The sequence below is a fragment of the Pteropus medius genome, unplaced genomic scaffold (assembly GCF_902729225.1).
Source record: "Pteropus medius unplaced genomic scaffold, Ma_sr-lr_union100, whole genome shotgun sequence".
Lineage (NCBI taxonomy): Eukaryota > Metazoa > Chordata > Mammalia > Chiroptera > Pteropodidae > Pteropus > Pteropus medius.
The window spans coordinates 8,218,011-8,506,368 of NW_024344378.1; the positions used below are offsets into that span (position 1 = coordinate 8,218,011).

The following is a 288,358-nucleotide window of genomic DNA, read 5'->3' on the forward strand; positions in this document are numbered from 1 at the left end:
AAACTTGGCTCCTTCTCCAGCCTGTTCAATCACCCCCTCAGTCAGGAACGTTCTGGAAAGCCACTTCCTCAATATAAACACCTTGGTCGGCAAATGATATTTGGTCAACAAACCCCTTCAAAGGGTGTCATTTGGGCCTGTAAAATACTCATTATTTGGGACCTCGCTAATTCAATATTTGTGATCTTTTCGAGAGGCTGTGCCGGGCTAGAGAGTATGATTCGGTTTAGCAAACTTTTCTTCGCTATGAATTACAAATTCATAGTGTAAACAGAGTTGTAGAAGGCATGTTTAAACAAAGTGTTTCCAAGCCTTCTCGAAAACTGCAGAAACACCCAGGAGCAACCCAATAGCTGAGATGCAAGTTACACCCAACTCTTATCAATTCTTCAGGCGGGTCCACCAAAGACCTGACAGGCGGCCTTGCTCAATGGGATGGTGACGAGACTCTCAGGGCTCACTGGGCCATGACAGCCTCCTTTCAAAATATGTGATATTTCAGACTCACTCTCTGATTCTCCGAACTAGCCCTGGTCCTCAATGTCATTTCTTCCGAGGAAAAGTTTGTTTCTACCAATCAGACAAATTCCACTGACTGGATGGTGAACCTGAAAGACATTTAAGATCGGATCCTAAGAAGGACCAGCAGAAAAGGGGCTCTGGAGGGGGCTTCTGAACTTGGAGACCCCTCCCTCCTTCCCCCAAACCCTATTATCCTCCCACAGAGAAATTCGCCTAGCTGAAAAGTCTGAGGACAGGGTGACAGCCTGCAGCCACTCTAGACCAGCACTCGGTATCTTCAGCCTGTTGAATCCTGGTTGCCTTTGATCTAGTCATTTCCTGTGGTCCAGCAAGTGAGACAGAGGACAGAGAAGGGAGACTCTGGAGTGGAGAGCGTCTGCTGATCCCACTGTTTCCAAAGTGAAACCTTCCACTTCTTTCTAGAATCTTAGGCCCTGGGTTGTCAAATGTCATGGGTTCGTTCTGCCCCACTCTGTCCCAGTTTAGGAGTTAATTATTTTAAAGTAACAAAGAGATTTCAATCTTCTGCCGCTCTTTAGGGGATGCCTTTTATCCTGTCCACAGAGCAGCTCCGGTGGCATTCTGTGGGAGTGGGGGGTGGGGTGAGAGCGGAGACCCAGCAAAAGGCAGAGGTTTATGGCCCACTGAACCTTGACCTCTACCAGCCCCCCTGGTGTGGATACAAAGGGTACCAGAGAGGGAAGCCAGAGGACCGCTCTCAGAACTGGCTTCCTAACTGGCTTTGCAGCTGACTTCTTCTCTCTGGGCTTGTTTCTCCTGCTTCAAAGCGGAACATTCAGCCGGAAGGATCTGCAAACAGCTTTCGACTCATGCCCTAATTCCAATCCCTTGGTAGAGGCTGCCTGGAGGGAGGTGTTGAGAAGGATCTTGAGGGTTAGCAGGATCGAGCAAACTGGGACCAGTTGGTAATGTCTGCTACGAGCCCAGGAAGCAGAGCGGTGGCACATTTCCTTGACACTGTTTGCCACTCCCGACATTGGATATCCACAGTCCTCTTGGGTTCATCAGATCTTGTGTGGTTTTATGATTCCCCTTGACCGCTGTTTTCTTTGCGTTCCCAAGGATCTATTTCAAGGGCTGTTCCCACCCACCAGGAATTGACAGTGGTCTATGGGCCATTGCTTATAGGATTGAGCCATGCAACTTAGAAACAGCCAAGGCCAGAGGAGGCCAGCTCTCCCTGAGACTAGAAATAAGCCCCAACAGAGAGTCTTTCTCCGTCAACACTGAACCGAAACCCACAGGGCACGAAGCACAGCCAATGTGGATGACCCCTTCCAAGATTACCCACTACGAGACAAATGCAAGATGTGGCCTCTGTCCACTCGATTTACGCAGGGACGACTGAGAAAGCCAAATACCGTCTGAAAAAAAGTGAGAAGAATTTCGAGCAGAGGCCGGAGCTGGGAATGGGGTGGTCTCCCTGTCTGGAAAGCAGAGATGGTAATTGTGCCTCCTCAGGGAGGGGTCACTGTGACAGTGTAGTGAGCTAATGCATGCAAAGTAGAGCCTGGCACCAGCACTCAATGCCTATAAAAGCAAGCCAGTGTCCACGGCATTCTTCTCTAGGATCGCTCTTCGGTGACATTGGGCCTGCGGATATTAACATCTATTCTGAAACCAGTCCTCACATCAGCAGGGCGGGAGCCAGCTGTCTCACCACCGGGGCCCTGCATCGGCCAGTTCCCATAACATGATGAGTCGTTTTTTCATTCCTGAGATGTCTACCCATGGGTGGGTGCGTGTGTGCATGAGCGAGTGCGTATGTGCCTTTCAGAGCAGAGGAAAATCCATATTCTCTCTCTTCTGACCGAATTAATCAAATAAATCTTCTGTAAGGAGCTGCTAAATGAATCACAGATGTCTCTGCCCTTTTACAGGTTGCAGAAAGCACCCGTTACAGTTCTTTTAATTTATCAGAGGAAAAAAGATGCCCTCGTGTGCCCCTTCCCGCTTGCAATAATAATCAGAACCAGTCTATTTTCCAAGGGTCCGAGACTCATTTTCAAAAAATGTGTATCAATAGATGTAACAGCGGGAAGATTATTTTGCCAAGTTCCAGCCTCCAGCACAGCAAAGGTGCCCTGGCTGGGGAGAGCGTTTATAAAACCACATTTAATAAAAGAGTGTTATATTAAGTATGTTTGTGAGTGTATTTAAGCATATGGTTTCCATATCAGGCGTAAAGATGGCAAACACATGGTTTACCTTCTTTCTAACCTTTCCTGGAGACGTTCTTTCTAGGGGGTGGCGGGATGGGAGGATTTGGGGGTGGATGCGGGTGAGTGTGCGTTGTTTTGTTTTGCTTTTGAAAATCCTGGCTCCCATGGAAAAGCACTGAGGAAGGTTCAGAAAACATGTGAAGGCCCTCTGCCTTCTCTATTTCTGTCATGCGCCCAAGAAACTTGCTTTGCTGGCTTTCTTCAACTGGCCCGACATTCTCCCAGCTCATCGATGCCTCCTCCAAGGAAGGCGCTGGGCGCTGGCCGACTTTAAAGTGTGAATCAGTTTCAGCTGCAAAGAACTCGAGCTCCTGGATTTTAAACGTGAACTCTTTGGTGAAGCAAGAGCTAGCTCCAAGAGAGGCTGTCCGACTTGGTGTCCAAGAGGCCCTGTTTACCAGCAAGCCATCCAGCTCTGGGATTCGTCTGCCCAGAGACCTGCCTTTGGGTACGTGGACTGAGAACTGAGGATTTAGCTTTGGCCTTTAGGTCGGAGGCAGTGGGCTGTGGCTCTGTAGGCCTGAGGTCCCCGGAAATGCAGCAAGGAAAGGCCTTCACCGCCCACCACTGTAAGACAACCTACTCGATCCCTTGATTCTGAGACAATTCCGGAAACCAAAATGCCAAAGTAGGAAGGGGATTGAGTCGGGGCATCTGCAGTGAGGCCGCCCTGCCCACCCCCACCAGCCCAAACAGATTTGCCTGAGCGAGTTATAAATCTACTGGTACCATTTCTTTTTCGTCACTTGCCTAATCCTGTGCCCTTCGTTTCATGTGCTGTAATTATTAACATCTGCTTTCCGAGCCCGGACTGCGTGGAGTTTGCAAAGGCAGTTTGCAGTCCAGAACAATGGTGACAGCTGTTTCATTTAGCCTAGGGCCAGTACTTCCTGTTCAGTCTACATCTGCCCTCCTGTGTCCAATTTCTGTTTCGGGGTTTTGTGTTTTGTTTTCTGTTGTTTTTTTTCTTCTTCCCTTCATCTGACCTTACTATATGTTTAAGAAGAATTTCTAACCTCGCACTCCTGCTAGTGTTTCTAGCACATATGCTTATTAGATTGGCGACAGCCAGAGATAGGAGAAAGCCAGGATTGTCTCCAGCAGCTAACACGGTGGAGGGCAGAGGCAGAAAGGAGGGCTGACCAGGGACCTGGGGGCCTGGGCTCCAAGGAAATTCCTGGGCCGTGAGGTTGGGAAATGGGCTGATCCCCCTGGAACGCAGACACAGGGAAACTGGGCTTAGCTCATCTGTCCCTGGCCGGTGTCATCTCCAGGGCTTATTTGGTAAAGGGTTACCCAAACATCCCACCGAGGGGACCATGTTTCTGGGTGGCCCCTGACATGAAGGGACCAAGCAGGCTTGTCAGGTGGGACAAGATTCCGAGGCCCCATATTCACTTTGTCCCACTGACTCTCCAGCAGGGCAATAAAAATCCTTTCCAATGTGCACGGGGAGGTTCCACGGGTAGAGAAAGGAGGTGCTGTGGATAAGAGAATAAATAAAAAGGAAATAAAGCTTCGGATGATCTACCTGGACCCCTTGAGCATATGCGGCTGCGTGTGACTAAAGAGAACGGAGAATATACCCTACCTGTGCCCCTCCATCCGCCCCACCTTTTCCAATTCCATCTGATCCAAGCCCGGGGTCCCCAGCTCGCCTGGCATGCAGATGTCAAGTGATTATCTGAGACCCCACCGCAAGCCCAGGGTTAGAAGCCTCCAGATTTGTGAAGGTCGCCCTCAGGCGTTGCTGGATGTTTATTGCCAAATAGGATAAAAACTACTCTGGATAAGAACTTGCAGAGGTGTGTAAGTGTGCTGTGGGTGTGCTGTGAGTCAGGGGATGAGGTGTCATCACTCCAGTAGGGACATCTGGCATCTGTGTCTGTGCATTTCACCAGATCTCAGGGCATCAGGTTTGGCAGACACCCTGGAGATCCAATGCTTACTGCTCCTTTATTTGTCTTCACAGATGAAGAAATTGAGCACCAGAGAGGAAGTGCCTATTCTACAGCTGTAGCTTGGTCAAACTTGACTCTATCGATAGAGAAGCAAATGAAAGTAAATCTGTGTCACTTCTAGGAACTTGGGGCATTTTAATCATCTCAGGGTGAATCCTCTTTTTCAATCCCAGACCCGCTCCACCCTTCTAAGTGGCTCACATGAAAATATGTCAGGACACTCGCAGACGGGGACAGGGAGGTGAGTTAGGGAGACTCTAGCTGCGGCTGTTAGGGGGACTCTAGCTGCGGCTGTCAGTGCCTCAGGCCTACCCCAGGACCATGTCTTCTGGGCGCCAGTGGAGACCTGCCCCCAGCAGTCTCGAGAAAGGAGTGAGTGCTGACTGGACACCTGGGGCTCATGGAGGTTCCTGGCAGGTGGTCAAGAGCCCCCAAATCTCCGCAGGAGGAAGAGCCAGCAGAAGGAAGAGCTCTGGTGTGAAAGAGAGGCAGCTGAGAGGGTCCCCCTCCCCTACCACCCCCACCAGGTGTCAGGTGTGCAGAGCCAGGAAGGCCCCAGATGCAGGGAGACCCAGCACTTCCAACCCTTCACCTGAGCCTGCAGTGCTGAAGGCCCGACCCAGGCAGGCAGGAGTCCCTAGGGACTTTTCCTAAACTCTGGAATCCCAGGAGCAGCGACCTTTGCCGGAGGGTCCCGCGTCCCTTTTCCCTGCAGGAGAGCCTGTGTGCAGGCGCCCAGCCCTCAGCTGCTGCCCGTCTCCCTGCCCCCCGCCCGCCCCCCCGCCACTTCCCTTCTCTTTCTCACTCCTTTTCTTCTTAAAGTTAATTGCAACTTTTTTCTCAGCTCTCTGATCTGGATAAGCCACATCTCATTAGAAAAAGATTTAGCCGGAGCCAAAGCAGGCCGGAGAAGGAATCCCTAATCAACAGAGAAAAGATTTGGGTGTAATTGCGCTCTGCCGCCATTATCGGCCCTCGCCCCCTCCAACCTTTCTCTGCTCATTAATCTGAAAAGAAAGTCGCAATCCAACATCTTAGCGTTCAAGTTTCTGCTGCTGTGGCAAACAAACCAAAGTGCTTCAGGTTTTCTTTTGTGGGACCAGTGTCCGTATGGAGGGCTTTGGTCTTTGGGTTCTGTGGGGATGTGTAGGAAGCACTTAGGTTGGGGGACTAAAACTCTTTGGGGTGTGTGTGTGTGTGTGTGTGTGTGAAAGTGCTTTTTGTTCAGGGAATGATAGAGTGGATGTGTGACTCTGGCTACAGTGTGTTTATGAAGTGCTTTGAATTTGTTGAGGGGGGGTGTGTGTGCGTGCATGTGTGTAAGTACGTAGTCATTGTGGTGGTATACAAGCACTGTGAAGTTGATGGGGGAGAAAAAACTTGCTCATGTGTGTGTGTGTGTGCGTGGGAAAGCACATCGGTTGTCGGGATACATGTGCTTGTGGGTGTGAAGTGCTTTGGGGCTTGGGATGTGGTTTGGAGATGCTGAGTGGGAACCGTTCAGTTGCTGTGTGGGTGTGAAGTGGTTTCGTTGTTGAGGGGTACATGCATAGCCCTTCGTTTGCGTATGTGTGTGTGTGCACATGTGTATAGTGCTTTGTTTACTGGGTGCATGTGTGTTCACATGTATTAGTAACTCGTTTGGTCTTTCCCTCTCACCCAATTAAATCCCAACAGATGCTTAAATGGTGATAGATGGAAAATTAATTTAAGAGCAAACCATCTCCCCAGGTAGGGATCCTGGGTCCTCAAAAATCCAGCAATGAAATGACACAGCATTTTCATGCTCTTCCTTCGATGACCATTCATTCCTTTGTAACTGGTGGAGGCCAGGGGAAGGATATTTTAGTTTATTTTTTAATTGAAAAGGTACTGCATGCTCCAAAAAAGAAGAAAAGCAGTAATACGCACCCCTGGCACAATCTAAATATTAAAAGGGCTAGATCATGAAAAGTCAACCTCTCTTGTACCCTTGTCCCCTCCCAGATCATCCCTGCCAGTAATTTTTGTACCATTCCAAATATAGGCCATGCGTATAGGTCCACAATAGCTCAAGGTATCCTGCAACTTTGCTGCTTTCGCTCAACAAAATATCACAGAGTTTGCTCTCTAGCAGCATAGATTTACTTTGGAATCTATAAATTAGTTCACTGCAAAGCAGGGACAGCATCCAGGTGCCACAGTGACCAGAGCCCTGAGCCCCAGAATCCCACAGAGCAGGCCGGACCCAGTTCCGCTAGCTCCCCTGCCATCTCACCTTCCTAAATGGATCTCAGTCTGTCGTGCAGTTGTCGTAAACACTCCCACTGCACCAAAGAAGACATGTTTGCAGAGGATGCAAAAGTCCTGCTTGTGATGCTGGAGGAAGTAGATCTGAGTGGGGAAGATTTTCAGAGGCACCCAGTGACCTGCTCAGAGCAGGAGGGGACAGGGATTTATCACCTCCCTCTGCTGAGCCCAAACGCACACCCTCCAGACCGGTCAGGTCCCAGTGGGTTATCTGCAGGCTACAGTAAAGACGGCCTCCCCCAGACAAGGTGTAAATACACAGACTCTTAAACCACAGAGCCATATGCTCAGAATGTTGATCAAGGCCTAGGACGTGCTGTCCAATTGAGCATTCGAAACGCGGCTGGTCCAAACTGAGATGTGCTGTGAGCACGACATACACACCGGATGTGAAGACTTGGTGTGCAAATCGAACATGAAGATCAAAAATGAATCTCATGAACAACTGTATACTAATTAGGTATTAAAATGGCAGTATTTTGAATATATTGGCTCACCTGTTTCCTTTATCCTGTTTTTGTGTGACCGCTAGAAAATTTAAACTTATACACGTGGCTTGCGTTTGTGGCTCCTACCGGATTTGTGTTGGACGGCGTGGGCCTGGGATACAGTATGCCCTTTCGTGAATATTGTTATTCCCATTTCGCCGATGAACAAACCAACTCAGAGGTTGAGTGACCTGGCCAAGGACATTAGCTAATGAGCTGCAGAAGCCCGAATTCGCATCCTGAGAGACCAGTGATCCTGGCCGGACAGTCTCCTCTTTGATGAAACTCCTAAAACAAGAGACGTAGTGTTGTTACGACAAGACCTTCTGCAGAAGCGTTTAGTGCCAGCCAAGACTGAAGCAAAAATGGAATCTGGGAAGGCAAAAGAAAAGCCTGTGACTCGAGGATTAAGGTGACCTCCCAAGACTTGCTGGACATGTTAAGAGAGGATAATTCTTAGTGCGTACTGGTTGGGAAGACTTTTCTTCGGCTCTCTGCATGAACTTGGGCTGGTCTCTTCCAGTCTGGGCCTCAGCTTTTCCATCCGTGACTAGAAGAGGATAGATAAGTATTCTCTGAGATCCATCAGGATCTGAGGTGCATCTCAGCAGATTCCTTTCTCCCAGTAGTTGAAAGGGACCTTGAAAACAACCTGCTGGGTCCTTGGGCAAGTGACACCTCCCATGTCATCTGGGAGATGGAGACAAAAACAGTGTGGAATTCGCAGAGTGGCTCTGAGGATTAATGAGATAATACTCAGCACATGCCTGGCACAGGAAATGCTCAATATATGACAGCTCTTGTCACAAACAATATCTGGGTCGACCAGCTGGCTTGGATAGTTCTGGGTCAGTAGACTCAGATTCACAAGCAGAATCCGCTTAGAACCTCCCCTGAACCTGACACACTCAGGCCACACACATAGGCCATGCAAATTCGCTGAATTTGATCTAAGGCAGGTTCCCTTGGACTTGGCCTTGGAGGGTTTATTACAGCAGCAACTTAATACCTGATTGCATGGGTAACAGAAGCACCTGGGAAGAAAGAGGGTGGCTGGTGGGGGCCCAGAGGATGGCATTGCTGCGGTGGGTGGGGGGCGGGGTGTGGCTCGACGTTCTTGTAATAAAGCATCTTCTGGTGAGTTTGGAGGAAGACAGGAAATGTCCATCCATCAGGTATTGTGTTAATCCTTAGTGTTACGTCTTTGGTGACGGTGGTCAAATGTCACCTTTTCCATCCTTTGCAGGAGTGAAGCAGATCCACAGGCCTCCTTACTCCCTTTTTCCCACAGTGGGAAGACTCTGACCTCGGTTCTTCTCGACAGCTGTTTTCATTTTCTTACCCCTGAATTATGGGTAAACAGCCTCCCGTATTAGATAAAGGCTTTATCAGCACAGCAGCTCACCTCCTACATGCAACCTCTTTCTCACGAATACAAGTCTGCATTGAGAGTAAGTTGAACTTGATTTTGTCCCCTGGGTTATCTTAGACTTAATTGGGAGGAACCTTGAGTTCAGAGTGTGTGCTCCCAGCTGTTTCTGGCGTTCATTGGCTGCCATCTGCTGGGTAATGCTGGTATGGCATGATCTTCTTTGCCGGCAGGCAATTTCACCGAGGGTGAAGAGGTTCATTCCTTCAATCAAAAAATACTTATTGAAAAGGAACCGTGTGCCAGGCGTAGTTCTAGGCACTTGGGATTAATCAGTGAACAAAGCAGAAAAACATCTCTGTTCTTCTGGAGCTTACATTCTTTCAGGGAGTAACAGGCAATAGACAATAAACCTAATAAATACAGAATACCATATGCTAGAAAGTGATAAGTGCATGGAAAATTTTTAAAAATAGAACATGGAAGGGGAATGGAAAGTGCTGGGTGGAGAGAAGTGGGTTGCAAATTTAAACAGTTTTCAAGGCCAGGCTATGGAGAAGGGGACTTTTGAATAAAGGCTGGAAGGAAATAAAGGACTTCCCCGTGGAAGAAGAAGAGTATACTTGGCAGAATGATGGGGGTGCAAAGGCCCTGGGGTAGGAATGTGTTCTGTGCATTCAGGAAATACCAAGGTGGCCGGGGTGGCTGAAGAGAGTGAGCCGGGGAAGAGGAGCCAGAGGGGTGATCAGAAATAGGGAGAGAGGCCGGACAGTGCAGGGTCTTGTGGGCCATTTTTAAAGGACCTTCACTGTCTTGATTGGCTTGGGCTGCCATAACAACATACCATAAACCATGTGGCTCACACTATGGACATTTATTTCTCACAGTTCTGGAGGGTGGGAAGTCCAAGGTCAAGGTAGCAGCTGATCCAGTTTCCGGTGAGGGCACACTTTCCGCCTTGCGAAGGGCTGACTTCCTTCTGTGCTCACATGGCCTTTCCTCAGTTCCTCTCTGTCCTTTTCTTATAAGGCCACTGATTTCATCACAGAGTCCTATCTCCATGACCTAATTTAACCCAGTTACCTCCCAAAGGCTCCATCTCCAAGTGTCATCACAGTGGGGATGAGGGGTTCAGCATACACATTTTTTTGAGGGGGACACAAACGTACAGTCGATGATATTGGCTTTTAGTTCAGAGATGCTATTCTGGGGGTGATGCCAAGACATCTGGAAAATGCTCTCAAAAATACAAGCCACTCTGGTAATTCTCTCCATTCATTCAGTGAGTACATACATAAAATGGGGATAAAAGAAGTCAAACCATGTGTATCGAAGGTGACGAGAGAGAGAGAAGCCCGTGAGTGTGTGCCTGGAAGTGCGAATGTGAAAGTGTGTTTGTTGTGTGTGTGGATGTGCGTATGTGTGAGGTACTGAGCAAACACCCACTAAATAATTGAACACTTCATTTGTTAATGCTGGTGCCCCCTCCAAACAAACAACTTGCACCACAAGCCTGCTTTCTAAGTGTCTGTTTGCTGAGACAAGTGAATCTTCTGCCAGAGCCCCTCACCTTTCCCTCTCTAACCACCTCTGCCCCAGCCCCTGTGACTGGGAAGGCTCAAGTCCTCTTGGCACATTTACGTGCAGTAGGCTGTACATGCTCTTTCCCCCAGTCCTGCAGCTCCACCTGGATGTCTTTCCTCCTGCAACTTCTGCTGCATACTCTCCTTCTTGGGAGTGGAGCTGGTCTTTCACCTAGCCTCCTACAGAGCGGAATTGGATAAGACCTGTCACAGACCTGCCTGAAGGAGATGACCATCTCCTGGAACCCCAAAGTCATGAGTAGACTCACTTGCCCAGTGTAGAGAAGTAAGAGGCTCTTGAGCTTTGGAGGTTGCTCATGTGGCTTTAAATCCTATAATTGCCACTTCCCACCTTGGAGATTGGAGGTGAGTTATTTACCATCTCTTAGCTTCTGCTCCAACAGGAAGGTCAACTACTCTATGAGAGTAGTTTAGAGGACTAAAGGGATCTGTTACTCATGTCCCTGATATTTACTGAGCATTTACTATGTGCCAGGTGCTGGTCTAGGTGCTGGGGGGCATGATAATGAACTTGCATGGAGTGTATATTCTAGTAGGAAGTGATGTTCACTAGTATAAGAGGTCTCACTTTCCAGAACAGGTGCTCGAGTTTTCAAAAGCACATGTTCCCTGTGCTCCCCATTGTTAAAATTGTGTGTATATGTCTGTGTGTGTAATACGTATATATACATATATATGCATATGTTCAAAGGATGGAGGGTACCAACAGATAGATACTGAAAATACCATATGTATCATTTATGTTTATTATGTATCTGAATAATAATACTATTAGAACAATTACCAGAGATATATATACTAAGAATTTCAGGATAATGTTCCCTGGAGGGGGGCAGGAGAGAAAGAGAGGAGAGAGAGAGGGAGGGGGAGAGAGAGGCAAGGGGAGGGTGGGGAGAGAAGAAAATGGGTTGTAGAACTAGATATTTAGCTACATCTATAACATTTTATTTATAAGAAAAATCCTGAGCAAATGTGGCAAGATAATAACTTCCAAAGAATATTTCTAGATATATTATTTCATTTACTAAATATTAATCCTAAATTATGTGGATTATTTCTGTATTACAGATCAGTAATCTGAGGCTCAGTGAGTTATTACACCAAACAGGAAGCTGATGAATGAAAAGAAGTACTTGTATATCTAAATTTGAAGTCTTGGCTCATTTCATTAACTCGCCCAACCTCCTAAATGTATGTTAACACACAACTGGATTCTATTTGCTAATATTTTGTTGAGGATTTATGCATCTAAGTTCATAAAAGACATTGACCTGTTGTTTTATATTTTTATTGTTAAACTTTATTTTTTTGGAGCAGTTTTGGGTTCACAGCAAAATTGAGTGCAAAGTACAGAGAGTTCCCATATACCTCTTGCCCCCATGCCCACCCCCATTGTCAACATCCCCCACCAGAGAGGAACATTTGTTACAATCAATGAAGCTATATTGACACATCACAGTCCCTACTGTACACTAGGGTTCACTCTTGGTGTCGTACATTCTATGGATTGGGACAAATGTATAATGACACGTGTGCACCATTATAGTATCATATAGAGTGGTTTCACTATCCTAAAAATCCACTGTGCTCCACCTATTCATCCCTCCCCACCCCAACCCCTGGCAACTCTGATCTTTTTACTGTCCCCATAGTTTTGCCTTTTCCAGAATGTCATATAGTTGGAATCATACAGTATGTAGACTTTTCAGATTGGCTTTTTTCACTTAGTAATATCCATTTAAGTTTCCTCCATGTCTTTTCATGGCTTGGTAGCTCATTTCTTTTTAGCGCTGAATAATATTCCATTGTCTGGATGAACCACATTTTGTTTTATTCACCTACTGAAGGACATCTTGGTTGCTTCCAAGTTTTGGCAGTTATGAATAAATCTGTTATAAACATCTGTGTGTAAGTTTTTGGGTGGACATAAGTTTTCAGTTCATTCGAGTTAATATCAAGGAATGCAGTTGCTGGATCATAGGGTAAGAGTATGTTTAGTTTTGTAAGAAACTGCCAAACTGTCTTCCAAAGTGGCTGCACCATTTTGCATATGAATCAGAGTTTCTGTTGTACATCTACCCCAGCATTTGGTGTTTTCAGTGTTCTGGATTTTGGTCATTCCAATAGGTTCGTGGTGGTATCTCACTGTTGTTTTAATTTGTATTTCTGTGATGACATATGATGTGAGGCATGGTTTAATAAGCATTTTTTGTTCTACCTGTGCATCTTCTTTGGTGAAGTCTATTTAGATCTTTTGCCAATTTTTTAATCAAGTTGTCGGGTTTTTTTTATTGTTGAGTGTTAAGAGTTCTTTGCATATTTTGGACAACTGTCCTTTATCAAGTGTGTCTTTTGTAAATATTTTCTCCCATTCTGTAGCTTGTGTTCTTATTCTCTTGACACTGTTTTTCACAGAGCAGAAGATTTAAATTGTAATTCAGTCCAGCTTATCAATTACTTTTTTCATGGATGGTGCCTTTGACCATGTAAAAGTCATTGCCATACCCAAGATCCTCTGGGTTTTCTTCTATGTTAATTTGCTCTGACTTTTCTAGTTTCCTGCTGTGGAAGTTTACATTATTGACTTTAGTCATTTCTTCTTTTCTGATATATGCATTGGATGTTATAAATTTCCCTGTAAGTACTGATTTCACGGTATCCCACAAATTTTGATAAATTACATTTTTGCTTTCATTTAGTTCAATATATATATATATATTTTTATTTCACTTGAGATTTATTACTTGACCCATGTGTTATTTACAAGTGTGTTGTTTAATCTCTCAGTGGATTTTCCAGCTATCTGTTATTGATTTCTAGTTTAATTCCACTATGGTGTGAAAACAGACACTCTATGATTTCTATTTTTTTAAAAATTTGTTAAAGTGTGTTTTATGGCCCAGAAGATGATCTATCTTGGCGAATGTGAGCTTGAGAAGAATGTGTATTTCATGGTCATTGGATGAACTAGTCTATAAATGTCAATTAGATCCAGTTGATTGATGGCGCTATTGTGTTCAACTATGTCCTTACTGATATTCTGCCTGCTGGACCTGTCCATTTCTGATAGAGGGGTGTTGAAGTCTCCAGCTATAATACTGGATTCTTCTATTTCTCCTCACAGTTCTATTCATTTTGGCCTCACGTATATTGATGCTCTATTGTACACAAGCACACATTAAAGACTGTTATGTCTTCATGGGGTACTGATCCCTTTATCATTATGTAATGCCCCTCTTTATCCTTAATGATTTTCCTTGTTCTAAAGTCTGCTCTGTCTGAAATTAGTATAGCTACTCCAGCTTTCTTTGGATTAACATTAGCATGCTATATCCTTCTCCATCCCTTCACTTTTAATCTATATGTGTCTTTATAGTTAAATTTTTTTTATAGACAGCATATAGCCGGGTCTTGTTTTATGAACCATTCTGATGATCTCTGTCTTTTAATTGGGGTATTTAGACCATTGTTGTTTAAAGAGATTATTGATATAATTGGATTAATATCTACCATATATGTCATATATATACCATATATGTTTGTTTTCTATTTTTTGTCTTTGTTCTTTGTTCCTACTTTTGTCTTCCACAATTTTTCTGCCTTTCGTGTTTTTTGTTTTTTTTTTTTTTATTAGGAAAGTTGTTTTAATCGTGAGTAAGCTGTATATCTGTCCACAAGTTGGGTAGAATAGAGAATCTTATATCTGGTTTGTGTGTGTGTGTGTGTGTGTGAAGAGTGTAATTATTTATAGGACTGATTGCCTTTTATGGTTCTAAAGGAGCATTTTGTATGATTCCATTTTTCTCTTTTGTTAGCATATCAATTATATGTCTTTTAAAAACTCTTTTTAAGTGGTTGCCCTAGACTTTGCAATATACATTTACAACTACTCTAAGTCTTTCACTTTCAAATTATACTATACCACTTCAGAGGTAGAGCAGGCACCGCATAATAACAAAAAAATCCCAATTCCTTTCTCCCATTCCTAATATAATTGCTGTCATTCATTTCATTTCTGTTATACATAAGCGTATATATGTACACACACACACAGAAGCAAACATAACACAAACATACTTGTTGTGATTTGGAAAAAAAAAACTGTATCTGTTAGATCAATTAAGAATAAAAAAATAATTTTTTTTTTTTTAATCTTCACTTATTCCTGCTCCAATGCTCTTCCTTTCTTTATGTGGATTTGAGTTTCTGACATCATTTTCCTGCTCTCTAAATAACCTCTTTTAACATATCTTGCAAGGTACATATGCTGGTAACAAATTTCCTCAATTTCTGTTTGTCTGAGAAGTTTTATTTCACCTTCAGTTTCGAAGGGTAATTTGCAGAGTACAAAATTTTAGATTGTAGGGGGGACTCCTCTCGACACTTTAAAACATTTTACTCCATTCTCTTTTTGCTTGTATGGTTTCTAAGGAAAAGTTACATATAATTCTTATCTTTGTTTCTCTATAGGTAAGGTGTTTTTTCCTCTCTGGCCTCTTTCGAGATTTTTTTCTTTGTCTTTGACTTTCTGGACTTTAAATATGTTACAGATGTAGCCCGGTTGTAGTGTTTTCTGTTGTTTGTTTGTTTGTTTGTTCTGGCATTTGCCCTGCTTGGTATTTTCTGAGCTTCTTGGATCTGTGGTTTGGTGTCTGACATTAATTTGGAGAAATTCCTAGTCATTATCACTTTATTTATTGTTTCTGTTTCTTTCTTTCTGGTATTCCCATTACATATAAGTTACATCTTTTCTAATTGTTCCACAGTTTTTAGATACTCTGTTGCATTCCCCTCACCCCAGTCTTTTCTCTTTGCTTTTCAATTTTAGAAGTTTCAGTTGAGATATTCTTGAGTTCACAATTTTTTTCCTCAGCTTTGCCAAGTCTACCAATGAACCCATCAAAACATTCTTCATTTCAGTTGCAGTGGTTTTGATCTCCAGCATTTTTAAAAAATTCTTTCTCAGAATTACCATCTTTCTGCTTATATGGATCATCTGTTTTTGCATGCTGTCTATTTTTTCTATTAAATTCCTTAGCATATTAATGATAGGTTTTGAAAATTCCTAGTCTGATAATTCAAATATTCCTACCATATCTGTCTCTGGTTCTGTTGCTCTTCAGTCTCTTCAAACTGTTTTTTGCCTCTCAATATGCCTTGTAATTTTTTGGTGAAAGCCAGACATGATAAACTGGGTAGGCCTTTAAGAATATAGTGGCAAGGTGTGATGGAGAGGGGAAGCATTCTATAGTCCTATGAATAGGCCTCAGTCTTCCGGTGAGTCCATGGCCCTGGACCTTGAACTTCACCAGTACAACTGTTTTCTCACAACTTAGGTGGGACAGGCTGGCTAGAGGGGCCTGGAGTTATTCACCTTCCTTCACAAGGAAGGCTAAAGCAGGCCGAAGGTGAGTATTTCTCTTCACCCAGATTGATTAGGCCCTGAAAAAAACCCAATAGATTAGCCTCTAATAAATAGTCTCTCTTGAGGCCAGGCCTTGTTAAGAACTCCCTTGTTAAGAATTCTCTTCAAAATGGTTCCTTTTTCCAAAAGCATAAGGGGATTTTTCCCTGATATTCACGTGAGAACTTGGTAGATCTCTTGGAAATAAAACTCACAAAAATGGGGGGCGGGGGGATGGTGCGGGCCCTGATGACTAGGCTTCCTGGAGTTTTTAATTCATAGACTTGTCCACGCTGAGCCTCCAGCTATTGGTCAATTACAGTTCAGGTTTTCCTACCTGCTCCTCACCCAGCACTGATTTCTGCAGAGAATTCTGTACAGCACGTTTCAGCTCTGGTAAGTAGTGATTCTCTGCATCTTCCTGTTTCTCCCATTTTTGGAGCAGCAGTTTGCCCTGTGACTGTACTTCTCTGGTGGATCTAAGAAGAGTTGTTGATTTTTCAGTTTGTTGAGCTTTTTAATCGTTAGAATGGAGTAGTGATAACTAATCTCCTTACATGCTTAGACTGGAAACTGAAAGTCTCCTTTTCTTCACGCGTACTGTCTTTGTCTGTTTGGGATTATCACGGTAACATTTGCTTCATAAGATGAGTTGGTAAATGTTTCCTCCTCTTCTACTTTATGGAAAAGATGATGTAAAATGTATGTTAACTCTTTAATGTTCAAAAGAATTCTCCAGTGAAATCATCTGGGACTGAAGATTTCTTTTTTTCAGGAGCTTTTTAGGTTACAAAGTCAATTTTGTTGGTGGTTATAGAGTTATTCTGATTGTCTATTTCATCTTGGTTGAGTTTTGGTAGTTTGTGGTGTTTGAGAAATTGGTCCATTTCTTTTAGTTGTCAAATGTATAAAGATAAAGTTGTTCAATGTATCTGCTTAATCCTTTTAAATGGCTACAGTGTCTGTAGTGATAGCCCCTGTCTCATTTTTTATATTGATAATCTATGTATTCTTTTTACTTTTGTCAGTCTTGCTAAAAATTTATCAATTTTATTGATATTTTAAAGAATCAACTTTTGGTTCATTGCTTTTTCTCTATGGCTTTCCTATTTTCAATTTCAATAATTTCGGCTCCTACCTTTATTATTCCTTCTTTCTGCTTACTTCAGATTTAATTTTGTCCTTCTAGTGTTTCAAAGAGAGAAATTACATTATTGATTTGAGACATTTCTTCTTTTCTAATGTAAGCCTTTAATGTTATAAATTTCTCTCTTAGTTCTGCCTTGGCTGCAGTCTCACATATTTTTATATATTATATTTTAACTTTCACTTAGGTTCTATGTATCTTTAAATTTTCTTTGAGATTTCCTCTTGGACTTACGAATTATTTAGAAGTACGCTGCTTAATTCTTAAGTGTTTGGGAATTTTTCTGTTGTCTTTCTACTCACTGAGTTTTCATAGCTCTCTCTGATAGTATTTGAAAATACTACCCATTTGTCCATTTATTCTACAGCTATATCACTAACGCTGAGACTAGGACACCAGCGTGTGTTTAAAATATAAGGATACATCAATGATCGAGATGTTTAACTTAAATCAAAGAGAAAACGGACGGTTAAAAGCGGGGAGGGAGGCATCAGAACATCGATGGAGACCATCGCTGGGCGGGGAGATACAGTCGGCTTTGTTTTCTTCTCTCATCTTTTCCAAATTCTCTGCATGATCGTGTACTACTTTATAATCAAGTAAAGGAACTAAAAAAATGGGAGCTACTGTTACTGATCATTTGTACTTCCTCTCTGGCAGGTCATATCAGGATTTGAACTGCTGAAAATGCTGAGGATAAGAGGTAGGGACAGAAAAAGGCCCTCAGGAAGGTCCCAGAGCTGAGCTGATCCAGATGCCCTCCGGGAGACAGGTAAGGACTCTGCTAGACATCCACTTCTGTCAGCTTCTGAGATTGCTGCTACAATAACTTTATCAGCTCGACCGCGTGCATTTTGAATTACAAGGGTCAAGTTTATCCTTTTCTTCTCATGGCTCAGAGGCCCCTAGCGATCTTGTGAAGGAATGTTCATACCAGGAGATTTGGTTTGCCGTTGGAAATGAAACATTCATCTGCCTAAGTCCAGCCGTCAAAATTCCTTTGACAATATGCTTTGAGGAAGCAGTATCAGTGTTTGCTTTCAGGGTTCATGGCATGCAAAAGAGTACAAAAAAAATGAGGCAACAGAGAAGAGATACTATAGGGTTTTTTCGTTTATTTGTTGTTAATACAACCGTCTTTGACACTTTTAGTCACATTCTCTTCATGTTTTTTTAAAGCAGTTTATTTGGGAAGCTGAGTAACCTAGACTATTTGATGGTAAATTAGCTGGCTGGGGTCACCGCCCAAATAGTTCTTAGGTGTGGACAATTTCTGAAGAAGAGCGAATATGCCTTTCTACTTTTGCAAGTAATGCTGAGAACTTGGTTTAAATTTTTATAATATATTCATTGAACAAAGAGATTTTCTAGATCTGGATTTTTTTTTCAATTTTTCTATTTTTGAGGTGAAATGACTTGCCGTAAGGTCCAGCGATCTTAGGATTAGGCAAGTATGTAATCCAATGCCTGGGAAAGGCACAGGGTACTATTCCAATGGGATGTCCCACAAACAGTGGGATGGGAGTGTGGCAGGAGCTACATTCTCCTTGAAACTGAGCCAAAGAAGGCATCAAGATCAGCAAGCACAGCCGTATCGATTTGCTGGAGTCTTAAAGAATAGCCAAGGACATGAAAATCTGAAAAATAATGACATTAACTGATGGAGTAGGGGGAACAAGAATCTATATCCCAGGAACTATTCATATCAAACAAAACAGACCACACGAAAACCAGTCAGAAAGAATGTTATCATAAAAACCAGTCTGTCCTTTTAAAACATCATTTGATTTCTATAATTATTGGGCATCTGATTTACTGACTTTTCACTGCTGTTGCTGACTTGACTAATTTGAACTGAATACGTCAAAAGGCATAGCTTCATTTACTCTTAATTTTTATTGACACCTACTGTTCAATTCAATTAAAAAACATCCATCGTTCCTCCAGAACTCCCTGGTAGAGACCACCTTTGTCCATGGTGAGGACTGTTCACAGAACAGTTCTGGCTCTCTGCTTTCTGAGCACGTGTGCATTCTCTGTCCCCCAGCTGGTAAAAGTTGGGAGTAGCCATGAGTCTCTCTTTGGCCAATGAAATGTGTGCAGAGGTGACACTTTGAGTGGAAACTTCTACCAGTGTGTAATTCATTCCATTTTCTTCCCTGTTCTGTTGTGATTGTGGGTGTGTGTATTGAGACAAAGCCCTCTTGGGTCCCAAAGTAACTGTGACATGCAGAGCACCCCTTGCTGACCTGCAATGGACAGTTGTGTGAACAAGAGAAAGCATTTATTGTGTAAAGCCACTAAGATCTGGTGGTTGCTACTACAGCATAACCTGGCCTGTCCTCATTGATGTGGGCGTGCACACATGCACATGCACACACACACACACTACCTGTGTGTGTAACAGAGGGCCCCAGGGCCAAGGAGTTAATGCAAGGTAAGATGCAGTCTCCTCTTCCCTGAGGAGCTGACAAGGTGATTTGGCAGATAAGATATCTAGACAGTGTATAATGATAAAGACACAAGAGTGGATAATTCGAGAACAAAATGACAAGACGTTTGTGTAGCTGTAGACTTGAGAAGGAATTAATCAGGTAATCAGGTGAGGTCCCTAATGAATGTAAGAAAGGCTCATGTGCTAGGTATCTCCTCCTGGCCCTTCCAGATTCACTCTTCAGCCTTCACCACCCTGCCATCTGCCTCACGAGGCTGACCTACCTGGCTCCTTTCCTTCTGGCTCCTGACCGGGTTGGGTAATGGTAGTGGGTAGACGGGGAGGGCTTGGCAGGAGATTGGAGAGAAGGAGGAGCATGAAGCTGGCATGTTCATCCTCTGGTTTCTGTGTCCCTCAGGCTGGCTGCAGCCCTCAGCCGAAGGCCCCAGCTCCTCTCAAAATGACTCTCTCCACTGACTGTCGCCCTCCAGATTCCCATGACGCTCTTTTGCCGAGCCCCACAGTCAGTTAGTAGCCCCAGTGTCCTGAACTACTCCTTTTGGTTTCCCTACCCCCTGCCCACATCTTTTTAAAAAGATTCCTTAAATTATTCTATTTTGAGTGTTTCCTGATAGACTCTAATCATCTGTTTCCTGATAGACTCTAATAGGTTTTGCCTTGGAGCGCCAGCAGCGAGAAAAAAAATGATCCTGCTTTGTCTAATTTTAGGGTCAGCTGGTAAAAGACGCAGGAGGCTTTAAAATATGATTAATTCTTCATGAAGAAATGAATTATTAAGTGGCTTCGCTTCTCCCACCCAAACTTCTGCTCTAAAATAGAAAATGGTTGGAAGCAAAGCATTGCCTCCTTGCATCTATGATGAGAGGCATTGTCTCACAAAGCCCTTTGCAAATATTGGGGCCACAGGAGCCAACCAGGATGTCATGTCACCTCCAAGGAGCTTTCCTAACCCCCTTTCTCTGGCAAAGTTGATACCAGAATTCTAACCACTGTTTTCAACCTGAACCTTAGGGCAGAAGCCTAATTTCTAGGTGCTCAAGGAAAATTCTAGACTTTTGAGTTCCCGTGTAGAGCAGAGAACTGCTTGGGAAAGAGAAACCATCTCCTTACCACAACCCTAGCAACTGGGGTTCTTTGTCCTAACTTGGGATTGCTGTTGCAAAGTCACTGGATTGGTTGGTTGGTTAGTTGGTTTTTCATGTGGAAAGCTAAGGGAGCCTTTGAAAGAATTGGATTTGGGAGAGTTCTGCTCTCTGTTCTCTATTCTTCTCCCCCAGGGGTCCCTGCTCCTTAGCCGCATCTCAGTCTGGGAAGAGGCTGGTACTTCCCAAAGCAGCTAGAATAAGCAGACACTTGACTGCATCTGCTGGGGCTGGATCCGGGATCCGGGAGGCAGGTCTGCTCAGGCAAGCCACGGTATAAAGTTAGAGGAAGTACAGGTAGCAGTTTGGAAGATTTAGGAGTTCATGGGCTGTCATTGGATTTTACTGTGTTGTCATTGACATATGTTTGTATTCTCTCCAGAGCAGGTAAGAGATGGAGAGAATGATGGGAGGGCGTTCCCTAGTGCCAGGTCTGCACAGCGGGGCAGATGAGGAAAGACCTAAAGGAGGGGGCCAGGCTTGTCTGGAAGTCTAAGGATCTTATTTGCTCTTTGAGTGCCAGAGGGTATATGCCGGGGCCTGGGGCGGTGCCCACCAGGAAGCAACCGATAAAACTCCCAGCAGTATAGATTCATTAACAAGTCCCTTGAATTAAAACCACACTTTTCAAGGAAACAAATACTGATTCAATCAGCAAACAGCAGAGGTCTCATTATAATGGTGAAGAAAGGCAGGGTTGCAGAACAGTATAAGACTTTCAGAAAAAGAGAGGGGAGGAGAGGCAGGAAGGGGCGGGAGCAGAGTGTACACCCTGGGCAGCATCATCCTTTTGGTCAGATGCTGGGCTGCACATCCTGGAGTGGGGAGAAGTAACGACTCGTCAATGCTAGATTTTCTTCCCGAGATGACCAGGCTATAGGTCCTCTGTGGAAGTTGCCCCAGAGCGGCACTCCCATACTCTGCTGGGCGCATGACCCTAGGGTCCTGCTGAAATGCAGGTTCTGACTCCATAGGTTGGACCAGACATTGCTAACAAGCTCCAAGCTGAGGTTGATTTTGCTGGCCCATGGGATGCTCAGAATACATAACAAGGCGTGGGAGGATGCTGCCTTGGCTCAGGGACATTTCTGCTTCCCTCCAAACTACTATCAAGCAGCAGCAGGTGTAAATGACTCAGTTTGGCAGCCTGGGAAGTTTGGTGAAATGATTCAAGTCTTGGCCTAGTGACCAAGTGGCTGTACCAGGAGCTCCTTGCCCCACCTCCCCCGCGAGCTCCCCCAAGAGTGAGTAATGAGCCAGGGTTGGTTGGGGTCAGCGGTTCCCAGAGGAAGACAGCTGGTCACCAGTTGTAAGTGTACAGGGTGGGTCACCTTTGCAGATTTATCACAGTCCTGGACCTGTGGGCCCAGAACTTGACTCGCCACTCACTATCTCAGTCACTCATTCATTTCTTCAACAAATAGTGAGCGTCTACTACACCAGACACTGTGCTCAGACGTGAAGATGCAGAGATGAAGAAGCAGATTGTGACCCACGAAGTCCACTGCACAGTCAGCCCCCTGAAAATAGATCCATTTCTCAAGGGCATGTGTCTGATGTATAAAAAATAATACTGATGTGTTTTTTCTAGTGTTTATAATTATCGTTACAGCCTACGCTTTTTGAAGGCCTGCTATATACTAGCCATTATGCTAAGCATTTTACATGGATCATCTCATTAATCCTCACAACAGTCTTTGTGGCAGGTACTATTATCAAATCCACTTTAAGATGAGGAAACAGAAACTCAGAGAGGGTTGGTCGTTCTCCAAAGAACACCGCCTGGTAAGAGGAGCTAGGATTCGTGCCTGGGCAGCCCGATTCCAGTTCAGGCTCTGAGCCTCTACCCCTCGGGCTGGGTATCTGTTTCTGCTCTTGAGCACATTCCCATCCTACAAGGAGAGCTCCTGGGAAGCCAAGTGACAGTGGCTGAGTGAGTTCGGAATCTGATGGTGGAGGGAGGGGCAATGGATGACATGGTGATGTATCCCACCATTAAAACTCGATGCACCTATCATGTACCCATGTCCCTTAAATAGACAGACCCCACGGCACAGGCCAGGCACTAGAGTTCCTAGCCCAGTGTTCCCCTCTTTCCCTTGGGAAGAGCCAAGGACATACCGACTGCCTTTGCTAAGTCTCTCTAAACAAAGGTAATATCCTCTCCCTCCCCTGGGCCTCTCTGGTTGTGCATGTACACATAGTCACACCCACTCACACCCGCACATGATCATGCACAATCATACAAGCTCACATTCCCACAAACATGCTCACATTCACACACACATACATACACACCTAACCAGGCACAATGGCACACACACATTCTCACACACACGCTTCTGATGACCACATTCTTTTTTGGATATGTTAATACTGTGAATCAGGTGAGACAAAGTCTTTGCTGGTCTGCTCTGACCTATTATGTTTGTTTTATAGTTTAACTCTCAGAAGGCCACCTTATTTCTCTGAATCCAAATTCTGTAGGGACCCCCGTGGCCCAGACTTCCTTTCCACTTCTAAAGCCCCTAATGGTTCTATATGGCCACTTTTCTTGACATCCAAAGCAGATAGGAGTCTTAAATGAGCGGGAGTGTTGAATAACTTTGTACCCAGTCTTCATTCATCTTGTAGTTTAGGGGCTGCTGTTCGGTTTTGTGCAAGAGAACCTCTCCTAGCCAACTTCTGTTTAACCAAAGCAGTGGTTAACTTTCGCTCTCTATTCCTGCGTGAGTCTGCTGCCCACTGCACGCTGGGCCTGTGTTGTTAGCAAGCCTTCCGCTGGCATTCCTTTTGGAGTTCCAATTTACCACCTCCCTTGGCATTTTACTAGTCCTAATAACATCAGCCAAGAGGGTTTTTACTGTGCCATGCTTGTTTACAAAAATCGCAAATGCTATCGACCTGGAATTAAGTCCAGCCTTAGAGAGACAGGATATCAACACCCAAGGAGGCCAGGCATACACAGGGCCACCGAGCTCCTCGGACACTCTGTGCTGTAGAAATTCCAGAGAGGGGAGATTCCATGAGGTCGCGTGGGTGTAGAAGGCTCCCTGGAGGAGGTGAGATGTCTGATGGGCCTTTGTGATGGACTGAACGCTGTTCCAAACTTCATCTGTTGAAGTCCTAACCCCCGGTTCCTTAGAATGCGACCTTATTTAGAAATAGGGTTATTAAAGATATAATTAGTTAAGATGAGGTCATACTGGGGTAGGGTGGGCCCTTAATCAATGACTGATGTCCTTATACAGAGGGGAGATTTAAAGGCAGATGCATGCAGGACGGTGCCGTGTGAAAGCGAAGGCAGAGGTCAGGGCGATGCGTCGACAAGCCAGGGTCAGCGAAGATGGCCAATGAGCCCGGTGGAGGCGAGAAGAGAGGCCTGGAACACATTCTGCCTCGTGGGAGGAGGAGAGAAGGAAGGAGCCTCGGAGGGAACAGCCCTGCTGACACCTCGAGTTTGGACTTCTCGCTTCCAGAACAGTGAGACAATACGTTTCCATCGTTTAAGCCACCTAGTTCGTGGTGCTTTGTTACAGCGGCCTGGAAAATTAATACAGCCTTGAAGGACAGGTAGGACTTGGTGATGCACAGAGAAAGTTCCCCGGCCACAGTTGCCAAAAACAATAAATCCGAGCGCTCCCCACCGGTACTGTCTCTCTCACTTACAGAGCTACTGAAAATGATGCAGCTGGAGAAAAGAACCTCCGCGCTTGAGGACATGTCAACAGAAACCTCTAAAACTGAAAAGCAAAGAAAACAAAGAAAAAAAAATAAAACCAGAAGAGGACATCCAAGGACTATGGGACAGCTACAAAATGTGTGACACATGGGTGATGGGAACACCGGAAGAAGAGAGAGAGTCTCTGGGCCTCAGATGCTCCCTCCACAGTGAGGGGAATCGGTCTTGAAATGAGCCCTGGGCTTCCAGCCCTAACAAAGACCTTTCCAGCTAATCCTTGCTACTCTCCAGGGGGCCGAGGAGTCTGAGGGCCACAGGTCTGCCCGGACTTCCTGCCTGGACAGTTTTCAGACCACGTACCCATCACTGCGAGTCCAGGGGCGGCACCCTGCTAGCCTGGAGTGGCCGATCGGCTCTGTGCTCTTCTATACACTTCGAATTTGCAAAGATTCTCGGGGGCCTCTCTTGGCATTTTATAACAATCTGGCCTTTTATATTATTTTATTATTATTTTTTTCAACCCCACGACCCCTACCCCTGTCTCACCCAAACAGACATATTTTTATATTTTTCGACAAAAGTAAACTTGGCCTGTTCCCCAAACCTCTGAGTACAGGCTGCAGATAAATCTCCCACCCAGCCACCAACACCCAAGGGGAGTCCCCCTGCCACCCCATGGTAAGGACATATCTGGGGGCAACCACTCTGATGACAGTGTTTGGGGGCCAAATGGAAGTGCTCGCTCAGCCAGGGCTCAGCCTGGTCACCACCACTGGGTAGGGCTCCCCCGGGCCGGGGGGACTCCAGGATCCAGGCACTATGACCCCTGGGAAGAATCAGCTCAGGACGAAAGCCCTGTGCAGGGAGCCGAGCCTTTGTACCTATGAAGATGGAGATGCCTAGAGTCGGGTCGCCGAGGTCCCCACGAAGGGGGAGCCCCTGCTTGGGAGGCTGCTGCCCTGCTGCTCGGCCAGACCCCAGGGTTCCTAGCTCTCTGCCTGCATGGGAGGCTCGGTTCTTTGGGCTCAGCCTGGAGAGGTAGGAGCAGACGAGCACTCTCCGGGGATAACTGGGACTCTGGTGGGAACCAGATTCCTAAAGACAAGCTTACCAGAGGCTGGGAGGGCATACCCGGCTAGCAAGGGAAGACACTGCAGTTGGACGCAGCTGGATGCAGCAGGTCGAACTCATGCAAACCTCCCTTTCTTCATCTGTAAACTGAGGAGAACCTTCCAGGAGGGGCTACCAGGCGGGAGAATGGGCTAACTCAGGAGAGAGACACACACGCTTGGTATAGCAGTGTCTTCCTTGTACTCTGTACCTGTCGTCTGTGTGCCCAAGGTCTGGATTCAGGCAGGCCTCTGTTCAACTCCCGGCCCCTCTAGTCGCAAGCTGTTTGGCCTCAGGAAAGCCTCTAACTCTTTGAACCCATTTCCTCACCCGTAAAATGGGCATGAAAACAGCGCCCCCCCCCCACAGGACTCAGGGGCGCTAACAAGAGGATGCATACCGTTTGCTAGCTCGTCGGGTAGGCAGAAGGCCCTTGTAGGGATGTGACACACTGTTGCTGCCACCATTTCCGCCCCTTTCTCAGGGACACCAGGGATTCTGTCGGGCCCTCTCATTCCCCTGCAGAACCAGCTGCAGCCCCTGTTAGGAGGGCCAGTCAGTGTCCCCAGCCTTAGTCCCTGGAGAGAGGAAACCATTCCACCCCAGGTGTCTGAGGAGGACAACCAAAGCCTTCCATGGCAACTCTAGAACGCTTGACCCTTTCTCCTTCTTTCTGCCTTGATTTGTTGGGCTGATGCTTATTGAGGGCTCTGGTCAGCCATGCGCTATGGGGGGATGAAGACTAGTATCCTCAGGAATGCTTCAATCCCAGCTGGGGACATGCACACACACAGAGGGACAAATAACATCCACAGGGCAGCCACCCCTCTCCTCAGCAAACGAACACAGCTAAACTCCCCAACTAGTCTGTCCGAGGAGCCCAGGATACAAGTAAGTGAGATACAGTCCTTGTCTTCAAAATGGCCACTGACTAATAATATAATCCCAGCCAGCAAAGACCAAGTGCTTCCAGGGGCCGTGCAGGCTTTGCTTCGTTTGTAATCCTCACCTCCCCACCCAGGCAGGAGGTCCTTCCCAATTTTACAGACGGGGAATCTGAGGCTCTGTAAGATGAACGCGGCCAAGGTCTGAATAACGCCGCTGGGGGCCCAGAGTGTTCTCACTAACGCCCGCACACGCGGACTTGGGAACTTCCGACTGACTCTTCGGAGCAGTGCAGGTTGTGCTGAGCGACAGTGTCTGAGCTGCTTCAGGAAGGACTCAGAAAACCCCCGACAGGCAAAGCAGAAGGGAAAGGAGTTCCCGAAGCAGGAGCAGCATGTGCGAAAGCACCGGGGTATGAGAGAGCTCAGTGCGGGCGCATGTGTCATTGGTTCGATTCTGGAATCTAAGTGGCTTTCTGGTGGTGGCCGATGCATCTGTCAGGGGAGGCAGGGGAGGGATTGTGAAGAGCTTGAAATGGCAACCTAAAAAGAGGAACTTCTGGAAGCAATAATGAGCCATTGAAGGTTGTTAAGTAGCGGGAAGAGCATCTAAAGGCTCAGAGGCTGGAATAAAAGGGCCATGTTGTCACGCCCTGAGTGATGGGGCGGAGAGAGTCTGGGTGGGGTGACCTGAGAAGGTTCCTAGAAGTGGGGCTTTCTGTCGGAAAGGAGGGTGCAGCTAGACCCTGCACCCCACAGGAGGCAGCACGTCGAAAGGGAAAAGCAATTGTCAAATTAAGCCATGAGCAGAGAACATGAAACCCGGAACAATTTAGACTCGTCCCAGATTCTCCCTGCACCCACCTCAGCATGGGGAACTAGGAAGGAAACAGCGAGGGAAGCGTCAGATTTATTGAGCTGAGTTCCTGTCTCTCGTGGGCTCTCTAGACTCTGATGTTCCTGCTATATTTGGATGCTCCAGAATTCAGCTCTGCTTAGGCATTCCCCACACCCCCCTTCCTCAGCCATTGATGCACCCACTCAGCTTCCTGTCTGATCCCAAGGCCCAGTTTCCGAGGGACTCCAAGTGTCACAGCCTCCTCTTCTCCCTGGGTCTAGATTTCACAAAGAACCACCAAGAACCTGGTGTTATTCTCCTAGTGAAGAAGAGGAAGGCTAAATTCTTTCTTTGGCTGGATTTTTCACCATGACTGGTTTTCATCAGCTTTTCAAGTGGAAAATAAATTCTGCCCAGTGGAAAGTTGCCACTTATGTGCAGAGAGTCATTGTTCGTTTAATATTTTTCATGCAGACTGACCCAAGCCCCAGTCTGCTGGAGTCCTCGCCAGGGCCCCCAGGGAGTGTGGTTTAGAAACCTTTCTGACAGGCGCCATCCGAGGAGCCCTGTGGCCGGTTGCCTCTCGTCAAACCTCAGGGTCATGGAAGCCCGCGAAGCACGAGCAATTCTGCTGTCCACCGCCCAGCCCAGTCTGCAGAGCCCGGTCCCCCTTCTCAGGCTCTGCCTTCCAGTCCAAGTCCTGTTCACCTGGTGGAGAAGCTTCTTAAAGCCTCCTCTGGCTCCTCGCCTCACCTCACTCTGGAGCTAAAGGGGCGGGAAAGAGAAAACTAAACCAGGAAAGGAATCCAGCTAATAAAATTCCAAGCCATGCTGCTTTGTGGAGTCAGAGGGGTCCCTTCTGGGCACAAATCTCTATATTAGGGGCCAAGTCTGAGGGGGCTGAGACCAAGAGGGGTCTGGGCTCCTAAGCCAGGCCCAGGGCATTGAGTGGCAGGTTAAGATACAGGTAAGAAGAGGAGAAACAGGCAAAAAGTAGAGACAGGAAGTGGAAGCTGAGAAAGGAAGTGGAGAGACAGGAAATGAGAAAGAGGGCACATAGAGACAGGAAGTAAAGGGATAGGAAGTGGAGACAGGTCTTGGCCAGCGGCAGTGGAAATGGTCCGCAGGAACAAAAGTTATGCAATATTCTTGTGCCAGCTGGACTCTCCATGCAAAGGGATGAGGAGAATTTAAGTTTCTACTAGGAAAATTCAAGCCTGGAGATAATTTAAGCTTTCCTGGGACTCTGCCAGCCATCTCCAGGGTGTTGTCAAATTTTCCACCTATCCCTTCTGCAAGTGGAAACTCAGCCTCCATCGTAGAAACCCCATCCTCAACACTGACTGTTCTCGACATTTTTGGTTATTCACCAGAGTCTGCATGAAGATGTGTGAGATGAAGGATTTATAGAGACAGCTTGGGGCTATGCCCTTCCTCACTCCCATCCCCACTCACCTATCCACATAAACACTTTTGTGCAGAAGGTACTCCTTAGGGTGGGGGCAAATAATTGGGTATTGGGATGTCTGGCTCCGACCCCCCAGAATGATACCAGGTGTCTAGAGAGCCCCAGGACACATTCCCCACAGCGTTGAATGACAGCTCCTCCTCGGAGTAAGTTGGGATTTTTTTCCCTACTTTATGGTGTAAATGTAGAATCACACAATATATAAAGCGTTATACAGGTGTATCTATATTTTTAAGGCTTTGGCCTTCCCCTCTCTCTTTCTAATCTCACCCTTCTAAGGATTAGTATTTCGATGTGTGTCATTGATTTTCTTTAATGCTTATAAAAACACATTGACCTACTGGCTTTTTTTTTTTCTTTCCACAGACAAAACTAGGGCACATATTATTTCTAAACTTGCTTTTTAAAAAAGTTTAGCAATATCTTCTGGGTATTGCTCCGGCTTGTGAGATAAGGATTGGACTTGTTCTTTTTTTAATAGCTGTGTTGCTTTCCATCGTGTGCATACACCATCGTCTCAGTCTGTTTGGGCTGCTACGACAGAAATATCAGCCTGGGTGGCATAGAAACAGCAGGAATTTATTTCTCACAGCTCTAGAGGCTGGGAAGTCCAAGATCAAGGAGCTTGGCAGTTTCCGTGTCTGGCGAGGACCCACTCACTCCCCGCTTCATAGATGGCTGACTTCTCTGTGTCCTCACATTAGGTAGAAGAGGCAAGAGAGTTCTCTTTTATAAGGGGGTATCTTTTATAAAGATGGTCATCCTATTCATGAGGGCCCCACCGGAAGGCCCCAAAGGTCGCCTCCCAAAGACCCCACCTCCTAATCCCATCACACTTGGGGGTAGAATTTCGACCCATGAATTTTGGGGATACAACCAGTCAGTCTATAGGAACCATGATTTTATTAGCCAGCCTCCTACTGATAAACATTCAGGTTGTTTCCAGGTTGGGCCGCTGTTGTTTTGGTTTGCTTTGATTTTGTTTTGCTATTATTATAAACAACCCTGTAACAATTACTGTGCATCTCTCCCGGGGTTTCGATGCTGTAGGGCAGAGTTCTGAAGGGGGATTGCTGAGTCAGGTGGAATGAGTGTTTAAATCGCAGCAGGCACTGCCAGACAGCTGCTCAAGAAGATCTGACGATCCACACTCCTTTAGGAATAGTCTTCAGCTCCAGAACCAGAGGCTGATAATTTCTCAGAGAAAGCCATTTTTCAATTTCACTTCACTTTTAGGTAAAACACATGAAATTACTTTGTAAATTTAAAGCATTTACAGCTCAGATACCAGGTGGTAATGACTTACTCCTTAAATTCTAAGTAATGGTGCTTTGTATGTGCAAGGAAGGGAAATTTCGAGAAAAGAACAAAGATGTTTCGGGATTTCTCTGGCATCTTGCTGTCATGACACCCTTCCATCTTTCCTGGCTACGGACAGTGTCCTCACTGGTCTCCCACTGTGCCCCCCGACCAAGGCATCCCCACACACTGCCAGTGACCCTTCCAAAATGCAAATCCAATTTCTGCTTTCTGCCTAAAACCTTCTGTGGCTCCCCACTGCCCTCAGAATAAAGTTCACATTTTCCAAGTAGCCATCAGGCGCTTCATGAGGTAGCTACTCAGGCAGCCTCTTTCCTCTCTGCTTCTCACCTTCCACTCTTCACTTAGCAAGTTAAACCGCAGCCCTTCCTTCGCCTCCACAGACCATATTCTCCCTCCCTGCTGGGCTTCTGCCCAGACATAGACCTCCCACCGAACTCCCTGCCTGTTCCTCCATAAGCTTTGAAAATGCTCACAGTCTACAGCCATGCCACCCTGAACAAGCCGGATCCCTTCTGATCTCGGAAGCTAAGCAGGGTCAGGCCTGGTTAGTACTTGGATGGGAGACCACCTAGGAAGACCAGGTGCTATATATGTAAAAAATAATAATAATAATAGTAATAATAATAATAATAATAAAAAAAGAGATCGTAAGCTGACAAGGTCCTTGCAATCTGTGAAGTCAACTAAGGGTTGCGTTGCCTAAAAAAATAATAATAAAATAAAATATTCACAACCGTCCAGAGATGAGGGATTTTTTACCCTAGTTTTAGCGAAGAGGACACTAAGGCGTAGAGAGCTTTTAAATCCAATGTCGAGGCCACGTAGCTTTAAAAGCAGAGAAGAAGGTTTTAAAACCAAGCCTGTCTACCGTCTTTGCCTTTTCCAACATACCTCTGCCACCAGGGCTGACAGTTTGAGCCCAAACAATGTGTAGGAGAAACACCATGACACACTTTTACAGGGTAAGAACATCTTAACTCCAGTTGTCATGTCACTTTACAGGACCCTGAGGCCAGGTAGTTTTGCTGATGGGAAGGAATCATAAAGGCTCTAGAGAGACAAACACCTTATGATTCTACTTATGTGAGGTCCCTAGAGGAACTGAATTCATAGAGATGGAAATAAGAATGGATGTTGCCAGGGGTTGGGAGTGGGGGGAATGGAGAGTTAGTGTTTAATAGGTAGAGGGCTTCAGTTTTGCAAGATGAAAAGCGTTCTGGAGATGGATGGTGGCGATGGCTGCACAACAATGCGAATGTTCTTAATGCCACCGAACTGTACACTCAAAATGGTTAAGATGTTAAATTTTGTGTTGTGTGTATTCTGCCACAATTTTAGAAATTTTAAGTCACCTGATAAAAATTACAGAATTCATGGGAAAAATTGAGTTGGGGCATAACACTCAAAAACTTGGTCAATCACACATTTTTTAAAAAGAGATAGAAACCTAATAAAATGGTAGCAAAGTTTTACACATATTAAACGATTAAAAAAATACACAACACTACAATAAATAAGGTAGCTCACTTTGAAGACAGATCCAGAACAAAGATTCTAAAACTTTGGGATCTCAAGACCCCTTTACACTCTTAAAGCATTAAGAACCCCAAAGAACTTATATTTATATGGTTTATAGCTATCGATATTTTCCATATTCAAAATTAAAACCCAGACATTTACCAAACGGAAACACACAAGCACACATTATATCAGCACACATTATATAAAGCTGTCAGAGTGATGAAACATCATGTGTCATATAACCTCTGGAAAATTCCACCACACACCGGTGAGAAAATGAAAGGGGAAAAGGCAAATAACGTCATACTATTCTATTATGAAAATAGTTTTGACCTTGCAAATCTCCTGAAAGCATCCAGGGAACAGCCAAACATTCCCAGAATGCACTTTGAGAACAGCTGATCTATTCTAGAGCTAAGGCAGGGTCTGTTCGGGGCCAGTGGAGAAGATGGGAAAGGGGAGGTGAGGTTACCCAGAACGGAGTCACGTACAGCAGGGAAAGATCTCTGCTATGAGGAGCGACAGAAAGGCCCATGGATGCAGAGAGAATGATGCTGAGACTCAGCCACTCCCATTGGACCTGTGCAGTGTCCCCTGCAACTTAGTCGTTAGGCTCAAGGCCGCCCACACTCAGTTGCTCCCTGGCAGGACACCTTCTGGACCTTCCCCGGAGAGCAGTGAGGCTCTGCAGGTTATTTCCATGTTTAAAGCAGGAAGTTCTTTGAAAGCCTTCTAAAGCCTTGCCCTGCCATGCTCCCACGGATCCAGCACCAGCGGCAGCCAGTTTTAATAAGGCTTATTTAAAAACAAAAACAAATCAGCTTATTCTCGGTGTGAAATGAGTTGTGTTTGGCCTTAATCCCCTGTGGTCAGTCAGCACTCAGCAGTTATGCCAGCTGTCCCCATTCCCGCAGACCGCCTTGGTGAAGGTTATGTCCCCTCTCTAATGACGAGAAGCAGAAATCCAGTAATGCATTCAGTGCAGTGAAAACTTAATCCCAAATATCATTTTTACTCATATGAGGAAAGTTAACCCGCTGAAGATTCAATTTGACAAACACTGTCTTCGAATTGAGGTCATCCATTAGCTTAATTGTAACATTGCTGCTTCTCACAGCAGTTTCTGACCAATACTCAGGTCAAGGCCCTCTGACGGGTTTTATTCATCGTATTTTCTGGTTCCCTCCTGGTAAGTGAAGCCAGGACGAAGTGGGGATTGGCAGTGACCAGCAAGCAGAGCTCCCTGACGCCCGGGCATTTATGGGTCAGGAGGGGTCGCAGGCACAGGGGCGTCAAATGACATGCCCCTTTGGTAGTGCTGGGATATTGGAGGGGCCTCTTATACAGATGGCTCCTGGGCCACGTAGGGGAAATGGCAGAAGGTCTGTGCAGCATGAAAGAAGGGACTCTGGACTGCCAGAGTAAGGCATTGTATTACTCGGGGTTCCCCAGAAACAGAACCAATAGGAAGTACAGAGAGAGAGATGGTTATAAGGAGCTGGCTCACATGATTACGGAGGCTGACAAGTTCCAAGATCTGCAGGGCAAGTGGGCAAGCTGGAGCCTGAGGGGAGATGGTGGAGCTCCAGCCTGAGAGCCAGGGCTTCGATTCCAGCCTGAAGGCAAGAAAACCTGACTTCCATTTGAAGGCGGCCGGGAAGGAGGCATAATCTCTTACTCAGAGGAGGGTCGACCCTTTTCTTTTATTCAGGCCTTCAGCTGATGGGATGAGGCCCACCCACATTCAAGAGGGCAATTTTCACTTTGGTTTACTTATGCCACCAATTTAAATATGTTATTCTCACCCCAAAACACTCTCACCGAAGCACCCAAAATGACATTCAACCAAATATCCAGGCACCCCGTGGCCCAGTCAAGTTGCACATAAAATTAACCATCATGGGCACGCAAAGAAAAAGGGAGACAAAGATTATTTCTGAATCAGGAGGGAAAAGGTGGTGCTCACTCCGAAGCAAGGGAGAGCTGAAAACTGGGTGTCCCACCTCAAGTGGCTGGTGGCGGCCCGGGGCCGGGAGCTTTCCTCCGTGAGCTCTTCCTGAGTCCTGCCCGAGGGGACCATGACATGCAGATAGGCTAACTGGGTAAAGCCTACAGGGCCTGGGCCATTAGAAAGCAGACCTATGGGCAACAATCACCACTCCCAGCCCTGAGACCAAGCAGGACCTGCCCCCAGCAGCCGGGCCTTTCAAACAAGGTGACGTTTTAGACCGAGGTGTCTCCACACCTGATTACATTTCTTTGACATTATTGATTAATGTGGAGTCTCTAAACAACCAAAAATGAGAGTAAAGGACATTCATCAAGGAGAAAAGGAAGAAATGAGAACTCAGGGAATCTGCTCAGAACCCTACGCCAGGCAACACCTTGCAGGTACCGTCTCATTTAATAGGTAAGGAAAGGTCACAGTGGCCCTCCTGCGATTAATCATATAGTTAATTGTGATATAATGAACATAACTGGGTTCTTGCAATAAGCCTGACCCTGTGCTTTATGGTCTTAACTCATTTAATCCATTAATGACATTAACTGGAATAACCTTAGAAGATCGGAACCATTATTCTTTCTATTTTATAGATGAAGAAAACGAGGCACATGGGTGTGAACTGCCACAGGGTCATACAGCTCCTGAGGGGTAGGACTAAGATTGGAATTCAAATAGTCCTTCCGGAATTAACCACTCCACTATGCCACCTCCTCTCGTGAATGGGGTCACCACGTGGGACCCCTGGGTTTGAGCTAAATGCTGGTCACCCAGGGAATTGAGCCTGAAGGCACAGCTGAGTGGAGTGAAGCGCAGGCCTGCCTTCCACAGGGATCCCTCTGGCTCCTGCCTACCCCTGCCATGGCCACAGGCAGCCTCTGGAAGAAGACGACCAGAAAATTAGGGGCCGATGAAACAGCCAATTAATGCAAGGCTGAGGGGGAGGTGGCAGGTCTGAGGACAGTAGTATAGGTGCCCCAGGCTACCGGGAGAGAGACAGGAACAGGTTGGACAGGAGGTTATTTCCTGTCTGGGGGTCCTTTAGCTTCTCATGTCCCCTTCCACGCTTCCCTATTACACGGTGACAGGGACTCTGTCTTCTCTCAACACAGAACACAAAGTCCATCAACCCAGCGGCCACTCTGCTCCAAACTGCCCAGCCACGCTTCCCAAGACAGCTTCGGGCTTCTCGTTATCCCCAAGGAAACAGCAAAATCTGCCCTTCAAGTCCAGAACAAGTGCTGAATTTTAATTCTGGATTTAATTCCACGTGGGCTGAGCCAGGAGCCATTCAGAGGATTAGCAGCCCTGACATTCAGCCTCTAGTCTTTGGGGAAAGTGACATAAATCAGCACCCACTAAGCCTGGCCCCTGTGGAAGTCCCCCTGTGACTCAGGTAGTGCTTTCGGGGACTGACCCCTCTGTGCCAATTCACCATCTTTTGGGGAACACTCTGCTTAATGAAGCTCAGCAACATGATGGGGAGGCAGCCAGAGAGTAAGGACATAGCTGACATAAGAGGTGTGATACCAATAGCCCTGGATACCTGGTGGGAGGTTCCCCCCACATGGCCCTTACTGGGCACTGGCACACACCAAAGCTAGGAGAACGAAAGGGGAACTGAGGGGTTGGGGCTCATGTTAGGGCTCCCTAGAAAAACAGAACCAGCAGGAGCTATGTGTGCACAGTGGAAGTGAGGACCAGGAGGCCTAAAGGTATAAGTTCCAGTCCAAAAGCCAGCAGGCTTAAGACCCAAGGAAAGACAATGTTTCAGTTTGAGTCCAAAGGCAAGAAAAGATTGATGTCCCATCTCGACAGTCAGGCAGGAGGAATTCTCTCTTGCTAGTTAGTGGAAGGGTCAAACTTTTTGTTCTATTCAGGCCTTCAACTGATTAAGTGAGGCTCACCCATATTAGGGAAGGCGATCCCCTCTACTCAGTCTACCAATTCAGATGTTAATTTTATCTAAAATCACCCTCATGGATGCACCCAAAATAACGTTGGACCAAATATCTAGACATCCTGTGGCCCAGTCAAGTTGACACCTAAAATTAACCACCACAGAGCTCAAGGTAGAAAAAGAGAGGATACTTAGCATAAAACAAATAAGCACTCTGCAAAGTCACCTTTGACCCAGGCGAGGGCCTGAGTGCCTTGCAGGTGCCCCAGTCTGAGGGCAGAGCAGGTGCAAACCCAGGTGGTGCTGAGTGACTGCAGAAGTGAAGAGGGACCTGGGGGGCGGGGGGTGGGGAGCTTCTGGGAGGAGCCCAAGGTCAGGGAATGTGCAAAATATGTACAACCTGGCTTGTAATCAATTAATTAATATGTAAACCCAAAGTTTAAAGACTATTACCTTATATTCTCTAATGAAACAACACTATTTATGCCGAAATTTCTTTTTAGAGATAATGAACATAGCACAAATCATTTATCCAGTCCTACTAATTACCAACCCGTTTGTGGGGCGATTTCTTTCTTTGTTTTGGCTGTCGCTCGCTTCCCCCAGGGAGGGAAGGACAGTGACTGGGGTGGCTAGGAGGTCCCTGTCTGAACCATGCTGACAATAGAGACTGCCTCAAACTCCTGCAGGGACATTCCCGTTACAGTGATGGTCACTAGGTCCCTGGCACCTGGTGTTCTATTGCAGCATCCTGCCCACATATCATGGCTGGGAACACACGCACCTGGATGCAGAGAGCCTCGGCCATGGTGGCCGCCTGCCCTGCCACCTGCTCTGTAGCACCCACCAATGCTGGCTGCTCTGGAGCTGTGGGCAAGCACAGCCCTCACCCTCACTGCCCCCATCCACTTCGTGCCACCAAGAGCTGCCAGCATCTTCTTCTCCAGCATCACTCAGCCTTGGTACTTTCCTCTGGGCTGCTGGAGCCAATATCATTAGGTGATTTGTAGTGTCATGAACTCAAACTTTTTACCATCTGGTATGAGAAGATTTCAATATTTTAATCACATGAGGCCTTACCTACATATCCTCACCAAGTAACAACCCTGGGTCTGAAGGCCCTAGTGGGCGTGAGGAAGGGCATGCAGTCAGAGGGGTTAGTCAGGAGCAGCTGAGCGGGGCAGCCCAGGAATCTAGAACGAAGGGCCTAATACCCCTTTAGGCTCTGCTCTCAAGGTCTGGGGACAGGGCATCTGACACCCATAGCACTTGTCAGGCTGTCTCTGGTGGCAGTAGGCATCTGCTTCCTACACCCTAAAAACTCACTAGTGAAGCTTTGGGGAAAATAAGGTAAAGCCGTGTGGGTCACCGAAATACACCACGACCACAGCCATGATGCTTCCTATGTTCCCAGACCTGGCTCCAGAGACCAGTTATGCCAAGGGCAGGGTGTGCCTTCCCCTGCTTAAGCATCTAGGTCATGGCTTTGCTAAGTGTTTGTTTCTTAGCACGCTGATTTAAGCAGTGACTAAGCTTGGAAGTCATAAAACCTGGTAATAAACCTGTCAGTGAGGCTGTCAGCCTGGCCAGGATGCAGGCCCAGGGTGTCTTTTACAGCAGGGTAAGGCCTCTTGTCTCCAGCTCCTCTGACTGCCCCAAGCAGTCCCTGCCTGAAATCCACATGGCTCCCAAGGTCCTTTCTGATGGGCCAGGAGCATCCAGCTGGGATCCACCTCAGATGGCAGAGCAGGGCTGAGCCTGGGTAAGAAGAGGGTCCCAAGATCAGTGTGACCAGATGAACTAGGCTTGGTCATTTTCTGAAGCCCTTTCTGAATCTATGGGCAAAAAAACCCTGGGATTTTATGAAAGACCTGTCTCCCTGGGGGATTTCTAGTACGGCCCATTGCAACACCTTCTGCTTCCTGTGGATGGTTTCCACACAGTGGCCATAAAACCCTCAGTCTGAAGAACCTGACCTCAGCTCAGCCATGTGACTTGGGCAGGAAGCCTCATCTCTCTAAGCCTCAATTTTTTTTAGCTATAACATGGGAATGATAGTATCATTTGCTCTGTCTGCCCCATAGGCATTTGGCAAGACCCAAATGAAATAATATATTCAGAGGATTTGAAAAAAGGCAAAGTGCCACATGACAATGAAGAATAACAAGTCTTGAGTTCAACCCAACAGACATTTACCAAGTGCCAGCTTCAAGCAAGGCAATATCTGGGCACCAGAGATGCAGAGATGAGGGAGAGAGATACAGTTGCTGCCTCCTTGGACCCAGCACTCTGCTGGATGCTTGGAGGAGACAAATGTATACGAATAGTAGCAGGAGCACTGTTAATGATAATAGCCCATTCCTTGAACGCTTGCTGTGGCCCAGGCTTGAGCTAAATACTTTCCATGTTGAATCCTTAAGCAACTATGAAAGGCAGGCATTGTTATTTACACTTTGCAGGTGAGGAGACTGAAGCTCAGTGGGGTGAAGTCATTTGCCAAGGTCATTCAGCTAAGAGGTAGCAGGGCACCCCCTCTCCTTCCTCTCTTCCCCCTTTTCCTTCTCTTCCTCCTCCCTCTTATCTTTCTGAACTCCTAGATCCAAGGATGGCCTGATAACCCAACCAAAAAGCCTGCCTCCATGGTGTCAGACCAGCTGCCCTGCCCCAGGGAGGGAAGGACAGTGACTGGGGAGGCTGTCGGTGAGGGAGGGATGAGACCCAGCTGCTGATGTAAACACAGAACCTCTATGGGGGAAGAGGCCTCCATCTGCGTGGTTCTGCTCATGCGAACTCTCCTCTCTGAGACCATGGCTGCTGTAGGCTCCATCACTCAAAATCCTCTGTGAGTCTGTCAGAGCACAGATTGCTCTGGTGGGGAAAAGGGGAGTCTCTGAAGAAAACCCCCAAACCAAGAGGGAGCACGGGAGATGGAAGCGGCATCTTGTCCTCAGGCAGTAGGAGCTGGGCTTCTTCCAGTGGAGTGTCCAGCCCCAGCTCCACATGGCAACATCTGAGGGGCTTGTTACAAACCACACCCCAGCAGTGCTCAGGTGCTGGGTCAGAGCATCTGAGGTTGGGCCTGGAAACAGGTATCCAACATGATCTCCAGGTTGGTCCTGTCTGCTACTAGCCAGGTGGCTCCAAGCAGGAAGCTGGGTGCAAACACAGGGCTATTGAAACACACAAATCCTAGACTTTGAATATTGATGGCGTTTTGTGCTTTTTCATCCTTAATTACTTCGGTCTCCTTCTGCTCAAGAGAGCTGAAATAATAACAGTCACAATGAGGGAACTGGAGATGACATTGTGGCACCTCCCTCACCTAGAGCTGCTGCTGGCAAGACTCAGGATCAAGGGGCAGGCCTGTGGCTCCTTCCAGCTCATCTACATACAATGAGCCCATGAGTCAGTCAGGACTCATCCTCTTTCTGCCCTCTGCACCCGGGTGACTGTCTCCGGGCCCCCAGGCTGGCCTGAGCTCACCTGGCAAGCTTGGGATGAGGACTTTGGAGATGTGGCCTGTCTTGCCAGGAAATGACCAGGGTTCTAGAAGCATCTCACCTGTCCTTCTGCTCAGGCCGGACCTGTCTCCCAGAGGTGAGCAGCCTCCCTGACCAGTTGGCTCCCACAAGCGGAGGTCACGGTGTGCCCTGGCCCAACCTTCCACTTATTTTAAAAACAAATGGACTGGCCCAAGTCAGGCCTCCTTTTCCTGTTGTAGAATCTTGGGCAAATCCTCCCACTGAGCTAGTGTTCTTTGAAACGGCGAGACTGTGACACCACTCTGAGGTACTTTCACGGGGACGAAAGAGAAGGCACTGCTACAAAGCAGGCGGCTCCTAGAAAGCCTTCACCGCCTGCCCTTTCCTCTTCTGCCCTCTTTCCTGCCTTTCCTCCATGTTGGTTCCTGGGCCCTCAAGAAAGAGGCTGCTTTCAGCCTTTCCAGCAGCTAAGTTCCTGCTCTAGAATCTTCTCCAGCTTCTTAGTGGGCTGGCCCAGCAGAAATTGGCTTTTTAATTTGCTAGGGTTAGAGGATTGTGGTGACCGGGGGAAGCCCCTCTTCCCCCGGCTTTGGTCCCCAGGAAGGTAGAGAGACTCTCTCACAACCCAAGATGTCTTAGATGCGGCTCTCAGCAGATGTCTGGGCCAAACGCTGCTCATTCCATCAACCAGCACTTGATGGGCCACTGCTGCTCTGAAGGCTCAGGGAACATAGAGAGAAACCCTTCCCCATGGGGCTCTCCGGGCCAGAGGAGGCATGTCCTCATATCCTCATAATAAAGAGCTGCAAGGACTTCCATGGGATCTTCATGGGGTGCTGTTGGGGCCCCAAGGGGAGAGTGGGAATCTCCACATGGGGAGAAGGGATCCAGACTGGCTTCCTGGGTGGGGCACTCATCATAAGAACTAAAGAATGAGTTTGGAGTTGGCCAGGCAGCGGGGGACCCCAGGTGTGCAGTGAGGTGAGGCAGGGGAGCAGGCAGAGGGGCACCAGCTAGACAGATCCACAGGGGCAGATGTTGGAGAACCTGTGGCTGCTCTGGGCCATGGGGAGTCCAGGACTCAGCAACAAGGTGTGATCAGATTCACCCCGGGCGCAGCACAGACGGGAGGGAAGGCTGGAGACCTTGAGCCTGAGGGCCACAGCTGCGACAGGCCTGACCTGGATGGTCACTGTGTTGAGCTGCCTGCTTCCACTTCACTTGTTTCAGAATAAAAATCTGATTATCAAGGAGTAGAGTTCGATTAATATTGTTTCCAGTACTTCATGAGGACCTTCAAGGATCACCCTGCTCACACACACACCTATTTGCACGCGCATATACACATGCATGGGCAGAGCCAGTACAAGTGTGCCAAAAGTAACACCAGAATCCAGCCCGTACCCTCCAGGGGTTGGGTATTCTGTGCTGTCTCCCTTCTTGGCACACCATGACTTCCCCAGCTGGAGAATCCGGTGTGATGCTGGGGACCCCTCCAGGCAACTCAACAGTCATCATCACATTCATTTTCAGAGCTGATTCTTTTGGCCTCATGAGCCAACTTTAAGGCAAGTATTTTCCACTTTCCCAAATCACTAGGACCCAAAAGGAAATAAGAAAGCTAATATCCAAGCTTCTTTCTTCTGAATTGAAAACTCTGACCACTTTTTCTTTGTTCCTGCTGCGTCTAATCCAGTTGTCCTTAAGCTTGAGAATGTTTAGGAAAACACTTGTGGTGTCTGTTAAAATGCCAATCCCCAGGTTCCACCTTCGGCTATTCCAGTTCCACATGTCTGGAGAGGAGCCCAGGAGTCTGCCTGTCACGTTGCCCTGGTGGTCAGAGACTACACCTCGAGGAAACTGAAATTTGGCATTGCCATGATTCACAGACGTATTGAACCATGAGGGCCTTTCCCCATCCTCCCTCATTTTCTCCTTTCCCTCTGTGACCTCAGCCAGCGATTGCATCACTGATGAGGCAGAAAAGAAGAAATTTTCCTAACTGTGCTGTAACTGTGCCAGAATCCTGGCCCCGAAGTGTAGAAAGATGTGAAGAGTGTGGCAAATGTCATTGGCTACCTATCGAACAGCCATCCGCCTCCCTGGTCCACCCTTCCATGTTCTTTCTCGCTAGATAGAACCTCAGTTCTGTTCAGGAATCAGGTAACATATGTTTCACAGCAGGCTGGGCCATAAAATTTAGTTTTCCAGGGAGGAATCTTGATTAGTTTAAATGAGGGATTTTTCAACCCTGGCTGCACGTTAGAGTGTCTGGGGAGAATTTAAAAATATCCATGAATGGATCCTATCTCAGATAAGTTAAAGCAGAGTCTCGAGAGTTGGGATCTTTGCATAGTTATATATTTTTTAAACTCTCCAAGTGATTCTAATGTGCAGCCGTGGTTAATAACTAAACAATCATAGTGATAATGTTATTCTCCTTGTTAGCGATTGATTTAAGAATAGATACATGGCATGGTTATGGTACAAAAGAAACATAAAAGGAAATCTGCTCCATATTCTTCAAAAGGAACATAGGAAAAGATATCTCTTCTTCTGACTTCTGGACTTTGGACAGTGCTGTGTGAGGTTGATGGCAGCCATCTTGTGACCGTAAAGAACGAGCTTGGAAAGGTCAATATGCTGATAACGGCTGAGCAAAAACATGGCAAGAACCTGGATCTTGCAATTGCCATTGAAGCCTTGCATTTGACCCTAAACTGCTAAGTTAACCAACCCTGGAGCAGCCTCATCTCTGAACTTCTGTTTATGTGAGATAGTAAATGTTCCTTATTGGTTAAATCACTGGTTAAGTCTTTTTGTTGGTGGTTTTTTGTTGTTGTTTGGTTGGTTGGTTGGTTTTTTTGTTTGTTTGTTTGTTTGTTTGTTGGGTTGGTTGGTTTTGTTTTATTGTTGTTTCACCAAGAAAAAAAGCATCTTAGGTTACACAAAAAAAGAAATTCTATGAGGCTGCCCTTGGTTCCAGTTGCCCTTATAATGATGTCCTTCTGCTCGTTCTGTAACGAAAGCCCACACCTCCCTTCCACGTACCTAAACCAGAGGGTCCATACTGATTAAGCCCATGGGCTCTGGCACTGAGGTCAACTTGCCTGAGTTCAGCTATGCCCTCCACCATTAACTAGCTGTGTGGCTTATGGTAGTAATCCAAGTCTTCTAACCCTCAGTTTGCTCGTCTGTAATTTGGGAATAATTTTACCTATTTCCTATTACCTATTTACCAAATTTTTGGATTTAATATGTGGACTTAATAAAATAATCCACGTAAGAATCCATTTAACGACACTCTTAGTGCCTATAAATATTGCTACTCAGTATTGAGCTAGACACAGGGAGTCTGAATTTACTAGAACATTCTCAACTTTTCAGAAAAGGCAATTGAGTAGTAAAACTAAATGCCTTTAAATGTTTATAATTGCGAAAGTCAAGAAAAAGGCTTTGCTGGGCTCTATCCTTAATTCCTATTTCAAGCAACATGCTCTCCATGGCTCTTCCAAGGAGTGGAGTGGACGTAGGTTTGTGTACTGTCTAACTAAACAGAGATGAGGTGAGGTATCCCATGGTACAGCTACCCAGGCACAGCATGGACGTACGTGTCACCACAAGATCTTGCTGCTGCAAACTTGAGTGCTCAGAGGTATGAGATGCCAGTTCCTCCCATATGATTCATCAGACTTGAGACATCCCACAAAGATGCCCGTCTGTTCATATGTTTCTGTGATGTCTATCACCATAGTATTCAGAAATGCTTGGAGCGGCTGCCATGTTTTGAAAGAGAATCACGATGTTGGGAGAAAGCAGCCCCCTGGGCTCCAAGGCCTCTCCTGGTGAGGTGTGGCCAATAGGCTGAAGATAAGACAAGGCAAGAAGTTGGTTTGCCTCTTCTGGAACATCCTGATCTCAGGAGTTCACCAGACTCAGAAGTTCAAGGAGTTCCTAGGCCTACCTGCTCCACAGCAGAAGCCCTTTCTCCAGCCACTGAAGCCTACATTCTCTGTGCGTAGTACTCAGGCAGAGGACACCAGTGGCTGAAGACTTCTGCCTGGTCTCCCTGGGACCAGGCTTTAATTTGGCTTTGCCAGCAGCCCTGTGCTCACTACACTGGCTGGCTCTGAGGGCTAGGATTATATCTGGGTATATTCATGCCTTACTTTAATTGCAGCCAATCAATTTTGTTGCAATGAAAATGTGTTCTTGGAAATATTTTTTTCCCTTAAAATTAAGGTAGGGATTGCTGAACAGAGAGATGGGGTGGGCAGGTGGGGTCAAGAGGCCCTTCATGACTTGTCTACAGTGAGAGTCTCCTGTTGACCTAACTAAGACAGGGGTCTCGGCAGCGTGGGGTGGGGAGCGGCGCCCAGCCCTTGTGTTCTTCCTTCCATTCTTGCTTCTAAACATTGGGTTTGGTGCCCACAGGCTGAACCCGCCCATGCCCTTTCAAGCCATATTTATTCTGTCTGTGAGGCTTATTCAGAGGCTATGCTCAGGCCCTAACACCAAAGCTAATCTGGACAGAGAGCCTGGGTGAAGTCAAAAGTTGCCGCCATTTGATTCTCTTTTTGTGTCTCATGGTTTTGCTTTGACACTTTTTCCACCAGTGCATTTAAAAAAAATTAATTTGTCATTTGCTTAAGTGAGATAAAAGTTTATTGACCTTAGCGAAAAGGAATCTGGAGGAAAAGATTTCAGAGCTGCCGTGGGAGCTACATGATTGATACTGAAGGACCCGCTGTCCCATGTGCCACTCTGTGCAGTGTGTTTTCCACCTCCTGGACTAAGATAGCTGCCAAGCTCCAGCCATTTTATTTACTTTCAACGCAGCAAGAAAGAGAAGAAAAAGAAAGAAGGGCATGTCACTTGCTTTAAGTGACTTCTTGAAAGTTGCACACTACAGTTCCCCTATATCCAATGGCCAGAGCTTCATCACAAGACCACACCCAGTTTCAGGAGAAAGTGAAAGATGTCGTTTTCATTCTAACCGGCCCTGTGCCCAGTTAAAATTCAGGAGTCACCTTCTAAAGAGGAAAGGGATAGTGAAATCAGAATTTGAGAGACACCAAGTGGTCTCTGCCACATCACAGTCTTGACCAGAATGCCAATTTAAGACCTTGTTGAAATGCCACTTTTTAAAAAAAAAAAAAAAACCTTTCTATGTATTTAGTATACGTCAATAAAAAACACACAAATAAAAAAGCTCAAAGAATTTTCGCAAAAGGATCAAGATGTAGAATGTTACTAACACCCCTGAAATCTCCCCTTAGAACAAAAATGAATTCAATTATAAAGTAAAATCCCCGGTGAGCAGCTGTCTCGTTCCGTGCTGGCGCATGAGAATTTAGTTTGCAGGACTCCTGAGTCTTAGAGGGGTACGTTCCCATTTTCTCCTTGATTAAGTATTCCTCATAATGAATGAACTGAAACTGCAGTTGACTTTTCCTTAAGAGGAATCCTGACCGAGAAGAGGATATGTCCATCGGTTACAAGCTAAGTTAGATTCAGAGAGGAGAGGTGGCATGTATTGTGCACCTATTCTGTGCCAGCAGCTGCACCGAGTTGCCCCTGCTCATGCCATCCCCATTCTTGGATCTGCCACCGACCGGGGCTGTGGGATATCACCTGAGCCTGAAGTCACTCGAGCCAGCTTTGCCTTCGATTTCTCATCTGCAAAATGGGGATAACATGGTGGTGAAGCTTAAAAGAGGAAAATGTTGCCAACGTGTCTGTAAATACAAAGCTTGACTTTAAAACATCGCCCCGGTCCCCTTGGGAGACCAAATTTGTGACTGACTTCGACCTACACAGTTAGTTAGCACTAGCAAGTGGCTCTATTTCTGATCCTGCCTCTTCGCTCCTGAAGACAGGAGCCGCCCTCACCTCCCATCACGGAGCCGACGGCAGAGGCAGCGCTGTAGAAACGGCTGGTTGATAGAGCCAAGGGCTTGTTAGTTTCCCTTTTCAACTGATCTGAGTCTTGACCCCCTCGTCTCGTGTTGCTGCAGCACCGCCAAGTTCCCCCCGCCCCAAATTTCTGGAACACTCGGGGCTGTCTACGTGTCTTGCTTTTCCTCCGTCTTCTTCCCTCCCCTTCTCACTTTTCATGCTATGCCAGCCCACGTATATTCAGTTCTTTTAATCTTGTTTCATAAATCATTTCTGCAAGTCAAGTCTCTGAAAAGGTTTCCCTGAACTCCCTCCAAAGCGTATCTAAAATACTTACCTTCTGGTGAATGCGTCATCGCCAATTCAGTCTGTCACCGCTGCCTTCGTTACTGGGAGAAAGAAACTGCAGAGGAGCAGAAAAGGCAGGCTCTAGTGCCCTGTGTAGTGCGCATTGCATCCCTCTTTTTAAAAGATGCCGAAACGGCATTGAAAGGCCCCGGATGTAATTTATGCTCTTCATCGTAGAGGGATGATCTGGTGGCTCAGGGTGTGACTCCACCATCTGAGTGCGAGGGTTATTATCCTGGCTTCATCACTTACTGGCTGTGGGATCTTGGCCAAGTTGCTTAACTTCTCTGAGCCTCAACATCCTCAGCTATAAAATGGTAGTGGTGACTGTTTACCTCACGAAGCAGTAATGAGAATTAAATGAGATAATGCATGTAAAATTCTCAGCATAGTGCCTGGTGCTTGCTAAGTGCTCAGTAGATGTTAGCTGTTATGCTGGTTTTTTTCCTGTGGACTGCCCAGTATCCATTCTCTTCATTGTCATTATTAGCAGAACTCTGGTTTTATGCTCAGTGCCAATACACCTCGGTTTAAAAAATAATGATGATAACATTATCTGGCTTCCCTTGCAGCCAAAAGTAGTCCTATGACACAGTTCTTGCCAAGGAGACTTCAGCTGGAATCCCCGGAAATGCAACCAGGAAAGCTTTTTAAGGGAGCAGACTGAATCCGCACACGCCTGTCTGTCCTTCTCCCCTTCTTCCTTTTTCTCGTTTAGAATATGAATGTGATGTCTGGAGCTTCAGCAGCCTTATTTTGACCACAAGCCCAACTTGAGGATGGCAGCTGTGTGCTCAAAACGATAGAACAGAAAGATAAAAGGGGTCTGGGCCTCTTCTCCCAGATGACGCTCTGGAGCTGTCATTCTAGCTCCAGAGTTCCTGCCTTCAGACTTCTTGTTATCAAGTAAATGAATAAGTAATCTCTTAATCTGCTTAGCTCTTATTTGTCAAGTTCCCATTACTAGCTGCTACAAGCATTAGGCTCCTTCTGATGAGGCGTAATTCCAATTAGAGCTGGACAGGAGCCAGAAGTGGTTTTCAAACTGTGTACTGCAGAAGCTGGGGGTGTTCCATGGACACCCCTCTTAGACTGGAGATCAGGGGTGAGGGAACATGGGACCATGCTGCCTCTCCCTTCCCCATCTTTTTTTTCATCTTTGTTTTCACGTATTGTAGGGGGAGAAGTGGCCCAGTTAGCTTTTGTTTAAAGAACAGATTCCAGGGCAAAAAAAACAAAAGGTTTGGAAACCACTGTGCTTGTCCAACCCCCTTATTTTACAGATGAGTGATCTGAGGCTGAAAAAGCGAGGTCAGTTGCACGGTCGAGCTCAACCAGGCAGAGCCAAGAGGAGAAACCAAGTTTTGGGCTCTTTCCGGGGTCCCTGCCAAGTGCTGGAACTGCCACACACAAAAAAAGCAAATTCAAAGAGTTTACAATCACTGACAAAGCCCCAACCCACGGAGCCCTGATCAGCTGCCCGCTCTCAGGGGAATGGACAGACACTCCAGTTAAAACTAAGGAGGACAGAGAATGCCCTTTCAGGCCCGTGGGCAGCTAATCTGCCCTCCAGCTGAGAGACAGTTGGACCTGGTTCCTCTTCCCTCTCTACAGTAATTCATTAATTGTTTGTTTATTTTTTAAAAAAGCACACACGCACTCAATGTGTGGAGCAAGGGGGCGAATGGATGGTGTGGAGTCCTCAATACATGGGGTTCTTTGTCCCTGTTCTTGTACTTCTCCTTTTCAAGCGCTGGCTTAATCAATTCAAGATCAATGGCTGCTAAGTTGCAGCTGTAAACACCACCTCATTCAAGGTCGATTAGAGCAGCCCAGGGTTCTATCGTTGACTGTGGGAGGGGCAGCAGGGAGAGCATTTATCATGGTGGCTTCAAAAACTGTTTAGAGGCCCTGTCCTTGCTGATTTGCTCTGTTTAGGCACGCTTGGTCTATATAGTAGAAAATAAATTGCCATGTGAGTGGAATAACCAGATGTAATAACAATTCAAAATATCTCTTCTAGGTATTTCACTAGAAACTCTTTCCTCCATCCATCCATCCATCCATCCATTCAAGAAATATTTATTGAGCACCTACTCATGTGTCTAGCACTGCTCCAGAAGAAGACAGGCAAGGTCCTCACTTGGGGCTTATTTTGGGGGAGTGAGGAGAGACTGAAAACAAGCCTGTAAACAAGTAGACAAACAACGTAGACCATGGAAGCAGCCCAGAGGAGGCGACTCCCCACCACGGGCGGCCAGGACTTGTAGCGCCTGCCTGCCCCCGCCCATCCCAACCCCCTGGGCTCTGATTTAGAATTATGAGTAACTATCATATAATTATCATATATAACTATCTGATAAGTAACCTTATCAGACGTTTACTCATCATTAAGTGCCCTGTATTGAGTGCTTAACGCGTCTGCTTCACTCTTTTTGGAGCCAGGCTTTCTCACCTCCCTCCACCCCCATGGCACCCAGTAGGAGGGAGGAGGCCACAGCTCTCAGAGCAGCCCAGACACCAGGGTTGCTCAGCAGCCCTCCCCTTTGTGAGTGATGGGCAAGGCCCAAGGCTGCTTAAGGACTCTTATTGGTAAACCACAAAGCTTTCAGGCCAGCTCTGTGAGCCAAAAGAAAGATTACGCATACTGCAACCTTTCATAAATTCTTCAGCAACTATTTGAAAAGGCAGAGGAGGGGAACCAGAACAGACACGAGGAATGGAGATCCAAGTTCAAATCCTCCTTCCACCACCACCCCTGCCTCATTTGGCAAACCCTGAATTTACCGAGACTCACTTTCCTGACTTGTAAAATGGTGATAACATTTGTAGGAGACATCTGCCATTTTTCACTGTCCAGCACACACAGGCACATGCACGCGCTCACACACACACACACACACACCTTCAAAGAACTGCTCCTCCTCTGCTCCCATCGTGGGCATGTGACAGGGCTGCACTCTGTCCTACAAAGTACAAGGATAAACAACAGGCCTGGGGCCACTTGATCCCAGCACACAACTCCCCTGGCCTTGTGGTTACACCAATGGTTAGCGTAGGACCCAACACAGGGCACTCAAAATCCTTCCTCAGGACATTTAATATAGATTTGGAGGAGAAAGGCTTACGCTTTGAATCCCAGAGTGGGAAGGAATTGAGGGCTGCCAGGTGCCATCTTCTGTGGTACGTGAAGAAAGTTAATTTGCTGAAGAGACTGAGCCAAGCAGAATTGAGAAATAGAGAGTGAAACCTGACAACAATGTGTTCCTGAATCCAGCCCCCCAAACCCCCAAAGCTGCTGTGCTTCCTTCCGGCCTCTGAGCTGCTCTAGGCATGTAAGTCATTAAATTCCCTTTCTGTCCAACTAGGCTTAATTTGGGTTTCTGTCACTTGCAACCCGAAGAGTCTTGGCTAGCTCGAGCTCTCAAAGGCAGAAAGATTAGCTGTGACTTTTAACACGTTATTATTCATAGACCCATTTGAGAAGCTGATGAAAGTTATGGATCAGTGTTGGGTTGCTCACAAAATTGAACAAAAAGTAGAGAAAAAAGCCAGTACTATGGAAGTTAACAGAGCACAGTCATGTTTATACCACAGGAAAAACTTGATTGAGACATCACTGTTGGCACCACTGTACTCTCCCCACCATAGCCACTGTATTGGCAACTCAGCTGCTGCCGCCTTGAATAACCTTTACCTGAGCCCACCTCCTTGGATGGCTCTCCAGATTCCAGGTCCCAGGAGAGAAAGCCGATTGCCTGAGCATAAGTTAGGTGCTGCCCCCTGGTGGCCAAGAACAATAAGAAGGCCTCGGCCCCACTCCATCTGCAAGGAACTTGGGGCCTTGCCTCCCACCTTAACTTAATCCACACTATGGGAGAATGCCCCCTATGCTAGATCCCCTTACACCTTTTTAAGGCACTAAGTCGAGCAGGAATGTGCCTGCTAGAAGTCTTTTGAGATCTGTAGTTTCATACTCTAGTTTCTGAAGCTGTCAGCATCAGTTTCAGAAGCTGGTGAGCATCGGAGTTGGGACCAGACCACAGGCCTTCCAGCTCCCCTCCAGTGGTCTTTCTGCCCTACTGCACTGTCTTCCAGCCTGCAACTGGCCAGGTCCAGTGTAGGACCAGCATAGAGAGGAGGTGGGTGGGCATTGCCATGGCAACTGAAAGTCACGGCTTTATCAAGACCGGATGAGTTTCTTAAGCTTTTGTACTTTTCTAAGGAGAAATGAGTAGCAGCTCTGTGTGATTTAATCTTTATACCTTTGTAAACATAACTTTCAGGTAAATACATTTCCAACTCAGCGAAGCAACTGGGTTCTGTGTGTTCTGAGGTTACGACTGCCCAAGCACAGGCCTGTGGTCTATCCTTGTCTCTGGACAGGAGGCAGTAGGCGCCCACAGTGCCTGGGGCGTGAGAAGGAAAAGGAAGCAGAAGGGAACGTGGGCAGACAGGGGCAGAGGGGGAACTTCCGGTGACTTCATTACTTTTCATCAGGCAGCACTGCATCTTGGCTGGACAGGGCAATTAACAGCTCCCCAAGCTCCTAATGATTCCTTTTCTTAAGGGTTAAGCTGCTCGCAAGTTTCCCAAGGGAATTTATTCCTGGGAGATAACAGTCTCAAAAGTGGCCTCCTCTGGGTGTACTTGGTCTAGAGCTACTGGATTTGGCCAATTGGTTGGAGACCAGGAATTCTGGATCTAGAGCCACAACCTGTAACTTGTGAGGGAAGATCAGTGGCACAGCTCAGCCCTGACCCCAGCACTCATAATTGTGATTGTCAAGGACGTGTCTCTTTCTGGGGCAGCTTAGGGGTCCTGCTTCCTCACAAGCCTCTTCTGAGACCCTCTTTCCACGAAGGATCTGCTGTATTTTGTACCTAGTTCACCTGGGGATGGACACAACTCCCAAAGGCTGTGGTTTATAGTTAGCCAGGAGCCAAAGCTCTGTCCTAGAGCAGAGCCTAAACCGAACAGACTCTCTCTTGGGAACTTGAACTTGAGACTTGAAGAAAATACGTTACTGCGTAGTAGCTACAGTATTTAACCTGAAGCTGTCAGCATCAGAGCTGAGTCTCCGAGGGAAGGAACAAGGCTCCTGTGGCATGGCTGCTTGAAAGGAAATGGAGAACCTCGCAATGTCCCCTGTGACTTGAAACAATATAAGTTTGTCTCTGATCTCTATAACCCAAAAGGTCCTCCTTCATGCCTAAATACATACACATATAGCCAAGTGAACAAGGGGATACTTTTGTCTCACACTGAGATGACGTGTGGGATCCAGCAAAACTCCAAGACTGTCCTCAGTGCCTCATTTTAGTTGTGAAACATGGTCAGGATTCACATGTAGGAGCAATTGTTTCTTCACCAAGGAGAAATAGCCACAGTGGAATATAATCCTCTAAATCCCCAAACTCTAACTTTTTATAGCTTATCCTTCCATCCTGACACAAGGGAAGATGGAGGGAGGTCTTTGGTTCAGTGGAAAGCACTGATCTTAGGAAAGTTGTGGAGGTTCCTAGAGCCACAGTCACCTGGTCTGCAAACTTGAGCGTGGCCTGCAAAGCATGCGCTGGCCCTTGTTCCTCTCCAGCCCACCACCTATTTTGTATAAGCAGCTCTATCTCTAGTCAATGCTTCTGTAGTGCTGTTTCATGCCTGTGTACGAACAGTTCCTCCACCCAAATGCCCTTGCAAGTCCTGTGTAACAAACTCCATTCCAACCTTCAAAACCATAGAAACAAGGATGCTTCAGGTTGCAAGGTAGAGAAACTGACCCTGAATTATTAGAAGGCTCCAGGATGCCTTGTACATTCAGAAGAAGAGTTTAAACTACCGTGTCTCAGTAAGGACAGGCCTAGGGACACCTCACAAATTCAGGGGCTGTCCCTCTAGACAAGTAGTTCTCAACTAGAGGTGACTTTGCCCCCCAGGGGACATTTCACAATGTCCGGAGACATTTTTGACTGTCATGACTAGAGGTGAGGTGCTAGGGGCATCTCCTAGGTAGAGGCCAGGAACGCTGCTAAACACCCTGTGATGCACAAGACAGCCCCCTGACCCCAGCAAAGAATTAACCAGCTCCAAATGTCCATAGTGCCATTGGCTATTTCTCACACAGTTGAGAAACCCTGCTCTAGCGGGCTGCTATTACCATGATTTGGTTCCGAAGACAGCCAGCCTCTGAGATTCTCCATTCTAAATTTCAATTTACTGGAAAAGAGAACTTGACAGCCCTACCTCGAGTGTTTGTGCATCCCTGGGTCTATTAGCTGTGGGCAGGGAAACGGAATTATCTAATAGAGACTAGACCATTGGAGACCCTCTTCTCTGTATTGGGGGTGTTTCCAGAAAAAAAAAAGGCTTCTTGTAGGGCATGCATCCTAAGAGCAATGGGACCAGGACCGATAGATATGCCACTTCGAGAAGCCTTCCTGGTTCCTTTAAGACTGAGCTATCCCCCTGTCCTCTGGGCTTTCACTCTCTCTTGAGCATGTTTGGTTTCACTGAATTATGATTTGCTTGTTCATGTGTCCATCTCTCCCAAGAGACCTGGAGCTTTCGACTGACTGAAACTAGGTCTTATTCATCTCTTATTCAGCTCTGTATCATTCCTCTAGTTACCTATTGCTGTATAATGAACTACCCCTCAAAACGTGCACTTAAAATAACCGTTTCACCTCATGATTTTGTGAGTCAGGAATTTAGGCAGGACTCAGCTTGGCGATTCCTCTGTCGCACACAGCCTCAAGGTGGGGTGACTCAGCGGTATTTAGTTGGCAATTGGGCTGGACTAGAGGGTCCAAAATGGCTTCGTACATATCCGGTGTCTTAGTGGGACAGCTGAAAGGCCCACGTCAGTTGGTCCTCTCTCCAGTCTCAGAGACTCTCCATATGATCTTCCCAGAAGTGTAAACACGTTTCTTATGTCGTGGATTAGGGCTCCAAAGGCAGGTGTTTCAGGAAGACATAGGCCGACACTGAAAGGTGTCTTAAGACCTATCATTAGACATCCCAGAACACCATGCAGCTGCACCCTGTGAGTCAGGCAACTCGCTAAGAACCACCTGGAGCCAAGGGCACAGGATTCCGCTTTCTGGTGAGGGGCAGCATGCATGCACAGGAAGGGCATGATGGATAAATTAATCAATGTGAAGACAGATTAGTCCTACTGAGTTCACGCAGTTGATAGAATGGTTAAATAAAGGCAAAGCACATGAAAAGTGCTTTCGAAACTCTCAAATGCTACAAAGAGGTAAGGGGTTTCTGTGAGAAAATGTACAAGCTTACTCTAGTTTATAAATGAATGTTTGCAGGGTTCTCTCCAGGCCCTTCCTTCCCACACACAGATTTGTGACAGACATCACCGTTCAATCACGAGACCGAGTCTCAGCACCCTTCTCAACACGACATTCCAGTCACCCATTACTAATTGATCAAAGTTGACATAGGAATTGAAACCTATTGGATATCTTTGTTCCTGCCTAAGTTCCTATTGCTAAATCATCCCCCCAAAGCCCAGACCCTTCCTTTTTTTAAAACGTACATACAAACTGCTTCCTTTTTTAAAAAGGAGAAAAATATAAAGTTTAAGCGCTGAGGAAGATAAAATGACAGACACCATCATCCTCCAAAATTGGATTTATAATGGAAACAGAAGCTGATGAGGGCAGTGAGCTCTTTACGAATTATTTTAAAAGAATAAGTGTATGTAAGAACAGTCATATGACATCTCATAAAAGAGAGAATCTGTCAACCTTGACATATTCCCCTCTGTGAAAACTCCATTTCAAGGTGAGGCAAGCCAAAATTTGTATATCCGGATGCATGTGAGCTGTGCTGGCTGGCCACCATCTGCCCCCAGGCTCATCGCCCACCCACAGATTCCCCTAATACTTTCCTGGCTGGCTATTCGGCATTTTAGGGAATTTACAAAATACATGTTGACTGCTCATCTAAAGTTCTCAAGGAAAGACAGAGAAAAAACATGAATCAACCTCTAGTTCCAAAATGGCTTTCTGCCATCTGATTGTTGAGGATATAAGGCCAACAGCAGGTCATGCCTTTGACAGTGTGAGTGGCCCAGAAAACTATTTCTCTTCCTTTTTCAGCCTCCAGGGTCCTATCATTGTCCTCAAGCAAGAAAACAACAGGCTGAAAATGACTGATAGAAGCTGGAGGGGTATGGTGGAGAGGGGGCGGGGGGAGTGGGCAACTTTGTAGCTAAAGGCCACAGGATTTGGAATGAAGAGACAGTTCAAGTCTCAGGGATGTCACTTCCTATTAGCAGATCATCTCACATCTTTGAGCCCATTATTGGCTCTCAGCTGAGTTCATCTTCAGGAATTGCCCTTGGCTAAAGAGAGACAGTCACCCATGACTTTTGAATATAAAGGCCCAGCCCTCACCCAACTCTGAGGGCCCTCCCAGCTCCAGAGTGCCCCCAGGTTGGCTGAGACCTTGTTTGTGACTGCATTGCAGCTCACCTTCTCCCTGTCTATTCCTGCAGCTGTCACTCCCCCACGAGGTCAGCCCTCCCTATAAACTACTTGAACGCAAACCTCTATCTCAGAGCCTGCTTCCCAAGGAACTAGCCTGTGACACTTTCTAATGGGTATAAAAGGCTCTCACACAGGGCACAAGAGTGATCCCATGATCCGTTATAAATACCCCAGGGAGAGGTCAGGAGGGTCCAGGGAGTTGCAGAGGCTTCCTGGAGGAGGTCAAGATTAAGCTGAAATTAAGTTGAGCCTTGAGAGATAGGGAGAATTACATTATTTGGCCATAAAAAAAAAAAATGAAGTACTGACACATGCTACCATATGGGTAAACTTTGGAAATATTATGCTAAGTGAAAGAAACCAGTCACAAAAGACCACATATATGATTCCATTCATATGAAATGTCCAGAGCGGGGACATCTATAGAGAAAGAAAGTAGATGACTGGTTGCCTAGGTCTGATAGTGAGGGGGCTGGAGGATTGGGAGGTGATAGCTAAAAGTTACAGAGTTTCTTTCGAGGTGATGAAAGTGTTAGAAAATTAACCATGAAAGCTTGCACATGTCTGTGAATATACTAAAAACCGTTGAACTTTCCACTTTAAGTAGATGAATTGCGTGGCGTGTGAATTATATCCTGATAAAGCTGTTTTTTAAAAAAGAGAAGAATGTGGGTAGGCTGACGGGAGAGTGAGAGAATTACAGATGAGCAAACACACAGGCAAAAATGTGCGTGTGCGTGTGGGTGTGTGTCGGTGTAACAGGAAGCAGAAAACAACACAGGCGGCTGGGAAGCTATGGTCATATAAGGAAAGCTTGACGTCCAAGCAGGGAGGAAGTTTGTCCTGGAAGATTTAGGAGTCATGAGACGAAAATAGGGCTTTAGGTTGACAAATCTGTGCAGAAAGGATGGTGGCCGCAGAAACCGGACTGTATAACTGTGTAGTCACTTGCACACTTGGCTTTAGATCTGTGTGCCTCTCCTGTTCCGCTGTAAATCTTCGTGCTGATGACTCTGCCCGGTTGGGGAAGAGGTTCAATTATCAGGCATAGATCAGTACTGACATCCAGTGGTCGCAGAGAATTAACTGCCTGAACCCTCCATCTCTCTCTTCCCAGAATCCAGTGGGTGTTCGCCCTGAGAAAGGAGGAGAGATGGAGGGTGGCAGCCACCCCTTGGGTTCTGTTAACTTGACAACTGCGTGACCTGCAGCCAGAGGCCAAGTAACCCAGGCCAAGGCCTTGCCAGTTTGCAAGATACCCATCGGTGATTTTAAGGCTGACCCCAGAGTCAGTGGGAGAAAGGGGGCCATCACCGGCCATGCGGTAAGACCATGAAGAATAAAACACAGTTGCCACATGGCTTTCTAGAAAAGACACTGGACTTTAGAAACTTTAACTCGAGACCTGCTGCTTGTGTCACCTGGAGCAAGTCCCTTATACTCTCTGGGCTTCAGCTATCTCATCTTTGAAGTGAGGCTGAACCAGCCTCGCCAAGGTTGTGGCCAATGTCGAATGAGGCTGTATGCAAAGTGTTTTGTAAACTACAAAGCTCTGTACAGCTGGGGCTGCTAGGACAAAAATAGTGATGAACAGGGCAGGGCACTTCGGAGCTGGTGGGGAGGTACTAGGAAGTACTGTGATTCTGGGGTCTTGGCCAGATGACAAATAACTCTGCCAGTTTCCAATTTCACTCCATCTTTGGAGACTCAGCCTTGGACTGCCAGGGTGACCTCATCAGGAAAGGGCATTCTGCATTTTCCTCTGGACTCAAGTCTCTGAGATAAACATTGTTGAGTAACTTCAAGGGCCATTAACTTTAAAAATTATATTTCGAATGGATTTTTAAAATAGAAACATAACTCAAAGGAAAAAGATGAGGCACCCATTCATTCTTACGTCAAAGGGAGCTTTCGTTAATATCAGTTGGAGCAGCAGACTATACCGTTGTTTATTTCCTTACAATTTTTTTCTTGTGTTTCCATTTGCATCTGGCCTGGGGTTTTGCCTAGGAAGACTAGACTTGTGAAATGGCCATAAATGAAATTATGAGATTGACCAGGGACAGTGAAACGGTGTGTACCTAGGAGAGAAAATGTAGAGAGACTCAAAGACCACATTCCTGACCCTTTCAGTTTGTGCCATCAGATTTCATAAACTACTGGAATGGAATTTTAAGAAGTTTAGTCTAATCTCCCTAGCTGAGCTTAATTTAAAAGAAACAACTAATTCTCTCATGCTTCCTAAAGGTATCAGAGGGTTTTGAACCCAAAGAAATATTACACTGCTTTTTCCAGATTTCCATATAAGTGTAACTGTCCAAAAAAAAAAACCAAAAACAATCCACTCTATGTAGTTTAAAGAAAAAGGGGCTTGTTACAGTTTAGAGAATGACCAGAAGGGCTGAAAAAAAAAGTATCATGTTTAGTCACACAGCAGAATCGGGCCACGAGGGGGCAGCTGACTCTTCTCCAGGAAGCTACCTGTGGAACTGAAAAGCTCCCATCCCACCCAGCAAGGTGACTGATTGGACATTGAGACTTCTGCTGACAGCGCCCCAACGGGTCCGAAGCACTCCTCAGCTGTGCTTCTCAGCACGAGCAGCAGAGCAACCTCTACTTCATACTCCGCTTCCAAATCTCACCTAAGGGTAGCTGTCTGACTGGCTAAACCTAAATGACACTGAGAATCCCAGCTACAGGTCTGGGAAAGGTAAGGTTTTATTTATTTATTTTCAGTGTTTGGCTTCTGCCATACGAAGGGACACCAGAAAGAGAACAATGAATGGTCAGCACCAATCCACCATGCCCATCACGATGGATTGTTTTCATTTTATGTTAGAGTTATTTTAATTTTTCGTTTTAGTCTTTTTTTTTTTTAATTACAAAAGTAACACATGCTTGCTGTCAAAGATAACAAATAATATGGAAATGCAGTAAAAAATGAAAGTGCCCTGCCCCGATCCCATGCTCCGAAGGAAAGCACTGTTCATAGCTTGGAGTGTAGCCTGTCAGTGGTTTTAGTGCATTTTAGGGTGGAGGGGTTTGTACTATGCTGTTATGTAATTTGTTTTGTCACTTGCACATATATCTTGGACATCTTTCCATAAGAAGACATGTGACTCTAATTCATGTTTTTAAAAGAGCTGCCAAGGTTGTCATCAGAGAGGTACCCTACTGATGGACGTTGAGGTGGCCTCTAATTATTCCTTGTTATTCATAATGCAAAAGGAACAGCTGGTGAGGCATTTTGAAAGGTCAGGTTTCCATAAGTAAAAAACCGGTACCATATCTTGAGGCCATATCTTCCTAATCACCACACAGTCAGGGGACTCAGTTTAGCTAGTTGAAATTTAAAACTCAAAAATATTAGCCTAAGCTCTAAAGATTTTGATTCAGCAGACATTGTTGGAGCCTAAGTTGTCAGCATGAGGGGTTTATAACCATGGCCCTCCATTTCTGTTTCCAAGGGGCCTGCCCCCTGCTAAGGACAGACAGGCTTGTGTAGAGCTAGTTAAGGCCAGCCCAGGGAAGTGGAGCACGGAGGGTTAGGAGGGCAGGGGAGAGGATGTAGCTTTGACACTAATGAGCGGTAGAGTCGGGAGTGTCGAGAAGCTAAGGTTAAGAACCCTACTCTACCACATCGGGATGTGGGGTCAAGAAGAAGGCTGGGTCACACATCGTCTGCTAGGTCCTCAGATGGCCACCTGGGACATGGGACATCCTTGGCAATGTGGGCACCAGCTGCTGCAGATCACCCCAAAGTGCAGTTGTTTTTAAAACCTTCACTTTAGCTTGGCTTTACATAAGCTGGGTTGCGCCCAGCATCTCAGCCAATCTCAGATGAAGCTTATATATACAATGGCCTCAGCAATAAGGGTGGCAGTGGACATGGGCTGCTATGTCCATCACACTCTGCTTGTTCCCCCAACAGTATTCAATTTTTCTTTAGAGAATTCTGCCTTCTCCATTTTCTGCCATGGAATCCTTGCAACATATCCCCTTGCCCAGACCAGTGACTCATTCAAGGATGGGATTCTGATGCAGCCTGAGCCACTAAGGAAGAGCAAATCCCAGCACTTGTGCAAAATCTATAGGAAAAAAAAATCCTCTATTTCTCTGAAGGTCTGAAATCGAGGCATGCTGCTACTGTAAATGGAAGGCTGAAGTCTAAAAGTTCTGGGGTCATTCTGTGAACCATGAGGAAGGCAGATTAGAGAGGCTGAAAAAAATAATTCAGAGACATCATTAGAGCCTGGATCAAGCATCCCTAAGGGCAAACTTTTCTCTAGACTTCCAAATGACATTAGCTATTAAATCTGTTTTTATTATCTAAACTAGTTTAAGTTGAGTTTTCTGTCATTTGCATCATATAGAGATGGACACTTTTTGTATATCGTCTATGGGGCATTTCCTTATATAGCCTCTAAAAACGGCCTCTGCAACTGCCACTACTGTGCCAGTCGCTGAAGGTCTGAAATCGAGGTCTGAATTCTGCCTTCTCCATTTTCTGCCATGGAATCCTTGCAACATATCCCCTTGCCCAGACCAGTGACTGATTCAAGGATGAGATTCTGATGCAGCCTGAGCCACTAAGGAAGAGTAAATTCCAGCACTTGTGCAAAATCTATAGGAAAAAAAATATCCTCTATTTCTCCAGAGATTGGTCCTGCCGGCCTCTCGCTGAGAGCTCTGTGCTCTAGAAAGTTAACTCAAAGTGGCTTAGATGAACAGACTCATATTGTCAGAAAAGGCAAGAGGAATCAAAATAAGGGTTCTTCATCCCAGAATTCTCCCTCCTTGGCCTCTGGCTTCATTTCCCAAATGTACTTTTTCCAGGAGGTCGGAGCATGACTTGCCTTGGCTCCGGGCTCACACACAGTTACTGCCCCCCAGGAAAAGGGTCCGTCCTCCAGCTCAAAGTGAAAAATCCCCGAAGTCCACTCAGATTAGCCCAGCTGAAGTCACGTGCACATCACTGAGCCAATCACTGCAGCCAGAGAAGTGAGGTACCACAACTGGCCCTGTTTGTTTGTTTAATTTGTTTTTTTTTTTTTTTGGCAGGTGCAAGATCTATTGCTATGGCCCTAGACACAATATGTTGGAATAAAGAAGGTGTGGTTTCTTGAAAAAGGGGAGCAAAGCTGAGAAAGAGAATCAAGGATGCTGACAAATCATAAAAATGTCCACGACACCTCACGGAGCCATTGTGCAGATCTTGATAATGGGTGCAAACCAGCGCTCATAAAATAGCTTGTTACACAATGCTTGCTGTCATTTGTGGACAGAGAGTCGCTGGTAAAGCTAAGACGCCAAGTGCTGGGGCGACCGACCGACCCAGGACTTAAAGGCAGGCGTGATTGCTTTGTAACAAATGTCTGACCTAGGGTGAGTCACATAACCTCTCCACACTCAGTCCTATTAGGAATAAGGTATAATGAGCCTACCATGATGCCTAAGGCTTTAGGACCGTCCTCCCTTCATTTAAACTCATTACAACAGAAGAATTTAAAAGCCTCGTGGTGAAAGTCTTTTCTAAAGGCGTCAGCAGCTGCAAACTCCAAAATGTGGGGCCTTGGACTAAGTGGGGCCCAAATGTTCAAGGGAAACACTGAGGCCAAAGCAGCTTTGACCTGGAAAAGTTTCAAGATGTTATCCACAGCAAAGAAATGCCAGAGGAAGGAAATGAAGAAACGCGAGCCTCTTTCTCTACTTAAGCCATTGTTCAGAGGATGTACCCGATTCGTATCTACTACACTTTGGTGCCTGATGATTTTGATTTTCATGTTGCCTCTTCAATTACTTTCATGGTGCTAAGAGGATTATCCTCTTCAAAAATTAACACCAAACTAAACCTTCCCAGCTTTAGCATTATTAAGGGGGGGTAAGTCAGAACTGAGCTGATTGACCTCTCAAGTCCCTGCCAACTTCCTATCCATCTGTGGTTTCAGAATGGCAATTTTGCTACACTCAAACTTTCCCCCCCAACCCGAGCATCCCTTTGCTCTCTCCTCAAACAACCAGAAAATCAGGGACCCAGAGAGCCTAATGGAGTTGGAGAATAAACTTGGCTGGAGAGGATGAGACTGCTGCATTGTGACCCACAGGAGGAGGTGACTGGCCTAGGGATGCAGCTTTGGGCGGAGGCTGGGCTGTGCTTCTCAGCCATCCCCAGCAGACTCCAGCCGCTCACTCACCAGCTCCCTTATGCTGTCAGCTGCCTGGCAGAGGAGAGAGATTAGAAGACTGGGGAAGGACAATTTGCAAAAGATCCACACGACATCAGCCCAAACCAGCCCAACCCGGAAGATGGCAGACAGCAGTTCAGAGGCTCGCGGTGACCCCTCGGCCCCAAGTTAGAGCTGCTGGTGCCAGGTCAAGATTAGAAGAAGAGTGGGAGGCACTTTTTTAGCCCAGGAGGCCCTGTGCCTTCCCAGCGAGGCATGGTGGGCACAGCTCAGGACCACTGGAAGGTCGATCACACCTGGACCAGCAGGCAGTGGGCTCCCCACAGGGCAGGAGGGGCTGGTGTGGTCAGAGCAACAAGTACTCAGGCTGCCTAGAGAACCAAGTGACTGCTTCCTGTGCTCCTGGGAGCCATGGGGCCCCAAGAAAAACAGGCACAAAATCAACAAGAGTCGGTAGTAATGGCTGCATGCTCACGCTTGCTCCCTCTTCCCACCCCCTCCCTTTAGTAAAAGTCAACTCTCCTGATTAATTTCTGGTTGCTTGTCATCGTTCCTGACTTGTCATCAATCTCACGGTGTGCCAGGATGCTCTATAGTTACTTGGAATTGCTTGCTGAGGCCTGCTGAGTTGGCGATCCTATTAGCACGACTCTTTTTTCATTGTGTTTGTGAAATGAAATAAAATAAAAAAGGCCCTGTCTCTAGAGAGTTCTTTCCTGCCCCCTTTCCCTTAACACCGTCAGGTTCTGAGGAGACCAGAAGGTCTTTTTTGGGCGGGGAGGAGCATGGGGGCTTCTCTGCCCTTGGTGCTGAGAAGGCCTACAAGAGGCATTGCTGGCTCCTCCAGAATAGCAGGCCTCCCTGCCTCTAATGAAGGCAGAATCGTGGTGAGGGAGGAAGAAACCCCTTATCAGCCAAAGCAAAGTGGTCATGCAGCTGAAATCATGGCCAGGAGGCTGGACCACAGGGCAGGAGGTTAAAGGCAGGAAGATGGGTTCTAGCCCAGTTCTGCCCTTCCTACCTGGTGGCCAGGTAACTGAGCAAGTAATTCAAGCTCTCTCTGAGTCTCACTTTCTTCATTCACAAGGTGGGGAAAACAATTCCTGTGTCATAAGGTGACCGTGAAGATTAAGTGAAATCTCATACCTATAATTCCTTGGCACCGTGCCCAGTGCAGAGACAGCATCCAACAACTATTTCGGTCATTCCTTGTGAGCATTACATCCTATAGTGCTGTATGTTAAACTGTGGCTTTTGATGGTTCAGAGAGATGAGGGAACCTTTTTCCAGGTCCTTTGGAGGGAATAATAAAGGTTTGGGAAAGGCTTCAAGAACCTAATGAGATGAGAGGGCAGTAAGCTTTCTTGAAGCTGCTCCAAGAAAGCGATTTATTGCCGAGAAGCAGGAGCAAAGAGGTGCTCCAGCTCCACTGACTAGGGAGGCTCGAAAGCATTCTTCTGGGGAACAGACCTCAGCCTCGCACTCACTGTAGTCCACGTAAATAGTCTTTGTGTTAGAATTTATAAGGAGTTCGTTTTTCGCTGGCCTTGGTGGCTGACTCCTCCATCATCTTGAGCACAGGCTGTGTGCGAAATGACGCACTCCTTGATTCATGCCATAGAGAGAGAGAAGAGTGAGTTCCCCAGTCAAAGGTTAGGAAAATTTTTAAGCAATTTTCATAGAAAAGAAACTCCTCCTGCAAACCCCCACTTGTATGTAAATCTTCATACATCCCAGCAATGGAATATTATACAGTCAGTAAAAATGCTTGCATTGAAAAAGGTCTGTGAAAAAAATGGGAACAAAATTGTGAGACTGTATAATCTAAGCTATGTTAGAATGCATTTAAAATTTTTAAGACGGGGAAGCTAAGCAGGATCGGGCCTGGTTAGTACTTGGATGGGAGACTACCTAGGAAGACCAGGTGTTGTAGGTGTAAAAAATAAAAAATAAGGGATTGTAAGCTGACAAATTCCTTGCAATCTGTGAGGTCAACCAAGGGTTGCCTCGCCTAAAAAAAAAAAATTAAAAAAATTTTTAAGACAGAAATACACCTTATCCCTAGGCAGTGGATGATAAAGGCCTTTTTGTCTTCCTATTCTTCTGTGTTTTACTAATTTTTCAGTGAATGTCTTTGTAACAATAAAGATAAGAAGAAGGAGGAATAGGCTGCGATAAAGAATTTTTAAAGGCCTCTCAAGCCTCCACCTATTGCTGGTTCCCATTTAAAATCACACCTTCCCTCTCGGGATATCAGGAAATCATTGGGGGTTGGGGAGGAGAGAAGACCACACCGCACCGTGGTGACAAGCCCGTGTGCATCAGACCAGAATCCACAATGGCGAGATCCAAAACTACCTCCCAGGCTTGCAGGGTGCTGACGGGCTAGGGAACTTCACACCCTCATGTAGACTTTCTTAGCATCTCACATGCTAGAAAAAGAAAAGATCAGTGAGGCCAGTGTTTTTCCGAGGCCATCTTACACAGAAGTTTAGTGCATAAAGCAGGTTACGAAGGAGCCAGGCAGCTTATTAGGAGGGAGGGAAGAAGGTGGGAGGGAGGCTGGAGCCTCCACCCTCCTCCGCAATCCAATCAACCTCACCCGGTCCATGAGGCTCTTCTTTTGATCTCTCTGCCTAAAAAGGAAACACAGCTTGAAACTCTTGTAATATTCAACTGACCCACCATGTGGAGAACAGCAATGATGACGGCAGGGAAGTGGGGAGGATTCTATTTCTAAGTGATTAGGAAATATATTTTTGCTGAAAATCCATTTCTATTTAAATAGCTCCACCCACCTCTGTTTTAGAAACTAGCAATAAGGATGTTTATACAAAACAAATATGTCCTCTGGGAAGGGTATAAGGTTTGATTTGTGAATACATTTAAGTCTTTGACTTATCTAGTTGCTATGTAGACCTTACAATTTATGAGACTGAATACGAAATCATGACTTCTAGCAGTTGCTTCAGGCTTACAATAAGCTATTCTGTGTTCATCTTCCAGTGGGAAGAAATACTTTTTTTGGATTTGTTTCTACCTAATTGTCTCCTAGAAGAACAGATTGCTAAGAGTTTAGTTTTACTGTTTGTGTGTGTGTGTGTGTCTGTTTTTAAATAAATACAAGTAGTGTAGCTTTAGAGTTTGTTTGCAAATATGATCTAAAATATTAAAGGCATGTGTCTTTTCTGCATTTTGATTATTTAACTTGTCTCAGCACCTTTCTTTCTAAGGTCTCGATCCTGGAGAATGAGATGTTCTCGGCAGCCTTCAGACACATCTGCCATCTCGTCCGTCCAGCCGCTGGGGGCTGGGTGTTGCCTTTCTTCTCTCTTTAAAGAGAGGCGGCCAGAGTCTGCAGGCAGCATTCGTAAAATATGCTGGTGTGAGTGAGGGTGTATGTGGGCAGGGGTGCTCAAAGGGTCACTGTGAGTGCATTTGGGGACTTTCATGTGCCGTGGGGTCCTAGCTAAGATGAATGGCAAGAAAAGGTCTGTAGAGCTTCTAGCCTTTTCTGTTCCCCACAGGCAGCAAATAGCTTCGCTGGGACTCTGCACTAGAGCCAAGAGCAGAGACGAAAAGCACAGGTACAGGTGAAGAATGATGACCTTCTGCACCAGCTACTTGCTGGGTGACCTTGGACAAGTTTTTGTGCCTCCTTGAGGCTGTGTGCTCACCTGCAAAACAGAGATGAGCACATCATAGCAGCTTGTTAGGAACACATTTTACATAATCCCATTGGCATTATGATTCTATAAGAAAATGCCCATAACTTTTAGAGGTGCTTACAAAGTATGTAAAGATAAAGTAACCTAAGATCTGGGGTTTGCTTTAAAAATAATTAAGAAGAAATAAAGTGGGGATGATTTTATTTACATCAAGTTCATGAACAGGCAAAAAACTAATCTATGGTGATAGAAACGAGAGTGAAAACTGAAATAAAAATGGAATGAAATGACTGAAAAATAAAAAAATTAGAAGTGGAAAAGAACAGCAAGAAACCTTCTAGAGTATTGAAAATATTCTCTAACTCGATTTGAATGATGATTACATGGGCATAAATATCTGGCAAAATTCATCAGCCTGCAATGGTTCAGAAAAAATAATAATGTGTACGTATGTGTGTAATGTATGGTAAAGCAAATGTAATTTTTTAATATTTGGGGAATCTCACTGAAGTGTGTATGGGTATTTTTTGTATGATTTTTGCAACTTCTGTAAGTCTGAAATGATTTCAAAACAATAAAAGTTTAAAAACTCATCAAACTCTACACTTAAGATCAATGCATTTTACTGTATATAAATTATAGGCCAAAGTAAAAGTTAAAAGGTGGGGTTAGGAAGCATATATAGCAAAATATTGATAAGCCTTGAATCTGAGTGATAGATGTATAGAGATTGATATACTATTCTTTCTATTTTTGTGTATGTTTGACTAATTTTATAATACAAAAACAATTTTAAAAAGTTTTAAACAACCAAAATGTCTGTCAAACTCTTGGCCCTATGCCTGGCACAGGGTGTTCCCTCCTCTGAGAATGTCCCCATCAGGGCCACCCTGCACCTTCTCTCCTGGGTGATCAGGGAATGACACATACATCGGCCTGCTGATGCCAGCATTGCTTGTGACCGTGTTGACAAAAAAATGTATGTCCAGCTGGTTTTCTCTGTCTTTCAACTACAGTGGGATGAAACAAATAGCTAGACAACTCTGGGAATACATGTCCTTTACAAATGCCCACTCAGGTGAATCCCTTTGCCCAGGTGTCTTCAGTGGGCAGAAGTGGCCCCTCAAAGCAGCTGCAGCCACAGCAAAGCCACAGGGAAAAGTGATGGAGGGCAGAGACGGAGACATGTAAATACGCTGGAAGACAAGCAGGAACTACTCTGGATCTCATTTCACTTCAGCGAGGTAAACATTTGCCTTGGCAGAGATGGAAGAAAAAAATGAGAGCTGATGGATGACCTTTGAGGTGAATCAAACACATCTCTTAAGAAAGTCTCAATTCTTATGAGGATGACAGACTCTTGTTCCCAAGGGCCGAACACTATCACTGAGCCTGAAGGATAGAGACCTAGGTGCTTTTCCTATCTGTATCATTAATGGTCCCTGTGCCCTCAGTGAGTCACCATCTCCTCCCTGGGCCTCTATCCTCCCCCACAAATGAGGGTTTAGACCAAAGGAACCCTCTAGATTAGTGATTCCTTAAAACATTGAGACTTAGGCAGGCAGGACTCCAGGTCAAGGAGCAGTCTTTCATGCTTCCGGAGCCCAAGTAGGAGACGAATGAGGATGCGGGTGGGACAGAGACCGCAGGAAAGATGCCTGGGATGGCCAAATCTTCCAGATTTCCAGGAGACTGAAAATCTAAATTTTTAAGTGTATCTCTTGATTTTCAAATTACAGTAATTACTTCAAATTTTAAAAATAAATGCTATGTGAGCCTATCAAAAATATTCGTGAACAGATTTAAGTCCTTGGGCTGCCAGAATGTCCCTTTTGTGGGATGTCATAGCCTCCTGGCTGGAGTCTAGTCCATGGTCTCTGATCTTTCAACATTAGGGTTTTGTGTTTCACTACGTCCCAGAGATCACCTTCTCAAGGCTGAAGGTGAATTTAATAACAAATACTTCAAATATTTTTTACAATAACCTGCAGTAAAAAAAAAAAATTCATTTTACATCTACCAGTGGTGCATGTACATATATAAAACTAAAAGAAAAGATTCACAGAATAAAACTACTTCAAGCGATGCCCTCTGATGTTTTCTAGTCTATTTTATTCTACTTAATTTTTTAAAATATTGATGACAACCCATTAAACCTATTTCATAGGTCATGTTGGAGACACATCGTTTCAGAGTTTATGTTTCCTTAATTCTCATTTACTTCTCCTTCTCCCCTTACGAGGTAGGAATCATTATCATTTCCATTTTACAGACCAGAAAAATGAAGATCAAGCTTCACACACTAGATCTTATTTTCTTTCTTTTATTTATTTATTTTTTAATCAAGAAAGGCAAGAAGGAGAGGAATTAGAAGACTCGAAAGGGAAAAGAAGTAAAGTCCTAGAGGCAAAGTGATCAAGGAAGACCTTGGAGAGAATAGAAAAACGAAGCAGAAGGATTAAGGCTGTATGCTCTGGGGCATGCAAGTAGTCTCCCCTTTGCCTCTACTGTGAGATCTGCGGTAAAATCCACGTGGCTCCTTGAGCCATGGATCTGTGCCAGCTTTGTCATCCAGGTGGCCCCACTGACACAAAGGAATGATGAGGTTGCTAATGCCTAGCTCACATTCATGAACTTGAAATTCCAACTCCAGACTGGTAGGGGTAGGTGATTAGCAGTCACAGGGGGAGCGAGAATGGGCAGGATTCAAAGCCAGATCCGTTTGACCATCAAGGCTGGCCTGGGAAACCTCATCACTCAATTCTACCACCTCCCAGTTCATTTTAATGAACTGAAAAAAGTTCCATGTCTTCTCCATAGGCAATGATCAGAGAAGACAAGGGACAGAAGCCTAGCCTAGGGATGTCAGTGGGGAAGATTAGTTTCTTAAGACTAATGAACTTTGCTCCTAATTAAACCTGTCAGCTAAGCCTAGTGGTACCATTTCTAATTAAGTTTTGCAGTCCTCTGGGCTGGAATAGGGAGCCTGGTAACACCCTACAGAGCCCAGCAAGGCCCAGCACTTTTAGTACCTCTGGGCTGTATCCTAGGATGGTTAAGTCTGTGCCCATCTCTTTGTCTCTTTCCGCAGCCTTCCACTCCCACCCCCACTGTGTCTTCTGCCTCTAGATTCCCAAAGAGAACCAGTGGAGGTGAGAGTCTGTTTACAAAGCCCAGAGGCAACGATTTCAAGCATTTGCGTTTGGATGGCTTTCTGCTTTCTCCAAAGGGTGTGCAGTACAAGCACAGTTGTTGCTGGGTAATGTTTAAAGCCAATGAGTCTTAGATTAGCATCGCAAAAGTCAATTAACAAGGCAATTTCTTCCCTTGGTTTGTATTTGTATATTATTAATGAATTATGAGGCCTCCTAGTGAGGTAAATTAGCCTAGGTAACTGGGGAGCAGAGTATAAACATTTTTTTTCTCCTTAATGACCCTAAACGTTTATCTCATACAGAGAAAACTATATACAGGCAGGAGGAGGGCTCCCCGTTCCAGCAGCCAAGGAGGCACACCGGAGCAGCTCTGATAAATATTGATGTTTGTTTATCCAAATGCCACAGACCACGCTGGCAAGCTGCCACCCCCGCCCACCCTGGTGCAGTCTAACTGGCAGCACTCATTATGCGAGGAGGAGATACAGGAACCTCAAATGCCTTTGCTGAATCACTTTCGGCTTTTGTTTTCTGAACACACACACATACACACACAAGGGGAACCAGTTGTCCTCATCTACAAGAGTCAGGGATGGGACAGAAAAGTCTATGTCCTATCTTTAACGGAAGGGCAAAAGGTTATACTCTCATATACAAGGAGAATGGTAATTGGAAGATCTCTGCCTCATTGGAATAACTACTTTAGGGATGTGTGAATACTGCCCCAAAGTGCTGCTTTGTTACAAAATCGATGCCATTGAGAAATAAATTGTGCTACATACAAATACTGGAGCATCAACATGGAAATATTTAGAAGCATCCCTAAGTCACGACTGAGTAGCTACTACTGTCCAAGGCCATGTGAACGATACCCTTCACTTAATCTCATTTGTCTACTTCTAAGCAACATGATTCAGCCTCAAAATGTTTGGGACTAAAGCAGAGTTTAAATTAATAAGGTTCATGGATTCATTTCTTTAAAAAATCTGTATCGAATGCTTATCATGTGAATACCAGGTGTGAGGCACAGAACAAAAACAAAAAAAGATACAGTTCCTTCAGTAGCCCAATGACCAGTGTGGGAGACAGACGGGTAAACAAAGCTTTATAAAGCAGGCCATGAGCAATGGGTGCACCCGAGTTCCTGGGACACACAGGGAGAAAAGGGCCATCAGGAACGGCCAAGCAAGTGTCCTGGGGAGAAGCCAGCTGCCCCCTGCTCAGGGCCTCTAGTTTTCCCCATGTTGATTCCTTCTCCTGGGGTGGTAAACTTACTCCTTCAGGTGGCCTTATCAGGAAGACTGGCAAAAGTCAGGTGGACAAACTTCACACGGGCACACCTCAGGCAGGAAAATCTCAAGGGAATAGCTCACTGTGCCCCAAGAATCCCATCTTCTCCCATTAGAAACTAGAGAAAGGAAAATCAAATAGCTCCCCTTTTCAGAATTAATTTTCTTTCTGACAAAATCTAGCATTTTCTGTTTGCCTTGGCTCCTTTAGACGGAGAGCTCCTTGATGTGCTCGAGATGACAGTGACGCGGAGCCCTGAGGGCACTCGACAAGGCCAGGGATTCCCAGAGCCTCTTACAAGGACATTTACATGGGGTCAGAGACCCGGTGGAAAACCTCATGCAGCCTCTGGTATCTACAGGTGGCTAAAAAGCAAAGCATAACTGCCTGACATCTCATCCTTTTTCTAGTCTGTGGGTCTACATATGCATATGTCTCTAATTTCCATTTTATGAGTTTCTATGTGGATGGCATAATGAGTATCTGTATGCAGTATTCCCTTTGCCTCTCACCCCCATCAGCTTCATCTAGTTAAACACCTACTCATCCTTCAGATCTCAGGGAAATCTGCCTACCCAGAGAAGCCTTCCCTGACCCGCTAGGCTAATTGTTGAGTTATTGACTCACTGTGCCGGGCACCCCTCCTCCAAGACCTTTGTTATAGCTTGCAATGATGCATTCATTTGCATTGTTTTCTTGTATTTCAGCCTGCCTCTCACATGGCCGTACACTCCACGTCCAGTGAGGATGTAGAATGTCCAGTTTATTCCCCTCTGTAATCCTAGCTCTAGCCCAGTGCCTAGCACTTAGTATGCACTCAACAAATCCTCCTTGATTACTGAATGAAGTCCAAGGAATGGGACTCTTCCCAGAACCAGTTTCTCTGGTTCTGCCACAGCCCTGCCTGGCTTAGATTTCTGTTTGCTTCGAGGCTTTGCTTTGCTGATCAAAGACATTACAGCCAAAGGCAAAGTCCTTCAACCTCCCGATATCTCCTGTGCCACTTGGCCTAAAGGAGCCCTTCAAAGGCAGCATAAAAAAAAAAAGTAAATAATTGGGTATTTTAAAAAATTAAGATCTAAGTCCAAAACGAGCCAACTGCTTTCCCAATAGTAGCACAAATTTGTTGTTTCAGAAGACTATAATAGAGAAAAATCAATCATGTTTTTGTTCCAGTAGATTAACTTCATGTTTAGAACAGGAAAAGAATCTAATGGACAGCTTTTCATCTGCTTTTCTCCCTCAGGAATATCATGCAGTTAGGCCAGAGAGAAGTTTTGGGAGACAAAGGATAGAGGGCTAAAGACATTGTCTAACACTGGAAGGCAGATTTGGAAAGAAGGTCAAGTTCTCCCTGACCTGTCGAGTTGGTGGACAGATGGACATTGTCTGCCCTTTGAACTATCTTAGACATTCAAGTAGAAACCTTCAAGGCTATCTGCCTGCGGCCTCCTTACCTCCGAACGAAGCCCCCCAACACAAGGTCTCACCCTGGCCAAGGGTTGATTTGAGCAAGAGTAAGAGGTTCTCTGTCCCTAGAATTTGGAATCAGGCCCCAGAGCCATTTGATGGTCTGTGGGCCACATGCATAAAGAACCACAGAGAGCCAGGCTATAGATACACAGACAAGAATGACAAGAGGGGAGAGATCAAGTGTAGGAATAGGAGAGCCATCCCATTGCCAACTTTCTTGGTCCTGGTCCTGTCCCTTCTGAGGCCAGCCTGAACTCTCTGTCCTCGGAAGCCATGATATTCCCTGTGTCCTCCTTGGAAATGCCCTTTCCACCTCTCTCATTGCCAAAGTTAGTTTGGGTACATTTATTCTCCTTACATATTAGTTTTCTCTGGCTGCCGTAACAAATTACCACGAACTGGATGGCTTAGAACAACAGAATTTTCTTCTCTCACAGTTCTGGAAACCAGAGGTCTGAAATCAAGGTGTCAGCAGAGCCCTGCTCCTGCCAGGCCTCTAGGGGAGAATCTTTGCTTCCTCCAGCTTCTGGTGGCTGCTGGCAGTCCTTGGCTTGTGGCTGCATCACTCCAATCTCTGCTTCCGTCTTCACACGGCCTTCTCTTCTCCCTGTGTCTTCTCCTCTTCTGTCTCTTCTGAGGACATTCGTCATTGGATTTAGGACCCACCTGTTAATCCAGGATAATCTCATCTCAATATACTTAATTATATCTGCAAACACCCTTTTTCGAAACAAGGTCATATTTATGGATACTAGGGGTTAAGAGTTGGACATGTCTTTTGGGGGCCACCATTCGACTCACTATGCCCTGTGGTACACTGAGCTCTAAGACAAGTTTACCAAATATTTTTGATTAGCCTTATAAAGTGTGAGCGAACAGCTGATGCGTCGCCCACAACACAAACTATTTATAGAATCTAAAGGTTGGATAAATGAAGACAGCAATTTGCATTATTTATGAGAAAAGTGTTTCATGGCATTTTGTTTTTGAATATTCTGGAATGACGTCAAGCCTGGTCTGTCACATCTGAAGTCACTGTCTTCTCTAGTCTCTCTTGAATTTGTATTAATGATAATAGAGTTAGATGGTTATTACGGTGTATTGAGCACTTGCTAGGTACCAGGAACTGTACTGGGCTCTTTATGAGGCTTATCGTATTGAATCTTCACAACAACCGTTTGAGGGCAGAATTATTATCCCCAAGAGTCACACTCAGCTGGTCTGGTACCAGGTCGGTGCTTTTCACCACAAGGATAACCTTTCCGATGATCTGACACATTTGAGGGCTGTGGATGTCAGAAGCAAGAGGAGGACCTGATGTGAGCGGCATCTACTACATACCAAGCACTGCGTGTGCTGCTTCACATTCGTTCTCACCTTATCTATGAGAAAGATGGTGCAGAACTTAGTGAGAAGTTGATCACACCATCCAGGGCTTCCCATGGATGTAACCTGCTAAAGGCAGGCTATAGATACAGAGACATTCTTGTCTCTGTATCAGGGCCAAGGGGGGTCAGCCCCTACAGATCTACTCATAGTAACTTAAGGGAACATGACACAGAGAGACAACAGAATGGCGATCGTAAACTGAAAGTGAGAAAGTACTTCCTGAATTAGGATACCTTTCTTGCTTGAGAAGCTGCTAATGTCACCTCCCAAGCTGTTGGCCCGGATGGGAAGTAAAGTGAGGCAACCTCCAAGGGTAAGCTCCAAAGCAAAGGTTTCTCTTGGCATGTATTCATTCTGGGCATCATTTTCCACCCCAAACCTAGGAAAGGATTTCTTTTCAAAAGCCTCACACTAGTCTCATAATTTCCCTTTTTCTTTTGATACCAGTAGTATCTTTCCCCTCCTCTACGCTTGAGCGTCGAGGACGTGCAGCTCAGATAGAGATCACAACTGACCTTCTCCCTTTAGTCTTCTTCATGTAGCTCCATTCACATGGTTGTCCAAGTCAGCTGTCAGGACACCATTCAGCTCCCCTCTGCCTCAGAGCCGTCAGTCATCAAGTCCTGCCCACCAATCTGCCTCCTCCCTGGCTTCCTCTCTCCCCTAACCATCAGTGCCCTGAATCAGGTTTTCAGCATCTCTGTCCTGAACTCAATCAGGTCTCCTGCCTCCGTCACCTCCTGATTTGATCTTGTTCTTTTGCTTTCAATGTTGTGATGCACTCCCCCCACCCCCACATTAACTTACAGCAGTGATTTTTAAAATGTGTCTGGAGAAAACCTAGCTTAATGGGTCTTGTAGGGGTCTTAATGGGCTCAGCAAAGAAAAAAAAAAAGAAAGAAAAAAAAATCTGCCTGAGTTTTGAACAAATTAAGAGACATAGGATTCTGATAGACAGAAATGAAAATATCATCTTTATTGCTGATAAGCTATGTTGGAGGACATGGCTTAGATCTGGCCAAATAGCATGGCAACATTTCTTTGAATTAAACCACAGATGCCTGAACATACCTCCTCTTTGGGGAAGATTGTTATTTGAGAGGAGGGTTTTCAGGTATGGATAAAGGAATGTAAATTAATGTACAAACCCAAGGGTTAGACTTTTTAAAAATTAATATGACTGACATGAATGGAGTAGAAAAATGCGATGGTAGCCATCAGTCATCAAGTCCTGCCCACCAATCTGCCCTTGGTCAAAGATAATTTGACTCCTCTTCTTTAAGAAAGGGATCCAGCCTCGATCCTACCCCCTACAGACCTTTGAGGTAACTGTAGAACATGGAAGAAGAAAGGTCTGCCCAGTTAAGAATTTTGTGGAAAGAACTGTACACTCGTCAGTCTAAAGTCTTAATTACTCTCACTCCGATGGGAATGACTATAAAAGGGCATGTAGTCTAAATTGGGCAGGATCGATGTTCTTAGCCAGCTTTTGAATTCTGTTCAGTCCAAAGATATTCTGGTCTGTGCCAGGAAGTGAGACAGAGAGTAAAAACATCTGAAACATATGAGCATCCTCCACCTATTGATCTAAAGGTATCAGAGGATGTAATGACCCCAAGTGTGGTTTGAGGAAAGTAGCTTTAGTGCAAATGAGTACAGAATTTCCTGGGGATTGGACAAGCATCTAGTTCAATTTCTATAGAGTTCCAGGAAAATAGAAGTTTCGACAGCCATTGGCTTATTTCATCAATGCATTCGGGTCCTCAAATGGATTTCTTTTAAATATGTTTGTATAAAGAGGGACAAGGCTCTTAATAAACCGATACCTTTCAATGAATCCAGTAACTGTCAAAGCTCCTCTTCAGTTTGTATAAGAAAAATGTGCCCACGGAAGTGCTTTCTAGGGTTAATGGTTGTAAAATTTCAGTTGCTTTTCTACCCAGAGGAGTTTATACATACCAAACATATCCAGATCATTCATTCAACACATTTTGAATTCCTGGGCTTGGAGTTATAAAGACAGATAAGAAGTGCAGTCCAGTTGGAGTGAATAGGCATATTAGCAAATTTGACTACTGTGTCTTGACAGAGTCAAGGATAGATGTATGTACTGAGAACATTGAGGTCCAAAGGAAGGGGCATTAGAATGTCTGGGGTGAAGATAGAGTCTTTAAGAATAAAGGAGCAGTCTGGCAGGAAGGCAAGGGCACTCCAGTATAAAAGAACTGCCTGTGCAAAGGCCCTGAAGTCTTTTTTGAGAGTCCAGAAGTATTTGAGAGTCTAGAAATAAACTCTCACATTTATGGTCAATTGATTTTTGCAAAGGGTCTGGGACAATACAATGAGGGAAAGAACAGTCTTTACAACAAATAGTCTGGGACAACTGGATATCTACATGAAAAAGAATGAAGTTGGACCCCAACTTTGCATCATACACAAAAATCAGTTCAAGATGGATTATAAGCCTAAATGTAAGAACTAAAACTATAAAGTTCCTGGAAGAAAAGATAGGAGTAAATCTTCATGACCTTGGATTAGGCAACGATATCTTAAGTATGACACCAAAAGCAAAAGCAAACAGAAAAAAAAAGATAAATTTGACTTCATCAAAATCTAAAAACTTTGTGCTTCAAAGGACACCATCAAGAAAGTAAAAAGATAATTCATGGAATAGGAAAAAATATTTGCAAATCAAATATATGAGAAGTGACTTGTATTTGGAAATATAAAGAAATCTTTCAACTTAACAAAAGACAAATAACTCAATTTAAAAATAGGCAAAGGATTTGATTAGTCATCTCTCCAAAGAAGACCAACATTAGCCACTCAGGAAATGCACATCAAAATCACAGTGAGATGCTACTACCATGCATCCTTTGGGATGACTAAAATCAAGACAAATGTATGATGACCAAATGGAGAAATTTGAACCCTCATACACTGCTGTTAAGAATGTAAAATGGTGCAACTGCTTTGGAAAACAGCCTAGCAGTTCCTCCAAAGGTTAAACATAGAGCTACCACATGACCTAGAAATTGTACTCATAGGTGTATATCCAAGAGAAATGAAAATATGACTACACAAAAACTTGTACACAAATGTTTACAGCAGCATTTATTCATCATAGCCAAAAAGTAGAAAAACCTAAATGTTTAACAACTGATGAAAGCATTAACATTGTATGTGTATGCATACAATGGAATATTATTTGGCCATAAAGAAGAATGTAATATTGATACAAGCTATATAACATGCATAAATTTTGAAAGCATTGCTAAGTGCAAGTAACCAGTAACAAAAAAATCACATATTATATGATTCCTTTTATATGAAATATCTAGATTAAGCAAATACATAGAGACAGAAAGTGATTAGTGGTTGCAGAGGGCTGAGTGGGAGGAAGTGGGTGAGTGACTGCTAATGGGTGTGGGGTTTCTTTTTAGGGTATTGAAAATATTCCAAAATTAGATTTTGGTGATGGTGACAGAACTCTGAATATATTAAAATCTAATCGACCCGCTTTAAATAGGTGAGTTGTATGGTATGTGAAAAGTATTTCAATAAAGCTGTTAAAAATCTCATTAATCATAGATATTGACGAAACATAAAAACGCTGTCAATGTATTTATAGCACTCCGACATGTTTCCCCATCTTACTACAGTAAACTTGAACAAAGAGGGGGTTAGGGGCGCCAAAATCTCCCTGTCCTCGTGTAGTCAAAAATCCATCTATAACTTTCAGCACCCCCAAAACTTAACTACTAATAGCCTACTGTTAACTGGAAGTCTTACTGATGATGTAAACAGTCAATTAATACATATTTTGTATGTTATATATATCATATACTGTATTCTTACAATGAAGTAAGCTAGAGCAAAGAAAATATTAAGAAAATCATAAGAGAAAATGCATTTACAGAACTGTACATATTTATTGAAAGAAAATCTGCTCAGGTGGACCCCTGTAGTTCACATCCATGCTCTTCGAGGGTCAACTGTACTCAAGGCCCTATTGGCACTTTTTCAACTTACAGTAACCTTATACTTTGTTGGTCTTTGAAAGTCAGATGAAGCAAGTCAACATTTTGTAATAAGAGGGAAGAGGTACTTCAAAGTTCAGTGGTCAGATTTACACCCACTAGGAAAGGCCTGGTCAGTAAGTATCACCTTACAATATCTTATAACGTAACACCTTAACCCAGGCTTATTAACAGTTTGCACGGTGTTAATTAGGCTTAATTGTCTTTGGGGGGAAACTGAAGAGTAAGCAGAAGAAAGATGCTCAGCCAGCGTACTTCTGAATTTTTCTTGGCTAATGTTGATTATTTAGTTTCTCTGGCTGTAGGGTCAAAGGAGCAAAGAACTGGCGTATCATGGTAGTCACCGGGTCAGAATTTGGGCACAGATAAACCTGGTTTGGAATATTGTCCCCACCCCCTTGTGCAAGCTGCGTCTCCTCTCCATGCCTATATTTCCTCCCTGTAAAATGGGAATTCCTTACTTCCTTCATTTTTACTTGAGGGCTTATCCCATAATAGGGTGCCCATTTACAGTATCTTTATTTTCAAAAGGCTTTTAGTAGACACTTATTAGCAATATAGCTTGATGATTTTTTCCTGACTTAAAAAAAATAGCGTTGGCATTTTCTGCAGATTAGTATCTTATCCTCCTTTCATTAATTGTTTTATTTTGATGTGTTTATTATTAAGTTACTTGTCAAAGTGCTTTCCATGAAACTATGCTATCAATCGAGAAGTAATTAAAACATCTGCTTGCTATGCATTTTGTTAGTTAATTGTGTCTCGACTGCTGCTTAGCGAAAGCGTGTAGAGTGCAGTCAGAACGAGGATGCCCAGCTGAAGAACTCCATTCTCCTGACAGGTGGTGGGCAGTAGGGTACAATGAAGGCAAGAGGCATTGTACATCTCCTCCGCTCCAAATTGCCTTCTAAGGCCCCGTTCATTCCACGAATTCTTTAGGGGTTAAGCAGACCTCTTTGTTACATTGCAAATACCCCAAATGATCCATCAGTTGACCGTGCAGGCAATTCCTTTCCATACTGTTCTTAGACCTGGGCAAGATAAGAAAGGTCCTTGCCGTAGAGGATACCATATTATCTCTCTTTTACACACACACACACACACACACACACACGCTTGTGCACGCCATCACACACACATACATTAAAAAACATGTGTATGCCTCTGTCACTTGGGCCCTGGTGCTGAGCACTGGCATGTTAATACTCCAACCTAAACATCCACTCTTGGGACTAGCATAATCACAAAAGAAGTGCACATTGGCAGCTGAGAAACAGACTATAATAGTGAACAATTCACACTTACCTGGTAGAGGAGATACCGTGATTATGAAGGTGATTTTTCCAAGGCAAGGTCACCCATCAACCCCAGTGGTTTCCCCAAATGTGGGAAACTCGACTGCATAATTTGTGGTTGTGGGGGACTGAATTTGTGCTTTTGCCTAAAAAAAGTTTGTATTACTTGTAAATATATATGTAAACCTAGGCATAATGGGTGAAATGTGCTGATTATTTATATTGGTAACTAAATTAAGAAAATAAATGCTAGATTTGTGAATAGTCTTATTTTTGTAAAAATATTTATTAAGAGTTAATTCCATTTTTGAAATGTCAAATAAAAACTATAGCTTTATTTAAACACTTTTTAAATAACTTTTTATTCATTATTACGATATCTACTTTGCCTTTTAATGTTAAGATTTTTCATGCTTTAATAAATAAATTTTCACACAATGCAATATATATATATATGTGCCTTACTGCTAAATTGCACACCTGAAACTTACTGGATTTTGTTAATCAATGTCACCATAATAAATAAATAAATAAATAAATAAATAAATAAATAAATAAATAAATTTTCTTCTAAGATATTTCATTCTTATTTTTCATATTTACTTTCATTTACATTTTTATGAAATATATTCAAATTTGATAATCTTTGATTATAATTAAACATTAATTTTAATCCTTTAGATACTTATTGTCAATGGTATGTAAATTTTGATTATAATTACATAACTAGTGATTTTTTTTCTGGCATAAAAACGAATTATTCATACAGAATATATGATGATTCATAAAATATGCCTTTATTTTATCACTCCTCCAAATATTTCTGGGCTGTCGATAGCACATGCACAATAATAATTAAATTCAGTTGCCTTTGATATTTTTCCAACCTTCGGTCATATAAAAACTATAGTTTTACATTTTAAAATAATTTTGCCATTATGAAGCCATATTTATCAATGCAGAGGGAGAAGACAAATTCAATTTAACAGCTTGATTTGTAACTTTTAAACATTTAGAACTTTTGTACTCTAGGCCTGACCCCACATATTTTAAAGATGGGCCTGATTGCTTCAATTAAATAATTAGATTGTTCTTTTCCTAAAATTAATAGTTAACTTATTGACACTAAGTATGTCAGACTTTATATTAAGTAATTTCTACATAATATCTCATTAAATCCTTTCAATAATCCTGCATCATAGATAATTTTATTGTCCTTACATTACACATAGGAAACTGAGGCTTGGCAAGTTTAAATGCTCATATAACCATTAAGTCCTGGAGCTGAAATCTGACCCCAGGAGGTCTGAGCGACTTTGGGAAAAGGCACTTTGGTAGAGCTGACCTTGACTGGCATCTCTTAAGAAGAACTTGGACACAGGGAAGACAGTGCAGGAGGGTCAGGATATTGAGAGAAAGGGCTGCAAGAAAAAAGTCCCCACCAGCATCACTGTCAAGCCAGAGATCAGATGTCGCCTCCAGGGAACATCCGCAAGCCCCCAAAACTACCAAATATCTGAATGGACAAAAAGAAATGCCAGTATCACTGAGCCTTCATGTTCTACTGATTTCGGCAATGAGCAGATGAGAAAAATATCCATTCATTTTCGTTGCTCTTGAATGTTCAGTCATTTAACAGGAAAATTCAGAGGATTGTTTCCTTCTTCCTTTCTTTCCTCCCTCTATCTTTCTTTCTCCTCCTCTCCCTCCCTCCTTCCTTCCCTCCCATGCTCCCTCTCTTCTCCCTCACCCCGTTTCTTCTAGCAAGTACATATTACGGTACTACAATGCACTAAGCTCTATGCTAGGTACTGAACAAAACAGACAGGGCCTTGTCTTTATGGAAATTAGCATCCAGTGGGGAGACAGCAAATGAACATGAAATACTGAAAAGTACAACTACAGCACAAATGCCATGAAGGAGGGCTAGGGTGCCCTAGGAAAGCATGTACTGGGGAATCTGGCCCAGTCTCTGCGTATCAGTGAAGACTTCCCAGAGGAAGCAACACCTGAGCAGTAATCTGGGTAGTAGTAGGGGTTAACCAAACAAAGGTTCAGGAGAACATTCTAGGCTGAGAGCCTTGAGAGGGGAGGGAGCCTGTGGGTTGAAGCCTGAAGATTCTGACTGGAGGCCAGTGAGGCTATCTATATATATACATATCAAAGTTCCAGACCTTCCAGACCAGGAAGTGGACAAATTGTGGCCCACCACCTAGTTTTGTAAAGAAAGTTTTATTGGCGCACAGCCACTCTCATTTGATTACTTATTGCCCATGGCTGCTTTCAGCTACAATGGTAGAGTTGAATAGTTATGGTAGATACCTTATGGCCCCCAAGACCTAAAATATTTACTCACTGCCCTTTACAGAAAACGGTTGCAGACCCCTGATCCAGACCATGGAGGTCAGGCCTCGTAAGCCTCTTGAGGATTGTGCCCTGTATCCTCACAGCCGTGGGAAGCCATCAAAATGTTTTAAGAGGGAAGGGGATAGGGAATAATAGGATCTGATTTTCATAAGGAACATTCAGGGGCCAAATACATACTTACATTTCTGGATGTCCCGGGCCAGGCCTTCCGAAGACCCTGGCATTAACCTCCACAGGAATAGATTCTAAGTCCCCACTTGGCTGTGGCAGGGGGCCCCATTATTTTCCTCCTACTTGTATTAGCCAGACTTCTTTGGGAGCCAGTGACAGAAACACAATATAAGACTTCTATACAGCAGGAAGGGAAAGTATTGGTTCACCTAGCCAGGAAGGGCAGTGGGGAGGCTCAGAGAATGCAAGAAAGAGCAACGGAAAACAGAGCCTACATCACTTGAACCAGGGACTCCCCATCTCAAGAACCTCCATTCACTTCTTATCTTAGCTTAACTCTGCTTAGCTTCCTGCACAAACAAGCTTTCTCCATGGGGCCACTCCAGATTCGTGTTCTCCCAAGGTTGGCCACCCCAGAAGAAGAAGAGAGTCTACTTCCTAAGGTCTGTATGTTAGTCTCAGAATTGGATTCTAATGAGCCCTGCTTGAGTCCTATGTCCACTCTCTCTAGAACAATCTTTGTCGAAGGGTTTAGGTACCATAAATTGGCCAAACGTGGATCACATGCCTATCCTTGAGGCCAGGGGGATGGGGCCTGGAAATGAGAACCCAGAGAGCACAAGCTAGAAGGCAGAGTTCACAAAAGAGAGGAACGCTAGCAGACAAAAAAAAAAAAAAAAATCCAAATAACAGAATAGGCCTGCTATATGTGCCAGGCTGGTACCCACAAGCTTTGAAGGGAAAGCCACCTCTGCTCTCATGACCAGAGCTGACTGAACCAGAAATCAGTCCCAGAACGACCTCCAACACATATCAGTTGGACACAGTGGGGGCTGATCAGAGTAACCCTGAAGTGACTCTGCGTAAATGTCCGGTAGAAGCCCCCTGCTGAGTGGCTGCAAGCTCACGAATCAAACTTTCTCATTTGGAAACAAAAAAAAAAGAGGGCTGTTTGCACTCAGATTGATATAGCCAACAACACTTAGAAATGTGTCCAGGTTTCCATGCAGCTCACTCTACATCCCAGGGTATAAATAGAAATGCAGTTAACCTCCAGTCTGAAGAAAAGCCAGGCCTGTCTTTTCTTCTAAGGAATTTGCCTGTCTTGATCAGTACAATCTGATGCTCTGGAAATTTCTTCCTCTGCCTTTTAAAGAACTGTTTCTGTCATTGAATTTCACACATCTAGCAAACCACTCTTATAGTCAACATAAAATAAAGATTCTCTCATTGAAAGGGAATTTAAACACTTTGTTAGGTGGCCAGGGGACATTTAATCTCAAGACTTTCTGTAGAGGAAGCTGAAGTGAAAGCTAAGTGTCACAGAAATAATAACCTACTGGTAGTGGAGAAAGAGTCCCAGGTTCAAATCCTTGTTGGGGATCATGGGCTAGTCACCTCTCCTCTCTTCTGGGAAACCAAATTTCAAAAACATGCATTCATTCTACAAAGCTGTATGGCCGGAACAGGAGGGCAGTGTGACTGAAGAGTGAATGAGGTGGAAAGTGGCAGGTGAGGCCCCAGAGGCAACACGGGCCAGATCATTTGGCTTTTACCTGGCTTGAGAGTGGGAACTGTATTTATTTCTTGTGGCTGCTATAACAAATCACCACAAACTTAGTGGCTTAAAATAACACAGATTTAATTATCTTACATTCCTGGAGGTCAAATGCCCAACCTCCAGCAGATCTCACTGGACTGAAAGCAAGGGGTTGGCAGAGCTGAGTTCTCTTCTGCATGCTCCAGGGAAGAATCCGTGTTTTCGCCTTCTCCAGCTTCTTAGAGGTTGCCCGCATTTCTCACATAATGTAGTGAAATCTGCAGGTTATTTATCCGCATCGTGTCCGTTTCCCCATCCATAAAATGGAGATAGTAATACCTACCCCAAAGGGCAATTGAGAGAATGTAGATGCTTCTAAAGTGCTTAGCACAATGCTTCCCATTTATTATGCTCTTGATGTATGATAGCCATTATTATTAATATGGCTGTGGGGAGCCATTGAAGAATTTTTAGCAACCAAGTGACAAGATCAGATTTGTACTGGAGTAAGATCACTCTAGCAACAGTGTGACTTGGACGGTGGAAGGAAAAGGATTAAAATCATGCTATTCCTTTGGTGACTTCACAAAGACTGCAAAATAGAAGCCAAACTTGCCCTGATACTCCAGCCCTACATAATTTGGCTCAATCCTACGTTACGGTCTTACCTCTATCTCTTCCTCTCTGCACTGACCTTATTTATACCACTCTCCAGCCATCCTGGGCTCGGTTTCCCTAAACTCTATTGGATTTCCAACTTCTGAACTTTGGCCACCTGATTAGAATGCCCTTCTAATTATCAAAGACCAATGTAAATTTCATTTGCCCCAAGAAGCTGCCCACCTTCCCCAGCCTTCGTCCTCCATTTAAGCTAGAATTGCCCATCTATGCTAATTCTCGATCCTCTCTCCGTCCTTGGCAGCCCAGAATAGGCAAACTTGGACGTAGATAATAAGATTAGTAGAGCTTATCTGGAGTTTCTCTCCCAGCACCCGAAATTGAAATAGCAAGTCACAATAGGCACCAGAAACATAAGACCCTCTAGATTTGAGTACAGAGCTGGTACCTTCCAAAGCTGCCTGCACGCTGAGGCTATGGGGAAGTAGGAACCAAGAGCCTTATGGAGGAAAATGGCACAGACTTGCAGAGAGATGTAGAGACAAGTTAATGGATGGGGACGGGGCCAGAAGGAATGAGAGAGAGAAACAGCTCTCTCACTCCTAGGTTTCTGAGAGATCACCAGCTGAACATCTTGCAGCTGAGTTCCCAGAGATTCCCCAGTCTCCTTAACATAAATACAATTTCAGTTAACTTAGCTTGAAGCAGTTTCTATTCCTTGCAATCGACTGTCCCTGTCCCTGGACCAGAAGGCTGTGGGCCCACAATACACTGAATACTGTCTCTTCCCATCAGTTACGTAGGTGTCTGTCTGCTTCCACCTGGACCTGGCTCCCCCAGTGGCAGGGACTCGGCCCTATTCATTCAGTATTCGCAGAACTCATGCTGGATGCTCAAAAATAGTTGTTGAATTTGAATTCTGACAGTTCACAAAACAGTTTAATGTATTATTTTTAGGCAATCATTCTAAACTTCTCTATGCCTTCCCCATATTTTGCTATATTTGCATTATTTTATATTACTATATTATTTTTATCAAGGTGTCGCACTACTTATAAACTCTCCTTATGCATATGCTTTGGCTTTCTCATCCTCTTTGGTGGTGACCAGAAAGGATTGGGAGTTTAGCAGCAGAAGTGATCCATGCCTCTATCTAGTTGGTGAGAATGCTTGTCTTGCATCTTCCTGTATTCAACAGCCTTTACCCTTGAAATAGATACTTCTCATGAAGGCTGTTGGGGCAGCTTAATTTCAATGATGTCATTTAAAACTCATTAAAAGGTCAGCAGGCAGGCTAAGTACCTTCTTCCTTCAAATACCTACTTAGATTTTCAAGCTGGGGCCAAAAGTTCTCAGACTCTTGAATTTCTATGAACCAGCATTAATATTAAAGGGGGAAAAAAAGGTTGCTGAATTTACATTCTCCTAGGGAATGTTATTAAAAATAATAAGCTTCTGTTAATACAGCATCGCCTCCTGCAATGCACAGGCATCTTCCGGCTCCAAATGGCAATAGTGCTGAGGGAAAGAAACCCTGGGTTAGCTGAATGACCTAGTGAAATTTAAAAGCAGCAAAGCTCTTAAGCTGGCAGACAATGGCTACCCCAGGCCTGAGAGGAGGGACAGGGTCAACACTCCCTGACATTTGGATTTTTAAAGAGATGAGGCACACAAAATGCTTAATACTGTGCCTAGCACATAGTTAATTCTCTATAAATATTACTACTATTATTGTAAATGGTCAATTAATTTGGTATTATTTGTTTCTATATTCCGATTGCAAGGAATAGAAACTGCTTCAAGCTAAGTTAACTGAAATTGTATTTATGTTAAGGAGACTGGGGAATCTCTGGGAACTCAGCTGCAAGATGTTCAGCTGGTGATCTCTCAGAAACCTAGGAGTGAGAGAGCTGTTTCTCTCTCTCATTCCTTCTGGCCCCGTCCCCATCCATTAACTTGTCTCTACATCTCTCTGCAAGTCTGTGCCATTTTCCTCCATACCAAAAAATAATACCAAATAATTACCAAATATTTGGTACCATACCAATAAATAATACCAAAAAAATGGTATTACCATTTTTAATACAAGAAAAACATTTTATCTTCCCCAAAGCTGTGCTGAGCTCCTCCATGGATTCGGAGTGCACCCCTCGGGAGACAAGTTTTACTGTGGAATCAAATGGATTTCAAAGATTAGAGGTTCCCAGAGGTCATCTGAGGAATAAGAAAGAGGCGGGAGGTGGAGAGGAGGAGGAGGACCCTGTGAGATGGCGTGTGACACCAAGGACTCTCTCTCAGGAAAACCACCTACTTACCCTGTAGGTGAGGAGGTGGTTTCGGAATATTTTAAGATGCGGGAGGGCTTAGCATACAGTTTGAGGATTTCGTATCTCAGTAATATGAGGAACGATTTTTTTGCTCCGCACCTTCTCTAGCTTCATTGACATTTTCTACAATGGTGCATAAGTGCTATAAACAAGGCTTTTGGTGGAAATCAAGGAAGGGTCTACATTTTTCATCTGGGTTGAAACAGTGTAGAACTGAGGCAGCATCCCAGAAGCAGAGGCCAGGAGCCAGAGATAACTGCAAAACAAGTTGCCTGGAGCTCCCAGAAACCCCAGCAGGGCCTTAGACTTCGTTCGGATGTGGAATGTAGGGTTTGAGCCTCGTTCCTCAGCAGGCACCTGTCTCACATCTTCGGAGTAAACAAGCCATCTGGTCTTATACCTGGGCCTGAGTGCGATGAGATGGGCCTGGTTCCCAAGTTCTGAACATGCTCCAGCCTGGTTAGAATGGGGCCGAACTGTTTTTGTTCCAGAAGACTCAAGACAAACACTGGCTAGAAGATCTTCGAGGGCTAGAGAGGAGCCCTGCCCTTGCTCCTCAGGGCCATCCGGGACTGGTCTGACTTTTAGGTATGGAATCTCTGACCCTTGCAGGTGTAGAGGGAGAACTGTTGTGGTGTCTATGTAATCGGAGCCACATAACATTTATGATGTAACAACCAAGCAGTCAGAGGGCATGAGGAATAACAACGTTGCTGGGCAACCTGGCTTCATTAACTCTATGGCTTTGGTCAAGGTGCTACCCTGTGCAAAACCTCTTTAAATCTTTTCTGACCCCCTCTTCCCAGTTCCTCCTTCCTGTGCATCAGGGAACTGATAAGCCCCCTTTCAACTCTACCAATCTTGGTGTCATGGTACAGAGAAGTGACCAAGGGCTTTGGGTTAATGTCAGACAAATCAGGCTCCATTGCGTCACCCCAGGCAATTTTCTTTGCCTCGGTGTGCCAGTGTTTGCATCTGTAAAATGGGTGGGGGCAAGCAATAACTGCCTCGTAGATGGACTAAACGTGGTAATACACACGGGGCTTAACCCTCTGCAAGAGCCTGACAGTGAGCCACTGTTCATTTTCCAATCATCTGGCAAATTCATCTCATTCACCTTTCCTGTCCCAGCTCTTTTACTTACTTTCTTCTCATTTAAATTTCAACTGTCCACTTAGGTGCTAAATCTTATATCTTTTTTTCTCTCTCCCTCCTTCTCAGGGCCCACCCTCCCCAGACGCAGAAAAGCATCTGATGGTCGGATTGCTGGTCAGCGATGAAGGTCTCAGAGACAGTCAGTCCTCTCTTGTCCTTGGCTTAGGAAGTCTCCAAATGGCCAATTCAGATCTTCTGCAGCGCTGCCCTGCAAGGAAAGCCTCCGCTAGCCCATCTCTCAGGGTCGCTAGTGAAAGAAGCACACTGCAGCAGAGGTAACCCACAGGGACCACGGCCGCTGAGGCGGGATGGGAGCACTAGTAGATAAGAGGATGACCAAGATCAAAAAACGTGCCAGGCCATCCGCGCCCGGCCTTTTTATCCTCCAACTGGTGGCCCCAGTTATCCGCTCCTATTTCGACAGCTGCTCCAAAAGTGACAGCCACGTGGATCGGGGGGACTGGAGTGTTGGCGTGGGGGGCGGGGCTGGAAGGGAGCCGGAGATGGGAAAAAGGACCCGGTCGCGTACGCGCGCCGAGGCGCCGGCTGCCAAGCGACGCCGCCGGGAGCGAGTACGCTCCTGACGTCACGCGCCGTTCGTCCAATGAGCGGAGGCCGGAGAGAGCCGCCGTTCCGCCCCTCCCGCCTCCGCCGACACAGCAGCCGCCTCCCGGAGCGTCTGAGGAGTCGCGGGCCGCCGCAGGCTCGGGCGTCGCAGGGCGCCGGCCGGAGGCGCGGGACCAGGCCCTGGGAGCCGCTCGGCCGACCCCGCCGCCCGATGTCCTCAAGATGGAGGCAGGGGGGGCGGCGGCGTGAAGAAAGCGGCGCTGTGGGCGCGGGAGCTGTGGCCCGGGCGGCCCTGGCGGAGGCGGCGGCGGCGGCGGTGGCGGTGGCGGTGGCGGTATGGGGCTGCTGCTCATGATCCTGGTGTCGGCCGTGCTGGGCTCCTTCCTCACGCTCCTAACCCAGTTCTTGCTGCTTTACCGCAAACAGCCCGAGCCGCCGCCGGACGAGGCCGCCCGCGCGGGCGACGGCTTCCGCTACATCAAGCCGGTGCCGGGCCTGGCCCTCAGGGAGTATCTTTATGGCGCCGGCGGGACTGAGGAGCCCTCGGGCGGGCCCCCCGAGGGCGGCGCGACCCCGACCCCGGAGACCCCCGCCCCGCCGACGCGGGAGACCTGCTACTTCCTCAACGCCACCATCCTGTTCCTGTTCCGGGAGCTGCGGGACACCGCGCTGGCCCGCCGCTGGGTCACCAAGAAGATCAAGGTGGAGTTCGAGGAGCTGCTGCAGACCAAGACGGCCGGGCGCCTGCTGGAGGGGCTGAGCCTGCGGGACGTGTTCCTGGGCGAAACAGTGCCCTTCATCAAGACCATCCGGCTCGTCCGGCCCGTGGTGCCCTCGGCCAGCGGAGAGCCCGACGGCCCCGAGGGGGAGGCGCTGCCCGCCACCTGCCCCGAGGAGCTGGCCTTCGAGGCAGAGGTGGAGTACAACGGGGGCTTCCACCTGGCCATCGACGTGGACTTAGTCTTCGGCAAGTCCGCCTACCTGTTCGTCAAGTTGTCCCGAGTGGTGGGGAGGCTGCGCTTCGTCCTCACGCGCGTGCCCTTCACCCACTGGTTCTTCTCCTTCGTGGAGGACCCGCTGATCGACTTCGAGGTGCGTTCCCAGTTTGAAGGGCGGCCCATGCCCCAGCTCACCTCCATCATCGTCAACCAGCTCAAGAAAATCATCAAGCGCAAGCACACCCTTCCGAGTTACAAGATCAGGTGAGAGGCGGGTGGGGGAGAGGTATCCCACAGGTGCGGGGACCTGGCTGCTGGGAGTCTGGGCCTGGCGGGAGGCTGCTGCCTTGTGGCGTGGGAAGGACAAAGGCTTCTCCCCGGCCCCTGCCTTTCTAGGGATCTTCCCAACCCTGGACAGGGCCCGGGATAACGGCCAGGAGTGCACACCTTTGCTCCCAAAGGGCGTTAACGTGAACTAGAAACCTTTTGGCACGTTCTCGGGCACGCAGGCTGCTGTCAGCATGGGTGGAAGCAGCATGCCGAAAATAGAAGGGAAATCCACCCGCATCCCCAGGGTCCGCTCTGGGGCTGTTGAGAAACTCTTCCTCCTATGTGTGGTTGCTGCACTGAGAGCACTTTGCAGCATCACCCTGGCCACGTTGAGAAATTGTTCCTGGACACAAAGTACAGGCAGGAAGAATGTGCCGGTAAGGCCAGGGCCGTTATATTTTACAACTGCAGGTCGTTTTTGCTATGACAACTTTCAGGAAGAGAGAGTGTCTGTTGTAAAGGAATACGTTTCCATGGCAAATTGGAAAGGAGTTGGGAGCCTGTGCATACTGTAGTTCTGTGTACATTTTATGTCAACGTCATCTGCCCTTTCAGCATAGGTTGGGTAGCACAGACCCACCCAGACTCTGCCCCTCGTGTGTCAGCTCTCTATGGCTGTAAGTTCTTCACACAGTACCTGAAATCACCCTGCAGGTAGAATTTTAATGATAGGTAGTGATTTTAATTTTTAAAAGCTGTCTTGTATTTGGTGGTTTAATTTTATGTGATATAGTGTTTGATTCATTTTCAAGTTTTTTTGCTTTTTTTTTGTTTTTGTTTTAAATATAGAAGAAGTGGAAGAAGAAAGGAAGTTTTGTAAAACGAGACTTGGGTCTGGGGAAGGCTTGTTGTTATTGGAGTGGAAATGGTCATACATGGCTATTTCTTCTAAACATGAATTTTTAATATCACCTTCAGTCTTACTTTGTGTTCATTAAAATGTTTGACCTTTTTGGTTTTGTCCTTTATTATAAAATTATATCAATCTGGTATTTGCCTTACCCAGTGCCCTTTAGTGGAAGTTGCCTATTTCTAGATCACTAATTTTCTATCACAGTCTCAAGCATCAGTGACCCAGATAATCCAGAAATATTTTATGTTTGGATTTGAGATGGATTACTGACTTGTGTATGTGGCAGATTTACCTTACTAATTATGTTTTGTTTAAGCTAATAGCCCAGAGTGACAGCTTAAAACTGTCAGGTGGCAGGAGAGATTTGCTTTAGAATGGAAATGCTTCCATAGATTTATTTGCAGAGAATAGTGGACTGGATGCTCACTGTGTTTGATTTCCTGTTCTGTGAAGTAGAACATACTTTATGGAACCAGTTCTTTGAGCTTTGGAATTTAAGTGACTAAATTATAAATGAGTTCTAGTAAGCAGTGAGAGATTTATAGCAGCATATTGCTAAGAAAGTCATGTGAAAAGTTGTTACAGATTTTAATAGTCTGTGGCAATTTCGATTCTGATATTTTCTGGGTAAATTTCAGATAACATTTGACTGAGTTGTTATTATTTGGAGGTTATTTGCAGAATAGCCAATGGCAGTGAGGTTGCATATCATTTTGAGAGGTTGTTTTTTGTTTTTTGTTTTTTATTCAGACTTGGAATTCAGTTAAATCTGAAGGAAATTATGAATAAGAGTTATGGAGCCAGTAATAGGTTTATTGCTTTGAAGGAACTTTATCATCTGTATCATCGAATAGCATCATCATTTAAAATATAGCAAAATGCTTTCACTTACTATATCCAAAGGATTTTTAAAAAACATAGCTTGTGCTTGGGTTAGTATGGTATTTCGACTTTTAAACCTTAAACATTAAATGATCACCTCCAGAAATGTACACATTTATGCTTTTTATATTAGAAGGCCTTTCAGTAGTCACAGAATGTACAGAATGTATCACTCAGTCTGCAAATATTTATCATACAACCACTATGTGCTTAGTATTCTAGGTACTGGGGCTTTCATACTGAGCAACTTTAATCCTTGCAGAGCTTAGAGTTTAGTGAGAATTGAGTTAGCCATCTTTACCAATATTTAAACTAGAAAGTGATTGATAGGGTAGAAGTAACTAAGAAGGTGATTTTAGTTTAGTAAAAGAAAACAAGTGAGATGGTGAAAAAGACTGATTTAAGCAAGGGTTGAGTTTTCTTGTCTGTGTAGCTGTTCAACCAGAAGTGTTTTAAACTACTAAAGTGGCGCAGATTCAAGTTTCAGCTAAGAGAATGAATTAAAACACTTTTAAGATGTATCACAATTCTAATGAGAATTAAAGTAGCTAATAGTTAGCCTTTTTTATAGCTAAGGGAATGGTGCTCAGAGTGGTTCAAGTCACACAGCTGTCAAATTGTGAAATCCAGCTCTAATAAAGCCAGGCTGCCTTTTTCTTAAACTTTTTCTTAAACTGCCTTGTTGTTAAGGGATTAAATCTTTGGTTACTGACTCACATAGCATTTCTTTTTTAATACAGTAAATTTGTTTCCAAATAGAAGGTCTTGCTAGTTTATCCTTTTTAGCCATCTAATCTACTTAGTAGAGCTAAAGCAGTAAAGAAAATTGTATCGAGTCTTCCTATCCTTTGGCACCTAGGTAACAGAAGTATCTTGCCAATTAACATTGTTGTCACTTCTTCCTTCCTTTATTTATTTTACCATTTTCATGTGAAGGTGGCTCATCAGGACTGCCAGTTCCTGATGTTTCTTCTAGAGATGCTAAGAATCTCAAGTGAGTGCTTTCTAAGGACCCAGCTGATTGACACTTCATTTTACCCAACTAACACAGTTTGTAAAACATTATAATATTTTTTAAATGAGCTTTAATATGTATACATTTTCTACATATTATAATTCTAACTTTAATAATGGAATTCTAAATCTAGCCACCTCAATGTTAGTTGTTTTATTTTTTTCCTGAAATGTAGTATTTTTTTAAAAAATTAACCCCAAAATTAGTCTTCAAGAGAAAAATTACCACTAATGTTCTTGACTACATGAAGAATCCATCATGAAATCTGAGTATAATAAATAGTCTTGGGAGTTTAGGGTCTAGGAGTTGAATATTTGAGGTTCTTACTGAGGCTTCTGCTCCTAGGGTATTGCTGTGTAGCTAGCACTGGTAGCATACTGTAAGGCCAAACTCAGTTTGCAAGTACTTTTTATTTGGCCTGCATTGTGTTTTTTTGTTAGTTTGTTTCTTATTTGCCAACATTTGAAAATGGAAGATTTTGCATAGTTTGGATTTCTGGCTTCTCTTAGGAAAAATTGGAAGACTTTGTATCACCAGGGCTGCATTCTGTAGCAATAATAGGATGGGGAAATGGAGTCCAGTAGCACCTGCACGAAGCCCTTGTATGTAGTTTATAGTTCCCACTTACTTGCTACACTTAACTAATGGTAGTTGCCTGACCTGCCTTCATGTGAATTTGAGACCCTTACTTAATGGGGAACATTATTGTTTCTAATCAGTGAAAATGGGAATTAATAGCTAGATAGTAGAGAATGATAATTTTTACCCCTTTTAAACATTATATCTTTAAAAGGACTTTCATTGAGCAATTTTATTTTATGAAAGTCATGTTGAATTTTTTTTAATTCTGCCAGAATTTTTTATAAATCTCTTGAAGCATTTTCTATTTCTCTGTAGTATAGTGATAGTAAAGTAGATAATGGCTGCTTTTCACTTCTCTGGTCTCCAAGTACAGGAGCGGGCATCTACGTATTGACATTATTTGAATTTAATGAATGAGTAAGGAACCAATATTTGGAGGAAATGTCCCTTTTCAAGTTCATGGAATGTATTCTGAACATGACTATTTTTACAGTAACTGTTTTTTTACTCCTGAAAAACGTTCTAATATATATTTGTGGAAATTTTCAAATATTCTTGGTAACTGGAAATTGAGGAGGGCCACTGTCCCCACTAAAGGCAAGGACACGGCTGTATTTAGTTAGAGCTTTTTTCATCTTTGTATTTATCTATATCTTCTCTAAACACACCATTAATTTCAGAGAACTAAATTAGGCTTGGTCTGGAAAGCCTCTTATTTTATTAATGTGGTTTACAATTAAATTATTTCTTCCTCGGTCTTCTGAGATGAGGAGGAAAAACATTTAATGTTAATTATTGCTTTTTTATTTTACTGATTATATGAAGTAAAGGTGGTTTTGATCCATGTCTTAAAAACTTTCAAAGTAAATTTGCTGCAAGCTGACAAAATTATTTGTAAAGTTAAGTGTAATATACTGTATGTATTGACTTTTTCATACTTTTCTTTCTATATATGGACAGCTTTTAAAAGATGTCTTTACTTAGGCTAGAATATACTTTTAAAAAGTTACTGCAATTCCTTAGTGATTGTAGGAATCATAGTTTTGTTTACTAATGTTAGGAAACCTAACCTTTGATACTTTGGGAGACCAGAGACAAGAACATTAGTGTTATCACTCTAGCTATTCTGGCGTAATGATGTAGTAGTAGCTAACTTTTTATCTGTTGTGCTTTCTCTCGTGCTACTGCTCAGATGAATATCTATATAAATGGAATCGAAAGACCATTGTCTTAGAGATAAATAATTGTTTTCGAAAGTAATTTATTTTCAGTAACTACTTCCTGAAGACGACCAATACTTAGCGTTGGGGTGGGTAATGTGAAGGTGATAAAAATGGTTGTAACATAGTTCATGCTGTCAAGGCGGTGAGTCTTTCTAAGGAAAACAAACAACAATTAAAGCTCATTGTAATGACATCTGGATATATTTAAGACCTTCAGTTTTATGAGGAACGAGAAGAGGAGAGATCAGTTTGCTAAGGCGAACACCTAATTATTGTGTGTTGTATAATATTTTGTGACTTTAAGTTCTCTAGTACACCTAAATATACTCTAGTTTAGTGCTGGTTTTACTTTTTGCAAGACGAGTTTTCTTAAAGCTACTTTGAATTATTGTGATTTAGGCATTTAAAAAACTTGATAGAAAATAATGAATTGATAAATTAAATCTTTGCTCTAGAAATTTGATTTGCACATTGAAGGGAGAAAAGTAATTATGAGAAGACTTAGATTCTAATCAGTAATGTACACGTCTGTTGGCTTTCTGGGAAAGCCCCAGTTTGTTCCTGGAAATAGCGAAAGCAGATCAACATAAAGTTGATTGTATTGGAGGAGCATGCCTAATCAAACAGTTAATTTTGATTTACAAATGTTACTAATGATCTATTAGATGATACAGAGGCAGGATAATAAAATCACTTTGCTAGCTATATGTCAGGTATTGTGTGGGCAGTCCCATACACTTGCTATCTAACTTAAATAGTTAAAACTGCTGTGTGGGAGAGGTTGGTATCTCATTTTTGCAGATATGGAAACTTGAGACTTAGTGGTGTTAGTGACTTTCTCAAATTCTTAAAAAAAAAATTCCTGGACTTCCAAAGTCTATTCCATGTTATTTCTGCAGAGATAAACCAACTGTTACTCTTAGCCAGGGGTTTGCAAACAAGTCAATATTAGGCCTATAAGTTAAGAATTGTTTTTACAGTTATGTTTTACATGTGAAGTTGTTCAAAAAAGGAAAAAGAAGACTGCAACAGACCACACGCACCCACAAATTCTAAAATATTTACTATCTGGACCTTTATTAAAAAAAAAAAAGTTTATTAATCCCTACTCTAAACTCTTAAAAAAATCTAAAAAATGAAAAACTATGCTTAAATGCCTACAAAAAAGGGGAACACATATGCATATACGTCAAAAGGCACTTTCAGACTTTTTTTTGAGGGTACTATCTTTTTGGAAAGCTAATGAAAACTGCATACATACTCTGCAGAAAAATGCATAAACAAGTTTTCATTCAATTTCATGAAATTTATAGTCCAGTCAAAATCTGTCGAGGGTCCATAGACTCCAAGTTGGATAGTAAACACAGACAGAAGGATGCAACTTTGTTGCCATAAATATAACTAAAACTAACATGCTAAAATAAACATTAAGCACTTCATAATTTTATCCAAGAAAGTGCAACCTCTCTCCCTTTTAAGATTCCTTGTAGCAGGCTGAGACATTTTGAATCAGTTGTTCAATAAGAACATCTGACATTTCAAGTTAGAGTTTCTACCACTAAAAATACCTTGTTTAGAAGTTAAATACTGACCCAGCATTTCTTCTCATCACATGCTCCAGTTTCACAGAACAATGTCACCAGGAAAACAAGTGCTAGTAAATCCCTTTATTCCTTCCGAAAGTCACAGGACCTAACCCCACTTTTGGCATGGCATCAGAGCACATCACGCTTCATTGGAAAGTCATAAAGCAACCACCTGGTTATTAGAAGTTTTACAGAGTAGTTCAAAATCTCTCTTACCACATCGCTAAGACTGGCATAAAACCACATACTTTATTTGTACTAGGGAAGAATGAAGTATAAGTGTTAATTATTTACCTTCAGATGAGTACAACAGCAGGTGCTAAATAAAAACTGCCAGTACTAGGGAATGATTTCATTCTTTTGAGTTGAGGGTATAGAGAAGCACTTAAGTTGTCTTCCAGGAGACAGAGCTTTGGAGTAATGTATACCTGACTTCAGCACTATACTGAGCCAGAGACCTTGGGCAAAAGGTCTTATCTTCCCTTAGTCTCATTGTCTGTATCTGTAAAATGGAAGTGGGAATAATACCTAATTGGATGTAATAAATGTCACATATGATACCTACTGAATAAATGTATCTTTCCTTTAGTAACCAATTGAAAATACACATTTATTGATTATCCTACATTTGTCAGACATTTTACTAGATATATGTCAGACATTTGCTAGGTGACACATTCAAATTTTCTCCCTTTCAAATGAGTGATAAGCTCATTATAAAAATTTAGTTAAAAACTATGAAATATCAAAATGAAAATTCTCCTGTAATATCTTTAAAGAAAACTATTAAATTTGAGGACGATTCTTCCATATTTTTTTCTAAAAGCATTCTAATTTATAAAAAAAGAGTCATAGTTGGTACTGTTAGTAGCTTGCCTTTTTTTTCTTTTTGATTTCTGTATCTTGGGTTTTCTAAATATACCTTCTTCATTGTTTTAACAGATGCTTAGAATTACGTTGATCAGATGTACCATAAGTTAACTGATTCCTTGTTGGTTTTTTTTTGTTGTTGTTCAGTTTCTCACTAATATAAATAATGATACTGTAAACATTTTTTTACCTACATCTTTGTATGGATACTAGACTTTTTTCTTCTGAAGTTTTTTAGTCGTTTTTCTTTCTTTTTTGGGGGGAGGGGGGCTAGGTTTTTGCAGATATTCAAATAGTTTTTAGGATCAAAAAGAAGTTAAAAATCTATTCCTCTCCCTTTTAATTTCATACCCCTGAAAATGTTAAGTTTGAGATGTGCACTTAACTATATGCTGAAACACATATGTACAGGTCTCATTTACTGGGGAGGTGCCTCTCTCTCCCTCTCCCTCTTCCTCTCCCCTCTCTTTCTCCTTCATAATAAAATGGAAGAGTAGAATATAAATGTGACCCTGCAAATTGGTTTGTATGTGTAATGTGGACATCCCTCCAGGCAGTGTGTATGGGTCTAACTCATTCACTGCTTTACTCCACTCCTGGCCATTCTCTCTAGCTCTGGAGTTGTCTTCTATAACTCTTCCTCTCACTTAGACTGTTCTGGCCTCCTGGCTGTTCTCATACTCCAAGCATGTGCCCATCACAAGGCCTTTGCTACTTGTTCTTCAGGAGTATTTTTCCCACAGAGAGCCAAGGAGTTCACCCCATCACTTTTCAGGTCTCTGCTTAAATGTCACCTTTCGACTATCCTATATAAAAAGCACGTTAGTCCTTTAAATGCCTGAATTTATTTTGCACAAACTTTTTATCAATGTGTGTGCGTATGTATGTACGTGTGTGTTTGCGTGGCTGTATACAGAAACTGCCCAAATCCTAAGGGTATGCTTGATAAACTTTCACAAAGTGAACTCAGCCATGTAACTGAAATGCTGAGATTTTGAATTAAAGAATACCTGTATTCTTTGAATTTCTTAAACTATATGGAACATATCTTAACCTTTTTTTTTTTTAATGGTTGAAGGTTGTCAGAAACACAGGCTGGTGATATTTAATCCAATTCTCATTGTAAAATCAGTATTGAAGAAGAGTGCTCCTCCCCAAACACACACACACACACACACACACACACACACACACACACACACACACAGCAATTATGCTGATTGATCTCCTCAGCATTTCACAGTGTTGACTTCAGGTCCTATGAGGCGCCTTATGAACTCTCCTCCTCTCATTTCCACACACAAGCAGAAACAAAACAAATGTGTTTGCAAGACACTCCAGAAGCCTTGGTTTTTAATTCCACATTCTTAGGAAAGGCCAATATTGATAAATTGTAGGTTTTACTTTCTTTGGACTGATATAGAATAACAATAAAATTTATTTGCACTGGTTGGGCATAATTACCAATATTATGAAATCAGCAGAGTGCTTTGGAACATGTATTTCTTTCTTCTCTAATCACACATTGGGTATTCATGCCCATGAATTCTTCATATTTTACAGGGAGAGTGGGACTGATGATATGGTGGGTGGAATACTGAAATGTCTGTGCTTTGATTTGCATTACATTGGTAAAAGAGCTATAAAGTTTCCCACTCTCTAGCATAATTAGTTCTTAATAGTATGTACTTAAAAACAAAAATGCTGTGATTAGCACAGTAAAATATTTTAGTTGGGTTTATTCTTTTGTAATAAGTACCTGCTTTGTTTACTAGGTTTCTTGGTAAGGTACAAGCCTGTAAAACAGGTATTTGTGGCTTTAAGTATGTTTAGAAATGGTGTTTCTCCTAGGATCAACTCCCTATCCTACCTGTATAATCTGCAGTTATAAGTGACATCTATTCTTTTTGCTGTAAAATCTTAAGTAGCAATAATAAGGAGATATAATTTCTGTTTAGTAGCTGGCTACAAGAATCTAAATTTTGAAAAATGACTGTATTCCGTTCTTAGATAGAACTATTTTATGCAGATAACGATATCTACTAAACAGTGCACCTCGCGTTTGTGTTGTATGCCAACTTGCACACGATAGTCTCATGAATACTAGATTAAACTCACACTCATTACTAAGGATGATCATGATTGCTGACTACAGTCTTGCTACCTTAGTCATTTGGTCAAGCAAGTAAATAATTCATAACTTTTAGTTCTGTGAAACTTGCTGTGGCTGAAGTAAGAGCCATTCTATTATAACCAATTTCATTGTCAGATAATTATTTTTATAATGCGTTGAAAATCTTATTTTATTCTCACCATTACTAAGTATAAGATTATTTTCTGGAAAATTTAGGGTAGGTGATATCTGGTCTATTTTAATATTTGGAAAAGTTATTAGTTCTCAGCATTTAACTTTAGATTTTAATGAGGACTAGAATTGCAAACTCGATGTGGAAGAATTTAAAATACGTTCATAGCAAAATATGTCTTTTTTTTTTTAAACTAATGCCGGAGTGGTGGATAATTTGAATTTAGTTCAAATTTTTTAAGATTAGTGAAGTAGGAGAAAATTTGTGACAGTTTCAGTTCACAGTAAAGCACATGAATACAATTTATCTAAATTATAGGCCATTTTTTAGTAAATTGCTTACTTAAAATATTTGAATAAATTACTCAAAATATTTTAATTTTTTAGTACTGTGAAGTTAGAATTTGGACTCAGTTATTCCAAGATTCATGTCAGTCAACAAGCATTTATTAGACCAGACTCTATGGTAATAATTGGTGGAGCCTTGGATATTCTCTGTGCTTTTTTAAGGTTTTTCTTGAAAGAAATTCAGCCTCTTGCCCTGAAACAGTAGGATTACATGATGAGGAATTTCTGAAATTACTGTTGATTTGTTGATTTAGTATATCCTTGGGCAAATCATGCAACTTGTTATTTTTGAGACTGAAATAAATATCTAAAGTTCAAGTTTTTAGAGAAAAGAATTATGTAAATGTAAGGCTTTATTCATTTCTCTGTTATTTTTGCATAGGTCTAAATTAATATAGGGATTTTTCTCATATACAAGTACAAGTCATCTAAAAAATATTTTTATCTAATAAGTTCCATCTTCAGGTAATTAATGAACTAAGAGAATGAAAGAGACACAATATTAAAATCATTTATACTTCAGAAGAAGCTTTGCTACTTTTATCTGGCTAGAAAAAATGAGAAAGCTGGACAGTTAAAATATTAACTCTTTTCTTGTTTCTCTTGTTCAGATCTTTTGCTCTTTCTTATTTCATATCTGGAATGGACCTTTTTGTCTGTTTGATACATCTAACTGACTTGAGAAGATCAGACTTCTATTATATATTTTGTTGTTCATGTCTTTACCATAGTAGGGAGGTAATAATTTTGCCTTAAGATGTTTTCTCTTCCTCCATCCACTAGACTTCAGAAAGGATTCAGTTTACTCAGTAAATGTTTGATACCATCTTTGTCCAGGAAACTGTGCACTACAAAGAAAATTAGTGCTGAGAGGGAATAAATAAGTCTTTCGTTCCTTCAGATTTTTTTTTAATAGGGAAAAACAATGTACTTAAAGTAAGTTAATAGGTTACAACTTAAAACTTTAGAAGAATTGCCGTAACTAAGGGTTGTTATTTACTATCTATCTACCCTCAGTGGTTTTCAAAGTGTAAAGTGTGGTTTGGAGATTCTTTTGGATCTGCACGGAGGTAGAGTGGGGGGTGTCTACCAAGTTGAAACTATTCGCATAGTAATACAAAAATGTTATCTGCCTCTTTCCCCGCTCTCATTGTCTTACATGAGACAGAATGTCCTACAGTGGAGTTTTCCAGGAGCTTCACAATGTGATGACATTATCACCCTGATGGCTAATGGAATGTAAGCTTGTGTATTCTTTTGTTTGTAAGCGTTAATTTTAATTTTAATGTCATTTTAAATATAAATAGAATTCTAATTTAAATATCAGTAGATATAACCCACATACACAACAGCTCTTTGGAGTCCAAATCCTTTCTAAAAATATAAAGGGATCCTGTGAACAGAATTTTTGAGAACTGTTGGTCTAACCTAAAGTTTGCTTTTTATTTTATTTTTTTACCATATGTAAAGAAGGTGCCCTATTACCTCACTTTCCTAGTCAGCTTTAATAAATATTAGCTACATACATTATTTTCAGTTGATTTATAGTACTGCTGGTACGCTCTCGTGTTGAAAGGAGCACAGGGTTGAATGGATCTGTTGCAGTTTTGACTGTACCATTTGCTATGTGATCACAGAAAGCCACATGAACTTCTTCCTTAGTTTCTCCATATGTGAAATAAGACTTAAAAGGCTGTACATTGTCGTGAGTCATGAGAATCAAGGATGTATATGAAAATATGTAATTTACAGATATGCTAGAAACAGACAGTAATTTTTATATCTCCTATTTAAAGGCATGTTTTTGGGGTGGTTAAAGAGAAATAGAAGGAGTTTGGTCTTGAGGACAGTTCTCAGGGTTCTGTTCCCCCACTTTTTTTTTGAAGCTTTGTGAAAGGTGAGAATTTTAATTTAATCGGTCATAGGCTATGGTAAGAGACCGTCATATTATGGGTTGTGATGAACGTAAAAAGATATGAGATTTATCAGACACTGTCAAGAGAATTAGTTTGTTTCCCTGTGCAACTCATCTCATTTGATACTTTATCTCTAGTGTGCAGGATATCCGTTAACATTGACTTGCCTTTGAGTCACCAGCTATTGAGTTCTATTATGAGGGACCTGCAGCCTCTAGTATTCAGTCTTGTTCAGCATATATAGAAAACCACTTCACAAAATTGTGAAGCATTGTAGTTACTGATTATTCTGTGCACAATTAGGAATTTGGATTAATGTGATCATCGATTAGGTAGAGGGTATATGGACGAGTTGGGGGGCATAGTAACAATATTTGTTTTCCTTGTTCTTATTAGTATCATAACTATTTTGGAGTACTCCCTAGGAGTACAGAAATTAAAATAATTTTCCCAAGTATGAACTTTGTCAGCATAGTGCACACAAAGGAATTCTATAAACAGAACAGTTCTCCATGGGTTTCCATAGGTCAGTTTCTTAATATATTCCATTTAATATAAGCCTTGGGTATAAAGCTTAATGACACAGGTAGAAAGGTGATACCTAGGGTAGGTTAATTTGTTTCCATGCACTTGCAAGTTGATATCCTCACAAAGAATACAATTTTTAAAGAATCTACTAATGTGACTGAAATCATGGCCATGTGGAATCTAAAGTCTGAGGAAGACTAACAGCTATGACCTTGAACGTCAAACATGGTGAATGCTGAGTCTTGAAATAATTCCTTGTAGAAAGGAAGGCATTTGCTGTTTAAGATGTCTCTAGGAGACCAGCCTTAAAATAGATAAATAGAAAGTGTGATAGGAAATATTTCTAGAGCACCTCTCTGTGCCAAATGCTTTATGTGAACTTTCTCATCTAATCCTTACAATAACCCTATAAAATAGGTGCTAATTACTGTCTTCTACAGACGAAGAAACTGAAGCTCTCAAAGTTGAAGTAGCTTGCCCAAGTTCTCAAAGTTAGTGTTGGAACCCAAAAACAAAACCAAGTACTGATTCTAAAACCTGTGTGCTTAACACTGCTTTAAACTGCCTTGTCAGAAAGAAGCTGAGAAGTGAAGGATGCTAAGTGCTTTTCATTATTTTATGTAATTCTTATAATAGCACTATGAAGTAGGTATAATTTTTTATCTTCCTTTTGCCAATTAGGAAACTGAGGCTTCAAGTCAGAGTTTGCTCAAGGTCATATTGCTGGGAAGTGGCAGAATGGGATTCCAAGCCCAGCTGCCTGGCTCCAGAGTCTGCTCTGTACTGCCTGTCATGTATGTTTCCTTCCCTCATAATTTAGTTGGGAGGATGGGGTGGTATGGAGAGAGCCGGAGAGAAACAGACATGTAAACAGGGTGAGTGGTGGCATAATAGAAGTGTATAAAGTGCTTTTAGAACACTGATGAGGAAGCAATTACCAGATGGTAGAGGAGCAAGGACAGGTAACAAAGAGGAGGTGACTTTGAAATAGAACTTGAATAGTGAAAAGGAGCTTACTATATGGGGCTAGTTATGGGATCAGAGTGGTTAGCAGGTAGGGTCTCAGGAGAAATAATATGGCAGCACTAACCTTAGTAAGCATGGAGCTTGGAGTATGAATGAAATCCCTTTTCGATATAATGTCAATTGAATTAACAAGTAAAATTAAAAATTTGAAAGTTTGGTTCATGGTTTACCAGTACATATAGAAAATTAAGAGTATTTCAAACCACTTATACTTTGTTTTATTTCTACCATATATCTAGTTTTGTATTAGCATACCATACTTACATAATAACACGCACCATAAAATTATGGCTAATTGAGGTTTTGTAATGATATGTAAATGCAGCAGCGGAATTCATTATTTACAGGAATATTGAGATAACCTTTGAAGAACAATAAACAAAGAAACATTTTGAAAATGATCACTCCTGATATATCTGGTTTATATATTTGGTTTAGGAGAATTTGGAGCACACTTACGTTTGCTAATTCCTAATGTGAGAGAGCCAAGACTGTCAGACTAAAAGGCAAAAACCACACAGAGCTCCCAATTGCCTGTTTATAGCTGCTTGTTCTACTTTCTTCCTTAGGCAGGATGTAGTGTTGTTTGTATTCCTGAGCCTGAAATAAGACTGTAGTGTCTGAATGTGTAACTTTGATTGATCTCTCTATTCTCAAGTAAGCATAGCTATTGAAGGGATGAAATGGCACTTGAGCCGTTAAGGGACATTTTCAGTTGAGACGCAGGAGGATGAGATGGAAGTACAGTGTAAGTAGAATAGCAAAGGGACGGAATCAGGACAGTGTGTGATATCTTTGGAGATTCAGTGAGAAAGCCAATTTGATAAAAGTTGAACATAGATCATAGGTAAGGAAGGAAACCAGTATTTGTGTGCCCATTACACTCCAGGAACTCTACTAGGTGCTTCATATCTGTGAACTCTAAATCTTTGTAATATCCCTGTGAGGTAGCTTTTTATTGAAGTATTTGGTTTAAAAAAAAAATAGTCTTTTTAAGAAGATGAAACAATATCAGAAATCACAATATTCTAACTAATCAGTGAAAACCTGAACCAGGCCAGTGGCAAAGAGAACAGTAGAAGAGACACTTTGGCATAGATGGAGGGGAATGGAGGTAGACCTGATTGGTTGTCAGAAGGGGAGGAGTAAAAGGTGACTTCAGATTTCCAAGTGTCTGAAATTGGTGCCAGTAAGAGAAAACAGGAGAGGAGGAACAAGTTTGAAGAAAAAATGTTTAATTTACTTTTAAACATCAATATATGGAACTTACAGAAGCAGTGAGAACAACTGATGTTGCAGAGGAAATTGTAGAAGAGAAAGAAAACAGGAAGAGAGAACCCAGGTTGTTTTAATATACAGAACAAGCCTCTCCTAATTCTTCACTGTGGATAATTTCTAAATTACTCAGGAATTAAGAGAATAGTTCAGTGAATCCCCATTATCCGTAGCCAGATGATGATTAACTTGTGGCCACTTTTGATCATCTTTATCTGCCTACACTCCACTCCACTGATTATTTTGAAACAAATCTCTAGGAGTAGGGACAATAATCTATATTCGTATGATTCTAAATTTTGTGATCTTTTCACGACACCTTCCCTCCTTGACAAAGCCTCATCCAACCTCTGCCTGAATATTTCTAGAGATAGAAGAAGGCATGCAACACATTGAGGTAGCTGTGCCCTTTTTTGACTCTCATTATTAGAAAGCTTTCCCATTTATGGTGTTGAAAACTCTAGCAGATTTATTACTTTGACAAAGATACAAAAGCCTATGCTGAAGTCAAGTGTAGATTTAGACTTTAGAATATTTTTATATTGAATTTGTAGTAAAGCCTTTTTCTCTAACGATCAGAGTGTTTGCAAACAGTTTTTCTGCTGCCATGTGATGGAGTTGTCACCAGCTGGCATTCAGGGTGCTTAAAGAGCAGTCTTGAAGAAACATCCCAGAGCAAAAACATATTTTAGACATTAAAAAGATTCTCTCAGATCCACATATGAGAAAAAGGCTTAGCTTCTCTTGTAGATGTAAATTTTAATTATATATTTTTTAAATGTCCCCAAAGTAGTGCTCATTTTTAAATTAAATGTTTTTTCTTTTAAAGTTTTACTAACTTATAACTCATACTTAAAAAGTACACTAATCATAAAAATTCAGTGAATTTTTATGAAGTGAACATAACAGCATTCAAAACAAGCAATAGAATATTACCAGCAACTAGGAAGTTTCTCATATGCCACCCAGCCACTACCTAGTCACTGATCTGCCTAAGAATAACTACTGTCCTGACTTCTACCACCATTGCTTTTTGGGGGTTTTCTGTTGTTTTGCCTGTTTTGGAACTTTAAATTGAGTCATACTGTATGCATCCATTGTTTTTCTAGCTTCTTGGGCTTAATAGTATGTTTATGAGATTAATCCATGTTACTGTGTATAGATGTAGTTTGTTCATTATATTTGCTGTGAGGATTCCACTATATGAATGTACCTCAATTTATCCCTTCTATTGTTAACGGTCAGTTGGATTAATGCTGTTATGAATATTCTTATACATGTCTTTTGGTGAATATTGGTGCACATTTCTATTGGATGTATCTAGGAGTAGGATTGGTGGGTCATTGGTTACACATCTATTCAGATTTGGTAGATATTGCCATACAGTTTTCAAAATAGTTACAATAGTCTACACTAGCAGTTTCACATCCTCTTCAACATTTGGTATTTGTCTGTCTTTTCATTTTAGTTAATGTACATCATTTAAAAATCAAATATAACAGGAGGACTTAGAATGAAAATTAGCAGTTACTTCTTTCTAAACCCTCTACATTCCTCCTCTAAGTCACACTCTTTAGAAGCAACCATTTGTAACTATTTCTATTTTTAACACCTTTAAAAGGCAATGATTAGGAACACAGATTTTCGAGCCAGACTGCCATTCTTATCTTGGCTCCACCACTTATTAGCTGTGTAACTTTGAGCAAGTTATTTAACCTCTCTGTGTCCCAGTTTCCTCATCTACAGCATGGAGATTAATTATAGCACCTATGTCATAGAACTTTTGTGAGAATTAATAAATATAACTCCTTTTACATGGTAAATATTCAGTAAATGTTTGCTATACTAATTAATTATGGTGTTCATTATTGCCCAACAATGTCATATAGCTGTTCATGATTCAACAACTATTGATTGACAGCCTACTAAGATAGATAAGGAGTTAGCTAAGTTTCTGTTTCTGTGTACCATCAGAAAACAGGATGGTGATCAAATCCACCTCAGGGACTGTAGACTAGGCTCTGGAGTTACATTTGAGTTTTGTTATGGACTGGACTGTGTCCCCTCCACATTCATATACTGTATGTATGTTGGTGTACTTACTGTAACTGTATTTGAGATAGGTCCTTTAAGGAGGTAATTAGGTTAAATGAGGTCACAAGGATGGAGCCCTAATCTAGTAGGACTGATGTTCTTTAAGAAGAGCAAAGATAGCAGGAGGATGTGTGCAGAGAAAACAAGCCATGAGAAGCAAGAAGGTGGCTGTCTACAAGCCACGGAGAGAGGCCTCACTAGAAACCAGCTCTCTTGACATCTTGATCTTGGACTTCCAGCTTCCAGAACTGTGAGAAAATCAATTTGTTTTTTAAGCCACCTGGTAATATAGGTTCCAGTTTTGGCTTCAGTGTATAGTATTCGTGAGGCCTCTAAGACTGTTTCCTTATGAACAGTGTGCTATGCCTTGTTTGCCACTTGTTGTAAGGATTCAGTAAGCAAATACAATAGTTTCCTCCTTGTCCATGGGGATAAGTTCCAAGAACCCCATTGGATGCCTGAAACTGTGGATAGTACCAGACCCTATTTATACTGATTTTTCCTCTACATACTGACCTATGATAAAGTTTAATGCCTTGTCCATCTTAACTAAGTACTTATCTCACATTGTGGCAGTAACTCGCAGTTTGAGGAATAACAGCAAAACTACCACAAATTTCTTTTTCTTCTTCACAATTTCAAGATCTTAGCAAGCTCTCGTAGGCTTACAATTGTTTTCCTTTCCTCATTAAGTCAAGAACTTTCACCTTTTCACTACTCCGTCACTTTGGGGCCATTATTAAGTAAAATAAACATGCCTTGAACACAAGCACTGCAACATCTCCACAGTTGATTAGATAACTGAGATAGCTACTAAAAGAATAACGGGCAGGGAGCGTATATGGTATGGAAATGCTAGACAAAGGGATGATTCACATCCCAGGCAGAAGCAGGACAGCACAAGATTTCACCTACTCAGTGCACAATTTAAAACTTATAAGTTGTTTATTTCTGGAATTTTTCATTTAATATTTTCAAACAGAAGTTAACCATGGGTAAACGAAACTGTGGAAAGTAAAACTGGATGAGGGGGACTACTGTTAGTGCTTTATACGTCAGTACCTGGTATGGCAACCATTCAATACATCTTTTTTTGTTTTTTAATAAGCCTTAAAAGGATCTATAAGTTATTTTAATGGTGCTGTCATACGGTTTTGTTTCTTATTTAATCAGATAATTCTAACCAGACATTTACATATCAAAGCAATGACAAAAGAAATTATTTCTGGATAACTGGGTTGGGTCTTTTTAAAAACTGTCTTATTAAGATATTCATATTCTATACAATTAACCTATTTAAAGCTTGCAATTCAGTAGTTTTTAGTGTATTCACAGATATGTGCAACCATCACCGCAGTCAATTTTAGAACTTTTTTATCACCTCACCCTTCAGCTATCATCCTCCTTACCCACCTACTACCCCCAACCCTAAGCAACCACTGGAATACTTTCTATCTATAATTTCTTTGGTCTGGATTTTCATATGAATGGAGTCATATAATTTTAGCTTTGGGGCTTACTGGCTGCTTATATTATTTCCTTGAATATTTTTTCCACTCCTCCTCTCTCCCCTCCTCATCGCGCCTTCACCCCAGGCACTCCTATTGTATGTATGTTGGTGTACTTAATGGTATCCCTTATTTCTCTAAAGCTCAGTTCATTTTCTTCATTTTTTTTTTTCCTCACTGTTCTTTAGTTCGCATAACCTGTATTACTCTGTCTTCAAATTCACTAATTATTTTCTTCTGCCAGTTCATATCTACCGTTGAGAGCTTTGGTGGTTTTTTTTATTTCAGTGATTGTACTTTTCAATTCCAGAATTCCCACTTGGTGGTTTTTTTGTTTTTTTGTTTTTTTAATTTCATTAAATTTTTTTTGTAACCGTATTTATAATGGCTGTTTTGAAGTCTTTTTTGAAAATCCAATACCTGGTCACTCTCACTGGCATTTGTGTTGCCTTTTTTCTCTCTGCTTTGTTGGTCATGCTATCCTATTTCTTTGCATGCCTCATAATTTTTGTTGGAAAGCAGATTGTTTAGATAGCATATTGTAGCAACTCTGGATACTGGTACCTCCCTCCCAGGCTTATTATTTGGAGTTATTTGTTTGTTTTGTGATTGCTTGGATTATTTTATGAAGTCTACTCCCTGCCATGTTAAGTCTCTAACATTGTGTCTGTTGTTTTTAACAGTGCCCTGGGGCATAAAATTTTCTACAAACTCATCCAATAAAATTGGCTCCTTTTAAAAAATAGTTTCTGAGGTCAGTGTTTGATATTTGTTTTGACCCCAGGAAAGCTCCTCCAGCTGTCTTATTCCTGATTCTCTCCTGCAAACTAGACTGTATCTTTATTAAAACCACAAATCTCTTCCCAATTGCCTTTCACCACAACCTCCATTGTTCTTGAGAGCGCCCTTAAGTTTGAGCTTCTCCATATTCTATTGGAAATGAAGTTAGTTCCTTTGGGAAGCGATTAGGAGCTGTTTTATGGCCTGCCTCTACTTCTACCCCCTCAGCAAAATCTTTGAGCCAGGGCTCTGGAGCTCGGGGTGGAAAGAATGGCAGGCTTTTTTATGCGGTAGCTAGGTGGTAGGTAGAGGTGGAGTGGGAGTGACAGCAGCTCTAGGTCCTCTTGGCCAACCTTTCTTGGCATAGAACCACGGTGTCATGAGCCAAGGCAAGGACGAGTACTCTCAGTGTGCTAAATCCACGGAAGAGTCCCCATTCCACTGGTGGGGGCAGAGAAGGGAGTTCCCAGCTCTTGACTGCACTTGCCGGGAACTTCGTCTCCGTACTAGTTAGCTGAGATGAGAAGCACCGATGTCCTGCTCCTCACAGGAAGAAAGCCCTCTGCCGGCTTAGGGGGCTTGGCTGCAGCAGTCTGGAGTGGGATCTTCCTTGCTGAGCTTGTTGGAGGGAGCAGACTTCATTCAGATGCCACGGGCTCTCACTTTTCTTACCAAATTTTTGTAGGATTTCTCAAGTAGAAGTTTCTTCATTTGTTGTCTACCTTTTCAGAGACTTTAAATGTTTTGTTTCTATTTTTGTTTTAATAATTTTCACCAGTTTCACTGGGGAGCAGGTCCTCATGCTGTCATCTTAGAAGTTGATCTTCCTGGGTTAATTTTTCTAAGTTTTCTATAGGAGAAAGTATAAGTAGCTTATTAAAGAAGGTTAGTTTTCCAGGAACGTGGGTGAGCAAAACAGTGACATTTTTAAGTTGATGGGTTAACAGGAGATAAAGGCTAATGAATTCAGAGGAAGGATAATGTGGTAGGATGGGGAGATAAAAGGAAGACATAGTAGCCTGCCTGTCTGGATCCCTTTATGGGTTTGGGATACTTTTAAAGACTTGGACTCAAATGTTTGAAAACCTGGTCTTAGAGAATGTGAATATGTGGATTCTATTTATTTGCTTGCTGAACAACTAGTATTATCTCACTGTTCAGTTGTGTCATTTTAAAATGGAATACATTTTTCCGATTTAATATATTTTATGCATAAACACTTTTAGCAACCCCCCCCAGAAGCATTAATAAACCCAAATTAGACTTTGCTTCATATAACAGTGAAGTCATACATCTGTGAGAAAATTTTTTTATTGAATATTAACTTTATACTTGACAAGAAAAGTTGATTCATAGAGCAGCTGTGATATAGCAGACTTGGATTATTATATTCAAAGTTGCTAGTCTGTATAGTGATATTTGTAACTTTTAAAGAGTGACAATTATGTATTCTTCAGGAACCATAAGACTTGTGTGTTAAGACAACATTGTATTAACATGACAGACTTAGTTCCTATTTTTTTTCCTTTCAAATGTTGGTGCCAGTCTGTCTGAATCAAATGATTTCAGGTGAAAATTAAAAAACTGAAAGGGCTTTCTGTTTTCCATCTAGTTCAGAAGCAGAAGAAAAGCACTGAGCATTGTTTGAGTACCTGTTTATCTTCCTCCCAAAAGTTTTTTTTTTTTAATCCTGTTCATTAGGAAACCTTAAGACAAGATTTCTCTCCTTTATGAATATCTTTTAGTATAAATCGTAGTGGGCTATTAATATTTTCTAAATGTTTATTTCACTTTTAATGATGGATTTTTATAAATCAGCTCAACAAATACTTGAATCCTGAGTGTGTCGGGGAGGGGTAAAGACAGTTGTGAGACCAGGTCACATCTGAGATTTCAGGAAGGCATAATATACACAGCAATTTAAGTGACTGCACAGTGAAGAGGAGTGAGAGCAGTGTTGTGATCCGCTATGACTAGGACCTACAGCTTGTTGTAGGAAGTGTTTAGGATTTGGATTGGCCTTGAGGAGTAGGGAAGACCTCCATTTGTTATTATTAAAGAACAGAAAGTCAACCAGTGAATTTAGAAGTGTAATTGGCTTTATTCATGAATCTACAGCATCCCCTCCAGCTAATAGAAGGGCGCTACGAGGAGTTGTACAAGATGGAAGGTTTTCATAGGCAGAACGAGGGCAGGACAGGGAAGTTTAGAGTGGAATATTTCATGTAAGGTCACTTTCCCTTAAGGGAAGGTATGGAGTCTCATCAGACAACTTACCTCACTAGTGTTGACCAGAAAATTCCAGGTCGATTGGTTTAAAATTCCACTCCTGAAACTACGGATAAGGTAGGTATTAAGTCTTGGTGGAGCCTAGCAAAGTGACTCCATGTGTGGCCTGTCAGTTCTTTTTAGCACTAGAAAGGCCTGAAAGTAGGAATATGCATGGCATCTTCTGGGTACATGAGGGGACTAGTCACTGTCAGTTATATTCTTTCCACGGAACAGTGCATTCTGAATTTTGATCTTGTACTGTAGGAACACTTCCCATCTGATCCAGAAAGAATCTCTCTCCTGTCCCACCCAAGTTTCAGGGACTACAGGTGACCTCTAGATTTTCTTTCTCTTTGTTCTGAGTCTCCTGCCTTGTCAATGAGCACATGCCAAAAATCCATGAGGTGTGGGTGCCACGGAGAAGGCACCATTTGCTGCCAGTGATGGGGGATTGTGGTAAGCATTGGTTTGTTGGGTACATGCAGTATTAGGTGTTTGGTTTGTTTTCCTACAGGTAGGCTTTGTTATTATACTTCAAACTGTGATGTTTATTATTCAGAAATTTAGACTTATCTTTACTTTTGTCAGGTTTAAGCCGTTTTTTCCATTCCAAACCTTGCAAGGATTTGAAGATGAAGAAGAGCATATCCATATACAACAATGGGCACTTACAGAAGGGCGCCTTAAAGTTACATTGTTAGAATGTAGCAGGTATGTTCTTTGTTTTGTCACTACTACATTATGGGAAAGAAAGTGCAGGGAAAACGTGCTTAAGCAGTATTTGTTTTTATGCCCCCTTTGTGTTAATTTATATTGTATTATCTGTAAATTCTTTAATTGTAAACTTCATAAAAGTAGTCCTTTTCAGCTTGCAAAAAATATAAACCACATTTTATAAAGCATTCTAATAGCGGGGAGGGATGAGGGGGTCATTTATTTTCTGATTCTCAAACTTTTTAGATGCATGATGCTCCGTTAGCATATTTCTGGCTTACTACCTACTGGAGAGCTGTTCATACCATAAGTTTTGAGAATTGTTTGTGATAATTCGAAATACTCAGAAAGTTACAAAACTAGGTTTAGAAACCCCTGTGATTCTTAAAATTTTAGAGCTGGAAGGGAATCTTGAAACAATCTTGCCCAGCCTCCTTATTTTTCTTTACCAGCCTGAAGTTTAAGCTGCATTTATATCTTTCTTGAATTACTTACTATACTATTCTCTTTACTTATATCAACATACGAATGTCCAAACCTGAAGAGAATTTTTATAAGAGTTTTTCTGAGCCAAACCAGCAACACATCGGAAAAGCAAGATCTCAGTCTTTCTGGAGAATGACAGTTTGCAGTGTCTTTTATACATTTGGAATTAAGCAGGGAATGTGAGGAAGATACGTGAAGGTAGGAGAATACAAGGTGCAAGATAGTTAACAAAATCATGTGTTCCCTTGAGGGTAGTTACTCCTTCAAGGGGTCTCTGAAAGGGGATCGCTCTAGCATTTCAAAGGTATGTTAACCTAAATACACAAGAACAGTGGACAGGGCTGGTCTAAGTCAAAGAGATAAACCTTTTTATAGGTGTGGTGTGTGACTACCCACCATGACCTGCTCAGTTAGGAATTCATGATCAGATCACCCTGTGAGGTTACTTTTGATAAGATTTTTTTACTGAGCCCCTTTTTCTGTCTGCATTTATCTCCTAACACTCATTACTAATATAATAACCAGAATGAGCTTTTCAAAATGCAAATCTAATCGTCACTCTCTTACTTAATATTCTTTAATGGCTTCCCCATTACTCTTAGAATATAGATCCAAATCCTTGCTGTGGCCTCCATGCCCTCTTACCTCTCTGGCTTCTTTCTCTGTCCAGTGCCTCAGTCATAGGACTTCAGCCACATAGGTCTTCTGAAGGGAAGATGCTGGCAAACTCTTTCTCTAAAGAGGCAGATTGTAAATATTTTAGGCTTTACGATTCACATGGTCTCTATTGCAACTACTCCACTCTGCCCTGTAGTGTGAAAGCAGTCATAGATGGGCAATAGGTAAACAAATGGGCATGGTGTGGCTGTGTGCCCGTCAGACTTTACAAGTATTAATGAATTTCATAATTTTCATGTGTCATGAAATAGTCTTTTTGCCCCTAACCATTTAAAAATGTAGAAACCACTGATAGCCCACAGCCATTAAAAAATAAAAATAAAAAAATAATAAAAAAGAAAAAACAAGCAGTGGGCTGGATTTGGCCCATGGACAACCATAGCTCATATCTTTAGACACTTAAAGTACCAAGCTACTTAAAGTACACGGTCCCCCACTGTTTTGCAGACCGAAGATCCTACCCCATTTTCTGCTCCTTGAAACCAGTCTTTCCTGGGTCACCTCAAAAGCTACCTCCTTAGTGTGTCTCCTGATCATTCCAAGTACAAGTATACCATCTGTATGCTACATTCCTGTGACTCTTGTTTATACCACTTATTTGGTACTTATCACTTCTGTTTTTATTTCTAACTCAAAAACAAGTGCTTGGGTACAGAGGTTATATTTTTGTACCTAATGTATTTGTGTCCTTGCTAGTAATTAGTTTACCTTTGAGTATATTGATAATATGCTAAATATTTTTTAAGTTTTGGAGTGACTCATTGTGCCCCATTATGTCAGAAAGTCTGGTTAAAAAGGAATTATTTAAAAAAGAAAGACTAAATATGCTGTAAATTTTGTAAAAGGAACTTCAGTGTACAATAAAAAGACGTACCTCTACCAAAGACTGAATTTGAAGTAGCTGTGCTAATAAGCTGTGGTAATCATGAGCATTCAATATATAATTGTAACTTGGGCTTGTCATATTAATATTTAGAAGGACACTTTCAAGTGGCCTGTGTTTAAGGAAATTTTGAACTAATGGGTTTTTTTTTTAATCTTTCAGTGAATTTTCATATAAATCCACACGTATCAGAATTATACTGTTGGGTTGCCTTTCCCAAAATAATCATAGCAACTTCTAAACATTTGAAGGGCAACTTTGCACAAAATTTCTTGACTTTCCTGTTGTTAATTTCTATGTATCTACTTATCCACCCATCCCCAAATCTGCAAAGATAGTCCTGAAGGAGATTTATTTATTTATTTTGTCAAACTTACGTATTGTAAAGCTTTGAGAGTGAATGTTGCCAATGAGGAAAAAATTAGAAGTATTTATAAAAAACAAACTGTTTATTGAAAACATTGGAGTTATACAGCTGGAAGCTATATGCTTTGGGAAACAACATGAAGTAAAAATAATACTGACTTTTGAGTTAGAAAGTGCTGTCTTTACATCCTCGCTATGTACCCTTACTGTTATATGTTCTTAGGCAAGTTACACATCTGTGGGCCAGGTTACTACTACCTTGTCGGTAACTGTGATCAGACAGGTAAATAAACCCTGGTGCCTCTCTCATCAGCTGTAGCTTCTATTATGCCTTAATGTCATCATTATAGTGTTTACCAAGAAGAAAACAAATCTTTAAACAAACTTGTTCTTTTTTACGTATTTGGTTGTGACAACTGGAATTTGAATTTTATTAATTTAAAGAGATCTCACTGTGGAGGAAGGTTCTTTTCTAATTATCTAAAATAGATAATTAAAAGCTTGGGGGTAGAGATATGATTTTGTTTATAAAACTTAGTTCTTTTGTCAAAGTTTTTAAGTTTTTAAAACAGTCATTCTGAACAGTTGCATATTTTTTTTTGCATTGACTGAATTTAATTTTTTAAGTCACAGATGAACTCAATTGCTACATTGTAGTACTGCTGTTAGAAGACTATCACACATTAGTGTTACAATCATTTTGTTAAAATTATTATTTCCAGTTCATAATTTATAGCCTATCTTAAATGATTTGAAGTATTTTGCAAAGAAAACATGCCCCATGTACAGTTAAATAGAAGATAAAATTAGATTGGAACAATCACCTACAGAAACGAAGATCAGTTTTCTAGCCGCAAAGAAAGCTTTAATGGATTACTTAGCGCTCTTTTTCTGATAAACTGTGCATGTTCTTTAGGAGAAAAAGAATTCTGGCACCAAATTCTAGGAGGGATTTGTCATATACATCTTTATGTAAAAGACAGTGAATAAACTAATGGATATATTTTCTATTCTTTGCTTTTCTTTGGCTGATTTTATTAACTAGTTATATTTTTTAAAAAAACAAACTAAGATTATATCGTCAGTGAAGTCAAAGCCTATAAGTTTTGTTGTGTGAGAATTCTGTACTCTAAAGCAGTATACTTAGGATATAGCCTGTCCTAATTATAGACAGAAGATTCTAATTAAGGTCAGTTCTTCACTGAGTCACACTTACAGTGTTCTAAAGCCTGTATTTTCTCAGTAGCTTTGAGAGTGTTGTTTTATTTTACTGAGTTCCAAAAATACATCATTAAAAAAAATGTTAACACAAATACAGAAAACCATAGCAGTTGACATTCTACTCTATTGCCAAGTGTCCTGCCTTATTCCCTAGTTATCTATTATTAACACAGACTTGCGGGTTCGTATATTTTCCAATGGTTATAATTCTTTATCATTCTTAATTATTTTGCACCTGAATTGTCCCCTTTTTGGCTTCTAGGAACCTCTTCAAACTGGTTCCGTATGCTTGTGGACATGACCCCCCCTTTTTTTTTTTGAGGTCTTCATTATTTTCTGGTATAACAAGCTGTTCCAGGTTTGTTTTATATCTTCTCTGCCACACTCCTAGAATCAGCTATTTTACCAAAGAGCCCTGGTTCCTTTTAGTAGAGAATGGTATTAGAAATCAAGATCTGGGTGTTGGGTGTGTTTATTGCTACTTCATAAATTCATAGTCTTCTTCAGCAGAGAGTTGTGAAATACATATGTGTATAGACACATATGCATACATACACATGTGCACGTACATAATTTAGAAATCATGCATTCACCTGAGACTTTCAATTCCAGTTCATCTTCATAGGGTTGTACCTTGCCTTGGCTCTTCTGTCTTTCAGCCCTTGAACCCTGGCTTTAATAATAGCAGCTTTACTCATTTGCTCAATCCTGTAATACATCGCAAATAGTTTAAGAATTGCTTTGTTCATACGAGTACAGAAAACATACTAAAAGGAATTCAGGATTTATTTGTAGTTCTCCCCTACACTACCCAAGACTGAGAGTCTATGGTCAAGTGATGCATAGTTGTGTGCTGCATAATGACATTTCCATCAACGATAGACTGCATGTATAATCGTGGTCCCATAAGATTAGATTAGATGTAGCTCAGTTTCCTATAAGAAGTGGAAGTATATGTGGTTCAGGAGGAAAACATTTTTTTTCTCTGATGGGAGCAGTATCTTTGAGGCTTGGCAAAAGTGCTCCTCACACTCAGAGTACCTCAATTTGGAGTGCATGGATTTCATCCCAGTCCGTCAGCCACGACCTCTGTTAGCACAGAGGAGCCTGTCCTCTCAGCCCTACATATTCAGAGAGCACTACAGCCCTCCCAAATCTAGCTTGATGGTCGTCAGAGTGCTGTAGATTCTTTGCTGAGTACTTAAGATCCTGTACAAGGACACAGGTCCGCAGGAACTACTACCTTAACGAGTATTAAGTGCCACTGCCACTTGAGTAAAAGCTTTTGGTGGTAGTACGGAGCTAGCTTGTCTGTGTACCTTGGGAACATGCTGCACAGGTGTGTAGCCTAGGAGCAATAGGCTGTACCATGTAGCCTAGGTGCATAGTGGGCTTAGCCATTCAGGTTTGTGTAAATGCACTCTGTGGTATTTGTACAATGATGAAATTGCTTAATGATACATTTCTTGGAACATATCCCCATTTAAGTGACACATGACTATTCATAAATTAGACTAAATTTTCCCCTTTGGTGTGATTATACTACTCATTTGAAATATAGGTAGGTTTATTTCTTTTAGTTTGCTTTCAGTTTCAATGTCCCCCCGCCCAAACCCTGCCTTTTCATCTTCTTGTTGTTTGGTTATTAGCTACATATTTCTTCTTGATATGTTGACGCTTTTATCATTATGAAGCAGATGTTTCAGAAGATTCCAAATTTGGAATTCATCTGTCCTGGGTCTGTATAGGTTCTCTTTTCTTCCTCCACCTTCTCTTTCCTAAAGTTTTTGTGTTAGAAAATAATAGTTTCTTTTGTAATTGAATATCTTCATTGCTACTTCACATAGGAAAACATAGCCATTTTTGTTCTTCTGATGTCTAAATTGTAAAAAAAAAAAAATTAAGAAAATAAAGTAGGAATCCAACTGACATAAAACCAAAGCTAAAATGCCAAACTCCAAAACCTTTTAAATGTGATGATGGCATGCTATATGCTTATATATAATACCGTCAACAAAAGTAAACTGTAAAATGAACTGTGGTCAGAAAATAAGAATTCAGAAGAGTATTTATGTCTTTGGATTTTTCCTCTCTTTGTGCCAAACTGTCAGTCAGTGCTCCTAATATATTTTATTTGCAGATAGGATTCATAATTTTAACCAAAAGATAACTGCCTTTTTTTCTTTTTCTGCTAACATTTCTTGAACTCATTCATCTCAATTTATGTAGTCCAGAACAAATTATCCAACTTCTTTGCCTCAGTTTCCTAATCTGTAAATTAGGCTAAAAATATCATCTGTCTTATAGAGTAATTGTGAAAATTGAGTGGTATAATAAAATGGAGTATGATAATATATGTAAAAGCTCTTAGAACTGTCCTGCAGTGTTAGCTCCTGCCAATATTTCTGCTGCTGCTGCTACCAGCACCGCTCCCAGTTCTTCTGCCACTACCGATAGTGAGGGCATTTCAACCAAGTACTACGGTAAACACAGAAAATTGTCAAGTCCTATGCCTACACTCTAGAAATTTAAAATGTAATTAGGGCTAACAGATGAAACAAATACATAAAGAAGCCAACTACACAAAGCTGTCTGATTTGAATTGAGGATTAGATAATAAATACTATAGAAATCTAGTGCAAGGAAAAGTATTTTGGAACTGAAGCTACTATGAAACACTTCATGGATAAGAGATGCATCCATTTTATTTACCCATTCACCAGTTGATGGATGTATGGGTTGTTTCTCCTTTCTGGCTCTTCTGAATAATGCTGCTGTGAACATTCACATCAAGTTTTTGTGTGCATGTATGCTTTAATTTCTCTTGGCTCTATATCTAGGAGTGGAATTGCTAGGTCTTAAGTTAACTCTAACTTTTTAAGGAACTGCCAAGCTAATTTTCAAAGTTGCTGCACCAGTTTACATTTTCTCCAGCAATGTATGAGGATTCCAGTTTCTCCACATCTTCCCAATATTTGTTATTGTCTCTTTATTAGTCATCTAGTGGGCATGAAGTGCTATCTCACTGTGGTTTTGATTTGCTTTTCCCTTATGTCTGATGATGTCAAGCATATTTTCATGTGCTTATTGGTATTTGCATATCTTCTTTGGAGAAATGTCTCTTCATATTCTTTGTCCGTTTTTAAATTGGGTTATACTAGACCCTTATGAGATACATGATTTGCAAATATTTTCTCCCATTCTGTAGATTGTCTTTTGCTTACTTGGTGGTATCTTTGGAAGCACAAAAATTTTGATTTCAGTGAAGACCCATATATCTATTTTTTTAGTACTTGGTGTCTTATCTTAAGAAACCATTGCCTAATTCAAAGTCACAAAGATTTGCTTTTGTTTTCCTCTCTTACATTTAGGTCTGTGAGTCATCTTGAGTTAATTTTTCTGTTATTTTTAAAAACATAAAAATGGTGACATGAAAAATATAGAACAACTTATGATCTCATGGAAGGATAACAAGAATTGTGCGCTCTTGTTCCTGAATCCTGAGGATTAACATCTGATGGGAATTTGGGAGCACTAGCTGGTACATAGCCTTCTCTGCATGGTTGTAAAGGCTCTTAGGTAATTTGCTCTTTTGAACAGATGGTGGCAGCAGAGCTTTGATAAATGAAAATTCTCAGTACTAAGTATTTTATGAATCTTAATGTTTTTGGCAATTGGTTGTTAAATACTGTTTAAATTTCCTTTTAAGATTAAAAATTATTTAAATTTAAGGATTTTTTTTTTTTGTTACCATGACTTTATTCAGGCTTTTCAGTTTGTGAAGTATGGGCATGATTCATGTGAGGTCTCCAACCATTTTCTCATATCACTTTAATGTGTTTTATCCACTTTTCTTTCATTATCTCACTCCTACCCCCATGATCTTCATGTAGAGATAAAGTAATAGAGTAGCAGTCAAGGTGTTGATTAATGCTAAAGCTATTCTCAGGCTTACTCTTAAAACACATTGGTAGGCTTATGGTCTGATTTAAAAAGATAAATTCGATATGTGGGTAACATTTTCTTTCCTAATAAAAACTGCTTTATTTCATCTCAAGATTGGACCTGAGATTTCCTTTTTTAGATTGGAATATTAAGCAGTAAATTAGGTGAAGCAGTTATTCCTTGACAATTGTTTTCAAGATAAAAATAACAAATTTTTTTTGAGCACTCACTGTTTACTAGGCACTATGCTAAATGCACAGCACGCATTGTCTTCTTTTTCTCTTGCAACAGGTCTAAGAGGTAAGTACTATTTTTGACCTGAATTTTTCAGAGGAAGAGATGGATTTAGAGAAATTAAACAATTTGCCTAATGTCACATTAGTAGATGGAGAAGTGTGTGTGTGTGTGTGTGTGTGTGTGTGTGTGTGAGCAACAATATTGTACTATTTTATGTCTGTTTAACTTTTATAGAGATGATATGCTATATGCGTTGTTCTACAACTTATTTTTTAAATTCAGCACTCTGATTTGAAGATCTATAGCTGTTATTACTATATATAGATATCTGGTCAATTTGTTTCCTTCATGAATAGGTACTGCTTTTTATTTGTTTGATTTAGTTGCTAAAAAACAGCTTGTCCTGGAATTTCACCTAATTTTAGCTTTACTTCACTTTTCCACTAGAGGGTGTACCAAGTATTTGATTTAATTTTTTTTTTTTTCTGTGACCAAGATTATAATAATATAATGATCAGGAAGAATTTAAATGCATACAACTGGTCTAACAGTCTCCTTGTTTTATTTTTATACTGCAGGTTACTCATTTTTGGATCCTATGACAGAGAGGCAAATATTCATTGCACACTTGAGTTGAGCAGTAGTGTTTGGGAAGAAAAACAAAGGAGTTCTATTAAGACGGTAAAATTGATTTGCATAGTTTTACATGTCTATAAAGTTTGTATTTTATAAATATGTTTTTATTAATATTTCTACATCCCTAGAGTTGTTTTTGGTCATGTGCAAATAATTATGAACAACTCTTATTTGTTTGTCTTGTTACAGTACAACATCAGTCATGAAATGAATCACATAAAACTAGTATTCAGAATGCTTGCTTGCATAAGAAACCTAGTCTGACTAATTTTTCTTCCAGAACTTTAAAATTGTTTCACAGTTATGGAATTAGAAGGGAATTCCAAACACCTTAGAAAGCATGTAAATTCAGAGCATCTATTCATTCAACGGATTCGAGTGCTTACTTTGTACTAGGCACTGTTTTAGATGCTAGGCAAACAGTTCAAGACAAGAAAATACCCTGTTTTTGTGGTGCTAACATGGAGTGGAGGTTCGGTGTGAGGGATAGAAGCGTGGAAGATGAGCTACACATGATAGAATGGAGGTAACAGCAATAGGTGAGTAAACCACAGTAGTGAGCAAAGTAATTTATAGAGATTGACAAGGACTGTGAATAAAATAGGGTTATGGCAAAGGAGTAATGAGTTATAACAAAACAGACTCTTGAGATAGGGAAAGCCTCTGAAGAGATGTCACTGAAGCAGGCTTGCCAGCCCACGACTCTGGAGCAGGATGTCCAGTTGAATTTGAATTTCAGATAAACAAAAAAAATTTTTTTTTTTTTTTTTAAAGAAGTATGTCCCCTATTTTTATTCTGTAAATCTGAAACTTTACCCTGGAGATAAGCTCGAATCATGGAGAGAAGCAAGCGATGTAGAGAGTTTAGGGGAATGAGGGAATGGAAGGCATTTCAAGGAAAAGGAACAGCAAATGTGTGAAGGCAAATGAGTTTGAGGAACAGAAAGAAGGATAGTATAGCTAGAGCGTGATAAGTGGGGTAAAGAGTCATGCTTAATCGTATAGGGCAGGAGTCCGCCACCCCTCGGTCATGGATCCATGGCCTGTTAGGAACTGGGCCACACAGCAGGATGTGAGCAGCAAGCCAACGAGCAAAGCTTCATCTGTATCTGCAGCCACTCTCCAGTGCTAACATCATCACCTCAGCTCCACTTCAGATCATCAGGCATTAGATTCTCATAGGAGCACTGGTACCTGGTGCCAGAAAGGTTAGAGACCATTGATATTGGGCATGGAGTTTGAATTACTATTTGTGGTAGGTGGGAAAGTTTCAAGATGAGTGAGAGGACCCATCTTCTGTATATTTTGCAAAATATTTTCTGCCCGTGTAGAGAAAAGTTTATAGGAAGATGAGAATAAACCTAAAGAAAGCAGTTAGGAGGTGTTGGTTACTTTAACTGGGTGGTAGCTTAGGAAAAGAAAGGAAGAGACAGGATTAGGGATATATACTTTTGGAGTGTGAAGGACTTAGAGTTCTGGTTTCTTTCTTGATATCTCTCAAAAGAGACTATCACCTACATTGGAAAATTTTGAAAAAAAATAAAGTCTTTTAAAATATTTTAAGTGCTATAATTAAAAGTAAAACAGTGCTTTACTCTTAACCTGTTTTAGTTGAGCTTGTTGGGTTCTATGGGTTCTTAAATGAATAAAAAGTGTCACTAGTTATTAATTTATTTCTAAAATTGAGTCGGTATTTTCTGAATATTCTGCATAGCAGTTTTAATAGCAATTATAATTTCTTGGAATGTGAATAAATCTAGTAGTGTGTTAAAAATTTATAGCATTTATCAAAATGTTATTATCTACAGAATTTCTTTATTAAGCCCATGAAGTTTCACATTAGAAATAGAATCCTAAAACTTAATATCTGAAATAGGAAAAAAAAGAAGTGTCTATGTCCTAAAGGAAACTACAGCCCCCCCACCCTTTTTTTTTGAAATTTCATTTAGTAAGCATACACTGAAGTATTATATAGATTTGGTAATAATAAAATTCCAAGAGTGCTTGGAACCCCCAAACCTCTCTAGGGTTACTTCTCATCTTTTTAAAGGTAAGATCTTAGCACATCAGTAGTTTTATGCAAGAATAAATTAATTATAGGTGTATTCTTTAAAGATGTATTTAACAACTTAGGTATTTAGTTGTTTTTATCACATCTTGCTCTTGGTGGCAGTATAACCAATTGTATGATTATCATTTGTAGCCGCTATTTAGAAAAACTTTCTCTATTATGTCTTTATTGTACTGATGAATAGGTACTTTTGAACTGTACTTACTTAGCTGTTTTATAGTAATAGTAATTTGCCTGTAGGTATTTCTAGAATAGTCTATAATTCTTTGTAGCATTTTTTTAAGTAGTCGCAATTCTCAATTTTTAAAATAAGCCCATAAGCATATTGCCACGCACTTGAAGAAAATGACTTTTAATGGTTATTTATAGATACTCCTTTGACTTTTAAATTTTTTTCCATTTTCCTTCTGTAATAACTGTTGTGAACATCCTTACATAAAAATTGAGCAGGGCAGGAAAGTAGAGAGAAGTAAAGCTGGAAAGGGAGGGTGGGCTGACCCACAGAGTTTGAATTTATGACAGTAGTTGAGAGCTATTGAAGATTTTGAGCATGGGAATGACATGGTCAAAATAATGGTTTTTAGAATAGTCTCCCCTTTTCTTGGTGGTTGTTCATGTCTTACCTTTCTTTTAAGTTACATCTCAGCCAATTTAAAGCAATTCCTCAGAGGAATAAAATAACCAGATTTACAGTTTCTTCTGACGTATATGATAAAGCAGTATTGTTTTATCTGGATATGAAATAGTTATTACTTGCCATTGCTGTTGGCATTTTCAGTTTCTTTTATTATATGAGATTAGACAGCTTTAATATTTTATAGCAAAGGTTAGTAAGACTTTAATCTTGAGTCGTAATTTTAGATCTTAGCATATGTCATAAGTAGTTTTGGAGAAATAATTCTAGGTTACTAATTACATCTGGTGTCAAAAATGTCAGCAGGAGTTAAGTGTCTCCAGGCATTAAATTACATAAGTCTGAATTTAATAACTCTAAGGAGAAGAATTAGAGTGTTCTTCAAGACTACATAAAACATTGCAGAATAGGATTCAAAAATTTGGGATGTATTGTAAATTTGAATAGAAAAAAAGAGCATCATTAAAAAATAAGTATACTAAAGTATTTGATGAGCTTAGAGGCTATCTTTGTATAAATACAATCTTCAGATTTAAATCAGTTTTTAAATGTTGATATTTTTCAGTTAGTCTAACTTCAGCAAATATGCAGAATGAAAGAAACTTAATTCCTTCTATATTTCAAATGTGCCTTTGAGTTTTTAAAGCATTATAATATACCATATGCCATTAATAGGGTAAGATCAAGAATAGGAAAGCTTTAGATTCATAGTACTTGCACAAATGTTGGGGGGTGGAGATGGAACAGATGTAATACATTAGCTGCAAGTATCAGGAAATGTAATGAATGTGGCTTAAGCAAAAAAGAGACTTATTTGTCTTATGTGATAAGCCCTCAGTTACTATGGCAGTTCAGCAATAATGTAATCAAGGAGCCTAGCTCTTACTGACTTCCTCCATCATCCTTAGTGTAGGGTTTTTGTCCTTATGGTTGAAAGATGTCGAATGTCTCCCTCAGTATTCACCTTCCAAGAAAAAGGGTGCAGTCTAAGGCCTGCCAAATTCACATGTCAGCCAGGTTTTGTCCTTTTTAAATGCTTTCCTGGAAGCTCCTCCCAGGGATTTCCACTTATATCTCATTGGCTAGAACTGAGTCACATGGCCTTCCCTAGCAGCAAGGAAGTATGAAGAATCATTTTAGTTTTTCAGCCTTTGTAGAAGGTAAAGAAAAAGGATTATGAATATTTTTTAGGTAGCCAGTCTTGCCATAAGAAAAAATTGAAATCCACCTGATGACTTTTTGTGTTAGAGGGAATTTTTCTTAAATTGGGATGTCAGGGAATAATTTAAAAGAATAGCAAATAGCCTTCATAAAGCCTGTTTTCTACCTTATTAGAGATCCAAGGCAAGTTTGGAACAAAATCAGACACTCAGGTCAGTGCTGTGCTTGTTATCTCTGTTGCAAAATAAAAGAGCCCATCGGATAAATGAGGCACTTTGTGGTGGTGTTCTTTAAAAGTAATAAATAAGGAAAGATTCCACATGAACATCAAATAAAATGTGACCGCTCAGGTGCAAATAAATTAGATATTAGGTTTAAACAAAAATTAGAGGATCATCTTGCAAGAGATGACAAAATCAATACTAAAAATACATTCACCTACACCAAAAGAGGCAAGGCAGTTTATTTTCAGTAATATGCAAGTTTGGTGATGATATTTGCTTCCTTTTCACTAATGAACAAATTTAAGGAGTTTTCAGATTTTAAAAAGTTTCAGGTCATGATATTTCAGTAAGAAAGTATAAAAACAACTAATATCTCTAGAATTTATAGTGCTTATCAAATAAAATTCACAGTAAAATTAATCTGTCATATTACACATATTAAAGCATGCATAATCATTATTGTGTGCATGGTAAAGCAAACAGGTCACATTAAACACAGTTTTAAAGAGAGAGATCCTGAGTGTTACACTCCCAGAATTGGAGTTCCCTTACCGGTGACCACCCACTCGCTTTACCTTTAGTTCCAGACATAAAATAGGTTACGAGTAAATGTTCTTTTGTCCTTCCCTCTCTCTGTTTCACCTATCCTGCCTGTGCCATTCATGCCATCTCTTTAATCATTTATTTGCACTGTCACTTCGTCCTTCAAACAAATTTATTCTTTGGGCAACCTGGAATGCTCGAGGCCATCTGGGGAGAAGAGAAGGCATTTTGAAAATGAGCCGTGGAACCTCTGAATGCGGGTGCTCTGCAGTAGAGAAGGGCAGTGGCGCCAGGAGACACCCGGCTGTTCTGTCGAGCTCTCTCCCTTGTTCTTCATTCTAAATAAAAGGATGAAAGGAGTTTTAATTCTAAAAACAAGCTTTTTAATATTCATTTTCTGATGCTGAACCTACTCCCTCTCCTTCCAGCACTCAGACACTTGATAGTAATTGTTCTTCATAGGAGACCAAGTCTTTCCTTCTATGATTAGGGAGAGGTTAAAAATCTAAGGAACCATGAAGTCGGTACATTGGCATAAATATGTCACTATCAAAGAAGAAGAAAGAATATGAATTTTTTCCTGTTTTGAAATGAAGGAGGAATTAGAAAGGAATTCTGGTCCCTCAAATATACACGGTAGATGAGCAGAAGAGAGACAATGGGACAGTCATGTGTTCAGTATAAATAGAAGCAGAAGCACTTCATGTCTTGTGCAGCCCAATACACAGGTACCAGGGAGAACTGGGAAAAAACATTAGGAGATGTCATGATATTTCAGGTCTGCCTAAAAAATAAGAAGTAGTAAATCTGTGAAGAACATTCCTTTCAAAGTGCTGTAAGAAGAGCTTTAGATAGGTCAGCCATGCCCCAGATTATGAAGTCAGAAAATTCACCTCCTGGATTCAGGACTATATTTTCTATTTGTGTGGCACTTGTGTGGCACTTTTCTCTCTCTCCACTGCTGCTTCCCTATCAAAACCTTGTTTTTTGAAAGGATCTGATTCTGAGAGAGAAATAGTTTATGTCAGGCTTCCTTCAGTTTTTTAAAACACACCCTTACAATTAAAGAGACATTTGAGGAGATGATGCCTGCTTTCTAAGAACTGCTGTCCGTGTACAAAAAGAGACGTGGGAACCAAATATGTAACATGTAATACTTTAGAGTCTATGAAGTTCTTTTCCAATATACAAGGAGCCAGAGTTTTCTGCCTATAGGATCTATACTTGTCTCATCAAATCCCTCTAACAAAAACTGGACAGTGAATGGTATTCTCATAATTAAGAGGTAGTTTGGGAGTAGTAAGTGTGGAAGCATTTTAGAGGAGAGGCAAGGAGAACTCAAACTGTGGGGCACTGGGATTTGAATGGAAAGGTCTTCACAGTAAGATCGGTCATGTTCAGCTGTCCTCTTTGGCTCTCAAGTAGCCATTTCTCTGTTTTAAAGTCTCTCTGTTTCAAATACTTACATGTTCCCTGTTTCCCTATCAGATCCTGACTGATTCACCAACCAATCATCATTCCTCTGGGAAACCTTCCCTAATGAGCATGAAATTCTTTGGTAATACTTATTACAGTAGAGAATTCACATTTATATTTCTATGAAAATTTGGTCAGTGTTATTTCCACCAGTATTTTCCTTTACAGCATATGCCATGACCGTTTTGGCTCACAGCACTTGGCATTTAGTGGTTGTTCAGTCAATTTTTCGGGGAAGGCCGAAGCTGGCTGTCTGGCCATAAGCTTCCATTTACTCTCAACCCTTTTTCTTCCAGAACTTCAGGTTTCATCATGACTTAGTCACATTTCTGTCTCTTTTTTTTCCCCTTCAAGCTATCTCTGACGTATGTCTTAACCAAATAAAATGTTTAGGTTGAGGAAGTCCACAGAATGAAATTTACTGTTCAGTATACCTTCTATAAAAAATCTGGTTTTTAGAGTGAGGATTTTAGTTTACAAATATGGTACATAATGGTATGATGGCCTTATTTAAAACATCAAAAGAGCTCGCTCTTAAGTGTGTAGTTCAGTATAGCCTAAATAAAATGACTATATGACCTGAAACTTCTCTTTTGTTTTGGAGAGTTTTGGAAGTCTTGCTGAATGACTTCTATCCACAAATTGTTGAATATGCATACAAAGAGTCTAAAAGAGCTCCCTAAAGAACTGTAATTTTAAGTAAGAACATCTGAGAGAGATACATTATGGAGATGCTTCAGAGTTGGCATTTTGGTGCGTTTGTTTAAGGCCAGATGCCTTGCAGATAGCATTTTGGTGCTCCTATTTAACCATTTGCCATTTACAGTCTTAATCTTATCAAAAGAAGAGAAAGATTAAAGCAAATAAAGCTTTTTTTGAAAATGTCAGTTTTTATGAAAACTCTGGTTTAGTTCAATTTGATAATATTTGCGAATACAGTGGGGATGCAATGAAATTTTAACCACATGTAATGTTCTATACTTTGGCTTCTTAAGTAAACTAAATGCCTTGAGCTTTAGTTGTAAATCCTGTGCAGTATTTCCACTCTTAAAGTTCATCTTAGTTAAAAATAAGGGATGCAGTTCTCTGTCCCATATTTTCTAAGTGTGTTTAATATGATTGTGAAACACTATGAAAAGAGTAGGAACTTAGGTTAAACTATAGAAACATCAACTCTCCAAATCATATCAATGCAAGGCATCGTGATTATGGATGAGAAAGAAGAAACTGAGTTGGTTTAAGGCAATGTGTATATGGTCCTGTTTTTCAAGGAAAATAAGCAGTGAGGAAATAGAGTCAACAGTACAATGAGCATCAGTATTACTATAAGCATATGAATGCTCTAAGAGAGTTTCAGAATAATGTACACTGAGATTCTGATGAAGGGGAGATAACATATTCTTTCTTGGTTTTCTTAAAAGAATGGTAAGGAGCCAAACCTCACAGTATATGTAGGATATTGAGATGGTAGGGAGGACGTTTCAAGGTGGAAGATATGGGGTAAACCCAAAGAAAGAGGGAGACTGAGTATGTTTAGATTACAATGAGTTGTCCAGGTTGGTTAAAGAAGAATATAGTAGTGTAGGAAGATTATGCATAACAATAAGAAGGTTGGATCATGTTACCGAAGTGCTTTAAATACCAGGCTAAGAAATTTGGCTGTTACTCTCCAAGACAGTAGGAGTTGTGGAGGCTTTTAGAATGAAAGTGATCTCGTCAGAATCCTGCTTGGGACAGATTTGGCTCTGAATCTGAGTCTTAGCTGGGTTGCTTATTGGCAGCATGAGCTTAGTCAAAATTCCCACACCCATCTCATCCACAAGTACAGTACTTCATGCCTCTATAAAATGGGACTAATAATGCTTTACATGGTTGTATGAGGAATAAATGAGATTCTTAAAATGTCTTGCACCGTACCTGGCATATAAGTAGTAAATAATATGTTTACCAAATCTTGCAGCAAATGGGTAAAGCCAAGGATGATTCGATGAGGGAAAGACTTGGGATAATAGAAGTGTGGTGTCATGAAAGTCTGGACCAGGATGATGGCAATGAAAATAGAAAATAGAATCAGTGTGGCTTGGAAATGGAGGGGGCGGGTTTGGAGAGAGAGAGAGAGGAAGCCAAGAAGACTGGAACCACGAGGGGGAGCAAGAAGAGGAGAAAGAAGATCTCATTCTAGACCTGTTTGGGTTTGAGGTGCAATGATTATCACAGATAGTCCAGAGAGGGATATTTTTTCATATGCTGCTTTAATCTACTGTTTTTTGTTTTTGTTTTTATATTTTCAGTGCTTTTATTTAGTTTTAACTTTATTTGGTGTATATGCTCTATAGATCTCTTTTTTGAGATAAAATAAAAGCAGAATGGTTTCTTACTGAAGTAGTAAGAAGCTATTTTAAAAGCTTTTGAGAACAAGTTAAGGCAATGATGTTAATAAAACTAAAACATTCTTTTGGGATTATATTTCAGGATCTCCAGTTTTCTATGATCCAAGTAAAGCTGATTCATTCAGTCCATACCTTGTCATGAATGGAAAAATCCTATTCAAGGCACAGTAGCACCTTCCCATAGAAACCCACTTAGCCAGATAGCTCATTTTCTGAGTCATACACTCAGATGCAGGATGCAGAACTAGGAAACAATTTAGGAAAGAGGTGTTATCAGAGATCCTGTAGCAGTATACAACTCTCCACCCAAATGTATTCAGTCCAGTGGAAGTTTGGAGCAGTAACCAGATATGAGCAATTTCTCTGTGCCTGTCATGATTTTAAGACTTTGTATGCATTCACCATTTAATTCTCATAACAAACCCATGAGAATAGGCATAAGAACCCTCTTATCATCACCATTTTATATGCGAGAAAACCGAGACACAAAGAGAGAAAGTAACTTACCCAGATCACCCAGCTTGCTGGTGGTAAAGACAGTCTGCAAACCCAGGCAATGTGACTCCAGGGCCGGTATTCTTAATGCTGTATCATCTCCATGAATTGTGGGTTCAAATACCGGTTCTTCCACTCTAGTTCTTTGCCTACGAACAAGTTAATTTATCTCTAAAATAGAGATAATAGTAATAGTGTAAGGGTTAAATGTCTGCAAAACACTTAGCACAGTATCTGGTACATAGTAACTATAGTAGTGACTATAATTATTGAACTTGACCTAAATGCCACCTTTTTTGCTTCTGTATTTTTAGTGCTATCTGATATTTTGTATATTCTTAGAAATCTCCTGTTCCACTCCCTTTTAAATCCTTCCTGTAACAGGGTAAGGGGGACAGGGGAATAGCTTGGGATAGTGTTGTTGTTTTTTTTTTTTTAAAACAAAACAAATAGTGACCTTTAAGCACATCAGCAAGTTTATTAAGGGTTTTTATAAGAAGGACAGAGATCATCTAGCTACTGCCCATCTCAGCTGAGGAAAAATCATCAACAAACATTTAAATTTCAGGAAGATTTTATTTATTTTTTTAATGCCTACAGCACCTGGTCTTCCTAGGTGGTCTCCCATCCAAGTACTAACCAGGCCCGACCCTATTAGCTTCTGAGATCAGACAAGATCGGACACGTTCAGGGAGGCATGGCCATAGACAATTTCAGGAAGATTTAAGATAAATTAAGAACTTCTTAGGAATAAAGAATGTTAATGTCATAGGGTGGGAAAAAAGTCTAGGTATCTATAATTAATAACATAGTTTTAGAATATTTAAAGAGTCGCTCATGGTACTAAACTGTTTGAGATCTCTAGCATTCACCTTTGCATTTTACTATAAATGTGTAGTTCTGTTTACTAACTGAAGGCACTTTAAAATGAGTAGGCTAAAGTAAAACTAGGTTGAAATTTTTTTTATTATCTTCAAACATGGAAATGGAACGCGTAGCAGTAACACTTAATTCATATGTCCTATTAAATCAGTCTTTTTCCATAAAGCGTTAAATATTTCTCCACATAAATATTGAACACGAATAGAGTTTAAAGTGGATTTGGGGACAGCTGTGTTTCCCATTTGTAAGCATGTTGATTTACACCGATATTGAATTGTACTAGACAAATAGGTGGTTATATTTGAAAGCTGTTTTATATAAACAGTGTGTTCTATACTTGAAGAGATAAGAAGGTTTTATTAATCATTGTAAATAAGACTTTCTGGGTAATTCATTATATTTCTTTAAAGGTTATCAGGTGATCAAGTGATTCTTAAGAGTATGGACAGATGGCTAGTTTTCTAAATGAATGATGTATGAACTCCCTTTCATAAATTAATCAACACTGAGACTATTAGCAGTCTAAGTAGGAAACCACTGAGCATAAGAAAGTAGGTATGAAGAAATGTGTTAATTTTTATGATGATTTCATTTGAAAATTGAGGAAACTTGCATATTTGAACAATAAAATTAACAATTTCTATAAAATAAGTGATATGTTTGGAAATTGGTGTAAGCTATATAATTTTTGCCCACTTAAATCAGAAAGCTGTAAAGAAAATTGCAGAAGTCAACCATAATTCCACTACTTTATAAACACAGACACAATTCACAGGGTATGTTTAAGGCTCTTTAAAGAATATAAAATGGCATCGTGTATTTTATAACCTGACTTTTTTCCTACTTAACTATATACTGAAGGCATATTTTTATCTCCATATACATGTGTCATTATTTTTATGTATGCATGATATTCCATTATGTAGCATAGTTTATTTAACCAACCACTTTTTTATGAACATTTAGACTTTTTGCAGTTTTTTGATGTTATATAATAATCTATAATGTCTTTATATGTTCATACACATTTATCTTTAAGTCATGGTTTGGCACACTTTTTGTAGTTAATATTTTAGGGTTTGTGGGCCAGACAGTCACTGTCACAATTACTCAACTCTGCTGTTTTAACTTCTAAAGCAGCCACAGACAATAAACAAACGAGCATAGTTGTTTTCCAATAAAACTTCTTTAAAAACAGCCTACAAGCTGTAGTTTGCTGACCTCCTATCTAAGTGATTCCTTTATCAAGGATTATACAAAAATAATTGGTACATATTTTAAAATTGCATCCAGCTAGAATAAAGTCTGTAGATTAGGTAATTGTTTTGTATCAATATTAGTTTTCTGACTTTGATAATTGTACTGTGATTATAAAAGCAAATGTCCTTGTTAGAAAATACTTAAATATTTAAGGGTAAGAGGGAATCATGCCTGCAACTCATTTTCAGATGGTTCAGAAAAAATGTTAACAATTGAGAAATCAGGATTCAGGATAAATGGAAATCCTTTGTGCTATTTTTGCAACTTTTCTGTAAGTTTGAAATTATTTTAAGATAAAAAGTTATAAAAAACCAATCTGTCTCTAAGGCTTTCACAATTCCTTTTAGTAAGATGTAAATCACCCTGCAACAGTATAGTTATAATATATGAAGCTGAGAGTTGACTTGGTGATTCAGAATGAGAGCTGTTTCTATTTGACAAAGGAATTAAGGGCAAGAGTATTCCACTCTGTTGTTTCCATAACAACCTCAGACTTTGCATACTTTTCAGAGCTTTTTATTTCACTGGAATGGCTATGTAGAATTAGTTTTGAATCAAAACATTAGTGGAGACTTCAATTAGATTTAAAAAGAGAGAAGAAACCTAAGTGTATTGCCAGATAATCAATTGGATGTGATTACTTTTCTAAAAATCTTTGAACCTGGGCAAAGTATCATTTTTATTCTTTAGATCTCTTAGGTCAGTTGTATTTGTATAATGTACAAGTTTACTTTTTCAGCATATTTCTAGATCTTTGTTGTCTCTCAGACAAGGCAAGCAAAAGATACATACAGTCTTAATTACCATCCAGTTTCCTTAGAAACCAGGTTATCAGATGGCCAACCTGGCATTCTGTTCTGAAGATTGAGGGGCCTCACTTGTGTTTTTACCCCAGAAAGAAGTCTTCCTAACCTGAGGAGAGAGAATGGAAGTGCCCGGATTATGCTAGATGTTTATTCCCATAATTTTGTGTACTCTGACAACACAGTTGGTAGCTATCAGTACCCCCTTTTTACAAATGAGATGGAGGCTAAATCACTTGAGATCACAAAACTAGTAAATATTAGAGCCAGAATTCACACCCAGCACTGAATATAAACCACCCCAGACCTTGCAATTTTTCTTCAAAGAAGAATTTCTCATCTGCCCTAGTGTTGAGGAGGGGCTGATTTCAGTGAAGTTTTTCTTTTTAAAAACTATTCAGTAAGAGGTGAAAATATAAGCATTCTGCTGGCAAAGAAAATGTTTACATGTAAAACCCATGTGAGAGAATTTAAGATTTATTCAATATGTACTATTCAAATATGTCTCTTTAAGACCTTTTTTTTAAAGAGTATAACTTTTTGTCATCATTTGGGACAGGGGCATGAAAATTTACTTCAGTAGTAGCACTTCTCTTTACCTGACAGATTCTTTTTTAATCATCTGGCTTACAAGTTGAGTTTAAGAACTGTTCCGATTTAAACCTTTATGAATTGGTTAAACTTTAATGACAGATCTTTGAAATTTTCTGTGGGTGTTACTTTTATACCAAGAAATAAAAACAAGACCTTTGCCATATGTGTTTCAAGAGTCATACTTTTTGTAAAAAAGGCAGTATGATCATGTACATCCAAATTGAGTCTTCTTTGCTGATACAAGACAGTTTCAAAGAAGATAGTTAATAAACATAGTTATCTCCTTTTTTTCTTTTAGAGTGAGGGATCTGAATGGAAGATGACTGAGACTTTAGTTGAGTCCTTGGAAGCAACAATATATACTTACCTAGTGGTTGAGGGTCCCATGAAATGTTTCAGCTTACCTCTTCTGTGCTTTTAAAGCTGCCTGTGCTTAAAAGTGGGTTAGATTGGTACAGAATGACTGACCCATCAGAGACTACGTATTTTCTTTCCTTTATATGTTTTTCCTTTTTCATTCTAGAACCTAGAAATTGTTTTATTAACTTTTTAGAATTATAATTTATTGAAACATGCTTTATAAGCAGAAATTGAGTAATATTAGTATAGTTCTAACTTATTCATTTCAGAATTGAGCTAAATGTTACTTCACACTCAAGTTGTGTGTGTGCGTGTGTGTGTGTGTGTGTGTGTGTGTAGGAAAGAAAGAGAAAGAGCAGGAGGAGCAGGGGAGAGAATGAATATGAACAAGAACATATGCTTCTTTCAGGGTTTAGTGTGGCGCTAATGGAAGTGGTAGGATCATCAATATGGTTGTGATTTTTAAAGGTGTTGGGTTTAATTTATGAAATCTGGCTCCAGATCTTCAACAGCCATGTTTGTTGCTGCTTCTGAGATGGACAGTAAGCTGTTGGTCCCTAGCCTGGCAGTAATTTGTGACCTGTAACCGTAAGCAAATTGATCCAACATCTAGTGTTCGATGAAAAGACCAGAAAGTTACACCTCTAATACATTCTGTGCCGAACATGAGATACATAGAAGTTCCCTTTGCAACAGCGCAATAACTTATTTAACATAAGAGTTGTTCTAGTTTCAGAAATCTTAACCTCTCGATTGTTATTCAGAGTTTGGGAATAAATTTTTAATGCACTAGTCATAATTGCCTGGGTCCTTGATATTTAGAATTTATTTGCGAAATTCCACAGCAAGCCAAGTAAAGGTGATCTGTACAATGGCCCATCAAAAACGATGATTTTTAGTCACCTTCTAGAAATCCTTAGCATGTAGTTTTTGTTACTTTGACCAGAAGAGCTGTATCATATTCTCATAAACACAGCGACCAAATTTTATAAACCCAAGTGGCTTGCTGACAAATGTTTGGATGCCATATTAATAGAATGGTTTTTGAAGAGCATTTTAAAATTTGAATAATCCCAGGATATCTGGGGTATTTGGTTGATATAAACCCATAGTTCTACTTTCAGGCATGTATTTTTGAAAACTTCAATTTATAAGCTAATTGTTTTTAGAATCTCTGTACTAATTACTCGAATTCTACCCCTGCATAGGATGTTTATACAGCTAGAGAATTCTTATTACCCCAGCGAAGCACACTATTCAACAAGAATAGTGTGTAAGAATTAGGAACCCTAGGTGGTGGTGGTTTTTAAAAAGAAGGAGAAAGAAGGCCGAATCTCTGTAACCTATGACAAAATAGGTGAAGCTAGGGAACTGGTCTGAAAAGATACCTGGAGGAGGAAGAAAGGGTAGAGGTGTTGGCTTGACAGAAACATGGAGTTTCCCACATAAACTGTGTCTGTATAGGCTCCTTAGCCAGTCTACAAAAACCCATTATAGCTGAAAGAGTAAATTTTACATTTTTTTTAAATGTAGGCAACAAAACCACTGGAGATTCAGTGCAGTACAGTAAGTTAGAAATGGCCTTCCAAAAAATGGCTAATGGTGGGGATTGAACTTCAAGGCTCCCCTCTTCTAGAGTCAAATACTGTTTGTCACTTAGCTATCTCATGTCACCATGCTTCTCAAAAAAGAAAGCTATAGGAAGCTCTTCTGTTGTTCCAGGCCATCACTGTCCTGAAGTCACCCCAGTATTGGGCCCCTTGAAAAGAGCAGTGTTAAGTGTAATTTCTCTTTCCCATTTAATCTTGTTGTCCTGGGTCTATGGTGGCTGGCTCGGGGCCCTCATCCACTGCACTGGAAAGGAAGGAAGGGAGAAAGGGGAACTGGGTTTCAGTCTGCCCCAATAGGTAGGAAAGAAGTGGTCCAGAGACCTTTCCCCTTAGATGCTGGCCCTGAGGCTGGGCAGGCAGCAAGGCTGGGCTGCGCTTGCCCAGGAACTTAGAGCTAACCCTTGCACTGCCCAAGTCAGACCTCTTTCTGTACTACTCGCCATTTTGTCCATTGTGTTTAGGCATTCAGAACTTAGGCATTGTCTTCCATAACTGATGTCCGTTTGGGGTCAATCTGGGCAAATAAATGTATTCATAGGAGAAGTCTATTTGTAGACTCCCTGGGTTTGTGCTTTATGGATGTGTGTTTTAGGTTTAGAGAACTTGAGCTTTGGGAATATAGATAATGTAGAAGTATCCTATGAAAAGAGAAGCACTCAATGGTTTACAAATATGTGTATCAATGAAAGTTTTATAAATGGTGTATTTTACAGCAAGCAGTCAAACTTTAAAGCAATTCGAAAAACATTTTTAAACATTTGACTATTAAGGTGTTTTTTTTTTTTAAAGAGAAAAAACATTCCTCTTATGCTAATATTCATGAAACTGTGACCTTTTTTTAAAGGGCATAAATGGATCAGCGAGGATTAAATATTGTATGTATTCAAGTTTCCAGTCACATAGCATTAATTAGCACATTCAAATGCTGTTTATACCACAGTCACCATTTATTAACTTTGACCATCTTGGGCAGGAAAGTAGTGGTGGGATTGACATTATACATTTTCTTTTGAAAGCCCTTTTAAGTTTAATCAGCTAAGATTCTCTCTAGATTCTCTCTCTCTTCACAAAGACTAAATTTATCAAAGAGCTTTGTAATACCGAACTTTCTTCAGTTCTCCAAATATATCATGCTAGTTCTTATCTCCTCCCTTCAAACCCACTGCCCTCTTGGTTAGGTGTATTCCCTCTACTTCTGACCTGTCCTGGCAAACTCCTACTTATCCTTCAAGTGTCATACTAAATTTACTTTTTTAGGAGTATCTTCTCTGCTCTCTAAATGTTAGATGACTCTTATTAAATCACACACAAGTATTGCAGTTATTTGTTCATGCCTCCCATTCCTGCTTACACGAGGCCGGAGAAGCTCAAATGTGATTTTCACAGCTCTGCCTCTGAGACCCAGCACACTGTGCCTAAGCGTTTGAGTCAGTGAGTGAATCAATCAGTGCATGTCTATCCATTACTTTTCTTTATCTCTTACTTTTTTTTCTTAGTAGCTTTGCTATAGATTACATTAAAATGTGTTTCTTAGGTCAGCCTAATTTTCTGAAAATGTTACCACCATTTTATTTTGGGGAGAGGAATTACAGAATACAACAATGTGTCTGAAAGTCATGGACATTTTTTTTTATTATAACTTGAAAATTCTGATAGAATAGGTATTGATTTACATTATGGGCCCGGAAGGCTGGGAATGGTTCCCTGCATTTAAAAGCCTGCTGTTAAAAGTTCGGTTTTATAGTGGCGTCAGGTAATATGTTACAGATTGTCGTTTCATTTCTCCCTTCCCTGCCCCACTACTCAACCAGAAAAGCTGGGAAATAGTCCTCAAGATGTCTTTTTCAGAAACTTACTTAATGAAAGAATGCTCAAAAGTATAACTGGTTAATTTCTCTCAGTGATCCTCTTACTTTCTTCCTCTTTTTCCCTTCAATGTTACAAGCTCGTGTAGGAGAAAACAGTTTGTAAAAGAGATATATTGATGTGTTATTAAAATATATCCTCTTTTTATCCCTTGTATAAAACTACATCCACGTTAGAAAGGGATTAAAAAATCAATGTGTTGTTTTTCCCGCAGGTGAAAATAAGGCATCCCAGCTGGGTCCAAGAAAGGCTAAAAGGGATGTCAGAGTGTGAGAGCTCTTAAAGGTTATCTTGATGTATTTACTAAATTGCTCTCCACAAGATAGATGCACATACAGCTAGACTTTTTTAACCTGCGTCTGACATTATCGGTCAAGTTAAATGCTGGCCGTCTGCAATCTTGTGTGTATTGACTCATGGTTCAGCTCTTGTAATAGCTGTTTAGTATGTGTCAGAAATGCTTGACAATTGATAAACCTTTATATGTATGTCATACCAAAAAATACTAGAAATAGTATTTCTACTCCAACAGAAAGCTACCTTTAGTTTTCAGCAAAATTCAGGCCAGTCGACACAAGCTGAGCTTCAGAGAAAACGCTTTACATTCTACCTTTGTGATGTATTTGTAGCTTTCTAGTTTAATAAATAATACAGCACTTTGAACTTAATGAGAAATTGTATGTGACAGTCTCTAACACAATGTCTGATAAGCTGGAACGTATTTGAAACAGATACCCACTAAAAAACTAACTTAAGCAAAAAAGGGGTACTTATTCTGAGGATACCGTGGTGTTTCAGGACACCACAGGCAGGCGTCACGACCGCTGTTCATGGTTGCATGAGTTAGGTTCTGCGCAACTTTTAGCAGGAGTGCAGCCAAGCCTTACAAGCAAAGTGGAACCAGAGAGAAAACCACTATCAGGCATCTCTCCTCTCTGCTCCTGGGTGTTTAGGTGCTTTATTCCTCACTCTGTAGACTGGCTTTCTCCACTTCTCAGTCTGGAAGTAGATACACAAATGCCTATAGCTAAATTATCTTTCTTCCATATAAGGAATCTCTAAATCTGAATTCCCACCATCTAGGAAGGAACTCTGATTGGTCCAGCTTGGGTCGGGGAATGCTCCTGGACCATCTCCTGAGGCAGAGCAGTTGAACCGTGTTATATAAGCAAGGCTGTTCCCACTTTAATCATCTGAGGATTAGAGCGTTGCAGATAGGCTCAGAGAGGGGGAGAACTTGGCAAGCATTAATAAGCATATAGAATTCTCATGCTTTAAGATACAACCTAAATGCCATACCCTTATACGAAGCCTTCTCCAGACCACTCACCCAGAGGCAGTCTTCATCTCCCTGGAATCCCCATCACATTGTATTCATACATGTCTTATAGCACATCGTGCTTCAGTCTTAGAATATAGCTTAATGCTAAGTAATATTTAAATACGGGCCATGATGCTCTCACTCTGTGACGAAGGTAGGGGTCCTTGTAGTTTGAGCAGTTTCAGGAGCCTGGTGTTTATATACTTTATATAGCCACGTATTTATTCATTCATTCCTACAGCACCTGGTCTTCCTAGGTGGCCTCCCATCCAAGTACTAACCAGGCCTGACCCTGCTTAGCTTCCGAGATCAGACGGGATCGGGCTTGTTCAGGGTGGCATGGCCGTAGACAATATAGCCACATATTTAGATTTGAAAGATTTGGCCTAAAACTTCCAGGCAAATTCCATGGATGTAACCAGATGACTGTTTCAAAGGGAAGGGGTATGTGACCCCATTTAAATTAATTCCTATAAAATTAATTTTTGAATGATATAAGATAGTTTAAATATTCTAATGTCCTGAGTTGATGTTTGTTTTATGTTTGCCTTTTTTCTCTAGTTGTATGTCGAGTTCATATACAGCAAACTGGTTTTTAGATTTCCTTTTGCCATCCCTATTTTTGACTACTAGTGCTAAGTCTTACTAGTAATAATAATCATCAATACTGAACCTTTTCATAGCTCCACATCTGAGATAGATACCTCATTTTACCAATGATGTTCAGAAAAGTTAACATTTGCCTAAAGTCATAGGCAAGGGTTGTTGTAGAAATTCCGATTTTCACCCCTAAATATTTCAGTATGAAACTTCTAAAGATAGGGCTTTAAAACATTATCCCACATAAGAAAATTAGTATCTCCCTCATTTCACCTAATTTTTAGTCTATATTGAAATGCTCCCAAAGTCCCATAAATGTTTTTTTTGTAGTTTTTTTCTAAACTAGGATCTCATCAAAATTTATACATTATTAAATTTGGTTGTCTGTGTTTTTTTTTTTTGTTTTGTTTTGTTTTTTAAATCAGTTCCTCTATCTTTGGGGATGGTTATAAATAGGATTTTTCTAATCCGATCATTCTTTCACCATTTATTAACTGGCTGCTTTTGGCAGGAGTGAGGGTGGGCATTAAAGAAAACTTCCCTTTATCTGGTGCTAAATAATTTAATATGTAAACGAATGGATAGAAGATGAATTTAAGAACTAATAGCAGAAGTAGTACTTATATAAATCCTACATTTAAAGTGAAAGCTATTTCGTTGAAAGAAAATAAAACCTCCAAAAGAAAAAAGGCTATACAAGATAGAAAACATAATGATGCCCAGCTTTGCAAAGAATATTTATATATGTAGTCATAATATTGTAAATACTGTTCATTTTTAGCCTTTAGAATCAGTCAACTTTGACAGCTTAATTATACTTTGAACATGAATAGTTATCAACTTTGATGGTAGAGTTTAGAAGGTGGAAGGTATAAAGAGGAAAGATGAAGGGAGAGATAGAAGTCCTAATATCAAGGGGGATATTGTCTATATTGTCTATTGACGAAACAAGAAATACGAGTGTAGGGTTTTAAAGTTATAAAGAGGTTTATAGGGGAACTAAAAATAGTGATGTCATTCTACTGTAAATTGGGGAAAGGAGAATGGGCTGACATCCTTGTCTGTTAGAATAGGAAGTCAGCAGATTGTCTAAAATTTGATATATTAAAAAAATTTGTATTATCTAGAGAAAAGTAATCCCTATAACAGCTAAAAACAGAAACAGAGTTTAAAGGTGGTTGCTATGGCAATGGGAGTGGGGGGCTTGGAGAGACAGAACACTGTTGCCCTTTATTATAAGTGCTTTTGTTTAACTATATGCAAGTATTTGATAAAAATGCTTAAGTTTATTCTTTCTTGATTTAACAGTAAATAAAAATAAAAACTTGGGTTACATTTTCAAGTGTTTCTTTCTTTCAGGCACACTATTCTTTTTTATAATTATATCTGGTTTAATCCTGTATTTACAGTCTAGTAATACCAGTTATCTGTAGTTAAAAGTCAGTATGCATTTGCTTGACTTAAGTTAAATGGAAAAACTGTCTAAATGTTGCTCTCCTTCCTGATTGACTTAAAGACCATCTAAATTCATTTCAAGTTGTTTTATTAAATTAAGTATATTGGAAAATCAGGGGCTATCTGAATGAATTAGCAATGATCTGTATATTTAAGTATCTTAAGACAAAAATGGCATATTCAGGGTTTTCTTTGTTTTTGTTTTATTTAAGGCATAATTTAAATGCAGCAAATTCACTAGTGTACAGTTGGTTAATTTGGTAATTGTATAGTCATGTGACCTAAACTCCAATCAAGATATAGAATATTTCCATCACTTGAAAACTTGGTGCTACTTGCCCTCAATCTCCAGCTCCCGACTGCTAGCCCTTGACAAGGACTGATCTGCTGTCACTGTAATTTTGCCTTTCTTAGAATTTCATACAAATTGAATCATAGAGTGTACAGTCTTTTGTGTTTGACTCCTTTTATTCAGCATGTCTTTGAGATTTTTCTGTTGTATGTATTAATGTTTAATTTTTGTTGCTGAGTAATATTCCATTGCATCGTATGGATATACAAGTTTGATTATCAGTTCACCAATTGACCAATTCTTTTATGAATGATACTTTGTGAATATTTGCATATAAATCTTTGTGCTGACATGTTTTCTTTTCTTTTTGATAAAATACCTAAAAACAGGATTGTTAGGTCATGTTTTCAGTAAATGTATGTTTAACTTTAAGGGTATGTTTAACTTAATAAGAAATATGTGTTTCTGTAGTGATTAATTAAACATCTTTTAATATGCTTATTGGCCATTTATACATATATCTTCTTTTGTGAGTTGTCTATTCAAATATTTTGAACATTTTATCTGGTTGTTAGCCTCTTTGCTTGCTTAGTTGTAAGAATTCTTTATATATTGATGGATACAAAGTCTTTTTCCAAATCAGTGTTTTGCAGATATTTTCTCCCAGTCTGTGGCTTGTCTTTTCACTTCCTTAATGTGTCTTTTGAAGTGCAGAAGTTTTTAATTTTATGACATTCATTTTATAATTTTTTTATTATATAGATTATATTATTTGTGTCCTGTTTAAGAATCTTTGCCTAACTCAGTGAGGTTTTCTCCTATTTTTTATTCTATACATTTAATAGTTTTGGCCCTTAAGTTTAGGCTCATTTTTCTTTCCAAGTAAGTCTTTATGTAGTGAGGTAAGGGTTTAGTTTCCCATTTTTTTCCGCATTCAAACATCCAGTTGTTTCAGCATATCTTTTCTTACAGGAATTCGTCTAGCACCTTTGTTAAAAATCAATTGACCATATAAGCGTGGGTCTATTTCCGAACTGTCTATTTTGTTCCATTAATTTATATGTCTACCCTTAGGCCAATACCACACAGGCTTGGTTACTTGATAACATTGTATAGTAAGTCTTAGAATCTGGCAGTATAAGCTCTCCAGCCTTGTTCTATTTAAGGTTATATGGTTATTTTAGGTTCTTTACTTCCCCAAAGGCCTGAAAGGATTTTGATTGGGATCATATTGAATTTGTAGATTTGTGAGGAATTGGCATCTTAAAAATAGTGAGTTTTCCAGTCCATGAATATGGTATCTTTCTCCATCTATTTAGGTCTCCTTTAATTTCCCTTTGCAATATTTCATACTTTTATAGGTCTTGCACATCCTTCATTAAATTTAATCCTAAATATTCCGTTATTGTGAATTAATTTGGTTTCTTCTTTAATTTTCTAATTATTTGTTGCTAATATAGATTCATTTGTCTTTTGTATATTAACCTTGTAGTCTGTGACCTAATTTCACTTACTAATTCTAGTAATTATTTTATAGATTTCTTGGGATTATCCATGTATAGGATCTGCAAATAAAGACCATTTTTCTCCTCCTTTTCTAATCTTTATGCTTACTCTTTTTCTTACTTTATTACCTTGGCTATACCCTCTAGTACAATACTGAATTGAAATGTTAAGAGTAGAAATTCTTGCTTTGTTCCTGATCTTAGGGAGAAAACATTGAATCTTTCACCTTTGAGTATTTATGTTACCTACAGAATTTTGTAGGTGCCCATAATCAGGTTTAGGAGGTTCCCTTGTATTTCTAGTTTGCTAAGGGCGTTATCAGGAATGGTTAATGGATTTTTTTTTTTCAGCTGTGGAAATACTACATGGTTCTCTCCTTTGTTTTCTTAATATGATGAATTATATTGATTCCTGGCTGCTTGAATCAACCTTGAATTCCTGGAATTAACTCTACTTGGTTATGATTATTATCCTTTTTATATATTGTTGGATTGAATTCCCTAAAATTTTGCTAAGATTTTTGCATCCATGTTCAAACGGTACTATAGTTCTGCTTTCTTGTTTTGTGTTTGTCTGGATTTGGGAATTAGAGTAACGTTGACCGTAACACATGATTTGCGAAGTGTTCCCTCCTTCTCTATTGTTAAAAGATTCCAAGTAAGATTGTTTTCATTTCTTCCCTATTCACCAATGAAGCAGTCTAGACCTCGGTTTTGTTTGTTTTGTGGGGAGGTTTTTGAATTTGATGTATTTAATTGATATGTGGGGTATTCAAATTTTCAAATTTTCTGTCTTCTGGCTTGGTTTTTGTCATATGTATCTTTCAAAGCAATGTTTCCAGTTCATGTAGGTTGTCAAATGTATTGACATGAAATATGTCCGTGATATTGCCTTATTAATGTCAGTAGCTTCTGTAGTGATATTCCCCTCTTAATAATTTTGGTAATATGTTTTTTCTTTTTTCTTCATCAGTCTAGCTTAGAGGCTTCTCAGTTTTATTTATCAGTCCATTAAACTAGCTTTCATGATTTGTTTTATTTCCTATTTTGTTGACTTCTGCTCTTTAGGGTTTCTAATTTTTTAAGGTAGGAACGAAGATCACTAATTTTAGATTTTTTTCCTCCCCTAATATCAGCCTTTAAAGCTATAAATTCTCTCTAAACACTAGTTCACATCCCACAAATTTTGATAGGTTGTATTTTCATTATCATTCCAGTCAGAATATTTTAAATTTCCCTTCTGATTTCTTTGACTGTGAATTATTTAGAATTGTGCTGTTTTCCTTTCCAGATATTTGATCAGGTTTTCCTAGTTATCTTATTGTTAATTGATTTCCAATTTAATTCCATTCAGAGAGTATGCCTTGAATTTCAATCTTTTTAAATTTACCAACACTTGTTTTATGACCTAGCACATCCTGGTGAATTTACCATGTGCACTTGGAAAGAATGTATTCTGCCATTGTTAAGTATAGTGCTCCACAGATGTTCAGATCATCTGTGTCCTTGCTTATTGTTTCTAGTTATGTTGGTTTCTGAGAGAGGGGTGGAGAAACAGGTTACATCTCTAATGGGAGGTTTGGTAAAGTAATAACTGCAAAGGGATATACATAAAGGATAGGAGTAATTTGTGACTGTATTTTATAACCTACCACAGGGTTCATTTTAACTATTCTCTGTGCTTTTGTGTATATTTTTAATTTTCCATAGTCTTAAAAACCAAAACCTCTTGGGCAATGATGTCATATTTCAGGGAGTACATGCCACATGCCCCGCCAGCTATAGGAAGAGTATTTGGGATTTCTATTTCTATGTATTTCTACCTCCTCATTTAAAAGGTTTTCTGATGGTGTATGTTTTATAATGTATGGTATATACAATAGTCTTATAATTTTAAAATACAGATATATGCGTATGGAGGGGAATTATATAACCAGTGTGTATTTTTTGGCTATTCTTGTTTTTAAATGGTCTTGCCCCAGTGGAGATGTTAGTTTTGTTCCAAAAGTCACAGTATCATTTGGATGGTCTTGTAAACTTTAAATTTTTAAAATAACAAAATTTTTGAGAATAGTCATTTTTAAGTGCTTTGTTTCAGTAGGTTTTTAATTAAAAAGTGTTTTTATACTCTAACAAGGAAAGAAGTAAAATAAATGGTGCCAGGTTCTGTTGCCTGCTTAAGTATGAAATTAAGAGCATTTACTGGTAATAATTGGTGGTAAAAATTGGGGAGAAAGGGAAATAATTTAGTATTTGCCCTTACTAATTATTCTTACTGAAAACCTTCTCTCTTTTCCATCTAGAATGTATATTTCAAGGATCATTTGAAATAGGAAAATCAAAGGGAATAATATGATTGGTAGGCAGAAAATAAACTGAATTATCCAAAAACCTATACTAGCCTCAGTTCTCATCTCAACTCCATCCCTTCCATTCCACTTTAAGAATGAAGAATATATCACAAAAAATATTCCAAGTGTTGATTTTAAAATTTATACTACTCAGACCCATATAATTTAGGTTTTTATTCATTTGCTACCATTAGCTGTCTGATATCAGAAAAATTCACATTCTAAATTTTAGCTTTGGCACTCTTTATATTCAGAATATATTTGTGGATTTGAGAGAATGTGTTTTTAAAGGCTTTTGTTAACTGAAAAACACTTTTAACATTATAAGGTGATTATTTACTATATCATAAGGCAAGAATTAGATGTTTTTAGAGGTTTAAACATAAATGATTTTTGAAAGGGTTGTTTTGGAGGTTTTTTGGTAAACTTATAGGTAAACAAAAACTTGACTGCATTTCGCATTGAGTATAATATGATTAAGATTTTCCTTAATTTAAAAGCAACTTTACAAAATCTACTACACTCATATGAAAGAACAACTTCCAATAAAGGTGTTTTTTTTTGTTGTTTTGTTTTTTTTACCTGCCAACACCATTAGGTGGAAGAATTGAATTTATAGCTTTTAAATGGGATTTATATAATAAAGGAATACAAACAGTGATATATTTAGATATTAGCTGGTTTGGCAAAGTCTCTCATGAGATACCTTGAAGAACAGAGCTGAGAAATGTGGGCTGAATAATACAATTAGACTGATTTGTAATTTAGCTCAATAAACAGAGATTGAATTCTTGTCACCAGAGGGATGTGGCATTCTTTTTTTTTAAATCAGTGATTCGAATACAGACAGCATTTTTTTTTTTTTTATCACAGATATATGAATCTGGGATACATACTTCTGATAAATTGGATAACATTTTTATAGAAAACAAAATGATCTTGATGAGTTAGAACAGGATATCTCACTAACAAGATAACTCTTAATAAAACATAAATATCTCTTTGCCCCCCACAAAAAAATAAATAACAGAACACCATAAAAAACAGAGGTTCCAAAGAACATCTAATGACATAGATTATTCCCATTATATTTCCATTCATAATAGGATCTCAATTTCGTGTTAGATTGTTGATAGTGTAGTTCTAGATAATATGATTAGGAGTTGTTTTCATTTTGCCTTTCTGTTTATTTCCAGAATTTCCACAGTGAGCATGTATCTTCAATAAGAAACACTGAAGAAAGTGTTTTTTTGATGGCCCAAAGGTGCAGTCAGAGCACATGTTAATTCATATTGTTACAGTAAAGATTTCCTTCCTCCTTTGTAATAACAGTCACCTTAGTATAATTCAGCATCAACTGTAGTGTTCTCAGTGTGCTAATGTTTTCTTATTCCGCTCCTTTGAATCCGTTTTCATTTTTTTCTCTTTATCAAAGGTTGAATTAATAAAGGGGAATTTACAGAGTGTTGGACTTGCAGTTCGTCTTGTCCAGTCAACTGACGGGTATGCTGGGCATGTCATAGTTGAGACTGTGGCCCCAAACTCACCTGCTGCAATTGCAGATCTTCAGCGAGGAGATCGACTGATTGCTATTGGAGGTAATTATGCTAATATGCAATATACTTTACATTTACAGAGAAACCAGGGAGTAGATGTGGGAGTTTGGCTCTCTCTTCTTGTTTTTATAAGCACATGTTACTTTTATAATGCAAAGAAAGTAATAACTTTGTTTTAAAAATCTGAAGGAAGCCTTAAAAATTAATTTAAAATACATACGCCATTTTAGTCCTAATGAATAGATCTTTAAAAAACTTTAGACCAGTTTTCTATAACCTCTCTAATTTTCCCTTCCTTCCTACCTCTAATCCTGCTTTTTTACTGAATGTGAAAGAAAGGGAAAGTCAGCAGTTGTCTGTGTGATCATCACCATTTCTACTCTGAACCTAAAATTGATAGTATTGACACTACTACCCCTATCAATTAGGACTAGATAACGAGCGCGAGAGAGACTAATAGCACTTGTCTAAGAGGGCACACCTGAAGCTGCTCCATGGTCCCACATTGGTGGCCCCATATTATCCCTGACTGGCCAGCCATTTGTTATTAAGCTGTCATTCAGAGTGCAGCCCAAATTACTATCACTGGCAGAAAAATGTGTTACCTTCCTATTAATTGGATTAATAACAAAAATTCTGTTGATAGGCAGATTATTTGCTTGAATGTTTATGAATTAGCAGTAGGACTCACTGTGAGAAAAAAAGTCCAAACATTTTCAGACCCTTATAGTATGTGGCCCACCATTCTAGATTTAAAGGATTTCTTAAATACATGTTTGATCACAGTTATGCTTTTAAAGGCAATGTGGTATATTCTCTCACAGCTAAGACAATAACAAGGTAAATCAGTTCCTAAATCAAGGAGCAGTTATCCTTGGTTACATGTCAAAGAAACTCTGCCTTTGTTTCAAATCCATCATGGCAGTAAAATGAGAAAAATGATTTGGTTACACACCTAGAAGCCCAACTAAGTCAATATTTTCTCATGGAAATTTCTCTGATGATGGCATAAACAGCACTTCTCAAACGTTATTGTGTATTCCAATCACTTGGACATGGTGTTAAAATGTGGATTCTGATTCAGTAGATCTGGAGCAGGGCCTAAGATTCTGCATTTCTAACAGGTTTCCAGATGATGCTCTTGGTCCACAGACAGGATAACAAAGCCATGAAATAAACCTCATCTGTTACATCGTTGTTTAACGTACACATAACAGTTACTCTCCTTCAGCCAAAAACCACAATTTAGTATTAGTTTCTACACATATGCTTTTTTGGTTTTATCTACAGGATCAAATTTTTTTTCATGTCCTTTTTTGAAAAGTTTTTGTTTTTACACAGTGGTATTATCAAAAATAAATCAAGCAATATAAATGTATGCAGAGTGAAAAAACAAGTCACCCCTTCCTATCTAACATTTGTAAGAAAACATTGAGATAAAGGGCAGGTGTAGTACACGTTCATTTTTCTTATAGCTGTAATTTGTTTATATTGTATATACAATAACTTTTTAAATATTTAGTAATGGGATTGGTGACAGCTGAAATAAGATTGACAAAATTTGTTATATCTGAAGCTCAATGATGAAGTTTATTATACTAGTTCCTCTACCTTTTTGTATATTTCAAATATTCCAAAAGAAAAGGAATCCTGATTTGGCCAACCAGTCCTGAGAGGCACAGTAGCCATCTCCGCAAAGCTCCTGGTGATTGGGGAAGAGATGAGAGGAGGGCAGGTGTTAAATCACAAAGAATGGGTTTAGGTTGAGTTGAAGTTTTTGCCTACTACAGATCATTAGATGGACTTAGCTCTCATTTAGGCATATGTGAAACTACAGTTTTTCTGGGACATGGTGGTTAGTTAAGGCTGAGGGAATCATTTAGAGCCGTATGTGAAAGCTCTGGATTTCAGTGTGATGAATTTATAGGCTAAAGTTTTTAGAGCTGATGCTTTAGGAAAATTGGGGAGCAGTATATTTGGTGATTAAAATAAAGAAGGTGTGAGTGAGGAATCACAGTAAATCCAGTGATCAGGAAGAGCTGAACAGGAGATGAAAATGGACTGTAACTTCGACAGAATTGACAGCTGAGTGGATCTAGGGAGTCAGCTATCTCTGGGTTTCAACTCAGGTTAGCTGGGAGGGCAGCAAGCTGATTCACATGAGGACAGGAGGATGAGAAAGTCAAAGAGGGATTTTAACTACACTGAATTTGTAGTGTCTGATATCCCAGTGATATCCAGAAGTAGTTGGGAATGTAGGACAAGAGATGAGACCAAAGGAACAGTTGGTCCGTGAAACTACTGAAATGGATGTAATCCAGGGAGAGAGCAAAACAGAAAGCTAATGACAGAGAAAACTGTGGGAATGTTTGCATACGATGGGCATACATAGATGGAGAAAAAGCAAGCGGAGGGGAGATGGTCAGACCAAATTGTGCAGTATCATGAAAATCAAGGTTTTAAAAGGGAGGTTTTAAAACAGGAGGAAGGGAACCAAAACATGAGCAAGGATAATTGACGCCGCAAAGGGCTGAAGGAGACGTGGGGAGGGAGGAATCCAATAAGGCGATGTCATCTACAGAATAAAAGAGCAGGAAGGATGGGCTTCAGGGGAATAGGAAAGGTTTGAAGCTGGTGTTTTAGAAACTTAGTTATTTAGAGACTAATCAAAAGAATGCTAAAACAGCACTGAGTGCTTTGCTGCAGATGGAGAGCACAACTTGGTGCCAGACCAGGTGATAAGCTCGGAAGAAAAGGGAGATGGTGGGGCTAGCAAAGCTGGGGATCAGAGAGAGGTAGATAGGAATGGAAAGGGCTAGGGCAAAAGAATTGAAAATCTTGCTGTAAATATCATTGAAATCTTGAAACTGAGGTCATGGAGAACAGCAAATGTTATCAGACCAGCTGGATCATGAGAGCAAGGGAGGGATGATTAGATCTGAAAATTTTACCTCAGAACAGATTCAGGTAGCCGACAGGACTGTAAGAGGTGGAAAATAGATTGCGATCAGAGGTTACTTTCCAAGTGAAAGATCTCTGCTGTGGACAAGTTCCAAGTGATGACCAGATCTAGACCATGGTCTTACCTGGGCAGTCGAAGTAGGAGAGGCTATAGGTTGAGGAACTCTGAAGTCAGGTTATTAGTTGGGGCTGATGTTACTTTATTTAGGATGGTCCTAAGACCCCTTCTCACCTTTATCTGAGTCCTACAGAAAGGGATAGCCTGGGTAAGTACTATTTTGGGGAGGGTAGAGAGAGGGCAGGAAACAAACAGAGCCTCTAAATGAGACACCTAGAAGATCTCTAGAAGAATATACCAGAAGCCACTGGCTTTAATTTCCTCAGGGAAGGGACAATATGCCTAGGAGATAGAGGTAGAAGGGAGATTTTTCACAGTATATCTTTCTGTACCTTTTGAATTTTGAACTGTTAATGTAACACTTATTAGACAATAATAAAATGAAAACTTAAGGTAGGTATTATTGATTTAGATGCAGATAGTAACAAACTTGTTTAACTTTAAAACAACTTATGCCTTCCTTGTTCTTTCTGGTCCTGAAAAGGATTCGTTTGATGGGTAGTGCTAATAAAAACAATCTATAAGAGTCCACCATTCATCTCGTAATTCGAATCATTGACCACATAGCTTGTAATCCCTGACATTCTGGGATTTCCTTCAGTAGGATCAGTTTCTCATCATTCTAAGTCTGGTTTAACCATTAATAAAATCCTTTCAATAGGTCTCACTCTGCTCACTTAAATTGAGAAATAATATCATTTAAACTTAGGAATGGAAAGCAATTAGGAGTTAGCAGCTTGGCACATCCGTTTAAGGATTTTCATGTCATCATTTGGTTTGAAAAGGTAAACATTTCTAGGACATCAGTACATTTAAGGGTTTTATAATCAGTACACTAATGCATCCAAAAGCCAATAATATATTTAGGATGTTTCCTTATTACTTTTTCATTAGTGAACGAAGCATGAATTAATTATAATTATTTTTAGCAATTGAGGTGATTTTTATTGTAGTAATTTATGTCTTCCCTTTTAAAAATCTTAAAACAGGAGTGAAAATCACATCCACACTGCAAGTGTTGAAGCTTATCAAGCAGGCTGGTGACCGAGTCTTGGTGTATTATGAAAGGCCTGTTGGCCAGAGTAATCAAGGTACAGTGCTGCAAGATAATTTTGGACAGTTGGAAGAAAACTTTCTGTCAAGCTCATGCCAACCAAATTACGAAGAGGAAGCAACTGGGTTGGCAGTAGATACTGAAAACAGAGACCTGGATTCTGAATTTGAAGACTTGGCAAGTGACGTCAGAACACAAACTGAGTTCAGAGAGGAGGCGCAGTCAGTAAGTCATAGTCCTAAACGTACTCCAACAACACTTTCCGTTAGACCCCTTGGAACGGTATCACCAGTTTTAAACCGTAAATTAGTTGTAGGAAGTCACCCACCACCACCAAAACTTCCATCCAAAGAAGGAAATAAGCCCTTAGCCCTAAAACCTGAGATAACAGACCCAGCACAAGTGTCAAAACCCACCCAAGGATCCACTTTCAAACCACCTGTGCCACCACGACCACAAGTGAAAGTTCCTTTGCCTTCTGCTGATGTCCCAAATCAGGTGGAACCAGACGTTCTTGCTGAAAAGCCAGAAAAGGTACTGCCTCCTCCTCCTGCAGATAAACCTGCTGAAAAGCAAGCAAAAAATATAGAAAACATAGAAGATGTAGCTGCAACTAAGCAGTTTTTAGCAAAACAGGAAGTGGCAAGAGACTTAACTTCAGAGAGTTCCTGCCCTCCTAAGGACAGTTCAGATGACCCTCAGACATGGGAATCATCAGAAATTCCTTATCGTAATAAGCTAGGAAAATGGACAAGAGCCGGAGCAGCCTGTCTCTTTGACATAGAAGCCTGCCACAGATACTTAAACATTGCGCTGTGGTGCAGGGATCCTTTCAAGTTAGGGGGGCTCACCTGTTTGGGGCACGTTAGCCTAAAACTCGAAGAGGTGGCTTTAGGGTGCCTCGCTACATCAAACATGGAGTACCTTTCCAAGTTCAGGCTGGAAGCGCCATCACCTAAAGCCATGGTCACGAGAACCGCACTACGCAATCTGAGCATGCAAAAGGGATTCAATGACAAATTTTGCTTTGGTGATATAACTATTCACTTCAAATATTTGAAAGAAGGAGAACCAGACCACCCTATAGTTACTAACTTGGAGAAAGAAAAAGAACTTCACTTGGTCGAAGAGGTTCCTGCCTTAGCGAAAGAGGAGCAGCACTGTGTTGGACAGATGGGTTTAACAGAAAATAAACACAGTTTCCAGGATACTCAGTTCCAGAACCCAACTTGGTGTGATTACTGCAAGAAAAAAGTCTGGACTAAAGCCGCTTCCCAGTGTATGTTCTGTGCTTATGTTTGCCATAAAAAATGTCAGGAAAAGTGTCTAGCGGAGACGCCTCTTTGTGGAGCAACTGATAGGCGGATAGACCGGGCCCTGAAAAACCTCAGGCTGGACGGACAAGACACCCTCTTAGGCCTGCCTCCTCGTGCTGATGCTGAAGCCAGCAAGTCAGTCAATAAAACAACAGGCTTGACGAGACATATTATCAATACTAGTTCTCGTTTGTTAAACTTGCGTCAGGCCTCTAAAACTCGCCTTGCTGAACCAGGAACTGATCTAGTGGAACCTTCACCAAAACACACACCCAACACGTCAGACAATGAAGGCAGTGACACAGAGGTCTGTGGTCCAAACAGTCCTTCTAAACGGGGAAATAACACAGGAATAAAGTTAGTGAGAAAGGAGGGTGGTCTGGATGACAGCGTCTTCATCGCAGTTAAAGAAATTGGTCGTGACCTGTACAGGGGTTTGCCCACAGAGGAAAGGATCCAGAAACTAGAGTTCATGCTTGATAAACTGCAGAATGAGATCGATCAAGAGTTGGAACATAATAATTCCCTTGTTAGAGAAGAAAAAGAGACAACCGACACAAGGAAAAAATCCCTTCTTTCTGCAGCTTTGGCTAAATCAGGTGAAAGACTACAGGCTCTAACACTTCTTATGATCCACTACAGAGCAGGCATTGAAGATATCGAATCTTTAGAAAGTTTGTCTTTAGACCAGCATGCCAAAAAAATAAGCAAGTACACAGATGATACAGAAGAAGATCTTGATAATGAAATAACCCAACTAATAGACTCTCAGCCATTCAGCAGCATATCAGATGACTTATTTGGCCCAGCCGAGTCTGTGTAACAAACAGTCTATTTAAACTTTGAGGTGTTGAGAAAGTTTGATCTAACGTACCACAGATACAACCACGTTTAAACCCTCTAATAACGCACTTCGGCCTGCTTCTCCACCGTTCTTTGCTTATGTAAGAAGAATGGAAAGGTGGTTTTTCAGCAAAAACATGACCGGCTCACGAAATTGGTTGTTTCAGATTGCATTTATAGCTATGCTTTTTGGGTTTATACTGGGAATTTATTTTTACTAATTTATTTTTAACTTTTTCTAATTATGGAATTATGTAAGCTAACTTTTCCTGTTTATGTATGTGATGTCTAGTGCTACTTACCGTCCTCTGAGTTTTTGAATGAGTGTTAAATAGGATACTGTCCAGATTCTCATAATATTTTTATTTCTATCATGGTTATAACCAATCTGCTGCATGCCTGAGCCGACAGCAGCAATCATTGAGGGAGCAGGTTTGACTCTTTGTGTTATGAAATTTGTCATCTCTACTCGAGATTTTTATGATTTGGGGGTTTTGGAGGTGCTTTTTGTTTTGTTTTTGCCAAATGTAACATAAAAGCAGACACTGGTTTTAGTCAGTTATGCTGATTTAGTAAAAAAAAAAATTTCATATATCGTTTGCTTCCTATGCCTCTGAAATTTTTTTCTGGAGTTTTTATGCAGTTGAAATATAGGAAGAATATAGTGATAATTTGAAGAGCTTGCATTGAAAAACAGTGTCATAGGGAATAAAGAATGCAGTTGGTAAAGAAGTTTGTAGAGAGGATAATGAGATTACTAAAAAAGAGTAATCAGTAGGATTATAATCTTTCAAAATGTTGCTTTCCTTTTAAATGGAATTTCTAAACATTGATTACTTTTCATTTGCAGTTCTCCCTAGGAAGTAAAGCATGTGCAAGGATATTTAAAGTTTCAGAGGACTGTTCTTAAAATGACTGTTAACTGATTTGGGCTGATTTTAGGAACATTTTCATGCAGGAGAATGTGAAAAAGAGGGATCATGCAAAATAAGTGTATTGCTTTGACATCCTGTAGGCTTAAATGAACAGTGATCATTCTGAATGTTTCTGGAGCTCAGACGATCTTAATACATTTAAAAAAACAGACAGTATAGATCTATAGGAATGGGGACCAGTTCTCTTAAAATGAAGATCTATTGATGTTTGGTTCTTCATGTGGATCCCAGTAACACGTGACTGAGGGAAACCCTGTGAGCGTGATCTCTGTGGTATACCGTAAAGCCTGGCCTGTCATACGCCTATAAAATATGGATACGTTTTTCCCCTTTTGTAGGTAACTACTATGATAATTGATATATAGTGAAACTGATATGAATTTAAAGCGAGATGGGACAGCTTATATGGTGGACAGGAAAAGGCATCGTAGAATTAATAGTAAGGGTTCTGGCCCATGTCCATAACCCTGGATGCCATACAAGAGTTTTAAGTTCAGGCTCTTCCACTGGCCATGAATGAACCATGTAACTATAGACAAGCCACAGAAAGGCTCCATGTTGCAGTCTCCCCAGCTCTGAAGTAGGAATAAACAAGATTAACTACCTCACAGGATTGTTGTGAGGGAAACAACAGCATAATTGCAAAAGTGCTCTGTTCAGTAAAAAGCTATTCACATCAAAGGTATGACTTACATGGATGATAAAAAAAAAGGTTTTTGAGGGTAGAAAAGTTATTCCATTTTTAAAATCAATAGCCAATTCTCATTTCTGTCAGTAAGTGAAATATTAGGAACCTACTTTCTTGACCAATAACGAAAATATATCTGTGTGTACCCTTTTTTTTGTTGTTTAAGCATGCTTGCATTTTAAGAGAACACTGCTATAGAAGTCTTTATACACAAAATTCTCTGAAAGCTAAAATGCTGTTCTGTAACATATGCTTGAAATAATCTGCCCAGTTTAATAACCAACTTTCATCTTATTATAAAAAACAACTTACCATTGGTAACCTGGAAGGCAGAGTGTCTGTAAGTGGCCAGTGTTTATGGATCATACCATGGAAGTTTTAGTGACATCCAAGCATGCTGCTGAAACTGATGCACTTGAAAGAGCTGTAGAAATAATGCAAAACTTTGGTTTCATAAAAAAAATACTCATGTTTTAAAAGTATTTAATTCTGTAGAACCACAATTATGGAAAGCTCGGTAATGCTGCTAACTATATTTGTAAAATATACCTTTAATGTAGTGCAATATTTTTATATATATATATTGGGAGAAGCAGTAGAGGCATCACAGCTGTACCTTAGTGCAGGCGGGGACACTCCAAATGGCCTAGGGGGATAGTAAGGTCTAAGGCTTCAATGAAAACAGTTGTATTATATTACATTCCTGATGTAATCTTGCTGCCATGCTATGTTATCAATAGCTTAAAAATAATAAATAAAAACTACCACAGAAAACAAGAATATCTTCATTTGATGACATCTGAAAAAGGTGATTGCTGCACCTCTGTGGAATTGTCACCTCGTATAATTTGGCCACGTAAACAACCTTAACAGTCCATTTCTGCCAAACAAAATTGCTATTTTGAAAATTGCATAAAAGCATTAAATTTTGGTTTTGCTGGTATTTAAGCTTTGAAGTACAGATTCATGGATTTGCCTCTGCTACTTATTAGTTATTGGACTATTTAAAGTGTATTTTCTATATTTAATGATTGGGTTAGACAGTCAAGCTGAGCAACATTTTAGCCGGTTTTAGAATCAGATTAATATGCTACATTTCTTAATGTTAGACCTCATATTCTTCCATATCAGAACTAGTTGAATACCGTGGCCATTTGGGATTTTTAGAAAAGAAAACACAAGCTAAAAATTTGAGGGTACTGTCAAGTTCTAAATTTAAGTATATCTGAATTTGTTTTGAGGAAATTTGAAAATATTTGGCTCTAATAGTAAGATAATAAAGATAATAAAATCTCAAGTCCCCTAAAAAGTGAATAAATTTAAAATCCCTTTAAAAATGTATCGTCTTTATTACTAAATTGAGATAATAGCTTTCCTTTTAAAAAGGAGGGGAAGGAGGGTTCCCCTAATTCTTTTTAAACCATGGATGCCTTTTAAGATCTGATTAAAACTCTGGACTCTCACCCCTAAAAGACAGACACATGGCACACCCTAAGTTTTATGGGACTTCAGGGGCCCAGGGGCCCACTGTATCAAATGGCTGCATAGTTTAGTTTATTTTCATCAGATATACTTGTTTACAGCAATCAGGAAAATAATACAACTTTAGAGATGCAAGAATAATTTACTGAATTTTTTCACACTGACAACATGTGACTAGTTACGTATTTCAATTTAAAACATTTTTCAAAGCCAAAATGTATGGTTCAAACTAACCTGGAGTGGATTTTACCTGATGCCCGAAAGCAGAGAAGAATAGTTTGTAATTAAATTTCCACAGTCAAAACAATGCCTTCTTATGTATTTGACTCCAACGACAATGTCTGGTTTATAAAGGAATACAAATAGGCACAGCGGTGTTCAGAAGATTTATTAACTAGCTAAAACATGACTTAGGCAGATACACTTAGCAGTCAAAAGAAAATTAAATATTCATTGCTACCTCATTAAGGTTTTTGTATCTGTTTGCCAGGTACAAACATTAAAACCACCTCTGCTCAAAAAAAATGTCCAGAGAGCTATATGTTCTTTGTTCTGACACACATTTAAAAAATAAAACCTTTTCAGTCTTGCTAACCCCATATAAAAGGCCTTACAATTTTCCCTCCCCGCTCATACAACTGATCTCTTTTGCTCCCAAAACAGTTCTGAAAAACTCAACAAATCTTTTATCTCTAGGGATCGACAGCAGGCATGCCGTTGCCAGTCATTCTTGAAAAGACCAAAGCCTTAAAGGCAAAAATAAAATGGGAATAAATTATATGGTTTTGGGGGCAGGAGAACTACAAATCCACTAATAGAATTGATTTGTAGCGCTTTCTTTTGTAAGGCTCTCCCCCGTGGAGTAGAGAACCACCTGCCTCCAAAGCCATCCTCCCAAGTCTCGGACTTGATTAAGTTGCCAGATAGAAATATGTGAGCGGGAAGCTTGTTTGCTTCCAACACACTGCACACGACAACCAGACTTCAAGTCATTCAGAGCCCCACAGAAAAGCTTCATAAAGCAAGTGGATATGAAGTATTAGCTAGCTTTCCTAGAGAATTAAAGTTCTAAAGTTCTTTGCTCCTTGTCCAAGTTAACAAACAATTTTAGCTTAAAGGACTGACATTAGCTAATTTTTGTTTACAATTACAGAATTAACAAGTATTTGAGACATTCCACACTATCTTCACACTCCATATCTCATACAAAACCTCATGTAAACTGACAATGTTCACTAACACAGTATTTGCTGTTACATTGAAAAGGCACATCAATGTTGTCATGCTTAGAAAAACTACGTTACACAGCACTAGATGATACAGTAATACATAGACGTTTTTAGATGTTCATTTTTTTCTGCCTGTGAAAAGGGGTGTGTCCTGACTACCCTATTACTTTTACCTGTTTTCCTAACATGATTCAAGATACAGTTTCAGTCCTCCTTCACCTTCATTTAAAATTTGTTTTCACATTGATGTGAACTTTCAGAAGTCTAGAAAATAATAGTTTCAGACAACTCAAAATTAATCTCTAGAAAACACTTGGATGACCTCCAAACAGGTCAAAGATATAGTCTGATTTTTTTTATATCATAGCAGTTAGCCTTTTAAATTTCTTTTCTAAAACTTGGGACTAGATGTTGATATAATCTATGCTTAACAACCTTGACAGTATAAGGTACATCTACTCAATTTTCTTTCATCCAGTAAGACAAGTATATATCTTAAAGGGAAAGCTGCTAGTTGTTCCTGACTATCCATTCAGGTGCTTTTCTCTGCTTTCAGAACATTTACTGTTTTTCTCTTATTGTCCTTCATGTCTGCTGCCAACCACATGACATGTAAACATTTAATTTACAACCACCTGTTTCCACGTAGATGATTACATACAGGTAACTAATGCCAGCTAAGATTTATGAATAAATCCAAAAGATGACTGACTCATGTTCTTGTCCTCTGCACTTGAGATAACTAGCTTTTAACTCAAATATATTGATGATAATTACAAGTCGACTAACTCAACACTCAGTGTCACTACATAGCACATGCCGTCTTACTTGATTCTGTTTTTCTGACTTCCTTCTAGTTTCTTATTGTTGGAAGTGTCTCAGAGATAATGTGTGTTTTAGTTTTAAACACTCATTACCAATATTCAGAAAAAAATATAAGATTTTTTTGCCCAAGTGTTCGTGAATGTAAGTTAAAAAATTATATTTGATTTGGATTCAAATATTTATAGATTTACACTATATCTATTTCGTCAAAATATATTGTATAATATTTAATAAAACCAAATACATAAAATAAAGTTTTCAACACTTTATACAAACCCCTAGAAAAGCTGCTTTTTCTTTATAAGGCTGTTGGCAATCAATCATAACCATGGAAAATAATAACCTTTGGTTGTTTTACTCTTTCACCAGGGATGAATGGTATGACGAAGACAGTTCTGGATGGGTCGTTTCACTGGAAACACAGTTTTATACAATTAAATACTTTGATGACTTTTGAGGGTCTCAGTCACTTTCAGTGTCTTCATCACCTAGTGGATACGACTGGATGTTATTCTGAGTGTACATTTTTGTTTTAATGGGGCAGTTGTGATCCATGAGAATAGCCTAAAAGAGAGCAAAGTGCAGATAGTTAACTTCCTATTTCATAAAGATGGTTTTAATATACCATTTTTAAGGATTACTGCTTTGAAAGCTATATATGTGTGTGTGTGTGTGTGTATGTGTATATATATATAATATATTATATATATATAATATATATATATAGTACCACCCATTATTAACCAGTCATTTGGTGCCATTGCCAGGTGCCTGGCCCAGAAATCCTAGAGTGCTACACTCTGTGAAAACTTCAGGGGGTAGGACACAGCAGAAGCATTCTCTGCAGTACTTTCATGATACCTGCCAGGGGCCATAAGTCGATTCTGGGGAGCCTGTAAACTACGAAGAAAGGGGTATGGAAGTTAGGCTTAGGAAAAGTTATACTTAGAATTTTAGATTCGGATGGGGGAGTTCCTAGAGGTCACCCAATCCAACTTCTGTTCACAGACTTCCTTGTGGCAACAATAAGGGACGTGCTCTCTCAATGAGGTGCGCTCTTGTGTTAGAAACGTACCTAAGGCTGGACTAGAGCCTGTCTCCCCTGTTTCCGTTTGTGGATCCAGTTCTGATTCCAGCCATCTTCACAGACTGCCCTTACAATATTTTAAGACCATTGCATAGACCCCTTAAACTTCCCTAAATATCACAGGGCCCTTATCTTTTCAAAAATGGCCCTTCCAGAGCACCTCGCGCCGATTCCTGGCTGCCCTCCTCATGCTCAAGTGTATGATTTAAAAATATATACATTCCTCTTGTGAACATAAACATCTCGTGCCCTCTCTTGTTACTGAAAATTAAAAAACAATTGGTCAGTTGATCAGCACTTGAGTCATTATTCCTCCTGGAAGTGTACAGACCACGCATGTTGTCTGATAATACAGCTGATGCTTATCATACCAGGACCATGCGAAGCAATATCAAGTTAACGATAACCCTGTGTGTTAGGTGGTAACCCTCCGTGTAGGCAGAGAGGTTAAAGAACTTGACCAAGGGATGTACAGCTAGACGGGGGCAGGTGTGAGTCCAGGCAGCCTGATGCCAAGGTCTACCCTTGAGCAGCACTCCACGGCACAGTCAGGGGTGCGAAGGACGCCAGGGGGACACTCGGACAACCGAAATGAATTCCCATCGGGTTATGTCTTTTGGAGTTTCCTTCCACGTAAACTATTCCCCTAATACCTTTCTGTGCAGTTTGAAAATCTAAATGGAAACATTTACGTGGATTAAAATTTATGTCACACAGGCCTAGTGCAGCCTTTCGGTGTTTGTTAGCTTCTCCTCCCATTTTTTTGTCCCACAGACTTGATAAGCTTTTATGACCCCAATCAGTGCTTAATCCACTTGTCATTGCCCAAGAAATTCTAAAATGATCTGCCTGTGTGACATGTTAAGGTAAGGACATCCCTGACTCACTAAGTTAGGCTGCCGGCTCAAGTTCTCAGTTGCAAATTTAACTCTCATTTTTTATTACGCTTCTTTCCAAGTGAATTGATATGTATTTAATAAAGAGCTCAATTTCTAAAAGTAATGGAGGCAACAGACATCGTATACCAGGACCGCTCACCCCAGGTGGATGTGTCCTTACTCCACAAAGAGCTCAAGGTCTCATCTCCCTAGATTAATGATCCTCAAAGAAACGTGCCCAAGAATCACTTGGGGCGGGGGGCAGATTAAAAGTGAAATTCCATGTCCCCACCCTCACATGTCCCCACCCTCAGTGAGCTCTGAGAAACACTGCCCAGTCACATGACATCACCTGGGATTAGTGCAGTCGGGGCTGACAACAGCCGAGTGGGCACAGTACATATGACAGCGCCTTAGGGTCCTATACCAGCAACTGAGTTACCGCACCATGAGAGGAATGACAGGCCCCACAGGTGGACGCTCGCTGTGGGTGACGCACTCAAGAGAAGCAATATGCAGGAGACGGGGCTTGAGCTGAACTTTGAATGCTGGAAAGGACTTGCAGTGAGGGAATGAGCACGCCAAGGACTATTCACCAAACGGGACATTAAGTAAAACAGGGACACTAAATAAGCCCCCCTGCCACCACAGAGATCCAGACTGCAGACCCTGGCTGCCAGGCAGGGGGCCTGGACTCTGAGCCCACAGATAGTGAGGCGGCCTTAGAATAGATGGTCATCGTTCTGCCATATTCACGGTTGCCTTCTGCTTCTCAGTTCATCTATGATTCTACCTGACTGCGTATATGTCGCCTTAAGGACCCCTGCAACCTAGCACTGGGCACGAAACGTGGACTCAAACTGCAAGGGAAGTTCAGTCAAACGGATTATCTGACATCACACAGATGTAAATGGTCAGAATTTATCAACTCAGCCAAACCACATTCGTTACACAGGTAAAGAAGCTTTCTTCATTGAAATGGTGTTCCATGGCTGTTAAAAACTAGCTGACTGGCTTCTGAACCTCTTTTGAAAGCTGTATTGTAAAATAATTTTACATTGAAAACAACTTATACATGATTAAGCCAGATGGCATGCAATATTCCGGAAGTGCCATGAAGAGAGAGGGGCGAACAGGGTCAAGTGGGTAAGTCAAGTGCTCGGGAGACACGTACAGCGTGGCTGTGGGCAGCCTGGTAATCTAAACCAGCACTCCATGCACTCCGTGGGGAGGAAGGTGTGTTTGACTCTCCACTGAAGAGGAAATGAAAGGAGGAAGTTGGCATTGGGATTCAGAGCGAAACCCCATCACTGAGCGTTGAACGCTAGGCCCTGCAAAATGCCTGCTTTCGTATCAGACACAGCAGAGTCAGGATCTCTGGAGTGGTAGAAACACGCTGGACCAAGTACAGCGTAAAAGCAACACAAATATGAAGCTAGGATGCACAGCAGAACAGTAAGAGCATTAAATGTAAGGGTTCCAGGCCTCGAGACTTAGAAAAATACCAGGCCTACGTGCTAGAAAAGGTTTACCTACAATCAATCAATCATGATGGTTTTGCATCCATGGAAATGCCTTGCAAAGAGACACCCGTAACTAGATTATAATATGCAGAGTGTACACAGCCTCCTTAGCTTCTAGCCGCCCATCCTTGCCCGACCCATAGCATGGAGGAAAGAGCTAGAAGGACTTGACAGAATGACCTCAGTGAGCTTGGAGCCACCCAGGAAAAGAAAGCCACAGTCTTCAAACCACGTACCTTCCCGTCTGGGCAACAATTAGAAACTTCAGGAGTAAGGTGTAAGAAATGAGCCCTATCTTTAAAAATAACTCATCCACCCGAAGAACTAAATCCATACCAGAACACAGCAATTCTCAACTGAGTATTCTGAGAGCTACGGACTGCGTCTTGTCTTATAACTGGAATGGTTTTCCTCAAATGACAGTGTTGCTATTTCTTATACTTGAGACTCTTCATGGTTTCTTTTTCCTCCACCTGTATTGACATCTCAACACTAACTATAACAACAACAACCAGAAATCCAATAAACCGAAAGGAAATCTCACTAACTAATTCATGATTGTATGACTTGGGATCTGTGAAAATAGCATTAGACTTTTCAATGTAAAACAGCTTAAGTCCAAACACCACATTATCAGAATGCTGCCTAAGGAAAGAATTATTTGCTAAGGTTTGTTTGCCGAATCCTGGCTCTCACGTTCCCCTGCATTTGGTAACTGCTGGTCCTGAACGCGGACCCCTGTCTGTCCCATTAGGTGCTATGGGTTCCCATTGGGTTTCTCCCCACTCGGCCTGCACAATGAGTAGGCAGCAGCTGTTAGTCACCACCCTCAAACACTGCCATTATGCCCGTCACATGGCACCTGATGTGATGCCTTCAGTGATGGGCTGGCTCATTCCCTCGCTGCAAGTCCTTTTCTCCAGGTTTTAATGATTCATCCTGCTGGGCGCTTATTTGGGTTTCTGACATGTGACAGTGCAAGGGGCTTTCTGGAAGCCTGGCATTCTTGCTTTGCCTTTCAGAACTGTCTCTTCCACCTCCCTGGGCACTTTTCTTTTCCGATGAACCGGAGCGTTGGTTTAAATGTGAAAAGAGAAACGGCACCGAGGCCCGCACTGCGGACGTTTCGCGGCCGGCAGAGCCAGAGCGGGCTGGGCAAGCGTCTCCTCGCCCCACTGCTGCCTGTTCAGACCTCACTCACTTCCTCCAGCACCTCAGATAAGCCATCGTGCTGCTGCGGACAAACGGACGACACAAGAGCCACTAACGTCTGCCACCTCGGCCAAGAAACCCATTCAGCAGTTCTGGGGTCTAGACAGCAAAAGGAAGCTGTCATGTCTTCTCAAAGAGGGATGAAAGGAAGCGGGCCGAGGGGCCACTGGGCTGACAGAGTAAGCCAGAGATGTAGGCAGGAGCGAGAACTGCTTAAGCGCTTACTGTGTGCCAGACATGGGCTAGGCACTCGGTTGGGGTTCTTGCCTTTAATCCCCACAACACCCCTGCGAGGTAGCTGCTCTCACTTTCCCATGTGACGGGCCCGCTCCAGGGCCCCCGCTAACCCTTCACTGTCTCCCAGCAGTCTCCTGGGCGACGAAAGCATTTGTAGGTGTTTAGCCTTATTCAGATTGATATGGTGGCGACAGAATGACAGTTTTCACCTGTTGCACTGAGAATTTTATGACCGTGATTCGGGCAAGGTACTGTGCTGGGGTTGGTCAGACAAAAAGGAAAGGGAACTTAAAGCACCCAGCCGGAAAACAAGTCCCCTAAGAGATGTACGATATGGTGGTTCAGAGCTGGACAGGCATCTAAGCCAGAGGAAGGAGGGGTGGCTTCCATCAGATTATGTCCACAGCAGCTTCTGCGCCTCTTCTATGAGTCAAACGGATTACGAATAATTCAAAATTACCTAGTTAAAGCCTATATAATAAAGGGCACGATGCTGGATATATTTTTAAATATGTTGAATGCAAAAAATGCCCCCTTCCCCCAAATAAAGCCTGTATATAACCTAGCTTAGGGTCTATGGATGTCTTTCAATCCACTATTTGGGAAAAATAAAAGGGCAGTTCAAGAAATGTCAAAGCATTCAGACCTATTTCAGTTCAAAAAGAACTTCTGCTATACTCCCAAGGGAATATCACAAGAGAACCTCACATCCATTCATAAACCAAAAATGCCATCTCCCCTCACCTTGTTTCTCTCATTCTTTCTTAATCTAAGGCACTCTTCTTTCAGCTGGATGAATATCTATCACCATTTGATATTTAAAAAACCAGCAACACCACCACCACCAGGTATGAATACTTACCAGAAAATTCAAATTTAGACTTGATAACTCTGAACTTGTTCAGAAGAGGAACAGTTTATCTTGCTTATTGCTTTGATTCTGGCATGAAATCATGAATTTCAAGGTTATACATGATCGCACGTGCCCAAAGGTGTATATGTGATACTTTTCCATAAGGGTCTGTTACCTACGCTAAAACTGCCTCCAGACCCTCATGCAGTAAAGACTGAGACACTATTACTAAAGCCGTAAGGGTTAGGAGAAAAGCAAACAGCACCAAAAACGGCTAATCTTAGGCTTAACACAGGAGGCAAAAAAATATATATATATGTTCAAGATTTTCAAGAACCATAGAAAATTAAACTGAACGATCTCATGTTTATATTTGGTTGACAAAAGAGCTTTCTGACTGCTAATCTATGTACAAAAATAATTTCATTCTTTAAATGTATAAATGTAACACTTGGTATAGTAAAAGAAGTAGCTGCCCTACGTGGTAGCAACTAAAAATGAACTCATGACACCTATGTTTGGAGAGTTCTGCCCCAAAGAACAGAAATACATTTTAGAACCAAGCCATGAAGAAGCTATGCATCCAGGAGCCCACGCTAAAATGATCGAGAAATGCTTCAGTGCATCCTAAAACTTACCATTTTTTCTTCCCTGGCAGGTGGACTTCGAAGAAAAAAGCAGAGAGGAGCAAAAAGAATATCAATTATTCCAATAATTGTCATGAGCCACGGAAATCCAATTGCCTTCACGACAGCCCCGCCAGCAGAAGGCCCTTTCAGGAAACAGAGAATTAGATAAAGTTCTCTGTAAAATGCCTCGTCTGCAGAAAGACGCGAAGGTTTAAATGACGTTCGGTAGGCATTAACTACCGTGCGCCGAAACAAAAGGTCGTTTCGAAAAGCCAGCGTCCTTACCTATTGCATAGCCCATGCAAAATGCCACGTCCGCAATGGCGTACACACTCCCGTAGACAGACACGTGCCGCAGGTCCACCAGGTAGCCCATGATGGGCATCATGGATGAATCCACCATGCCTGCAGACAGTCGGGGAACACGGTCGACAGAAAACTGATGTAAACCAAACACGGGCTGAATGTCAGGACTGTGTCCTCACCTCACAACCCCGCCACCTTCTCCTTTTTGTCACTGCCACCTGCAAGTCTTGAGGCAAACTCCTGACAGCTGAGGCCCGACTGAAGGGAGCTAAGGCTGAGACCAGAACCCAGGCCACCATTTGCCCATTCTCTGCCTTGCCTCACCACTGTCTGGGTGGCCCGTCCTCTGGTGAAGGGCACCCAGTCCTCTGATGACTCACCTGCATCCTTCAGATCCAGCGAGTCGCTGGTCGCTGGCTGTGTGGACCCCTAGCCTGCTTCCTGCTGGTGCTCTCCCGATTCACTAATTTTTAGTCCACTCGCCCCCTGCCCTCAACAAGCGGGCACACCTACATGCCTCGCCCAGCTTCCTCCCCAACCACGCCGTGGCCTCGCACTAGGAGGGAGGATCAGAAGGAACCAGAACATGAGGAAGTCTGAGGGATCATCTGGTCCTACTCAGGAAACTGTACTCGAAAGAGGTTTGCTCATTTGGAAGGGAAAAAAACTAGCACCCCCAAGACCGGGACGAGATCTCTGGTGTCTTGAATTGTGGGGGTCAGGAAGCACAAGGAAAGAGCCCACGTGTTCAGAGTTCTGGGTTCAAATCCCAGGCTGGGCGAGCATGCTCACGCCTGCTCTCTCTGAGCATGAGTTTCCCCACCCAGCAGACAGGGATGGTCAGGACCGGCTAAACCGAGACCGCGTCTGCGCACACACGCGGCAGAGGCCTCGAGTGGCAGTTCCCTCAGCTCCGCCAGTACAGGGGCCAGGAGGACCGACATGTCTTTCACTTGACTAGTTAATTTGCCGATCGCCTAGTATGTGCAAGGCGTGGAACACGGTGAAACGAAATGAGTTGGACGTTAAGCAAAGAGTTGAAAAATGAACTACGGTTGTGACTGATGCTACAAAGCTGCCGTGAGAAGCCATATAAACACCAGGGCACCCGAACCTGGTCCGAGGGGCCAGCAAGGGCTCTGCGGTCTCCTGTACTAGTCGGAGATTAAATTCCTGCCTCTACCCTGCGGTAGACTCCGCATTTACTATTATTGTGATCAATCTTTATGTTATAAAAGAGAAAAAATGTATAGTATTTATTCGAAATATTAACAAGATTTTTCCTTACGTTACAAAGACCTGTATCCTCTGCCCATGAAAATGTCTGCAGCACAACAACACACCAGTCCACTTTTTCAGACTAAACCTCATAAAAAATACACGTGAAGCCTCTGTGCCCCGGCCTCATCTGAAGAAGTCCGTTCGCAGATCTGAGCCCAAAGAGTTGTGAGGGATTTTCTTGTTCGCCCAAGCACAGCACTGGTCTATCAACATGCTTCTGTCAATATCAGCCTTTTAAAAAATCCTAGTTTTCAGGAAACAAATGGCTAGCACATGGAAGCAGGGATCTTTCTGTGGACGATCTATAGGCTGTACTGGGTAGAGATCGGCTGCCCAGAGCCTCCTCTCAAACTTCTAGAAATTTTAGGTGAAATAACTGTGGTCTTCCTGAGTAAGGAACGTCTTTCTTAGTAGTGGGGGAAACAAAAGTTTACATTTAGGCACAAAGTTCTTGTGACTTACCAATTGCGAAACCGACTCCAAAGTTGGGAGCTATGAGTCCATAAATGTTTTTTGCGAAAGGAATCTGTAAGAGGACATAAACACTATACTCTAATAACATGACATCCAACTCTAAATCATCTTGCAAAGTCTTAAACTATGTTTTCTTCAGCCAGGTATGCGTGTTCTATTCTGAAGGAAACGGAGGAGGAGGAAGTTTGGGGAAGAGCTGGACCTCCTCCATCTTTAAAAGTTGAAGCTGAAATGGGTTTCATGACCACCACGAAAAAACCAGTCAACTGCAGGATGTGAAGGACCAGCCTAGCCCACACTCCACTTCTGACAAGGACCCTGAGGCCTCATCTGGAGAAGATGTCGGCCATTGGTAGATGTTTTATTCTAGAAAAACATCTTGCTATCGTTGCAGAGTAGTAGCCCTAAAGTGTTTAAGACGTTACAATGTTTATGATGATAAGGGAAAAATTAAATATAAACTATGTAATAAAACATTCTAAATAACTTCTCACTGACATAAGATAGAAATATATCCCTTGGGAAGTCTTTTCCAAAATTTTTAAAAGGATAAAAATTAGAAGGAAAAAAATTAGAAAAAAAATGGAAGATGTAATAAAACTCAATATCAACAAAATTCAAACTGCTATAAAATATTTCTTGGTAATTCTTGCCTGAAGCAAACGTTTTATTTACAGACTGTTTCCACTTGCTAAATGTCATCTTTTACTCACACATAAAATGCTGATTCCGACAATTATCATCCCCAGAAGAGCACAAAGCCACCTATCAAAAAACAAAAAAGCACCATCAATAAACGGCTGTTCTTTTTTCCCAGTCCAAATTTTCCATGGAAAGCATAACAGTGACTTGTCACAGCCAGGGTAGAAACACAGAATTTTTTTGGAAGAATGGCATTATTCTAACAGAGTGAACATTGTTCTCATTTTATCTTACCTCCCCATCTTGTGTGCGAGGATCCCAAAAATATTGGTTCCAATGAGATAAGAGATGCTGGCTGGCAAGAAAGCAACGCCTGTAAATTTATGAAAAGGACACCTTATCAGGACTGATACCAGTCAAATGTTAGAAAAACTAATAATTGTAGACACCGCAAGGGTGATTAGAGCGGATGAAATGAAGCCCTGTGGCCTGCTAATATCCGGTGGCTGCCGGCTCCAGGCTGGACCCCACACGGCTTAGCCGACCGCGTGAAGCCGCAGACACTCCAGAAATGAAATTCATCTCTCTATCAGCTGCTTCATCGCCCCTCCGTCTCTGCCTGGTGGCGAGCTTTAAATAGGGACCAACACGAGCAGCTCCCGACTACTGGGGCGGGGCACCTGCTGTCCCACGCCCGTGAGCAGTGGTGGCATCTGTGCCTGTCCTCTCCCCTTTGTTATTCTGTACTACAGAAGAAAACAGGCATGAAAAGTATCAGGAAACATTAAGATAAGGCCAAAGGAAAAAAGTTAAAATTGCCCGAAGCTCATCACTCAGATAATCGCCACTGTTATTTTCCCTTGTAAGTTGATGTGCACGTAAATGTCTGTGTGCACAAGATTTTTTGTTTTTCCCAAAAAATGGGATTGTACCTACTGTTCTACATCCTGCTTTTTTCAATCAGCTTTATTAACATCTTTCTATGTCCCAAAAAGTAAATGTCTATGTGGTCATTTTCTGTGGCTAAGTTATATATGACTGAAATTTTCATGTTCAGGTTTTAATGCTCACCCAGGAGAGGGACCTGGCAAGCCCAGGTCACGTGCAAGCTGATGTCCAGCTGCTGGTGGCAGTGCTTGCCTTGACTGTACCCTCTGCTGTAAACAGAAAGGCCAGGCTTGTATGCCAGAGGATCCGTCCACATCAGCTCTCTTGGTCCCCATCCATTTTTAGGGCAAATGGACAATCTCTAAAACATGGCTTTTCAAACTTAGTATTCAAAACTCTAGTGTTTTTCTTAAAATCCAATATCCCAGATTTGATTCTGAACTTTGCCCACAAATGGAGAAAGTTGCTTGGTTGTCAATCATCTGACTGCATATCGGACATGCAGGGGAGAGACCAGGTGGTGAGCAGGTGCCCACTGCGCTCAGTGCACAGGGCCCGGGGGTCTTTCCTTCTCAGGCAGCTCACCAACACACATCTTGCCTCTTCCAGGATACACCAGACTCTTGCTGTGCCTCCAGAAGCTAATGCAAACCACTGAACCTCCAGAAAGGTGGAGGAACATTAAGTCCCAGCACAGACGGGACTTCAAAATGATGGGTTCTAGGAGCACTTAGCAAAAGACATCATGGGTCACCCAGGCAGCTCACAAGATTGTTCTGCTTTGACTTTAAATTTTACGGTCTTTCTCCGGAAAGGATGGGAGAAGCTTGAGGGCAGACCAGCCTCCCTTTGCACAATGGTTTGGGAAGAGCTCATGAAGACCCTGGACAGACAGGAGGGGATGAGCGGCTGGGGCCTCGGGGGAAGGGCTGCACCCCCTCTTGGCACTGCGTCCTCACCTCAGGGGAACAGTCCTCGTGCTGTGTCACCTGGGGTGCCCTTCTCACCAGAGACCACATGAGGTGAAGTGTCTGCCCTCATGTTGGACATGATGCCAACATGAGGGCAGACAAACGGGTACAGAAAAGCGATTCTCTTAAACCCAAGTCCATCCCTGAGGTGGATGGACAAACGGGTACAGAAAAGCGATTCTCTTAAACCCAAGTCCATCCCTGAGGTGAGGAGGGGCTGTCTCACTGGGAGCAGTGTGAACATGTGGCCTGGGTGATAAGCCCCATCAGAGGCTCCCCTGACAAAATCTAGGTGGCCAGTGGCCTGCTGATTAGTCCAGATGGCCCAGGGCCTCTGACCGACTGTAAAGACTTTATAAAGAAAGCTTCAGGCTGTGTCTGGGGAGGAAGAGGACAACGCAGCTTAAGTACCCTGCACAGGGCAGAGACACATTCGATTAGGGTAATAAGTCAGTGAAGCACAAACTTCAGAAACATCAGCAAAGCATCTCAGCCCTGGAGTGCTGCAAAGCCACACAGGGGTGCCACTCACGGCCACCGACCGCCAAACAGAGGGCACCCCCTGAAAACACCTGGAAGCCCAAACCAGCACAGCACCCAAGAGACAGGAAATCGGGAAGAACGGCTTCCGGTACCAGACACAGACACGGAGTGTCTCCTCATCTTTGGCAAACCCACTATTCTCTAACTCAGGGTCAGCAAAGGTCCCTCCACCAGCAAAGTGGGGCGCTCCCTTTCGGAGCTTCGAGAGTCTGGGTTTCTTTCCTCTGTTGTCCCCACTGCCAAGAAGTTCGGAGCTAAATTTTCTGTCAAAGAATCAGCCTCAGTTGAGCTCCGAGAATCTCTCCTCCATCACTGAATGACTTTTGTTGCCTGGGGCTTATTTTTGCTTTGTTGTGTGACATAATTCACACGTTTTTTAGTAGTTTTTAGTATATTCACAGGGTTGTACAACCACCACCACTATTTAATTCCAAAATGCATTCCTCATCCCAAAAAGAAACCTCACACCCATTAGTAGTCCCTCCCCATCTGCCAGCACCCCCTCCAGCCATCTGAGGCTTTTTAATGAAGGATTATTTGATGAAAGAACACAGCGATTCAATGCGCCACCCAGAAGGAGTGGTGCTCAGGCCGGGCCGACTACAGGAAGAGTGGGGACAAGTCTGAAGTAGGAGGTAGCGTCTGGCAAGACACCGTTTCTGAGGGCCAAGTGCCTGAGAGAAATTAAGGTCCCCCAAGGAAAGCTGGGGGCACGGAAAATGTCGACTTAATTCAGAATCAAGAGTCTCCATCTGAAGATATCAGTGTGTAAGTTGAAAAAAACCGGAAAAATAAATCTCGCGGAAAAACTATAAATTCTTAAAGGAAAGGGTATGTGTGCAGAGACTAGCCTTCCAGACGGTAAACAGTATTCTAAAGCTACAGTATATAAATAGGAAACTGTTGACACAAGAATTCAAGCAGACAAATGGAACAGAAGCGGCCATCCAGAAGCGGACCCAAGAACACACAGTCATTCTGAACATCAGAGAGACGAGAGAAATCAGACAGACTAACTAGGACTTTGGCCCTGGGACAACTGACTGGCCATAGGACACACAGGAAACAGTCACACCAGATCCCTATCGCACGCCCTGTGACAAAATTAATTCCATGTAAATCCAAGATCTAAAAACACGTCATAAATTTATTAGAGGAAAACATGGGTGAAAAATAATCGTGGCACGGGAAAGGCCATTTTGCACTTGACTTGAAACGACAAGGGCATCAAGAGGAAGATTGCTAAATCTGACTAATGGTAGTCTGAACGTCTGTGAGCCAAAAAAAACCACCATCGATAAAGTCAAAAGACATACCACAAACCAAGGTCGAAGTGTGTGAAACATCTAATAAAGGATAAATATCTTAATCTATAAAGAACACCTAAAATCATTAAGAAAAGGACAAATAACTCGGGAGGAAAAATGGGCAAAGTATATTAATAAGAAATTCGCAGCAGAGGAAATAGATGTGGCTCAAATAAATCAAAATGGTAAATCGCACGCTCCACTGGGAAAGACTGATCGTGCCTGTGTTTGTGCAGTGCTACTAGATATCAAACACCTGCTTCACTTTCAGGAATCTGCCCTACAGATGATATCCTTCTAGACATGAACAGGAATACGTGTAAAGGGTGTCTCGTTGCAGTATGGTTTCAAACAAAAAATACTGGAACTAACTCAAACGTTCAACAACGGGGACTGGTTAAAAATTTATGCTATAACCTGAAAATAGAATAATATGCTATCATTAAAATGAATTATGGGCTTCCAGTTAAAGAGGGCCCATTTAATCTATAGGTTTTCCTCCATTCCCACTCCAAATTCCATGTAAATCTACTAAAAGAGTACGAGAAAACTATAGACCCTCCTTTTTATGCCCAAAGACCGACGAAAAGAGAGAGGAGAAAAAGCAGTAAGTGGAAAGAGCCAGCAAAGAAGCCGCAGTGAGGGGCACCGTGGAGAACACTGGAACCTTCCGCCTGCACACAGAACAGCGAACGAGGGGCAAAAGCTTTTCCGACTCAGAACGTAGAAAGTTCAGAAACAGAAGGCTCCAGGTGCCAAGAAGGTAAGGCTGAGGGCTGAAGCGGTCCACGAGAAAGAGGGCTGAAAGGCTTTTTAAGAGTCGTTCCCGCCCCCACCCGCTCAATCGCTCACCCTGATGGGAGACAGTTTCTTTAGAGAAACTGAACTGAAAAGGCTTGAGGTCCCCTTGGCAGCCTGGAGAGAGGGGATAATACAAAAGGCTGAAATGGAAAAGGCGTGGAAGGCACCCCACAACACAGTAAGAGGGTGTTATTTCGACAACCCCCACGCCCCAGCCACACAAACGCATACAAAACACGCAAACTAAATATAAAGGGGCTCTTCAAATTTAAGGTATAATGATACTGATGATAACAATGCAACAGTTTCAAAGATGAAGAAATCAATGGAAGTAATAAAAGCAAAGTAAGAAATGAAAAGGATAAAATGTAGAGGTCCAACATCCAACCAACCGGAGAAAACGGAGAAGGGGGAAGGATTAAAGAAATATAAGAAGCTTCCCAGAACCCAAAGCAGGGTGTCCCAAGGGAACAGGCTGACTCAGCAAGTGCCCAGCACAGTGGAGGAAGAGGCCCAGCTGCAAATCGCCACCACGGATGCTCACAACCTGCAGAGGGAGAGAACGTCCTTTGAGCTCCTATAGAGGGTGGGGAGTGCGAATGACGCTGGCCTCCTCGACGGCACCCCTGGAGGCTAGAAGACAATAAGACGGTGACCTCGAAATTCTGAAGGAAAATGATTTCCAACCAAAAGTTACATACCCGAACAGACTAAATCAACCAAACGTGAGATGAGAATAAATGTTTGCAGGTACACAAGATCTCAGAGAACTTGACCCACCATGCACCGTCTCTCCAGAAGCTGCCAGAGGACGTGTTGCATCATAATGAGGGAGGAAAACTAGAGAGAGGAATACGGAAGGATACAGGAAACGAGAGAGGCAAAGAAGATGCCCAGATACTGGAAGAGGAAAGTCCCAGGACGACCTAGACAACAAGGTAAGACTGGAACAGGAGGACAGAGTGACCTGTCCACAAACGAGCAGAGACACAGAGAGGTTAGGTCAGCTGATGCACTTGGCCGCATTTAGAGGGCATTTGATCTCTGCCGGCAAGTTTGGAGGATAGTCATAAACGATACCACGCAGAAAACAGAAAATAGAAAGACACGGTAATTACCAACTCCAGGACAAACGAAAGTGTGTGGAAAGAAATAACCACAGCTCATCTTTGAACAATGTTTACAGTCGCAATAATGTCAAGACTGAATGCCAATCTGGTCAACTGTGATATGACTGTTTCAGGGGAACAGAAGGTGAGAAGATGTGAGTTGGCTGCTTGATATTTTCAGGTGGTCTAATAACGGCATCCATTCTCACCTTCTCTCTTAGGAAGCTGGTGGACAACTGGAAAATTAAAAAATAGGAGCGTACGCATATTAGAGACATGAAAGAAATCAGCAGAAGAACAACTGAAAGAGGGGAAGGTGATCGAAGGCGAAGGAAGGTCGGAGATGGGCAGGCGCGGAGCCACGGCTGCTGCTTTCCTCGTTAAAACTCTTCTACTGCTGCTTAACTGGAAAAGTATGTACATCTCTAACTTTGCCAAAAATTAAAATTTCATCAACTTTGGAAAGTAAATCCACCCATTCTGACTCTGAAACGCTGCAAAAAACAAGAGGTCGTGCAGTGATGTAAACCGTTAAGATTCCACTTTGGTTGGGTTTTTAAGCATTTCTCAAGACGCGGCGATAAATGTGTGTCTTTTCCCATCTGGGAAAAGACACACAGAACTGTTAACAGTGCACGTCGCACAGGACAGGGCTGGGAGACGGGAAAGGTGAACGTGAGATCTTCTTCGGTCTGTATACTTTGATTTTTTGTATAGAAAGCCTATGTTACTTTTTAAATTACTTTTTTTTATAGTAAGCCTATGTTACTTTTTAAATTACTTTTTTTTATAGTAAGCCTATGTTACTTTTTAAATTAAAAATACTTTCAAAACTTCATCCTCTTTAAAACTAATTTTCACATAAAATTTATTTCTGCTCAAGTATATTTAATATAACTAGTCCAGTTCAGAAACATGGGGACATGACGAATGCATTCTTCTCTCCTTTCTAACCAGGGCGGATGCCTCTGTATGAATTCTGCATCGATCAAGAATGATTCGGAAAATGGGGCCGAAACAGACCCTAAAGCTCACTGCTATCCTAAGCACTGACCCCATTAGGTGTCTAACAGTATCATCCTGGTACCTGCAGCTGGGTAGAGCTGCAATGATGAGACCCGCCCCAGAGACAAAAGTTCCAGAATCAGAAGAGCCTGCCCCAGCCTTACCCAGCTGCCACTTGCGGGAACACATGGTCTCCATCATCCAGATGGGCAGGGCCGGCTCCAGCATGGCGATCCCCATGTTTGCAAAGCAGATGCACCCTTTAAGGGAGCGAGAGGGTTAGTGTGCATCCGTCGGGGGTCTCGAGTGTCCCCTTCTGTTTCCAAACACAGTGAAACCCTATGTGCCCACAGCCAGAACCATCAGCCTAGATACCCAGAACTTCTACTTTTGTAAGAAAAAGCTAAATACAGATCAAGAGGACAGTGAGAAGGATTTGGTTTTTATAGTTATTATTATTATTAATAATAATTGTTATTATTATTATATTATGAATTTTAACAAGTAGAATCTCAGAGTCATAAAGGTTAAGACCGAAGGGAGCCTTAGGGATCATCTGGTGTACCCGTCCCGATTTATTAACGAAGAAAGGGAGTTCCAATTTATTAATGAAGTAACTTGCTGGAGGCCACCCAGCAGCAGAGGGCACTTCCAGACCACACACAGACTGGGGTGCCCAAGGCTCCTGCACCTAAGTTTTACTGTGCAGTGAACGCTGATATCTCTGGTGATGCCCTGGGATACCCCCGGAATCCAGCGCCTTCAGTATGGATGTGCTGTTGCAGGATGTTTTTTTAAAATCAACTACGTATATAGGGCATCACTCTGTTAACCAGAGCCCATTGTAAATGAGGAACAGTCTGGAAAAGGACACACAGGACTGTTCCATCGTTCCAGGAGCTTCCTGTGCTGTGCCCTCTAATTTGCTAAATTCTCGATTCGAAGAAGCTTGTGCAATCATGATTAAGGTGCTCATGCAATGAAGAAAGATTTTTTCATTTTCTGTGACATTTAAAGGTGGAACACAAAAATGATGCTGAAATGACTGGACTCCCCTCACCCACCCGTTCTGTTTTCTTGGATTCTGTATTTGTCTCTTTCACATACATTAATTCTAGGGCCAAACTAACTGCCAGCATTGTTCACGTCTCCCTTGTGCCCCAGAGCCCATGCCGTGAACCCCTCCTAGCTCTGACACACCAAACCATGTTCCTCTGCCCTAAATCCACTCGGGCAGCTGCCAGGCAACCAGGACAGCCCCCAGGCCTACGGGCTGCCAGGATTAAACCAGTCATCACTGAGCTGTTTACCCGCCCTGCCTTGCACTTCCCATGGGCACTCCAGCAAAGGCTGGACTAGGCCTCCCCCTGCCCCTTTCTGCCTGCTGACCACAGCTGCTGCTTCCCCACGTGGCCCTGAGTAACATGGAGTGCCCTCTTTACTTGGGAAATGTAAGTAATAAGATCTTTCAATGGTATTGACCTCTCCCTGTCATCACTCCATGCATTAAAATCCCACTGGTACAAATGAGACATCGCCTGGCCCCCAATACACCCAGTCGAGACTGCCTGGACCTGCTGACAGCCAGACATTCGGTGCTAGGTGGCTCTCTGTATCTCCCTCCACGCAAAACAGTGAGGGTCAAAGACAGACAGAGGCAGGAGGGGCCCAGGCTGCATAGGCTGCCCAGATGTCTGCCCCATGGTGCAGGGTGTCCCATCTCTGGGCCGCCATCTCTCACCACACAGCTCCTCATCCCAGCCTGGGACGGCCAGGCCCCAGGAGCATCTGGGATCGGGAATGCTCCCCGCATGTTGTCAGGGGCACAGGGAGGTTCCCTTATATGAAGAAGTCACCGCATCAGGACTACAGTCCTTTGGCCAGCAGGCATGACATTCAGGACCTCGACCAGGGTTCCACAGGCGCCACCCTGACCAATCCCACAGCACACAACTTAAACAAAACTAGCCTGGGGTTTTGTAAAGGCTGCATTTGCCCGCAGGCTGAGCATGCGCCCAGTTGAACCGGGTCCCCAAGTCCCCCTAGTGTTTACAACCTCTGCTTACATAAGACTAACCCTAACCGGACAGGACTCTAGCTGCATCTGCGGCCACGCTTCCGGCCTGGCCTCTCCTGGCCTGAGCCTCATGGCCTCTGCTGACCACAGTGTCCAGCCCCAGGCAACATTAGGCTGGTCCCTCATTAGGTGGCCCCAGGCCTATACCACTGGGATGGTCTCGGGGGAGGAGTCCCTTGGATGAATGCAGCCACTACCTTCTCTAAGGACCACAGAATCCGGGGCTTCCTTTGGGCCCATCTAGGCCAAGAACCCAAAGAACCCATGACTTTATCCAAAGGGTGTTTTCCAGCCAGGCCTCTCTGCTGCTGCACAGGATGCCCTCTCCTCGGCCCTCTCGGCCTCTGCTGTCAGTGTCAATTCATACACGACAAGGTGAATCAGACCCCAGGTAAGATGCCTGCAGTGAGGCCACGGACTCCTTCCGGAAGTTCAAGACCAAACAGTGATAGCCTTTGGCACAAACACTGTGAGCAAGCTTGGCCCAAACAAACCTCTGTGGCAGGGCATCTCCATGACCCAGACATCTCTGCCCCAAATGAAAACAACACAAGAACTTGGGCGAGTGTCAGAAATTAATGACGGAAACAAACATTTTTTGTGACATATCACCTCTTTGTGCCTTTTAAAAAATTTTTTTTATTATTTATGCCTATAGCACCTGGTCTTCCTACGTGGTCTCCCATCCAAGTACTAACCAGGCCCAACCCTACTTAGCTTCTGAGATCAGACATCGGGCTTGTTCAGGGTGACATGGCCGTAGACCATGGACTATGGCTCCACTGGGGTGTGAACCCAGGACCTTCTGCGTGTAAAGCAGACGTGCTAACCGCTACGCTACGGAACCATGTCCCTCTTTGTGCCTTTTTATGCTCTTCTACAACCCAGTGTTTCCAGCAGCAAAATGAACACTGCCCCTCGCCATCCACCCTGCACCGCTGGGCTGAGAAGAACCAGGGGGGCGTGGGGGCGGGGGGTGGGGTGCCCACCTGCGGCGATGAGGATGTAGGGGTCCCTCAGCAGGGTGGTTAGTGGTGTCCCCTTCTGGCTCTGTCAGGAGAAGACAGGGGTAAGGACGGTCCGCGTGGCCACCGCAGTGCCCTCCCCTCCCTGCTGCTTACCTCTGGCTGCACCCGGGACGGCTGGAGCACAAAGAGCTGAATGGCTACGAGAGAAAAACAGAAGGTGTGGCCCCGAGCACCTGCTGACACAGATGCCAAGGTCACGGCGACGTCACCCGCATGGACTCACCTCCATCCAACAGCACCAGGGCAGCCAGCACCAGGAACGGAGCCGTCTTCCCCACAAACTCGTAGAACACACTCCCAAAGGGGGGGCCCACTGCAAGGAAGAGGAAGAGGGGCGCAGGATGTCGCCCCTACTCTGCTAGGCCAGCCGTCTGTTCCCTGCACTTCTGCCTCTGCTTTGTTTTAAACACTCCTCAAGGTGGCCACCCTCGGTTCTCTTCGGTAGCGTTAAGTTGCCCTGGCAACTTCCTCTGAGTTTTATACATGACACGTGGGCAGGACTCTAAAGGTCACCCTCCAAGTAAAGATCAGAGAGAGACAAGGTGCAGGTTGGGAAGGTCCCACCATTTTTCTAAGGGTCCACAAAAAAAGGGGACGGCTGGGGAGTCTGCCGGTGCACGTGTGGGCTCAGGGAGGACCGTCGCTGTCCAGCACCGCGCAGGCTCCAGGTCACCTCCGTGGTGGACCTTACCCAAGACCCCCATGGCCAGGCCTCCCAGGGCGATCCCCATGGCGTTGCCTCTCTCTTCGTCGTCCGTGTACACGCTGGCAAGCATGCCCATTCCTGCGCGGGTAAAGACATGGGTGACAGCCAAGCTCTGGAGGAATAGTCCGTGACCTGCCATCCCTCCCCAGACTAAGTGAACTCGTCCCTGACCGTCAGATTAATGAAAATATACGACCAAGCAGAATCCAACAAGGAGGCGAGTACCTTGCTGAGAACTCATCACCAATCTTCACCACCTACGTTATCCGGCTCATTACGGAGGGGCCGGCCAGTCGGGGCGATGCTGGTGGCACCTCCTACAGACGGAAGCCCCCGGACACTGACTTACTCACACAGTTCTGCACCTACCAGCTACAGAGGAGCAGGAGGAGCCGATGCCTTGTAGGGACCTGGCGATCAGCAGGAAGGCGTAGCTGCTGGAGAAGGCGAACACTGCCAAGAGAGTAGGCCAGGTCCCGCGTCACCACGGGCCAGTGGACGCTGAGACCGGACGCCGCAAACAACAGCGTTCTGAAGCCCCCCCTTAACCCAATGCCATATTTCCGTGTTAACCACATCATGCTTGTGCCCCACGAAGACCCTATCCACTCCCTTGCTGGGTTCTGCCACTCCTCCTCTGCCCCCCAGCTTTCCGATCCCCAGTTCGTGGCCGTCACATCCCATCCCATGAACGTACTCGAAAGGCAAACGTCGGACACTTACTAATCGTTGAGATAAACATGACGCAGAATCCCGCAAACATTGGAATTGGATACCCGATTCTGCAAAACAAAACCGTGAGGAAAATCCGGTGGCCGCCTCGTGTTTTTCTAAGGCTTTTTACTGAGTCTCTCCTGCTTGCCCTTTGGGATCAGGCAGATAAGTGTTTGGTCAACTGTTTCAAAAATTCATATGGTTGGTTCTTTCTACGTGACCTTTTCGTGTTTGACCTTCTTAGAATGTGAATACATTTATGCACTGCCACTCTGAACGGAAATCTCTCTGGGATAAATTGTTAACACAGTCCTAGCAAGTGACCTGGACTACGTCCAAAATATGTGGCCCCTGTTTCTGTATGTGGCCCGTTTCTGTTATTTTTATTATTTCTTTAATTATAGTCTTTGCTAGAGCTTTGCTGAAAGGACAACTGCAATCAAATGATTCTAGTAAAAGGTCATCAGGTGACTCGGCTGCAACCACACCCCATCCAAGAGGCATTAGGCAGCAAGATGATTTTTCGAATCCGTCTTCATGTGGACCCTGCTGAGGCCAGCGTGGAAAGACAGGCCTTGTTTTCTGTGCAAAAATCCCACAGACCATCATCTGTACAGGGCTCTTCCACCAGGAGGACAGGCATGGGGGATGACCTTGGCTTTCTGTATCTCACCCCGGGCTGGACATCTGGCCCTGCCACTTAATCCTAGCAAGCCTCCGGTCAGAGAGCCTCCCACTGCCCACCTCTCGGCACCGGGACAAGTGTAAAATGAGACATGGATGTAACACTGTTGCCGTGAGACCTGGAACGCAGAAGGTACTTTGGAAATTTCCTTTCCTCCCTCATTCTGTTCCTTCTTTCCTCTTAGCTTCTGCCTATTAAGCAGACAGCTCGGTCCCTGCCACGTGGAAGGGGCAGGAGGGCGAAGGCGGCTTCCTGGTCTCCCTGCCCCAACCGGGGAGCCACCGCTGGCTGAGTCACCGCTCTCTGGGAAGTCTGCATCAACTGGAAGAGCCCTGAGCATTTCCAGGCCCCGTGTCCCTCTGGCCTTGGTTCCTCCGGATCCTGGAGGGGAACCAAGTGAGCACCAAAACCCTGAGCTCTTCTATCCCAGGCTTGAATGAAAAATCAAAATGACAACACCTTCATTTCATAGTTACGCCCAATTCTCCAAGCATTTGGGCCAGTCAGCCGACCACCTCCCCATTTCACAGATAAGGAAACTGAGGCAAAAGTGACTTGTCACACATCCTAAGGCTAATTTCAACAGGAGCCATTCCATCCAGTCTAGGACTTTTCCTTGCAAACCCTACCACCTCCTCCGGCAGCCAAAAGGAACACATGGCTTTAAATACAGCCTTTCCAGTCATTCTCCTGGTCATACTCCTTTTTCTTTTTAACTGCTTCCTGTGCATTCGGAAACCACAGAGTATCTCAAAATGATGACAGATTCCCAGACAGCCCCTCTCCCACACACCCGCACAGATTCCCCTACTGTGACCTGAGATGAACTTGTAACGCATCAAGCAGGGCTCAAGGTCACCCAGGAGAGATACTGGGGCTCTGAGCTGCCATTTAGGTGGCCATGAAATGGCAGCTTTTCTTATCTCAACTAGTCCAGAGCTGACTGCCCTGTGCTCTTTATTCACATGGGCGAAAGAAACCCAGTCACAACACCAGGTCCTACACAGCACTGCTGGATGATGAATAAGGAAACTTCCAGGAGGCTCAGAGAGGAGAACCTGCAGGCAGTTTCTTTTTCTCAGCAACTACTGCACGTCTAGGGGAATAACAGACATATGGCAATACCTGTAGCTGCCCTGCAATAAACTGAGGCCCCTTACCCCTTTCCATCTGCTCCCTGGAAAACCACACAGGTGTCAAAGCGGCAGGAATACCAGTGATACTTAGGCCCGGTCTGGAGCCTGGCCCCTGGCCCAGAGCACCTGGCAGGACACAGCTGGGTGGACCCCTTCTAACCAGAAGGCCCCAGCGCTTCCTGAGACTGTTGGTTGGGGACTAGCGGGCAGTGTCACCTGTGATCCTCACAGCAGTCCCGTGAGGTAGCTGGCGTTATTCCTATTTTTCAGATAACCATGTTGAGGCTCAGGGAATTTAAGTAACTTACCCCAAATTCAGGGCAGGGAGCACACCTGCAGTGTCTAAGGTGTGCCAGGTCCTGCTGGCACACACTTCGGTCACAGGAGCACAGGTTTGCATGGGTTGAGTGGAACGGGAGGTCCGCAGTTTCATTTAAAACAAGCGGCTCCATACCAACGGGGCTCTGTGCTCATGGAGGATTCCTTTTACCCAGGCCAGGTGCTGTTTCCTTTAAAAACACCACAGCTATTGTTTTTTGTTTGTTTGTTTGTTTGTCTGTTTGAATTTCTTCGGGATTTTAATAAAGTATGGGATAACCAAACGGCAAATTTGGAAAGACACTCCAAAGCTGGCCAGTGCAAACCCTCCTCTTGGATGAGAAAGCGAGGTTCAGAGACGGAGTAGCTCCCCCAGCCACAGAGCAAGCCAGCCAAGCGCCCGGGTACCACGGGGCTCACGCCGCTTCCTGCTCAGTACCAGGCAGGCACGTGTGCATCTCCGACACCAGCAAAGCCGCCGACAGGCCTGGCCCGTGGAAGGTGCTGGGCAGGCTCTTCCCCTGGCGCTTGGCCTGAACGCAAAGGCAGCAACTCCGGAACTTCCACCTTCGCCCTCGTCTGGCCCCCTGAGCACCCGCCTCAGGAAGAGGTCACCTCAGGCCCCAGGACCACTGCGGGATGGGCAGATCTCCAGCGCCCTTTCCCCTGCCCCACGATGTTTCCTAAATGGACGGAATCTCAACTGCCATTAGTCATAAACATCTGAGTCAGCCTCTTGTCTCAAGTCACTGTCATCTCAATTAAAGTAGTGCTGAGCAGAGCCAGACCTGATGTGGCAAACGTTCGACCCGATATCCCATTATCATCCCCGGTGAGTCATCCCAGCCCACGGTCATTCCCCACAGAGCATCGGGGAGCCATCAAGCCAATGGCAATAACACGAAAAACCACAGACTGAATCCCTAGAAAAAAAGGCAAAGCAGTGAAAGTTATGGTCCTTGCACATGCCTACAGATCAGTGGAGAAACCTCATGTCCCTAAATCATCGCTGACAATCAACGCTTTTTCTCTAACTGTACTAACTAGTTTATCTCTGCCACAGAGAATACGTGAGCTCCATTCTCAGGCTTACTGAGGTCTTGGCTCCCTCTGTCATGGTAAGTGTCAAAAACAAAGACACAGAACAGGATACAAACTATCGCCAGAAGAGATAAGAGATGACGTCTCCCTTTTCAATGATCCCAACACGCTTCTAAAAGGTAAGTGAACGTCAGGAAATGGGAGGGTATTTTAAATTTGTAGGATACGCTAGAAAGTTCATTGTCAATCATTTTGCAAACAAAACCAGGGGTAGCCTGTGGGTCTGTCTTTTTCAGCTATTAGATGTGCAGGGCGTTTCGTGAGCCCTGGATTCCTTACTCTCCCGGGCGTGCCCCGTCACCTGACACACAGCTCACATGGGGGCTCTGCCCCCATGAAGAATGTCCAGTGCATGGCCAGCTTCTCCTGATTTCAGAGGCAAAGTCTCCGTCACACCATCCTACCAATGCTGGGGACAGAACAGCTGGTTTTCCTGTCTACCGCAAAGCTGAAAAGGTCACTGCTTATTCCTACAGAGCCCACTTCAGACCAACTGGCTGAAGCTGGAGAAAGAAAAAAAAAAAAATAACCACAGTAGATTTCGTAGCGATTTCATGCCCTGTGGCTTCCTCCTTGTCATTCGGATGTTAGCTACGATTTGTGAGGAAAAATAACTGGCTTTCAAATATACTAGGTAACTATGGAAATAAATTAAGCCACTGTCACTGGCTTGATAGAAAGCAGACCACTGAGACAAAGAGCTGAAGAAGAAAGCCACGGAACTGCCCCGGCACACGGAGTTAACCCTTTCCCTAGTCGCCCATTCTGTTCGGAATGTCTTTTGGTTCTAAAGATGCAACTACATAAGCCTCGGGCTAAGCGAGTGAAGACCACGATGCCACGTCCTTAACTGGACTTGTGGACAGAGACATGTAAAGGTGTTTTCATGTTGTGTGCCTGCCTGGAACATTCCTTTTATGCGTGTGAATGTCTAAAATGCACTTGCTGGGCCAAACGATAACAGATGTTGCTAGTATGATTCCTTCTCTACCCCCTTTTACACACGATGCAATCAAAAAATGAATAAACTGGAATGATAAAGTAAGTCGTGCGAGCCTCAAAGACAGAAGTCAAGGCAACCAAGGCACCCGCAGGCTTTGGAGTGTTACTGGATAAGTGATCACCACACGTGCCAAAAACCAAAGGTCCTTTGCTCCCTATCCGGTCACGTATTTTTGAAAAATACAGTACTGGAAGAGTAAGTGAAAGAGGAATTACTTGTACCATATAAGTGGCCAGATGAACGCTTACATGCTTTCCAAGAACCGTAATTTTTTACTTTCAGGAACTGGCATTTAAAACAACAGACTGGAAGCCTGCTTCTTGACTCACTCACCCACGAAAACTAATCACGAGGCAACATCATGACCATGAACGTGGGGTTCTGGGTTTTAAAATGGGAGATCAGGTTGTCACCTGCGTTCAGTGATATGAGGTATCTCATTACAGAGAGGGTCCCACTTACATTAACAGGCTTTGCAAACCTGTGGCTCCAAGCAGCCTGTCTGTAGGTGGCTCCCCCCACATCCTTGGGGATGCGGGAGGCCTTCCTTTTCCCCACTGTCAGAAGTACTGCAGAGATGCTGGGAAGCTGGACCAGCTCACATCAGGGGCTGGAAACATCATTTTTAGGGCTAAGGAGGTGAGGAAGGGTCCTTGTCCCAAAAACTGGGCTGATTTTTTCTAAACTCCCTGCCCATGAATTAAAAACAACAACAACTCACCGTTTGGGCTTTTACTAGTTCAACCTGGTACAACCAGAGTAGATGAAAGGCAGACTGATGTTGACCTGCATTATTGATTTTTAGTAGGCAAACATACGAACTATATAACAGTAAGCAGGTGGAAAGAACAGAAACGGAAGAAGACATCCAGACAGTGTCTTAACGCTGCCACGGGCAAATGCCGTCTACCCCCCAAAACAACAAACTCTTTTGCCTATAAAATCCTAGGACTGACCCAAAAGCCTTTGCTAAAATCCCTTCAAGCTACGATGCTCCATGTTCTTAACTACTCTTTGATCAGAAACATATTAACCAACTATTGTTAAATGCTCTTTGAAACACACTTATTTATAACACTGAAAACATGAGTTATGGGTAAGGTTTTCAACCACTCTTTGATCAAAAACAGATTAACCGACTGTCAAATGCTTTTTTAAACACACTTGTTTACGACACTGGAAACGTGAATCACACATCTTGCTGGTAACTGAGGATGCGACTGGCACAAATTACATCAAAGACAACTTGCAAGAGCTGAGAAGGGAAGACCTATAAAGGAAACTAACGTATTTATCACTTGTCTGGGCAGAGCCATGGCGTGTCCAGAAATGCTGCAAAGTCCCCAGGTTTACGTCCACCGGGCTTGGAAAATAACAGATAAATTACAAATCATGGTCATTTGGGGAGGGACAGAGTTCACCGGATTGTTCTATGTCAATATTAAAAACTATTTACATTTCCACATTACAAGGCAGCACTAAAAGATGAAGTAGATTTTATTTTTTAATTTGCTGGGTAGCTGGGGGGATCACTGAGGGTTTAAAATTTTGCTCTAGATAAACACGAAAGTGGATTACCCGCCATAAGAATAAACTAAATTTCACAGGTCACAAACCAAAGTTAGGTTTCTCTTAGAAGGCAATTTTTTTTCAGAGCCTTAAATATGAGCCTTGGTGGCTGCAATGTCAAAGCTTTTGGAGTATTTAATAGAGGAAAAGTCTAATTCGGTACAAACAAGCTTCTTCCTCGTGGAATAAACAACGCGTTAAAAACAAGAATGGGATTTTTTAAACGCTTTTCATTTGTCATTTGCATTTGGAAGATTGGAATACTCACATCACTTCAGCTGAGTTTCGAAGCATTACATTATACAGCTACTAACATCCACGCCCAAGTGGCTGGCAAGGCACTATTATAATAATGTCCTCAATTTTCCCATATAGCATTTGAGCTGTTTGCTTTCTCAGAATACAAAACCCTGAGCTATTCTCTGTAATTACACCAGATGCAGTTTAAGAAGTGTTCTTATTCCTGAAACAAGAAATAAAACCACCCTGCAACTACTGAGGACTATTGGGTTTTCCTCCTAAAGAGCAGAGAAGCCCCCGAATGCCACCTTGCTAATGGTGCTCCCTGGTGGGCTCACAGTCAGGCTGCTATCGCTGGGTTAATTTGCTTAGTGTGTTTTATGTGGCAGCTTCATAACATTGCTCCACACACACTGGATGGATGGACGTGGGTTAGGACTGCTCAGACTGACTCGATGGCACTACTCAATCCAGAAAAACAAATTACAAAAGTTTGAAATGTACTTCCGTCCGACTGGTCACGTCGGTACGTTACTAGCAACCTCCAGATGTCTGAGGGCAGCTCGTGCTGCAAGAAGACAGATCTCTGTACGCTCTCGAGCCCCTGCCACCCCGCCTCTTCCCGCCAGGCCTCATCTCTCTGATTCCCACCACCCAGAGCCGGCCCCACTTCGAGAACCAGGCTTGGTTTAAAGCTCTGGCGTTGCCATCTTGAAATGCTTAATATTTGAACAAAGGGCCCTGCTGGTCCTGCCCTCTCCCCTCCCTAGGCCAAAGCCTGGGTGCAGGGCAGACCCACTTACAACGGGGGTTGGCTCGCTGACTTTTAAACTTGGCTTTGGAACGTCTAGTGCCTTCCAAGCAGCCCCGCAACAAAACTCCACTCATTTCCAGGCTGGCACCCAGGCTCGCCACCCGGTCCCCTTCCTGCCCTGCTCAGTTCACTCCGCTCTCCTCCTGTGCTCTTTATTATTATTTTTTTAATTTTTACTTTTCAATTCCAGTTGACATTCAATATTATTTTACATGTTTCCGGTGAACAGCGCAGCGGTTAGACATTTGTGTAATTCACCGCGTTCCTGTGTTCCCTCTTCCATCTCTAGGCTTTGTCTCTGCTTGTGCTTCTCGGCCTGGTTCACAGGTCGGACTCTGGGCACTGCCTCTTCTGCCGGTGTCTGCATTTCTCATTTGGGGCTACACTGCTTACCTGCTCCCTCTCCTTGCAGCTACTGCCCCCTCCCCTCTACTGCAAGGTTCGTCCTATGCTTTGAGCCTCCAAGTACCAGGCAGAGCTGAGCTACCTCGGCTGTAGAAGAACAAATACTCACCAGAAGGCCACCGACAATAGAGATGTGAACAATAATTCAAAATAATAGGGGTCCAACAAAATCCAGAACATCCACGTTGACATAAAGCTAGTTTAGCTTAGTTAGGCATTATTAGCTCGTTTTAATTACCCAGAAAACAGCCTCAATCCTCTTCCCTGTGTGCACGTGGACACAGCTCAGTAACTGGCAGGGGAAGACCTGTTACACTGCCCGTGACCTTGGTGCCAGCTCAGACTTTCATCTCCATAACAGGATGACTGATCTTTTCTCCCATTCCCCACCCCGCGCTAGGGGAATCGCCTTGGCTTTCTAGAAACGAGTGCCTGACCAGAGGTGGAAGAGAAGAGAAAGCTGCAGAGCACAGTGAATCCGATTATGAAATCCAGCATTTAGACGAAAGTTCTCCCTCTCGGGCCTCTTTATGCTGGTGTCGTGTTTTCTTATGTGTCAAACAGCCCCAACAAATGGGAAATGGTAATTATGGACAGAAACACAAGAGGAAGGGATTGGATTTTTTTCCTCAGCTCGCCTTCCACTGGTTCCCGGATTCTGATAAAGGAATGAGAAAATCCTGGAAGAAATGAGCTTGGAACACTATAAATCCAAAAGTCTTTGACCAAAATAACATAACCTACCTGTTAGTCAACAGTCCTATGAATGGGTTGGTGAGGAGCTGGACGGTGGCTTTGGAGGCAAACAATAGGCCGACTTGCACATTTTCATTCAGGAGGTCTTTGTCTTCACTGGGACAGTCGGAAGGGACAGTGGATGTGCTAGTCACCATGTGCTGTGTGGTGGCCTTAGGCAGCAGCCCTGCCTGAAGGTCTCCGGTGTTATTCCGAGTGGCCATGGTGGAGTTGTCATAATAGGAGAAGATGCTCTGGAAGCTGCCTGAGCTGGAGGCCGTGAGCTCTGGCTTCACCGTCGGGATTTCTGTTGCGTTTTTCTCGTGCTCAATGCTGTACAGGTAACTTGGGATGATGGGGACTGGGGACAAGAACGGGAAGATGGTGATCGTACTGACACCCTCCCTGGGACAAACGCCAGGAAAACTGCAGTCACGTCCAATGCCAAATAAGACCCAAAGAGGTGGTTGGTGTGTGTTCCCCGGGGATGGGACCCCTGCACACGGACACGGGAACAATCTCACACTGCTTCGCTCCACAGAGAGGACGAAGCCCCACGAGGCTGAGGCAGTGCCACCTGCTCTCAGGGCCAGTGGCTGTGCTGGACTGACCAGTCTGAGAGAAGCCTGTCCTTGTAGGGGGGAGGGGGACTCTCGTTACAGGGTTTTTTCACAGGACTCTGATAATCTTTGACATGAAAACCTTTGACATGATGCTCTGAAAACTATCTCCAAAGAATCTGCATACGGAGATTCGGGAAATAACTCACCCCTGAGAGTCCGAATAAAAAATCGTTTTTGTATTCATTAAAAATTAGGATATCTTTAAGGAAAACCGTGCCAAATACTTCGCTGTTAAAGGGGTTAATTAAGAGACCTAGGTTTCAATTAGTTTTTCAAAAATCCATCATAGGAAAAAAGCTAAAACCAACACTGTTCAAATTGCTTTGAAATGGTCCTGAAATGTTTCCATCCCGAGTCATTCACTGATACAGTATATTGAAATGGCACTTCCTTTTTGGGAGGGTATTTGGGAGGGCCTTGAAATGTTACACCAAATCATTTACCCTGCATAATTATTATTATAACATTACTTTGAACTCTGGGAATTACTAGTCTTTAATGGACGTCTTTTTCATTTCGGCGACAGTGAGCAGAGGGAAGCAAGAAATTATCAGGAGGAAACACAAGTTCTGGGTTTTATCAGATATCACATTTTTGACCCGACCACCAGGAAAACGAAGCCACAAACGCAGCTCCAGCGAGCCCAAGCACGGCAGTCTTGGAGGATGTTATTTTTGCTAAGCGTGTTCTGCAACTTTCCCAGCCCGCACGGAGATCCCGGACGGCGCTCGGGTAAGTGGGGCGCCCAGGGAAGCGGTGCGGGAGGAGGGCCGGTCCCTACGTACCCACGACGGTGAGCAGCATGTTGTCCAGCAGCAGCGCGAGGAACACGATGAACAGGATGAGTTTCCGGGAGTGTCGGCTCTCCGGCAGCCAGCGGAGCAGCGCCAGCTCGCTCAGGGCCATGGCTTGGGGCTCCGCTGCGGGTGCGGTGGGACGTGAGGGGCCTTCGCGGGCCGGGGCTTCCCCCCACCCCCAAGAGCTCAGAGTTCCCGGGCCGCAAAAGGGGCGGTGCGGGCGAGTCTCCCGCATCCCATCTTCGGCTCACCTGCGGCGCGTGCGTCCTCGCCCGCACCTGTGCTCCTGGTTAATCACTCCCACGAGCGCCGTCGCAGCCCGCACCTGGGACCCGTGGGGTGCCGTCCCGCCCTGGGTCGACCCGCAAGGGTCCCACTGCTACCACTGCGCGCGCAGAAGGCTCCGCGGGCCTCCGTGCACCGTGCACCCCACGCGCCGGCTCTGCCCCGCCGCCCGGACCCCGCGCGCGGCGCTCGGGGCGCTTCCCCTGCGCTCTGCCCGCCCCGCTCTGCGCCGCGCCCCGCGGTGCTCGGCCCCAGCGTCGAGCGCTGCGGGCAGGGACCCGGGTCATCGTTACCTCGGGGTCGCCGCTGGCCGCCTGCCCTGCCGCTGCGGGCTCCGTCCGTCCAGGCGCCTGCTGTTCGCAGTCTCCGCCCCAGCTCCCCGCCGCCGCCGCTCAGTTTAGCGGGTCCGGCTCTGACGTCACGGCCCGCGCGGAGCGGAGGCGGGGGGCTGGGGAGCGGGAGGGGCTCCGCCCTCGCCTCCGCCCCCGTCCCGGCTCGGACCCGCGCCGCCCTGCGGGGCTCTGCCCCCTGACCCGGAGGTTGCCTGGTCCTAAGCCGCCCCGAGCGCCAGACCCTCGTTGGCCCCTGCACCTGGCCGCGTGCCCTGGGGTCCTCGGCCCGAGTGAAGCGGCTGAGGCGCAGAAGGAAGAAAACAGGGGCTTCAGGGGGAGGGGTCAAGGGTCCCGGGGGTGAAGGGGTAGGAGCCAAGTTGAGGAGCCAGGGATTAGTGCTTTCATCTGGGCTGCTCTTTGATCCCCACTGTTCTGAATTTGTCCGTGAGGGCATGAAGGCTAGTGGGTAGCCTGGGGTGGCAGGGGAGAGGGGGTGTTGGGAGCCAGGGACACATCTCTCTTTCCTGAAGAAGTCACTTTACACCCACCACCCCTCTCCTCTCCCACGTCTGGAGCCTGAGGCAGGTGCCACATGGAGTCTTTGAGCCTCGGATCAGGCTGATGATGGGGAAATGAGAAAGGAGGCCTGGATGGCTGCATGGAGACGTGGTGCGTGTGTGCAGAGGAACACTGTCGGCTATAAAAAAAAAAAAAAAAAGATGAAATATCGCCATTCGGATCTTGAGAATATTGTGCTAGGGTGAAATTAGCCAAACAGAAAAGGACAACCATGTCATTTCACTTCTTTTGTGGGATGTAAAACAAAAGGAACAAACGGAAAAGCATAAAAAAACTCAGGTAGGAAGGGAGGATGCTGGTTAGCAGGGGGGAGGGGAGGGGGTAGAGGAGGGTCAAGAGGGCCTGCTATATGGTGACTGTGATGGAAGGAGACTGGACTTTGGGTGGTGAGCACACAATGGAAAATACAGATGATGTATTATTATAAAGTTGTACACCTGAAACTTACATAATGTCATTAACCAATGTTACTCCCTGATAAATTTAATTTAAAAAATAGAAAGAAAAAGAAAGAAAGATGGTTGACAGGCAGAGTGCCTGTCCGGGGCTGATCTGGAGCTGTCATCCTCACTACCAACAAGTAAGGATCCACTTTTGACTGCCAAGTCCCCCTATTTTATAAACAGAAGAGAAACAAGCAGACACCTCTGACATAGCCAGTGGAGCTTCGGAGGCCCTTCTGGGGGGCAGGAACAGGAGGTGTTTTCCTGGAAAGCCACTTAGAATGAATGTTATCCTGCCACGGCCTCTCAGCGGTGGAGTCAGGCCTTATTTTATTAATGTTAGCTTGTCGGCTGCAGCCTGCCCAGAGCAGCCAGCGCTGTGCGCTGCTCCCACACCCTTCCGCCGACTGAGACACCTCCTGGGCTTCCCATCGCCGCCCCTGACGCGAGGAAGATGGTTGGATAAGTAAGTAGGTCAGTAACGTGGGGACTCCAGGATGTCCCAGGATGTGTGTAACTTAAATATTAAACAGGGAGGAGAGAAGGAAAACCACTCAGGAAGAGAGAGTAGAAGGCGGGAGCTGTTGAAGATGTCTGTGGAGGGTATCGCATTCATGGAGTGCCCCAAAGTGCCAGGAGTTTCAGGCCCCAAGCATGCGGCCCTGCCCCCACATTCCCGGGTGCAGACAGATGTCATGGTTAAGGGCTCTGGTCAAGATGCCTGGGTCCCAGCCCGCCACTTCTTTGACTAGTGACCTTGGGCAGGTTATGCCCCCTCTCCATGCCTTAGTTTCCCCATCTCTGAAATGGAGCTACTAATTGGATCTATTATGGTGTTGCTTTAAGAATTAAACGGGAATACACAGGCATCCCTTAGAGAGTGAGGGCTCAGCGTAGGCCATTCATTCACCCACCAAATGTTTGTTGAGTGATTACTAGGCTCCAGGCACTACGGTTGATTCTGTGGACACAGTAACGGCCTAAACAGACCAAATCCCGGCCCTCGGCGTGCTTACGCATTCTAGTAGTGATGCCACGATGGTGAACACAAGAAGCCATGCCAGCTGGGGCCCAGCCAGCTGGAAGAAGATGGTTCTGGGGAAAATGACAATTTCTGTGCTCCCTCCTCCTGATCTGTCACCACTCCTGGAGCACTGTGGTCTACAACAGACTCTTCAAACACTTTGTGGACAGCCCCTAAAAGAATTTTTAAAAATATGTATGCCTCGCACATTTTTCAGTTGGCATCGAAAAATTTTTTTTTAATCATAAATTTAAATAGTTTGGAGGATATTGTATATGTTGACCTTTATGTGTAAAACCATTATAACTCTCTTTTATATGTACCCAAGAAAATGTAAATAATATAAGAATGCAAAAACACTATGTTATACTTAAAAATATGAACAAGGTTCTCTTTAACAGTCAAAAAATTTATATTGTTTCCTTTATGCTTTCAAAGTATATTTGAATTCTACTTCCAACAGAATTTTATCCAGTTGTAATGTTTTTATTATTTAATTTCTTTATTTATCACCTTATCTATTGCGTGAACTGTAACAAACACATGCATATGCATTACCTTTTAAATTTTTTTCTTATGGTCATAAGGCTCTTAAGTTTTAAAATTCTCTTTAAGATTGAGTAGTATATAAATGATAAAGTAGCATATAAATGATTATTAGTAGTATATAAATGATAAAGGCATTATATACACAATATAAATTTGGATAAATAATTATTAAATAGATATAGTTAAATAATTATCTATCATGAAAAGAAAAATGGTATCAGAAGTATATTGCTTAATGAGATAGGTGGGAAGAGGATTTTTAGAGCCTTGTTAGGAGATGCCACTATTGTCCCTGAATGATTTCTGCCTCAGGACAATAACAGTAAGATGATAAGAGTCAGGAAGGTTCATTCCTGTCTCTCTCTCTTTCCTGCACTGGAGAGCCCCCTCGAATAAAAGGCTTTGAGGAAGCACCCCAGTGACCACATTGATTTGCTCTCCCCCGGAACTCAGACTCGTGAGCTCGGCCATCCAGACCCCTGCCTCTCCCCGCTCCCCTTCCTTTCAAACACAAGGTATTAGAAAGTTCTACAAGTACCACCGAGGTTGACTTTTTTCCGCTAAATTTCATAGTTTAGGAATGATAAGGCAAGGAGCTGCCTGGACCATAGCAGTTACTTAAAATAAGTGTTATGTGAGATAAACTAACATGAATTTAAGCTATCGCTAGCATCCTGGCTGGGTCATTTTTGCGAGTTACATGACTTTGGGCCCGTTACCAAACTTGTATGTGCCTCAGTTTCTTATCTGTCACTCAAGTATGGCAAGAGGCCCCCCTCCCAGAGTTATTATTGGGGTGAAAGGGGATGATCTTTGCAGAATCTGCCTGGCACATTGCAGACGCTCATACTCATCTAGTGTCCTCTGGCATTGGGACAATAAAAGTGCTGAGGACAAAAAAAGGTGTAAGTGGTCCATGGGGAAGACCCTCCACCCACCAGAGGACTTGGAAATAAGTGTCCCCTGGGCATTAAGCTGTGAAACACAAATAATAGATCAGAGCAGAGATGAACAGAAACAAAGGCATCCTGAAGAGACACAGTAGCAAAACCTGATATGCTAGTTAACATGTGGGTAGGGAAGGATGGTGGGACACCCAGGGGCGAGCCGGGCACAGGGTGCAACAGGCAGTTTGTGGAAGGGGAAGCCCAAATGACTACCAGGCTCGTGAAGAGACAGACACTCTAATAATCAGAGAACGCCAATTAAAACGACAGTGAGGTACAGAGCCACATCGCGGCAACAATTAGGAAGTTGGGCAAATGCCATTTGTTGTTGAAGATGTGAGGAAGTGGAGACCCTTTCTTGGGAGTAGAGCAGGGACTGCGCAGCCTTCCTGGAGAGCCATCAGGAGTGCTCGGTGGAATTTTGTCAGGCTGCCCCCTCTGGTCCAGCAATCTCTCTCCCCATCTCAGGGAAATCCCTCCTTGAGTCCTAAGGGGACAAGAACAAGGATAGTCATTGCGGTGTTGTTTGCTGCAGCGTTGGAGGTAACCTCAGTCTCCATCACTAGAGAATAAATAAGCGAAATGTGCAGGAGCACCACGTGGCCAGTAAAAGGACCCAGCGGATTACCTGCATGTCTGCTCGCAGATCTGAGTAGTCAGGAGTAGGAAACGGGGAGGGGAGAGCCAGCTCTGCAGCACGATTCTCCACTGGTTCATTAGAAGCACACAGAGCAAGGTCCTTGTTCAAGGGTATGTAGGGTATGTATTCACACAATGGAGTGGATGCCTTCGTGGGGCCGGGACCCAGGCGAGGGGATGAGGGACAAGGCAGGCAAGTGGAAATAAACCAAGAATGGGGCCTTGCGAGGACCAGCAGCTGTAGCACACTCAGAACCGAGGCAGAGGATCAACTCCACTGTCTGTATAGGAGGATCCCCCTGAGCAAAGGTTTTCAGGACAGAATTGGCTGTCCTGAGCACGGAGGCCACACGTGGGCCGCGTCTCCCAGGGGCTGGCAGGGCTGTGCTCTGTTTACGCCAGCCTGAAGGGACATGAGAGCAGATGGAAACCCAGATCCTCAGAAAAGAATGAGGAGCATCAGAAAAGGTAAATATCTGCTCAATGCAAAAGACTCGCGGATTTTTTTGGTCTTGTTTTGTTCTTTGCCTTTCCTCTTTATTTTCTTTATAAAGCTTTCACTGCTTAAAATTATAACACTGTCTTGAGGGATTTATGACACATGTAGAGGTATTACTTATAACAACTCTAACTTAAAGGATGAGCGTGGTTATCGGGCTACAAAGTGGCAGATTTCTATATTCCATGTGAAGTGTATATTACTAACTATAAATGGCCTGTAAAAAGCTAAGGATGTATGTTGCAATCTTTCAAGCAACCACTGTAAAAATAATACAAGGAAAAATAGCTAAACAGCTAAGAGGAAAATTAAAATTAAATGGAATTCTATAAAGTATTCCAATAATTTTAAAAGGCAGGAAAGGAGGAACAGAAGGACAAAACATCAGAGGACTCAAGCAGAAAACTAAAAATAAAATGATAGATCAAATACATAAGGGGTAATGGACACTACTAAAAGAAATTGTCAGGATGAATTTAAAAAAATAGTCTGAACTCTGCTGTCTGAATAAGATAACATTCTTTAAAGATAAGGACACAAGAAGGTTGACAGTAAATAGATGGAAATAATATACCGTATAAACTCTAAGCATAAGAAGACTGACTATATTAATATCGGATAAAATAGATTTCAAAACAAACTTCAGAGATATAGAAAAGGAGCTTTCATAATGATAAAAGCGATCAGTTCGATAGGAAGATATAATAATTATAATGTATATGTACTCAATAATAGAGCTTCAAATATATGAAACAAAACCAGACAGAATTAAGGGGAGAAAAAAACAATTTCACGGTCTAAATGGGGTCTTTAACAACTTTCTCAACGACCGACAGAACACCCAGGCAAAAAAAATCAGCAGACATAGAAGATCAAAACATTATCATCAACCACATTGTCCTAATTGGTATTAATTTAACCCTGAGAAATATCAGACTTCCCATTATTTTCAAGTGCTCGTGGAAGGTCTCAGCTGAGATCTGTCTCACTCGTTAGAGGATTTTTTTCCTTGAAGTCAGCTCTATCCGTTGTTTAACATACATATAAGTAAACGAGCTACAATTAGGAAAAAAATGCATTTCATTTTCATTCTTTTCAGAGTTCTTCTGCATACTGTAAAAGAATATTTTCTGTACAAATTTAACCAAATCGACTGTACTGGTTTTAAGAGGGAATGGCAAAGCAAATGTCAATTTACTTGAAGGATGCCTTGCTGACTGCCAATGAAATTAAGTCATAGATGCTCTAACTTAATAATTCAATCACTGAATTAACTGGCTTCATGCAGCATTATCTGCAAAATGCAGGTCTCCAGGTTGGGCCACTTTAATAGAATCACTAACCTGTCTGAGGACATTTGCTATAATTGAAGGCTGCACAGGAGCCAGCCAGCTGTGAAGAGCAGCGTTTCATCAGTTTTAGGCCTTGATTCTCCGCTCCCACCTGGACCATTGCCATCACCCCCTCCCAGCCCCCCTGTAGCTATCCCTGTGCCCCTCAGGCCTCCTACAGTCCACTCTCCTCACCAGCTGGAGGGAGCCAAAAACACCAGTGTGCTCATGCCACTCCCCAGTCTTAAGTCCATCGATGGCCTTGTACTTGGGATAATGTCAAAAGTCTTCAAAGTGGCCCAATGGGACGTGCCTGGTCCAGCCTCAGCGACTGCCTCCATCTTCATTTGCCACATCGCCCTTGCCTCTGATCTAAAATCGGATTTCCTTTATAATTATCTGGGCTCTCACATGGCTTCACATGTCACTGTGTATCTCGAGGGTCCCAGCAGTGCAGCCCGGGGAGCCCCGGCCTGGAAGGACCTCCCAGCCTGGACCACACAGCCTCCCCACCTCTTACGCCACTCAGCCTCCGAGGTCCTGTGCACTCCTCATTCCTCCTGCCAGAGAGGCTCTTCTTCTCCCTCTTCACCTAATTATCTCATTCTCGTTCTGATTTTCCCATTTGTTCATACACCCTGTGCTCCTTCTCACCCCAGGGCCTTTGCTCAGGCCATTGCTGCTGTTTAAAATGTCCTTCCCTCTTCCCTCCTTGATCTAGTTAGGGTCCCCTTAGCCTTTGTCTTGGATCAAGACACAGATGGGTTGAAAGTGAATAGATGGAAAAGTATTTCTTCTCAAGGAAGTCCTTCTTGACCCCTATGCATATGTCCCTAAACCCTTCCTTCCTGGCACTTCTTAACCATTATAATCACTCTTTCACAGATGTGATTGTGATTAATGTCTGACTCCCACGAAAGCCGAGGGCAGGGCAGAGCCTCTAGTGTCTTGCTCATTATATCAACCCCCTCCCCCGCCCCAGAGTTTGACGCTGCCTGGCACAGAGTAAGTGTTCAATAATGCTGTGGTTGACTCGAGTTCTTGATCGTTTAAGCAGTGAGTGTCATCTGAGGGTAACCCATGGAATTGACTTCTGCCCAGTGATGTGCTATGCCCGGTCCAGTCTCTATGCCTCTGCAGAACTGATTTCTACACCTGCAGTGTCCACCCCCTTTCTCCTACCTATCCAAGCCCCTGCCTCCTGCTACCTGCCTCCTTCTACCTACCTCTTGCTTCCTGCCTCCTGCTACGTGGTTTGGCCTGAAAAGCCTTCTTCCCTGCATCCCACTGACTCACCGAAAACCTCACTCAATTTCTGATGCCGTAAGGGGTTGCTGTCTCTGCTTGTTAAAGCCCCAAGTAATTGAGTCATGCATGTCGCCTCCCTCCCCAGCAGTCACCTGCAGCCATTTCCCACCCTAACCCCCAACCTCTGCTCCTTCCTGACTCCAAGTCTTTACTTAGGCAGATCCATCCACCTAGAATGTCCTTCCCGTCCTCGGGCAGGGAAGCCCAGCAAGAAGTAAATGCCCAGCTGTCATCACATGGTCATGTTTATGCCGTCGAAGCTGAAGGCCCCGCAGCATAGGCTTCCTTCGATTCTATAGAATAGCTCCTCTTTCCTCTAAATCCACCCCACCCCCACCCCCTGCTCCAGCAGCCTCCTAACCGCCTCTCCTGGGCGCCAGGTGCTGCTTCCAATCCAATCCCTCAGGGGACCTCCATGACCCACCGCTTCCAACAAGCCCCTCCTCAACTCAAGGCCTCAGGTGGCTGCTAATACTCACATCTAAACCCCTCTGCCTGGCTTTTAGGGTCACTCTTCCTAGCTCCCACCCTCTGCTCTAATCAGACAGCCCCCTTTATGCCCCAGAAACACATATCATTCATATCGACCTCATCCCTCTGATTTCCAAACCCTATTCCTAGCCCCAGAGGCTGACTCAGCCCTCCTTCCACACGGAAGTCAAGCGGGGGAATAACCACCACAGCCCTCCTGCGTTCAGGAACGCGTAGGCGCCGACGGCCTGTTCCCCACGAAAGCCCTGGCCAGCAGGCACTGTTCCCCAGCAGGTTCATCCGGCCTCGTTCTTTTTTTCCAACTGGACCATCAGCTCCTTGATGGCAAAAGAAGTGATTTGTTCCTGCTCTGTCTCGCAGATGGCAGCTGCATAGTGCTCTCACAGAGCGGGTCCACAGGACAAGCATCGGACACACAGAGAGGATCCGGGCACCAGACTCGATATGGCTCCAGCCAGTTGGGCCTCAGTTTCCTCATCTGTACAGACAGTGGGTGGGCCGGGTAGACTGCGCTGTCCAATCCAGTAGCCACTTGCCACGTGTGGCCGTGGAGCGCTTAAAATGCAACAGGACGGGATCGAGATGCCCTGTGAGTATAAAACACACAACTGAATTGTGAAGGCTTAGTGCAAAAAAAGGGAAAACATTTCATTAATAATTGTTATATTGTTTACATGCGGAAACAATCATATTTTAGATACATTGGCCTAAATAAAATATGTTATTAAGACTAATTTTGCCTTTTAGATCTTACTTTTTTTTTAACATGGTTGATAGAAAGTTTTAAATTACTTATGTGGCTTGCATTCTACTTCTGTGGGATAGCGCTGGGCTGGAACATCGGTGCTGGAAGGGGCCTTGGAGGTTATTAGGTCTAATGCTGCCTTTTACACATAAGAAAGGAGACCCAGAGAGGGACGGAGCCTTGCCTGGGGTCACACAGGTGTGAGGTCGGGGCAGTGAGGACTGATGCTCTGCTTCCTGGACTTTCGTGGTCTAGGGACAGCTGATGCTCGACGCTGGGGCGGCCACAGATGAGCTTTGGCAGCAGAGAACTCTGGGAAGGACGACGAACTTGAGGCACAGCTCTGTGGATCTCCCACACCCCCACTTGGAGCTGTCTTCGCCCACTTGCTATGCCAGCTGCACACCCAGACATCTGCAGGGCATGAGATTTTAGCGGATAATCAATAGCCCAATAAGGCAGGCTGCAAAGACGCAAACCTAATTATTTTGTTCAGAAACTTGTCTGTAACTAAAAGGCATCTGAGAAATCACTATCACCGTCTATGAGGCGGGGGAGAAATCCACTCATTATGTCCAATTGGATTGATATTGACTGTTGTCTTGCAGGAAACGTCGTCTCCCTGCAAAGCCAGCGTTTGGGTGTCACAGGAACATATGCACACACACAGGCCAGAGCGTCTCCTTTCCTAGGAGTCTTTCAGGAATGTTCTGGTCCACACTCTCCACCCTGCTGTAGTTATTTGTATGTCAAGTCACTTGCATGACTTCAGAATTATGGTAGGAAAAATCTGGAAACCTCCTGAGTGTCTACACATTGGGTCCTTGCAAAAAAGTACGTGTGGTCCCCCTCACAGTGAAATACCAAGTAACCACTCAAGAAAATTACATAGAGCAGTTGTTTACCATGGAAAAATACCCAAGACATATTATTCTTCAGCGAAACCAAAGCTCGCAGACAGCATGTCTGTTACGATCCGATCTAGGAAAACAAACAAATTAATTAAAAAGGCTATACATCCATGTCCAAGTGCAAAATGCAGACACGTCCGTTCTGGATGGGTGGTGGTGGGGGAGGGAGGAGGGTGAAGATTTTACTTTCCACTTGCGATTGTATGCCCTTCCCTGTTTTATGAAGCGTTTTTGCCACAAGCTTCTATTGCTCCTTTCTCATATTTTAACCATGAGATACATCACACATACAGAAGAGGACACAAAATATATCCTTGCAGTATCATGAAGAATTGTCCAGTGAGCCCAACATGAACCCCGACCCAGGTCAAGTGATAAAGCCCAGCTAGAAGCCCCAGACCTCCTAGGTGCCTCTCCTCGGTCACAATCACCACCCATCTCCTTGAGGTGACCAGTCTCCTGACTGGTTTGATCATCTCTTCCTTGCTCTTCCTTATAATTTTACCACCTATGGTCTTTCCCTAAAAATATAATCGAATTTTGTCTATTTTTAATCTTTTTTAAGTGGAATCATTCTGTAGATATTCTTTCTTTATCTGGTTCTTTTGTATAACATCGCTGGTGAGTCTACGGCCATGCTACCTCAAACAAGCCTGATCCCATCTAATCTCGAAAGCTAAGCAGGGTCGGGCCTGGTTAGTACTTGGATGGGAGACCACCTAGGAAGACCAGGTGCTGCAGGCGTAAAAAAATTTTTAAAAAGATGGGATTGTAAGCTGACAAGGTCCTTGCAATCTGTGAGGGCAACCAAGGGTTGCCTCGCCTAAAAAAAATAAAAATGAAAAAAAATATCGCTGGTGAGATTCAACCATATCATGTATAACTGAAGTCTATTCATGTTCACTGCTGAATAGGATTCCCTTGTATGACCATATCACAATTTGTTTATTCTGGGGATAGACATTGCGGCATCCCCCATTTGGGGCTATTATTAGCAACACTGCTCTCTCACCACCCAGGACTTGAACCCATGCCAGTCTGAACCCCGGCCCCTACCCCACGAACTACGCTGCCTCACCTGAGCTGCCTCACGGCGTGACGCAGTCCGTGGCCTCTGAGCACTCTGTCCTGCTGCCGTCTCTGTGAACCCCCAGGAGACAAGACTGAGTTTCATTAAATGTCCTGACCCTCCCTCCGCACACACACACTCACAGAACTCAGCACGAGGCTTTGCACACTGAGATGTGCACAATCATTGCCCAGTGGGTTTAATTTTGGTAAAGGTGTTCTTTTGTGGCAAACCATCCCAATAAGTTTTAAAGATTTTTTTGTTTTTTGTTTTTTCTTTTTCTTTTTTTTTTTTGCCTTACTACAAAAGTAACATATATCGATTGCAAAAAGTTTCCCTTTCAGTGGTTCAAAGTTGTCCAGCGTGGGAATGCACAGGCACTCACCTACTTGCTCCCGGTCGATGGACATTCGCACTGTTGGCCCATGATAAATAACGCCACAGTGCACAGTCCCTACGACCACACCTTTCCATACCTGTGTAACTATCACCTTCAGGAAAACACCAGTTGTGGCATACGTAGTAGGGTCAAAGAGGAGGAAATCTCCCACTGTGGGTAAGGCCCATTTCAAACACCCTTTCTCAGCCTCCCACGCTGCTTCCTGACTAGCACGTGGTTGGAAGCGGTTCCCGCTTCCGGGGCGTGTCCTTGGGCCCCCGGCAGCTGAAGGAGAAGGTGGAGTCCGTGCAAAAATGCGACGACCAACCAGCTGCTTCAGATCTTGACACGGTCCTTTCTCTCTGCTCCCCGCAGCTCACATCTCCTTAGGGGTGGACAGAGGGGCTGGGTGGCAGCCCTGCAGTGCTGGTGACGCTTTACGCCACACGTCCCCAGAAAGAAGGGGTCCCCCAAAGCTATTGAAACCAAGAGGCCGTTAATCCTACGAGTCCGGCAGCAAATGCTCCATCCTCCCGTCTCTGCCGCAGGCCCACTGCGCGCCTGGAACCGTGCAGAGCAAAGTGGGAGTCGTGGCCTGGGCGACCTGGGAGCCTCCGATCTCTGGATGGATCCCACGAGGATGAGGCAAGAGAGCACATTTCAGCAGCCCCATGGAGGGGACGACATCACCAAGTTCAGGGTGTTTTAATAGAAGTTGTTCTGCAATCCAGAATCTCTCTTTGCTCTTTGCAGCAATTCGACCTTCAGGGGGAAAGGCACCATCCATAACAAAATAATAAACACAAGACTCAGCCTAGGGATAAACTTATCGGCTTGAACCTCGAGTGGGCCCAGGCAGCACGATGGCCCTAAATGAGATTGTCTGGGTGTGCTGCGTTAATAAACCTTTCCTGCGGCTGTTCTACACAAGAGACAGTCAATAAAACGCCCTGTGCCCAACCTATTCCCGTTTCCCTGCCCAGACAGTGTAAATGGCTTTTCGGAAAGACTCAAGTCGCCTCTGACATCGGGCCTGCTGCCTCTCAGTCCCCTGTTGAGAAAGAAGAGGGGAGGGTGAAGCCAAGGGAGGACAGGCAGGTGTCAGAGGGCCTGCTCCATGCACCGCCCACCAGGCATAGAGTAGCGGGGCAGGGCCCAGGGAGCGACAGCATCGCCAGGGCCCCGGCCCCTCACCTACTCACATTCTTCAGCAACCGTCACGCTCTGAGCGCCCATAGTCCAGTGGGCAGAGCACACAGACCCCGAGTCATCTCGGGGCAGCTGTGTGGAGGCCCATGTAGGCAGGGAGGGCGCGGTCCCCGAAGGCTGGTCCCCTGGCCACGAGGAAGGGGCCAGGGCGGGGCCACGAGGCCCAGGCAGATCTGGAGTCTAAGACGGGCGGATGTCTCAGAAGCGATGCCCTGGGTCTAATCTCTTTCCAACGCTAGCCCAGCGAAGTTCCTTACTTTACTCGAAATGAAGGCAGGGCGTCCGCCAGCCAGGCAGGGGTGCTTCCTGACAGAGCTGCCGCTGCTTCGGCCTCTCTGTGGCTGAACAGCCGGAGAAGTTGCCGTCTCCTTAGCTGTCAACGTCACAGAACAGCCGGTCTGGAAAAAGCCCTCGGAAACTCTTGGCAAGTGGTTTTTATTCCCAACCCATTCTCTGTCTCTCTCTCTCTCTTTTCAAATTATGGACTACTTTTTTTCAAACAAGTTGTAGGGAAGCAGAACATATGAAACAGAGCAAGGCAAAGCTACTTTCCCAAAACAGAGGTCAGCGACTGGAACCTTTGCCTGGGTTTCAGAAAGCACCATATGAAAATCCCTGGGTCACTTCAGCCTGAGTGTTGTACCCTGGGGAAACTGAGGCACGGAGAAGTAGGCCTGATCAGAAGCTCTGGGAGAGCCTTGTACCACACTGCATCCCCTGGGCCCAGGCACACAATAGCTGTTGGATAGTGACACGCAGGCGATGCTGACCACCCTCACACAGTCATCTCTTTTTTGACTCTGGTGATTGCTTTTTAGTATATATGCTGAGGAAGCAAGCACCACGATTGCTCTTTAAAGAGACCAAAGCGAGGCTTGAACCTCAGAGAGGCCTCTTAATTGCCTATGTTTTGAATTCATAGCATTTGAAAGGGTTTTATTGTCTGATGTAAATGGCCAGAACAAAAGCAGAGCAGAAAAGGGTTGAGGAGGATGAAAAGAAGCCAGGAGATGGAGGTGCCCTTTGTTGTCCCACATCCAAGTCAACTTCAAAGTTCTCAGTTGAACAGATGCACATTGGTCACCGTGGCAACAGTCAGGCTGTCCAGGATGTCTGACCCTGGACAGCCCTCTGCCAGCCATGGCTCGTGCCTGGCTTCCAGGAAGCTAGATGGGGAGACAAGCTCGGGACCATGGTTGATGAGAAGTCTGAGGACTCACTCAGCCCGGTTCCTCTGTCATCCAGCTGTCTTCTCGGGTCTGTGGCAGGGAGAGAGGGGTCTGGATCACCAACCCTACTGGATGCACCTTTGCCCAGCAATCACGCATGAGCACCCACTAAGCGCCTGTGCATCAGAAGTGCTCTCCTTAAGGGCTATACCTCTAGTGCCTGGTACGCAGTGCTCACTCACAAGGGTGTGTGAATGAGTAAATGAATGGATAAGCAACCAGAGTCACCTGGGAGCTTCTAAAATGCCGGGCCCTACCTGAAATTGGCTGCATCAGAATCTCTGGGAGGTATACTCAAAATTGGGGGGGGGCTTCTTAAAAGCCACACAGGTGCCTCTCAAGTCACAGTGGGAAAGAAAAGAAAGCCAAGTCGAGGCAGCCTCCCAGGCCTCTGATTTGAGCAACTGGAACGCTGGGGCTGCGGCTCTCAGGATGAGGAGGAACAGGACCCACGGACAAGATTAGAGCTCGGTCTTGGACAGGTCAGTGAGAGGTGCTGGCAAAGCCGTTTTGAATCTGGAGTTCTGGGGAGCAGCCAGGACTGGGGGTGGCATTAGTATCCACAGAGTAGATGAGGCCCGAGGGAGGGAGTGGAGACAGGAAGAAGCTGGAAGTGTCCCACGTGGAAACACTGGAGTTAACGGAGAACAATGAGAGGGCCCAGCAAAGGCAAGAGAGACAGACAGAGTAGAGACAAAAGATTGAGGCATTGGTGAGGAGACATTTGAGAGAGAGACAGAGAGACAGACAGACAGGAGAGAGACAGAGAGAGAGAGAGACAATGAGAGACAGAGAGACAGAGAGACAGAGAGACAGAGAGAGACAGAGAGAGAGAGACTGAGAGAAAGAGACATGACAGAGAGACAGACAGAGACAGACAGAGAGACAGAGAGAGAGAGGGCACCCATCGGGCAATCTTGCGTAAGCCCAGAGAAGGTGACAGACAGGCTGGGGAAGAAGGGTACAGCACTAAGTGGGGAGCTGGGGAAGAATGCCTCCCATCCCACGTGCACTGGGGTGTTCATTGCTGAAGGTGCCCAACCTGGGTGGGGCTGCCCATACTGTCTGAGAACCGCAAGATCGAGACACCCCAAAATCATGGGGGCTCACTGAGAGCATCCTGCAGGCTGATGCTAAGTACACTAGGCTCTTGCCTTACTATCTACCCCCTTTCTCCCAACCCCAGGCAGTGGGGTGTGCGGGGAGGGTGCTGGAGAAAGCGGAAACATGCCATTTTTGCCTCCTAATGACAATAATGGGGAAGCTAGGATTTTTCTCAAGAGCTCACAAACCTGGGCGCTGGGCTACAGCACTTCTCATGGATTATCTTGTTTGATCCTCATAACGGCCCTTGGAGGTAGGTACTATTTTTATGTCAATTTGACAGGTAAAGAAACCTGCCAAGGTCCGAGGCTGCCCAGGCAGACTGCTTCCACAGGCCTAGGTTTCAACCACTAAGCCACACAGCCTCTTCCCGGTCAGCACTGAGAGGCCCAGGTCAGAGCGACACATCCGGCAGCCCACGTGCCAGGGCGTGGTCCTAGGGGACCAGGTCACTCCTCCTTGCCACCCACCAAAGCGCAGGCTCTCTTTCGGTGACAAGGCAAGACATCTGCATCCCGGAGGTCAGCAGGACCACATGGAATGCCCAGGCCAGTCGTCTCCTCTCTGGAGAGACCCAGAAGCACTTCTCTGGGTCACTCACAGAGCAAAGTTACAGCAGGACTGGCACCCAAGCAGGCGTGTTCCCAGTGGCCCTCCCAGGAAGCACTAGGCCTCCCAAGCCCCTTCCTGTGAGGCCTGTTCCTGCCCCATCCCCAACTCCTTTGAGAGAGTGGCTCTTAATCTCACCAGGTGAGAATCACCTGGCAAAGTTAGAAATACCAAGCTACAGCCCCAACACTACGGCCATTCTTGGGGTTCCAACGCTGTAGATCTCAGGTGATCAGGGCATCTGTACATTGTAGAAGGTTCTACGTGTCCTTCTTGCAAGCTCCGGATGATCTGCCAGGCGGCCCCACTCTCCAGATTGAGGCTGGTGGATCAGGAAAGGAAGCATCCAGGGCCTAATGACAGGACACCTAGTGTTAAGTGGCTAGGACTCAGTGATAATAACGTGGCACTGACCTTAGCTTGGCAGGACACGTGATCTGAAGAACAAGGGGCAGCCATGGCAAGGACAGGAGTCCGAAGCCTCCCGCCCCCCAGCACCTCGAGAGAGAGCTGCTTCGAGGACATGGGTCCGAGGCGCTGCTACCCTGGGTGTCTGCGGCTGGGGGCGGAAGTCCAAGGAACCTCCTCCGCGGGGACCGTGGTGAGGCCAGAAGTCTGCGGCGTCCCCTCTCAGAGGGCCACGGCGGGTGACACCCCCTCCCGGAGGCCCCGTCTTGGAGGCGCCCGGCGGTGGTAGAGCTGCCAGGCGCCAAGCCGCGGACAGGCCACCTGCGGAGCCGGAGCGCGGAGCCCGCGCGGTCTGGCGGCGCCACCTGGTGGTCGCCTGGGAAAGCGCGGCCCGGCCAGCCGACCCCGCCAGCTTCACAGCCCAACACCATCCTGGCGTCATGGAGGGAAAGGTTGCTCCATCAGCTCCCCCACCGCGGGAGCTCGGAGTCCCGAGCCCGCCCGCCTGCGCCGGCCCGCCCCGGCTGCCCTTCCTTTGACAGCGCCCGCTCTCACAGCCCCTCGGGGTTCCCCGGGGTTGGGCCTCCCAGAATGACTCCCTTCATCCTCTACCTCCCCATCTTCTCCTTGGCTGTCATCTTGACCTAAATGTCCCTGAACTTCAGTTTCCTCTTCTGTTAAAAAAAAAAAAAGTGGGGAGGGGCTAACAATATCACGTGCTGGGCTGGCGGGCAACTGGACAGGACGACCCCCAAAGCCTCTGGGTCAGCGCCTCCGCCACAGGCTTTGGTCCAGGTCCTGAGAAGTCCAAGGTGAGCTGTGCATGGGGCGTTTCTGCGCCCGTGGCACAAGAATTCTTCGAAGTTCCTCAGGTGTACAGGCAAGGTCAAAAACCACCAAGCAATGGCTTGGAAGAATGAATTCACACTCCTTCACAGGAATGCGAAGAAAATAGGGAGCTGGATATAGGGTGCAGGGGTTAGAGGGGTGAGAAGTGAGGAGCAGGAAGGCATTCCGAGCCGTGTCCTGAGAACCACAGAGTAGCCACTAGCGAATGAAAGAAGCCAGTGATCATGACCTTTAATTTGTATCTGTGTCCCTGATAAGCTCCATGTTTGCATTTGAACACCTCTTTCTACCGAATCCAGAAAGGAGTGGCTGAGAGATTCATCACCACCTGTAACTAACTACCTGCCGTTTCTAGGGCTGTACCTGATTCTTCTTTGAGCCTGGGAAAACAGCATGCACTCGGTGCATTTTGAAATGAACTTGGAAGAGCCCTTCAAAACATACCTGCTTCCTTTGTTTTCGAACTAGAATCTCCTGGCACTTTTCATTGGTTCTCGTAATTGTTTTATACCCTGTAGCAAAACTCACCATTTACCTAGGGATGGACTCATTTTGCTAATCACAGGATGCAGATGGATTTTCTCAAGATTCTCTCAGAGAAACTCTGACTCTCTCAAATCAGTCATTTCTCATAACTAACCAAGGAAACAGTAAGACCCATGTGTATGCCTACCAATTCACACACTGTCTCGTTACATCCTCTCCCAGGACTAGAACTTTGGTCCATAGGCTTTGTGGCCACAGAGTGGCAACCTGGGACAGGGAGGATGAAGGCAGCAAATACAGGTGTGCTTGTGAGCAACTGAAGCTCCATTCAGCTGGGGAACAGTGTTATCCATGCCCTAGACTTAAAGCATGGGAGGGGCAACAAGCTGGGCACTGTATACCTCTCCAGTCACTCCCACGGGGCTTAACTCCTTGGCACTTCTAGCCTGCCCTGCACATGCCAATGCTTTGGTGGCCAGAGAAAGTCTTCAGGCAAAGGAAGCTGGAGGACTAGGGCATATAGGTGGGGCGCATACAGCATCTGCCACACAGACTGGCCCATTCACAAGCCAACTCATTCATGAACAGCTCAGGAGTGTATCTTCCCCGTGTGTGCCAACCCTCTCGTGTACCAATCCATTTGCTTAAGCATCGACACTTTCACGTGCCAACTCATCCAGGAGGTGCTAATCACGTGCCACCTAGTGATAACATCGTTCTGCACAAAATCTGGCATTCAGGAAGTAGCCCCATCCACTGTGAACACAGGTGACAGTTCCACTCAGTGGCATCGGCGTATTTTACAAGGGCTGGGATCGGGCTGATCTCACGCGTATTCACGCAGTCATTTAGGAAAAGAGGGCTGCTCAGCCTGGCTCTGTTCATCCAGGGTAAACGGGAAGCAGCTACGGAAGATTTCAATTTAGCACGAAGTACAAATTGCAAGAACAAAGGTAATTTTTTTTCTCGTGTTGCAAGAAAACTGGTGACTTCCATAAGGTTGTTTCATCTACAGACAGCGGTGCTTTTTAAAAGTGAAAACAGGGAAATTAATTGGACTTTGAGGCAATGGCGATACTTTCTGTCTAACGTCCTGATACAGAGGGCATTGGCTGCATTTCTGCAGGGCCTCAAGACTGAAATCAGCCCTCATGCACACCCCAAGGTCTCAGGTGACAGGCCGCAGTGCCACCAGTTTTAACGCCACTGCCCCAAAAGACAAGGCAAGGAAACCAGCTGAGCCCTCCCACATCATACAAGAGACAGCAGAGCCTTCACTTTTTAGCCGCGTCCTAAAACGTCCCTTTTGTGAAGAGCAGAATGAGATTTTTGTAGAAGCGAATCAGCCTGTTCTGTACCAGCTTGAAGGCGATGCACACAATCTCCATCCCAACGATGATATAGAGGGAGAAGAACAGGAAGAAGTGAGGGTGTTCTAAAATGGTATCCCCAAAGCCAATGGTGGTCAGCGTGACGAAGCAGAAGTAGAAGGCGCCCTCGAAGTCCATGTGCTTCTCCCAGGTGGGCAGGATGGCAGCTGCACAGGAGATGTAGGCGAAAACAATGAGGGCGATGATGGGCAGGGGGACGTCCAGCTGCTCCACCTGCTGTCCCACCTCGTCCAGGTTGCTGATGATGGAGTATGAGAGTCTCCCAGACACCAGGTCGGGACACGAGTTCCTCCTCTCCGCGGCCTGTGACGGCGGTCGCAGTGTGTTCTGTTTCTCTCGTGCAAGAAGCCTCTCAAGCAGCTCCATGTTGATGCTTGGGGCCAAGGAACACCTGCCAGGGGTGGGGCCAGTGAGCTCTTGGCCATCGATGACAATCCTGGGGATGGCTTGGTCCACGGGCTTGGTGTCAGGCTTTCTCCTGCAAAGCAGTCTGGAGCACCATTTGGGAAGGTGAGGGCGGAGGAACAGGAGTTTTCGGAACCGATTGTAAGACGTGGATAAGATGGTTGCCAGGATGTCACCTGTGTCCGTGAGGACCAGGACCATCAGGGGAATGCCAAAGAGCGCGTAGAGCATGCACAAATACTTGCCGAGCCTGGTGACGGGATAGATATGGCCGTAACCTGAGAAAGAGGACAGAGACTGGAATTGTCATGTGCTCTTCCCCCTCCCAAAAAAGCTTTAAAGAGACTTCTGCCATTTCCCCGCCTTGGCATTGACACAACGCGTTTGCAAATATTCATCCTAAAACACTCATCCACTTATGTGGCTCCCCCCGCTTTGGTAAGGGGAGCTGGAGTGACACGCAGAGCTTTTCCTTATGATAAGGAACAACTTGTGTCCAGTTCGTTGACTTGAAATGGCCTTGGCAGGGGACAGGCACGTGTTTGGGGGTGAGCTCGTTGCCTTTCATTCTGCCGTGGCCATTTCTGAGCACCCACGTGAGGATGGGCCCAGTTCATCCGAAGGACAGGATGAGCACAGGCAAGAGGGTGCAGATGGCTTTGCAATCGTACCCATCACCTCCATCATCCTCCATGAAGGCACTGGTTTTTAAGAAGCCACCCTGGTCCTCCTTGGAATGTCTGGGCCTCTTAATTTGTTTGCTTCTATATAATAGGCAATGGGTACAGCAGTGTATTTGGGACAGTAGGAAGATGGAAGGTGAATAAAATACAATTGCTGCTCTCAGTGACTTCAATGAACAGAAGGAAGTTTTTGTATTTAATGCCCATGTTTAATTTTTTATGTCATAAAGGATAATTAATATGGAAAATCCAGTTCAATTATGTAAATTAATTTGAAGGCAATCGCTAGGCTGCCGACGCCCCAAGCTCCTTGAGGGCTGCAGCTCTGCGTGGCAGACTCTGGCCTCTGACTCTGCCCTCCAGGGCTGTGCTGGTGCTTCAGTTGCCCATGGCACCAGGGTCCTGGGAGAGGACAGTGGTCCTCAATGGTCTTAGCAGTTTGCACCTGTTCCAGAGCGCTCCATGCCACCCTGGCTGGTTCCATAGGTGCCAGATGACGGCAGGGCAGTTAACTCTGTATGTGTATTCATGTTAGAGGTGTGTTTTGAGTGCTGACTGTGTGCGCTGGGGACACAGTGCTGAGCAAATTATGGGATCCAACCTCACCGAGTTCTGGTTCGGCGCAGGAGGCAGTGACGAGTCCAACAACCTCACTAGTGAGTATGGAATTACAGCTGGAGACCAAGAATTGGACATAAAAAAGCAGGCCAGTGGGTGAGCGATTAGCACAAAGACACCCAGCCTGGATCTCGCATTTCTTGAGCATCTACTTTATGCGAGGCTCTTGTGGATGAGGTTGGGGGTCCACAGGGAGCAGGCAGAGGTCTCGCCCTCTGGGAGCTCCTAGATGACAGGGACTCATAGCCTTGAGCTTAGCTCTCCTCCCTCCCGGCAGGATGCAGTAAGGACCCAACGGGTACAGGCTCTGGGATCCGAAGTGGGGACCGCATCGGCTAAGTGTCCCATTCAACACCGGGTTTGTTCCCTGGGGCTGGCCTCCTGAGAGAGTGCCGAGGCGTTTGATTGCCTCTATTCCCCTTCCTTGTTCCCTGAAGGTCACCAGCAGCTGCGGGCCTCCCCTCAAGGATGGGAAGTTGCAGGTGTGGCCTCTGGACGGCTTCTTATGCAGGCTTCAGTGAAAGCCCAGAAACACTGAGGAGATCACAGTGGGGGCAGGATTTAAGGGAGAGGAAGGACGGGGTCAGGGTGGGCCATAGATGGGATGGACAGGCCTGTGGGGTTTCCCAGGACGTGGGGCTTCCGGTGCCAGAGCCGTGCCATTCCCGGGCCAACCAGGAAGTAGGTCGCTCTAGCCATGGCAGAGGGCATGGAGAGATGCCCCAGGGCAGGGACAAGGAGGGAGGGGATGCCAGGAGCTCAGAGGGGCCAGGCCATGATGTCCCAGAGGAGTCCGGGCCCTGGGTGTTAGCAAAGATCCCCATGCCCAAGCATGTCATGGGCCCCACGGAGCCAACAGCCCTTAAGGATGTCAGCAGCGGCCATGAGGACTTATAGATAGGGGCGACCGTGTTTTCCAGACAGTCAATAAGCCCCCAGGTCTAGTGCACCCCCAGAAAAGTCAGGAGAGATTCCACAGCAGAAATTCCCCAGACTCAAGTACGGGTCAGATCTTTTTTGGTTTTTTTTCCCCTAAGGAAAGAATATCACCTTTCTTACGAGATTTATAAAACATTTTTTGGAGTCAAAATTCCCTGCATAGCAAAACCCCTAATGCTGGCAACCACCATTATCACCACATTGAATGGACAATCAGGTGACGTGTCCAGGGTCACACAGCCCCCGGGTGACAAGAGTAGGAACCCCTCACCCGAAGTCCTCCCCCGACACACATGCCCAACCCAGTGCTCTCCTTTGCAAAGGTGGGTTTAGCACATTATAAGAAAAGACTTCATGGCTGCCTCTGGGTAGGGTATGTTTACAATCCAGAAGACACACTGCATTTTAGAAAACTCATCAAGGAAGCAAGTCTTAGAGAGCGCACCGCCCCTGTGAAGGAAATGTATTAACTATCCCGATTACTGAATGCTGAAATGCATAACGGAAAATCATATCATTTCTTCTAGTGCACTTATAGAGTCCATAACGATCAGCCCACTCTACTTAGGCTGTGAGGGCTTAATAGCCCAGGCACTTATCTCTCTAATCCAAGGGGGCCGACCCAATTGGAAATGACTGGGGATTGGCCAACCTCACACCTCTCAGGTGTCCCTTCCCCGGCATCAAGGCCAGGTGCATTTCAGGTGACCCAGAGATGCAGAGCAGGACACAGTATTACCAGCAGGACCTTCAAACATCATTATCGATTACAGGCAGTGCAGAACCTTCCCCAACATCCTCTTCCAGTTGTAATTACCGGACAGCCTGATATCCTAATCGACTTGTCCTGTGGGTAGTAACGTCATTGTCTTGGGATTTAAACCAAGCTAATTCCCTTTAGATCAGTGATTTGCAGCCTGGACTCCCAATAGCACCGCCTGGAGGACATTGGAAAAGACTGATGCGTGGGCCCGTTCCCAGAGATTCTGACTTGATTGGTGGGGGGTGGGGGCCAGGAATGGGAGTTTCTAAAAGACATCCCGGTGATCCTGAAGGGCGGCCAGGGCTGAGAACACCAGCATCGAGTCACTGCTTCTCACGTGTTAGTGTGCGTCAGAATTACCCAGAGAACTTGTTGAAAAACAGATCGCTGGGCCCCACACCCATGGTTTCTGACTCAGTAGGTGTCGGATGGGACCTGAGAATTAACTTGAATTCCCAACGCATTCTCGGATGAGGCTCAGGCTACTGGTCCAGGGCCCATCGTTTGATAACCATTGCACTGGGTCAGTGGCTCTCAGTAGGGGGCAATTTTGCCCCCCAGGGGACCTTTGTTGAAGCCTGGAGACATTTTGGCTGTTAGAACCGGTGGGTACCACGGAGGAAGAGGTGGGTACATCTAGTGGATAGAGGCCAGGGATGCTGCTAAACATCCTGCAAGGCACAGGACGAGCCCCCACAGCAAAGAATCATCTAGTGCAAAAAGAATCATCTAGTGCAAGATGCCAATAGTAACAAGACTTAGAAACGCCGCATGCAATCAATCCCCCGAAGTTCTGGCGAGAAAAACCAACCAAACCGTGTACTCTTGGCCCCTTGCCCACTGCCAGCATCTTCCCCATAGTGGCTGCTCCTTGTGACTGCTGCCCCCTTAAAGTGTTCTCTTGAGCTGTAGGCCCCCCTGAAAAGGCCAGCTATGCCCTGCCTCTGCCTCACTGGCAATGACCTCCCTGTCAGAGCCTTAGCCCGCTGCTGAATGGGACAGTCATAGGGTTGAGAATTAAATAAGATAATGCATATAAAGCACGTTCGCAGCGGCTCGGTGCTCGTCAGTGCTCAGGAGCGTAGCTGTTGCTGTTTCTGCGCGTTACCCCGACTGTATCCGGCGACTGAGACCAGTTCTGAAAGAAACCACCTGGGGCGCTGGTGACAACGAAACCCACCTCCTCCCGCTGCCCTTTGCCCAGAGGTCTGTCTAGACCCGCATACCCAGCAGGGCCGAGTGTCTCCACCTGGAGGCGCGACTGGAGCCTGAACCTTGACGCCCTGAATCATCACCGCCACTCCAGGTCCAGAGTCGCCCAAGCCCACCCAGGCTACCCACCCAAGCTAGAGGCCTTGGCGTCTTCCTCCTCCTCCTCCTCCTCCTCCCCTTCGCATCTGCCCACCGCGGACTTTCCTTAAAGTCCTCCTTCAACTCGCCCCTCTTTCCATCCTCATGACCGTCGTCCTAGATCAGGCCACCGCTGTCATCTCTCACCAAGGCTGTTGCAGAAACCTCCCTTCTGGTCTCCCTGCCGCCTTTCTTACCCTCTCTGGCCAACCTCCATGCTGGAGCTGGAGTGATCTTTCTAGAATGCTGAGCTGGCATGTCCTTCCCTTGCTTAAAACCCTCTGGACGCTGGCCACTGCCCTGAGGAGGAACCCAACCTCCTTAGCTGGGCCGGCAGAGCCTTCCCCAGATCGGGCCCCTCCTTTCTCTCTCTCTCTATCTCTCTCTCTCTCTCTCTCTCTCTCTCTCTCATGGCCCCAGCCCCCTAACTCCACCTCCCACTGCAATGCGGGCATATTCCTTAGCTCATCTAGATCTCTGGGCCTCAGTGCTTTGTCTTCCATATAAGCCATGCAGCTGGTGCCTCCTGCTCCCGCCTCTGCCTCAGGCGTGGCTGTCATCCCTCAGTGCTGTGATGCCACCAGTGCTTCAAGCGCTGCCTGTGCTCTACCACTTGGCTTGTCACATACTGACCATGTACCCTGGGCACAGCAGTACTGTTGCTTGGCTTGGTAGCTTACACTGCTGAGAGCAGAAACTGGGTACAACCACCCGCTCGAAAGTACACCCAAGCAGTACCTGAAAGGCATTCTTTTCTAATGCACAAAATACCTTAGGCAGCTAACCTTCTACCTCCTGGGGTTACCCTGTGCGGTGGGACCCCAGCACGTATAGGCCTTCCACAGTAAATGAATGGAATGTTCCAGCAAATGAATGGAATGTTCCAGCATCCTCACTGAGGGTCACCAGCATCCCCCTTCCCGCCACCCCTTGACCCCAGGTCTCTCTGCCAGGCCCAACCTTGCCTTTGAACTTACCCACGGTGCTGATCACAGTGCAGCAGAAAAAGAGCGAGCTCAGAAAGGACCAGTCCGTAGACCTGCTAAACCACTGGGGCTTCACCTTCGGCAGCAGCTCCCTGAGATCCCGCTTCTTGCCTTCCATAACTCAAGAAAGAGAGGGCCAGAGTGAGGGAGAGGGTTCCGCCCTTCAAGACAGGTCCTGCCCAGGTGAACGGGAGTCTTCCCCAGGGACCAAAAGCACCCCCCCCCCATCTTATGGGCCCATCAGCACCAAAACTTGGCTCTCAGAGCCCGGCTTTTAAATGTCTCTGCAGTTAGGTCCTGCTCCAGTGCCTGCAGAGAGCACCCAAGGGAGAGGCCCCAGGGGTCTGGTGTGAGCTCCGCCATGGGACTGCTGTCTAAATTTTCTGAGCCTCCGTTCCTTCCACCTTGCAAAGGAGCATGCTAACTTCTGCTCTCTCTCACCAGATTCTTGTGAACTTAAAGCAAAAAGGCTCTTATGCAATGCAAGCTGCTACATGGCTGCGACCCGCACCCATTCCTGGAGGTCGTTACGCTTGATGGAGGCTGGTGATTGTGCTGGAATCTGTAGGCACCCGCTGCCTGAGGATGTCTCGGGCGGTTGGCAGAAACAGGTCTGGGAGCCCTGGCTTCTCAAGGAATTCCCAAATGGTTCTTTTGGCCTAGCAGCCAGTGGCTTTGGGGATCCTGGGAGCCACCTGCCAGACTCCGGAACAGTTATAAGAGGATGTCTCAGAGACTGGCGTACAACACAAAGTCGCAGCTCATTTGAATGGGCACCAACCTGGGAGCCCAGACACCTGCATTTTACACCCAGCCCTGACGGTGACTACTTCCCGTAGCCTTGGCCTGGAGGCTTCTTTCNTCTCTCTCTCTCGCGGGCCCAGCCCTAACTCCACCTCCCTGCAATGCTGGGCATATTCCTTGGCTCATCCGTCCTCTGGGCCTCGGGTGCTGTCTTCACGCCTCGCCTTCGCCCACGCTGGTGCCTCCTGCTCCCGCCTCTGCCTCGCGTAGCTGTCATCCCCTCCAGGGAGGCTTTAACAGGTGCTCACCACTTCAGTCTTGCCTCTCAGATCACCCCCAAGCCTGCGGCAGCTGCCCCACCTCTGTGCTCCCACAAAACCCCGAGCACGTCACATGCTGACCATGTCTGGGTGCCCGGGGGCCTGGGCTGGCAGGTGCTGTTGGCAGGCGGTGTTTTGTACAGAGCACTCAGCTGAGGGGCCAGGAGGGGCTGGATTGCAGCCCACGCCCAGCTCGGGGGGGTCTACGCCCAGGCTTGGTGCTGCACCCCCCTGAAGGAAGGGCATTCTTTTCTAATTCGCACAAAGATGCCTTATGGGCCAGTGACAGCCCTGCTCTCTGCTGCATCCCCGGAGCTGGGAACAGTGCCCACCTATGCACGGTAGGACTGGCACCGTATAGGCCTTCCACAGTAAATGAATGGAATGTTCCAGCAAATGAATGGAATGTTCCAGCATCCTCACCGAGGGTCACCAGCATCCCCCTTCCCGCCACCCCTCGACCCCAGGTCTCTCTGCCAGGCCCAACCTTGCCTTTGAACTTACCCACGGTGCTGATCACAGTGCAGCAGAAAAAGAGCGAGCTCAGAAAGGACCAGTCCGTAGACCTGCTAAACCACTGGGGCTTCACCTTCAGCAGCAGCTCCCTGAGATCCCGCTTCTTGCCTTCCATAACTCAAGAAAGAGAGGGCCAGAGTGAGGGAGAGGGTTCCGCCCTTCAAGACAGGTCCTGCCCAGGTGAACGGGAGTCTTCCCCAGGGACCAAAAGCACCCCCCCCCCATCTTATGGGCCCATCAGCACCAAAACTTGGCTCTCAGAGCCCGGCTTTTAAATGTCTCTGCAGTTAGGTCCTGCTCCAGTGCCTGCAGAGAGCACCCAAGGGAGAGGCCCCAGGGGTCTGGTGTGAGCTCCGCCATGGGACTGCTGTCTAAATTTTCTGAGCCTCCGTTCCTTCCACCTTGCAAAGGAGCATGCTAACTTCTGCTCTCTCTCACCAGATTCTTGTGAACTTAAAGCAAAAAGGCTCTTATGCAATGCAAGCTATTACATGGCTGCAACCCGCACCCATTCCTGGAGGTCGTTACGCTTGATGGAGGCTGGTGATTGTGCTGGAATCTGTAGGCACCCGCTGCCTGAGGATGTCTCGGGCGGTTGGCAGAAACAGGTCTGGGAGCCCTGGCTTCTCAAGGAATTCCCAAATGGTTCTTTTGGCCTAGCAGCCAGTGGCTTTGGGGATCCTGGGAGCCACCTGCCAGACTCCGGAACAGTTATAAGAGGATGTCTCAGAGACTGGCGTACAACACAAAGTCGCAGCTCATTTGAATGGGCACCAACCTGGGAGCCCAGACACCTGCATTTTACACCCAGCCCTGACGGTGACTACTTCCCGTAGCCTTGGCCTGGAGGCTTCTTTCTGAGCCTCAGTTCCCCCCCCCCCAGGAGGAGCATGACGTGGTGGTGAAAAGCTCTGGCTCAGGAGTCCAATGCTTGGGGTTGGGTGCCTGGCTCCACTTTCCAATGCGTGCCCTCGGGCAAGCTGCTTAACTCCCAGTGCTTTGGTTTCTTAATCGGTAAAAGGGGCACAGGTCACACCCGCCTCATAGGGTTGGTATGAGGAGGAAGCGAGCTAATGCATAGAAAATGTTTGGCACAGGGTCTGCGCTTAGTGCTTATTGAGCATTTTAATCTCCATTGAAAATCGGTACAAAATGAGGTTGGACCAGCTACGTGTTCCCATACCATTCTGAGCAACAGAATCACCTGGGAAACTTTTAAATGATCAGATTCTGAGCCCAGGCCCAGAGATCTTGATTAAGTGGGTTTGGGGAAGAGCCTGGGAACGCATATTTTAGACAGAGATGCGTGGCCAGGTTTGGAAAGCCCTGAACTTGTTGACGGTCTAGACCCAGTGATGGCTCAGAGTGTCTGAGCAGCAGTGATGGCAGATGTCATCTCCCAGGTCTGTTTAGTAGGATGCGTCTGTCTACTACAGATGCAGAGAGAAGGAGCAGGGCCCTCCACGGAGGGGAGACTGCCTCCTGTGACCAGCCTCTAGGCAGCCCCAAAAGGGAGGACCTGCCTCTAGTAGAAATAAGCAACTGAATGCAAACGAATGCAATAAGGATATATATACAGTGCCTTGTGCCTACCAAGAGGCTTCATGTTTGTTACCTTGGTCCCTGTGATTGTAGGTCCCCTTATGTCCAGCACACTGAGACCCAGAGAGGGTAACAGTTCTGCCTGGGATCACATGACAAGCTGGGAGAGCCATGAGGACTAGAACCAGGCTTCCAAGTTCTTCTCACAATCCCTGCCCCATCCCCTGAGTTCAACAACAGAAAGGGCTGTTTGAAACAGGAGGTGAGAGAATAGGGGGGCAGGCTGCTATCTTGGGCGTCCACGCCCAATTTGGATCGTTCTTTGAACTCTAGTCCCTGTAAACTGAGTCATGGGGTGCAACAAGCATAGTTCTGAGGACCAGCTTAGGAGACCCTACCCCAGATCCAGTCACCCCCCCACCCCACCTCACCCAATCTCCAGCAATTCACCCTCCCCAGATCCAGCGGGTCTGAGTGGGGCTGGGAGCTGAGGCAAAGGGACAGGACTGCTCTCCAGAGTAGCTGCTGGGTGCTCACGCTTTTCCTACATTCTTCACAGTAACCCCAAGAGGCCGTTATTCTCCCCATTTACAGAGGAGAAAACTGAGAGGCTCAGAGAGGAGAAGCCACTGGCCTAAGGTCACCCAGGAAAGGGGAGGCTACGCACAAAAGGCTCCCAGACCCAGCCTCCCATAAGGGAGCCCTCTGCTGTCTGGGGGCTGCCCCTGCCCACGGAGAAGAGGCCGCCCTGCCCAGATGAGCCACATACCAGTCCTGTTGCATGTCAACGTGCTGCAGAGCTTCCCCAAGAACTCCTCGAACTCCTGGTCATCGGCCCCCAGGTCCTGGCTCCCCTCAATGGCTGAGAAGAGCACAGCACCCACCAGGGCATAGGTCACCAGAGAACAGAGGAAGCAGAGGCGAGGAATGAGCTTCTCCAGGGCCTGCTGGCAGCACTTCCTGGCCTGGGGTGGCCCTGCAGCCTCCATCCTCCCAGGAGCTCGCAGGACCAGAGGTGCTGGTAGAAGAGGCAGGAGCACCCAGGCCCCTCCAGGAGGAGGAGGGTGGGGGTGCGCCCCGGGAATGGCCAGGCTCCAGCGCTAAGTGGATGATGCGTGCGCATCCCCCCAAGGACTCGGAGCGGTCGGAGCTCATTGCTTTCAGTTCATCTGAGTTACTCAGATGGTGCCCCTCCCCAGCGCCCCAAATTGCTATTGATCCACCAGGCCGACGGGCGCCCAGCGGCCCGGCCAGCCCGAGAGCTGCCTCTGGGAGGAGGGCGTGGTCGTCACTTGTGCTTTGGCGTTTCTCATCCCAAAGCTGCAGTTTTGACTTCCAGGTACTAAATCTGACTTTTGGTTTTTAGTCAAGTGATTGTCCTTCCTGAGGGTTGTCTGTGGTACCTGGTCTCTTGGACGGATAGTAGTAGCAGTAATAACAATAACAATAATAATAATAATAACAACAACAACAACTACTACTACTACTGCAGACAGAGCTCCACAGTTTACAAAGGGTCTTTATCCTGTGTGGACCTAATTATTGGTCCATACCCGCCCTTGCCGTGACCTAATGCAGGCAGAGCGGACCTCCTCACCCCTCGCTGTTGGACTAGCCCAAGCGACTTGCTCCGGTCAATAGGATGTTAACAGACGTGACGTGATCAGGGGCTTGCAATGTGCTTTTGCAGGTGGACTTGCTCTGCTGGGCCCTGTCTCAGCCATGAAAAAATGTGCCCCAGACGGTAGATGTAAGATGTGTACACATTCAGATTTCCTTTCATGAAAAGATTTTCTGTGCAGCTTTGTGACTGCCTCCAGCTGTTCGTTCTTTCGGGGTTCACTCTCAGCTTCAAACCCTCTTCTGGGGAAGCTCCTGCCCAACCACTGAGCAAGCTGAGGGCGCATCCTGGGGTGGGATGTCGGTAGTAGAGGAGGCTGTGCATGGTTAGGGCCGGAGATGTATGGGAACTCTCTGTACTTTCTGCTCAATTTTTCTGTGAACCTAAAACTGCTCTAAAAAAAGTCTCCTTTTTTTTTTTTTCTTGAAACTTACTGGATGGGTTTAACTGAAGATTGGACACAACAGTAAAATTAATAAACTCAAAGACAGTCAAGATGAAGAAACAGGAATGAAGGTTATCCTCTCACGTTCAAAAAAAGACTTTATATGAAACAATGTTTAAAAAAAACAACGACTGGACTTCAGGCAAGATAAGATAGTGATCTACCAGAGAAGGGACATGAAAGAGCTGAACCCTAGGGTGCCTCAGCTTGTTGCCTTCAGACGGTTTCTGGGTGGTGGCACAGGGATGGGGATGTGGCAGAGCTGGAAGGATTCCCTAAGTTGAGCAGAATGAGCTGAGAGTCTGGGGAGATCAGCGCAGTTAGAATTATTAAGGCAGAGAGCACAAGAAGAACGAGAGCTTCACAAAGTAAAAACACTGTAGACTTGCAAAGGTCTCCCCACCCTCACAAGTATGTAGCAGAGGACTGACGAACAAACACATGCATATGAGGAAACTGGCAAGGGTGGGGGGAGGAGCTGTCCCAAAGGATTAGAGGGAGCAGTGGTGCCTGGTGTTCACATGCGGCTGGGAATAGTGTCTGTTCTAACCAGTCGAACTCAAAAAATTTATAGAAAGCCTAAAAACTCATACCTCCTAGGGAATGAGGTAGAGAACTCAGAAAAGTCTTACCTTAATAGAGAGGAACGAGGAGCTCCAGACTGAGCACTGTTCTGGGTCACCTAACGTCAGAAAGAAATGATGTGACAGGATCAAACTGTTTCCAAGTAACTTAACTGCGTCCCAGAACAAAGCTCGAAAAGATTTATAGGAATGTAAAAATATCCAGTATACAGAAAGGTAACAGTCATGATGTCTGGCATCCAATAAAAGATTACCAGGAATGAAAAAAAAAAAAAGGCAGAAACACATGATTCATAGGAGAGGAATTAATCTAATCCAGCCCAGAATAAACATAGATATTAGAATCAGCAGAGGACATTGCAACAGTTATTGTTGTTGTATTCTACATACGAAAAAAGTTAAGTAGGAAAAAGTAGAAATAAGAAGATATTTTAAGAGACCTAAATCAAACTGCTAGAGATAGAAGCTACAGTGTCTGAGATGAAAAATACACTAAATGAGATTAACAACAGAAAGAGAATGCAGAAGAAAAGATTAATGAACTTGAAGACGTAGCAATAAAAACTACCAAAAATAAAACAGGAAGAAGGGGAAAAAAAGAACTTTTACAAAACAAAGGAGAATCGATGAGCTGTGGGACAACTTAAAGCAGTCAATATATTGTAACTGGAGTCCCTTAAAGGGGAAGGAGACAGAAAAAATATTTGAAGAAACAATGACTAAATATTTTCTAAATGTATGAAGCCATAAACCCAAAGATTCAAGAAGTTCAGAACTCCAAGCACAAGAAATATTAAGAAAACTATGCCAAGGGACATCATAATCGAGTTGCTCAAAACCAGTGATAAAGGGAAAATATTAAAAGCAGCCAAAGGGAAAAGGCATGTTATGTGTACTGCTGCTGTAACAAATGACCACAAACTTAGATGCTTGCAAGTCCAAATGAGTCTCACTGGGCCGAACTCAAAGCACAGTTAGGGCTACATTCCTTCCTGGGGGCTCCAGTGATGAAGCCATTTATTTGTCATGTAATCTCACATGGACGCAGGTTCCAGGGGTTGGGATGCAGATATCTTTGAGGGGCCGTTATTCTGCCTCTCGCTTTCGGTGCAGAGGAACGAAAATAAGGATGATGGCGACTTTCTCGTCAGAAACGATGCCGGCGAGAGGGCTGTGGCACGATCTTCAAAGCCCTGAAAGAAGAAAAACCGACCTAGGATTCTATACCCAGCAACGAATACCTTTCAAAAATGAAATCGAAGTCAAGTCTTTCATACACACAGAAGCCAAAAAAAAATCCATCACCGCCAGATCTGTGTTACAAGAAATGTTAAAGGGAGTCCTCCAGGAGGGGGGAAGGAAAATGACAGTGGATGGCAGTCTGGATGGACCCAAAGGCACGAGAGCATTAGAAATGGTGACGATGTGGGTAAATATGCACCTTTTGTTTACATGATTTAAGTATCTTTGAAGATAATTGACTGTTTAAACAAAAATATTAACATCGTCTACTACAGGGATTTATAACATCTAAATGTCTGCCATTTATAACTTCTAAATGTATGACAAAAAATAAAATGTGTGACAAGAATAGGATAAAGGCCAGCGGGGGAGGGAAACAGAGGTATACTCGTTCAATGTTCTTATGCTGTATGTAAAGTGGCATAATATCACTTGAAGGTAGACTGTGATAAGTTAAAGATGTAGATTATGAACCCTAAGGCAGCCACTAAAATAATGCAAGAGTTACAGCTAATAAGCCAACAAAGAGATACAAAGAATAATAAAATACTCAATGAATCCAGATGGAAGAAGGCTTATTTTACAATAGTGGTGACAGAGATGGACATAAATGGAGCTAAGATCATCTAGTTCATCAGCTCTAAGATCCACATTTTTTTCTGACGCTTATACTTCCCTGAAATCAAGACGTATTGTTCAGTCAGTGGTATTTTTCAATGCTATCAACCATGAAACAATTGTGAGGTAGTTGCATGGTGAAAAACATTCCATGGCCACTTTCTGTCAAAATTAAGAAAGTACCAGCAGCAAGGTATTTTACATTTAATAGAATGTGGATATCGTACTATGTGGATATATTTGCAGGCAGAATTGACTGGATGTAATGGATTGACTATGGGGAGCAAGGAAGAGGAAGAAATCAAATCACAATTCAGGAGACAGAGGTGCCGATTCTGAGATGAAAGAGCAGCGGAGTTTGAAAGAGAGAGCTCAACATCTCACTTTTGTTCAAAGTAAGTTTGGGGTTTCTGTAAGACACACGAGTGAAAATGTCGGGAGGCGGTTTGGCACTTCGGTTGGAGACAAGAAGAGAGATCCATGTTTGGACAGATGGTGTGCGATGGTCCACAAAATGGTAAAAGAGTGACCAAGACTTCCCGACCCATCCAGACTGGCTGGCTTCTGAGAAACTCCAACATATGTGGACAAGCAGAGGAGAAACCTGCAGAAGCCACTCAGGTTGGTCAGCCAGAGCAGTCAGTAGAAAATCCTGAGGGATGCCATCTTAGAAGCCAGGAGGACAACTCAGAGAAGTCAACCCAGTTGAATGCTCCTCATGGGTAAAGAAAGATGCTAGTACATGTGAGTATCAGCATAGAGAAAAACCTGGAGGATTATATGGCACATCGTTACCAGGGATGATCTCCGATGGCTGGAATGCAGGGGGTTCTTCTTTTCTCTTAACTTTAATTTTCTTATATTATGTATTTCTGTGACGGATTAATTATTTAAAAGGAAAAACTAATACGGCAAGTTAGTAAAGCATATTGATTTTGTGAGTGAGGATGCGTCCACGTAACAGGTGTTTGATAAATGTTAGTTACCCTCCTCTGCCCTCCTGAGGTTTTGCATTATGACAGGAGTCTTCCAAAGAGTCAAAGCCCTCGGAAAGGTTTTAGAGATGGAATGAATTTCTGATAGCTCAACTGACAGGTAGCAAAGACCTCTTTGAACAGAGATAGGCCCTTTCGGCAGCCCTGGGGTCACGGCAGGACGCCTGCTGCCTCTCAGACGAAGCATGACTGCGACCCCATGCTCATTGCCCTGACCCCGCAGGAGAGGCTGGAACGGAACCTCAGAGCCACCCTGAAATCCACGCACAACACAGGTCCATTCTTCCCCGAAATCTGAATTTTTACTAGTTAGAAATGCCCAACAATTCAGAAAGTGGGCAGAGGTCCAAACCCTGAAAAGAAGGAACACCCCGCTAGTGATGTCGACAGCCTGTTGTTCATTTCTGAGAATGTTCCTTAAGGTGAATAATGTATGCACCTTATAGCCTCACATTCCTTAAGAGGCCGGGGTTAAGGGAGCTTGAAGGTTCCCACTGAGTGCGAGCTTCTCTTCCCCAGAGGCATTTCAGACAGGCACAATGCTTGGCTGCAGCCGGAGAGTTCTTGAACTCTAAACGCTCCACCCCCCACCCCAAGCAAAGCCACAGCACCCAGCCCCAGCTGGAAACACAGTTGCATCAGGATGGTCAATGTCTTTGATACAATGTAAACGTGACATAGAAAAAGTGAATTAAGTGTTTAAAATAACCACAACCCCTTACAAAGAGATAGCAAGCCTCATTGGGGATGGTTCCTTACTCTTTGCCTCTAATACAATGAAATATCTACATCCTCTGTCATGTGACTTTGCAGTGCATCCCAGTGGAACTGGCCAGTAAGTATTCTATCCCCGCTCCATTAATGTTGGGCTTGGCCATGTGACTTTGGCCAATGAAAGGGTAGCAGATGATGCCAGAAAAAGGCGTTTTAATGTGTTTGCTTGGATTGGTTTGGTTTCCTAGGCTTCTGCTATGCACCATAAGAAGCACATTCTCTGGGAGGTGTTTGTCCCAGAGACGGTTAGCTGACCAGAACTCCCCACCCCGCACCTCAAGCAAAGCCACAGCACCCAGCAGCCCCAGCCCACAAACCAGCTGCAGATCTAGGGGAATAAACGAGGAGGTGGTAGGAATTGATAGATGCCGATGCGTGTCACCTTCCCCTCCTAATGACACATTATTCTAAAGATTCAGTTTATTGAAAAGTCAAATACAGAATTACTATATGATCCAGAAATTTCATTCCTAGACATATACACAAAAAAATTGAAAACAGGGACTCAAACAAATACTTGTACATGAATGTTCATACTGGCACTATTCGCAACGGCCAAAAGACGGAAACAACCCAAATGTCCATTGGTGGATGAGTGGATAAGCAAACTGTGGTCTATATGTAATGGAATGTTATTCGGCCATAAGGAGGAATGAAATACTGATATATGCTACAACGTGGATGAACTTCAAAAACCTTACGCTAAGTGAAAGAAGCCAGACATTAAAAGACAAATATTGCATGGTTTCTTGTCTTTCTTTCCTTCTTTCTTTCCTTCTTTCTTTCCTTCTTTCTTTCCTTCTTTCTTTCTCTCTTTCTTCCTTCCTTCCTTCCTTCCTTCCTTCCCTTTCTTTCTTTCTTTCTTTCTTTCTTTCTTTCTTTCTTTCTTTCTTTCTTTCTTTCTTTTTCTTTCTCTCTTTCTTTCTTTCTCTCTCTCTCTCTCTCTCTTTTCTTTCTCTTTCTTTCTTTCTTTCTCTTTCTTTCTTTCTTTCTTTCTTTCTTTCTCTTTCTTTTTCTTTCTTTCTTTCTTTCTCTTTCTTTCTTTCTTTCTCTTCTCTTTCTCTTCTCTTTCTTTCTTTCTTTCTTTCTTTCTTTCTTTTTAAATATATGAAATAAGTAAATCCATAGAGCTGGAAAATAATTGGTAGTTTTCAGGTGCCAGGGGAAATAGGGACTAACTACATGGGTTCGGGAATTTTCTTTTGGGATGATGAAAGTGTTTTGAAGCTAGATGATTACGTAACATGGTGAATGCACTAATTGCCACTGAGTTGTTCACTTTAAAATGGTTGATTGTATGTTATGTAAATCTTACCTTGATAAAAAGAAAAAAGATTGTGTTCATACAAACGAATGTTTAATAACTGCCACCTAGGCATAGTGTCATTTCCCCTTTTAATGAATCCACTCTGAAGTAAGAGCATATCAGGTCTCAGAAGCTTGCAAATTTTAATCTGTGTCAATTTATGAATGGATTTAGGTATTCTGGCTGAAAAACACTTAAAGATTGCCTCTAAATTACTGTCTTAAGGTAAAGGCAAGGCATTAAGGGGGTGAATGACTAAGACATTTCATCTGGTTACAGGCATGTGTTCCTTCCAGGGATAAGAAAAGCTTTGGGGATATTATCTAATCTCCTTTTAAAACCAAGTTTATAAGGTCTTATCAACTATTGAATTCCTTATCACGAACCTACAAAATTAAATTAGCTGCCACAAGGGGGCAGTGGTGTCCAGGCGATGGCCTAGCCTAAGTCGAAGATAAATCAGAAATCTTGAGTTGCAGATTCTTGAGTTTTCATCGCTGAAAGTGGTAGCAAACATCTCCATGATATTTCTCCATGATATATCATATCTATCGATATAGATATGAGAGAGAGAGAGAGAGAGAGAGAGAGAGAGAGAGAGAGAGAGAGAGAGAGAGAGAGAGAGGAGAGAGAGAGAGAGAGAGAGAGATTGGTTCTGGAAAAAGATCTTTGGAAAACATGTCCAGCGAGGATATACGAATACAGAAACTGGGTTCAGAGAGGTTCGGTGACCAGCCCAGAGCCACAGAGCCAGGCTTGGAATCCGGGTCTAGAGTTTTCATATTTGGCGCTCTTGGCGCCCCGGCCTCTTGCTCTCTGGATTTTTTGTGGAGCGAGCACTTCCCACTCTTCTTCCTGCGGCGGGTCTCCCTTCCAAGCCCGCTGCTGCCGTCCACCTGCGACCCCGCAGCTCCCGGCAGCCATCTCCAAGCCAAAAGCATTAGCCCAGCGGCTGGAATAAGGGCTGGCGTTCCGAGAGCAGTGACTGGGGACGAGCGTCCACGCGGGGAGACGAGCAGCCAAAGCCACCACCATCTGTCAAAACCCATGAGAACGCACATCGCACGGGACAGGCAGAGCGGTTGATGCTGTCGGTCGCCCAGCATCGGCCTCAGAGGCGCACTTGTGACCTGCCCCTGGAGTTCTCCAGGACTCTCTCCAGTCAGTAAAGCCCCCTGCTAGACGCTGGAGGGAAGGAGGCGACCTTGAACGATGATAAGGTGCCATCTCAGCTCCGGAAAAGCCACCAATCTGGTTGAGGAGCTGAGACCAATCTAAGAAAGTGAAAACAAGGATATGAGCGCCAAAGCGGCACGGAGCACATTTCCAAATTCTCTGCTCAAGTCATTCACGCCACGACACGTGTGCACATCAGTAGGGCTGCCGCTGAAAGGGTAGAGCATCTTTCCTCCTGTGGGTTCTTACTGAACAGCCAGGAGGCCTCTGTGCCACTAAACCCCTGCAGAATCCGCAGAGCTGGGGTTTTTTTGGCAATCGCCACCAGAGGGAGCTCAAAGAACAAGTTTGGATTTCGCTTCCTTGGCGTTTATAAGGGAATGAGCGGGGGGCAGGCATGCTGCTCTCTGCTTCTAGCAAGTCCAATGACCAGTTAAAAATCCCTAACACTTTAACTTCACTCCTTTATTCGTGAAGAATACATAAGGCGAAATGATGCTGGATCTGCAAATTTCCAGAATAGCTGCTCTCTATTGTGAGTTTCCCATGAACATTTCAGACTCAAATGATCCTCTAAGCAGAAGCCTTGCCTTGACACGCTGCCTACAGTGCTCTCACCAGAAGATCGCATCCCAGAATCCTCCCTGCCTGGATTCACAGCATGCGGAACTGCTCTTCCAACCAGAACTAAACCCAGACTCTGCCTCCAGCAGTTACAGGAGTGCCAGCCCCACCCTGCGGGCTCCCTCCTCTTTTCCCAGCTGCCCATGAATGTGTGATAACGCAGATGTGACCGACAGCTATACAGGCATTGAAATTAAAGTGGGAATTACTTCCGGCCGTTAGAGTCCATGGGCCCCCTTTGCACTGCACATCCTGATCTCAATTTGGAAGGGGGACGGGCAGAGTGGTTCTGCGGCTGGACCGAAGTGAGGAGATTCTCTATAAGGGAGAAGCAGCAGCTGTATCCAAGAACTGACAGATCCCACCGTAGACCACTTGTTGATTAGAACAGTTGGGATTCACAAGATTTTCATTCTTATTACCCTGTGAGCATGTCACAATCACTTTTTCCCTCTTCTCAGGATTATTTTGCTCCTGCAGAAATATTCTTTCTTTATGTGTGCGGAGACAGAGCTGTAACGAGCATGCTCTCTTGGGCCCACAGGCCATTGGTATTTATGCAGACTCTCAGGGGGCAACCAAGGAGGGAGGCAGAGGGTATCGGCCCTGGCTTTCGGATTTAGGGGTTCAGTACGGATCCCTGCTGTGGGCTCCAGATTGGAAGGAGGCCAGCAGGTCACAGGGGAAGCGGACTCGTCAACGTGGCCCGGTGCACTGTTTCTGCACTCAGGGGACATCACAGGACAGCATGAGCACTCAGTAATGGCAGCTGCCCCCGGAGGCGTCTGGAAGGGCTTCAAATGACAGCTGTCCCCTGCGCTTCTCCTGGAAGGCTGAAAGGCGACTGCGGCCACTGCTCTGAGTTCACCCCTCAGCCACCCCACTAGCCTGCACTGGCATGGATTCCCTGAGCAGCACCTTCTAGCACCGGCCAAGTCAGGTGACAGGACCAACAGAAGGCTGCTACTGTCCTGCATCTTATCTCCTTCCCCCAAGCCTCATGTGACACTCATGACTCAGATGCCTGAAGTGGGTAAATGATGCCCTCTGGGGCATCTGGGTTCCAGCTCCTTGAATGAAGAATTCATTGGCATTTCCTTTCTCCTCTGCATGGTCCAAAACTCAGACTCTTTGAGACAAGGCACAAAGAGGGTTTGGCTTCAGAGATGAGCAGGCCCCTTTAACTGTGGTTTTTCACCCACACATCAGCTAGTGCCTCATCTGAAATGGCCTAGAACTTTGGTCCAGAGGCTTTGTGGCCATGGACCCTGCCTCTCCCAGCTTCCCGAGCCACCCCTCATGTCCTCTAAGTGGTATTTTATGTTTTGCAAAAAGCTTTCACTCTCATGGCATTATCCCCATTAGACAGATGAGGAAACTGAGGCTTGACGGCATCTGAAAGTCTATGGTAAAGCAGGAACCAGATTACAAAACTGCAGAACCGATAGTCCCAAAATTAAACTATTGATGTTACAAGCCTAGCTCACAGAGGAGATAATGCTAATCCAAAGCACTTCATATTGATCAAGCAGCTGTGCCTGAACTTGAGAGCATCTCGGGATAACCGCCTGGATTCCGTAACCTATGTGGCCTGGTGCTTACACTGCAAAGCTGATGCTCTAAGTCATAGTTTGTGGCCAGTTTCGCATCTATGGTGGATATCTTTGTTTTGACCATACTGCTTTCTCCTGATACCTCAGTTTTTCTAAGGAACCACTCTCTCGCCTCACACTCAGTGTACACATTTCTCCTGCATCCGAAATGGACATGTGACTTAGACTTGACCATTTGGAGCATCGCTTTCTCTCGGGCACAGTAATTGGTTGAGGCAAGCGCACATTCAGAAGCACCGAGAGTCCTGCTGTTATCATTAAAGAGACAAGCACTCGCTTTCACAGCATTTGAACCTGGGAGGATGCAGGCCTGGAGTATCTGGCAGCAATCTTGTCGCCATGAGGAACTTGCGAGACAGAGAGTGGCTAGCTGATGGTATCATTGGTCTCTGGATATAGCCGTGCCTGAAATCAGTATTCCCTTGAATTTTTTGTTATGTAATCCAATGAAGGCCTTTCATTTCTTGGGCCAGTTAAGTTGGCTCGAAGGTCCTATCCGATGTGTAGCATTTCTCCCATCACAAATACTGGTCATCCTATTATAAAAACATTCGTTCCATTTCTAGATGGTGGGCTTGTTCCTTGTCTCTGCCTCTCTTGCCAAACCACAGAGAAGCTGATCGAGGATTCTGGCTACTCATCCATTAGTCAGACAAGTTGGTTCATGGAATGAAGGCAAATTACAATGCCCAGAAGTAAGCAGCCAGACATCTCGCTTGATACCCACGTCTGTCTCCTTTACTGATTTGTTTGTATAAGGATATATTGGACTTTCTTCACTGCAAGACCTTTCACGTCTCTAGTCTGCACCTGGAGACTTTTTCTTCAGCTACAAAAGGAAGGGGAAGGCCCAAGTAATCTCTAAAAATTCACTGCAACACTAACATTCTGTTATCTATGTTTACATTCTCCAAGGAAATAAAGAAACATGGCCTTATCGAAGAAGCATTGCCTGTGATCAGAGAAAGGGCTTCAGCATTTGGGAAAAGCCTGAGGTTTCGAGAAAACGTCATCAGTGGTGATGAGCCTGCAGACTCTCCATATACAGTAACCTGTGACCTTAGAAATATCTCGCTTTGGGAGAAAATAAGGAGAAAAAAAGTAAGAACGAGTAAGAACAAGTCTGTGTGGGGTATTTTCTTCTTTGTCCAAGGCCTCCGATCAGTAAGCAAGCGCTGTCCAAAAAGCGGCAGAGGCGGATCCTTTTCAGGAAAAACTTCTGCTGGAAACGAGGTTCCCGGAAAATTGCGTTTGGAGAGCTAAGAAGCTTGGCCATGAGTAATTTGTTTTTTAAATAGCTCTGTTAGTTGGTCCACATTGTGTTTTTCATTCCACCAGAGCCGAAGGTGGTGTTTCTTTTGTTTATGGTATTAGTGTTATATTATTGGTGATCTCATTGTTCTTGTTTGTGACATGTTTTCCTCGGTAGGATAGTTATTGTAGGAGGAAAGTCGGGAGCCAATCTACCCACCAAACCTGCAGAACTAAAGAAAAAGACGCCAATCTGTCCCGCAGGGTGCATATTACTCCTCTCTTGGGTTGTTAAAGTCTAATTATAGGCTGTTGATCCCAGTTAGAACCATTTATAAGCCTAAACACTATTCTGCAGTGTCTTTTGCCAATAGGTGTATTTCGTTCTTATTGTTGTGTAAAACATAACATTTGAGCATTTGGGGGACTAGAACAGGTTAGTGTTCCTTGGGAAAGTCAATGGAAAATAGGCTAAATATAACTCAGAACTGGGATGGGGGAAGCAATTGACCTTTATGTTTATTTATTAGGAATTTCTGAAACCCCAGGACTATAAAGCCCTCCTTTCAAGTCTCAGCTCAAATGCCACTTCCTCTGGGAAGCTCTCCTTGACTGCCTACCCTACGTTCTTAAGACAGCAGGTGCCACTTTTCCTGGTGTTTAACATGTCACACGACTGTGAGGATTATTTGATTGTATCTTTCCACCATGGTAGGCTGCTTAGCACATAGTGGGCATTTAATAAATATGTCGTGGTGTGTGTGTGTGTGTGTGTGTGTGTGTGTGTGTGGTATATTATTTGAGAATATTCAATCATGCTACAGAAGACAAGAAAAACAAATGGAATGGATTAAATTCATACAAAGTGTGTGGTATAGATAATAAGTCAGTAGATTATGAAATATAGGCAAAATTTATAGGATCTGTTTAGTACAGAGAATGAGTAACAAGCAGCTTGTGGGACACAGGCAGAAATTCACTTAGGTGGTGAGTAAATCAGTACCCTTCGTGACATGCTAAGATGGATGGAATAAATGGAATATGTGATAAAACAAACTGAAGTGCTAAGTACAGATAGAAAGAGATAAAAAAAATACCAAGTTATAAGGCACAGTCATGCCATCTCAGGGCTGGCAGCTGTGTTATCCTCTAAATCAGCCACCCATGGGTGACACCCGTTATAGTCCCAACGTGGTCTGCCCAAGGGCACAGCCAAACTCATAACTGATCAGCAGGCTAATGGATGAGCTCCTGCTGGGGCCAGATGAACTTGAGAGTGTGTGTTATTGCTTCAGATCAGGCACCTTCTGTCTGTTGGGTCCCATAACTCACCTGCAGTTCTGGTCCTTGTAACCACATCATTAAGGGGGAAGGTTAATATGGGGGGGTGGTGGGAAGTGTGTGAACATCACATATTACTTAACCCAGGATTCAGAGAGTGGTCCCCCACCTACTTGCACCTTATCTTTTTTTCTACTAACCTACCCTCATCTCTTTCCTCCCCCATCTCATTGTGTCTTTTAAATTTATTTAATAATCTGTGAGATTCAAGCATCTTAACTTGGTCTGTGAGCCTTCTATTCTGCCACCTCGAGAAGAGCTTGCCTGATCGTGCGTTTGGAGGATAATTTCCCTTACAACATATTGAAATAGTGTTTGAATTACCTACTATGACTGCTAATTAGGGTGTGGGGTAGGGTTAAACTAGTTTCTGAATCTAGCTACAAACAAACAAACAAACAAACCATTTCATAGCCATTCAACAAATGTCCACTGTGTTAAGTGCTGAGGATACAATGACTAGAAAACAGCCATGAACCCTGCCCTCTCGGAGCCCACAGCAAAAGAAAGACACCATGATGATCATACCAACAGATGTGATGTGTTAACAGTGGTAAGTCCTTGTGAAGAGAAGGTGCGTGGTCCTCTGAGAGCATATGACAGGGGAATTTGAGCCATTCAGAGAGGGTAGGAGTTCATGAAGCATAGGAAAGGTATAAATGTCCCAGGAGGTGAAATACACTGTGTAAGGCCACATTCATTCAGCACTGACCTGGAGAGCCTGGCCACATGCTGGGTGCAAGAATGCAGAGAAAGGTCAACCTGCCCCCAAGACAAGTAGAAGGAAACAGGCCATGGAAGGTCCTTGGAAAACCTCAGTGCCCTAACTCCCAGTACCTTAATTACTCTCCCTGATGCAGGCTCCACTACGCCTAAAATTCGTTGGTGAGTTCAGCCTCCCTGGGATTAAAACCTGACCTCATAATGTCTCTGACTCCAGTCTCATCCTTGAGCTATTTGTAAACCTTTCATGCTCCAACTCGAACTCAATTTTCAAACCTTCATTAGCTAAAGTCTCACTAAACTCCAGCCTTAGGAGAAATAATGAACACCCCCTGGCCTAGACTAAACTCCTTACACACATTACTTTTTATCTTTATAACAATGTGTGAGGTAACTTTTAACAGGAGAGAAAAGTGTTACTCAAGGAGAAGCTAAGTAATTGCCTCAGTCGTTCAGCTATTAAGTGACAAAATCAAGATCCAAATCCAGGTCATTCTGACCCTAGGGCCAAAACCTACAAAAAAACCCCAGAAGCTCTAACCAGGAATTTTGGTTAAAATGAAGTTCCAACTGATTGGTCATTGCATGTTTAGGCACGTGGATTTTCTGGGTAAATCTTGGTATTGTGATTCGTTGATGGTTGGGGCTTGGGAAGTGTGGTGGTCTTTGGACAACATGTGCTGAAAATGCTTGCAGATTAAGTACTAGGTTTTGCTTCCAAAAAAGGAAAAAAAAATCTGAATGGGAGGAGGAGGGTGGGGGCAGAGTAGAGGTGGGAAGGAAACAGATTCGCCCTGAGGTCATTACTTGGAGGTTGGAGATGGGTACATGGGGATGGGATGCCATTATAAAACAGTCTCTTCTTTTGCATACTTCCAAAATTTTCTACAAAATGTTTTACAAAAACAAGTAAGCCTGGAGGAGGCTCTAGGGCCCTCGCTGCTATCTGCACATCTCATAGAACTTCACCGTTGTATTTTCCTCCAGAATCAGAAGCTGTATGGAGCTGCTTCAAGAATTGGAATCGTGGAAGTTGTAATGGAGACCCTACTACCTGACTAGCCCGCATAAAAGCACCCAGTCGGTTCTGCAGGTATTTCGGGCCTCTGGACGGAAACCAGCGCCCCCCATAGGCCCCAAAAAAGGCCAAGTAAGATCACTCTCGACACTTCCGATTCGCTGACTTAACAACTGCAACTATGGGCGAGTTAATTAACCTGTCTTAGCCCTTCAGTCTCCTCATCTGTTAAAACAAACAAACAAACAAACAAACGGAGAGGGGAGGGCGTGGTAACCACATCCCTCACCCCAGGATCGTTGAGAAAGAGTCCCGCGTGCACGTGGCTAGGACTCAGTGGAGTGGGGGGCGCAGGTTGAGCAATACTAGTTTTCGCACTTGCTCTCTGGGTTTGTGAAGCGCTCTAGGGGTGTTCTGCCTGATTCTGGTCTCGAGGCCATCTCTCTCCATTGCGTCTGCCTGGTGGGGTTTTCTAGGGAGAAGCTGCATCACACAGAGACGTGGGCAGATAGCACGAGGGGGCACACGTGTGACAACTGGGAAGGTTGCAGCCATTGCCCTTCCGGTTCTTAAGATACGGGCAAGGGGCGATGGACACGAGTGTTTGTGGTGGTTGAAGTTGGGGGAATTTTTTTTTTTTAAATCCATATGTATAAGTTCTCTGTCTCTGAACTTGAGTGGGTGTTGTTTGTTTGTTTGTTTTCTCAGCCACCGCGCTTGCCTCCGATGGGCCTAGTGTCGCATTGAAGCCAGGTAAAAGGAGAGGGACGGTCTGGCCTTCCTGGTCTCCAATCAGGGAGGACCAGGTTCGCAACTGGAGAACATGGCAGGGCTTGGGGCAGCCAAGCGTTCCGGCCAGCCGTGGAAAGCCATGAGCGGCTCACGGACGGTCTCTGGGGACAGGGCTGGCCACCTCCATGGGGCTTGGGAGTGCAGGCGAGGCCGGGACCGCGCTCCAATGGGCGCCGGTGGCTGGCAGTCTGAACCCAGAGCCCCAAGAACAAGGCGTGCGCTCGGCTGCCGCCAGGGGGCGACTAGCCCAGCACTGCCCGCGGGCGGAACCCGGCTGGGTGCGACCAAAGTAGGCCTGACCAGAGCCAAGCCCCACCCGAGGACTCACTCGGACCAGCGCGCGGGGCTCCCTCAGCTGGCCAGAGTTGGGCCGGGACTGGGCAGGGTTGGGGGATTTGGGGTCAGCCTGGAAATTGACGGTGAGTGGGAGAGGAGGGAGGGCTGGGCTCAGGGCCTGGCACCCAGTAAACCCTCATGACTGGGGAGCACAGGGACAGCTCTAGGGAGCAGCTGGCGCAGGAACCTCAAGTCCAAGTTCACTCACTGCGGTCTCGGTAGTTGACAGCCTCTTAGTAACGGTGCCCAGCGCCACGACAGCGCAAGTTACACACACTCGACTCGGTTCCCCTCCTTGCGAGCTTCGGTTTAGGGTGGGGGAGCGAGGGAGCCCCTGCGGGGCGTGGGCACCCGAGGGGTCGTGAAGTAGCCTGGCTGCGGGCTCTTTCCTGCCTCCAGTTGCCTCCAGGAACTCAGCAGGCGTGGCCTCAACTGCGATCTTAAATGGTTCCTTCAGGGATGGGTGAAGTTTCTTCCCAGGACCTTAGTCCCGGCATCCTGCAGGTGGTGCTCAGGTGAGGCCACCGAGGGGACCAGAGACCTAAAGGGGCTCGACCAAGGGTCTCAGGACGCCCCTGAAACTAGCTGGCGAGTGCAAATGCCGCCAAGGCCAGAGGTCCCCAGGATGCGAGCCTCGGCTTCCTCCAGTGCCAAAGATGGAAATAGGGAAGTGCGGTTTAGAGAATGGAGAATGAGTGTGAAAGGAAGATCAGGAGCTCGTGCTTTCCAATGTCACACGACTTAGTGGTTCAGAGCTTGGCTTCCGAAGGAAGACTCGGTTCAAATCCCTGCTCCACCACTTACCAGCTGTGTGACCCTGGACAAGTTACTTAATCTCTCTGAGCCTGTTTCTTGCTCCGTAAAATGGAGAATTAAAAACTTAACCAACTACTTCTGTCCCTGTGTCATGAAGATAGATGAAATGGGATAGTGAATGCATAGCTCTTAGCCCTGGGTCTGGCAGGGGTTGAGGCTGTGGATGTGACAGCTGTTAGGACCACCGTTCTTAGCACTGTTCCCGCCAGATGCGAACGTAAGCGAGCACGGCTCCCCAGAGCTGAGGGAAGTGGGTTAAATCCTCCCCAAATGTAAAGTCTAGGCCCTAGTGGAAGAAATCTTGGTGGGGGTTGGGGCATCCTGCAGGTAGCCTTCGGGGCTGCCACTACTTTTTATCCTATCCCCCATCTCCCCCCCCAAAAAAAACCTGGGGGTTGAGATGCCCCAGTGCAGTGCAGCAGGCACCCACAGGATGCTTGGTCTGGACTCTCCTGCAGTGAACTTGTGTACTCATCAAGGGTGACCTTGACTGAGCACAAGCCCGCAGGGTAAGGACATTATCTCAATTAATCCTCACAACATCCTGAAAAACAAACAAGGAAAATGTTGTACAGAGGCAAGTAACTCACTCAAGGTCACACAGCCCGCGGGTGGCCAAACTGGAAACCAACCTGATCTGGTTCTGAAGACAGCTCCGTCTCTATGCTCAGCGGTCGAAATACATAGTTCTCCAACACTCCGAGCCCCCAAGCGTGGGACCAATTGCCCAGCTGGAGTAGAAAGGGCCAGCTGTGTCCTGGGGCCTCCCTTCTCTCCAAGCCAGGCACCGGATACCCAGTGTGGTTGAAGAGGTGGGCAGTCTTCCTCTGCACCTTCAGAAAGCCAGGGCCAGCAAGGTTGGTGAGGAAGGGAGGACTGGGCCAGGGGGCGCTGAGCCCCACCCCACCCCCAGGTCCTGCCCGCAAGGATCACATCCTGGCACTTGGAGTGGGTCACCAGATACCTTGCCTATGGCTCCCACTTCAGAGTGCCAGGACGGACCAGGCCCTGACACCCTCTTCCTTCCTTCTTTGGAAAGCCCAGGTGGCCAAGGAATGATGTCCCAGCCCCAGAGGAGTCTCTGTGGACACAAGCCTCTCCTCTCTCCCTCGCCAGGGCCTGTAGTTGAAGCCTCCTTGCAGCCCCCACATCTCTGGATCCCTCCGGGTAGAGGTCAGTGGGGACTTGAGTGCTGGAGTCAAGACCGGCTGCAAACCACGCTGGTGGCCTCTCACAGGCGACCCGCGTCCTGGGTCCTTTTTGGGGAGGTGTGTGCGTGAGGAGGGAGGGAAGGCTTTGAGGACGGCACGATGGCTTTCTGAAGGCCACCCGGACAGCTCAGGCCGGGCTTGTGGCCAGGAAAGGAGTAAAGGTTTGTCTGGGCAGCCGGGGAGGGAGACCCGCCGCCGACAAGCGGGGCAGTTTCGGAACCGGATACCAGGGGGCAGTGCAGCGCAGCGAATGCGGCCGAATCGCCGCGGGCCGCCCTGGCCAGCACGGTCAAGGGCTCCCCTCCCGTCCGTCAAAGACGCTGCAAAGTTGCTCCCAGAGCGCTCCTGACCCCAACAGCCCCTCGCCCCATAGCACGCTAAAGGGGGCCCGCTCCGCTCCCTCCGCTTGCCGCTCTCAATGAGGGCGTCCAGAATGTCTTTGCTCGGTAGACAGCTGCCACCTGGTGGGTTTTCGACCTCTGATTTGGCCCTAGAGAATTGTAAGCTGGGGCGGCCCAGTGCCCCGTCGGGTTTGCGCGGGCCGTGCGCGCAAGGGTGGAGTGAGCTAGAGGGTGGGGTAATGCAAACGTCGCCTTTGCAAGCTCGAGAGCGTGCGAGGTGGGCCGCGGCATTGATCGCCTTCCGGATTTACCTAGAAATCTGTCGGAGGACAGGTCTGACACAAGGCGGAAGCCCATCCTCCGCCAGGTTGGAGCCACCTCAGAGGGGCGGGGGTGGAGGGGTGTGGGGGTGAGGGCTGACCTTTCGCTCCAGCACCCAGTCCCAGGCCCACCCCGGACTCGGTGCCGTGTATGGGAAATGCCTTTCCTTTTTGTCTGGAGGAGGCTGTGTCCGGATTTCAAATCCACAGAAGCAGTGGGCAGACGGGACCCGGTGCCAAGCGCGGAGCTTTTTCCACCCGCGGGGCTGTGAACTCCACCGCCTGTCCCGCCCCAGAGGTGGAACCCTCGGGGCTCCGGGGCCAAGCGCGACCCCTGGGCCTGGCGAAATATAAACCCGACAGGATTCTCTTTGGGCACGGCCTGCTTTTGCTGGGATTTTTGGTTTTCTCTTTTTTCCCCCCAATAGCCGCTTTGCAATAAAGTAAAAAGGCAGCTGCATGTCGGTGTTTGAATGCTAGCGGCTGTTTGTTCTTTGAAGAATTCACATTTAGAAATTGCTTTCTGTGAGCCCAGAGGAAGAACTTGTAAACCACGGTTATGTAATTTGAAACCATCAATAGCCCCTCTTTAAGGCTGTCTTTATTGTGGGAAGTCAAGGTAATGATTTTGTCGCTGTCTAATTTCATCCCAATGTACAGCGTCGCTTTTATAGCCTTTCAAAGGTAAGTGAAAGGCGTCAATCTGGGACCCTTTTTGTGGCCGATTAACAGTTTAAACTGGTTTTCTAACCTTGTCACAACTATTAAGCCGATAAACAGGATTTCTGGGGAGGCATTAGCAAGTCTGTAAATAAATTTAAAAAAAACTCCAGTAATTCTGCTCTCCTCTGACAAAAATAAAATATAGGTCCACAGGGTGGGGTGTGTGTGTATTTCTCTCACCTCAAAGAAGAGGTAGTTACAAACGACTTCTCGAGAGCTGTTTGTGTCCTGGCGGTGGTGGTGGTGGTGGTCGTTGTTGTTGTTATTGTCATAATCTCAGAAGAAAGTGAACAACAAGCTGACGACGCAGGGATGGAAATCAATGGCTTGTAGGCGCATTGACTCTACCTTATTGTAGGAAACGTCCTCGCCTTAATCACTGGCCAAGCTGGGCACTGCTGTCGACCTTCCTTGATGTAGCACCGTCCGAACAGAAAAATCAGGTTTTATTGCAAGGGTTCTACAGAAGAAAATATTTCATGTGGACGCTGCCAGGACAACTGTGAGAGAAACGAAGGAAATGAAGGCCAACTAGACACCAGCATAGGGTGATCCCAAATCATCTTTTACCCTTCTGTACCGCTGACAAATAGTTACTAATATTTTAAATTGAAGCAAAGAGGCAAACGGGACAATTTGAGACTTTTTAAAAATTTTTTTAAAATTAAGTCTAGGCCCAGTCCTACTGGAAGTTTATTGTCCTTGACGCCGCCGAGTATCTCTGATGCACAGAAACCTCTAACTCCTGCCCTGAGGTCAGACACCAAGGCCGAGTGTCTCACTCTCCAGGATAGCGGAGGGTCACCTTTGGGTGAAGGCGCGGTCCCTTTCTCCAGCGGGAGGGGGCAGCTACTTTTATGCAAAGCGAAGGAGAACTTTTAAGTAGACGTGAAACTGCCAAGAGGCCCAGCCTGGCACTTACCCCCGCAAGGCACTGGGAGAGGTGACACTCCCGGGTCCGGAGAGTCACCGAGACGCTCCTCTGGAGCCGCGGGCGGGAAAACTTTGACAGTTGGGTGTTCCCCGCCCCCTCCCGCGCAGAGTTTAGGGCCCTGCCACGGAAGGAAGGGGCGAGTAGGTGCTTCTGGGCTCGCTGGGGATGCGGCCGCTTCGGAGCCCGCGCTTGGCCTCTCCGAGGCCGCCCGAGGCGGGGCGGGACGCGAAGGTGAGGTCGCGGGGGCGAGAGGGGACCCTAGTCCCGGGAGGGGCCTCTGCGCTCTCAGCCGTCGGCGCGCGGGAAGTAGAGGCGGGCAGACCGCCTACCTCCCGGCTCAGCTGCGGGGCCCCACGTGGCGGTGCGCGCCCGGACCTCCCGAGCGCCGCGACTTCGGGCGCCTCAGGACCTGGGGGGCCTCTCCCCAGCGCCGAGGAAGGACTGCTGAGCCGGAGGGCGCAGGCGGGCCCGCCGGTTGCATTTCACGGTCGGCTGCAGGCAGCAAGAAGCAGAACTCAGAGCTGGACTCGCGCGCTCACTCCCGGCTCCCAACCCGGCCCGGCCAGGCCCGCGGAGCTCAGGGAGCCCCGAGTGGCGCTGTCTCCTCCCCTCCTTCAAACACCACCTCCAGGAACACATGCCCATCCTACCCAGTCTGGCTAGGCCCCCAGTCCGGGGCTGCCCCCTGCGCGGCTCAGAACGCCGGGGGAGGATTCGGGGCCGAGGGAGGCGCGCAGAGCCCCGCGTTTCCGCGGCCGCACTCGGTGGGGAGTGGAGGGCAGTGGCCCGCGGCCGGGCGAAGGAACCACCGGCTGCGGAGCGCGCAGCCCCAGGCCCGGTGGCGCCCTCAAACTTAGCCCAGCCTGGCTCTCCCGCTCCGGACGCAGTCCAGGGCCAGCCCTACCTCTCCCCATCCCACATCTGGCTGCTCTCTCCGCCTCGGCATTTCTTTTCCCTCGCGAGGTTTCCACCCTCCTGCTCAACTCCTTCGCTGACTCTTTTCCTCCCCACCTTGTCCCCCGCCCCCCACTCTTCCGCAGCTTGTCTCCGAGAGAGCCCCAAACGACCCTCATAAAGCCAATAAACTAAAAACGTAAGCACAGCCTTAGATCCATGTGCTTTTCCTGTCGCTTCTAGAAGGCAAAATGACACCGGGTGAGTTTGGATCGCCTTCCTCAGAGAGACCCAGAAAGCTTTCAAATTAATATTCTAAGTCACGAGACAGCTGGCAGTTTTCCTAGCGGCTCTGCGACGTCTGAGGACTTCTCTCTTCATCCTCAGACATCCCCACCCAGCCCAGGGACTTTAGCCCATTGCACAGATGGAGGACTTGGAGCAGGGAGGTAACCCCAACTCTTATCAACTTAATACTTCTCATGCGATGGATTTCAGTCCTTTGACTACCATCTCTACCTCTTGTTTTTCCTTCCTCTTAATTTCTTGACGTTTTCTTGGACGGTTTAAGCAACAGGAAGAAGAGAAGGCAGAGATAGCCCCATGCCTTTCCGTAGAGTGAAATAGCAGCCTGGAATTACAGCCACAGAACTGTCACAAATGAAACTGCGTTCGTGAAAATCTGTAACCATAACTGTGTAATTTAGAAACAGTCATGAAAAAGGATATTGCACAGGTGAAAGTGATTTTACAATTGCTTCCATACTTTTTTAATATTTTTCAAAATTGTCGAAAAGTCTTTTTCTGAATACAGGGATGAATGTTTCAACTTGCAGAGTTCAGTGTAGCCTTAGTCATTGGGAGGGCTACAGTTATCATAAATTGCCTTTAAAGTATATATTAAAGTGATTGAAATTTGTTTCCTTTTAAAAATATAGTCTCTGAAGTTGAAAACTTTCCACCCTTACAAATAGAATTTCCTCAAACTTTAAAATAATCCCCACAAATGTTTTCTTAGAGAAATTTCACATTAAACATAATGTTTCTGAGACTCTAAAACACAGGAGTTGGAACGCAACCTTTACAACCATGATTTTCCTCATTAGATTTTTTGAACTGAGCATTTTCCTGGGTGCCTGGACCTTTCTCTTGTTGAAGCAGAATTCTCAGGAGGGAAATTTTTCTTTCCTGGGGAACTCTGCTTTATGACAAGTCCTAAAGTGATGCAGCAGCCCACTCCTATCAGGGTGATCAAGACTGGACAGTGGGGTCAGTGTAATAGCATATATTCTGGGGATGCTGACAAAATGGGTGAGATGCAAATACTCTTGGCCAGATTCATAGAGGATGGAGACAAAATTCAAAACAGTCCCTTGTTTTGGATGAAGCACTCAGATGTTTAGGAAGAGAAGGCATTGAGATCAGAATGGTCCAAAGTGCCTATGCACCTTCATATTTATTACTAATTATCATCCCTTTTCTGTTGCTCGTTTTGTTTGGCCAGCCCTGAGTACCTGGGGAGTTACCGGAAAACTGTTTGCTTTGGTTTCTTCTCATACTGTTAATAACAGCTTTGAACTGAGTCTGCCTAATCCAAATTCTTAGACTTTAATTTTGTTCTATAGCAGCTAGACCTTCAAATTAAGAGTTCTTTCTGTCACCACATAACTTTTATCCTCTCCCCCTTCACTTTAGTTTTGTCCTTCAAACTAGCTCTGTTTGCTTATTATTCTCCCCATTTAGTCTCTGGACCACGTGAGGTTTTCTGTGATGGTGATTTACATTACTGACCAAATTTCCAAAGCACCTTCTAAATTAACTGATGCCTTTTATCACCCACTGGAGTATCGCTTAATCAAGGTGCCCTCACCCAGCCAGAAAGGTGAAAGAGAAAAATGAGATAATCACATACAGGTAACTAAAGGGCAAACCATCCCATCACTGAGGTCCCCCTCGCCTCAAAAAAAATAATGTCTTAACTTAGACATGTCAGAGTAATTACTGTAATACAAATATATACTGTCACCCTCCAATGGGTATTCAGGTCAGGATCTTTTTCTGCTGGTGACACTACAAAATACGTGTAGTGGTCACGCAAAACATCAAAAAGTGTGTGTACAACCTCAAATGCCTAGTTCCTATTACTGGCAATCTATTGGACATCCTTCTTTAACAGGAAAATTTGATCTTAGAGGGAAAGGAAAAGTTGGAGGGATACCCTGACAGCTGATTTGAAATAATTCTCTTGCTAAAATCCATGAAGGGAACGCCAGCAGCAGAAATCAGTATTTCCATGTCCTGTGTCAACCCCAAGGAAAGAGACTATGGAATGAAAGGGGGAAATGGCAGCCATCAGGAAATGAAATGCTTGCCCAGAGAATTCTAAGCAAGTCAGTCCCCAGTCCAGGCAGGAGTTTTGGTTTTTTGTTTTTTGTTTTTTTTTTCCTTTTCTTTTTTTAAATATCCACTTCCCATTTGTTTTCTCCAATTCAAAAAATTTTTTCTCAAGAAAAAAATAGGCTTGTAAAATGTCTCATTAACAACAAAGATGAATCGGACCTCAACTTTTGAATGCCATGCAGCTTTAATAGAGATTGTAGAAGTTTGTGGAATGAAAGAATACTGCCAGCTTGCATTCGGACTGTTTTCCATCTGTGTGGTACAGGTTGAGCAGTGTGTTCTACAAAAGCCTCAGTTGGCTGAAAGACGGCGTTGGTCTCGAATTTTCATTTGTTTTTGTTTCAAATAGGAAAGGATATTTACTACTTTCCAAAATTTTGAATTTTAAATCACTTCTTAAATTTTGTCTGATTTAGATTATGTTTTGAGATACACATTAGAGGGTGTCTACATTTAATATTATTTTACAAGGAAAAAAGAAAAAATGAAAAGGTACTGACTTTCTGTGCCAAATGAATAGATTATTGGTTCCATCCTTCAGGCATTCCTAATAATACTTATAAAATAAAGGGTTTTTTCCAACAAATGTGTAACTTTACTGATACAAAGTATGTCAGTGTGATCAGCATTCATAAAATGGGCGGGGGTGAGGGTGGGATATGGTAGCAGCAAGATCTCACCTGATAGTGAAGCGTGATGTAGTGATTGTGTTTTTATAGAAAGCCTGTGTCATCCAGGGGCTGATGAAATTCAAAATGGTCCCCAGAGCCCATCTCTGAAGCCAGCAGCTCAGCAAAGGTAGAGCTAGTCTCTCAATTAGGCTCCGTACCCCACTCTACCCCCTACCCAGCCACACCACATCCCAGAGCACCTTCAGACAGCAAGACTTTTATAACAGAATGGAAGCTCTGGGAGGGGCTTAGTTTGAGGATCAACAGTTTTTTCTTTAAAAAGAAGCTAGCCGTTCAGCCCCTTGTTTGTTTTTTGCTGAGCACCTCGGTTTTGCCTCTGCATTTCCCCAGCAGCAGGAGACCAATACCTAGGACAATGTTCTATTCCATTGTCATTATCTCCTACGGAACTAAAACAATGCTCTGTTTGGCCCCCCAGGCGAGGGGGATTTGTTCTGCTCTCCCTTGAGCAGAGTTTCTGACCGAGTTTCTGACCCAGTCACTTGATATCCAGCAGGGATACCTGGGGACGTTTTGTTTCGTTGTTGGTTTTGTGTGTGTGTGTGTGTGGTTTTTTTTGTTTTTTTTTGAATCTGCTATCTTGTGTTTTGTAATTTCATTCTCTGAGAAATAGCTCAGAAACTTGATTCTCAATCAAGAAGAATCACACCGCGGCTAAGAGAAAGTTGGCTCAAGCTGCATGAGCTCTATAATTTAAATCCGCTAGATAGGATTTATTTATAGTTGTCTCAGTTTTTTTTGTTTTGTATTATTGAATATCAAACCCTAAAAGGTTTTGTAATATTGTGTTGTTGAATATCAAACCCCAGAAGGTTAGAAACCACAGGATGTCAGATGTTTTCCATTGGGTCATGGTGTTTCCTTTCTATTTACTTCTCTTTAAATATATAATTAAATATTATGACATGTCAAAATTTCTAACATTTATGAACCTGATGAACATTAACTGCTTGACGCTATCTTGTCATACTCGAGATCTTCCATAAAAATAGAACAAGCCCACAGAATGGAAAGAAACCTTCTGACCTGCCTTAAGCATTTTTCTCTTTATATACATCTACACAGGCCTCCAGCCCTAAGTGTTTTCACCTGGAAAATGTTATGTAGCTTAAGGCAGTTCTAGTGGCAGAAAGACTTGTTTGTTTTGGAGCTAAGGAGTCCGTAGGACACAGAAGACTGTTTTGCCTTTGGACTTGAGGCAAGCTAATTGTCAGCATCTCTCCAGTAGTTACCATCACTTTATTACTCATGTTTAAGCTATGAGTAACCTGGGAAGCACAAATGTAACAGCTACTTATAATAAAAGGATAATTGGCCAAGACTGGCTACCTGAGGAGATTAAACCTCATGCTAATGAGGCCAAGGTCACACGCTGATTTGCTTTGCTCTGAGATGGTAATGAATAGTCCCTGTCTCTAGCAGTCCTTACAGATGGATCTGTGCAAACCTACCTTCACAGGGCTAGTAGAGAAACAGTTCAGAGTCCAGCTTCGTTTTATTGGAGAGCAAGAGAGAGCCATTGCGGAAGATGAGATGGCAAAGTGCTTAGGAGCTGGGTATCCTGAGGCAAACAGACCTGTGTTTGAATCCTGACGCCCCAGTTTTCTCCCTTGGACACTGAGCAAGTTACTAACCACTCTGAGCTTCTGTTGCCTTATCTCTAAGAATAGGAGAAATAAAAGTGATAGTATCTATTATTTGCTGGAGAGCTTAAATGACGAGGTGCATGTAAAACATTCAGCACTCAATATCAGTGATCATCACTATTACCTGTGTAGCCAAGGAAGAACTCTGCCCACCCAAGACCCAGTCCTACGGTTCTTCCTTGTCCTGTCTCTATCACTAGAAAGAAGGTCTACTTTGTGACTATTGCAGTCACACGTTTTACTCATAGATCACGGGAGACTTGGCCTGCACAAGTGAAGCTTCATTTAATTGGTCTGTTTGGGTTATACATTTGCGGATACATTCTGCAAATCGCAGTTGTCTTCCCAGTCAGGATTATTCTTTTTTTTCTTTATGAAAAACAGTTGAAAAAGCCAGGATACTTTTTTAAGTCTTAATTTTACAGATAGGAACCTGGAAGTGGGAATAAATTGGAGTCGTCAAGTGCTCCAGGTGAGACTGGCCAAAAGGTTGAGATAATGGAAGCCAACATATTTTGTTTTATTTCTCCTTAAAGATACCAGACATGTGATAAAATTGGTCCAGCCTTCAAAAGGGCTCCCTGAGATCTGGGAGAACTTCTCTACTAGTAAATTCTTCTGTTCGAGCAATAGGTGGCATGTTAGAAGTTCTCATTTCCCTACTAATAGGTTAAGACTCTGAGAAACCCATGAATGAAAGAGATACCCTCCAGTTGCGTGGGAGATAATTTTTTAAGGTTATGGCTGTTTTTAATACACTTTCTCAAAGTTCCTTAATCCCAAATTTACTAATTCTGAAATGTTATACTTACAGGGTCGTACTTTTTTCTGACACTGCATGGGTTGGTGTGTAATACAATCCCACTGCATTTTTCTAGACATGTTACATTTGCAGGAAGTCCAGGATTATGGCAACAAGTGAACTGGATAACCCCCAGGGTTTCTTACAAGTATTCTAAAAATTTCCCTATTTCACTTTTCAGACTTTAGAGATTTGGCTTATAGGAGCAAAATGGCGCCTAGCATGCTCTGTCATGGGTCTTGATTGATTAAGCTTTCTTGATTACTTCATTGGGCATCATTTGTTCTGTTCCTGAAGAGCCAACCCCTACATCCCTTATCCTGGGTTACCTGCGAAGCTTCCTCACAGGTGGGCTGCTTTCCCCTCATCACTGTTTCTTTGAGCCTTGTTACTTCTCCACACTGGCCACAGCTTCATGGAAGAGATCCCTGCTCTCAGGAACTTATAGTCTAGTTATAGGTACAAGTGTGCATGAAAAGCGGTAGAAAGCAAGGCACGAAATGTGATGAACATGGTCAAGATGATACGTGCGATGGCATATCCCACTCTGAAGCTCTCTTTGCTCATCTGAAAGTAGAACTAATCTTCAATGGGCAGTGCCTCTCGCAGGATTTCCGTGAAAACCTGTATGGAAGCTTTCTGTCAATCACAAATCAACACACACACACACACAAAGTAGGCGGCACTGTTAAATTATAAGATGCAAGAAAATAACAGAATTATTATGAAAACTTAAAAGGACATTGAAGACAACAAATGCCAGATTCAATAGCACGGCAGTATGGGTCCATCTGGGGTAGGGGAGAAAATAGGGCACACATGGAAATGGGTGCTCCAAGAACCTTCGATTCTGTTGTTGTGCCGTGTCCTATGTTGAAGGGGAGGTCATACAAATGTTGATTATCTCATTTTTATACATTTGGGTATATATTAAATACACACATACACATACACAGAGTACGTTAGTTATTGGGTCTAGATTGTTTCATTTTATGGATAACAAAACTGAGGCTTGGAATCAAGCAGCCTCTTAGTAGCTGAATTAGTGCTGTATCTTGTTTCCCACCCGGCTCAGTCAGCTTTTTTCCTGTCCTCTATAATATTTATCATCGTCCTTGATTCCTCTGCTTTCCTCACTCTCACACTCAATCCAACCACATGTCCTGCCAGATCTACCTTCTAACTATGTCCTGGGTCCGTCCGCTTCTCTCCACTGCCATGGCCCAGGTCCCGGCGCATTTCCCCCAGCAGCTGCCTCTGATGGAGCAGGAATGGGTGGGGATGCGCATGGCTCCGGTTCCAGGTTTCCTGGCTGAGTCCTAATGGAGGAAGCGCCACATTTATTCACACGGAAAACGGAGGTAACCATCACACCCGTTATGCACACTTCACAAGGCACTTGCGTGGATAAATGCAAAGGGACTCTGACAATGTGAAGTGTTCTTTATATATGCACGCATAGATACAGAGGTGTGTACACATGCTCCTACAGCTATGGCTGTACATAACAGACATATACACTTCTCTCCTGTCTCTCAGCGTTATCGCTGAATCTCTAGTGGCAGGTGTCACTTTTAGGGGAGAGATAGATCATCATGGACCTGCCTTATCCTTCTCGCTAGATGGACGTCCCTTGATGGTAGGGGCCGAGTCTGAGTCATCCTCACATCCACCCCAGAGCCTGGGGCCCCGCAGAGACAGAGAATGTGCCCTGCTGAATAGTGCTGAATAGTACAGAAGAAGCCTGTGCTGTCGCTGCTGCTGTGTCCATTCCACCTTCGTGCCTTTCCTCACATCCCCCTGCATGGAAGGTGCCTTCTGCTCTGATATGCCCACCCTTTAATGCCTACCCGAGTCCCACTTCTTCAAAGGAGCCATGTCCACACACCAGCTGTCCTCGCCCAGCCCTTTCTTCTGCATTTTTCCCCACTTGCCGCCTGGGCCACAGAGTTCAGCCCCTCAGGGATGTTCTTGACTCATTTGACATTTTAATGGGATACTGGAAGTGTCCTGAGCTGGGACCAACATGTCTCCAGTGTCTCTTCCTGCAACGCAGGAGGCTCTAAATTCCCTGAGTGGGTACCAGCACATTACCTGGCACATAGGTGCTCAGTAAATCCTTGCAAGGTGAACAAATGAACAGTCTCCTCAGTGGGGTTCCCACTTGCATGCTTACACTCCCAAGAGTCATTATGACAACACCAAAGAGGTCTTTTAAAGGCAAAGGTCAGAAAGCAAACCCTCAGATAGCTGCCATTGCTCCTAGAGTAAATACAAAACTCCTTCCCACAGCCTGTGAAGCCCTCTATGACCTGGTCCTCATCCTGCCTTCCTAACTGCTCTCCTATTCTCCCTGACTCAGCCATCCCAGGCTTCTGCGACTCTAATACACTACACATTCCTGCCTCAGGACCTTTGCACAGGTCTTTCCTCTGCCTGAGAAACTCTTTCCCTGGTTCTGTATACATTTGTCCAAATAGTCCCAGTAACAAACCCTATTACTCTTTGTCATAGCACTTACCTCTGTCTGAAATTACCTAGTTGAATAATGAGTTACCTGTTCCCTGCCACCTTCTCCCACTAGACTATAGGGAGCTTATAGTCTAATAAGCAAGGCTCTTGTTTGCCTTTCTCGCTGCTGTGTTTCTGGCTGCTTAACAGAGTGTCTGACAAGCGTTCAGTGAATTAATAAATTATTATTATTATTATTAATTTTTTAAATTAATTTATTTTTTATGGTGACATTGGTTAACGAAATCCGATGTTTCAGCTGTACGTTTTAACAGTAAGGCATATATATATTTACATTGTGTGTTCACTTCCCATAGTTAGATTTCTTTCTGTCACCCCTTATGTGACCCCTTTTACCTTGTCTACCTCCCCTCTTCCCAATCCCCGCTACCCTCTTGTAACCACTAGTCTATTGCCCATATCCATGAGTCTCTGTTTGTTTGTCCTGGTCATTTGGTGCTTTTAGGTTTATATCCCACATATAAATGATATTATGTGGTTTTCAACTTTTTCTTTCTGGCTTATTTTGCTTAGCATGATTATCTCGAGGACTCTCCATGTTGTTGCAAATGGCAGTATTTCATCTCTTCTTATGGCTGAGTAATATTTCATTGTATATATGTACCACAGCTTCTTTATCCAATCGTCTATCGTAGAATACTTCAGTTGCTTTCATGTCCTGGCCACCATGAATAATGCTGCTGTGAACATTGGTGTGCAAATACCTTTTCGGATATGAGTTTTCACGTCTTTGGGGTAAATATCCAGTAGAGGAATTGCTGGATCATATAATAGATCAATTCTTAGTTTTCTGAGGAACCTCCATACTGTTTTCCATAGTGGCTGCACCAATTTGCAGTCCCACCAGCAGTGTATGAAGGTTCCTTTTTCTCCGCATCCTCTTCAACATTTGTTATTACTTGTCCTGTTGATTGTAGCTATTCTAACAGATGTGAGACGTATCTCATTGTGGTTTTGACTTGCATTTCCCTAATAGCTAGTGACGTTGAGCATCTTTTCATGCATTTGTTGGCTATTCGTATGTCCTCTAGGGAGAAGTGTCTGTTCAAGTCTTCTGCCCATTTTTTTATTAGATCGTTTATTGTTGTTGTTGTTGTTGTTGTTGTTGTTGAGTTCTATGAGTTCTTTGTATATTTTGGATATTAAGCACTTATTGGAGGTATTGCTTGCAAATATATTTTCCCATTCGGATGGTTGTCTCTTTACTTTGTTGATGGTTTCTTTTGCTGTGCAGAAACTTTTTAGTCTGATGTAGTCCCATTCATTTATTTTTGCTTTTACTTCCCTTGCCTTTGGGGTCAAATTTGTAAAATCCTCTTTAAGACCAAGGTCCTTGAGTTTAGTTCCTATGTTTTCTTTTATGCATTTTATTGTTTCAGGTCTTATATTCAGGCCTTTATGAATGAATTTTTAAATATCATATTACAGTGTTATGAATTAATTGTGTCCCACCCCCCAATTCATATGTCGAAGACGAAGCTTAACCCCTAATGTAATTGTATTTGGAGATAAGGCTTTTAGGGAAGTAATTAAAGTTAAATAAGGCGATAAGGGCAGGGCCCTAATCCAACAGGGTTCCCGGCCCTATAAGAAAAGAAAGAGGCACAGGAGCATGTGTTCCCTCCCTGGCCCTCTCCTCTGTGTGGGCACAGAAGAAAGGCCATGCGAGGACACAGCGAGAGAGCTCTGTCCTGTCTACGAGCCAAGAAGAGAGGCTTCACCAGACACCAACCTTGACAGCACCTTGATCTCAGACTTCTAGCTTCCAGAACTGGGAGAAAATAAATTCATGTTGTTTAAACCCCCGAGTCTGTGTATTTTGTTATGGCAACCTGAGCTGAGAGAAGTACACATGCCATCATTAACTAGCTGGCTGACCTTGGACAAGTCATTTAACCCCTGTGTGCCCTAGCTTCCTCGCCTGCAAAATGAGGCTAATAATAGTCACAGAGTTGTGGTGAAGATGAAATGAATTAACATATGTAAGGCCCTTAGGATACTATATTAACGTTAGCCATTTGTATTCGTAATGGCAAGTTCAGTCAATTTAGTGAATGACAGCGATCATGCAAAATTTTAGAACTCCCAAGTAGGACATCTGAAAAGAAAATAGATGTCAACTGGAGTAAGAGGTGGCTTGAAGAGGCCTCAGACAAACAGGCAGATGCAAAGGGGCAAAGGAGGAAGAGAAGCTCTTCTGGAGGAGACAGGATGGGAGGAGGAACTCTGCGATGTAGTCAGGGGCAACGAACAGAGTGGTCTGGCTTGGGCGGAGAGTCTGTAGGGGAGAGAGTCCCATTTTTATTTGCACGAAAGCACCGGCATGTTAAAGTGAGAAAGAAGCCAGCAGACGAGTTGACCATGTTTTGCATCACTGACGCTTCCATTCCCTTCACCCGCCATCTTGGGTTTGTCAGCAGGCCCCGCCTGCCTGCCCATTGTCAGTCGTCACTTCTCTCCATCCTTGGCTCCATGCTCTTTCTCTGTCAGCCCACTCTGCTTCTCCTGTCCCCCTCCAGACACCCACCAGGGCGAATGTCCTGGTGCAGTAGGGTGTCCCTTCATTTTCTAGCACCTGGGCTACTTAGTCCCAAGTCTGCTGTCCTGGCCCTCCCTCCCTTTCTGGCATACAAAGATGTGCTCTTAAAGAGAATTTTAACTAGAACGTTCAATTAATTTGCTGTCAAGTACATTGATCTGTGTAGACAGCTGGAATCATTTTTTTGTTTGTTTGTTTGGTTTTATTGTCTTTTGTGATCTTTCTTTCCCACAGAACTGAAGCACGGTTGGGTCTGAACCTTTGGGTCACTCACCGCCTTTATCTTTCTTCTTTGCTCTTCTCCTCGAGCCGAAGGACTGGCCTTTGCATCCGTGGACACTTCCTAACGTTCTCTCACTGCTCCCCATCGGGCAGGGTAAAAACCAGCCTGTACCGTCTAGGCACAAACTCTCTGGGTGCTGGAGAGGGAACCCAGGCCTCGAAGCAGAAAAGGTAGGCTGGTCTCCTGACTGTTTCTGCTTCCTATAGTTCTGTCACTCTGGGATACCCGAGCCTCAGTGTCTTCATCTGCAAAATGGCAGGGAGAGTGGGGAGGACCAATGTGAAAGCTCTTGCTGACCCATAATGCATCGGGTGGATGTGGTTGTTCTCATTGTTTTCACCAGCTGCCAGTCATTCATCCTCTGGCCTCCCCGGTGATTGGATCTCTGAATTGAGGAGGAAGAAGAGAAGGGGCTCAGTTGGCCTCAGGGCCCCACCTAGGACTTCCCTGTGTGCCTTGGGGATCTAAATACTCCATTGATAGCACACCCCCAATGCATAGTTTCATGAGATGATTTTTAGAAACAGAGAGCAGTGGAAACCCAAGGCTGGTCCTGAGAGTCTCCCACCTTTTTAGCTACTGGGAGCAATGGCCGCCGGCAACCCCGGCTTTGTGTGCAGGTCTAGACCGCTTCTTAGTCAGATGTCTCCGGGCCCAAGCAAGTAATGTGATTGAAGAGGCTGACTGGTGGCTGACTAGGGAGCATGGGTCCCTTCTAGTTAGAGCCATCACTTCTCATCTCCAGCTCATTGTTGATATGAAAAAAATGAGCCCAGCGCAATCACGTTATGTAATTTTTCAGGAGGAACAGAGAGTTCAAGTTTGTGGGTGAAATCTCTTATTTTTAAAATATTGGAAATCAATTCAAATTTTTAAAACATATAATGTGGACCGAATAAAATATGAAACCACAGGCTAGGTTAGGCTCAGGTTTGCAGCCTCTGCTTTAAATTAATCTGTGTTGGCATATTGGTCAGTGCCCAGCAATACCGTCTGTGACTTATTCGCGTTTCTGTAGGGGCCTTGTCTAAATACCCAGCAGCAGTCATGTAATTTGGACACCGTGGTGACTCTGCCATAAAGTAGGTAGTCTCTGCCCAAGGACACAACTCCCCGAGGCCTACCACGTGTAATTACAGAATCTGAGAATGTTGAGATCACCAACTCCTTTAGCAAAAAAGAAAGTGAAGGCTAGCTGAAGTAGGGTCTTGCCTGGGGTCACTCAGCTTTTCAGCGACTCAGTGGGAGCACTAGAACAGACTCCCAAACCCTGGTTCTATTTTTTTCCTCTTATCCTAGAGCTTCCGATTTAAGCTATAAAATAATTGTCTTCGCTTCAACCCCAAATACATTATCCTGAGAAGTGGTATTCCTCTGAGCCACTGGGATTGAGGACAGCTAGGTCGAATGAGTGGCCAGCACTGTGGTCTGTTATTTACGGTCAGGGTCAAAATCGGGACCAGTGGAATGCAGCATCCCAGAAATTCTTATATGGCAAATCAAAACGCTCACGGGCATTTTCATCTGATCACCTCCAGTTTTCTTTACCAAGAGTAATAATATCTCCCAGTTATGAAAAACGTGGCAAAATGTAAAAACAGGCCAAATAATTTGTCCAGATTAAGACTGCAGCAGAAGAAGGCACCGCAGATTCTCAACACTATGAATATTTTTTAAGGATTTGTGTATTGAGGGCTGCAGTAAGCAAATACTTGAGTGGGGGCTGATACGTGGCCTCCGGCCTGTGCAGGGCGCTGGGAGGGTATCTGCTCCCTGCTCCTGTTTATGAGGCCCCTTTTGTAGAGATGGTAAAGCTTGGTCGGCCCAGTACGCAGGCTTCCTCCGCCTTCCACGTACCAAGCACTCGGACAAGCCCCTTGCAGAAAGGACCAGTCAACCATGGACACCCAGGTTGCTTGTGGAAAGAGAGCCTCTGAGGCGTCTGCGACTTGGTCTTCAGTTGGTGGCATTGTGCGTGTGGCAATGGCACAGCGTTGCCATAAACAGCTTCTGAGGATATCCAATGCCACCACCACACTTCGATATTTAATCCCTCACGAAAGCTGTTTACAGTTCTGTGTACTCCTCTTCATGAACATTATACCTTAATTTTATTAGCTTTTTGCAGAGAATTGAAACAGATTACAGAGGCTCAATTTTCTCTTCCAGAAGTCATGCTGGTTTAATTAGTTAATGTTTGTAAAGAGGGAAAGTGCTGTGGAAGTACTAAGTAGTGGCCTTAGGAGTTAACGCAACGTGCTTTGCGATAACGCCTCCGTTCCTCCTCCGTTGCTAAGTGTCCGCCCTTCTGTCTCCTTGGGTGTGTGTTAGTTCTGACCATTCATTCCACGGAGAGTGTATCTGCCTCTGTTTGGAGTCACGTTGGGCTCCAAGGCCAATGACAGCCATGCGTGGCCCCGTGATCACAGTTCTCCACTTCTGTTGTAGCTGAGAGTCTAACCAAAACCTCTTAAAACGGGTATTTCTCACTAGGAGTCTTCCCACTTTCTTTTCGTCCGTTTGCAAATACCAGTGAGTGTCCACCACGCACCAGGGGCTCCCTTCTTCCTGGTCCTCTTTTCTTGCCTGGGCTAATGGTGACCTTGGGTGAGTCATTTCATCTTTCTGCTTTCCTTGATCCCTTTGCCTGTGTTGCAAGGGATCTAATACGAAAACGCCAGAGAATAAAAATATTCTTATGCTCAGTTCTGTATTCCTGTGCTAAGCGTCTCACCTTGGCCAACTTTTCCGTAGTAACAGAAGTCCCTTTTTCTTGCACTGTTTCCACATAGGTATGGTTTTGCCTTCCAAAATTACAGCGACTTCTCCTTTATCATAAATAAGGTATGACACATACGTAATTTTTCTAAATTTATTTTATATTAAAATGTTTCTCAAAGGTTCGATGTGCTTCTCTGTCTTCTTAAACGATAATGCGATTTAATCTTTGGAGGGTCATTTCCTTGACTATTCATGGTCACGCCACACTCTCCTGCTTTCGTGGCCTCAAGAGCACTTGAGGTTACGGTTACTTGTGTCCAAGCCAAGTCCCTCCAGATTGTAATATTTTTTGAGTGACTTGGTTTGTTTTCTGTCTCTTTCCAAGATTTCCTGTCAGCGGACAGTCTCACTGTCATCAACGTTCCTGCCACAAGCAATACTTTACCTTCCTGTTCGCTGCCTCTAATCTTCGGCAGACCATAAAATGGGATAGGGTAGGTTTGTTAGAATCGGGACTCACGTTAGTGTAAATGGGCTTTGAATGAGGGACTGAGAAGGTCTCCTCTGAGCAAGGAACCAGCTTGTAATTTACAGACTGTGGCACACCCATCTTCACTATTCAATGGCCTCGTCTTTGTCCTTTTTCAGTTGTGGCTTTCTTCTAGATGGGGTGAGGTTTATAGAATAAGTGACTTCTGGGCAAGCATTCCTACACATTGAAATAAAAACACTTTATGGTTCTGATACAGGGAGTTCTTAGAGACTTGCTTGGAGTAGGTGTCAGTACCTGCTTGTTGAATAAATGGCTCCAGCAGCTTTTCAGGCAGTAAGGAATTTTAGAAAATGATGGGTTTAGAGATGCTTTGAAACACAAATGTACTCATGTTAGAAAGATACAAATTTATGTGCCACGTTTCCTGGAAAACCTGAAAGTTCTCTGTGACCCAGAAAATGTTGTAATAAAAGCAACCTTTCTTTTCCTTCTCCCAGAATGCGTCGCCTGGAGAATTTCATCCACCGACAACCACCTGTTGCCATTTCCCATTCACCATCCTCAGTGTTGATGTGCCTCTGATTTCTTAAAGGCCAGAGAAGAAGATATTCATTTGCATCTTTGTTTTTTAAAAAGAGAAAGAAATTCAGGGCTCCGTACCCATCTCTCATTTGATTTTTTAAAAATGATGACGATCTTGCTAAAACCACCTTTGTTTCATTTTTAGCTCTAATATTTTTATTTTCTATGGTCTTAAGAGCGACATGTTATGCCTTTTATGAGTCCAGCCTACACCGTATAATGTCCGAAATAGAGAAAGAACAAAAATAACCTTATGAATTATTCTTTAGAAGTTGGTTATTCTATATGAGGCACTATATCGTTCATTGGTCAAGGTTATGGATTTGGGTATGGGATGGTTCTGGGTTTGAATCCAGACTGTACCACTTCGTAGTTGTGAGGTCATGAGCAAGTTGCTAAGCCTCTCTGAATTTCGGTTTCTCATCTGTAATATGGGTGGTTTCAGTTACCTACTGCTGCAAACTACAAACGCACTCAAAGCTTAGTAGCTTAAAACAACAACCATGTAGTTTTTCGAGATTCTGCTATTTGAACAGGGCTCAGTGTGGTTGGTTCATCTCTGTCACACATGATATTGTCGGGATCCCTCATACGGTTGCAGTTAGCTGGAAGTTCAGTTGGGCTGCAATACCCAAGACGGCCTCACTCACCTGACTAGAAGTTGGTTCTATCAGTTGAGGCACCTCCATTTCCCACAAGGCCTCTCTTCCTCTAGTAGTCTAGACTGGCTTCTTTATAGCCCAAGAACTGAAAGTGTTACTTCCACCTCATTCTGTTGATCAAAGCATGTCACAAAGCCAGCAAAATCCAGCAAAGGGTTGCAAAATAGACTCCACCTCTTAATGGGAGGAATGGCAAAAACCTTTATGGCCATTTCTAATCTAACACAATCAGTATACATCATTGTTCTTTTCTCAGAGGGTTTTTAAGAAAATTAAATGAGATAATAGCAGTCAGGAAGTCCTTAATAAATACTAGTTGTTTGTTACTGTTATATGATATTGAATCAGTGTGAAGCCACTCAACTTTGTTATCTACTATCTGGATTTTTTGGTTACTCTGTCTAGTAACCTATCTTTGGTTCTATCTAACACAGTGCTGGCCCCATGGGAGATGCTTGAAGAAAGATACTGATGGTAAATATTTATTGACATTGTTCACCATGTGTCAAGCACTGTTCTAAGTACTTTACTTATGCTACATAACAACTCCATAGGTACTAGGACAAACCTTATTTTGCAGATAGGCTACTGAGTCACAGAGGAGCAAACTAACCAGCCTAAAGCCATACACCTAGTAAGTAATGCAGCCAGTATAGGAATATATGAATCTGACAACCTGGCTGACCCCAGAAACCTGTTTGTTTATGTCACTCTACGGCCCCTTCTAACTCGAAAATTGTATGTTGCTCCTATGTGCAAAGTATATATATAGTAAATGAAAGAACTTAGTTTATTGGTAAAAAGTGCAAAGTTGAGAAATGGAGTCCAATGGGATTGTTTCCTTAAAATGTAGTCAGAATAATTCAGAACTTAGCTCTCTACACATTGGCTAAAACTGTCTTTAGCTAAAATGGAGAAGAAATACCTGGATGTATGGCTGTATTTTCCACTTTGAATATTTATCATCAGTACTTAATTCATTTGATTCTCCGGTATCCTTAATACCTTCTGTGAAATGGGGAAAATGACAGATGAGATTGAATTCCCCACTACGTGCAACCTTGATCGGGATGAAAATCTCTGTATAAATGCTACGTATTCTTGTTTTTAATTAGTCATTATTATCAAGTGCCCTGATTCATTGTTACAGAAACTTAATTTCTGGTGGTATCCTCTCCTCGGATGCAGTTCTTTTTAAAAAGATGTTTCAGACATTAAGTTATGCTGTCCCCAAACCACTCATAATCTAACAAGATCTCGGATTTTCTGCCAGCATGTTTTCTCCTCCTACATCTTTCTGAAATAAAAAATGAACATGGAAAAGGAAAGCACTGTGTACTATCTGGAATCCTGCTTTCCATTGCATGACAGGGCGGAGGCAGGGAATATGAAAAGCACCCCAAGGCTCTGATTGCGATTTAGTTCATTTATACGGCACCATTTCACCTGACTCCAGAGAGAGCCTTCATCTTGCTCAGATTCTGGGAAGGCTGGGTGGTGGCGGTGGTGGTGGGACTGTAGCTTTAAGTCAGGAGACCTGGACGGTAGCACAGATGCCCCCACTAACTAGTTGTCTAATCCTTAACAAGTTGCTTTGTCTTTCCAGGCTCATTTTCTTCATCTGTCAAGTCAAATGAAGGTTATGGAATAGATGATCTCTAAAAATCCTTCCAGCTCTACAGTTCTATTCTGGGTCTGTCTGCACCTGCAGACAGGGATGTGGGGGCGGGAAGGGCACTGGGGAGGGAAGTAAATTTAGTCAAGGAAATAAAACACTTTTACCTGGAGCAGCCCTGTGTCCTCATTGTTGTGTAGTACAGGCTTGTCTCAGATTATCCAAATAATTGACCGTGTTCTCTCCTTTCTTTGCCAGTGGACACACTGCTTTCGTTTTCCTGGGAGCAGCAGCTGCTTTTCTGAAATTTCCATCCCCAGCTTTCGTCCTCCACTGTGTCCTCTCAGAAACCTGTCATGGTTTTTCTGGATGGATGCCCACAGAATTTTAATCCAGTCACAAGAAAAAAAAAAAAGTACTATGCATAACAAAAAGCAAAACCAGGTTATGGGTTCACTGTTTCTTTACTGAATTTGGTTATTTCGAGGGCTTGGAACATAGAGGGGCATTGGTCAACAGTACCATTCTTGCTGCCAACCCCGGGCCTTGCCTACAGCCCATGAGTTCCCTTAGAGTAAGGTTTGTCTTTGGAACTGTAGAGAGGAGGCCTATATGCGTTAGCAGCCACCCGGGGTCCTGCCCCGTATCCCAACACCTCCAACTCTTGGTAAATAGAAGCTTAATTAAATTACGTGGGATTTTTTTTTCCCCCCCAACAAGCATTTGCATTTCCAGTCAGTGGGGAAAAACAAACCAAAAAAGGTCCCTGCCCTCAGGAAGCTTAACTGAGCCCCCTAACTTTCTCTGGTCTTAAAAGGTGCAGTTCTCCAACTTCCCCTTGTGGAAAGATCCCTCAGGAAGGTGGCTAGAAAGGCACATTCCTGCTCTCATTCATTCAGTAGGCTTGTACCCAGGAAACTGCACTTTTTCCACCCCAGGCAGCTTGATGTAGGAGGGTGAAGGACTCCGAAGTGCTCATGGCTAGAAACTAGAAATGGATAGCATTATCCGAAATCAGAATTTATGATTCCATTTGTGTCTCACGTTGTTTTGATAAAATTCATGAAAATCAATTCCTAATAACCAGGATTCCTGGTATTACCATTAAGGTCACTGCTCTGTATCTGTGATTTACACCATGATCACCGGAGATTTTGAAAACTCAAAGCAGAAATAGGTTTGGAACTGAAAAATGGCAGAGCTCTGGAGGGTTGCTAAAGAAGATCGTGCTAGCTTTGAAGTCAGACCAGGCTGAGTTCATATTCTGCACTTGCCGACTGCATGGCCTCGGCAAGTTATTAACTCTTTCTGAGTCTTGGTTTTCTCATCCCTAAAGCTGGTATAGTACTACCTGCCTGACGGAGGGGTTAAGATTAAATGTATTTACGCACTCAGTAAGTGACTGCTCAGTAAACAATTCCCACTTATAACAAAATATGCCACTGTTATTCCCCTGTGGGTGGCGGGCAAGGAACTCCGAGGCCCAACTTCAAATTGGTTTGGGGAATTTGGCCACAGTTTGGTGTGTCCTGTGGTTCCGGTGATTTGCGGCCCCGAACCTTCCCAGGCCACCGCTGTCTACTAGGCGCGTCCTTTGAACAGCAGTTCGCTCCCTGGCCTGTTCCCCTCATTGACCTAACAGAAGAGGTGGTTGAGCGTTTTTATTTTAAAAGACTTGCCTCTGGACCTTTGACCCGGCGCCGCAGGTGTCAGCGTGGGTTTTCGGTCGTAAAGGCCTCCGAGGAAAGAAGGAGGCCAGGGAGCTGGGTGCGGCCAGCGACTCGGTGCCACACCGAGGTGGCTACGTTTGGGCCAAGGCTGTGGTCTGGGACTCTCCGCGGGTCTCCTGAGGAGGTGAGGGGGCCCCAAATCCTCCTGTGCAAGGTACCCTGAGCAGCTCTGGCAGAGGCCCGGGCCAGGGCCAGCGGCCCTAGGATGAGACCTTCCCCCCTGAAGGTGGCAGGGAAGGGCGGGTGGGCCAGGATTCGGGACCCTATCACCTCCCCACCTGCAGACGCCCCAGGAACTGGCAGCGGTGCAGGAAAACGAGGGCCCCACCCACCGTCTGGATCTACTTCGGAGGCCCGGAATCCAAGGGACTTGCATCGGTTACTAGGTAATATGGGAGCCACAACTGAGAGGCTCGCGACCGCTCGGCCGGCGCGGGAGCGAAGTCCCCGGGGCCTCTGGCGCCCACCTGGGCGTTTGAGCGTGGCGGGAATTAACTGGAGAGTTGGCTGGATCTTGCTTCAGTCCCAGTCTACATCTTCAGAACAGGGTGATCGCCGGGACCCTTCCGCCCTCCACTCCCACCCGCCCCGCCAACCCGCCGGGCAGAGCGGGAATCAAAGGCACTTTGCTCCGGGAGGCCTAGTTGGCATCCGGCTTCGAGGACTGCGTTCGCCGCCAAGAAGACTGACGGGCCACCCGTCTGCCAGGGACCCGGGAAACCCGCCGCCCTGCAGAGAGTAGCTCAGAACAATCACACACACACACACACACACACACACACACACACGCACACGCACGCACACTCACACACACGCACACACATCCCCTCAGAGAAATAAAGTAATAGGGGAGACGCCTCTGGAATCGGACCGGAGCTGTGGGCTCCCAGGACCAGGGGGGTCAGTGAAGGGAAGAGAGAGCGGCAGCTTCTCCTGCCCGGGGGGTTTGCGGGGATCCCGCAGGGGTGGCAGCAGCGGCGGCGGCAGGACGGTGGGGCGGGCGGGGCGCGCCTGGCTGCGAGTGGGAGTCCCTCCGTGCCCACTACACACACTTGCACCCCCTCCCTCCCTCGCTCTCACCCGCGCGCCGCGACCCCCGCCCCTAGCCCCCTCCCCTTCCCCGCCCGCCTCCGCCCCCATTCTCGGAATTGTGTAAAAAAATTCTCAGCCAAACCTCCCACCTCTCCTCTCCCCGCCTCCTTTAAAAAAAAACCCCTTTCCTCCCCGGCCCCTGCACTCTTTGTGAATGAGGGCAGGGAACTCGGCCCTTCCCCCGCTCAGGAGCCACGCCAGACCGCCGCACTCAGAGGACTGTTTGTTAATAGTCCAATTAGATAATTGCCATCTTTCACTCCTTTTGCTCCGCATTTCCCATAAAGGAATGAATGGGGAGAGCGGCGTGGAGAGGGCTTCTGCCCCGGCAAGGTGACGAGAAGGGCTGGAGCATGCTCCTTGCACAAGGCCATGCGCTTGAATTGAATCATTGTAGCCTAATCAATGCTCTTATTGGATTACTGGCTGTTGCTTTTCTCAAAGATATTGTAGCAGAGACAATGAAATAGCTAGGGGAAAACTTTTTTTTTTTGAAGCAGATCTCACAGTTGAGATTTTCTCGGCTCTCTCTCCCGCTCCCCCTCTCTCTCCTGCTGGACTCTCTGAGTACAAAGCTGCCCTTTCAATGGGCTGCCTCAGGGCTGCTGGAGGTGCAGGCATGAAAAAATCCAACGGGAACTAAATGCAGAGAGGTGGCAGTTTAAGATGGCTGTCAGCATCGAGGTGTGTTAAGGAGTTGTTTGGGACCAAAGCTTGGCTTTTTAGAGTGCGGGAAAGATACTTTTTGGGGGGAAAACTTTTCCTCCTCCCTCCCTTACTCCCCCCCCCACACCCCCAGGCAACTGCTTTCTTCTGCTGCAGGGTGTTTAAGGGGTTTTGTTTTGTTTTGTTTTGTTTTACCGCCTCCCTCCACCCTCATTCAGCTCTATCCGTGGAGTGTGGAGAAAACCCCTCTAGCCAGTTTGTGAGCAGGAGGGTCAAAGGCAAAGGGAAAGTTAATAATGCCTGCTAATGGTACGAACCATTCAGGATGAATCTTGTCAAAAGTTTTTCTGGAAGTGTGGGTCTTTGATTGTGTGTTTCCTGAAAGCAAGACCAATCATTTCCGTTTATTCACTGGCTAAACCCCTACTTGATTGGGGACAAGGACAGAAACCATCCATTACGATCTGATATATTATCCAAACAATTTAGTGTATTCATGAGGTAACCGAAACGTGGGGGCTGCGAAATTACCCGTAATCAATTGCAACAGCGAGTGTGCGTGCCCCCGGTGTCGGACAAGAACAACTCGCCGTCTCAGTAACAGGCTGGAGCCGCAGCGTTTCGGAGTTGCGCTACTCGCTCCCTGATCGCCAGGCTGGGGGACACTGGACGTGCTCAGAGGACGCGGGCGCTGACGAGGCGGCCTTGCCGCTGCTCCAGCGGGATCCTGGACCAGACCCTCCGCCTCTCTGCGAGCGCGCCACTCACGGATCGCCGCTGACCCGCCCGTGGCCGCCGCGGCCACCCCACCTGGACATTCATCCTTGCCGCTCGCCTCTCTCCGGGCTGGGCGTAGGGGCTGTATTGTAGGGGTTTTGTCCCCACTTTGCCTCTTTTTTTTTTTTTCCTCCTTTATTTTCTTTCTTTTCTTTCTTTTTCTTTTTTCTTTTTGTTGTTGTTGTTCTCGCCTCTCCTATGTTTGGGAAAACAGACAAAATGGACGTTCGGTGCCATCCGGACGCAGAGGCTGCCCGAGTCTCCAAGAACCGGGAGAGCCGGGAGAGCAAGGGCGCGGAGGGGACCCTCCCTGCCGCCTTCCTCAAGGAGCCGCAGGGCGCCTTCTCCGCGTCGGGCGCCGCGGAAGACTGCAACAAAAGTAAATCCAATTCCGCAGCCGACCCGGATTACTGCCGCCGGATCCTGGTCCGAGGTAGGGATGGGGCAGGGCTGCCGGTGCGCGTTTTTTTGGGGGGGGGGGGGGGGAGGGAGGTGAGGGTGATTCCCGGGCACGAGCTGCGCTCCCGCCACCGACCGAGACCGGCGGGAGGAGATGCGGGCTGGGACTTCGGAGAAAGTTGCTGACCCTCCTCGCCCAGGGTTCGGCCCGCCAATGGGGACTCGCACCTAGGGCGCGCACTCTCCAGGAGCCTCGATCCTCCAAGCCCCGAGGGCCCAGCCGGCTGGGCTGCTGGGGGAGCCAAGGGGTTGTGCGGGCGGACCCAGCCTCAAGGCTGCGGCCTCCGACCCGGGAAAGGAGTAGGAAACTCTGGAGGACGTGTGCGCGCCCTGCGGCCCGCAGAACCTGTCGGGAGTCCGCCCTGCAGACTCCCGCGCCCTGGCAAGTTGAGCGCACCAAAGGGGAACGCGAGCGTGAGAGCACAGCCACCGGCCACCGGCTACGGCCCGGCCAGTTGGCGCGCTGGGCCCAGGGCCCCGGCGCCGCGCTCAGGCCTGGCTGCTTCTGCCTGAAGAAGCGGCCAGGCTCAGTTGCCGGGCTGCGGAGGCCGCCGCGGTGCTCGGCCCGGCCCCGTTCTGATGCGCGTTGTGCGCTTGGCTCCGGCGGCTGCCGTGGTGAGGCCGGCCCCAGCCGGGCGCCGCCCCCGCCAGCAGATCGCCAGGCCCCGCCGGCCTCGACTCGGTCCCTCCTCCTTCCGCCTCCCGGGCTGGGGAGGGAAGGAGACCCCGGGGTAGGGCTGGGGATCGCGGGAGTGCGGTCTGGTCACACTCCAGAGCTGGGGCCGGCAGGACCCGGGTTGGTCAGTGCGGGGACCCTCTGGGTACTGGGGACCAAGACCGCGTAGTCAGGGTCCCCCAGGCCGGAAGGACCATCAGCCGATTTGGAATTGATTTTTTCCCCTCCCTTGTCCGGAGGGCCGTACAAAGGCAGTCTGGTTCTCCCTCCTGTAAGCGTGTCGCGGTTGCCCCTTCGCCAAAACACACAGTGTCTTTGCTCCTGGGCCGCGGCCGCACCCCTAGCCCCCTCCACCTCTGAATTTCAGGCTGCTGGTGACTGTTCCCAAAGCCAGCTCCGGCCTGAGAGGTGGAGGGAGACAAGAGGGTTCTGGCGGCTGACATTTCCCCTTCCCCAGATGCCAAGGGGTCCATACGAGAGATCATCCTGCCCAAGGGCCTGGACCTGGACCGGCCCAAGAGGACGCGCACGTCCTTCACGGCGGAGCAGCTCTACCGGCTGGAGATGGAGTTCCAGCGCTGCCAGTATGTGGTGGGCCGCGAGAGGACCGAGCTCGCCCGGCAGCTCAACCTCTCCGAGACCCAGGTACCGGCGGCCAGGCCGCTCACAGCTCTGCACCGGCTTCCTTCCCCACCACCCCAGCTCGCTCTTCCTCACCTAGCCTGGCTTTGGACAGAGCCTCCCAGGGGAGGTGGAGGAGATAGGGAGAATGGAGAGGAAAGATCTAAGGCTTTCTCTCCTACCATAAGCCCTCCTTCCCCTCCCCCCATACCCTCAAAGATTCCAGGGCCCTGTGCTCTGCCCACCTTGGCCTAGCCCAAGAGGCCAAATCCTGTCTTTTTGGAATTCTTTTTGGACTCCAGTCTTGAGAATTCCTTGCTTGCCTCTGCTCTGCAAGGAACTGACGTTTGCCTTGGTTTGGTCACCTCATTTTGGCCACATTTTCAGGCACCACGCCCTTTGAGTACCCCAGCCTTACACAACACTCAGGCCTATTCTGCAATGGGCCAAAAGCCTAGGGTCAAAGCCCCCTGCTCCAGGGCTGTAGGTGACAACTAGGATTAGAAAGGTGCATATTCCTAAGATCTGCCTGTGCAGCAGACCAGGCTGCCCTGAGCCTTAAGGCTTCTCCTGGCCGGAAGCTTACCCAGTTCCATTCCTAGCCCTGAGCACCCACTCTGGGAACCTAGGAGGCCCAGTCTTCAGTAGCAATGACATGTGAGGTATGGGATGAGAGGCAGATCTGGAGCCCTGGGAGCTAGCAATGACAACTGTGCTTTTCGGTCTTTTCTTTCCCTTGAAATCTATATGATGCTATGAAGCTGGCCATGTAGACTTGCCCTAGGGGCACTTTAGGGCCTGAGAGATTTGCCTTAAAGAGGTCTTTTGGGGCCTGGCCAGGGCCTGGCACGGGCTTGGTGTAGGTAAGGCAGAGTTTTTTCCTGAGGACCAGTCCCTTTCCCTATGCCTGGCCCGGAAGCAGGTGGAGAGTGTTTCAGGTCTGGGATCTGGGCGGAAAGCTGAGAACCGAGGACAGAACATATTGGATGTTCTGAGTCTGGGTTGACATGGTAGCTTTTCCTTAGTCCCTCTGCTACTGCTCCTCTTAGTTTATAAAAGCTAAACAGGATGATCCCCATACAGCTGCCAAACTCTATTCTGGGCCACCAGCTAGGCCCGAAGAGGGGCAGAGGGAGAAGCGGAAGTAAGGGAGGTTGGTGGAGAGAATTTGGTCCACCCCAGCCACTTGACTTCCTCTAGCGGTTCCAAAGTTCCCGATGGAGAGCAGTGGAGTGATAAATTGAGTATCACTCAGTTCCTCCAATCCAGCTAGTGATGAAAGGAGGTGGAGAAAGCTTGGCCTATAAAGTCTATCTTGTACAAATTATTCCTTCTACAGCCACCTTGCTGCTAGTTGATGGTCAAGTCTCACCCTAATAAACAAGAAACAGACGCTAGTAGCTTTCAAGGGAGTAGTGCTGCTGGGGCTAAATTTGAGCCCTTCGGACCAGGGGCCTGGGTTCAGCAAGGCAGGCGAACACTCGTCCCCACCCACCCCACTTCCCACTTCCCTGCCAGCATCCTTCAGGCCTCGCACCCTCTCCAGGAGACGTGGGCTCTCAAGCCTCGCAGATTCGCAGTCTGGCTGCGGGTACTGCGGCTGCCCAATGAAATCCCTCTGGTCTTCCTTCGGGTTGGGGTCGTGGACATTTTTATTACTTTATTGGTAATCACGGCCGGCCTGGGCCCGCTTCCATAACCTGGAAGCGTAGCCTAGCAGAACTGTGTTCCCCGCCCGTCGGCCCTGGCTCCCCCAGCGGCTCGGGGCTGAACCTTTTCCGCTGGGAGGTGGGGCGTGGACTGGGACTGGGGCTAGGGCTGGGGTTGCAGGAGGGCCCTGGGAGCCCGCTCCCCTTGACGCCCGTCTTCCCCTGCACCTCTTTCTCACCCTCCCCGCGCCTGGCGCGCAGGTGAAGGTCTGGTTCCAGAACCGGCGCACGAAACAGAAGAAGGACCAGGGCAAGGACTCGGAGCTACGCTCGGTGGTGTCGGAGACGGCGGCCACGTGCAGCGTGCTGCGGCTGCTGGAGCAGGGCCGCCTGCTGTCGCCGCCCGGCTTGCCCGCGCTGCTGCCGCCATGCGCCACCGGCGCGCTCGGCTCGGCGCTACGCGGGCCCAGCCTGCCAGCCCTGGGCGCGGGCGCCGCCGCGGGCTCGGCCGCCGCCGCCGCAGCTGCCGCCGCCCCGGGTCCCGCCGGCACCGCGTCCCCGCACCCTCCAGCCGTGGGCGGCGCCCCGGGCCCCGGGCCCGCGGGGCCTGGGGGACTGCACGCGGGCGCGCCGGCTTCGGGTCACGGCCTCTTCAGCCTGCCCGTGCCCTCGCTGCTCGGCTCCGTCGCCAGCCGCTTGTCCTCCGCTCCGTTGACAATGGCCGGTTCGCTGGCCGGGAATTTGCAAGAACTCTCCGCCCGATACCTGAGCTCCTCGGCCTTCGAGCCTTACTCCCGGACCAACAATAAAGAAGGGGCCGAGAAAAAAGCGCTGGACTGATTTTAAGTGTTTCCCTGTATTTATATTTATAGTATCTATTGTGGTGATATTTATGAACTCAACGCGCGTTCGGCGCCCGGGGCTCCTGCGCTGGGCTCCCGGCTCCCACGAGGCCCCCGACAGCCTTCCTTCCCCAACAGGCTCTGCTACCAATTTTATCTCATTTGGGCTATTTTTTTTTTCCCTGCCTTTTCTCCGTGTTCTCCCCTCCTCCCAAACTTCTTTCTGAATCCAGGAGAATCCAAAGAATTGGGGAAAATGCCCGAGTTAGCCAACCTGATGCCCCAACCAATGCCGGGCCCTGGAGGGGAAAGCCGGTTCTAAGTCCAGAGCACAGGACGCCTCTAGATCGGGCTGCGGCTGCCCTTGATTATTCTTATGAATATTTGAAAGAGGAAAGCTGCATGCAGACCCCAGAGGCTGAAAAAGCTGGCAGGTTTCTTTAGACCAAAAAGGAGGACGTTCCTTCTCGCCAGAGAAACCAGGGCTTTGGGGGAGCCCCTGGTCCCCACTTCGTGGACTTCTCCGGAGAGACGATGCACACGCAGCTTCCTGGCTGGACAAATCCTGCCGAGAGTTTTCTCCTTTTTAGAGAAATTCTAATCACAACTACTTCCTGGGTTTATTGACCCCAGGAGACAATAAACCAAACATCAAGGTAGGCGACGGTGGCAATAGATTTAATCTAATCAGCAATAAACCAAGAGTGATAACCACTATATTAAACCAGATGAAGTGGAACCAATTTTTAAGCACTGTTAACAATGGAGTTTGGAAGGTTTAAGAAAATTTGGCATAGAGAATGCGACACAGGGCAATGGAAAATTAAAGTTCTGGGTGTTCTGACTTTAAACGGGAATTTAAAAGGGAAAAGCAAAAGACAAACCAACTCAGCGAATGAAAGAAAACTCAGAATATTCTCCGAGGCCGTTTGGGCTGTGGCCGACAGCTTCGAGCTCCTTCAGGAGAGAGAGCAGCTCTGCTCCGGCGGTTCCCTGACGCCGGCGCTGCTCCCCACCCCACCTCCCCGACGCGTGGCTCCGGGCAGAACTGCTGGGTTTGGAAACGAATCAGTGCCTCCGCTCCCCCACTCCCGGCTTCACAAACACTTCCAGCACGGAGGAATCGTCCAGATTTCGGAGCTGATGTTGCGGACCAGGGAGCAGGGACGCAGCCGGGGACAGCAGAGCAGCCGGCCTCCTCTGCACGCAGCCTGCACGTCCAGATCAGCACCCTGCGTGGAGAGGGAAGGGTCCCTCCTCACATCTCTTCTCTAAAAAACCCCAGGGTTTCCATGGTCCCAAGCCAGAAACCTGGACTAAACCAGCGCGACAACGACAGTTTCCACAGCCACTGGCCACCCGCATTTTAACCAAACCACAGATCCAGACGGCGAGGCGCCGCAGTGTCTAGAATGTATTCCTCCATCCGAAGCAAGTGCAGAGCATTTAAAAAAAAAAATAGTAATTTTATTGTAAATTATTTACGTCGGAAGTTTTTTTTTTTTTTTTTTTTTTTTTTAGGCAAATTATTTTTAGTCAAGAAAATAATGAACGATTCAAACGCGGGTAGGTGTCACTGAATCCTGGCTACTAACTTTGTTCTGAATGTTTTGGATATTTGGATGTTTTGTATTTATGTGGTGAGAGTGAAAAATATATCTATGATGATAAATGAGGCGTATTGTTGTCTTGTATTTGGAGGAGAAAACAAAAAACAACGACAACAAAAAACAAAAAACAAAAAAAAGAAGGAAAAGAAGGCAGACCCAGCAAATGAATCCCACTGCGGGGATCCTGGGAGAGAGGGTGGCATCCACCGCAGTGGGGCCGGGCAGCTGGTACTATGCACACCTGGGATGAGGTTTGGGACGGATTTTGGTCCCGAGAGACAGAGACACCCAGCTATGGTGTTTCTTCCACTTGCTTTCCAGCTCTCTGTCCCAACTGTGTTGGCCCTTCAGGCCCTCCCCCCTCAACTTGGCGTGTTTTTTTGGTTTATTTAGGAACTTGGCCCTGGACACCCTAAAGCTTCTGCCTTCTAACGTTCCCAGTTTCTAGAGTTTTCCATCCCGCATCTCCATGCCTGCCGGCAGTATTTTGAATTTTGTGCAATCACAGGGCCTGAAACAGGCAAGATTTTTCTTTCTTCTGACTTCGAATGAAATAGATATTAATTCCTGCCTTGAGTGCACTTTTTGTGTGTACCTGTGGTGGTGATGGATGTGGACAGTGCAAACAGAAATCTGGAGAAGCCCCTTTAGGAGAGCATGGGGACAGTACTCAAGGTCACCTCTCTCCAGCGATACCACCCCCACCCTGCATGGCGGTCGGAGCACCGTCTGCTTGGGGCCTGCATACTTGGGTGATGAGAGAACCCCCAGTTCCCTTGGGGCACCCACATGAGCCAGGCCTCTAGACCTCCCCACACGTGTAGTGTGCCTGAACCTCAAGTTTGAGGCATCCGAAATGAGGCGGCTGCACAGTGTGGGCGGTATGGTAGAGTTCCTGAGCTGAGTGTGGCTTGGGGGGCTGCCTGGTTTAGGACTCTCCCCACGACCCCTGAGTTTGCTGGCAGCAGCCCCCAGACAGTCCACTTTAGTTTCTCAAAGTCTGCACACCCCTCGGCTTAGCTTAGCTACCTCTTGGTTCTTCCTCTCCCTGTCCTCCCCTCCTTTCTCCTCCACTCTGAGCTGCTTCCCACGTTTATCCTTTCTTTCTTCTCTTCCGTCCTGCAGACACTTGTGCTCGCTCTAAGGATCTCTGTCCCCTGGTGGACTTGGGGTTCCCTACCCATCTCCTCCCCTTTCTATACTTCTCCCCAATGTCTCTGTGCTTTCTCCTGTTCTCTCTTTCTTTCTCTCTCCCTCCCTCTCCCTCCCTCCCTTTCTCCCTTTGGATTTCTCTTCCCCAGGTGGCCCCAAGGCCAAGGTGTGGGTGGCTCTGGCTTCCGTTTCAGGGCTGGTGGTTGGGGCCAGCAAGGGGGGCGGGGAGGGAAAGGGAGAGAAGGTGGCATGATTTTATGGAACAAAAGAAAACACAAAATCCCAGCATCAGGGTCCCCAACAAGTTCATGCTCCTCCTCCTGGAGCCTCAGTCTGGGGAGTCACCAAGCAGATCCACTAAGAGCTCCCCCCACCTCTCCTTTTTGCTTTCTTATCCCTAAGAGGGAAAGAACCAGTTATTCCGTGTCCTCTCTTCTCTCACCTCCCTTCCCTCCCTGGCTTTGGGAAGAGCTGCTGATCTCTTCCGCCTGCCACTCAGGGAGTGTAATTGTTCTTAAAGAGACTCTTCTGCATAGAAAAAGAACCACAATTTTAATTAAAAAACGTTTATAGACAATTCATCTAATTTTAGTGCTTGTCTTATTTCCCTTTCTTTCCCAAGAGCCTCTAGCAAGCTGCCTTGGTCCCAGGAGGCCTCTGGGGAGGCCTCTGGCCTCTAACTAGTGACTCATAGGCCAAGTAGGAGACAAGTGTCCTCCTGGCAACAGCTGGCCCTGCTTGGGAGAAGGTAGAAGGGGTTTCTGGGGGTCAAGGAGAACAGCTGGAGGTGGGTGGTGGGGCTCAAAGGAATCTCATGCTCAGGCCTGCCCAAGGCGACATCCAAGTTAGCTCAGAGCAGAAAAAAAAAAGAAAACCTCTCACTCAACTCCTGCAAGTTTGGAGGTCAGCTGTGGGGAATATGCGGGAAGTCACTTGGGGAGCTGAACTGGGACACATGTCATATCCACACTTGCAGGGAGCCTAACTTTAAGCCAGAATGTATTAATAATAAATAGCATTGAGCAGTGCTTTACAATTTACAAATAGCCTTTCACATATATAGCCTCTACTCACTTTTGGAGGTTCAGCCTCATTAGAAAGAGCCACATACAGGCTTGGAGCAATCAGATGACTTGCTGAAGGCCACGCAGCTAAGTCAGAGCCCCAAGACTGTGAGCTCCTCCTCCTCCGGCCAGGGCCCCCTTCTTTCCGTTTCTTTCTCCTTCTCTCCATTCTCTTCTTCCTCCCTTTCCCTCCTCCATTCTTTCTTTCTTTTTCCTTCTTTCTTTCCATTTGTGCTCAAAGTGTCTGGCTCATGGTACCAGAACCCTTTAGCCTCTTGGCATCCACATCTGCCCACTGCCAGTTCCAGCCCTCTCTCTACTACACCAGCTGCTGAGGATTTACTTGATGCCTTCATCAAAAGGTCTGGATTTCTTCCTGCTTCCTGTTTTCTTTCCTGCCAATATCCAACTTCTTCCTGCTACTTCTCTCTAGAATGACATCTTTAAACTCCTTACTCTCTTTGCCTTATACTTCCTTGAATTTTTTAAATTGAGGCATGATATTCATACAGCAAACATTTATACAGTAAGGTACAAAAGCTCCCTACTTCTTTCCCTTAACTATATAGTTGATGAGATCTTACACACACACACACACACACACACACACACACACACACACAGACACACACCCCTCTTGAATCGTTCTAGTGAAACTTCAACTTCTCACCTTAGGCCACACGATGACACAATGTCTTTTTCCTGTTTGAAAAGAAATGGTGTCATATTGGTGTGCTGTTGTTGCACAGAAAATCTTTCTAGGAGGTCTTTCGAAACCTTGAAGCAATTAGAAATCACGTATCTCTTCCAATCCCCTGCCTTCCTGAGTTTAAGGGACTTAAGCTGATCGAAACTTAAAATCTTATGAGGTCAGGATTTCTCAAGATACAACTGAAAACCACCTGCTTCAGAAACACCTGGGGATTGGTTAAAATGCAGATTCTTAAACCTCAGCCTCACCTGATGAATCAGAAACTCTGGAGATGGGGCTCAGGACGTGCATTATTAACAAGTTTCCCAAGTGATTCTTATCCACACTGACATTTAAGGACTACTCTACTAACTGCCAAACTCCCAAACACTGCACCCTTCAGCAACTGGCCCAGGGCCTGGCATTTGGTGGGAATACAATGACTCTTCATTAAACAGATTAATCCACATTTTCTGACACAGTTTAGAGTTTCTCGGATCACATCATACCATTGTAATTTAACACCATTTCTATGTTTGGAAATCTTTCCATTTTGGAGTCTTTTTATTCAAAGAGGTTTTATTTTGATGAAGCAGGAGAAGAGGAATAGATTTGGGCGCTTTGTCTTTGTCTCAGGAGGGTCTTTTATAAACCTAACTGGAACCATCTTGCTGGACAGGCTGCTCCCCTTCAGTCCTGGGAGTTTGGGGCGGGGAGGGGGCAGGAGGAGAGTCCTCCAGATTTGCCGAAAGACATTCAGATGCACGCCCTTCTTGGTTAAAACTGAAGGCTTCTGTTGAAGAGACATCGGAGCTGTGGCAGGAGCAAGGCTACCAGGTCCAGAGAAACCGGCATGGAATGGACATGGAAGCTGAAAATTACTTCAGTATTCTCTGATTGATAGTTGATGTGGAACTTATTTTCTATCTAGAAGCTCATTGGCTTATCCTCTTACCATGAAAACAAGAAAATAAATGTTGTGCTTAATGTGGTAATGTCGTATCCGTTCTTACAAATAATAGCCACCCCACCCCCCGTATTTCACAAGGCCCAGGATGATGCTATGCTTCACTATGAAAGGGCAGTTCATCTTAGTGGTTACTAGTTATGGGGTCTAGAGTCTGAGTGACTCGGGTTCAAGTCCCAGATCCACCACTCAGTAGCTGTGTCATCTCAGATAAATTACTCAGGTGGCTGCTCTAAGCTCGAAATGAAGATAATAATGGCAGTAACCTCATGGAATTTTCATGAGTAGTTAATTAGATACGGGACATAGAACATCTGATACAATCTAGTATAAACATTCAAATGTTAGTTACTTATGATAAGACTGTGTCACTGTGGTAGCTAATGATCTGAGACTCTCTTGGGCCTCAGTTTCCCCATCTGTAGAGTGAGGAGGATAGCCTAAACTCCTTTCCCGACGAAGAACTTGGAATTGTGGTTGAGCCAGTCACAGTAGAATTTATTCTCTCTGCCTTTAGACTGGATACCACAGTCATCAGTAAGCACAGTATTTTTTATCAAAAATGATAAATTATTATTTTAATGACTTAGCAGACAGCCTACAGCTGTTAGTTGTCAGACAGCCCTCAGATATCAATCTCCTTTGGTAATGGCCTCAGCTAACGAGAGCCACCTTGCCCAAGGTCATGCCCCATTTCCGAGGGTGGCTTCCAATGAGTGATAGACACAGGGTAAGCCAGGTTCTTGCACCCCCACATTGGATAGCTCTGAAGGGCCATTCCATCTTCCCAACTCTTTGAAACGTTGACTAAAGTTCTATCAAGACTCCAGTGCAGCTTGATTTCTCCGTCTGTCCAAAACTGCTCCCTTCCTTTCTCTTCCGCAGTGTTGAACTTGGAGCGCTCCCTAATAGACCTTACACATGCTCATCTCCCTGCTTCTTGGGGAACCCAATTGCACCAAATGCTATGGGAAAGAGCAAGGTGAATGGTAGACGTGGAGAGGAAGTACTGAGGACCTAGAGCATAGAATGACTAAGGGCAAGTGGCGGGAGAGGAGGCAGCAGTGCAGGCGGCGCCTGGTGTACCAAGTTAACGACATTTGAACTTGACCATCAAGGTGATAGGGACACACTGACAGCTCCAAGGAGATCATGAAATCATTGCAGGTGTGCATTCTCAAAGTTCTTTCTGGCAGTGTGGGGAGAATCCCAGGGGAGATGATCTGGGAATAGGAGCTTCTAAGGCAGAGAACCGATGATGAGTTAACTACAAAAGGGACAAGAGAGAATGACGTTTTTGGTGGAGGGGTCAGTTGGTGCAGTAGCCGCAGAAATGCAGTAGCCGGGTTCAAAGCATTTTTCTTCTGATATGAAATCACCAGAACCCAGTAACCGACTGGAGGTGCCTGGTGGTGGCATTACTTTCAAGACTGAGTCCACGAGTAACTTTGAAAACATTTTTCTTGAGCCAGTGAGGGAATTAGATGAACCCAAGACCGGGTTGGAGGGTACCTGGGGCGGAGCTGCCTCCAAGGCTGGGGAGGCGGCGGCGAGTTCCGGTTCGGACCAGAAAGCAGAAGCGCCCACGTGGGTAAAGCTCCGAGCGTGCGCCCTAGCTGCCTTTTCTCTGCCGAGGGGAGGCGTCGAGGACCTCGGAGATTTCCTTCTCGAGGGGACTAGGGCTTCTCATCTCCAAGGACAGGACCCTGCGCCTCAGGCCGCTCACGCCTCCTGGCTGGGACACATTCATGTGATGCGCCTGCTGTGACTGCCACCAGCAAAGAGGAAAGTTGGGCCCAAGTTTGACGCTTTTGAGGCTTCGCCTTGACTTAAGCTGAGCCCGGCCATGGCGCCCTTTTGCCCAGTGCGAGCGGAAGAAAGTGCAAGAAATGCCTTTCTGGAAGGGAGGTGGGGCTCTGAAGAGGCCGGCAGTGACCCAAGGCTGTGGAGCAGCGGGAACCAGCGCTGAAGGTGCGGCCGCAACCCCATGGAGGCCCCGATCCCATGGAGGCCCCTTTCCCCACCTCACCTGCTCTGCCGCGGTTCTCATCCCAGCTGCTCACTCAGCTCATGAAAAAGGACGGGCAGGTAGGCCTGCCGCCTCCTCTCCATCCTCCAGACCAGCGCTGTGGGCTCCGTAAAGCAACACAGGCTGGGCCTGAGTCATGGGCTCACACACCTCTTGGAAGGAGAGAAGCAGGGATGTGCGGGATGAGGAGTTGGCTAAGGATGCCCAACAGTCAGCGCTTGGGTTCGGTTTCGTTTTCTTCTCATTTGGTAGTTAAGATCGCCTCTGTTAAATAGGTGCTCAGTAAGTTCATCCAGTGCAGTTACGGAGGGTCAGACTTAAGTCATTCCCGGGAAGAGTTAAATGCAAATTTAATTTTCTGTTCCAGATGTCTGTCAGTCGATGCTGTGGAGAACAAGCACAGACGAGGGAGCTGGCATTATTGGCTGTAGGGGCAGAGAGCCTGTAGGGAAGGACTGTGGGATTCTGAGATGACCCAGAAAGTAGTTGAGGCCTTAGCAAAGGCAGCCCAGAGAGGCATGGGAGGGGCGGGGGAAAGAAAATGCAATAGAGTGACAGGAGATGTGTATGCATTGAGTAGAAGGGAAGGACAAAGCTGGAAAAGTAACTTGATCAGAAAGGTCTTGAATACCAAGTTTAAGACCTTTATTCTGTATGCAAAAGGGAAGTTTTTGGTGGGGTAGCGATGGGAGGAAAGCTAAGTTACTGGATCAGATAGGTGCGGCCGGGGGAGAAAGGTTAGTAAACCTTGAGGTTAGGTGTTGAGGTCCAGCTGCAGCTGAGGAGAATGGCAAATAGGGAAGGAGTGAATGTTTTTGATCTCATCCGTGATGGAGGCTCGGGGAATGTAAGTTAACACATTGATACCGGCATCCCTTTCTAAACGTGAGCATTATTTCATTTTAAGATTCTCTTCTTGAACTTCCTATGAACATCTCTGTTCAGAGGCAGTGAACTCTGTTTAGAGACAAGTGGGAGGGTTACAAATAAGTTCCAACTGTGGGGCTAAACTGGGTTGATTAGTGGTGGCTGCCTGGGATGACAAGTTGCAGAGGCGTCTGAGGCCTCGGCTAAGCTCTGTGGAAAAGGGTGCTGATTGTTAGTGAAGTCTGTCACAGTCATGGGAGAGCTTTTGGAATTCTGAGACAACTATAACTGAGTCGGTGGTCAGGCTGCTTCTCTGGGTTCTGAATAAGGATCTGGGTCATGTTTTGGCTCGGTAGATTTTCTTACCCTGGTAAGGTCATGGCAGAGTAGGGAGCTGTTTCCAAGGAACTCAGTGCAAGGTTCCTGCGGCAAGTGCCCCGGTTATCGGGTAGACCCTACAATATAGTAAGACAGCCGGGCTCTGAATTCCATCTCTGCCTTTTATTAGCCATGTGAACTTAGACAAAATTTCTTGACCTCTTTCCATCAGAATCCTCATCCGTGAAATAGAAATATTACATTTTTGATCAAGATATAAAGGCCTTAACATAGTGTCCAACTACGAACTCAACAAATGTTAATGCCCTTTACTTTCCAAACCTTGTCTTTAGGCCCTAAGGCATCAACTTCTGACTAGGTTTACACCTGGGTAAAATTATATAACTACAATTTTTGTGCAGATTCATCGAGATGTTGGATGTGGAATATAGCAATCCCCAACCTTTTTGGCACTGGGGACCCGTGCTCCTATGAGAATCTAATGCCTGATCTGAGGCGGAGCTGAGGCGGTGATGCTAGTGCTGGGGAGCGGCTGCAAATACAGATGAAACTTCGCCTGCTGGCCCACTGCTCACCTCCTGCTGTGCGGCCCGGTTCCTAACAGGCCATAGACTGGTACCAGTTTGTGGCCCAGGGGTTGGGGGCTCCTGGAATACTTGACATAAAATAGGAAAGGAGAGTCTTCTTTGCAAATTCATAGAAAGAAGGAGACACATTTTTAACAGTTTGGTGTCTCCAGAGCATTTTTATGCATTTATACACACACACATACACATACTCACTCATATACTCACACGTTTTGGTAAGGTGCTTGTTTTTTCTTCATATATATAGGTTAATATTACGTATATTGTTTTGTGACTCTTTTCAATTTAACAACATATCTTGGAGATGCATCTTATAGGTCTACCTATTTTGTTAAACTCTCTATATTAAATAGTATGGATGTATGGATAATTTATTTAGCCATTCACTTATTGATGGAAATTTGAATTCTTTCTTGTTTTCTTCTTCTTTTATTTTTGCCTTTGCAAATATATTTCTGAGAACATTCTTGTGCCTCTCTGCACCTAAATGTATATTCCTAAAAGTGGAATTACTGGGTCAAACGATATGTATATTTTAAATTTTAACAGGTTCTGTCAAAGATCAAATGAATTTATAATCCCACACCACACAGTTTCTGAAAGTTAGGCTGGGTAATTTGATGTCTGCTGCTGGATTCGATCTATCTGGGCTCTTATATATGCAATCTTCTCAAAAAATTAGTGTAGAAAATGCAAACAAATCCCCTGAAGTTACCGAAGAAACACAGCTTGTTCCTTCTCTTGTAGATAATTTAGGACCTCCTTTATAATTAAACAGATTTATTTTCAAAGTGATAAAAGTCAAAATTTCAAAGCTTATTACATAAAAGAGCAGTCCCCTGCCCTCATTCAAGAAAATGCAGCACAGAACTCAGTGAAAATGAGACAGTAGTAGGTTTTATAATATACCTTATAAATCTCCTAGAAGAGGATATTCACTTCCTGTTTCCGTTCCTTCTTCTCTAGTCCAGGCCACCATTGTTTCAGTGTCTACACTACTGTAAAGGTCTCCTAATTTATCTCTAGGTTTTCTTCCCTATAACCTATTCTCCATACCGCAGCCGCAGTGATGCTTCTCAAATGAAGCTCAACTGCAAGTTACTCTGCTGCTTAAAACTCTTCAGTGGTTTCCCATTGACTCTAGAATCAAATTCAGTTTCCTTAACATGGCTTACAAGGTCGTTAGTGACTAGACCTTGCCTTTTCTCACTGTTTCTGTCCCTTTATACTTTATGGTTCAATCTTACTGGACTTTAAAAACTTTTTTCAGATTATGTACAGGTTACTTCCTATGTCTGGAGCATGTTTCACTAGTAACTCACTTCTTCCTGACCCTCATCCACATCCTGTTCATCTATCTATTCTCTCTCTCTCTCTCTCTGTCTCTGTCTCTGTTCCCTCTGTCTCTGTCTCTCTTCTCTCTCTCTCTCTCTCTCTCTATATATATATATATATATATACACACACATATATATACACATACATACATACATACATATATACCTATGTACATATATACGTGTGTGTATGTGTGTATGTGTGTATGTGTGTATGTGTGTATATATAGAGAGGGGAAGGGAGACGGAGTGGGAGAGGGAGAGGGAGAGAAATTCAATGAGGAAAAGGCAAAGTGTAGCCCATTCGAAAGATGCAGAACTTGAGGAATGGAGAATCAGTGTGTCGTGAGTTAAACTTTATTCTTCTGAGTCCTGGAGCATCAGTCTGAATGTGATGTTTAACTCCTGAGTTTTGCTTTATTGTCAAATGTGCTGTACCCTCAGGCTTTCTTCCTGAGTTGGATTCCTTTCCGTTCATTGCCCGAGGCCCATTAAGCCCCCCAAGTTGGAGCCAGGATGATAACTGCTGCCTCTCAAGTTTAGCAATTCTTTTAAGTCAGTACTCTGGTGGCACATTTGGAACAGCAATCGGACATGAAGAGGTATAGGTAGAGATAATTTGGAGTGAAGGAAGATGTTGAATAGTCCCCAAACTCAGAGGTCGTTTATGTCCATTGGAGGTTATGGGGCACTAATTACTCACTACTCTTCCCTTGTTTGAATGAACTGAAAACAAGGTGCCAAATTGGGTTCCAAATTGAAGTGGCAGCAAGTGACTCTCAAAGGTGTCTCTCTTGTTTCCCACCTGGAATTGAATTTATCCATCCAGGCACTGGCAGAGAAAGGGAGAAAAAAGGTGGCGAGGAATAGTACCCTTGATTTTTAAGGCACGAATATTAGCGCTCACCACTCAGATTAACTTCTCACTTTTCTCTTGAGTTGTGAGAGCCGGAGGAATAGTCACCTTTACCAGCACTACCCTAAGTGAGTAATAAATATTACTTAATTATTTTTAAAAAAAGTAATAAATATTATTGTTCTTAAATTTAACAATAAATAAAAAGATCGAGAGTTCTCATTGTTCTTTTGAATTTGTTTCAATAGTTTGGATTGCTATTTCTAGGTCTGATACACAGTAGGCACTTTAACATTTGATGATTGATTGGAATGACAAGGTTCATTAACACAGCGTATTCTAATCCCTTTGACTTTATAAGCCATCTCATGAAATGTTTTAAAAAACATTTTCTTCCATGTTTTATCAGTTGTACTTTATATGTTTCGCTAACCACCTGCCCTCCCTGGAACCATTTGAGAATATGTTGCAGACGTGACAGCTCTTTCCTACACGCTTCAGAATATATCTCCTAAGGACATTCTCCTGTAACTACAACATCATTAGCACACCTAAGAAATTTAATAATTTTTAATATTACCTAATATCCACTATGCGTTAGAATTTTCCATTGTCCCAACCATGTCTGATAGCGTTTTTTTGGTCTGTTTTTGTTTAAAATTCAGGGTCAAATCTGGGTTCATGTATTTGGTTTTATTATCACTTTTGTTTCTTTCAATCTAGAGAGAGTTGTCTGGTTTCTTTCTTCCCCCCTCTATGATATGACTTTTGAGGAAGTCCAGGCCAGCTGCCTTATAGAATGAAATGCACTGTGGATTTGTCTGAGTGTTTCCTCATGATGTCATTTAATTTGTTTTCCTATCCTCCATATTTCCTGTAAACTGGAAATTAGACATATTTGGCTAGTACTTCATTGGTGATGTTTTGTTGCAATTGCCTTCTTATGTGGTCTGAGAAAGAAAATAGTTCTATTTTACAGTCATCGCTCACCTGTTGAGCTAGTACTGTGCACTATTTTAGATACAGTAGGAGAATAGAAAGAAACAATGTTTAATATAGTGCCTGGCACATGACAGATGCTCTATATTTATTAGTTGCTGAATATATAAAAAAGATAATTAGCATGGTAAGCCAAGGAATGGTAAGTCAAATGAATTGTGGAATATAACTAATTTAATTTAATTTATCGAACATTTTGATTTTGTTGGACAGAGCTGCTTCTATATTCTCTGAGCTAGGTACTTTAGGCACTGCTAGGTACTAGAAGTACATTGATCATGTAGATAATCTGTCTCTGCCTTTGAGGAGTAAATGTCCCAGGATTTAGAAGTAGGAAAATAGATTTGGTTGGGATGGCAGAATTTGTATATACTCATATATATACTTGCCTATATTTATTTCTCATTCTCACAGCAATAATGTGAAGTAGGTGTTATTGGTGCCATTTTTCTGTATGAGACTCAAAGGTAAGAGACTTGCCCATGGTTAGAGGAGGGGGGATGTGGGGAGGCACGGAAGGGGCTTAGAGAGAGAGAGAAATAGAGGAGGGAGGAGAGGGAGAGAGGAGAGGGGAGAGGGGAGAGGGAGAGGGGAGAGAGAGAGACTTCTAGGGTTCAATCCCAGACCTGTCCGATGTCAAGCCTATACCGGACTAAGAGTATTAATTTGAACTTTAGGAATTCCATAAATTTTCTAAAATTGTAGGTACAATTTTGTGGAGAGGAAGTTATTTATCAGATTTTTAAAGTAATCTAAGACTCCAGAAGAAAAGAACGATTGTCTTAGGCAGATTTGGAAGGATCCTTAGAAATTAAAGACCCACGGCTCTCATTTCAAAGTTGGGCAAATTGAGGCACAGAAAGGGGGAAGGATTTGTTAGCGGGTGACTCAAATGGCAGAGTCAGCCCTGGAACTCAGTCCTCTTGTTTCCCAGGCACCTGCATCTCCTCCTTTGATAACTTAGGGAGGGCAGCCGGGGCCTTGACCAGTTAGAAGAATTGTAGTGCCCTGGGCCTGATGTCCTTTACAGCGTCTTGGCAAGGAGTCACGTAGGCACTTTTGGAGGGAGAGGCGTTGACTCTTCCAGGACCAGGTTTCAAACTGGTACTACATGGTAAATTGCCACTTTAGGGGGCACCATTACTAAGTGACTGCACTAAAGTGAGCCCTGGTGTGTGGAAAAGCACCCCAACTATCCAAGGGCCTGCTTCTTGCCTAGTGTATAGTTTTCCTGCCCGGGAAAGAAAACCCAGCCTGGCTGTGGCAAATCAGGCCTCCTTTGAGGAGACCGCAGTAGAAGTGAGAAAGGCAGGACAAGCTGCTTTCTGTACCAGCAGAAACTTGGTCTTCGTACAGGAGCGGTTCTAACATAAAGAAGGGCGATTGGTATTCATGTCCTCTCCGTGTCCTGTCTTCTGGGAGGCGCTGCACGCAGCCCCACCTTCTGAGCCTGAAACCACAGCTCCTCTTCCATTTCCTCACTAGACTTTTAAGGCTTATTTTATCCCACCCATCACCTAGCTCAGTGCTTGGCACTTAGAAAGTTTTGAAATCAGTATTTATTGACTAAATAAATGAATGAGATTCTGTTTGGGTTTGAATATTGCGTCTACTACATATAAGCTGTGTTATTCTAACAAGCAAGTTAACCTCTCTGAGCAATAATCCTTATGGTTATCTGGTAAAGTAGAAAAAAGAAAGGAGTCTCGATGACGGTCAAGACAGGCCCTCTTGGGACCCAGGGGAAGGGAGTAGCAGGAGCCCGACCCTCTTGTGGAACTTTGGGGCAGACTGGCAGTGCTGCTCCAGGCTGCTCAGCTTGGTCAGAGTCCCTGATACCTGATTCTGATTCGAAGCCCTGACCTTGCTTTTGGGACCATCAGGCGCATTCCTCATTCTTGGCCTGCCTCGGTAATACTGGGGAGCTTTGACGTTTTCTGCCCCTTTGACATGATGATCCGTCTCTCTAGGGCAAACCCAAATTTGTGCCAGCATCATTCAGGATGGGTAGTATTTGGAGGAGATTCCTACCCAGAGAGTTAAGAATGGAAGATTGAGGATTTCTTAAAGAAGGGTCCCTCTCCCTTCAGACAAGTTTCTGTTACTTAGCCTTGTCCAGAAAATGATGATCATTTCTAGAGAAAGCCTCTATAGTTTCAGACTTAATCATGATAACTCTACCAGGAATTAATGCCTGTCTGACATTAGACCAATTGCCTAGAAATCATGACACTTATAAGAAATAGTGATTTCTTTATTTGAATGAAAACAAAGCATTCCAGGGCAGATTAAAAATATATTATTTTAATTTTTAGAGGAAAAGAATTCTTTAAAGAGAATTGTCAACGATCAAAACTGGTTGATGAATCACATATGTAACTATGTAATTAAACTTCTTCATTTTCAGAGACCTGCAATTAGAGTTCTTCGTCTAGTTACCCATAATGATTCATTCTTGCTAATATGCCGAGGACGAAGGGAGTCAGGAAGGGAAATTTTAATTTGAACTTTTTCCTAATTTGGATCAAGAGGCAGTAGGAATAAGCCCAGGCTGGGCGGCAGGAGAGCTGGATTCTAGTCCCAGTTCTATTTCTCATTAACTGTGGGCTTTAGCCAAATCTCTAAGCCTATCTGGGCCTTTATTTCCTCAGCTGTAAAACAGAATAATAATACTTACTTCAGAGTATTGTGATGAAGCCGTAATGAAACTATGGGTGTGATAATGCTTTGTAAATTTTAAAGCTCTGTAAGGCCTTCCTACATTGAAGTATTGTGCTTTCTTTTGTTATCATGGCAGGCCAGGCCCTCTGTTGGTGGTAGGAGGAAAAGGCTTTAATGTACAATATCAGCCTTTGTGTAATGTGAAAAGGCAGACATTAATGAGAGGCTAGGGTGCTTTGTTGAATGTGTCTGTGATTGACTGGTGGCCCTGCTTCCGATGATCAGGAATTTATTATTAAGAAAATGTCTATGTGTTTGGGGAGCCGGGACATGGTTTATGCCTTCCTAACTGCAGAGGGTCACCACAGATGCCTCAGGTATTGTTACATTGATTTTGCTGGATTCACATTTAAAGAGAAAGCTCTCATTTGGACCAAGTGGAGGTTGTGGGGGATCGTGACAAGGACATTGAGAATTTTTAGGTTCGATTCTAAGTCTCAATGTGGGGCCATAGGACAAGAATGGGGGTTTGAGTTCAAACAGCCTATCAGACTTGAAAAGTACCCTGCAGATGATCTAATCCAGTGGTCCTCAAAGTGTAGCTGAATTGTGGCTTCAGCATCACTAGGGAACTTGTTAGAAATGCAGATTCTTGGGTACCATCCAAAACCGCTGAATCAGAAACCCTGGGGCTGAGGTTTAGTAATCTGTGTTGTAACAATCCCTCCAGATGATTTTGATGCACTCTAAAATTTGAGAACCACTGCTCTGATGTAGGCCCATTTTGTAAATGCTTGTAAAATGCTCAACCTAGTGCTGGTGCATAGTAAACAGTACAAGCCAAAAAGACAAAAACAATGCCATGCATAATCATTCTCACTTTGCTTAAAAATTATACTCTCACCATAGTTGGTTTATCGCTGAGCTAAGTTGGACTAAGGTCTTGTGCTTATGAGAAATTTGATTCCTGACTAGGAATCGAAAGACGAGGATTCTAGTGCCGGCTCTGCCAAATACTAGCCGTGCGACTGTGGGCAAATCACTTGACCTTTCTGGACCTCGATTATTTCATCTGTAAATAACAATAAGAATTCCTAATCTACTTACCTGATAGAATTTCATCAGATCGGTTTTCTGGTTTTAGAGATCACCTTGGGTTCAGGTGATCTGGGCTGGCTTTCTGGGCAGGAAATGTGGATCCGGACTTTGAGGAAGGAAATTTGCTTGTCAGGAGGGAGGGATGCACATTTGAAGTAAGGAGAGATGTGATCAAAGATGCTGGTAGTGGGGCTGGAAGAACACGGGTCGAAGGAGGGGCCATTAGCCTAGCTGGAATCTAATCCAGCTCACCTGATTCCCAGGATAGTCAGACATATCAGGCTTTGACGACGGAAGCGATTAATGCTAAATAATTCGGAGCCTATTCAAGACAAACAATTTTAATGGTAATAGTCACAAATTAATGGTCAGCAAATATCACCGGACTTAGGGCCGAGGCTCTCAGTAAATTCCACGATTGCCTCATTTACTTTTCTCAACCCCCTCATGTGGTAGATGTTATTACTTCCACCTTACAGGTGAGGAAACTGAGGCTCGATGTGGTCTCACAGCCTGTCAGAACCAGGAGTCAATCCCAGGTTTATTTGGCACTAAACCCACCATCTTAACCATTGTTTCGTGCCTCCTTATGTGTACCGCCAGAGTTTCCTGAGCTTGTCTCTGGTTCTGAGGTCGTGTTAGAGCTTTTTTTTCCTTGGCCTTCAAGGCCCAGTCAAAAAGCACCTCTTCCAGAACATTCCCTTAATCCCCGGTAAGAATCTTTCTTTCTCCGCATTTTCAGTTGGTCCTTGCCTAACAATATGCCACACTTTCTGCATTGTGTCTTGATTATTTGGGTAAAAGAGTGTCTTCCCCCATTAGCCATGCCTCAGCCATGCGTCACGCTAAGAACTGTTTCTCAGTATAGGTTCGCTGATAATTGCCTTCCGGGGCAGACGCAGCAGCTCTCAAACCTGCAACCACCAAGGGAAAACTCATGTAAAAAAAACCCGTGAGGTATACTACGTTCTGTTTCCCTCAGGTACAATACGAACAAGGAAAGAAAATAAGGAAATTAAGGCCTCAGATTTTAGAACCATTCCGCCAAAACGGCTTTGAAGAGGCAGGTGACAATACATTCAGCAGAGCGAAGCTTCACTTGGTTCTGGTGTGCAGAGCACCCGTCTCTTTGCTTTTTAATCAAATAATAGAAATGACTGAAAGAGTAAAGGTGCTAGGCCGATAGTTAAGCTGAGTCCATTCTTCCCACTGACGCTTAAGGGATTTATGTAGGTAAGTCCCATTAATGTTAATGGAAGTTACATGTGTAATTCCTCTTTTTCATCCCTGAGAGAATAGAGCTTTATATTCCTTGGGTAATTATGGTACCGGCACTGTTTTTTCAGTTAACTTTTTCACCTGCCTTTCCTGCTTGGACTCTTAAGAAAGGAACTGAATTCTTCTGTTCTAAAAGGAAAATTGCCAAAATATCTGAAAGGTGAAACAAATGTAACTAGATCCACTTGTTTGGGGGGATGGGTGGGGGGGGGGGGGGCGGAACAAGAAAACACTAGGACAGGAAGCTGGAGAGTGAGCTCCTGCTAATTTTCCGATCCCAGGAAGCATGTCATGGTTTGGATTGTCTAACAATACAGGGCTTTTCACTGGCAGCCCATTTCCTCAGGTGTTTGAAGCGAGAGGAAAATAAGTCCCTGAACATTTGACCGAATTAATTTTAGTATGTAAGATTTGCGGAGCCTGATAAAGAATTCATCTGGGTCTCTGCCTGAGACCTAATAAAGTATTTGAAATATCTTGGTATCTGAGGTCTGGTTTACAGGAATCTTAAGAGACAGCTGTATTATTGTCCTATTAGAAACGTAAGCCCCTGAGTGTTCCGGAGTCACACTAGGTGCTCTGATTGGAGCGTACAACAGGTCATCCTATTCCTTAGGACAGAGTGGTGCCTGTTCCGTAGCCGGAGACGGGAAAGTCAGCATCCTAGTCTTGCTGTGTAGACAGGTCATTTTTTAGAAAAGGTTGTCACAATGAAAAGAGACGAAGTTCAACTTTCCTGATGGCTTTACTTCCACCATTTGAATTTTTTATGTTGTTGTCGTTTGTAATTGGGAGTAGAAGAAAGGTATATGTCAGTACATGGGCACGTTCAGGTTTTGTGGACACCATCCAGATTCATGTTAGAAGTCTTTTATAGTCGCCTAATTCAGACGGTGGTCCCAAAGCATTCGGTGATGGGGAGCTTACTCTAGCTCTTAGTGTAGTATCTGGAGTACAGTTGAGTAAGTGATTTGAATCAACCCGTCAGGATCAGGCTGCTCTCTCTTTGGGCAACTTTGTGTTAGAAAGTTCTGTCTCATGGTGAGTTAAAAGATATCTTCCGCAGTTTTCTTTTGGACTCTTTTTCTACTTTTCCCTCATTGGCCCCCATTCTATTCTTTTGGGACCATAGAGAATAAGTTAGCTCTCTCTGACACTTGAAAATTCTTCACTGTTTCTCAGAATCAAGAATCAAGATTTAAAAAAATTTTTCTATTATTTTTTACTTTAGTTTCAAAGTATACAGTGCATTGGTTAGACATCTATATAGTTTATAAAACGATCCCCCCAAATACTCCCTCCCTCCCCTGACCCTCCACCTAGCCAGCATATTAATACTAACTACATTTGCTATGCCATGCTCTCCATCCCTGTGACCATCCATCAGCTACTGATTTGTATCTCTTTAGCCCTTCACTTACATTCTCAAACCCCAACCCCTCATGCAACCGTACCATTGTCCACTATATTTTTATTAGTGTGTTTTTGATTAGTTTGTTCTTTTTTATTCCTTAGATTCCGCATATAAATGAAATCATATAATGTTTCTCTTTCTCTGTCTGACTTAAATATCTTCTAGATCTATCAAAGCAATATCTTTTTCCATCCCTTTCCTTTTTATATGTAGGGGTCTTGTTTTCATATCCTTTCAGCCCCTCTATCTTTTGGTTGGAGCACTTAATTCTTTTCCATTTAACATACTTATTGATAGGAATGTAGTTGTTACCATTCTTTATTCCTGTTTTTGATATATGTTTTTTCTTCTTAAAGAAGTCCCTCCAACATTTCCTATAATATTGGCTTGGTGGTGATAAATTCCTTTAGCGTATATTTGGGAAGCTCTTTATCTGTCCTTCAACTCTAAATGATAGTTTTGCTGGATAAATTATTCTTGGTTGTACATCCTGAGTCTTCATCCTGTCGAATATTTTTTGCCAAACCCTTCTGTCCTGCATAGTTTCTTTTGAGAAATCAGCAGCCAGTCTTATGGATTTTCCCTTATATATAATTATTTTTCTCTTGCTGCTTTTAATTTTCTTTCTTTATATTTAACTTTTGGCATTTTAATTATGAAGAGTTGTGGTGTGGGCCTCTTTGTATCCCTGATTTTTGGAATACTCTGAGCTTCCTGGGGTTTTATGTCCATTTTCTTCACAGATTAGGGAAGTTTTCCGTCATAATTTCTTCAAACAGCTCTTCAGCATCTTGATTTTCTTCAGTTATGCCGATCAGACAAACATTTAGAGGCTTAACAGTGTCCCATATCCTCCTTAAATTATTTTTATAGTCTTGGCATCTTTTTTCTTGCCATTCTGATTGAGTGTCCTGATTGGCTTTCCTGTCCTCTTGATAGGGTATTTGATCTCTTCTTTATTCACTTTGTTTATTTCTTTGTTAGTTCCATTTAATATACTTCTCATCTCAGATAATGTGTTCTTCATTTCAGACTAGTTCCATCTTATAATTTCCGTTTCCGTTTTTATGTTTTTTTTTTTATCTCTTTGTTGAAGTTCTCAATGAATTTATCTACACTTCCCGAAAGTTCATTGAGCATCTTTATAACCAGTGTTTTGCACTCTGCATCTGTTAGATTACTTGACTCCATTATATCTGGATCTCTGTTCTGTTCTCTCTTATGGTTTCTGCTTCTTTGTCTTCCCATTCTGGCTGCCTTTCTGTGTCTGTTTCTATGTACTAAGCAAAGCTCCTATGTCTCCTGGTCTTATTAGTGTGGATTTGTGAAATAGGTGTCCAGTGGCGTAGTCCTGAGAGGGGTTCAGCCACAGGCCAAACTTAGCCCAAGCCTCTGCCCCTCCAGGGCCACCTGTTAAGATTTAGCAAGCAATCCACAGACGCTGTGCTTAGAGTTGCCTCAAAAGGCCACACCAGAAACCGAGGCCAGCTGTCTCCAGTGTGAGGGTAGGTGCTGCTCAGCAGGAGCATCTGACTCACTAAGGATATATCTGGATGTGGCTTGGATGGAGCTGCAAGTTGGAGGAGGCGGGGTTTCAGGGAGTCCTCTGGGCGGAGCGACCTCTGTTATCCAGTTTGATGATGTCACTGCTATGGTGGTGCTGAGTCCACACACTGGGAGGGAGGAGGGATCAACTGGGAATAATGGATACTGCCGGCACTTCTGTACAGAGCAAGTCTAGCCTCGGCCCACACTCTGACAATGTCTCCCTGTAAGCCCCTGGTGCCCCCTGCACACAGCAGAGTGGGCACTGGTGCTTAGAGCGAGCAGGTCCGTCACCATGAAAATCCGCTCGTGGACGTGGCCCCTTTGAGAGGCGTCTGCCGCTGCCACAGCCTCCGTCTCACTCAGCTGCTCGGGACCGGGCAGTCCGCGTCTTTGCCCCGTCCTACCTTCTTTTGTTGCAGGGCGATTTCTTGGACTTCTCCCTATGTGTATGGCTTCTTCCTCTAGATCCCAGGCCATTTTCCCTTGCTGCTCGCTCCTTGTTTCCGTCACAACTTTGATTTGGTCACCAGAAGGATGAACAGAGCCTCTATCAGCAACACCATTTTTTTTTTCCTCTAAGAAATGAGATTTTATTGGCCTGTCTTTCTTATCCTAAGTACAATCATATTTTAGTGTCTTAGGCCAGGTTTCTGACTCTTCATTCTCCAGCTGTTCTTTTATTTCCTAGGCAGCCGAATCATATTTCTCCAGTTCGGCTTATTTCCTGACACTTGTGACAGAAGGCCTTTTGTCTATCACCTCGTCCTTTAAGTTTTCACACCTGGATTACTGGTCCATGTGGCTGCCTATCCCTGGAGCCCCCTTAGATGAACTAATCAAAGCTTGGAGAAGACTCAGATACAATGTGATGGGAGCCCTTTCCCCAGATCAGCCTAGTGTAATGAAAAGAAAATTAACTGAGAAGTGGGAGACCTAGATTTTAGCCTTTTCTTAGTCATGGAGGCTCCTGTTTCAACTCCTTTCCACTTATTCATTTAATCATTATGCAATAGCCAAAGTGATCTTAAAATATAAATTGGATTATGTCACTTAAAATCCTTCAGTGGTTTTTTAACCCAATTGGGTCTAAGCCTAAAATTTAAAATCTTTACTGAGGCCTGAAAAGTCCTCCATGATGTGACTCCATCCTGGCTAACCTTCTTCACTTCGTTTTAACCCTTTTCTATGTTGCCCACGGTGCATCAGACACACTGGCCATTTTGCAAGATTTGTCCTACCTCAGAGTCTCGCATAAGCTGTTTCAACTTCCTTAGATGCTTATTCTCTCAGTTTTTGCCTAGCAAACTCCTGTTCTCTAGATTTCAGCTCAGCTATCATTTCTTCAAGAAGCCCTTCCATCACCTGGAAGAAATGCCCTAGCTAAATGAATGGCAGCCATATCGGATGCCCTGCCCTGGACATACGCACAATCCAGCCCCTCAGCCTGTACGTTTGAGGTGCGCCCAGCTCTTCTGTGGCTCTTTCCACTGATATATGTTATATGCAGGCTGGGTATGTAGGGGTGGGTTCTAATGGTATGGTACCTGGGTCGTAGAAAACATTTGTTAAATTGTAGTTCACTTGACTTGAAGTGGCCAGACTCAGTAAAAGAAAGGAAGAACAAGGAAACATACATTTATGGATTACGTCTTCCAGGGTTTGGCAGACTTTTTCTGTAAAGAGCCAGAGAGTAAATATTTTAGGCTTTGGGCCATACAGTCTCTGTTGGACTGAACTCTGCAATCATAGTTAGTACATAAACAAGTAAGTGGGGCAATGTTCCAACAAGAGTTTAAGTCACAAAAACAAGTGGCGGTGACTGCTGGTACATTGTTTCCCAGGCTCTGACCTAGTGTGTGCCAGATGCTTTACATGCATATGACGATCCGATGGGCAATTATTTTACAGGCTCAAAGAGGTGGAGCAACTTGACTAGAACCACTTAATTTAGTATGGGAAAGAATTAGGATTCTAACCTAGGCTTCAAAGTTAAGAGAAAGGAAATGGTCAATAAACTTTAATTTAACAAATATTTATTGAGCACCTATCATATGATTATAGTAGTGCTAGATATTTAGAAAGACTAGCATTTTTGTACTTTATTTCTCTCTGATTATCTAGTAAGATTTTAAAATAATTTTGGAGGCTTCATGGTACAGTGAAAAGAAAGTGAATTTTAGAATCAGACAAGACTCAAATTTTAACCCCACTATTTAACAACTCTGTGAACTTGGGTAAGTTATTTAAGTTCTGGCCTAAATGTCCTGAGACCATAAACAAATGAAGTGATATTGGTAGATGGTAAGCCTCCATGAAATAATTTTTAAATGAGATTTATTAGATGACATATTGTACTTTTTATTTATAGCATTTAAATTTTTCTGTACTAGGTACATATATTTTAAGACTTTTAAAAAAAGAGGCATAAAGGAGGCAGCCATTCCTAATGTCTCGTTCAGGGCTGGTCTGTCTCTAAGAAGTTGGCTTCTGTGTTGGAGCATCAGCTGACTGTCTCCACCAGCAAGAAGAAGTATTTGGAGGAGATTCGAGAAACTTAGATATTGAGTTTGAAAGTGAATAACTCTTCAAGTTCTGCATTCTTTCTTCTTTATTTGCTAAGTGACTAAGGAATCGTTTGAGAGAGTGACTTGTAAGGTCTGTATCATGATCATGTTTGATGCTGTTATTTGGAGAAGACTTTGGCATGTTTATTGGTTATTATAGTTGGCAAACATTTAAAAAAGATGCCGTGAGAAGAGCTAAGGGGTTTGTAGGAAAGATTTTTTGACCAAAATAGGGCTGCTGGGACTTTGAGGATTGTCCTTAGTATCTGGTTACATTACACAAACACCATCTTGGTAACTGGGATCTCTTATTTCATAGGCTAGATCATCTCAAATTTCAGACTTTCAAAGCCCACCAGAACACCTTCTTCTGCTCCTGGAACGACCATTCACTACCAGAAATACTTTCCATTCCCTCTCTGTGCCTCTTCAGTTGCTTTGAAGACATTCTACCGTTTTACAGGATGCACTTTGCAAATGTTCTCACTAGAGGCAGCCCTCTGACTCTCTTGCCTTTATCTGTGTCTGATGTGCTAACGGGAAAACAAAAACAACCTTCAAAAATCAGTGTGGGAGATTAAAAAGTAAACTAGGTCGTGGTTGAAAATTTGGCATTAGGTGCAATTTTAGTAATCCATAACCTTCATATCTTCCTGCTTTTCTCAGATGAAAGGCAAACTCCTTTGACCCATAAAGTTGATCTGTGAACTCTGTCAAAAAATTCAAAACCCTGCATTTGTAGATCATGCATGCCATTAGCATAATTTGCCACCCAGAGTGTAAATGTAAATATTCTCTAAATTGGTACAGAGTATAGATAGTATTTTACAGTGTGTTAAGAAACGATCGTTTATTTGACATGCAGTAGAGTTAATTAAAAGTTTGCCATAAGAATTACTACTCCTTTTCACTTTTTCTTCCAGAAACTGAATTGGAATATAAATTTTAATGTAGTCATTGAGATAGATACTATACTTCAACCAGATAAGACAATATATTCTAGCAGAATCTCTGGGTGGTTGAACAGAGCGAGAATCTGATTTTCATAAGCATATCGGTTTGTTAAATTAGGATGGGAAAAATAAATGTCTCGGTCAAGTTCAGTTTTTGAATTTCAGAGAACCAGGTTATAAGCTGAAGGAAAGAAATAGAAAAGTTGGGAATCTGAATTTCCCTTTGCCTCCACTCTGGGGCTTGGTGCGCGCGCTCGCGTGTGTGCGTGTGTGTGCGTGCGTGCGTGTGTGCGTGTGTGTGTGTGTGTGTGTAGCTTGGGTGTTTGCAGGACTTACTTCACTGTTATTAAAGCTTTGTAAGATTTTCTAGGATCTCTATGATGATGTTCCTCTTTTTTAATTCCTGAAATTAAAATGTGTTGGAATGCTTGGCTGCCTTTCACTCCCTCCTCAATGGACCCTTTAGTTTTTCACACCAAGGTGTCCTTCTTCAGGGTGCCAGGTCAGGCTACCAAAACAGCTTCTAGGAGGGGATTAGGACCAATTAACATCTTTGTACACAAAAGCCACTGGCAGCTGAACAGGCAGCCTGGTGGCGGCTCCGGAGCTGCATTTTAAATAGGGGCCTTCTGTACTTGAGTTCAAGTAGGAAGAGGTGGAGAAAGTTTTTATTTATAATTGGAAATGCTGTTTTTGGATAAAGTCTAATGAAAAGAAAAGTAGTATTCAGAAGTATCTAACAAATTCCATTTGAATGTTGGTCTGCATTGTCTGTGATCGTATCAAGGATGCTCTTACAATACAGCCTGTGCCTTGGCACATACTGAGATGAAGTGATGTTTCTTCACTTAACAATTTTGTCCTTACATTCCTCTTGTTCTCTGTTTTAAAAAAGTTCAGCTGGATCCCTAGACACAAAAAGGAGCTGCTGCAAAGGATATATGGTCCTAAAAGGCCGTGGGCTTTTCATAAGAAATCTATCATATGGATACCTGTACCACAAAGTCTTTGTTGAGGGCAAAATAAACTGGAGAGAGGCATTGTGCAAAGTTTGTTTGTTTCTTAACCCTTCAATTTGAGAGGGGTAGAGTTATTTCTGTTTTCATTTTAATCACAATGACATAATTGTTACGCTTTTTATTTTTTACCTTTACTCCCTTTTTTTTTTTGAGGTAATATATACTTTTCAGTTCAGAACTACTGGAATCAATAAAGACACTAGAGTTAAAGAGATTTTGTGACCTAGGTAATTGGGAAGAGTCATAAATAGAGATTCAGTTGGAATCTGCTAAGAATAATGTTGTTAAAGATGTAATGGAACCTGTTTCCACGCTTGGATGATAAGAGTTTTCAAATACGTTTTAAAGCTCAAGGGCAGAGGAGTGTTTTCAGTCCTTTTAATACTGCACCTTCCTAGCTCCTTCAGCGGCAAGGCGTGTTGCTTTCACTGCGGCTGAAAATACGAGAAATTGCTGCTTTCAGAATTTGCAGTGGGAATCCACGAGAAAAAAGAGACCTGAACAAGAAATTAATTAATATATGGCAGGTCTAGGAATGATGGTGATCGCATTACTGAATCAGGGTGGAAAGTATAAGGAAAAATGTGACAACCTGATACGCTATTTCCCGTTCTGTGATATATTTTTGTTTTGAGAAGAGTATGCATTTCTCTTTCAACGGCTTGAATGGAAAATGTTTTTAAGAAGTCAGCTCTTGGTCCTTAATCTAAATTATGGTCATTTTCAGTTTCCTAGGTTTTATACATAACTCTAGATTCTTCTTAGTGTGATATTTTCGAAGCAAACCTTAATACAGTCTCAATGTGTGGCTTCCCCCCTGGGTTTTAGTTTCAGATACTGTATTGTGAGTCTTCAGACATGTTGAGTCCCCCTAATGTTAAATGGTAATTGCCAGAAGTATAGGTGGGGATGGAAACATTGTTATATTTTGTTCATTTTTCACACTTCAGCAGTTATCCCTTTTTCTCTCTTGCTGTATGCTTATTAGGGTATGAAATGCAGGTGTGTGGGAAATGGCTAGCGGACATTGACAGGTTATTTTGTTGGTCACTGCCTAATTAGTAGCATAGTGGATGCACCCTGCTAAGCTTTAGTGTGGGGCAGCAGAGCTGGTCTGTTCTAATTTCCTCACGGCTTTGATATTCGCCAAAAGATTGACGGTTTACACAAAAAGCCAAGGCCCGAAGGAGGCCTGTGGAAACAATGAGCCTTCTTGCTTGTAGACACCACAGATGTGAGAGAGAGCTGGCTAAAAACAATTGGCTGACACTGTCTAATTGTCTCCGATGTCAGCGTCATTAATGTTTTCCCATGTAAAATGGAGAAGGCCAAGGTTGTATCCTCCCTTTATTTTGAGTCACATGATTATGTAACTTATCAAGATTCAGATTAAGTGTTAACTGTATTTGTGCAATAAAGAAACCGAAGCTACCTTGGATTTAATGAATATGTGCTTAATTAATTTTGACAGCTTTTATCTTTATTATTTTTGGAATAATCCTTATCAGAATTAACAACATTTTTCAGTAATTAAAATCACAACTCATTTAATGATAATATATATTTACATGTAGAGTTCAAAGCAGGGGAATGAATATGAAAGTTGCTTACCTTCTGGAAAACTCCTTATGAGTGTGTTAAACAACAATTAGAAAAAATACTTTGGGATGTCGGCAGAGCTTTCAAATTAGACCACTGACCCAAGTGGTCTAAAGAAACACGTGGTAATAGCCAAGAAGCACAAAATTACAAGTTTACCCCTGTGAAACTTCAAACCTATTTTTATCTCTGAAACGATTTTAAAGATTTTTTCCTGAGGAGGGAAAAATGGGAGAGCCTAATACACTTACCACATTGCATGGAAATTACCTTTCTGTGTCTTCTCTGTCCTCCGGTTAGGGAAGAACTGGCCGATTAGACTGAAAGTAAACATTTTTTTTTGCAAGGCAAGACTTGTAGTTTCCTACAGGGCTGATGATACATCAATCCAAACTGAAGTATATTACTTGTGATTGTAATCGGCAGATATTATCTGTGACACCAGTGTAAGTCAAGGCAGATACCGTAGAGTCTGCTTCTTTTGATATTTTCTGGGTCCTTTCTGGGCAGTACCTTTTTTCCATCTGAGCCTCAGAGCAGTGGCTGCAGAACACAGCTGTGCCCTGGGGGAAAGATGCTCTGTGATTTGTTGATTGTGTGTGAAGCTTTTGAGTCAAGGAAATCCACATATCTTGAGTTCCACATTGAGTTAAAATGTATCAGACTAGATTCCCCAAAATAATCTCTTTGGAAAATTAGTCTACTTCCAAATAATTTTTCCAGGGAAGCCCCATGTTTTCATCTGAACCTTTTATTATCTAGGTTTGTTACTTGAATACACAACTACCCTTGATAGGAAGCATTGGTTTTTGAACCCGGAGTCGTGCATAGAAAATTATATTGCCGAGTATCTGGCTTCCTGTATGCCTTCTTCATAGCAACACCTGTGAAGCGTAATCTGTACCATGGATGCCCAATATGTGGGAGCCCAAAATAGTGTCCACGATGGTTTCATAGGGGATGTATCACAGCACAACTTATGACCAGAGAGCCTAGTTTAAAAAAAATAATAATAATGTCATGGAAAAGTGCATACCTGAAAAATCAGTCAGGTAGATCTAAGTTTAAATCTGACCTCTGCAACTTACTAGCGGTGAGACTTTGGGCATGTTCCTCATGAGCCTCGATTTCCTCATATTTAAAAAGGGTAAGAATGCTGTGCAGAGTTGGCTTGCGATTTAAAGATAATGATTGTGAAGTGCTCAGCACAGATCACCTGTAGTAGCTGGACTCTAAATGGCGCCTACCATTATTACTACAGTAGCATCTTCTGTACGCTAAGGCTCGTCTGCCTTGGGCTCTGCTCTCCCCATTTTCTGTGTACCCGAGCTTGCTACCTAGCCCGTCTATGTTTAGTTCCTCATGTGTAATTTGGGATGATAATATTATATTTCTCATGGTGTTATTGTGAGGAATAAGTGAACTGGTGATAGTAGTAATGTTAGTAATAATAGACATAATGACTATTATTGACATTTATTGGAGGACTCAGTGCCAGGCATTGTGCTCAGTTTTCTTTTTTTTTTTCAATGCACATTATCTTATTTAATGCATATTGCACAGTGTGGAATGTACTAAATACTTTATAAATATTAGCTGCAATTGTTGTGTTTATTGTGAACCCTTGTAGATGCTGAAGAATTTCAGTTCTGCTAGATTCTCTACATACTGTTGTTAGGGGACCCAGGTAAACAGTTCCTCAACCAGGCATTTCTTATCTACGATGTTAAGAAAGTTTTACATATGAACCCATTCTCCTTTCTTTCCAACACTTTAGCCTCAGTCCCTCCCCTATCTCTCTCTCATTTTCTTTTTTTTAAAATTCTCCTCTAAAGACAGCAACTGTGTGAAGTAAGTTCAAGCTTCTCCAGAATATGGTATTTGCGCATCCTGATTGATCCCAGTATATAAGCTGTCTGCATGCGGCTTTTCTCTCAATGACCTAAACCATCTGGGTGCTGTCTCATGATTGGCAGATCCTTATGCACTGGGTGTAGCCAGATGGGCCTAGAAAATACCCCTTTTCCCCCCAACTCTCCTTTCTTTGATTTAATTTGCCTCCAAAGGGGATAAAGTTTCACCATTTAAAAATACTGTGTCTCCATTTGTGTGTATTGATGTATTTATTTATCATTTAAGCCAGTAGCTTCAAATCAGTTCAGAAAACATTTCCTAAACATCAGTTATTTGCAAGCTACCATGTTGCATGTAGGGAATACAAATCTGAATATGGGAAGTACTGTGCACTCTAGTGGTTACATGTACAGGCTTTGGTATCACATCTAGGTTAAATCCTTTATCTCTTCCTATTAGCTTAGAGAAGATACCTGCTCTAAGACTTTTTCCTCATTTGCAAAAATGGGTTAGAGAATATCCATGTTATAGGATTGAGTTTAGAATTAAATGACATAATGAATGTAAAGCAGTGATCACTCAATAAATGGTAGTCATTAATAAGATACGGTCTCTTCCCTAACCGGAGGACACAGAAGACACAGAAAGGTAATTTCCATGCAATGTGTTAAGTGTATTAGGCTCATTCTGGCAGTGTGGGAAGGAGGTGGCTTAGGGAAGCCTAAGGATGGTGGTTGACTTTGGTCTTGATGGGTAAGGCAGAGTCATTCAGGGAAGTTAGGGCAAGGGACGGTGTTTCCCAGTGGAAGAGACAGCATGAGCAAACAGTGACGAAAACATTTTTGCCAGAAACTGTAAGAAATTCGGTGTTATTAGGAACACAAAGTCCTTGGGCTGGACTTACCTGTCAGAGAGGCTGCTTGGAAGTGGGCTGGCCCTGTTTAGCCTTCCCTTTTGTGTTCTCCCCTCAGGCTACCTTAGCAGGTTCCAGCTCCCTTTAGAAGGTGATGTGCTCTAAAGAATGTCAGCACTCACTTAATTTAACTTCTGTTCTGAAAGAAAAGGTTATTTATGGGGAAAGGTCATGTCTATCATTTAAAAAAAAGAGTCAAACGTGGATTTCCAGAGCTTTCCTTACCAACTGTGTGACCTTGTGCTATTATTTAACCTGTGTGTCAGATCCTTCGTGCATAAAATTAAAAATTTGGATAATAATAGTATTTACCTCATCTGGGATATTTCAGGATTAAGTGATATGATACATGTAAAATGCTCGGAACACCTTCTGGCACAAAGAAAAAGCTCAGTAAATGTTAATATTGATGTGTGACCTACTCCCAGAGCATTTCCATTCAGCAGAAGTCAGCATTTACCTGAGAGGAATGGTAGAATTTTCCAGCATGCGGTCATTTGCTATTTGCAAACGGAGGTCAGTGAGAGAATTAGAAAAAGGCGATCCAGCTCTTTCAATCTTATCTTCTCGAGGAAAAATTGAGTGCACACACTGTAGTTTGAAAGGGAAACACAGGTCCTAAAGAATGATTCTGAGCCTCTTGTGCTATTCTCTCTCAGAGATGTCCAACAGCACGAATCATCAGGGAAATGAAAATCAAAACCACAAGGAGGCATCACCTTGCACCTGCTATAATGGCTATTATAAAGAAGATAAGAAATAACAAGTGTTGGAGAGGATGTGGAGAAAAGGGAACCCTGATGCGCTGTGGATGGGAATGTAGATTGGTACAGTCACTGTGGAAAACAGTAGAGAGAATCCTCAAAATTAAAAATAGAACTGCTTTGCGATCCAGCTATTCCACGTCTGGTTATTTATCCAAAGGATAGGAAAACATTAATTTGAAAACTATACGCGCCCCTATGTTCATTGCAGCATTATTTACAATGGCCAAGACATGGAAGCAACCTAAGTGTCCGTCAACAGATGAATGGATAAAGATGTGGCGCGCGCGCGCACATGCACACACACACACACACACTGGAATACTCAGCATAAAGAACAAGGAGATTTTGCCATTTGTGACAACATGGATGGACTTTGGGGCTATTATGCTAAGTGAGATAAGTCAGAGAAAGACAA

The 288,358-nt window shown here is 44.2% G+C and overlaps 4 protein-coding genes and 6 pseudogenes across 6 annotated transcripts; 5 read left to right on the plus strand and 5 right to left on the minus strand.

Annotated features, from left to right (window-relative positions):
• Positions 1-30,403: 30,403 nt before the first annotated feature.
• LOC120609939 (uncharacterized) lies at positions 30,404-30,522 on the plus strand (annotated as a pseudogene).
• Positions 30,523-76,081: 45,559 nt separating this feature from the next.
• On the plus strand, positions 76,082-76,228 carry LOC120609753 (uncharacterized; annotated as a pseudogene).
• Positions 76,229-84,903: 8,675 nt separating this feature from the next.
• On the plus strand, positions 84,904-150,461 carry PDZD8 (PDZ domain containing 8). 2 transcript variants are annotated; one of them, XM_039871084.1, is made up of 5 exons: positions 84,905-86,026; positions 107,743-107,865; positions 116,263-116,365; positions 141,649-141,811; positions 145,838-150,461. In XM_039871084.1, exons 1-5 carry the CDS (start codon positions 85,161-85,163, stop codon positions 148,039-148,041), a joined length of 3,459 nt encoding a protein of 1,152 aa, XP_039727018.1. In that variant the 5' UTR covers positions 84,905-85,160; the 3' UTR covers positions 148,042-150,461. The 2 variants fall into 2 exon arrangements, with proteins under 2 accessions (XP_039727019.1, XP_039727018.1); XM_039871085.1 differs by lacking the exon at positions 107,743-107,865 and having other exon boundaries at positions 84,904-86,026.
• LOC120610023 (uncharacterized) lies at positions 125,906-126,023 on the minus strand (annotated as a pseudogene).
• Positions 134,243-134,361, minus strand: LOC120610198 (uncharacterized; annotated as a pseudogene).
• Positions 150,462-151,262: 801 nt separating the features above from the next.
• On the minus strand, positions 151,263-183,559 carry SLC18A2 (solute carrier family 18 member A2). Of its 2 annotated transcripts, XM_039871087.1 has the most exons (16): positions 183,496-183,559; positions 182,906-183,040; positions 181,507-181,858; positions 173,501-173,559; positions 173,147-173,230; positions 172,763-172,855; positions 172,295-172,384; positions 172,165-172,208; positions 172,033-172,093; positions 169,131-169,226; positions 162,637-162,715; positions 162,414-162,465; positions 161,689-161,752; positions 159,925-160,044; positions 159,649-159,782; positions 151,263-153,784 (listed from the first exon to the last, which is right to left on the minus strand). In XM_039871087.1, exons 2-16 carry the CDS (start codon positions 183,024-183,026, stop codon positions 153,683-153,685), a joined length of 1,551 nt encoding a protein of 516 aa, XP_039727021.1. In that variant the 5' UTR covers positions 183,027-183,040; positions 183,496-183,559; the 3' UTR covers positions 151,263-153,682. The 2 variants fall into 2 exon arrangements, with proteins under 2 accessions (XP_039727021.1, XP_039727020.1); XM_039871086.1 differs by lacking the exon at positions 183,496-183,559 and having other exon boundaries at positions 153,410-153,784; positions 182,906-183,205.
• On the minus strand, positions 171,693-171,808 carry LOC120610135 (uncharacterized; annotated as a pseudogene).
• Positions 183,560-193,626: 10,067 nt separating the features above from the next.
• LOC120610057 (uncharacterized) lies at positions 193,627-193,745 on the plus strand (annotated as a pseudogene).
• Positions 193,746-200,048: 6,303 nt separating this feature from the next.
• On the minus strand, positions 200,049-213,317 carry KCNK18 (potassium two pore domain channel subfamily K member 18). The gene is made up of 4 exons (XM_039871088.1): positions 213,299-213,317; positions 211,370-212,010; positions 207,470-207,598; positions 200,049-202,417 (listed from the first exon to the last, which is right to left on the minus strand). Exons 2-4 carry the CDS (start codon positions 211,587-211,589, stop codon positions 201,636-201,638), a joined length of 1,131 nt encoding a protein of 376 aa, XP_039727022.1. The 5' UTR covers positions 211,590-212,010; positions 213,299-213,317; the 3' UTR covers positions 200,049-201,635.
• A 40,138-nt stretch (positions 213,318-253,455) lies between these two features.
• On the plus strand, positions 253,456-258,475 carry VAX1 (ventral anterior homeobox 1). The gene is made up of 3 exons (XM_039872416.1): positions 253,456-253,963; positions 255,123-255,310; positions 257,197-258,475. Exons 1-3 carry the CDS (start codon positions 253,729-253,731, stop codon positions 257,773-257,775), a joined length of 1,002 nt encoding a protein of 333 aa, XP_039728350.1. The 5' UTR covers positions 253,456-253,728; the 3' UTR covers positions 257,776-258,475.
• The last annotated feature ends 29,883 nt before the right edge of the window (positions 258,476-288,358 follow it).

Excerpts from the sequence above, each read along its gene's own strand:
- PDZD8 (XM_039871084.1), top strand. The coding sequence starts at position 85,161 with ATGGGGCTGCTGCTCATGATCCTGGTGTCGGCCGTGCTGGGCTCCTTC. Across the intron at positions 86,027-107,742 it reads CTTCCGAGTTACAAGATCAG|GTTTAAGCCGTTTTTTCCAT; the intron begins GTGAGAGGCGGG and ends TACTTTTGTCAG. Across the intron at positions 141,812-145,837 it reads TCGACTGATTGCTATTGGAG|GAGTGAAAATCACATCCACA; the intron begins GTAATTATGCTA and ends ATCTTAAAACAG.
- SLC18A2 (XM_039871086.1), bottom strand. The coding sequence starts at position 183,152 with ATGCGGGAGACTCGCCCGCACCGCCCCTTTTGCGGCCCGGGAACTCTG. Across the intron at positions 162,466-162,636 it reads CTCGCACACAAGATGGGGAG|GTGGCTTTGTGCTCTTCTGG; the intron begins GTAAGATAAAAT and ends GTTTTTTGATAG. Across the intron at positions 159,783-159,924 it reads TTGCATGGGCTATGCAATAG|GGCCTTCTGCTGGCGGGGCT; the intron begins GTAAGGACGCTG and ends GTTTCCTGAAAG.
- KCNK18 (XM_039871088.1), bottom strand. The coding sequence starts at position 211,589 with ATGGAGGCTGCAGGGCCACCCCAGGCCAGGAAGTGCTGCCAGCAGGCC. Across the intron at positions 207,599-211,369 it reads GTTGACATGCAACAGGACTG|TTATGGAAGGCAAGAAGCGG; the intron begins GTATGTGGCTCA and ends CTCTTTCTTGAG. Across the intron at positions 202,418-207,469 it reads CACTGTGATCAGCACCGTGG|GTTACGGCCATATCTATCCC; the intron begins GTAAGTTCAAAG and ends CCTCTTTCTCAG.
- VAX1 (XM_039872416.1), top strand. The coding sequence starts at position 253,729 with ATGTTTGGGAAAACAGACAAAATGGACGTTCGGTGCCATCCGGACGCA. Across the intron at positions 253,964-255,122 it reads CCGCCGGATCCTGGTCCGAG|ATGCCAAGGGGTCCATACGA; the intron begins GTAGGGATGGGG and ends CCCCTTCCCCAG. Across the intron at positions 255,311-257,196 it reads TCAACCTCTCCGAGACCCAG|GTGAAGGTCTGGTTCCAGAA; the intron begins GTACCGGCGGCC and ends CCTGGCGCGCAG.